The sequence below is a fragment of the Cydia splendana genome, chromosome 16 (genome assembly GCF_910591565.1).
Source record: "Cydia splendana chromosome 16, ilCydSple1.2, whole genome shotgun sequence".
NCBI lineage: Eukaryota > Metazoa > Arthropoda > Insecta > Lepidoptera > Tortricidae > Cydia > Cydia splendana.
In genome coordinates this window covers 10,498,500-10,733,831 of record NC_085975.1, presented here as the reverse complement: position 1 = coordinate 10,733,831, position 235,332 = coordinate 10,498,500, and the positions used below count along the sequence as shown (strand labels likewise).

The 235,332-nt window shown below is 38.2% G+C and overlaps 6 protein-coding genes across 6 annotated transcripts; 2 read left to right on the top strand and 4 right to left on the bottom strand.

Annotated features, from left to right (window-relative positions):
- Positions 1–5,532: 5,532 nt before the first annotated feature.
- Positions 5,533–166,634, bottom strand: LOC134798270 (protein dead ringer). The gene is made up of 10 exons (XM_063770662.1): positions 166,360–166,634; positions 99,635–99,877; positions 98,574–98,846; positions 51,258–51,330; positions 17,426–17,609; positions 15,129–15,279; positions 11,113–11,308; positions 9,220–9,370; positions 8,418–8,635; positions 5,533–7,971 (listed from the first exon to the last, which is right to left on the bottom strand). Exons 1-10 carry the CDS (start codon positions 166,405–166,407, stop codon positions 7,844–7,846), a joined length of 1,665 nt encoding a protein of 554 aa, XP_063626732.1. The 5' UTR covers positions 166,408–166,634; the 3' UTR covers positions 5,533–7,843.
- Positions 166,635–181,101: 14,467 nt separating this feature from the next.
- Positions 181,102–190,444, bottom strand: LOC134798263 (protein lethal(2)essential for life-like). Its single transcript, XM_063770654.1, has 3 exons — positions 190,298–190,444; positions 182,061–182,294; positions 181,102–181,844 (listed from the first exon to the last, which is right to left on the bottom strand). The coding sequence occupies exons 2-3, from the start codon at positions 182,292–182,294 to the stop codon at positions 181,488–181,490; spliced, it is 591 nt and encodes a 196-aa protein (XP_063626724.1). The 5' UTR covers positions 190,298–190,444; the 3' UTR covers positions 181,102–181,487.
- Positions 190,445–192,636: 2,192 nt separating this feature from the next.
- On the top strand, positions 192,637–211,550 carry LOC134798268 (GPI ethanolamine phosphate transferase 2). Its single transcript, XM_063770660.1, has 13 exons — positions 192,637–193,146; positions 193,872–194,058; positions 194,918–194,983; positions 198,210–198,419; positions 198,948–199,151; positions 199,847–199,980; positions 201,603–201,805; positions 202,478–202,668; positions 203,117–203,703; positions 203,951–204,063; positions 204,220–204,845; positions 209,587–209,759; positions 210,872–211,550. The coding sequence occupies exons 1-13, from the start codon at positions 192,989–192,991 to the stop codon at positions 211,125–211,127; spliced, it is 3,108 nt and encodes a 1,035-aa protein (XP_063626730.1). The 5' UTR covers positions 192,637–192,988; the 3' UTR covers positions 211,128–211,550.
- Positions 211,551–214,926: 3,376 nt separating this feature from the next.
- Positions 214,927–227,300, bottom strand: LOC134798241 (peptidyl-prolyl cis-trans isomerase FKBP8). The gene is made up of 7 exons (XM_063770620.1): positions 226,991–227,300; positions 226,700–226,846; positions 225,640–225,902; positions 221,770–222,016; positions 219,524–219,799; positions 218,986–219,095; positions 214,927–217,104 (listed from the first exon to the last, which is right to left on the bottom strand). Exons 1-6 carry the CDS (start codon positions 227,174–227,176, stop codon positions 219,015–219,017), a joined length of 1,200 nt encoding a protein of 399 aa, XP_063626690.1. The 5' UTR covers positions 227,177–227,300; the 3' UTR covers positions 214,927–217,104; positions 218,986–219,014.
- A 1,610-nt stretch (positions 227,301–228,910) lies between these two features.
- On the top strand, positions 228,911–230,654 carry LOC134798240 (cyclin-dependent-like kinase 5). Its single transcript, XM_063770619.1, has 2 exons — positions 228,911–229,670; positions 229,754–230,654. Exons 1-2 carry the CDS (start codon positions 229,013–229,015, stop codon positions 229,990–229,992), a joined length of 897 nt encoding a protein of 298 aa, XP_063626689.1. The 5' UTR covers positions 228,911–229,012; the 3' UTR covers positions 229,993–230,654.
- A 22-nt stretch (positions 230,655–230,676) lies between these two features.
- On the bottom strand, positions 230,677–232,097 carry LOC134798011 (heat shock protein 67B1-like). The gene has a single exon (XM_063770345.1). The coding sequence runs from the start codon at positions 231,913–231,915 to the stop codon at positions 230,677–230,679; it is 1,239 nt and encodes a 412-aa protein (XP_063626415.1). The 5' UTR covers positions 231,916–232,097.
- Positions 232,098–235,332: the final 3,235 nt, after the last annotated feature.

Below are 235,332 nucleotides of genomic sequence, written 5' to 3'. Positions count from 1 at the left end.
GTCGAGGGGTTCCTGGATCAGGGGTTGATGCGCTGTGAGGTTGAGTGATCGGGGCGTTGAGGGATTGGGCCAGTGGCGGGGCGGAGGATGGATTTAGTGTAGTAGTGACAGGAATTATAATTTCCCAGACGGACTCGAGAAAATTCCTGATTACATACATATTTATTAAAGTAATAGGTACACGAATTTAGTGTTAAACATGATCTTGTTTTTCATTCATGCGTCGCGCTCTTAACAATGCGTTAAAACTAAAAATGGAAAAATAAAAACTTTTTACAAAAAAAAGCAAACCGACTTCAAAAAGGATGAAATAAAATTTTATCCTTTTTGAAGTCTATGCGTTACCAACTGATATGTTTGAAGTCGGTGCCAAGCCAAGTAGTAACAATACCAGTCAAAATAATCAGCTTTATGGCTATAAATCCCATTAGAACTGCACTAATAACTATTACAAATGTGTAAGTAATTTTGTCTGCCTCTTTGTCGCCTTTTCAAGGCTAAACAACTGAACCGCTTTAGGTGAAATTTGGCAAGAAGGTAAATTTCTTAAATTGTTTTATATTTTGAAATGTAGTCCTCTGGATAAGGGACGGGAAATTACTCAGTCCCAATCTCACACTTGCGTGCTATAGACTGTTCGAGCATTAGTAAGAAATGCTCTTTAAAAAATACGACGAAAAAAAATGCATTGGATTTCCACTAATGTGCCGACAAACATGGTACAGACTGCGCCAAGAAGGTTTGATCGTGTGTTCTGAGGTGTGTTCTTAAGCCTCTTCCACACTCGTGCGCGAATCGCGGCGCAAAGCCGCGAACGCGAGTGTGGAGTCCTGAACGCAGACCTGCGAAATCGACTCCACACTCGCGTTCGCGGCTTCGCCCGCGATTCACGCGCATAGTCTGGAGGGGGCTTTAGATACAATCGACGTCAAAGATATATTTACACTTTTGCACCTTACTCCTTTGTAATAAGGCGAAAAGTGTAAACATATTTTTAACGTCGACTGTACCTACAGAAAGTACGTTCATTGTCGTCGTGTAAGGCAATCCAACGTAGGTACATCCTTATCGAATCGCACCAAAATCATGGTATGCTTCAAAATTTGGCTTGGCACCGACTTCAAACATATCAGTTGGTAACGCATAGACTTCAAAAAGGATAAAATTTTATTTCATCCTTTTTGAAGTCGGTTTGCTTTTTTTTGTAAAAAGTTTTTATTTTTAACAAGTGAATAAGTACGCCTTAAGATTTCATTACAATTTTATCCTGGTTTTTTAAGCTGGTTGACTGGTTTTTAGGGTTCCGTAGCCAAATGGCAAAAAACGGAACCCTTATGGATTCGTCTGTCTGTCTGTCCGTCCGTATGTCACAGCCACTTTTTCCGAAACTATAAGAACTATACTGTTGAAACTTGGTAACTAGATGTATTCTGTGGACCGCATTAAGATTTTCACACTAAAATAGAAAAAAAAACAATAAATTTTAGGGGTTCCCCATACTTAGAACTGAAACTCAAAAAAATTTTTTTTATCAGACCCGTGTGGGGTATCTATATGGATAGGTCTTCAAAAATGATATTGAGGTTTCTAATATAATTTTTTTGTAAACTGAATAGTTTGCGCCAGGGACACTTCCAAAGTGGTAAAATGTGCCCCCCCCCCCCCCCCTGTAACTTCTAAAATAAGAAAATGATAAAACTATAAAAAAATATATGATGTACATTAATTACCATGCAAACTTCCACCAAAAATTGGTTTGAACGAGATCTAGTATAAAGTAGTTTTTTTAATACGTCATAAATCGTAAACCGCATTTTATTATGTTACTTGCTGCTACGGAACCCTTCATGGGCGAGTCCGACTCGTACTTGGCCGCTTTTTTTAGAGGGTAGAGCTGTCTTAACACCCAGCTGCAAAATTGCTTGGCCACTTTATTTATGAATTCATTCATAATAATTTTATAGCTCGCTGCCTGCAATGTAGGTACGATTGTAATAAGGTAAGTCTGTCCACACACGATTATCCCTTTTGTTTGTAGTTTTTTTCACATTCAGTTTTTATTTACAATGGTTTCAAATAATAATATAACACTACTCGAAAATATATAGATGAGACGTTATAAATTATAAATGAATTACATATAAGTAAACTGGTGCGATGTATGTACGGATGTCGGACTCGGGGCCCGATTTGGATTTCGAAATAGACATCTATTAGACATCTTTTAGACATCACTAAGATACGATAACGATATGTTTAAGATCTAACCTGTCAAATTTGACATTTGCGCGATTCTGGAGATACTGTTGAACGATTTCCACAGGATATGACTTAGAGATCCAATTCACATAATCTTACTCTATCTAACGTAAAAGTGACATTGATTGCCCGAATTGCGCTGCAAAAGAGAACTAGTTGATATCTAAAATTCTAAACTATAACGTATCTAGAATGGATCTGTACGTGTCGTCTCTTGTGAATATCTTGAAGTTCGAATACGGCAGTCGGAAGCACATATCACTGTCATTGTACTTAAGCATCGTTGCCACATTTGCCTCGTTCAACACATATACCTAAATTACCCATACAGAGACACATTAATCTTGTATTAGAAGTTTGCGTCAACTTATATAAATGACAATTATTTTAAGTACAGCTTCCTACTTGTTAGCGACGTGCTCAAAATGGGTTTTTGGTTTATTTTTAACTTTGTTTATTATTGTGGTAATAAGCGGTAATAAGCGGTGGTGGCCGAGTGGATATGACATCCGACTTTCAATCCGGAGGTCGCGGGTTCAAATCCTGGCTCGTACCAATGAGTTTTTCGGAACTTATGTACGAAATATCATTTGATATTTACCACTATAGCTTTTCGGTGAAGGAAAAACATCGTGAGGAAACCTGCATACATCTGCGAAGAAATTCAAAGATGTATGTGAAGTCCCCAATCCGCATTGGGCTAGCGTGGGGACTATAGCCCAAGCCCTCTCGCGCATGAGAGGAGGCCTGTGCCCAGCAGTGGGACGTATATAGGCTGAAATGATGATGATGATGATTATTATTGTGGTAGTCTGATAATTTGTACATGTATAACTTTAGTTTTAAGCTGAAATTTGGAGGTACAGCTTAGCAAAAAAGAGTAGAAATTAAAAAGTGGCAACACTGTAGTGTCGGTCTTTCAAACCAATGTATATAAGAAAACGGGACGACACTACAATGTTGCCAGTGTTGCCACTTTTTAATTTCTACTCTTTCTTGCCAAGCTGTAGATGTACGTGTGACGCAGCGACAAGGTTCCAACGGTTTTTTGTCTTTGACCACGAGTCAGCCTGCTCTCCTATGAAAATCACACGGTGTCTGTAACTTTGTGAAATTAAACTGTTTTTCATATTCCGTAATTCGAGCTTTTATTGTGGAACACCTTCATTACCAACACTACTGATGTGTGACATTGAAAAAATTTGGAAACTTCTCATATTTTTAATGGGAATTTCTATTTTCCTTTCCGAAGTTTTCTTAACTTCCTATGAACTTTTCGCTATTTAAATTTCCGTAACTTACACATCTACCTAATTCTAGTTGTAAAGCACAAGTTGAAATAAAAATGCCCTATTACGCCACTGGACGTACCTAGGTAGTCTAACAAAATGGATCCATTCCTAAATTGTCAAGGTTAAACTATTAATTACTGATTTTTATGGGTCCTTTTCCCCTTTTTGTCAAACTATCAGTCTATAATATTAACTTGTCTCTAGCCGTAGACATGTTTCACGCCGGCATGGTTACGTATTCGGAACGCAATTCGGCAGCTCATCCGATTGCGCCGCACGCTCGACTGATCGTATCTCCAAGTGGAAGGCGAGGAATAGTACATTGTGCAACATGGGGCGTAAGTTAAATATTGCAAGCCGTCGCGATTTAACTTACTCTCGTTTGCAATATTATTACGCCCCGAGTTACACATAATGTTTTTCATCACACTTGCGATACAAAAATTAAGTATAAAGACAAAAAACTGTTAATTATGGCACTAGAAACTTCATAACTCTCTAGGGAGAACGCTTTTTCTATAACTCCCGCTAAACCTGCGTGCAATTCCACATTTACTGAGCGAGTGTGATGAAAAGTGCATTGTCCTTCTATCTACTAGTACAGCCCAAAGCCCCGTACAGGCCATAGCTCTATTAGTGATTAGTGTTATGAAATGCATTTTGAAAGCCTAAGGTTTGGAAATGAACTTATAAGTTGAATTATCGAGAAGATGGAATTGCATTTGTAGTGGTTGTATGCTGATAGTACAAGAAAATAGAAAATTCAAATATAGAATGCCTGTAAACAAACAATACTACTACATAATGCAATTCCACGCTCTCGATGATTCAACTATACCAAACGTTTTGAACAATAAGCTGCGTGTTTGTGTGAAGTTATTACAGCCGCTTCATATACCTACCTAACTTTAAATTAATCGCACGGCAAAAAATTATTTAAAAAACCTCGCAACAAAAGACTACAGAGCTTATGTGTATAGGTCTATACTAGTCTATAGGATGATAAAAATATACCTATATAGAATTGATAGTTAAATAAGTATACTTATAACTTAAATGTATAGCGGAAAAAATCCAAAAAAAAAAAGATATTTTAGATGCGGACACTATGAGGTCTTATCGTTAAAAAGCGATTTCTTCCTTACGCCGTTTTGTGCATAAAAAGAACTTGCCTGGTAACCCAAGTGAATTATTTTGACCTAATAACGCCATCTCTTGGTGAATAATGTAAGCACAATGCCAGATGCGAGCATTTTTAGTTTAGCGCCATCTGTTACATTTTATCATAACTATGAAGATGCCTTGTTGACCACACGACACAAGCACGAAGAGTTCCATTTCGGTACGACCACAACCTAATAGATGGCGCTCTAAAACATGACAAGTATGAAACTACAGATGTCGCCTCTATGTGGTATGTACTTATTAGACAGATCTGTACACAAGTTTCGCATACTCGATCGAGAGACAGACTCCAGTGGCGCCAGCCTAGGCCAACTTTATCCTTATCCTCAGACCCGTCACATTACTCTATTCTTAACTTCTTGTTGGTGTATTTTAGGGTGGTATTCCACCGGTCAAATTTTCTTGTCCAATGTGTATTTTGTCTCGCATTTTGCTTAATGAGAGAGTGAGACGCAATGACATTTGACCAAGATATCGGACAGATGGAATCACCCACCCTTACATACTGCAACTTACTGTAAGAATCATATGAAAATACAAATAATGTCCAGCAATGTCAAAGATTTGATCAGGTTCAGCTTGAGGAGCAATTTTGTATTATTTGGGTTTGGTGGAGTTTTAAGAAACTTAAAACTAGTCTAGGTGGATAAAATCGGAAAGGGGTAAAATTAGGTAGGTACAGCTAGTCGACGTCAAAGATATGTTTACATTTTTCGTCTTATTACAAAGGGTTAAGGTGCAAAAGTGTAAACATATCTTTGACGTCGACTGTACCTACATGAAAATAAAAATAATATTTGATATTATGTAATCATTATTTAATCATATATAGTTATTTGAATACATCAAAATTTTTGGTGTAATACGCAATACGCTAACGCGCTATTCTGGCCGCTACCTAGGTATATATGTAGGCCTAGTACTGTTCAAGTGTTCCTAATATATTGTACATCTTCGGGAATGTACTATTACTATGTCTACAGAGCGTACATCGCCCAAACATGTACCTCACAACTGAATTGTACATTTTAATTTAAACTTTTAAATTAGACAGTTATAAAACATTTACCTACAACACTATTTTAAAATAATTCAGTCTAAATTAATTACAAAGCTTTTTACAGAGTAACGCTACGCTTAATATTAACAATTATTGCAATAACCATTTTAATTTGAGTTTATTTAAACAGCAATTTCGTTTGGGATTTTATTGCACAAAACTATGCTTGTAAATAGTTCACGTTACGCATGAAGCCTATCGGTATAATGTTATCAATGTGAAATGCATTTAATAAGCTTTTAAATTATTTAGACATGAAATATGCCCTCAAAGACATATATGACTTTTCCCGTATAATCTTATTCACAATAGAACGACATGCATAACATTTCAAGACTAACAAAAAAATGAAGGCTTACTGGCATGAACATTAAAACAATATTTTAATCAAACTTATTATTATTCTTTAGGCTTTTACTTAATAAAGTCCGACGAATGAAATCAGATACGATTAAAAAACTGTTTCAACGTCCCATTGCCAGATTTACCTATCAATGCAGAAAATTCAAAAATAAGCAGATTGCTTTCATTACGAAAGTTTACCAAAATCAAATTGTTGAGTTAATTATTCAGTGAATCGTTATGAATACAATGCATTTAAAGTTATTCTATTAAAGCTGCGTTTTCACTGACCGAATGAAAACTAATTATTCGAGCCACCCTCACTCCGGCCGAGAAATGACCTACAAAATCGCGCCGTGACTCAGAGCATGGGGGCTACCATGAAGTCCCAAATTCATCTATTTCCTGCCTGTTTTCACGTAAGAACAACAGAGATGGAGATAGAGAATTTAGGCCTTAAATTTTTGCAGTTATAGCCCAGGCGTTTTGTAAATGTCAAACGTTGCAGTGGCGGTTCGCCGAACAGTTGCGCGCTGCGTCACTAAGCGATGCTGCCAATCATTCTCCAGCCTAAAGCTGTTATCTTCGAGTTTCAAACTCTTAAAATGAGAAACGTTTCCACACGACCGTTGAAATCGAACAAGTTTCCCGAAGCGTTATTTTAGGCTTTTCTCAGTTAATAATCAGATATATCGTGAATCTCATCCAATTTAAAATTTCAGAGGAAATTTTCATTGTTTACAGAGAAGAGTAGGTAGAGGTATTCTGTCTTTAGGGTAATATTTTTCTTTCGGGTAAAGAAAACGCGGCCCGAGCGACTACCGTAGACCTACCTATTATTAAATACAATACTGACATCGACACAAGTATAAAATATACACCAGTTTAAGAAAACTATTTAATCACAATCATACCTACGCAATATATGGCGGTGTATAAAACGTCTCTACACAAGTATTTACAGAAATGTACATCACAAATAAAACCATCGAACACGCCGACCAAACATCCGTCAATGCCTAAACGAATTATAAATAACGTAAAACTATATTTACAAAAAGTCACTCCTCCGCTTTTATAAAAAAATATTAATATTAAAATATCATACAATAACAAAAATATGAAATTATTATTAATAAATAACTTCACGCTTCTTCGGCAGTGACACTTATAATACTTATTCGAGAACCGTAAATACTTCGAAGTACAAAAACTTAAATCACAATAGAAAATGATTTTAAAGTATTTTACTTGTAGGTATGATCAGAGTTTTGTACTTGGTTTGAAACATTCGAGTTGAATGAACTGAAGAAAGTGCTAGATTACCAGTCCCAAGCGTACGAACCTACGTGTGATGATATGTAATGTTAAATAACTTTGAGATCTAAACTACAAAATTATATGTCTAATGATATGCTTTCAAGAGAGACTGGGGAAAGCGTTTCTGGATATGCCAATTTGTTTCGATCCGAGACTCTTAGACCGTGTGCAAATCATACCTTCCCTTAGGCTAAGCTCAGAGTTCGACCTTTACCAAGCGTCCGATCTTTATCTATCTACAGAGACAGCGTCTTGGCAAGCGTCTAACCCCACATAGGGCTAGCCGTAAACATTCAAAAGCATAACACATCTAATATTTCCCTGCATTAAATGATCAGGACCTGAGAATGGGAATTTCGACCTTAAGAGCAAAGCGAGCTCCAGCCTAGGATACCATTTGCCTGTGGCCGTTTTGTCCACTGGCGTTTTGTGAGGGGAAGAGGACGCCTTCGTACGTGACACCGTTTAGCTCGATGGAGACGACCAGTTGCTGGTCTCCCGTGCTGGCATCTCCTAGAAAAAAAAAATAGTTTTATGTTACAAATTAGTATTCACAAACGAATGTAGCTAATTTTGAGGATTAGGGATGATTTAGACGGCGCGCGAACTCGCATGCGATTTTAGTTACATTATGCGGACTGTTGGTTACGTCCAATTCAACCGACCGATCAAAACCCGCAATGTAATAAAACTCGCACACGAGTTCTCGCATCATCTAAAAGAGCCCTTAAGATGAGCATATCCCTCTCCCTCTACGTTACACAGACTTCGAAAACTTCGTAGGTATTCTCAAGAATGTCGGCACGAGGAGCAGTAGCAATTCAATTTATTATTTGGCTCACATGGAAGACTGCTGCAGGGTAAACACTGCTGCTTGGTAGGAAGCACCAGGGTTCTTACCTCGTATACCTATATAGCTTTATAACGACAGTCTATATATATAAAGTTCCTTCGCTCACCTCTGGTAGTAATCTTGAAGGCAGCGCCATGGACGCCGTTCCCGTTGACCTGCGGCGGCAGGCTGCTGGGGCGGGGCGGGGAGGGCGCGCGGAGGGTGGGGGAGGGGGAGGCGGGGCGCGGCGTGCGGCGCTTGGCGGGCGGCGGCGGCGAGCGGCACGCCTCGCGCTTGATGCCCGTCAGCGACGAGTTGGGGCTCTCGCTCAGGTTCAGGGCCTCGCTGTAGGCAGAAGATGGTCTATGATAAGACAGAGAAAAAAAAAGAGTTTTTTAAACACTAGTTAGTGGGTCCACATTCACAACAATATTCAATATTAACCTAGCAGACAAAATCGTTTAATCGTAAGCATGATGATGACCATACTGAGACCTTTTCAAGCTGAGAGGTGGAAGAGACCATTACCTACGTATAAATTAGAATGAATGCGCTTATAGGTACATCGCCCTTAAAATTGAATCTACAAAAATTACTAGGTTGACATTCTTGCTGTAAGTGTATGTAATAATAACATGACACGGGCAAGGGCAGCATCCGCTCGGTGTACCCCTTACATTTCATTAAAGTGTCAAAAGGGCCTATACGTGTTGCCTTCGGCTCCGCGCACGGCTCCCAAAGGTCCGGAACACGATTGTTCCGTGATGGGAAAGACGTAAATAATAACGCTACCCAAAGTACGAGTCCGTAACATAAAATTGATGATTCATAACCTTGATACGCAATTGTAGACTACTTTGCTCGACGTTCAGTTCAGACACATTGTCGATAACATATAATTTAAATTGGGAACCATTAAGAATACTAACCGTTGTGGCTCGAGGTCGGGCTGCGGGCTGTTGTTGTTGTTGTTGTAGAGCGACCACAGCGTGAGCCGCGACACGTCGATGGCGCTGAGCGCGGCGGCGTCCCGCGGCGACATCATGGGGGTAGGCCCGGAGCCGGGGGGTGATTCCGAACCTGCAGGCAGACAGAAAAAGTCTTAATTAATTTTAAAACTTTAGTGTTCATCATCATCATCATATCAGCCTTTTATCGCCCACTGCTGAGCATAGGCCTCTCTTCGAGTACGCCACTTATCCCAGTCCTGAGCCAATCTCATCTAGAAGTGACCCGCAATCTTCCGAATGTCGTCCACCCAACGAGCCAGCGCAGTGTTCAGCGCGAAATAGATAAAGCAACTCATTTTATTTTACAATACACAGCCGTAACCACTAGTGCTGGGCCGTCGGGATGTAAGTACGAGTACCTAATTTAAATTACCTACGCGATATGGGTCATACAAGTTTTTTCTCCTTTGTACAATAGTTAACAGCTTGTAGGCATGTAAGTAATGATGTAATCATACTTATCCAAATAAAGGGAGTACCATTTCATGTGGATAAGGGTTAAATAAGAAAATTAACCTTTATAGCCCTTAACTTTTGGGTATGTCTACAGGAAAGACGTAAACACAGTTTTGTGTTTGACCCATATAATATGTAACAAGTTACAAACAAACCACAACGCCCCGCCCCCTCAGCCTTTCTAAAAAAATCCATTGAACTGATGATATGCAAGACCAAAGTGATCCCATAAGTGCTCCGTGAATAAATTCTTGTACGGAGCACTAAAAAGTAAAAGACCATCTAAATTGAAATGAAGTATGAACTCACCATTCGTCATCAGCTCCCTCTGCGTCTGAATCATCTTCATGTACTCGCGCACTCGGTACTCGATGTCGTGCTGCGAGATGTGCGGCGCGTGCGGCGGCAGCGGCGGCAGGCGCGGCACGCCGCCCAGCGACAGCGAGAGCGGCTGCATGTGCTGCGAGAATGAAGTATGAACTCACCATTCCTCATCAGCTCCCTCTGCGTCTGAATCCTCTTCATGTACTCGCGCACTCGGTACTCGATGTCGTGCTGCAGGATATGCGGCGCGTGCGGCGGCAGCGGCGGCAGGCGCGGCACGCCGCCCAGCGACAGCGAGAGCGGCTGCATGTGCTGCGAGAATGAAGTATGAACTCACCATTCCTCATCAGCTCCCTCTGCGTCTGAATCCTCTTCATGTACTCGCGCACTCGGTACTCGATGTCGTGCTGCGAGATATGCGGCGCGTGCGGCGGCAGCGGCCGCAGGCGCGGCACGCCGCCCAGCGACAGCGAGAGCGGCTGCATGTGCTGCGAGAGAGAATTATGAACTCACCATACCTCATCAACTCCCTCTCCGTCTGAATCATCTTCATGTACTCGCGCACTCGGTACTCGATGTCGTGCTGCGAGATGTGCGGCGCGTGCGGCGGCAGGCGCGGCACGCCGCCCAGCGACAGCGAGAGCGGCTGCATGTGCTGCGAGAGAGAAGTATGAACTCACCATTCCTCATCAACTCCCTCTGCGTCTGTATCAACTTCATGTACTCGCGCACTCGGTACTCGATGTCGTGCTGCGAGATGTGCGGCGCGTGCGGCGGCAGCGGCGGCAGGCGCGGCACGCCGCCCAGCGACAGCGAGAGCGGCTGCATGTGCTGCGAGAGAGAAGTATGAACTCACCATTCCTCATCAACTCCCTCTGCGTCTGTATCATCTTCATGTACTCGCGCACTCGGTACTCGATGTCGTGCTGCGAGATGTGCGGCGCGTGCGGCGGCAGCGGCGGCAGGCGCGGCACGCCGCCCAGCGACAGTGAGAGCGGCTGCATGTGCTGCGAGAGAGAAGTATGAACTCACCATTCCTCATCAGCTCCCTCTGCGTCTGAATCATCTTCATGTACTCGCGCACTCGGTACTCGATGTCGTGCTGCGATATGTGCGGCGCGTGCGGCGGCAGCGGCGGCAGGCGCGGCACGCCGCCCAGCGACAGCGAGAGCGGCTGCATGTGCTGCGAGAGCTGCGCCAGCGACGCCGGCACCCGGTTCAGCGGGGGCTGGAAGGGGGAAGACTACGGATCGTTAGGATGATCGTTGATTAAACATTTATTAAGTTCATGTCACATATAATACAGTGTAATCAGATGTAATTAAGTTGCTAGGTAATTATTCCAAGTACAAAAATACAAATATAACAAGTTATGGATTCCGATATTTGCTCGTATCTTTACGTGAACCTGTTAGAGCGTCCTTGTAGCAAGCGACAATGTGGTACCTTTTGCTTAACAACGACACATACTGCAGCCTAAAATATCTTATTTTATTATGTACAGTATATTAAGAAAATATTTCACGAAGTAGTTAGGGATTATGTTTTCGAAGATCTCATCATTATCATCACACGTCGCACTGACACAATACAAGCCCTGAGAGTCGACAATAACGTAGAAGCCAAAACACCTCAAACTTTAGGTCTTGGTCTCCGGTTGAAGCATACTGCATACGTATGCGACGTAGGCTAACGTTCCAAGTGTCAGTTTGTATGTGAAGATAGCAACATATGTATAGAATATAGAACGCAAACTATATTACGCAGCGATCAAAGTTGACCGGAGACTGAGACCTTAGTTTAAAAAACCGGAAAAAGCCGGACAAGTGAGAGTCGGACTCGCCCACCGAGGGTTCCGTACTTTTTAGGGTTCCGTACCCAAAAGGTAAAACGGGACCCTATTACTAAGACTTCGCTGTCCGTCCGTCCGTCCGTCTGTCTGTCACCAGGCTGTATCTCACGAACCGTGATAGCTAGACAGTTGAAATTTTCACAGATGATGTATTTCTGTTGCCGCTATAACAACAAATACTAAAAACAGAATAAAATAAAGATTTAAATGGGGCTCCCATACAACAAACGTGATTTTAGACCAAAGTTAAGCAACGTCGGGCGTGGCCAGTACTTGGATGGGTGACCAGGGCCGGATTAACCCTAAGTCAAAGTAGGCAACTGCCTAGGGGCCCCGCCTCGGCTAGGGGGCCCCGGCGGCTCAGCGCGCACCAAAAAAAATTTTGTTCCATAGGGTCAAAATTCATGAGTACATTTTTTATTCTTATAATAATGAGTATGCTTTGTTTTTGTTTTTTTTTCGATCCATTCTTTAAATTAATGAAATACTTACTGCAATAAAATTGAAGCAATACGTTACAGTTTACGGGGCGTATTCTGCGTACCTGTTGTAAAGTTGTAATAATAGGGGCTTTCAGGAAAAATGGTTCACTTTTTCTCGAACAACCAACAACTTTTGGGTTATTTCGACTCAGAATCACGAGGACTATTGTTAAAACAAAGAAAAAGAAAGAAGACGAACGTCTCCCCAGTTTTTCATAGGAATGCTCGACCTTCAGCCTCACTTTTTACCTCAATTTACCCATTGGTTTGTGTTCCACATCTCTACTTCAGCGTCGCCTTTGGCCTCGCTGCGCCAAGCTCGGCCTGCGGTCTCGCTTTTTAATACAATAGACATTGGTTCGTGTCTGTGCTCAACTATTTATCCTGAAGCCTGATGAAGCACGGCTTTGACTTCGCATGAAGGCTCGCCTCACTGGGGCACTTCGGACTTTTAGGCTCAGATGAAGATCGATGCCCTGCCTTTTAACAAGCTTTCACAATTTGCGATATAGTTAAAAAAAAATTCGCGCTCGCTGCGCTCGCGTTTATTTTTGGTTCCTTAGTTGACCCTGTATCATCTACATGTTAGCTTGACTAGTGTATGAATAGAGGTAGACCTAAAAAAGTCTGCAATGATTTTGATAGCATAAGCAGTGCAAGTGTTATTTATACGTCATAATTGCACGTCCAAGTTTTGACGTTTAAATGACACTAGCACTGCGAGTGCTATCAAAATTGTTGCAGACTTATCCTGGTCTAACTCTAGTAATTTAAGTAATTTTAACATATGGAAATTCTTTATTATTAGGTTAATACTACTCATGTGGCTCGGCGTTTGGTCTTATGGTCGGACAATCGCTGTTCAGCCTCGCAAAATATTAACTATTGAGAAAATCAACTTTGCGGCACTAGTTGAGCTTAGCCTTTAGCCTCGCTTAAAATTTGCCATTAGAGGTAGATAGGAAAGTGACGCTGAAGCTCACATCTTTGGGAATTCCACTGGGAATTGGCCTTAAGCCTAAAGGGCTCTCCCCACACTTGACGCGACGCGGAATCGGCAAAAACCGACAGAACAAAGCTTTATGTCCACGCAATAAGAGCGAAAAAGACATCGTTCGATTTGGATCGGCTCGGCCGACGCCTGAAGATTGAAATTAAAAACGCACTTATTTCCCTGTACTGAATATGTTGTGTGCAGAATTGACTGTAGGGGGCCCCGAGCCTCGCACTGCCTAGGGGCCCCGACATGCTTAATCCGGCCCTGTGGGTGACCGTTTTTTTTTTTGCATTTTGCGGTTTTTTAGTATTTGTTGTTATAGCTGCAACTGAAATACATCATCTCTGAAAATTTCAACTGTCTAGCTATATCACGGTTCATGAGATACAGCCTGGTGACAGACAGACGGACAGACGGATAGTGGAGTTTTAGTAATAGGGTCCCGTTTTTACCCTTTGGGTACGGAACCCTAAAAATACCTAATCAAGTGAACTGAACCAACCATTGGCAGCGCCGCCTGCGCGTCGTACTGGCCGGACGCTCGCCGGCCCTCGCGCTTGTTGCCCTCGATGGCCGCGTCCAGCTCGCTGCGGGTGGATAAGTTCTTCTTCTCGCACTCGTAGTCATACAGGTACTTCATGTATCTGTAAAGACCTAATCAACTAAACTGAACCAACCATTGCCAGCGCCGCCTGCGCGTCGTACTGGCCGGACGCTCGCCGGCCCTCGCGCTTGTGCCCTCGATGGCCGCGTCCAGCTCGCTGCGGGTGGATAAGTTCTTCTTCTCGCACTCGTAGTCATACAGGTACTTCATGTATCTGTAAAGACCTAATCAACTAAACTGAACCAACCATTGCCAGCGCCGCCTGCGCGTCGTACTGGCCGGACGCTCGCCGGCCCTCGCGCTTGTTGCCCTCGATGGCCGCGTCCAGCTCGCTGCGGGTGGATAAGTTCTTCTTCTCGCATTCGTAGTCATACAGGTACTTCATGTATCTGTAAAGACCTAATCAACTAAACTGAACCAACCATTGCCAGCGCCGCCTGCGCGTCGTACTGGCCGGACGCTCGCCGGCCGTCGCGCTTGTTGCCCTCGATGGCCGCGTCCAGCTCGCTGCGGGTGGATAAGTTCTTCTTCTCGCACTCGTAGTCATACAGGTACTTCATGTATCTGTAAATAACTAATCAACTAAACTGAACCAACCATTGCCAGCGCCGCCTGCGCGTCGTACTGGCCGGACGCTCGCCGGCCCTCGCGCTTGTTGCCCTCGATGGCCGCGTCCAGCTCGCTGCGGGTGGATAAGTTCTTCTTCTCGCACTCGTAGTCATACAGGTACTTCATGTATCTGTAAAGACCTAATCAACTAAACTGAACCAACCATTGGCAGCGCCGCCTGCGCGTCGTACTGGCCGGACGCTCGCTGGCCCTCGCGCTTGTTGCCCTCGATGGCCGCGTCCAGCTCGCTGCGGGTGGATAAGTTCTTCTTCTCGCACTCGTAGTCATACAGGTACTTCATGTATCTGTAAAGACCTAATTAACTAAACTGAACCAACCATTGCCAGCGCAGCCTGCGAGTCGTACTGGCCGGACGCTCGCCGCCCTTCGCGCTTGTTGCCTTCGATGGCCGCGTCCAGCTCGCTGCGGGTGGATAAGTTCTTCTTCTCGCACTCGTAGTCATACAGGTACTTCATGTATCTGTAAAGACCTAATCAACTAAACTGAACCAACCATTGCCAGCGCAGCCTGCGCGTCGTACTGGCCGGACGCTCGCCGCCCTTCGCGCTTGTTGCCTTCGATGGCCGCGTCCAGCTCGCTGCGAGTGGATAAGTTCTTCTTCTCGCACTCGTAGTCATAAAGGTACTTCATGTATCTGTAAAGAAAAAACAGATTTATAGGTTTAATTCAGTGCAGGTATAAATATTAACACAAAACTAGACTACAAATAAAACGTCCATGTTTTCGAGCATATAAGTCATTGGTAGATCCTTGAATAATACCTACCAGATTCAATCTTACAGATAAGATAACATTTATTTTATGCAGCGACTCTCAAAGTAACAAACATAGTATCAAAAAGGCAAATGACCTTTCCACAAGAAGATTTTCCAATTGTTATTTAAATTCTATTGATTCTATGCCCAGAAATAAATTACTAGATTATTATAACTGCCGTGACATGCGATCTCATTTAAATATCTAACTGGAACGATCTAATAAATAACGTCGAACGTCAATGCATTCGTCGTTCACTAAACGACTTGACACGCATATGAATCATATTTCAAACCAATTATAAATTATAAAAAGCCTATCCTTCAAACCTATAATCGGCATAATAGCTGAACATCCCATTACATTCTTAATCCTATTCTTATGACAAGTCAATTTTATTCGAGGATATTGTCACCGTTCTTCGCCATAACTCATATTAAGCGGCCACATATTTAATAAGAACACAATGAACAACTGAGGGGCCGACGCGGCTTCATAAAAACTCGTGCTACCTTTTCATAAACTGTCAAATGAGAAAGCTAAATATACGGCATTCGTCATTACGCGCGTCTAATTTTACGAACGCCCGAACGCCGTAGAATCGTCGACTTACCGCAATATCTCAATGCATCTCGATATTAGGTACTAAAATAGCGTCGGCTGTTTACCGGGGACATAAAATAAGTGAGGTGTTCGACAAACCGCACGCGGATGGTAGCTTCTTGAGCAATAGAAAGCAAGGAGTACACAGATTGTAATCATAATGCGGAGGTTGCGTTCAAAATCGAAGCGTCGTGCGTAACGGTGCGCACTCTGAATTAGAAATGTAGAGTGGAGACACCTTTATGCGGCCGACAAAAGCCACGAGGTGAAGGAACTCGGAAGATAAATGGGAAATTATATCGGTGGAGATGAGTTAGAGGTTATTAATTATGAAGATGTCATATTGTCGCGTTGGACGCTCACGTACTGCCATTGTCGCACTCTCTTTGTCTCCGATTCGTGAGAATTTAGATGCAAGAAGGTGGTACAAAGCGTCGCCATCGAATATGGAGCGACGGCTCCCGATTCGTTTTAGGACCACACAGATGGCCTAAATCTTTAATGCATCTCTTTAGTTTATCGACTAGACAATGCCATATAGATTCATTAGATATAGATTACTGACAATGTGCTTAATGGTGATTCTTTCGTAAAATCACCAAAATGGTAGAGACTTAAGGCTTATACTTAGGATGTACCGTATCGGCTTATATTAATCCGTATTGAAATAGGTAAGCTTCTTTCATGCGACGCCTCCCCTAAATATAACAATGATTTTATTTTCATGCTTATCTATTTCTAACTATAGTCTTTCCTCGTTTATAGACTTTCGAGCTACACCTAAAACAGATTCCCAGTATTGTGAAGATATATTATTATCCTGAAAATAGCTATAATTAGCTTGTAATTGTAATGGTTCAATCTCCAACAATATTACTGCACCCTCTATCAATAAGGAATAATTTCCGCTCCGGATTGAATGATTAAATGACAGTATCGCACATCCTAGAGTTAGACCAAGAAAAGTCTGCAGCGATTTTGATAGCCCACTTAAAAATAACACTTGCTCTGCGTGGGCTATCAAAGTCGCTGCAGACTTTTCTTGGTCTAACTCTAGATACCTATTAAGATAAAGGCGAAGAAGCAGTTAGCTTTTGAAATCCAATGTGATGTGGTAAATGAGGATGCAATTGAGAAGACGAAACACTTATCACTTATTTAAAACTTAATGACGTTATTCATAAACGCGTTACTGCCCTGAATTAGCCATGACCAGTAATATATGATCATATTGATCATTGTCAAGAGGGCGCTGTTAGAAGTATAGGGTAACAGTTCAGTATAGTACGAAAAAATAGTTCCAACATGGGGCATGATCAATTCCTGGTCAGGCTTTAATGAATCCTTTGTCTTTATCTGGCAGCCAACCGGCAATAACCTATACTAAACCTATTGCAATAAAGACTACGAGTGGTACTGACTGTGTGCGCAGGGTGAAGGCGGCGGAGGTGATGGAAGACGGCAGCCGCAGCCCCTTGATGATCTCCTGCCACAGCTTCTTGTTGATCACCTCGACGAGCCCGCCGCGCGCGATCACCAGGTTGTACAGCTCGTACAGATCCAGCACCGACTTCGCCATTATCGGCAGCCGGTTTATTGGTGTACCTGGACCAATAAGCAGTTGGGATTAAAATATGAAAAGCGATAAAACTGTGTTAAAGAGTAAAGACTACCCTGGAAAAATCCCTACTGAAACCTCTCATAGATGCGAAAACCAAAAGGCATTCTGCATTTTGTGAACCATCCCATCCATGTGAGCTGGTTATCTATTTTATACGGAAAAGGAAACGATAACAGCTAAAGCATTACAATCGGCAATATTATAGTTAAATGACCTCCTGAAGCCTAAGGCACTAAGCTGCACTGTTTAGCACCGAAACGGTTGTAACATGCAACACGTCCTAATTGATAAGTAAAAATAACAGAACGACCAGCAGTACTCGTAAAGGCACGTTAACCACATCGCCGTACTATAAACTGGCATTCTCTATTTGAGGCTGTAAAACCCTTTACAGCGCTGGTAAGGGCCGTAAAGTCGGCGAGCGTGCTAAATCGCATCGCATCGCACGATCGATGATTTATGGGTGCGCGAGCGCGTCTGATCGTCCGTTTACGAGGCTGGATATAGCGCGGCCCGTGTGGCCCTCGCGGAAGCTGTTTGTTCTCGCGGATTGTTCTTGATTTACTAATCTGCGGACGGTAATGAAGTGACGGATGGTCGTGCGCAGCACCGTGCTAGCATACATCACTCGGAACTGCTAGCAGATGCTTCAGTAAACACTAGGAGTTCATTTTGCATGTGAGTGTAAGGTACTTGTGTTACAACGTACCTAAGTATTGATGTTTTTGCATCGACAACGAAGAGTGGGCAAGTTGGAGAAACTTTTTAACGGCATTTAAAATAGTTCAATGAACTGATCGGTATAAAAGCGGCTTTAACTATCGAAACGCTAAAACTCATTAGCTGAAACAATACTCATTATAACCATGTAATATACATTCGTAAGTACATTCCATGCAGAACTTATCTACATTAACTTAAGCAGCTTCAACAGTTTAAGCTCTCGAGTTGCAAATCACCCAATCAATTTGTTACAGCGAAGTTATTTAGCGTAGACATCGTCTGTCGCCCCGACATCGATCGTTTGATGAGCGAGCATTAGCGAATACCTAAACGACTATTTGTCTTCCTGTCTACAGTTAATCATTCCCTGGTTATCGGGGGTAGGGAGTGCACGTCACCCGTTCAGAGATTAATTGCCACGTTTATGTTTTAAGGGTGAAATTGGAGCAAATAAAGCGAAGCCTATTTAGGATGAGTTGAGTCTGATGTATCGAGGGATTGTTAAGCTCGATATTTTAGCAGCAAAAGTGCTGTACCTAAATATTATTTGAGACCCCCAAAAAGTTATTTTTTTTACTTACTATGCCTGATAAATTAAGTATTTCGTTTGATTGAAGCAACTGATTTTAATCGCAAGGAGTTGTCTATACTTTTTAGACTTATCTGATCACTACTGACTGTTTGACTAATATTATTGATAAGATCTATATAACTATAAATAGATGCACAGCAATAACTATTGCATCTTTTCGGATATTTTTCAGATAGTCGAAGACAACTGGAACTACTTAGTATCGACATTTATCAGGTATTTAGTAGTAAGTAGCTCTAGCAGCCGAGTGATTTTGATGTATAATTCATCTGTAAAAGTGCCACATGTAGCGTGTCACGTGCAAAGTGTTAACCCACCCACGCTCGCGTTAACACCTTTACTGCCGACTATGTTGCTTTGAGACTGCGATTTTATGATGCGCGACTTCGTATCCATCCTAGGTAGATCATAAGTGTTTCAGTTTGTTTATTTATCTCAATATATTTTTGAATGATTTTTGACTTTGATTTTTAAATTACCTATTATTAAAATATACGAAAAAGTGGATATCTATTGGTTTTGTTACTCAATTATTTGGTATGCAACCTGCAGAAAATATTGTAAACAAGAATGCACACTAAATAACTTTGATGACTCTACATAAATACATAGACATGCACTTCTTATAGAACTTTACCGATTGCATCTAATATGCGAATTCTAAGTACTTCTACAAGCTTCAAATTAAATATAAACCTAAATACTAACAAACGTAATGTACCTATTTAAGAATAAACGTGCCCGAAAGATGCAGTATAACTCACAGTTCACGATAAAGCACGGCTCCACCGCGTTACCTGTTATCACCCACGAAGCCACACCGTTACCCGATTAAATGCGATCCCGTACAAAACCCATTGTTGGAGGCAATCACCCCAATAACGATTTCCACAAACTCCGCGCGGAAAACGCACGATTCGACGCGCGTGCGCACCAAGCCGCGCACGTATTTGCATAACACTACCCGCCCATACTTAAAAGCCTACCATACCCATATCAATAACTCGGAACGCCGACCCGCGCCATTCGGCCGGTTAAAAGCTAATTTACGAACTATAACCAATCGTCCGCAAACCCAATCTAATCGTACCCAATTGTCACAAATTATTGCTTCCCGAAACCCTATTCTAAACTGGCGGAATTCACTTCGCGAAACACCTTTACGATTCCGGTGCTACAGTGTTGCGTCGATTATTCGCACCTCACTCGATATTTATTGGCACTCGATGTCGCTTACAAGTGCTAATTCTTTTGTGCGCGAAACTGGGGACTCGTAAATCGCTAAGCCGCACGCCCCTGAACTGATAAACCATTGTAAATAACAGCCGATTAGCCGCATCTCCGGTCACTGTTGCAATTTTAAACTGTGATTTGTGGCAATTTTACAGCCAAGATTATCTTAAAAGTTGCATTTATGACTCCATTATAAATTAAATGTGCCTGCCTAAAAAGCGTATAGGAAGTGAGTTTTATTTCAAGTAGAGTCGTAATTGTAGCGCGGTAAGAAAACAATAATCAAAATCAGTCAAGGCGTTACCAACAGCAGTGTGGAAAAATGCCGACCTATCGGCCGCAGTCTTCGTGGCCGCATGGGCGATAATCGATCAAATTGGTATTCGACGCCTACCGCTTATCGAGAGCTGTATCAAGGCCCTTTATATCCCTCAACCCCACGGCTGGCCAATGGCGGAGCTCGCAGAGCCGTCACCGCTCGCCCATTGGCCCGATTCGCTTTTGATTGCGCCGCCCCCCTCGATTCTTGCTCGATCAATCTAAATCGCTCGCCTACTCGACTCGCCTCAGCTGGCTCGCTTCACGCTGTTTAATTGCCAAGTAACAAAACACGCTCAAATTCCGCATTAATTGGACAGTTTTAATGGAATCTCTGTTCTACTCTACGTTATTACTAAAGCTTGAATTTCAAAAACAAAACTCAGGACCATGTATAGAAATGTCCACTTTTGTATGTATGAATTAAATCACAAGTGAGAGATTGATGTTACGCTATTAGAACGCGAAATGGCGAGCGTTTACGAGCTACGTGAGCGTCAATTACTGAGGGTAATATATTAACATGAGTATAAATAGACACATAACACTTTGCCGAAGAACCGTGCAATAGATGACGTCGAATGATAATATGGTTGAACACTTCTTTTGTACACACAGGTACATACAACATTATATATGTAGAGACATAATGTTTCAGGGATAAATTATACGTATCTAACCAAAAAACCTCATCCATTTCGTAAATTTTCGGGAAGATACTTATGAAGGTATAAAAGTAATAACATAAAGGTATAACATATTGAAAGTTTAAATAAAACAATGAATTTAGTACGTTTAATATAAATTCCAGCGTGAGAAGACATTTTCAGAATCACACTGTAATTTAAGAGTTAATTCTTTCAAACTTAACTGTCAGTAAATCACTCGGCCTGTAACTGGCATCGTAAAGACGATCGAAAGGTGTCGGGGCGCGAATAAAACGATGTCGAATTAGAGAAGCAAATTGCACGTAGGGTTACCTAATGAATGGTGATAAAAATAATGATGGTTTGTTGTCGTGTTCATTTAGTACTTTCAGTACGCATATGTCACTCTTGTCTAGACAGCGTGATAAAACGATGTCCGTCACTTTCTATCCCACGGTGTTATAAAGTGATAGTTATTTTATCACGTGGATAAAGATGGATAAAGCCATAATACGCCGATTTCATAAAATGCAAATTGCGTGACTAACTGCATAATGTAAGTACCAAAGTAATGTAAGTCCAAAAAAATGTTACATTTGACTCTACTAGGTTCTAACTTCAAAGCTCAGCTTTTTTTTATTTTATGACCAAAAAAAATGTTTTCATTTAGGTACTTACGTAAAACGTCTTTGAATGTAAGTAGTCATTCTTGAAAAATACCCGAAATCCCAGCCATTTTAGGATAATCTTGAAGTCGTAGCCCTGAAGTATTTTTTTATTTCATATTCGTGCATTAATGTTATAAACGGCAGCTACTCCCCGTTTAGACACGTAACAAGTTTATGGATGCAGGGATTTACAGCCTGCCTTCCATTTAGAAATACGATCTGTCTAATCATAATCTTCTACACGCATGATGTGTGGGGAAAAAAGTAGAGCTTACTTACCAATCAGGGGCGGGGCTGAATTCGAATTTAATTTATTCGACTTTTACTAAGAAGTTACTACACTTAATAGACTGATAATATTCTCAAGGCATCGAAGGATATAAATATAACTATAGATATCTGTGTGAAGCAGAACCTATTGGTCATCAATCCGAAATGATGGCGTATTATGATCAATTCTGACTTTAAATTTTTATCTGGCTAAATCAATAATAAATAGGGCGGTACCGACAAATGTCACAGATATTCTTCTTCTATAAATCTTCACATAGATTCAGAATGTGAACTAATAAAGAATAGTTATCTACATACTAAGCTAAATTAGGCACTGAATGAGTTAAACATATGCAATAATTCCGTAGTTCACATAACTCAATACATATTTATTGCTTAGTACCTACAAATTCCGAGAGATACGAGGAGAATGACATAAGGCTGAAGATACAACGATCAATCATGAGAGAGGCAGTAAACCCGAGAACAATCCAGCGTAATTCCGTCAGAGAGACATTAAAATGGCGGCCGCCCTATCCGGTGCAACAATGTTGCTGGCGCGGCAAACAATATCACTTTCTTATTAAACTTTCAACCTGTACGAACATACTGTATAGTTCAAACATATGTTCATGCTGAGGATCCCTCCGATTTTAGTACAGAAGAGGAATGTAGAGTCCAACAAATAAAAAGATCCTTAACCCATTAACTTTAATATAGTATAAATCATTTATACGAACTCAAATTCAAAACGAAGTGTATATTTAATATTGTATCGCCTGTAAAATTCAGGGGCCGATGTAATTGGCAATCATTCAGAAAGAATATTCCTCGTGGAACAATCAAGACAAAGGCAGCCGATATGTACCTACAGGCAAGCCATTACGGGTCAATACCCATTATTATGCGATATTTTCGCGAGCGCGGCCCTCCGATATCCCATGCACTCACATGGGACGGCAAATATCTGTAATTAAAGGCTGTAAAGTTGATTTACAACCGGGGTCCGAGCATCGCGGCGGGAACGCCTCGACCAATGGCGGATGGTGTAGCCGAGCGAGCTTGCATCCTATCAATTTATTAGAAACGAATGAAAGCGCGGCCGCGGTGTGGTGGCTTCGGTAACGCGTTGCGGTCGCGATCCGGATAGTATCGCGCGCCGGCGCGTGGTTTACGACCGCCACGGGGACGGTAACACCGGCAATAAAATCGCAACAATGGAACGTCGGATGCGGCTAAGAGACGTCGCGACTGCGCGGCTCGCTCCGACGAATGCAACAATGCAAGCCTTCCGATGGTGGCAACTATCTACGACCGTAAACTCCTATTTGAACCTGCCCAGGCGTGTGATGAGACGTAACAGGAACGTACTCGGACTGAAATGTAATTACTATAAATCTCACGATTGTGTTCTCCCACCGTATCTGGGTGTGTAAAATTACGAACCATAAAAACATGATTTTAATGCAACAGACGTGCCAGTATGGCAGATATTAGGTCAAAGATCTAATGAGAACGTCGCTAATGAAGCCTCTCAGATTTACTCGCCTATAATTCATCAGGATCATCGATACCTAAGCATTGTTTCGAACCTCACGAACAATCTTTTCGAGAATTAAATATACTAAAGTAATGATAATGTTTTCAAGCATTTGTTATTTTCAAATGGCTATATCGTCCAAGCCGATGTATGTAATTTATTATTAACGTAGTCATGTTCGCGCTTTTTATGGGTGGAGAGAAAATTGACCGTCAATACGAGTCGGCGAGTCCATAGTATAAAGTGGGCTCCCACTTCGCAATTATGCATCCACTTGCACAGATATCGAAACAAAGTTTTTCATTTGCAAAGTTCTATAATTTGTGAAGGTATTTTGAATCGCAGAAACACTTCATGTTTAGTAATAACATAGCATAACGTATCTTATTTTTTGCCTCTATTTCGTTTTATGAGCACCTTGTTGTCGCTGGAAGGAATCATAAAATGCTATTGGAAACCTTTAATTTTCTTTATCATTCATTTTGTTGTGCGTACAAAGTTGCTAATAGTCGCTTTACATTGTCGGTTCATGGAAAATAATTTATGTCTTTTTCGTATTGCGATAAAGGGAAACTGCCGGTGACTAAGTTACTCTATTGTGAGCATTGACGCATATACAAGTTCTGGTATCATTATAATTATAACTGATAGACAAGAGCATAATTTCGCTACAAACTGAATTAATCGCTAAAATGCTCAAACAACATTCAAGGATCATCGTCACGGCCTATTGTTCGGATAACTCAAATATTGTTAAAATTAATTAATTTTTATAATAAACTCCTTACCTAAAATACAGTGACGCAAGCTATTGTTATATAAACATCAGGATCGTAGCCTTCGATTATCGTCACGAATAAGTAATTCAATCTCACGTTGATTTTGTACGTCACTTACAATTTTACATTATATATGCTCTTTATGATACAATGGTTTTATACCTATAAATGGTAATTTTATTATGTCGAAATACGTTCTTAACCTTTGAATGTATTTATAGAATACTTACATAATTTACATATTGACAAAGTTTTTTTTTCGCATTTAACCTTTTCAGGCGACACATTTCACTGGACATTAATAATAATAACTAACCAAATAACATAAACCTATGTTGTTATTGTTACTTACATATTAGACGAGCTTTACATATCTACTTGTCAAATTCCCTTCGAATTTTAAACTTACGAAGGGCATTTAGAAAACAAACGAGGATTGACGTACAGGGTCGAGGTACGAAGGTGTCGAGCAACCGAGTGCCACCGGGTTTGGGCCACTTTGAATGACAATTTGAATCACAATGGGTCCCGGGCGTGACGCGGCGGAATGGGACTGTATCGGAGATAGCTACTAATGAAACATTGGAGATCTTGTGTGTATTGTAACGATATAAATATGAACACTAATAAGTTATTGTGTCACAAACATATTCCAAAGTGATTGTATACAATTGCATACTTATGTAAGTATTAGGACAATCATATCTCCTTAGATCTTTATAATCAGAAACTGTTTACAAATTATATTAAGTACATAACTTTAAAAAATAAATACAACATGAGTGAATATAAGCTAAAAATATTTGATGGAAGAATTGAACATAGAATAACGAAGTTTCTTCAATAGGCATCAGGCATACAAAAACTATCAATGTTAATGACATATTAAATAGCCTGATAGGTAACTAAAAACTCACTACCCAAACACATTATACAATAGAAAGGCGCCACAAAAACATCAGCAACGAAAAAATTGATTTAACTTAATAATGTACACGAGACAACAAAGCTTAACATATAACGGAAATAAAATAATCCGGAGTCACAAAAAACACACAATGGAGTCAAAGGGCAGGGGATGACAATGGGTCTTGTAGAGATAGAACAAATGAAAGTGTCGACCACAATGAAACATTAGCATAAAGAGTTTAGGATGCTGCAGGTCGCAGGCGTGCTGGAGATAGAAAAGTAGTATGCAGAGAACTTAGATGGGCACGAAGAAGATTTTTTTGAAATGTTGATGTCTAATGTTACGACATCGACATACATACTATTGGAGCTGATACAAAAGCGCACATTTTCAAATAAATACCAGCAACATGTTTGACTAAGGAACAGCTAATATGCAAGTGATACCATGTTGACTTTGTGAACTTTTGGTAAACTCAATTGACGTAGATAAATACGAGGTTCATAATATAACACATGATTTTAACTAAGAAAATAGTATTCAAAACAATCAAATAAATTTGTATAGGTAGGTGACGTAAATTAAATACTGATTAACCTACGACTTCAACAAGTTTTTTTGGACGAATAGTAAATAGGTACCTATAGAAAATATCAATTGCGTCGCGTCGTTTTAATATCTTGAAAATATGAATAATTGAATATTAAAAATTACAAACTTCTATGACTTGAATTTTAAAATTGGTGCTCATTTTCCTTAGCTCATGTACCCAATGGGTATGTTACTGATTACTAGACAATTCTAATAAGATTACCTATCGCTTAACAGGATATTTTAAAATATATATAGAAAGACCTATTAGGTGTCTAGACAATATTTACAAATTATTGAGCCACGACTATAGCATACCAGACCCAGACAACGTGGGCGCAGGAAGCAAAGATATAAATACAAAGATAAATGAAACTAAGCAGACAGCATCACGGATTACCACATACGATATCAGATTAGATGCGATGCGAACCTATTGGACTCTAATTCGATTATGCTAAATGTCAGAGTTCGACGCGTGAGTGTCGTAAGTCGTAACGTGATGCTTTTAAAGCAAAAAGCAGTAAGCGCGATTAGGCTTTATACAATATAGTACTTTTCTATTTTTAGATGGTTTTATGCTATTTTATACTTGCCTTTATATCATTGGCACTTATATAAATGTGAAAGTACATACGACTTCATATCTGTCCAATGTGTAAGTACTAGGGAATGCTCCTGGTACTGAGTTTGTATGGGGAGAACCGGGAATTCCCAGTTCCGGTACTGTATTTGTATAGAAAACCAGTACCGGGAGCACTCCCTAGTACCTATTGTATTAGAATTTTTTGAAAAACAAAAACGGTTTAATCATCAATAAAGACAAAAACAGTGTCATCTCCTATTACAGAAGGAAAACTCGATACACCACAACACAACGTACTAGTATATGTATTTAGGTTCCATACATATACAACGTTCAAAGGTTAATGTATAAAGAAAATCATTTTCCAGTTGACACGAGCAAACCGACGTCCGTGGGAAAAGCACACATTATTGCACTCGACTTGCGGATATGAGATAACAACTACAAGTACTTGCACGCCGGGCCAAAATGAACCTTATTACGTCACACAAAGGTGAAAAATATGGTCAGGCCATCGAAGATAACGGCTATATCCGGTACCCAGATAGATTAGCACCAATCAGCGGATACGATAGACAAACTATCTACAAATAGCATACAATTGACAAGAAATTACAAAATGGCGGAGCTTAGCAAGAGTTTTCATATTGTGTCACGTGTCACTGAATGTCAAAGATTGATAAAATCGTATAGAAGTATAAAACTCGCGTCCCGATATTACTACAGGCGTATTATGGATGGCTTTATCCATCTTTATCCACGTGATAAAATAACTGTCACTTTTTAACACCGTGGGATAGAAAGTGACGGACACCGTTTTATCACGCTGTCACGTAGACAAGAACGACCATAATATCCGTACTGTACGGTTACCATCAGTTTGTCACTGACATAAACGCCGTCGAGAACGTAATTTACTTTCTATACATCTCGCTCGCACTCGCATATTAGTGCAAACGGGACGTATAGAAAGTAAATTACGTTCTCGACGGCGTTAATGTCAGTGACAAACTGATGGTAACCGTACTGGTCTTCTCTACCGGCCATCTGGGCTATCAGTGTCGTTACCCTGCCGCTGGGGGAGACTTTTGGCGTACCTGTTTAATTTAAGATCATTTTCATTTATTTTAGATCCGAGTCCTAGATACGTATATTTTACATGATCACAATAAAGTAGGAAGTGCTGTCATCGAAGCACGTAAATCACTCGGTTTGGCGGGCGTCCGGGCGCGCGGGCGGAGCGGCTCGCCTCATCCATCAGCCGGGCCGGATCGATTAGAGGTGCCATCTAATGACTTACGAAAGTACTGAAAATCGGGCCAAATAGGCGTAAACGGATCAATAACCAGGGACACGCAAGTACAGATGGAGTGCATAATTGTTTTCCTTCGTATTTTCTCGGAAAAGTTCGTATTTGTCATGCTACTTCAGTCAACCTCAGTACTTTTTGTACCGAGACTGACTGAAATAGCAACACACATTCGTACGTTGCTAGGAAAATAATTATGCACTACGTACATCTGTAATACAAGCTTTATGATGGCGGAAAATGGGAAATGCATTGATAGGAAAATTTATTATAAGAATGTAATCCCTAGTCCCTTTCGTGTAATATCTAGATTGAACACCACAAAATATATTGATGTAAGTAAGTATAGGTATAATAAGTCGTGCATCCGTATTCGAACAACGAACAAGTAACGTTTTTGTTTGAAGAAACGTCAATTTTGACACTTGTTTGACACTGACATATCCGATCCATATCGTTTCAATATTTATAGTATTTGACGTATCTCATTGTTCGAATACGGCAGTTAGTATAGGCAAAAAGAATAGATAGTATAGAGGGGTCCTGTCATTGTAAATTTTGTAGTCACTGTAAATTTACTGCCAACTATCGACACACGACTAAAACTCAAAATGAAAACGTATAAAGTTATCAAAAAATGTATATATATGGATAAATGATTTTATTATTTTTATATCATTTTGATCCATGTTCATTCACTGATATCTATGTGTTAAAATTGTTAAATATGAAACGGTGTCGTCACGCCATCTAGCCGAGGATAGGCTAAAGGTGTATGCGGCATCTATTCGAGAATGACTTTTACTTGAATTCCGAGGCACGTTTTTTCCTTAGACTTTATTCGTCTTATACGAAGTTACATATGTCTTTGGTATAGGCAAAAAGAATAGATAGTATAGAGGGGTCCTGTCATTGTAAATTTTGTAGTCACTGTAAATTTACTGCCATCTATCGACACACGACTAAAACTCAAAATGAAAACGTATATAGTTATCAAAAAATGTATATATATGGATAAATGATTTTATTATTTTTTTATCGTTTTGATCCATGTTCATTCACTGATATCTATGTGTTAAAATTGTTAAATATAAAACGGTGTCGTCACGCCATCTAGCCGAGGATAGGCTAAAGGTGTGTGCGGCATCTATTCGAGAATGACTTTTACTTGAATTCCGAGGCACGTTTTTTCCTTAGACTTTATCCGTCTTATACGAAGTTACATATGTCTTTGGTATAGGTATTGCTGGTTTGTCATTTGCTACTCTTAAATAAATTTCATTTTCATTTATTTCGCTTCAGCTGCTTTTAAATAATCATCTAGTCTTCCGGCCTTCAATAATGATGAAAAAGTATGTCCACGTGAATCGTCGTAGACGTACAGGTAAACAATACACCTATGCGTAGGCGCATACTTATTTGCGGCAAGACTAGCGCGACATCCAGATTAGTTTTTCGTAAATAGCATCGATGAGTCATGCTTAAAGAGACCTACTTTTAATTACTGTAAATTAGACTTAACATTATTGATCCTTGATATTAAATATTGTATTAAATAGCACCCCATTGTGCGTATCTGTCATATATCCCCTTGATTAGTGCGGAAACCTTCAACGAAATCATACATATAAAACCATACAATGAAAGCATTTGTATAAAATATATGTGCCATTCTCAACCAAAAGGGTACTTATTGTCGGTTGTCAATAAGGCGCTATTTCCATATAGCTTCAATTTTAAATCAACCTAATCGACCACCGACAATGTGGTACCTTTTGGTAGAAAACGTCGCTTATGTTCTTTTTCTTATTCTAAAGGTAATTTAAGTCATTTGACTCCACGTTGTTCAGTCACTTGTATGCAGGTAAGTGTTGTGAACAACACTTATTTTTAGGCTTAAAGACTCGTGCCCTCAAGACTCGTAAGTCTTGAAGACTCGACTATATTTGAGAATTGTATTTATTTTACGCGTATGGATGTAAAAAATCGTCTTTGCTGCCTTTGAGGTGTTAAGCCTCGAGAGTCTTAAGGGTTCGAGTCTTTAAGCCTCGAAATGAAGCGTTATTCACAACACTAAGTTAGTCCAGTGCCTATTATGACACATTTTTTTCTTCTCGGGCTCTCATACAGTCAGGTACTTTTAGCTGCACTTATTATGGACAAGTATCAGGAACACCACTGTGCAACAGCATTGTGCAACCTAAACAAAGCTGTCTGCGGCAGATCTGAGCCCCGTATCGATTGCATATAAGAACCTAAATATTTTTTCCCGTTCATTTAAATAGACAGGCGCTGAGTGATCCGTGAGCTAATTACCTTCTAACGAGCGGCGATCTGTGACATCGCCGGTATATCTCGATGGTCGGCGGTGACGAGTGATACCCTTTATTTTATATCACTACATAGACGACGGCTATTCTCGTCTCGTCCGGGGAAATGGATACGCGTCAATCGTCCGTCGCCGGAAAAATGGATGAAGAAAACAATACATTCGTCTTCCGCGGACTTGGACTATCTTTGGATGGTATCGGTTTCATTCAAGCTCATTTGGGAACTATATATATTTACGATGTTCCTTACCACCTGCGGTACGAGTTCGCGCTCGTGGTGTACCAATACCAAACAAATAAACTTGACAGTAGCAAAATTTTAATTTTAGCTTGGAATGGGTTTACAAAAAATAAAGTGACTAAAGATACATTTGACAATCGATATATTTGATGTTCATCGTAATCGTGACAATGTTCCGATTAAAATTAAAGCGCACTTGATGCATATTCAATTAATTTAATTAATTATGATTTTTAGTTCAATATCGCCAGTATCATATTTTAACTGTTTAATTAAAACTGTAAATTAAAATGTCATAAACCACAGAGCAATAAACGTAATCGCATTTCCTTTTACCCAATCTGTAACTCTAATGGTTCAATGATTTTCCTTGTTTCAATTGATAACAGGGCCAGTATCTCATTTCGACCGTCTAAGTTATTTGGAGATATTTTTGCTGAAGTGTCCCTATACACAGATCCCTAAGATGATAAATATTGCTGGTTAATTATACGGAGACCTCTATAAACAACCGGCAATTTCAACAAAATGACACATTCGTCAAAAATGTGTCAAGAAATAGATGAAGTTGCTTTGACATGGACCTAACACCATGCAATAAGTACATTATCATAAGTGTTATCAGACACTTCAGTAGCAATTCGCGCTCGGGCCGTGTCGGGTCCTTGTTAGCACCTCCAACACCCCAGTCGATTAGGCCCGCGGCCGCTCACATTCAATTATTTATTTATTTATTCGTAATTAACCAGCGAGAGTTATGGACCTTCTCGATTTACTGCCGTCCGAGATGAGTTATCAGCATTGGATGCGATTGCTTTATGTTGGGGGATGGTGTCGAGCGTTTTGGCGATGTCCTCTTCGGTTTCGTTTAGTCAATAATTGAAAATTGTTCTATCACTTTCAAACAAGAGATCAACACCTGCAGGTGGCCAGACAACTTATGAGTCAATCTTGATGTTATTTCATTTTTATAACCTAAACAAAATGTCGTAGACAATGGCAGGCGTCAGGATTGATTTTATTCTTAAGTGCCCAAGACTAAGTAGCAAAACGTCATGTTAAAATAGGTTGCAGATCATCAAATACATTATCGACATATCAAAGATTAATGAAATTGACTACTAATAGTTCACTACACGCACTGTCCGTTTTCAAACTAGGCGCGAAGGCAGTCGAATCTCATTAGAATGCACAATGAGTTTACCATTAATAACCGTCCGGTATCGAGATCGACAACGATTTTATCGACTATCGACTGTCGATACTCGATAAGCCCCGTCACGAGGCCAATTTGTAAGCGGCCATAAATTTCTTTATTAAATAAATCATTAGTTTATTGTTCTCTTCTCGCCTGAGTATTGTTGCTGGTGTTGTGGTGTGTTTGATAACATGGCGATTACAATTTTTCTTAATAGTACTTAACCTTCGTGGTTTCGTTTTTAAACGTTTTGTAGGAATGTCTGACACATTTGATTGCCCAATTGATTCGAACCATAAATTGTATATGTATTAACTTTAAAAGACTTAATTAATCAATGAATACGCATTTCTTTCAGTTCCCATTCTTATTTTATTTTATTATCTATCTTTCTATTTAAAATCTATAGCGATGCTATTAAAAATAAGTCTCTAAGCCGACACCCACAGCTAGTACGGATTTCTATAAGCCTCGGGGAGCACTTAGCTTTCACCGTAATTTACACTTTATTAATAGTTTATATTTATAGCATGAGTTCGCTTTAAATAAACTATCCCCGTTTGACATATTTTAGCTTCTAACGCAGTATATTAAAATCTATTGAAGGTTATGCCCGCAGTTTATATTATTCTGTACTTTAATACTTATTGACATGACATTCTGAACAAACAGGAAAACTAACATGCGTCTTCTTCATCCAGATTTGTAGGTATGTAAAAACTGGTACCTGTTAACGCAAACTATTGCAAAGTCAAACTTATAATTCTCATAACAATAAGTGTCAAGCGTCGAGTAAATATAGCCTGCCTCCGGGCCACGCGATAAAGGTAACGACATGATTTAGATTTTTCCCTAAACACGCCACGAGGCGCGAAACCCGTCGTGCTATTAAACGATTATATTAATAAGTTATGTTTTTAATTACGGCGCGATCACTCGCTTATTTATTCGAATAATTTTATAAGGCCCTGCGGCGGGCCGGGCTGCCAGCCACAACAATAAAATATATGTGGCCGATGAATAAATTCGATCTGTAACGAGAATTATTACGTGTGGCATTCCTGTGTCGTCGTACGAATATCTAATAAGCTGATTTTTATTAACGCCATTGGTGTTTTAAACGACTTTTATTAACAACTAAGATACTTGCATACATTAGCTACTATGTGATATCTGCTTGCTATATGAATCTATTGATTAACGACATAACGTGTTAAAAACAACAGTCGACAGAACTAGCAAGATAACAGATTCACTGTTTTCCATTTCAAAATGCAGAGATAATCGTATCTTCAAACAAAAAACATCACTAATATTACGGCAGTCATTAAGAGGATTACGTCTAAGTATTGTCGTGCCGAATGCCGCTCAAATAATGTGACAGATCGAAAAATAACGCACGCCATCGGCTAGAAGCGAAATGCGGAATCCGGCGAGCACTGATTGACACGTGTGTAGGTGCTGATGAGTCTATACAACTATTATGGAGGACCCTGATCATGACGAACAACCTGTTTATGTGCGACTTTAAGCGAACATCAACATGTCAATTTTGATATATTTGAAAGATGTCGCAAGTTCCCAAAAGTTAAGGACAAGCAAGGAAATTTTCGACTTACGGCGCGATTCGTAAAATGAATTAGAGATGCACTAGATATGAAATAGTAAAGATATGTGACGTTCCACTGCAAAGGGTACCTTATTGCGGCCGCAATTATATTGGAGCGGCGTTAATAATAGCGTAAGCGCCAACTGCCATAACTGCGTACCTTTTGCCGTGGAACGTCACATATCTTTACTATTTCATATCTAGTGAATCTCTAATTCATTTCCCGAATCGCGCCGTTATTTTTGCCATGTCTCAGTAATGTGAATATGGATGAGCTAACTATCGAAATATCGCAAATTTTATTTAAACCAAAGATATCAATTAATGACATGCGAATATTCCAAGACCAGATTTCGCTATTCGGTCAAAGAGGTCCTTTGGGCGTACATTTTTTTCACTTTTATAAAAACCTTTTCGGGGTAACATTGTTTTATAGCTTTCGATTATGAGTCACGTTTCAGGATTCCTTCTCAGGCTTGTTTCGTCTGCACCTCCCGCCAAAATAACAACCTGTAAATGGGTCAAGTCAGCGCAACAAAGTCCTATAGCCCTGCACCGCACCGAGTTATTAATCAATTTTTATATCGTCGTAAACCGCTTCGGAATTAAAGTTGAAATCATATTTTTATGGGATTTAGATCCGTGGTTATTATTGGGGTTTTTATAGTGAGTTTAGCGGTTCCAATTTGTGTGGAGTGATTTATGAGGAGAGCTAGACGCGGCGCAGACGCGAGGTCGACAAAAGAACAACTGTGTGACGCGGTCTATGACTAGCCCGTTAAAGTTGTGCACCAAGAAGACAGTCCTGTCATTGTATTCAGTCAGGATATTTCATTTGACCTTATATTTCTAATAGGTAATTTGCCCTCGCCTCCTGTTTCAATTCAATAATGTATGTATTCAAGTCAAATCATCCGTTTATATAACTCATTTACTCATACATGCAATACACTCTGTCCACTATATTGTTTACAATGAAATAGAATATCAAACGAACGACTTTTTAATTATGTGACTGCAATAACTTTTAGTTAAAACCTAATAAGACTTAACGTGAATTTCTAATTAGTAGAAACATTGAAGGCAAGTTTATTTACGAAGCCAATTAAAAGGCAGGGTTCCGGCGACTCGTCTTACCAATCTCTCTAGGAACCCGACTATAGCGAGACATTGGCCGATATCCCAGATGGAATCGGTATACGACAGCTGATTTCCGGACTATCTATTAAGAAACATTCAGAGCTACATTTAAGAAATGCTTACAGAGATAGCGTAGCTAAAATCATTTTTATTGCTGAATACTCGGGCAGTACTGTATTTACAAACTACAAGCGAAACTATTGTAGGAAGAGGTAGAATAAGCAGACTGGCTCAGACTTGGTACAGAAAAGTCAACTCTGCTCTTCAACCCTCGCTAAAATATTTCCATTTAAGTTCTAATGGTGGCATCAATCTTATTCAGCTTCTTGGGGCTGCTGCTGAACATTCTTTATTAGTAGGTAAGCTACTGTAACACAAAAACATATTTTTAGTATTTTTCAGGCTTGAGCTCGTCGCGTTGCGTACGTCGCGGCGAGTGTACCCGCGTCGGCGGAGCGGGCGGCATTGCGCTCCGCTGCCCGCCACCTAACACGCGTATAAAATCTTTGATACGCAGCACCGATGGAATCGAAATCCGATATTCGACTCACAAGTTTATTTATCGCGAAATGCGACGATATTTCAGTCCGTCCGTCACTCAGACAGTTCACAGAAGCGGCAAGATTAATTGTATTTCGGTTGAGTCATCAAAATAATTAGAATGACGCTATTTTAGTTTGTGATGCTAATTTGACAGACGTCGCGGGAGATTCGTGTCTTCTTGTTTGCCGGGTGGATTCTTTGATTGCTTCTTTATTATTTATTTTTAATCTTTCATGTGACCGAGCAGATGTGCGGTGGTCCGGTTACAGGGCACGCGCTACTTATTATATTTCTGTATGATGGATTTCTTGATTCGACTATCAAAGCGTTTTAGGCCAGCGTGACAAAACGTATAATAGCCGCAGCAAACGTGTCGTATCAAACCAAAATGTCATAATCTATAGTAATAATAAATTTGCTTTAAATATTGGCTTGTATCCAAGCCGTCGCGGTTAGTGCGGCTCCCATTCAAGTGACTATAGCTGTAATAACACCGGTTTATAGTAGGAAATATTTGATAGCTTGTTCTGAGAAATTAAATTAAATCTACGGCAGTTAATTCTCAACGAGACCGTAATAAATGTTTTTGATAATTTCTAGTGAGACAAATATAATGATGGTTGCGGTGATCAAAGAAAGACCTATAGTAAATTACAATTTCATGGAAGAGAACAATGGCAGAATTATTTGTGAAGAAATGGCTTATATTATACCTACTTAAGTCTACTCTAGAAATACGGAAATACGGAAATTTTAGACCCGCAGTTCAAGTTTTGCTTAGTTTGAGATTATTAGCCGATCTGTTTCGATTGAATCAAAGCAATGAAATACTTGCCAGTTAAAAATGAAAAAGTGTTTTATGATTGTTTTGTGAAAGATGATTAAAAATATATTTGAAATGTTCAATCAAAACCATAGTATGTTTTGAGTAGAAAATTTTCCAACATTTGTGCTGTTAGTGGCTAAATAGGATTGTTCTTTATCCAACATTGCAGTGTTGGAACGAAGCCAACTTTATCATAATGTTAACACAACATTCCAAACTATAATGAATTCGTATATTTTCCCTATCGCCGAAACACGTGACATCAAAGAGTTTATTATATTAGATATGAACGGTTAATCAAGACAGAATAGTTTGTAATCTTTTTAAATTTTCATATCGATGGAACATTGGGAATATAAGGTGTCTGCAAATTTAAAATTGTGAACGCATCAACGACGAATCTATGCAACAATACTTCGAGATAAGATCTTTATCGAGGGCAATTAGCGTCCATCCAAGAGTGTTAGAGTTTACATTTATAATGTACCGAGATCAGAGAACACGGGACATGTTGTGACAATGGCGAGAGGATGATTAATGAGGGGTAATCTACCGGTTTTTATTTAGAAACCGCGCGGGGGGAGGTGCAAGAGACGAAATAGGCCATTGGGTATTTAGTGGAATACCTATCGAAGCCTGTTGCAGAGACTATAAGTGCTAAAATATTTTTTTGTATTGTTTATAGACCGCAGTTCTATAATAGCAGTGCGGCGCAAGGAAAACGGGAAACGATTGACTAATATACTTAACGTCAATAATATGTTATCTATTATTACTTCATCTTCAAAACGTAAATTACAAAAGGTAAATGGAAAAATTAGTTACTTACATAGGTACAGCAACACCCCTAACTGTTATACCTTATTACAAAAGGCATAAGGTCCACCGATGTAAACAGTGTGGGCGAAGGTACTCCATCGAAATACTAACAATAAGCATAGTTGTCACAACTATCACAATGACGCAGTTGCAAAAGGCGATGATGACAAGATTATCTAACACATTAAAAAATAAATCAAATCCATGAATTAAAATGTGAGTGTCAAGTTTCACAAATGTACAATCAATCACACGCGGCCAAGGAGGCGGCCTCCGCGGGTATTATTCTATTTCTCTAGAATTAGACGATTACAACATTCGCCTATTTAGAATCTAAGATATTTGCTCAGTTTTCAAACATACATTTAAAACAAAAACAGTTGATTTAGGTAAACCTAAATTTCTATGATTTATAAATGAATCTGAGTAAATATTAACAATTCCTTGCCAACAATTTTTTATTTGTAATAATAATGTGTTAGTTAGGTTTCACTTGTTGCTTTGTACGATTTCTTCACGCATCAGAATTGAATTCTGTATCAGTACTTACATCAGTAATTAAATGCATTAAATTCAGTGTCCTTAACTTTTGAGGATAGTGTTGGTATGAGCCAAAAGCACTTTTGCATTAATAACATCGGTTCTACTTATAAATCGGCACTGACCCAGATCCTATCACGACACCGCCACCGTCGCAAATCACACAACATTTACAATTTGTCACCGGCCGCTACAATTTGACACCCGTCTGGAGACATATTCAGCCTAATAAAATACGATACCTATTTCATATTAGGTTCGTATTATATGTATTTGCAGTAGATATCGCGGCTGATCTTTTAGCGGACGACCAGGTCCCGTAGACAACATGCCAATCGCTATCGCTCCGTAGCGAACGATACGCAACTGTCACTGTCACACTAATATGAAAGAGTGATAGAGAGACACAAGGCGATTCGATGGCGAAGCGCAATCGATTGTCATTTTGGGTAGGCCGCCTGGTTAACAGCGGCTGTCAGAGTCATGACAGAAGCGATTAGCGATTTCGTCCGCTGAGGTGAGAGAATCGTCTGAGAGATGCAAATGACAGTGGGCACCATGGACATCTACACCAATAAGCACTAAATTGGATGGAAATGATCAGTGAGTTGAGTATGTACGACACAATCTGAAAGGCACGACTTGGTATCATACTTCACGTTTCTGAATACGCCCTGATGAACAAGTACTACAGTACAATTGTAATTCGCACTCGCGTTATCAAAGCTAAAGTAATCTCAAGCACAATTACGTAATTACTTAATTTAAGTGGCCCGCAATGACTTCCCGTCGCAGTTCTTTCGTAACAAAACAGTGGGGTTGGTAATACTCCTTATCTTCATAATGTTATCTTAAGCAACGCAACTGTCGTCCTATTTTGTACAAAAGTATTTTCAGTTAGGTACCTACTATCACCCGATGCAGTTTTCACACGTGTCACAAGGATACTCATGAAATACAAGAAAGCATTCGTAAACACGGTAGGTAGGAAAAACTAATAAATAAGTAATATAGTTAAATATAGATATTATAAGCAGCAGTTTTCATTTGCTTGCTTTCAATCAATCAATTTGAACAACTCTCAATTTTAAATGGGTATTAATAACAATAACCGAATTAGGTTCAGTTATCACGATACAAAAAATACTTTTAATTAACAAGAAAGGGTCAGAAATCAAATCCACACAGAAAAAGCATTGATCAAATAGAAAGTTGATGATCACAACAATTAAGAACGGGTCGCACCGCAAACCCGATGTTTGTTAACTTATAGTTAAGTAGCGTGACAGACAACGAACTCGAACGAGTATGTTTAATCCAGCCACTCGGCCGGCAACTTTGAGCAAATAATTTATTAAGTTAATTGATCCATTCAGTCGTGTTTGAAGAGAAAGCAAGTGGGAATTTTATGACGAGTACAATAGTGAAACAGGTATGAAATGATGAAGCAAGAAACAAATAAAACACATCGACACTGAAGTCACTGAAAAGAAGTTAAATAAGGCAAATTACCACATAACTAAATATAGAACGAGCAACGACACATTGATGTTATTAAAAGAGGGACTAAAAGCAAAAGAATGAATAAAAGGTGAAACCGCTACCTACCGCCGATCAAAACAGTCGAAAAGATAAACACATTCTAAGTAATCCAAAACAATGTAAGCGAGCACGTCTTGCACGCCAAGTTGAGCCATTTAGTAAGGGGCGGCGAGGGTACAATTACTGCGAAATAACCAATAAATTACATAGCAATGGCTGCGGTGCGCCGGCGCCGCGCGTCACGCTTCCGCGAAACGCCATCTAGCGGCCGCAAATAACACGATCACGATCGATATCGACACGGACGATCCTATAACCAGCTATTAGGGAAATTGTCACTAATAGCTGGATGGTAGCTTAATATTGTAAATGGCTCGAGAAAGATGATGCGAGAAATAAGGGACTTTCCTTTCCAAACAATTCGTTGGTGTTCGCGAAAAATCATCTTCCTATTGTTATTTAAAATTGTTTTTAGTTATCTTATCTTGTTGCACTTGTCTACAGCAAAAACAACACGTGTAAAAATTTCATAGGATCCTCCGTCATCAGTTCCAATCCATACATAAGCAACGTTGTTTATCCCAACATCTGTTTCGAATTTCCGATTTTACGACGCTTATCCGCCGCATAACCAGCGTTTATGTGGATTAGTAGCATTCGGGACTTTGTTGCAAATCACTTGTTTCACTCCAGTTTCCTTATGCGGCGACGGAAACGTTGACATTACCAGAACGGCCCTTTGTTCCCCATGTTCCTCAATAAAATATTATTTCTGTATTAATTTCTAACGGCACATTATCTTGGACTTTCTTAATGCGCCCATAAAATTTACCTTCCGAGAAATCTGGCGGCATTTGAGTGATTTAAAAAAAAGTTTATAAGGGTGTGTCCAGTCAATAGATAGTAGAATGTTTGCTAGAAATTGTTTCGGAAACAATGGAGACAAAAAATGCTGCAGCGTGGGATGTACAGCGAGCAAATTGGGAGGAAGTCACATTAGGACTGCAGATGTGAACCTGGCATTGTTAATTCATGTTTTACTTACCTACTTTTAAAAGTAAGAAAACAGAAATTAATGCAGTAATGCATATAAGAAATGTAAGATTGATTTTATAATTTTTATATTAATATAAAAAGTTTCGGGTTTTGTAAAAAAACTCGGTTTAACACCGGTCTATTAACAATTCGCTAAATCTACGGCTACTTTAAACGTATCAATGTAAGAAAACTTCAATCGCACTGATAATCGTTATCTCAAATGATTAAGCCGTAACCAGATTTTCCAAGCACCTAAAATGTAGGTACATCTTCACCAATCGTATCTAATCCGTTCCATACCTCTGTTATCGAGTAGGTACAACATCGCTCCCCCGTGACTCAGTGCCGAATGGTTCCGATAAACTTATCGATATTTTTTCAGCGTCTCGGTATCACTGCAATGTCTCCACCAATTCAGGTAGACAAAATACAATAATAAAACATTTACCCGACCACGACGTAAAAAAAATGAAAGCAATTAACTTGCGAGTAAGCCTCCGTGGCGTCAAAAAGATTACAAAGGACGTATCAGTTTTTTGTCGGACCGAGATTTCCTGCCCGATCAGTTTTGAATTTTCGGCCGTAAAAGATAAAGTCCATTTTCATGTGGACGCTCAGGGTGTTTCGTGTAGGTGGCCGTGTTATTTGTTTCTGTTAGATAACAAATTGGTCATCTTTACTAGCCCTCCGATGAAGTTGTCGTCGATATGCCCTTTTAACGCCATAAAATTATATGAATACTTACAAAATTATGAAAATTACCTTTACAAAATCATAAGAAAGCGTTGATAAATTTCACACTTTTTTTTAGATAAAGGCGTCTGTCAATATGTTGTTAAGTTAAGCGTGCTGTGTTATAGCAATTTGACCTTTAGGGCTTGTGTAATAAGATTACGGGCACGTGTCGCGGTGGAGCCAGCAGATGTCGTGCGACAAAGTAAGCAGTACGTGCTTGTCGCATAAACACGCGTGGTGTGTGGGGCCCGCGTATGCAAACAAAAGCTAGGGGTAATTCTGATACAACTTTTAATAAGTTACTATTTCTCTTTGAAAATGTTGCACTTATATTAAGCGCTTTACTACATTCACATTACTAAAACAACAAAAGTAGGGAGGTAGTAGTAACAAGTAAATAATTTAATAGAAATGGCCCAAAAGTTACTATGTGACATGAAAATTAGCATGTATCTTAAAATCCAAGTAGGCATGTACTTGAAACAAATAAACCTCGTTTAATAATAAACAACTATAAAATAAACTAGTCTTTTATGGTTTAAGCTCATATACATAACAATTATATTTTAATACAAATGTGATTTTCTTAGGCAAAGGCAATATGAAACTATACAAGTCGTGAACAACTGTAATACTTATGTAGTTTCAATAATCGTCTTTTACTAATTCGGATTGTTATCTTCATTGCTTTAGGTAAATTGTTAAGTAAGTATTACAATGTAGAACATTTACCTCAATGAGTCTACGTCCTCTGAACAATAGTATTGTTAGTGTTATGAAAATTGGCAGTTTGAATTAAAACTCTTCACGTTAGTATATAGGTACTAATTTTCAATTACTTTATGTTGTTTCGTTTAAGTATATTACATTTAGTTAACGTGATTTTTATGTCAATTTCGAACAGAGCCGATATTGATAGCTCAGCAACGCGATGACTTACTGATTTTAACAGCTTATGAACAAATCCATTTTACAACCAATAAACCAAACCGCACACACACATCTACATTTGGATTAAAAAACCAATGTCACACATGAGAAATGTTCAAATTCAAATGAGAACAGATCTCTCATTGTATAAGTTATTATAACTCGTATCGAATTTACGACGAACGTGATTTAGTGCCAGGCATGATGCGGACGGACGGACGGACAACAATAGCCGCATACAAACTGAGAAAAGAATCGGCCCATATTTAGTATTACTGCGGTCACACTCTCCTTTACTCTGAATAATTTTATAGCTTATCCTTCTCGCAATTTAATGCGCGATTATATCCTAAGAGCAGAAAGTACCAGAATCGGAATAGTCAATTGTACTCTCAGTGAATTAATTGGCCTAAAAATGCCATTCGCAGTGCCAAACTCCGAGTCAAAATAAAGAAACTATGGAATCGAGTTTCAAACAATGATTAAATCGCAAACATTGGAACGCGATCGAATTCGACGCCTAAAATAATCGATTAAACACGCATTGGGATCGGAAACAATGCATATTTTGGGCGTAAATTCGACGATCGAATTTGGCCGTTGACACGCGCCAGCCATTAAAAAAAGACAACAACAATCGAGTAGGCGGTTTGTTCAGTGATATAAATACATATTATAGATTAATATGTATAGAAATTTGACTGACATTTGATAGACATCAGCAATATATTAAGTTAAAATTCCCAAAACGAAGAACATGCTCTCTGTCCGATAATGTGCAAGCAAATAAAAATAAATCGCTATCGTCTTAACTACGTGTTTAAAAATTGACGCTAACAAATTGCCAATCGTAAAGCTCTTGATATCGATGTTAAACATTAATCCGTCGGTGGTCATGACCCTTAAGATCTTTTTATTTTTTTTAAGTGAACTTAAGCGTATGCAAAGAAGAAACGAAACGTGCACACATCGCGAAAGTCTCGTCCTTTATGGTGGACAAATTAGCTGAACAATAAACATTACCATTATAATGCCATAATAAACCACCAGGACGTAAAACCGGTTTTAACGTCATAAAAATTCAAGTTTAACACCCTTAAGAAACATGACAAATTTATACCAGAAACCGAATCTCATTAATTTAAATAAAATGTAACATTCAAATATTCAGATAGAAACTGTAGATCAAAGAGGGCGCTATAATAAAAGTTATTAAGAGCAAAAACAAAACGTTTAAGCTGTATTAAAAATATATTAATAGAGCACTAAATGTCCATGGAACGTTGGTTTTAATATAAAATTTAGAATAAAGCGGCCATTCAAGTGGAGACTTTGATATATTGTTGATAATTTCGTCGCGAGATTACCATCGGATCCGTGCAAGAGTTGCTGGAAACTAGAATATGGATCAACTGCGTCCGCTAGGGATGTACTCGATCTTGCACATACAAAAATTAAATTTTTTTTTTTCTATTTCTCTGTTTTTCAAGAAAGATATTTTACAAGAAAGAACAATTTATAGAATGTCTTATGTAAACAGGCAGTAAATCACCGAAGTGATCATTTGACAAAATATAACTATCCCTATTAATAAAGAGCAAATTAATACCACGCTTTGACCAATGAAACAACAGTAAATCAACGTTATTTTAAACAAAAAATAAATCAATACAAAAGACATCTATAAAGCGAGCTATGTGTGTAAAGTCCAACGAGGAAATATGTCTCATCACTATGTCCACGTTGATTAATTCCACTTTTATTTGTATAAGAATTAAACAGCTGGCAGAGTGTTTGATCCCGATATCCCGAGCGCGACGACAAAATGTCTCGACATATTTTTTCTAGACAGTGTGAAAATGCGACGAAAATATAATCGATCATAATCTTAGTGGAATGTGTGGAATTGCGTACTGGCCGATTATAAACACTTGTCTATTCGAATAATAGCCATTTAAAAATTAAATTTCATAATTTAGGAATGACGGAAAAACTTTCAGTGGAAAGCATGATCTAAAATTTTGCGCGGGAGAACAATATTGAATGAGACAAAGACAAAAAGTGTCCCCAGTTTTTCATACAAATTTTGGGTGTCAGTTTTGTAACGGTCCATACAAAATGTATGTGAAAATGCGTTACAAAACTGTCATTTTTTTGGGACACATTTTTCTTCTATTTAAATCGATAGTCCTCGTGATTCTGAGTAGAAATAACCCAAAAGTTGATGGTACACTTTTAAGAGAAAATGCCCATACACTCAACGTCTGATAATAGTGATATAGCAGTAAATGACAATAGCGCCTATGACATCAATTAAAACAATTTGAAATGAAATGTTATAAGCACTGTAACACTTTTATGTTGTAATGTTGGATAAGTTGGATAACTGTATCAAATACATTCACGGTGGGTACGCGCGTACATCGGTAAACATACTCTGTTTCCATCTACCATGGCACAAGTCATAAGCGGGAAGCTTTACTGAATTGCGTATTACGTACATCACATGTGTAATTAATATACATAATTTGCGAAATATATAATACAATCTAAGATATTTCGCAGGCTACAAATATCAAATAATATCATGACATATTTATATTCATTTAACTTATTATAGAAGACTGATATTTGTTTGCTGTTAAGTTTATGTCATAAAAAGAGCTAAGTAATCTAGCCTTAGAAGAGTGATACTTAGATGTGAGAGGAATATGCTAGTTAGGCCTTACGTCTTTACTAGATATAACTAAATGACCCGGGGACAAACGCGGGCATCGAGATATCGCGGGCGGGTGTTATGTTTTATATCGGATTTTGATAATCGCAGTGGCCAGCTGGGGAGAATGCCGCGAACTTCAAAAAGTCTTAAATTGTCCATCAGCATTTTAGTCACCCGAATATTGCAAGATCGATAACGAGTATAACGACGGACATATGGGCATTTTCACTTTACTATGTACCATTAACAGCAAGTTAGCAATCGTCACAAAATTGACGGTAAATGTCTAACCCCATATACACTTTGTCAGGAATGTGACGGTTAGACGTTACTGAAACACGACTTAAGTCGCGCTTTAAAGTACAAGTTAAAATGAAAATGCCCATAGATTTACTTTAAATTTCGATATTCGCGGTAGCCGTCCTATTTCCCCTCCCGTATCCCATCGCTTGCGCCGCCTCAGGAATGACTGTGCGGTACTGCTACCGTTATTGCCACGAGATGACCGTCACAATGTACCGAGAAAGGGTGCCAATAAATGTCCGTCAATAGGGATTCATAGTTTTCGATACAAATTATTTATTGCATTCTAAGATAACATAAATTGTAGAGCGAATAAACAAACTTATGGAGCATGATATAAATAATAATAAATATAAAAAAGATGCCAAATCCGTCATAGGGACGATTCCGTACACGAGCGTTTTTAGGGTTCCGTAGGTATCCAAAGGGTAAAACAGGACCCTATTACTAAGACTCCGCTGTCCGTCCGTCCGTCCGTCCGTCCGTCTGTCTGTCACCAGGCTGTATCTCACGAACCGTGATAGCTAGACAGTTGAAATTTTCACAGATCATGTATTTCTGTTGCCGCTATAACAACAAATACTAAAAAAGAAATAAAATAAAGATTTAAGTGGGGCTCCCATACAACAAACGTGATTTTTGACCGAAGTTAAGCAACGTCGGGCGGGGTCAGTACTTGAATGGGTGACCGTTTTTATAGATAATGGTACGGAACCCTTCGTTTGCGAGTCCGACTCGCACTAGGCCGGGTTTTTTTTTTTCAAACAATGAAATTATTAATTATGTACCTATACATAATTCAAATCAAATCAAAATCAAAAATATTTATTTGCATAAATAAGGGTACAATGGGTGGTATACAAAGTTTTCAGTCTCATTCCTTATTTTACCATAATATGGCGTACAAATATTCAATACGTTACCCATAGAGCTATATTCTGGCTATATTTACATACTTACATGCATTCTTATAATCTAAGTATATGGCACAATTTTACACAAAGTCAAAAAAATAATAATTTAAAATTAAATTGATAATTAATGTTAATTGATAATTGATAATTTCATCGACAAAGCAGCGATTTCAGCAATCAAAAGTAGACGGAATTGTCCCTATGACGGGTTTGGCCGCATTGACTTTAAACTAAATAAAATTGTCTTTGCTATAGGTAGGTACCTATTAGTAACATCATAAATTAACATTGAAAAGATGAACGAAGAGAAAGGTAACAATTATCATCGTTAATATTACAAATCCACAATGAACATATGAAACAAGTTGAAGCTCGAATAGGGAAATTTCTGACACATTCAGCATCGTTCACCGTACTACACATACAGTTTACCTAACACCAGCATCCCCTTGAGTCAGCAAAACTCGATTGCTCAACAATCGTAATATCTGTCAGTAATTGTAAACAGAGTTCCATACACCATCAATCTTCACCCTTGTTCTAATTCGAACAAGGAATGTACTAACATCATCAATCTTTGTATAATTTTAGAGCGACTGTGACATAATCGTTTTTTTATAAAAGGGCCCAACTGAGACGAATGTCAAAGCCCTACGTATGCCACGTCTCTAGGTTCGCGACATTGTTTTTGACACGGAAAATTCCTCTTTGATTAAGAACAAACGGATAAAATTTCAAGTTTTCTAAACATAAGCAAACGATTTATCTCCCACTTCTAAAACTCTTCTTCTTCCTCGCGTTATCCCGGCATTTTGCCACGGCTCATGGGAGTCTGGGGTCCGCTTGACAACTAATCCCATAATTTGACGTAGGCACTAGTTTTTACGAAAGCGATTGCCATCTGACCTTCCAACCCAGAGGGTAAAGTAGGCCTTATTGGGATTAGTCCAGTTTCCTCACGATGTTTTCCTTCACCGAAAAGCGACTGGTAAATATCAAATGATATTTCGTTCATAAGTTCCGAAAAACTCATTGAGTACGACTCGGGGTTCGAACATGCGACCTCCAGATTGAAAGTCGCACGCTCTTACCGCTAGGCCACTAGCGCTCCCACTTCTAAAACTAATATTAGTTTTTGTCAGTCATTTTAATTACGGACAATAAGATGCAAATAGCTACATATTTTACGATTTCATTCATTTAGCACTCAGACCACAATCCATTTCCAAAAAGCAATAACCTCACCCCGCCCCCAAATATCAAAGTATCTTCTAATCAATCAACTTTAGATGAACTCTCGAAGCATCACACAACAGACAAAAACAAATGGGCAAAGCTCGGCCAGAAATCGAATTAACCACGAGCCAGTTTAGACACCAATTAAACCTCTAACAAAAGCTATCTTCAATGAGATGAAAAAAATTTGATAGATCAACTCTTTAACCTAATCTATCATCAAACAGATATCACTCAAAAATCAACCATGTTTTATTAACCATATGGTTGAATATCGAGCTTGTGTTGGAGGCTTTAACGCCTAAGAAACTTGAGAAGGCTGTTGGCACAACATCTTATATCGATTAAACAGATAATTAATCACAGGAAATGAATCCGAATGAGATGTTATTAGTTATACCACACTCGCTATTAACAAGTGAAACAATAGGTGTGGACATACATCGTGATCATTTTGGGTTACAATAAAAAATATAATTAAGATTATGACACGAAAATTAGAATATGGTTTTACAAAATGACAACGTTCGAATAGGATTTGATGACGCGACAACCAATGCCTTTTCTGACGACGACATTTTTTCAAAATAGCGAATTTTTAATGAATCACATATTGTGTGTATATGTGTTTGTAAAACTATTAAATCAATACAATTAAATAAAATGAATGAAAAAAAAATCCTCTCTATTGCACAACCTCAATAAAACATCGAGGTTTATCGTAAAATCGTTGTTTAAATATGGATTATTAAGTTACCTGAATTGTGTTGGATTGGATGGTATATTAGTGACAATTTAACTGTTATGCAGGTTATGCTAGGTTAGTCGTTATTTCATCCAATCGAAAGCTTTACAAAGTGCTAAGTTTCATGATCTCGCGATCAATAGCTTAAATTATATATCCTGAATAGAAGCATCCTGTACGCAGCTACGAGCGTTCCGAAGCCGATCAATCAGCTTCTAACGAGCATCGTAGTAACCCCCCTACCTCACCCCCCACTCATTCACCACCGCTTCATTATAAGCCTTTTACATTTTATTACGAGGCCTAATCCTGGGCCAATAGGTTGGACGGTACAGTGCAACGCTAATATTGTGATAGGCCCTAAATTATCTGAACTTATATTGTCAGTTGACAAACAAAAGTCACTTTGTAGTATCTGTCACTAGGTACTTCGTATCTTAATACTGAAACAATACTGAGTAGCTTTGTTTTTTGGTAAATAGATAATTGTTACCTAATTAATTTTAAGTTTTGGATATCAACCAACGAATCGGAGGAGATTTTTTTCTCATTTATATTTTAAAAAGTGTTATTAGGAAATTATAAATACATGCAGCATTTAAAGTGGAACACTTTAGTATGAGGAAAGGAAATCTGCTGACTTCGAAATCTACTGATATTAGTTATGTAGGTACTTATAACATTTACAGATATATCAAATAACAAATGCCGCGCTCTAAAAACTGATTAAGAGTATTAAATTTGCATTTCTAATGAGGTCATAAAAAACAAATTGATTAGTGACCACCAAGGTAACACTTGATTAACATTTAACATCATTTGTCTCTGCATTAAACGTCCCAAAAAAAATAAAGTGAATTTATTTTTAATCCGCATGAAGACGAAGACAGAGTGCGGAGGAGGCGTGGCGGGGAACTTTCATTACTCATTCCGGTAATAAATGATAAAACATTATTAATAATACGAGATCATCGTGATGCGCGCACACTTAGACGTAGCTGACCAGACACACACATGCTCGGATATTTATGTGGCATTAACTAATTAAAAGATTGACTTTAGTTTAGTTAGCTTAGGTTAACCAAGTAATAACTATTTCGTAGAATTCGCTGATTAAGAACCTTTTTAGGCTGGAGATAGTTACATAATATGTAAGTAGATAAACGTAATTTTAGTACACGTCAGCCCTCTGACGCCTAGGTGATAAATTAACTTGTAAGTCTGAAGGTAAGTATTGTTCTATGATTCTGATGTTCAGCGGAGGCTCTAGTGGCTGGTTCAGTATGGGCGAAGAGGAGAAAGCCGTCTTGTGGTCACAATATTTAATAATTAATTAACAAAAGTACAATAAGCACATATGTGAAATTTAGGTGATGTGTATGTCCACCGGTTCACATGGTAACCGAAGAATGAATGAATGACTTATATTAGTTAAGTACCTATTAATATTACTGTTGGAGTTGCCAACATTTTCCTTTTAGTTACTTGTAAAAGCACATACTCGTTCTTGTAAAATCAATGCCTCAGCGAATTTACAACCCGAATAAAAAACGGCGAATGCCGTCGTTGAAATCCGTCGTGTAGCGATTAGTTTCGTTATCTCTGGCGCGTAATAACAGCCAGAAGTTTATTGGGCATGCTCGGAGGTGATAAATTGAATAATAATTTATTCCGAACGAGATAAGCAGGCCCGTGATCGCGAAGTGTGATACTCTCAACGTGTAGCGGCTGGCCTTTACACCGACACCGATTTTTAACAGACTTTGCACACCATAGCCAGACCAGAGCCACGTTCGCGCACGTATTTTCGGTTTCATATGGAATTGTGTCGTAGAGGAAAACGTATTGGCATTTTTGTATCTGGCTTACGACTATGGCAACTGTTATTCAAATTTTAGACAACTGTAAAATCCTTAGGCGGTATTGTGCACCATATTGTATAAAAGCTTTTAGTGCGGAGTTGCTGTATAACAGCGGAATGCTACCAGTATTTACGACTAAATATTATTGATATCAAACGACGCTTTACGCTCCTCTTATAGATAAGATTATCTAGGATTACGCGCTTAGGAATTAACCCGATAAGGAGACCTTTATTCAAATGTTGTGACAATAAACTCAAGATGAAATTTGCAAATCTAACGTAGGTATCCACGACTTAAAACTGTAGGTGTCATAAACAAGTGGGAAGACGCTATAAAACCAGTAGTTAAATTTATTATGTACATTTGGTTGCGGTGTGACGTACGCCCCCAATTCACAGCCATTCTGTTTCAATTACGCATCGGGCCACAAAGAGCGGGTGGATGCGGCACAGCACCGCCCTGGCTTCTGATGAAGCTATTTGCTCCCTTTTCATGTACAAACTCTGCTCATAATACCTGCCTATTACATCGTCATAAGAAACTACAAATAATAATGGCGCATTCGATGTTTTATATCTTAGTAACTTCACGATTAGCCGAAGGAAATTAAGCATTTGAATTTACAACTAATTGAAATTAGATTTCGCAATAATCATAAATTAATAAACGACAAGCAATATATACTATAGCAATAAAGCAACCGTTAATGCTAGATATTTGATTGCGTTGCTTTTTAAAGTATAGCTACATAATAAATACGACGATATTAATAACAGTGGTGTAACAATGAGTATTGATTTGACTAACAACTAGGCGGTTCAGAATCAACATGATCTATCTAGCGACAATCATGGCGCCATTTACAACAGAGATCAATTAATGCTAGAGAGAGATGGAAGACGAGAGAGTCGTGTGTGCGAGAGAGATGGTGTATGACTTATCAATCATGCGCCCGCGCACGATCTAAACGCTTGCGGCGATCGAGCGATCTCCCGCTTAATTATTTCTATTATGATATTTAAAGTATAATGATCACCTCAGAGTGCATGGCGAATTCCCACACTCGTTGCAGTGTAGCCTTAATTAATACGAAGTGAAAATAATAAACGAGCGAGCGTGCGATATGGACGCAATATGTTTTAGTCGTTAAGTGCATTATAACGATTTCAGTCGGGTTTATTTAGTTTTATTATAAGAAAGGCGTTGAATAATACGCCATGGTGCAGGCCGTGCTAAGAAATTACCTTTTGTTAATTTGGGTATGGAGTCATTATCCTATAGCTTTTATGTAAGTATACCAATAACATGTGTTTAAACACCACCAGCCAGAAATCAGAAATATAACACCTTAATTTTTATGTCACAAAGTCAGGTATAGTTAAGTACCTAAATTTTGTAGATTCTTTGATTAATGGTAACATTCCATTTCTAACCGCAGCTGCACTACCGGTATTTACTGAACGCGTCGCTGTCATTGTCAATTTCCATAGTAAAATTGACAGTAATGCAGCTGCGGTTAGAAATGGAATGTTACCCTAACAATCGACTTTATTAACGTTTTAATAGTTGATACTAAAATGGTGTTCAACTGACCGGTTATCTACTATGTATTATGCTAAAGTATAATCAAAACTTCATGACAAAAGAAACATTTTGATAACAGCTACCACCTTGCACCGGAGGATTAAAACTGGAGACTTAAAGGAGATTATAACCAAATAAAACCATGTAATGAAACAATAAATATCATTTTTATCACGAAGACACCGTTTACTACCTACACATTCACGCAGCTTTATCCACTTGATTTATGTGAATATAAAATAATAATACTTCTTCATTCGTTCCTAATATCTTCTTCTGGCAGTCTGATCCGCGGTCATCAATCACCCGATCTTATCATCTGACCACCGATCTCCACAATATAAAACCGTTTTCCTATACATACTTACAATACCACTGATACAGACCTATATTAAATTTATGTCCGATCGCCAGAAAACGAAGAACTCTAATTCGGAATATTTTGTAAAAGCAGTCGGGTCAGGTTAAACTGGTTGATCGTATCATTTCAATCGTCGATGATCGTGAATGAAGCATTTGAACTAATGATAAATTACAAGATATATAAATCGTTGCAGAGAATTAATCAAGGCTAAGAACAACAGGTTATGCTTGTGGGAAACTTACCTCGTTTTTGCATGAAGGAGAAGAGGTCATCTAAAAATTCCTTCCGTTGGGGGTCATCACTGATTTCGTACAACTGCAACAATAAAATTAATCACGTCAAAATATGTATACAACTTCAGTACAATTTCAATCCTAAGTTAGAAGCTATTCATGTCCAAGTCCATATGAAAAAGTTGCAAAAGGTCGCAAAAAATTGGCGCCACCGGTATTAATGCTAGCTGTGAGCGCACCCTTTGTAAATAACGGACAACCGCTAGATCTTTCAAATTATGGCGTGTTTGAGTAAACTGATCTTTTAGCACACCTTTGTTGTCTTGTCATTTAACGTATGTGCGAATTTAGCGAATATTTAGAAAAATCTCACAATATTGAGTACTTAGGTCTGCTATCGCTCGTCAGTACCTAATTGACACGATTTGAACTAAATTATGTTCGGATCTAATTCGCTCTCGCTGTACGCTGGCCCTGAGTCATTTCACGCATATAATTATTTTCTAAGATGTTTAATGTTCCCACTAACCCTTAGATAGACAATTCCTTTTTTACAGCTGTAATAACTAATAATAATTACTAGCTTATTACCTATGTGGGAAATTCTCATTATTTCTTCAAAATGTTGTTATTATGTAGCATGCGCAACAGAGCGCAGTGACCACGTGCGCCCGCATGTCCGGATACAAAGTATAGTAACATAGGAATTGCATTACTATACCGATCCACACTAGTAATGTCATGCGTACTGCGTTTCAATTAACCATGTTTACAGGAACAGGAAGATGTATAACGACTTGAATATTTTAATGTGGAATCAGTCAAACGACAGCCCTAAACACTTAATTACCACGTTACCTATACATTTTAGACCGGCATTTTAAGCATCAGTCCTCAGACGACAATGATGATGATGAGGCATCTAATCAACTAACACTTGGGCTAAATAAGCATCTCATTCTATCTCAAACTTTCCTCCGTTGTATACGTTTTGGCTAAACATACCAGAGCAGCTTTAACCATACGTACGTACAGTGACAGACAACCCAAATTGTAGCACGTGTAAATGTCTGCTATCTTTGCACTTTACCAAGCTGAAGGCCGAAACAAGTGAGGTCCAACAGAAAAACCAACACAGTACGGGAAAGACAAAAGAAGAGACAATGAGCTTGAAAGAATACCAGTCATCAAGTGCGACTTCAAGTATGCACTAGCGCGCGAGAACGCAACTTATGCTAGATCGCCTGAAGGTAAGTATGTTAAATGTAGATTCTTGAAAACAATGCCTATAGAACTCGTATAAACACAGGGACGATAAGCGCGCAGATGTAGGCACCCCGAGAAGCGTGTCATTGGGCATAATTGCGGCGATTTCCGGCACTTAAGTGCAACACGTACAGATAATGCGTGCATCACTTACTGAACGATAAACGTTAAACGATCGTTGACGAACTACTTCCAATGACGTAAAGGCTAAATTATATAAAAGGCCCTTTTAAAGACTTAAGAAGGACAATAGACTTCAAACAACTGACGCAAACGATAATCGACTGTTTTTCATAATATCAATTCGTCTCTCTAAGAGACGCAACACCAATGTTACATCACAAATGGGACGAAGTGAAGTACCACACTGAAAGTAAAAAGTCTTAAAAATCCTGTAAAAAGTTAGCTACTTAAGTATTAAGTATGTATGTCCAATTTAGTTACATCGCAACTTTTCACAAATATTTGGTCGCCATGGCATGAATAAAATAGGTAAATTTGCCTTAAGATAGACACATGACAAATAAATCGGTATCAAAAAATTTTGAAGTTTATACAATGTCTCAATTGTTAATGATTAATGAGTATTAAAACAAAACATATTTATGTCAATCGTTTTTGTGTCTGTCGTGCATTGAACTTAATACCAATTGAATTGAAACAAAAGATTAAGTTAAAATTTTTGACCGCAAATCAGGCTACAGGTATAATAATGTGGCTGTACTTAAACATAACCGTTTCTCTTTTATTTAATGCCTTTTTTGTTCCTGTGATAATCAGAATTATTACTAATGCTATTGTTTAAAATCGACATGAGATTTTGAATATTCCTGTGACTCAGATCCTTTCAATCATAGACAAAGGTCTTTTGTTGGGTTTTCCGAGAAAATAATGACACGAAATATGAATATCATGGTCATGTCGCGAAGACGTCATTGCTCAAATCCGAAAGATCTGACATCATATGTTTGGAGAGGAGGAAAACCGTTAAACAATCATGTAAGGTTTCCTTCTAAGGCTGTGTTTAATATATGTGAATTGAGCGACAAGCGGATAGATAACAACAACACAGAACTCAAAAATAAGTACTAAAGATAGAAGATATGTCAAGGGTAAAACCAACTGACTGCACCCTGGTTGCAGCTTTGAACAAATGCTCGCAGATCTGTCGCTTTTTAGGCTCTCAGTCTACACCTGGCAAAAATCTTCAATGTAAATACATTAATACGGCAGATGCCTTAATACGAACGGCCACTTTCCGGAACGGATATTTTCTCTAGTTAGCTACACTAGATTTTTTTCCATCCCGCTTATACATCGTTGCATAGGGAACTGCAATGTGTCAGTATATCACTTCACACCGCGAGAACTTTATGGGCTATTTGGTTTTCCGCTCCCCGCTCAGTTTACGGCCACATCCTCAGCACGAGCATGTATCCTAAAGCCAAAACACCGCGCGCGGCGCCCTCAATCAAACACCTCTATTTGCATTGCAGACATTACATCGGGCACTTAGCCTTACGGCGAACTGGGCCGTGGACTACAACGAAACGCCATTCGACGCTTCCTGTTTCCGGCTGATATATTTAAATAAGACTTCGACAATGGACGCAATCGGGTCAAAGACAAAGTGCGAAAGCTTTTATTTAAATCGCAATTTGAATGAATGTAGGTGGAAATGTGTTCTTAATTTCAGGGAAATTCACTGTGCGTCAGGCTTATAAGTAACTAGACAAGTACCGTAAAATGGGGTGAGTAGGGTCAAAACTGAAATTCAAACCTCGATAACATTTTATTTCTGCATATGAAAACTGAATGGTGTATATAATAAGTGTTCCGGACGTATTTTAGTTTTTATTTTATTTTGGGTAGTTCCATTTCATAACTTTGACGATAAAGAGGAAAACCCACCTCACCCCGTAGTGCCTCGTATTTGGGGTGAGAAGGGTTTTCATACAAAGGTGATTTTGGAAGATTGTTGGATCGATTTTTTATTTATTATGCGTATTACTATAGCTCCATTTTAAATTGGAATACATTATTTTTGTAGCAGTAGCCTTAAAATCCCTTCCCACCCCCGTCTCAAACCTTCTCTCCCCATTCATAACCCACCTCTCCCAGCGAAACCTACTCACCCCGTTTTACGGTAGCCACTTAGTTGCAGACTATACCGGGTCCTACTTATTTTTTTTTGACTCTCTGCTATGTTGTAACTAACTGAAAAACGATGAGCACATAGACTTATTGTTTAACAATTCAAATACCGGCTAATCGTCAAACAGTCCAAACTTAACCCCTCCAATAGTTTTAATTTAAATGGAACACCGATTCATAATTGGTCCGTTTTTTACTATCCGGCGCTAATCGAAAACGTTCTCCCTCGTGATAAATCGCGGCGGGCCGAGCGGACAGTGACGATCGCGAAGATTGATGTCTGAACGCCGTTCCAAGTACTCCCTTTGAAAAGAACTAACTTGCTTGGTCCCTAGCTCACTTAAACCCTTTTTAAATGAGTGAACTACGCGAGTCAAGCGAGCAAGCGGCTCTTGACTCCGTACCACTGACGACAACTTATCTGCATCATATTTAGCTTAATATGCCTTGTTTCGTTGTTGTTTAACTATGTAGACTTTTATACTAGGTTATATTGTTGGAAAGAGGACGTATTGTGGCAAGTTCTTAATTTTCCTCTTAATTTCTGATATTCATTATGTGGAAAAAATATTAGACCATTCTTTTGTCACAAGTCACAATGCCTGTGAAGTACCCCGAATTCGAGTCCCGTAAAATAAATGTTTTGAACTAAATATAACAAAACCATTGGAGCGAGCTTAATAAAGAGGATTATCAACACCTTTGTAACACAACATTTACTGCACTTACAATTAAAAAATTGTTGAAGATGGTGCAACAGCTCCATAATTGATAAATTACCATAAGAAGCGGCGCGAACAACTTAGCGTCGACCCGATTTATGACTCACAAGAACTATGAGACTCTCGATGTGAACATTTCCCGGGCAAATTGTATGAAAATACAGGAATATTATCATAACAGGGTCGGTATTGTCGCCCACCGGGCCGTCGATATTTGAATCACAAAACTTGTCGCTAAGCCGAGTAATCTCCATTGTGCCTCGCCAATTACCGACTCTCCCCTTCCGCCTGAATAAATCAAATATTAAACCATCGGATAATGCAACGGACTTGAAAATAAACAGTGACCTAGTGTCATTGTGATGCGAGCTATGTGAAAAATTTACGCGCCGCGTGGCTGCTTCTGAAATACCACACACACATGTTTCGGTAACAGTTTGTAAACAAAACATTATTATTTCTTACTATCTATCCAACAATCAAAATTACAATTTCGTGAGACATATTTTAAAATATTTAGATCACAATATAGGTACTAGCGATTAAAAATACAAGTGAGTGTAACCGTCGGTGTGATCTAAATAATCTATCCAACAATCAAGTTTTAAACGTTCCCATGGTCTAAAAAACATGGTCTTCTATTCCCAGAGTGACACGGGCCTACGTCACAATAACATTGCCACTTTATTTCAACATAACATGTTACATGGGTACATTATACCTATGGTTAATAAGTTAAAATATTTCTTTATAATTTTATAATTTTCATTTATATGTAATTTTCATTTTGTCTTAAATTTTACAATAACACGTCATTTTTAATTATTCGTTAGCAATATCTTCCGATTCACGACAGAAATTTCAGACGTTCGGGTAATTCTGTTTACACTACTGACAACACAGGATAGCGCTGTCACATTTGACAATTCGGATCTAGATAACTTCATGCCCTGACCGTCATCCTTGTCGAACGCGTGTTAATTGTTATTTCCTTCTCGCTCAGTGTCAGCAGTCGCAGTGTTTTCCAAACTTTTCACGCCGTAAGCTTGGTAATTAATGTGTAACTGTGAATTAGGTTTTCAAACGTTTGTCTTGTATAGATAAATAAAGTTTAATTTAATACATTAGATTTGTTTTATTTTACTATATTTCTACATGAATAACTTAAAATTAATGCCGTTAAAATAATTTTCACCGTTGGTTAAAATTCTCCCACATTTTAAAGTTTGAGAACCTGTAAACAGCATGATGACGTAGGCCCGTGTCAGTTAGGTCATACGCGAATCTCGGAATAGAGTACCAGGCGGAGTATATTATTATACCATGAACGTTCCTAAGTAAGCTTTAGACTTATTTGGTCTGCACATATCTTTATAATTATGACTAAGTTTAAATAATAGTTTTTGCAAGCAATTATCAAGCATCAAAGCAATAAATACCTAACAACATAAATAACGCGAAATATGGCGCACAAGGCTATCTCGATCGACAATGTAAAGCAATTGTTATTAAGTTTATGTGTAAATGTATGCACATTGCTGATTTTACGACTTATAGGCAAGACAATACCAATCATCGTAGAACCATGTCATCGAGTGACCGCATACTGCGCACGTTTTATTCACATATAATTATTCAGCGTATGTTTTATGGTTTTGCGTGTAATTTTAAAATTGAACGTTTCAGCATACCTTAATCTAAATATAATGAAAACTTACTATGAGTAAAAGGACGCTGTTTGTGCAAATTTGATGACATGATCTTTTTAGTTAAACAAACCTGCTATTTGTTATTTGCTATTTGTTAATTATATTAAGCATTACACACCCTTTAAGGTTGTGTAATGCTTAATATAATTATTAAAAAAATATCATACATTTGTTATAACGCCATTTTATATATTATTTTATGTTATAATGTAATTTTTATCATACGTTTCCTTTGTTATATTGTGATTTCATCTAAACTGTCATTGCTATAATGCCTATTGTAATATAATTTTTAAATAGTATATAGACATATTTTATAATGACATTTGTTATATTATATTTTTGTATAACGTAATACTTCATACAATTTTATCAAGTATAAATACATATATTGTATAACATTTATTGTCATATTTCATTTAATAATAAGATAATAAAGTAAAGTTTTACATATTTTTTATAACTAGTACGCAGGCCTACTTATTTTGCTAGCTATTTTATTCTAGGGAGGTCGCAGTTCTAACCTAATCTAACCAATTTTTTCACGGTTTTCGATTCTGCGGGGCCCGCAGTTCAAACCTAACCTAAACCACTTTTTTGCTAGGTATTTTATTCTACAGAGGGTCAAAGTTCTAACCTAACCCTCCTTTTGCTAGGTAGTTATTCGTTTGTGCGGAGTGGCAGTTCCAACCTAACCTAACCCATTTATGTCATGCAACTATTATGCCATACAAATAATTATGTGATGTCACTTGTTATAATAAGTAATACGCTTTAGAGTATGTAATAATTATGGCAATGTATATTAGACCAAGTGTAAATATACCTTATGACCATTATACCAATTATAACATTATGTATACCGTTAATTAGGTATTACGGTAGTATGCCATTTATTACGTTATTCAAAATAACGATATAACAAACTATAATATATGAAAAGTAATTATAACAAATGTAATGCACCCATTTTTAAAACATATAAGTAGCTAAATTAATATTTAGCTATACATTATAACTTAAAATAATCTTAGGCGAATACAAGGTTAATGATAAACATAATTATATCACAGAAATATTTAAGTAGTAGGTATCCTTGTCCCAAAACTGCAAGAAAACTTAATTTTCAAATTTGATATTCACTTTGTTTTGAACGATTAGTCATCGTTTCGTCAGGTCGAACTCGATCCTGCCGAAGTTCTATCACAGTCGAACACAGTAATTGACAACAGATGTATCACGAATGAAATAAATCAAACCGACAACATTGAATCGCGGTTAAATAGGACAAGGTGTTTCTGTATTATTATTGAAAACGTTTAAATTTGACATAGACGTAGGCGACCGTTCTGATAGACTATTGTGTTGGGACTTAGATCGATTCGCGCTTGTTTTTATTGTGTATTGGCCTTCGTTATGTAGGTAATGCGAATGTTGTAGACGCTTGATAATAGGTACTTACATAAACTACATATTATAACTTATTAATTAAGTATACTCATTTGACAAGGCGTCAAACAAGTGTCTTCAGTCCTAAACATAAATTATCACTGAATTAAAAACGCTTGCTATTTTATAAATAATAGTACTGTTGGATAAAAATAATTTTATCCCGGGCAGGTCATGTTCTCTTGAAGTATTTTCTGTCAGAATAAATTGAGCTTTTGTTTTGACTAGTTCCATTAAAACGTTAATTTCTATGTTACCAGCAAGATTTACATTGTGCATAATTTTCATGTGTGGACAAGCGATTCTGCTAAATAACGTTTAAGACAGCAGACGTGGCCGGGTGCCCTCTCTGAGGAATGGCCGCGCCGCAAGACAATTTCAAATTGCTAGCCATAATTCAGACTCGCAATAAGAGGGTAGATTTATAAATAAGCTCCGAGAATCCTATCTGAGGTAAGTAATGCTGCACCGATATGGAAATCATGGAAATTAAATGGGATGGCAAAAGTTTTACTACAACGGCCTTAGTAAATATTAAGTATCGCTGTGTTTTCATCAGAACACATTTATATAAATCAAATTTTGAGTAAGTATTGTGACGAAACTTTTTTTCAAATATACATGGTTTTGAAGTTATAGCTGCAGAAGAAATTTACTACAGTCTAAAAACGGTATTCCACCAGTGTGCAGCACAAGCATTTTTGTATTCAATTTGCTTGTGCCTATGCCGCACACTGGTGGAATCCCGCCTTAAAATATCGAATTAGATTTAAATTATTGCCATATTTTGACATTCATTGTTCTATAAAAGACAGCAAGTCATATAATAGCTGCGTAAACTTCATTGCACTTTTCCGTTTTCCATATCCCCAACAGTGTAAGTTTTCCATCAACGGTTAATAGCCGTCGTAAAGCATGCGTGCGCGTCGTGTCAGGTAGCTTGATAAGTCGACCCATTTTGAACAATCGCTATCGTCAGGTAATAACAAATTATAATTGCGAACAGCTTGTCATTATTTTCAAATTGTAGCGGATAACTTGACGGAACTGTTATTAGTGTGCCGACATGTTTTGGTAAATGGCTTAAGGGGCTACCCGAGGTTTTCACCGATTTTTGACAAGTTTTGAATCGTATCTCCTACTTTTGCACTACAGATTGAATTATAAGGCAAACGGCTATCGGTTCTTCAATTTTTTATCTCCATTTTTGTCTACCGGATTTTGAAGAAAAAAAAAGTACTTGCTTAATTTTTAAGTTTTTTTAAAAACATTGTTTAAAAAAAACACACTGATTTTCAGTAACCATATTGTTATCTTTGTTTTTATTACTGATCCTAATACTAACAGTTATTATAACTATTACGAACTATTCTATCTTTGCACATTTTATAGGCCACTTACGTTCCTTTATTACCTGACTTCATACCCTCGACTAGTTTCATCTGATTCATCTGAAACCTCCATAGATTTAGTTTAATATCTTCTCGCTGTAATAAACTACTCGTAGTACTAGTATCATCTGTCAAATTGCTACAGTTACAGCTCAGGTGCCAGTAGCATCCTCCTAACTGGAGTAGTAATAAGGTAAACAAATATAGCGCGTGGTCTAAGTCACTAACGATTTATCTTACAAGGTAAACCACACACAAAACATCCTCCAGACTTAGCATAGTCGCGCTACCCCGTCTGCCACGCATACGGTAATTTTACTCCATGTTCGAGTCGAAAGTGTCTTTGTGTGACGTCCGTGTCTTTGAACGGACCAATCACGGCACGGGATTTCGCTCACCTCGTCCCGCGCACCCCGGCATTTTTGGCATCATCGATTGCATGAAATAATTGCTCTAAACTCGGTCTAGAGAATTCCTAGTCTATGAGGTACTCGTAAACATATTCAATTTAAATTGTTGTCAGACATACTAACATTGAATAATAAGTACTTTTAGTGCTTGAGGAAGGAGACCTAGGCTCTCCGAAACATGTCGCGCGAGTGACTTAAAACAAGTGAGTCAAAATCGTAAAATTTTTCAAGGTAAACATATGTAAAACGATTATTTAGCAACAAAACTGAAATTAAAATTGTTTTAAATTTTGTACAATTTTTTTCTAGGTAAGGTATTTTCTTCTGAATAGTAAGTAATTTATTGAACTTTCTAACTATACGACACAATAAAAATACCGAAAAATATACGTAGGTATCTACGAAGACAATAGGCATTTAGTGCAGCCAGTGTACAGAAAATCATAAACCAGGGTAAGTAAGTATGTAAAGTAAGTAGTCTGAAGAAGAGATAGAAGAAAATTTTATTAAAAGGAAGAAGATAAAATGACATAACTAGCTCAGTGGTCTCACACTAGGCTAGCCCTGTATCGTGGTGACCGCGAGGTCCGCGAGAAGAGTGAAGTAAGTTGCGTTAACTGAGAAATTTTAATAATTTTGTGAAAGATCCTGTCGAATTCCGCTATTTCCTCTAATTTAAACCACGTGGCTCAGTTTAAACACAAAGTGCCGAGGGGGCGTCGGCCCCGAGACAAAGGCACGATTGATACAAGTCAATGTCCAGTGTCGAAACCTGGTGTGCCGCGGATTTTACTTATAGGCAACTAGATACCCGCCTCGGCTTCACACGGGTAGTTCAACCAATTGATTTACACAAAACCTTTACAAATTATACACATAAACCTTCCTCAAGAATCACTTTAAGTATTCATAGGTGAAAACGGCATAAAAATCCGTTCAGTAGATTTTGAGTTTATCGCGAACATACATACAGACAGTCGCGAATAATAATATGTATTGTTGCGCCTGTGAACGGGTTCCAGCAGGCGTTCTACATGATATCAAAGACATATGTAACTTCGTATAAGACGAATAAAGTCTAAGGAAAAAACGTGCCTCGGAATTCAAGTAAAAGTCATTCTCGAATAGATGCCGCACACACCTTTAGCCTATCCTCGGCTAGATGGCGTGACGACACCGTTTCATATTTAACAATTTTAACACATAGATATCAGCGAATGAACATGGATCAAAATGATATAAAAATAATAAAATTATTTATCCATATATTTACATTTTTTTATAACTTTATACGTTTTCATTTTGAGTTTTAGTCGTGTGTCGATAGATGGCAGTAAATTTACAGTGACTACAAAATTTACAATGACAGGACCCCTCTATACTATCTATTCTTTTTGATGATATTAAAGCTCTCCAAGGGGCCTCTACGAGTGGAATCTATATCCCCACGCAAGCCTATCAAAAGACCGGGATTTATAGGCCCGTGAAATCCAAAATGGAGTTACAAATAATATTGTGTAGAAGCCGAGCCTTCAACGTCCAACGAAACATATTGTGTGAATACGAAATCAATCTATACAGCCTGTTATTGACTTATTTGACCAACATAAAAGAAGGAAAAAACGGATGGTCCACATTTTTTAGTCATTAAAGTCAGGATCTACCTAACCTACGTCATACCGTCCTATCGAATAGTGCCTACGTCAAATCATGGGATCAGTAGTCAACCGGACCACAGGCTTCCATGAACCGTTGCAAAATGCCGGGATAACGCAAAGAAGAAGAAGAAGATTAAAGTCAGGATCTGATGATGAGATCCTGGGTTGGATTTTGATAAATTTTACGAGTAGTATAATGTAACTGTAATTTTTGTCATGTAAAACTATGCTTTATAAATGAATGAATGAATGCATTTGATCTGGGAAAGCATTTATACAATGAGGAAATGTAGATGAAGACTAAAAAATGATGACAAGTTAGATTGATTTGCAATGTCATTTCGTTTTTGGTACTACCTAAAGATTATTCCATCCACTGGTACCTACATGCTTTGAACTTAACCTCTTTGGTATCACATGGCACAGTCTCGTGTTAAATACATATAGGTATAATGGTATAAGGAAAAAGCGCGGATTTTACAAACAAAATGATACTGACTAATCAATAATCATCGGATGGCGCCAAGCAACTCATGATACGACTGTGTTTGCCCCCAAATGTCTCAAATTAGTGACTCGATTAAACACTTTATATCGATATGACATCGTTCTCAGAATCATTTTATGAACTTTACACATAATTAGACAGTCTAATTAATATTCGGCGCCGGTTAATTTGATGATCTAGAATTTCTAGAAAGTCTCCACCAGAGATTAAGATATATTTTTAAATTTTGCGTCTGATAGATACATTTTGTCACACTATATGAACCTGCGGCGCATGATCTTTTATCACTTGTCATGTCATGCGTCACTTTCGCACTTACATATTTGTTAGAACGTGACAGGCATGATGCCAGATGATAAAAAACCGACCATCTTAGCCCTACTTTGCTTAAACTTAAAACAATCGAAATACAAGCTTTCATATGCAATAATATTATTAATTAATAGTTATTTGTTTTACAAGGGGGCAAAGTTGTTGTTTAACCGCTTGTGCTAATATTGATACCTGAGCAAGCGAAAGATTCCAAAATTGAACCACGAGCGTAGCGAGTGGTTCGAAAAATGGAATCTTAGCATTGCGAGGGTTTCAAAGCACGAGGGTTAAACAAAATTTGCCCCTGAGTGAAACACAAATTTTTTCACCACACCAACCCGAAGAAAATATTAACTGTAAGATATCAAAGAAAAACAAACCAAATCAAATCCAAATTAATGTCATTACATATTTATCATTCAAAATCATCATTTAAAAGTCAATTCAACCAGCAAACATAAGAAAACAACTCAAAATTTGCATTTGATTACTTTGCCTCACATGTGAATAAAATGCAACTTTGCTATCGGTTTTTGAAGCGCAAAGTAAGCCTTTCCGAGCTGATGTGGTGAAAACTCTTTTACATATTCGTTTAATACAGCGCCATATTTATCCGACTTTACATAATGGTTCTGATGGATTACTATAAAGAAGGATCTACAATAGACAAAGTTATTGTAAAGTAGATACATCTAAACATCAATAAACTCCAGTAGCCAATCAATATGTACCTAAGGAAATTCAATTTATATTTCCATCGATTTTATGGACTTTATGTTCACGTTTACCGATAAAACTAAATAAGTTAGATGGGGCTGTCTAAAACAGCACGCAGCCATCTTGCATAACAATAACAAAGTGAGATTGATGGGTAATATCTGGTGGCTTATATCACATCCAACTCATTGCGTGAAAATTACAATAACGACAAGTTTCTACACAATTTTCTATATATTTAGACGTCAGTGCAGACATAATATGTATTTAGCACTGTATCATATCTATAATATTCGTCTGTTGATCCCAAGACAGAGATATTTGCACAGAATTGACCGAGATTCTTGGCCACTGCAGCTCAGTATCTGGAGTCAATATAAAATAATAAGCATGTACATATTACCTATTGTTAGTTATGCTTATAATAGTTCAGTGGTTTTGTCTAGTTTCGATAAAGTATAGTTGAATCATCGAGAGCGTGGAATTGCATATGTAGTAGTATTGTTTGTTTACAGGCATTCTATATTTGAATTTTCTATTTTCTTGTACTATCAGCATACAACCACTACAAATGCAATTCCATCTTCTCGATAATTCAACTATAATAATCTTAACACGTAACTAACAAATAAAACATATATATAACTTATGTTTGATGAAACTATTTGTGTAAGTTGGTGTATAAATAAACAATGAAGAATGTTTTCAATATTACATTGAGAGATGAAGTAATCGCAATTAAACTCAATGAATAGTTGATTTTCAAGCAGGCATAATATGTACGTAATATGCACTTATACATATACTGGGTAGTAACCTACAAAATGGACGCAGATTTGAGTTTGCGTGTGGTACCGAATGGTGACCACCCCTGTGTGTATTATTCCAGGCAGTGCGTAATCGACAAAAACAATGAGAGGTGGTCATCAACGCATGATCACACGGACTACTTCAACCAAGAAGAGACAACACTATTTTTTTAAACATATTTTTGGTATAATATTTGAAACTTTCGCGTTATGAACAGTTAACTCACATTTATAGACGCATTTATATCGCGAATTTATTTTATTACCTTTATTTACCGACGTTTTGACACAGGTTTCACTGGTCGTGGTGATGGTGTGTCGAAACGTCGGTAATTAAAGGTAATAAAATAGATTCGCGATAATGTCTATAAATGTGAGGTAATATATTTTTGGTAGGATAGAAGGTAGTGTAATCCCAACCTAGGTAATTTAAAAGCAACAATCTTGTTAGGTAATCTAGACTCCTAAATCTAATTTAAGCTAATATATTAAAGCAAAGAACTCGTTAGAGGTACATGGCATTTTTAGACATCACAAGGCATACATTACAATTACACGTCAAGCGTTGGCAGGCAAGTCATAATTCTTTAAGCGCACTTGGTAAAAAGTTAAAAACATAACGGGTACGTTTACGAAAATCTATTGTTTAGATACGATGCCGTTAGTTCACTGTTTTGTCATCTGTGGTAACATTAACACATCGTTTAAGCTGAAATAGACAGTCGTATCTATACGGTTCAACTTTTTATAAGAAACAATGAATTACAGTGATAGGCATTCTCTTCGATAAGGTATTTTACACATTTGAAAGCGCAATTTCATCCTGAATTCAAGTAGCTAAATTACTTTGTTTTTGGGCCAGCATTGTTTATTCATTTTTCCTTGGCCAGGTCGCGTGAATCTAATACAGGATGTTGTTTTACAAGGAAAAAATACTACATTATTTGAGGGTAAGACACTTAATTTAATTATCACTTGACGTATGTGGACATCGAAACATTTTCGCTCTACATAGGTAAGTAGGTATGTATTTTAATTGTTTTTAAAATTAGATTTATTTATTACACAACATATGATTAAGTACAGTAAAAATTACATTCATCTCAATTTATAAGAATCTATATTGTGATCGTTGAAAATAAATTCAATTAATAACAAGATAATCCAGATAAATTCATTGCATTAATTATAATTTGATTGATTTAAGCATTTACGTGTACAACGAGATCATATTCCTGAAAAATAAAATTAACTACTGTCCAAAAATTAATCGTTTGCGCATAAATCCGTTGATTAATTATGTTATCGCAGGGGTCATTCAAGCGTGCTTCGCTCTGTCTTCCTAGCCACAGTAGCCACATCCAGACAGCGGGCCACATGCATCCTCGTAGTATACGCGATTACACGCCCTCCTTTGATCTCCAATTAGATGAACATTTTGGGGTTCGCATTATCGAGGGGAGTATTGTCAAACGATATGTTAGGTGTTACCTACTTGTACACTGAGTGGGCACGATTATTGCATTTGGGTCGGGTGGGGCTTCATGAACAAATTAACTATAATAGTTTGCTGTTTACAATGTTTGGGCTATTTTTGTAGTACCTACTCTTCTTATTCCTCGCGTTATCCCGGCATTTTGCCACGGCTCATGGAAGCCTGGGGTCCGCTTAACAACTAATCCCAAGAATTGACGTAGGCACTAGTTTTTGTAGTACCTACTTCTACCATTAAATATGGCACCAAATGAACTAGGAACTTTTTTTAAAGAACTTTTGGCAAATTAAAATGAGTCAGCATAATTAGTAATACTAACTAATAATATTACTTAATAAAAATAACAGGCCCAACAATCCCGCTCTCTTAACAATACATATGCACAATTTTTTTCAATTTTTTATAAAAAATACGAATTATCATAGTCTGGTTTCATAAAGATTTAAATTCTTCTTATTTTCACACACTCATCACAAATTCAGCGATGTCACAACACAAACTGATACAAAACAATGTTGAATCAGTCCTAAATTATCCTTTTCTGTCCATAGCAAATCCTTCCTAAAGGAATACCGCGACACATTCGATTAATACGCGATAAAGCCGTTTCATTGGGCGGGCGGCGCTGGGCGGTAATCCGCCCAAGCCTCTAGGCGCAATTATCTTCGGGGGATAAATGAATAAAGCCGCTTACGTCCGGTCCTTTACTGCCGGTGTGAAGCGATTCAATAGGTAAGTGTTGATTATCTTAATCATATTGATATCTAAAAGTTTCACAGTTGTAGGTAAGGTTAAGGAAAATTTAGATGTACCTTTGAAATATGAGGGAAAACTTATTTTGCGCTTAGATTTTGCTATTAAAAATTGATTTGACAGAACCGTTTGGTTAGAGAATCGTAAGTATCACAACTAATCATACAAAAACAATGCTAAAATTATGTTTGTTGACTTAAAACTAGTTAAGGATTTGAGAATGTAGGTATGTTATTATTTCAAAGTAGGCAACTAGTCCAAAGTAAAATAGAAAGTTTAATGCACTGGTCATCCATATCGTTCTAAAATAGACGAAATCTATTCTAAAACCTGGCACTGGATTGTACCAACAATTATTTCCACTCTTTCTCTTCTTTTGACACTCTTAAATTCTGAGCGATAATAGATCCAAGTCACGACATACATACAACTCATACAAGTCATTCGGACCGTATAAGCTAGCCCAAATAGGGTACGAAAACCGATGAAAGAACTTATTACGATTTGAAAGAATCTCATTTCGTGTAAATTTATAGTAACAAGTCGATTTCAACTTGTTTAGGATTTTATTTCGCTTCAGAAAAGTCTTGATAGTTTTTTTTAATTTAAGACCATTTTCCGTTTTAAGTGAAGGTCTCGGTCGATCAAGCAATTATGAACCTTCCCATACATATGAATACAATTCAATTTTAACATGTATTTACTATTATGTTTGGTAAACTGCCCCTAACTACACTAAGTTGCCATATTGTTATTTTTAGGTAGATAGCTTAGTATGACGGTAAGTTAATTTGTATTGTATACGTATGTATATTTAAACATTTCTAGGTCGAAATCATTAATATGGATAAGACAATATGTTATTACTTGTGTTTTGTGTTCTCTCTAATATATATTGAGATATGGGTGGTCAAACCCGATAAGTCGAGATATTTTGTCACTTAAATAAGAACTCTACGCACGTCACATATAGTTCTAATTTCAAAAACTCGTTTGCACGGCGTATACGCATCCCTCGATATGATATAATAATGTATTTCTCTCAATGTGACATAAGAAGGTGTCTTTATGGGGGTTCCCGTCTTCTGGCATAATATTGTTTGTCAGAAATACACTTCGCATAACATGTATCGCAGAAACACTTGTAGTAGAATGATAATTAGGCATACATATTACTTTGCATTATTATTACTAAGCATACAATACATTTAGCAGAAGATTACTTTTGCAGACTTTGGTTTAGCATAATTTTATGTACCATAATCATCCTGCAGCATACTTTCATTATGGCATAATGTTTTTCTACTTGCAGAAAAGTGGATTACGTTAAGTAAGAACTGTGACCCCCAAACAAAATTGATACCTGTGCCAGATAAGAAGATTATGTTAGGTTGTAACAGCGGCCCTGTATAAAACGAACGGCTCCCAGAAAAGTGGGTTAGGTTAGGTTAGAACTGCGACCTCATACAAAACAAACGGCCACCAGAAAAGTGGGTTAGGTTAGGTTAGAACTGCGACCTCATACAAAACGAACGGCCACCAGAAAAGTGGGTTAGGTTAGGTTAGGTTATCTGATTAACTTTAATGCATCTTGATAACTTTATGCTACCTAAATATTATGCAATACATTTATCTGCGAAATTAATACTCGTTTAAAAGACTATTATGATCATTAACAGTATGCCAAAATTTGTTTCTGGATTTTAAAACTCTGCGAAATGATTGTATGCTAAATGATATATGGAAAAGGTAATTCTGCCAAACGACATTTCTGCCAAGTAACATTATGCAATACAAAAATATGTCAAAAATCTTTCTGCAACACATTAGTAAACCCTTTATGGACAACCTATTAGCCATACATGATGTAGCTTATGTGACTTATGTCACACGTTAGTGCAATTTGCGAGTTATGCGGTTCAAAAACATTAGCGAGTGTCCATGTGTGCGTGATGTGAACATTTGTTTAGTAAGTGGAATTTATATAGGTATGTATTTAAAATATACCAACTGACAAAATTTTGATAATTTATTCAATTTGGTAAACTAATAAAAACTGAATATTGTCTTCGGTTACCGCGATTCGCGATTCCGTTACGTCGGGATGTAAGGTTTACTCGGGTAATTCCGAATGTCGAAAACTGTCGGATAATTCCGAAAAGAGACTTTTATTATGATGGAATTAAGGGTGATTTTCATCTGAATTTCGGAATTATCCGACATTCGGTAATACCCGAATACACCTTAGTATGAATTCAATATACGCGATATAATCAGTTTCAATAGTTTTATTTCATAATAAAAACTGTACAAAGCAATAAGAAAAAATTTAAAGAAATATATTTTTTACCTATGAAAATATGACCTTAATAATAATCGTTAAAAATTGTTAAAAATTCGTTTACGTGTTTAGTAGGTACCTATTATTTTCCATTAATAGATATAATAAGACATGCAGTAGACGTCAACGATATGTTTACAATTTTGCACCTTAATTTTACATAGATAATAGGTATATGTAGAGTTGAGACATCGATTGTACTTGGGTAACAACAACGAAAAATATGACGCGGCTCTAAATTTTTCTACATCTGCGATTACATCAACATCTTACTAAATACAAAGATTGGATCTAAAGCCACTTCACTATTGACACAAATAGCCATTAATTCAAAATAATCGTCGGCGATAAAGATTATTTATTTATTTACTTCACAATTCATTCCTGATATTACTTTATTAGGCGATCCGTCGAGAAGCATTTGCAAAGCAAAGAATTCATATACTCGTTCCCATAAAGGAGTTTATACATTGTTAGTATAGTGGTATTTTTGGCATGAGATGTTTATAGCCACCAAGTGGATGCCGGTAGACTCGGTAGAGGGACGTGGCCGCGGTAGGCCCAAACGGAGATGGCGGGATGACCTGGACAGCTTCCTGAACAACTGGCCGGAGGAAGCACCAAATCGGGAGTCGTGGAAATTAAGGGGAGAGGCCTTTGCCCAGCAGTGGGACACTCAAATAGGTTAGAAAAAAAATGTTTATGTTTATTTGACAATAGCCACGATATTATAGCCAATTAATTGCAAGTCGTGTATGTCTTTTAAGAGCTATTTTGCGTCGCTTAACAAAAGACAGTTCCTACTTATAAGTGTACTCAACGAAATCACTGCAAGTCCTGTCATACAAGTACACAGTGACAACTTGTTTCAAAATTGGCCACGGTAAAAATAACGAAATTCAGAAATCGCTCAGCATTTTTATCGCGTCAATTAACTGACCTTTCTTCATCCACTTATTTTAAATATCGCGTTATCAAATTGCGTAAAAATATTTTCCTGACAGGAAAATGGAGACTAAGTTTGTATAGTGAAGCGGTCACGTGACTTCGTATTCTTTCGTCTTAAAACAATGTATGTATAAACTCTTTATTGTACAAAACACAAATTTATGGTTATGGCACAGGATAGGCAGTACAAAGGCGAACTTATCCCTTTAAGGGATTTCTTCCAGTTAACCTTTATAATTTTTCAGGCTATGTACAAACTTGACTTTGTTATAGTGTACACACGCCTCAGGCGTAATGAACACGCACACGGTTACACGGAAACATTTATTGGCCGCTCGGATGCAGTTTGCATTTGCAGGTGTAAGCGGTCATCGCACTCTGCTTTCCCTGTGTGCTTAGGGTTGCCGCTGCTACTACAAGAAAATTCTGGCAAACACGGGTTGGGGTGACGTTTTTTATTGCTTTTTAATAAAAATGTGACATAATAACGTAGTGTGTATATTATATTCTTTTATAATTTGCGTAATGCCCGAAATTTAAATCAACTTTTACACCATTACCCAGCCAGTGTTGGGTAGACCTAAGTGTGTCCGGGTAAACCCCGAATACAGATAATGTTGTTTAAATTTTCGGACTTTACCTTTACGGGTAAACTTAAGTTTAGTCATACTTCTAACATTACCCGTAACATATAGATGCTATAAGTTAAAAGCTTTTTCACTTCTCTGTCTTTAAAAGTACTAAACTAACATTAAAAAAAGTCACCAACCCGTATGGGAAAAACCCAATCTCTCAAGTGCAAGGATTTCTTCCGGCCTGTGTCCAAAATTAGTAAGACATATTATGTGGGTGGGTGTGTGATGATGATCAAAGTCACAATTTTTTTTTTTCAAAAAATAAATCAACAACAAGCAACCCTGTTGCACACAGAGAAACGCCCGAAGACGCGACTTGCTAATTTAACCGCGCGAAACTATAACGTCCTATGTGTCTAAGCAACTCTAGTAGGCAAATTCTTTTTGTCTTTGACAGCATATTCTCAGGCAACAGTCAGGCTCTACGTGTTAGCAATGTGTCAATTACGTGACCATTGATGCTGCATTAATGGTGGCCATTGAAGGCTGGCCATATCGGGCATTAACGTGGCCTGGCCATTGCTGGCCATATCGGGCCATTCATGTGGCCTGGCCATTGCTGGTCACGCTTAGATTTTCAATTTACAGTTAAAATAAGACATATAACAATCAATTTGGCTATTTAAAGTGTCAAGAGAGATGAATTTTGTGCAAATGCTAACCAATTATATGAGCTCCATAAGAGCGTATGATGTAGGTATGTAATATTATTAATTTGTGACTTTAGACAGGCATAAGTTTTCAAAACCAAAACATTTGTAACTAATCGTTTTCAATATCGTTTTCAATTGGTATTTATAATTGACATTGCTGCTTACCTTTATATAAAAAACCGCTATGTGTATTTCTATATTAGTAACAAAATGTTTAATGTTCAATCAATATTCAATATCCATCTATGGATACCAAACTAAACATTATCCAATATCCTCACATATTTTTGAGCGGATAACAAAGCGCAAAACCTATTTACACATCCATGTGGACATGACTCACATCCTCTTGTATTTAAACAGTTCCACAGATAAATCAACACGGATGAAAAAGGGTTTAATCCGTCGAATACGGTTATAAAACGCGAGTTTCACGCGTTATCCGGCAGTTAAATCGGTCCGTCATAAAAATAATCGGATGTGAATGGCCACCCCTAGCGCGAGTGAAAAAAATTGACCCAGTGGCCTAAAGGCGAGTTTTTTGACGGAAAAGTGATAGATTTGTATTCGCCACCCGCCTAAGTTATATGGATGACTTTGGTTTGTTCCTGTTTAATTGATTATAGAGGTACGTAAAGGGGCCCACTGATTACCAGTCCGCCTGCAGTCTCTGGCCTTATCGGGCGGCCTGCCGTCCTAGACCAATAACGTCCACAAACATAAGCGATTATTGCCGGCCGGCAATGGTCTGCTGCCACCTCTGCGACTACAGACGAGTCGTCAGTTTCCCACCGTACGGCCGTCCGTCGGCAATAGTCTGATATAATTTTGACAGGTCCCTAGAAATTGACAGTTCGCCGGACGATATCAGCCTGTCAGTTGATCGCAAAAGGCCACACATTAACAGTTCTACTTCAGATTTTGGACTGACGGCTATTCGAACTACGGCTCGTCGATTCCGGTCAGCGTCGACAGATATCTGCCGGACAGTCCGTGGCCTGCAGGCCAATTTACACACACATTATCAGATAGCCGGCCGGTGGCCTGTTGGCCGTCATCTGCTGTCAGTCGAGAGCCTTCAGTTTCATGTTTTTCAACTAGTTTAATTTTTTCATCAAAATGGACAGTCGACGTCAAAGATAATGTTTACACTTTTGGACCTTATTCCTTTGTAATAAGGCAAAAAATGTAAACATATTTTTGACTACTATAGTGAAACCTGGTTAAAAGGGGATATTACTGCAATGTTCTGCCGCCAGAGTGCAGCACTACCGACTCAGTAAATTCATAGACTAACTTATACATACTGTGCCTTAAACTGTTTTTGACAAGTTTTCACAGACAATAAAATATGACATTGATGCATCAAGGCGGTTTGTTAACAAGGGCCTACCGGTAAACGCGAAAATCGAAATTTAGTTATCTGCCTCTTTATCGCTCGAATATGCAAGAGTGATAGAGAGATTAGATAACGAAATTTCGATTTTCTTGTTTCGCTGTAGGCCATGTGATTGACGTGACGTGTGATGTGTCAATGTGGTTTGTTTACTGTATGTGCCACAAAGGTGCCACCTACGCACTAGGTTGTTGTCGAATACAATGGCTCGTTTTTCGTATATACTTGCAAATGATTACATCGAGGATGAATGTGTCACTGAGTTTCATAGGATACTTTCCCAAAACACAAATTACCGTCCCCGCGACGTACTTTTGATGCAGGCTATGCATCTAATCGAGTCCGTTCCCGCCGAAGAAGAATTAATGATATATTAAATATATAGTAAAAACTACAAGGGTTGTGAAACTATAAGGGTTCCTATAGGGTAGTTGAATACGGAATCCTAAAAACAGGCAAACAACCTCTGTAAAATATAACGATGCGAGCGGAACACTAAATGCCTCGAGCTATCTCGGGCTTGGCCAAATTATTTATTACAAGGTATCAAACAAAAAAATCACTCGGGTAACGGCCAAGTAGACCTAATATTATGTAGAAAAGGTTTAAAAGAGTAGAATGAATATAACAAAAACATAACAGTAAAGTATTTTCATTTTTTTCAATTTGGTATACATAGTACATAGTACCTAAATAAGAGCCGGTGTAAGTAAAAGTATGTTGAATCCACCGCTTGCAGCTTGTGACGCCATATCCTTTTTTTGTAATAATTGTCACATATTACGAGAATTTCGGGTAGGTAATATCGCCACGCCACGCTCTGTAACTCCGAACACAGTTTGCTCCAGATATTCTCTTAACTTAAAACGGAATGAATTAATGATGTCATAATTCGGATCCCACTTGTAGCTGAAGAATTTCAAGCGTAGGTCTTATCTCTTGTCTAAGCAGGTACCTCCATACTTGCGCTAGTGTTTCTACCACGTGTCTTTATAGCGGAATCAAAACGCACAATAGCTAGTCTTTTCATTGCTAGCTGCCGTGAACGCCATCGAAGGTATACCTCCCGGCGTTGTCTTGAGAACTATTAAAATTTTAACCAGTGTTGTTATATTGGGACGCTAATTTCCCTATTTGAATCTTTCAATGTTTGCTCCTTTTTTACTCGGTTACTTACTCTTCCAGCAATCAATAATCAAGTCTGTATTTTCAAATATATAAGCCATGCAAATACTATAATAACATAACACATTTAAAATGAATAGAGAAAAAAATAAGGTTTATGTTATAATTCTCTCTATGACATTTATTTTTGACTGACAGTAAACAACAGTTGCGAGGTAACAACATGATAAATAAAGAAAAGTCTTGACAAACTAGATACTATGCAACCTTCGCATTGTTGTATTCATGCCTTAAAATTAAAATTATGCCTATGAACCAACTATGAACTCTAACTATACTAGAATTAAAGTTGAATTTTACTAACGTATATATCTGTTTTTTTTTTACTGATTCTATTTCAATTTGACAGAAGCCCTACCGTATTTAAGGTTAATAAGGTCTACTGGCCTTAAAATTGTGTATGAAATTACAAGCATATATCAGCGTCATAAATTAAGTATTGGATTCGTGATGTTCGAAGACAAAAAGTCGTATGCTTATTTTAGGGACTATGAACTCTTAAGTACTAGGAATAAAGTAGAATTTACTAATGCTGTAACGTGTGTCGATCGCCGGCCGGCTACCTCATGATGTGTGTTTGACTGGACTCGAGGCCACGGACTGTCCGGCGGATATCTGTCGGCGCTGACTGGAATCGTCAGGCGGCCACACACTATCGGTTCGTGTAAGTCGTCAGGCCGAAAACTGACAGAGAACTGTTTAGTGTGTGGCCTTTTGCGGTCAACTGACAGGCTGATATCGTCCGGCGGACTGGTAATCGGTGGGCCCCTTAAGATTCAGATCGCTATCTCTAAGTGTAGGTTAGGTACATCTCCTGTTTTTTAATGTTTAGTTAAAACTTTATTTTATTATACCGGGTAGCTAACTTAAGAGGGAAGATGATACGATTGTAAAAAGGTTGTTACTATACTGGCACTTGAGATTACTTAATATTAGACTCACATCTCCTTTGGTTTTAAAGTTTGAAATCCTTCCATATCTTTCAAGTTGTATTGTATGTATAACTGAATATCATACCTGAATGTTTAGTGTGAAAATGTTCCAGTTAAAACCAATTACAATTGATGCTAACAAATCGAATGCAATATAAATCACACGTTGTAAAATTGTATAATTTTAACAAATCCAAAACAAAATCATTCACCGACTCTTTACGCCTGACTCGTATAACTGAGAGATTAAATGCCTATTAAATAAATGCCTCATAAATAATCCGAATTTATATCGGATCCATTTTTTAATCCGTCCGCTTCACATTATTAAATTGGTATCGTTTTATATTAAAAGTATAATTAACTTCCACATAAAAAAACCCTTAAACAGATCGGCAGTTTTTATCAAGCGACTTAATATTCATATCTATCTTTTACGCTTCATTCGTCTATTTAATTACTAATTTTATGTTTGGTATCTTTGATTAACGGTTCGAGGTTTGCTTTGAAGGCTTAATGCTTTATTTCTTTACAATCCTTCAGGGCTATCAATTATACGTTAACAATTTTGCACCTTATTCCATGGTACATAAGGGGAAATCTGTATACATATTTTTTTCGTCAACTACGGTCATGGTTTCATGGTTATAGACCACCAAACACTAATAAACAGTAGGGTCATTATGAATTGGTAAGTACAGTCACCTGCAATAATATGTTACTCTTAGAAGGCCGCAAAAATATGTGACACGCTCTTATGGCTCTACAAATAAGATCGTGTCAGATATTTTTGCGGCCTTCGTTGTATCACGTATTATTGCAGGTGACTGTACCTACTCAAATTTTGTTAATAGGTATTATTAATTTATTACCCGTTTTATAAAGCAAAAAGGTAGATTATTATAATGCAAAATAATAAGAAACGTAAATCGAATATTCCGTTGACGTTTATTAATTTAATACGAATAACCGGTTCAACGTTGATTGACATTTGTATAGCTATACGTAAAACAAATTATTACCGAAAATATATAATTTTCATATTTAAATTAATTACATTTAACATTGATACCTATTGGTAGTTTAAAGCGGAATACAAAATATATTATTTACCTAATAACTACTAGGTATAACTACCTACCTATGTAAAAATTATATACCTAGGTTAGGTTAGGTGTTAATCCTAAATCAGCTGCAAAAACATAAAAACAACTAAGTAGGTAACTAATTTGTTATTACAATAGGGGGCTGTCCATAAATTACGTCATCGATTTTTGACGATTTTGGACCCCCCCCCCCCCCCCCCATAATCATCCAAAAATCATGCTTCAAATGACCCCATTTCCTCCTACTTCATGCTACCGTCATCCGATGTCCAGACCCCCCCCCCCCCCCCTAATTTGAAATGACGTAATTTATGAATAGCCCCTAGGTACTAGAAGACTGAAAATACTGTTAATTGTCGAGCCCAATATAATAATGTAACAAATAAGTAAAATAAACTATACAACATGAATTAAATCTAAGTAGGTGTACCTACCTAAGAACAAAATAAACAGCGATACATAATTACAGAATATAGGTAGTCCATATTTAACAATAAAACGTAACATTTCATGTTATTTTATGAAATGACACAAATCACATGAAAAAAAAAACTGTGTAATTAAAATACATAAATAAAATTAATGAAATTAAAATAATCAAATTAAATAAATTAAATTAATCAAATTAACGAAATTAAAATAATCAGATTAAAGGAATTAAAATAATCAAATTAAAGGAATTAAATTAATTACATAATATGATTAATTAATTGAAGTAATTAAATTAAAAAAAATAAAATAATAATAATCAAATTAAAGGAATTAAATTTATTACATAACATGATTAATTAAATGAAGTAGGTAATTAAAGCAATAAATTTTAATTTAATTAATTACCTTCTTCTTATCAACCTCAAAGAAGTTGGGCATTTTCGGCGGCTCATGATGCCCCGCCTGCGGCTGCTCCTCCATCAGCGTTTTGAAGAAATCCATGAATTCCATTTAATAATAACTCACTGAACAGTCTCAACTAAATCACCGAAAAGTTAACTTCACAAATTAATCGCGAACACAAAAATAATAACGCGGCAGCGCGACATCAACACGTGCGATGAGCGATGGCCGACCGCCAGACGTCCTACTCCTGCCAACATCAGATATAAACTAAATTGAAAATTGGAAACAAAATGCGATGTTCGAATCTTGATATGACAATAATAGGCGAGACAGAGATCACCTAAACTAGTCTGCCAGAACGAGACGGCGCGCTAGAGATACAGCTCCACCCCATCGCGCGCCGGCAGGGGTTGTCGCCAGACGTGATCACTCGAAATTTAAAAAATCCTACCTGCCTTCCCGAGCACTAAATCAAATTTAAATATACACAAATTTGAACTTTAATCCCTCAGATTTAGAATCTATTTTTAACTCAGCGTCAAGCGGAGATAGGTTTTATTGTCGTTAGCATGTTTTAAGTTGTAATTTTATAAATAGCAAACGCGTGAATACAATATGCAAGGCAAGGATATTCTCCGAATTGGGTTTGTTTTGTAATTTCTTCTGGATGAAGTTTACAGAGCAATAAACAGGCATTATTTAACACCAGTCTGATATTTGTAATTATTATATGTTTTACTACTACGAACCTACTTTATTTGCTATTTTAAACAACAACCAAAACAGTTGATTAGAAATCAACCCTTAAACTGTGTCCGCATCAAGGTAAAAGTACCAATGTCAAGACAATTACAACTATCACCAAATCTTTTTTTAGTTTTTGCAGATACAAAAACTTTGCCTCCATTCACCTCTAAAGCGCTTCTTACTAGTACCATGAAATAGTAGCTGGGTTAAAGGATTAGGTAGTCGCAAATATAATAATACTTATAATCACAACCAAAAACACCGTCTGTGGCTTTACATCATCACGCAATCACAAAGGCCTGTCATACAAAATAAATTGCAAAACCCACAGACCGAAAACAACCCCAAATTCACCAGAAAATTAATGCATTTCACAAATAATCAATTAAATCCGGCTATTGAATATTGCGTGGGGCAAGTATCGTTACTGATATCTTAATAAATGGGGTGATGGGGTAAACTGGATACGGGCACAGCATACGGGGTTGTTGTGACAGGTTCATTGGGACAACTGCGCGGGATGGGATTAAATTAGCACATTGAAGTTAAATCCACCGAATAATGGTACAATGGCAATAAACAGACGAGAAACTAAATCTTATGTTAAGAAAAATGATGGACGTCAAATGTACCAGAATTGTGGTTAAATATTCGATTCCATATGAGTTTAACTAGAATAGAAAAGACAAATGAAAACGTAAACCTCTTTAAAAGTAAAACCCTCTCAACGCTTATCCCACTCCCTCTCACGACGTTGTTTTTTCTCGGATTTTCAAATAAGTACTATGAAGTATTTTTTTGCTTTTATTGATAACCAAGAAAGTATTGACACTCGAAATAGATTACCTGCCAAGAAATACCTAGTATCAAAAGACGGAAAATCATAAGTCGAGACTCAGTTGATATAAAAGTCCAAGAAAATTCCCATAGGCCGGAAAGCCACAGCGGTAAAAGGGCATGGGTTACTCACATTCACAGTATTTCCGAGAAAGGTGTGCCTGAGTTTGGGAATTTGATGTCCAACTTGCAATCGATGACGTCATCGCTTTGAAGAAAGCTGCAATTGTCGGGGTTAAACAAATGCTCGGAGCGAAGACCTTGGAACCTCGACACTATACAGGTGGCCAAAAAATAAGTGCATTCCCGTTGCCAGGGAGGTTTTGGGATTATACTGAGCAACTTTTACTATGGGACCCACCCCGAAATCGCGAAAAAAATATTTGTATGTTTCATACATTGTGGCTGGTCCATTTTCTATGGGAGGGTGAATTTTTTTTCGCGATTTCGGGGTTTGTCCCATAGTAAAAGTTGCTCAGTATAATCCCAAAACCTCCCTGGTAACGGGAATGCACTTATTTTTTGGCCACCCTGTATATTATATACATATGTAGGTAGTATTTGTTTTTGTTGAAATCCACTTGCTTATGATCATGACACAACAGCAATTTAAATTGTTTTCGGCATTTAATGATCGTTATAATGCTACCGTTCAACACGATATTAATTAGATACAGTATAACATATTAATTAGTAACTAAACAAACAAACTTTTACACTAATCTCATATTTAGTGCTCTTAATTTGAGGGTGTAATAAAACTAAATTAAATTCCAAGGGATTATAGTAATTAAAGCACCCATTTAAGACAGTAAATTATAGTAATATAACGGTACATTTCTAGACCAACGAAAATTAAACAAACAACATTCATATTACGAATTGAAGAATAATAAAACGGTTCTAATCACCAAATGGTCACTATCCCAAAAATAACATAACAGCAATAAAACTGTTAACAATAGTCCGGGGCCAGTCTGGCAAAAAACTGTATTGAAAGCGATTATTATAATTTTAGAAATGCTCAAACAATAGAGTAAATATCTTTATTTTATTATCAGAAAGGAAGTGAATAGATGGATAGCACGTTATTGGACGATTCCAAGAATTTGCCTGCCATTAGACAATGGCGGCGGCGTGGGGATTATGGAGTACACTTTTTTTTTATAATTTAACCATTGGGGCAATTACAGATGTGGACATTTGGAGGCTTCAAGTAAAAAGTCTGGAAGATTCTGCGTTTGGTTTTATCTTGCAGTTCTTAGGGTCAGTTATTACATAAGTTAGTCAGTGAGTCAGTTGCTTTAAGTTTGTTAGGTAGGTACAAGTACAAAAACGAAAAAAAAGCAAAAAAAAAACGGTCACCCATCCAAGTACTGACCACTCCCGACGTTGCTTAACTTTGGTCAAAAATCATGTTTGTTGTATGGGAGCCCCATTTAAATCTTTATTTTATTCTGTTTTTAGTATTTGTTGTTATAGCGGCAACAGAAATACATCATCTGTGAAAATTTCAACTGTCTAGCTATCACGGTTCGTGAGATACAGCCTGGTGACAGACGGACGGACGGACGGACGGACAGCGAAGTCTTAGTAATAGGGTCCCGTTTTACCCTTTGGGTACGGAACCCTAAAAACTTAAAAGCCATGGGCAAAACACAAGCAAAAATGTAATATTTATTGGTGGAAAGGCTAGTTTCAATATTTTTTAATTAAACCGATTGAACGTAGCAATGTACGTACGAATTGAATGAATAAATTTAGCTAAAGGAAAAAAGTTAAATAATAAAGATAACTTTGCTCGAAAACCAACCAAACATTGCACCTAATCTATCACTTAACCTTTGAGTATTTATAGTAATATTTAACCACGTAGATAAATGCACGTAAGCCTTGCACGTGTCGTCCAAAATAATGAGTTTCCTAATTAACATTCCTTTCACTGATATAATTATGTATTGAACAGTCGCAGGACGATGCCGTTTTATGAAAGCAATATTTATTCAATGATTCGTTTTCGTGTTTGAGCCTTAATTTCTGCCGGCAATGAATTTAAGAAAATTGCCGTTCATCGTTTAAAGGGAGTTATTCCACGCATACATCCTGGAAGAAATGACTAATAGTCCCAATTGATTGTAGGTAACAGATTTTATTTATAATCAAATCAAGATCAAGATCCGGTTCCAAATGTTCCAATATTGGGCGCAGGTCTTTATACTCGTAAAGGAAACTCCAGCATAAACTAAGACTATATTGTCACTTTCAAATGTGGTGATATGAGCAAGGCAAATGTTACCGTTAAACTGACTGTTACATTTTGTTACTCTACCTACATATATCTAAATGTACGATATGTATCGTACATTACATATGTGCCATACATATACATATACATATACCTACATGTCAAGTTTTGATGTATGCAATGAAGGATCGCTCTTCATCCAATATGTATACCTATATTTCGTGAATTGGACCACTCAAACATTTCTTTAATTGTATACATTTTCAAGCATATCTTAGTTAATTTAAGAACATACTTTATTCCGTCTTCAAAAAGACGAATTTCGCTTGCTATTGCAAAAAGGTTGAGCTCCAATCATAAGAAAGCACGGAATTATAATTATAACAGCGCAAGAAAATACACGCCATATTTTGCGCTATGGTGTGAAATTATATCATTACAATTAAGTACTATACGACCGATTTAAAAGTATTATTTAAAATTAAATAAATTACTTTAAAACCTTAGCAGTTGAAATAAACATAAAAGTTACTTTAAAAATCATAGGGTCAACAAAACATATTTTTGACAAATTATCCTGTTAAATTATGAACTGGTTATTACGAGCTATTATAAAACGTTTTTTTTTTTTTAATTTTGTTACAAAATAAATATAGGAGGCAAACAAGCACACGTGTGTTTAAAAAAAAGTAATCTAATCTAGTATAAATAATTAGTAACAAACTTATATGTACCTGACCTGAAATAAATGAATTGAATTTAATTTTTAGTACATGATGAAGGTGCGGGGCAGTACTTAAAGAGGATTAATGAATTAATAATCGAATGTGTGGTAATTTCACGCGCTGCTGACTTGAAGGTACTTGTATGTTATTATAACTGAATAGTGTGGATGGCTATGTCAGTGTAGTAGGTTTCTTTAGATTCCAAAGGACTATGCGTTAAAATGGCCCCAAAACCAACAGAGTTGAGAGTTAGGTCATTAGATAGGTATTTTTCTGTACTTAATTTCGTTTTATGGGCACCAAGCGGAATTCCATTGCAGAACTGAGAATTTGGTATATTAGTCAAAATGTCGTTACCCTTATTACCTAGGCAATAGAGTCCACCGCCGGGCGAGCGCGGCAAATCATTCGTGTGCTCGCCCGGCGGTGCGCGAACATCTACCCTGCAGCAATTAATTTACTTACTTGGACTCTATTGCCTAGCTAATAAGGGTGACGACATTTTGGCTAAAATACCAATATCTCAGTTCTGCAATGGAATTCCGATTGGTGCCTATAGAAAAAAATGAAGTACATACATAGAAATATCTATCTAATGACCTTACTCTCATTTCTGTTGGCGTTGGGTCCAGGCTCCATACAAAGTTGCCCATGGTCCTTTCTCTAAACTTATTCAATCAATCAGCAATTAATATCATGGCTGTGCTAGTCTTTTACATTTGAGATGTAGGTAGGTATGTATAGTTTTTCATGTAGTATGTATGTGCTTTCATTAGTGCCCAAAAACTACATTGTCACAATTTTAAATATCTTATAAATCCAAATTTTCCACAAACAGACAGAACATGTGCGCTTTCTTTCAGTCCCGATATATTTATAAAACTTCCCTTCCCCTTAATGAACTAGTGATAATTCCAACTCCCTCTAATCACCTAACATCACACACGTCGTTTCGCACGGGGCGAAGATTTATCGACGTACTTTTAATTAACACCCAATCGCCCTCGATAGAACAGCCTCCGACGCCACAATAGCCCCGCACTCGCCAATTGAACTTTAATTAGGAGATGATCGCTCAATTTCGCTGCGCTTTCTCATGGGCAATTTATTTGGCCGATAGCTAATTTACGTGAATGAGAAACGCATACAGTGTTGTGGCGAAAAATAATTATAGTGCGAAACATAATTTATAATGATGTTTAAATTAAAATATTCGAGTTTCTTAATTCTGTAGCCACAAATATTTTAATTAAAAAAAAACTAAGATAACTTAAAATGACTATGATAAGATATTTAGCAGAATTTTAAAAAGATAGCGTAAATATTGCCAAAAACTAGATATCGTAAACCTTCAAGCCAACACTAAACTAAACCCGTTTGAAACATTCAGGCGGGCACTACATCAGACCCGCAAATAATTGCCCGTAGCATGCAACCCGCGGAGTGCACGCACCATATTGATAGTGATTGCCGAACAATAAGAACAAGGCGATCGCTAGGGATGCGAGCAGTAGGTAACCGTGCGTATTTACAACAATCAAAATAATTATTTATTTTGCAATATGTACCTATATAAGTTGAATAAATGCAAAATCTTTTAAACAATAAGCACTTTAATTATGTTGTGGCTACAAATACTAAGACAGCCTAAATCCCAATGTAGTTTACACTCAGGCTGAGTTCCAAACACAACATTGCCGTTTTTGGTTGAAGACACGACACTTTTGACACTGACAGATCCGTATCGTATCGCAGTGACATCTTATAAGCATTGTTCGAATTGGGCCGTAAGTAACATGTAGATATTACATTATAGGTACTTGATTACTGAATTAGTGATATTTTTCAACGAAATCACATTTGAGGATTTGACTGCTATATGTGTACAACAGCGCTGGTGGCGGTAAGAGCGTGCGACTTTCAAGGAGGTCGCGGGTTCAAACCTCGGCTCGTACCAATGAGTTTTTCGGAACTTATGTACGAAATATCATTTGATATTTACCAGTCGTTTTTCTGTCGTGAGGAAACCGGACTAATCCCAATAAGGCCTAGTTTACCCTCTGGGTTGGAAGGTCAGATGGCAGTCGCTTGCAAAAAAACTAATGCCTACGCCATTTTTATTATTAGATTAGTTGCCAAGCGGACCCCAGGCTCCCATGAGCCGTGGCAAAATGCCGGGACAACGCGAGGAAGATGATGATATGTGTACATAGATTCGGTCAAGTTTGGCGGGTATTTTCCCCGATGCGCATCGCGTTCCTACCCCCATCACTGTCGATCTCTGGGCTGATTCCGCCATCACTCACGGGCATTATGCATGTTTCACAATAATTAAAGCAGTGTGTAAAACACCTATAAACTGCCTGTAAACGGGTAATGGACTGGGTTCATTACGACGCCACGCCTTCCCGGTAGGTGGCGCGCCCTGGCCTTTATACGCGGCCTTTTTGATTGATTGCATCGTTTCTAGTCACTTATTAGATTAATTTTGTGTGATGAAAATAGATAGAAGTCATATGTTATGCAAATATACAAATCGTCTGTGAAATGGCAGAACACTGAACAAATATGACACACAAGGCACAGATGAAAGTTTAATTGTGACATACTAGATTATCGATTGTCGAGAGAAGAGTATTTAATTACAATAATCTAATTCACCTTCCTAATTAGATTAGAATTCCACCTTTCTTGTAAGAATTGTTTAAAGTCAAATTCCTTACTAGAAACTTTTTGTGAACACGTAAAATATGTTTAATCAAGGTTGCTGCAAATGATTGCTTGATTTTTGGCATCATCAGGAACGGGGAGAGAAATCAATAGTATACGGTTGATACCACTCCTCGCGAAAACTTATGTTTCTCAATCGCAAATCCGTCTCCGCATACCGCGCATCAACTCAAAACATTAACAATCGCACGAAAAACCGTAAGACCTTGTTTACTTCTAAGAAATTCAAGAATCACATATTTTAGTTGCGGAGAGACGCGTAACGTTCTCAGGAGATAAATTATAGAAATTGATAAAACAATGGATCAAGACACAAAGTGGTGCACAGTTGGGCGGGTCGTAAAGACGAAACGTTGCAGGCCCCTCTGTGATCGCGCTGTCCAAACAAATCAAGCGCACCTCGAGAGACGCGCTCGCTATCGGGCAGCGCTTTCAGCGACTGAAAACTACGTCTACTTCTAGACGTACAAAACAAATCAAGCGGTTTTATCCATGATTAACCAAGGGATGTAATAGTGGCGTAAATCGCGAAGTAATCAACGAAATTGTCATTAAAACTCGGCGTGCACTTCGTAAGACAAATTTTATAGGTTTTTCTTTTAGTCTGTAACCTTTCAGTAGATCGCCCCTTCCTAGCATTGCCTTCATGAGTTAAGTATGTTTGTTTTCGTACAACTCATTAAGTGATTTCTCCGTATAACTGTAATTAGGGACTGATCAAAGGGTTCTGGGATGTTTTGACGCGTTCCCGAGGATTCCTTGTATTAAGACGGCAAGGATCAAGCCTGTACGTAGTTTGTTTTGATAGGTAAAGCTATGAAATCAAACAATAGCATTTGTGTAAGTGCCGCCACTATCGGATCACACAGTGTGCGACTGTGTGATCCGATTGTATTATATTTCTTTTGATAATAAATGGTTTCAAAATAGTCATGAAAATAAGTGGATTCCATCAATTTGAGACCACTCGCCGGAGCATGTAGCTCATACTATATGTAAGTACATGAATTGGTGCGAACAAGATTCGATGCATGTAACACATTTTTCAAAGATCGAATGCCGCTCCTAGGCCATAAACCGCATTTGTTATGGCTCTCGGTGAAAACACAATTGGCGTGTACGGCAACAGCTTAAATATGTCAAGTGAATTATTTCATCGCAAACTGTAAAAATATCACCTTTTCTGTATCAGTGTCATCAGAACGTACTTACAGTACCAGCCCATAACGCATCATTTTTAGATCTGAATAAGTAGAAATCGCGCCCTTAGGGAGGCAGGCGCTCATAACCTCAGCCAACCTAAATGTCATATGACATCGGTGCCTTCATACACATTCTTGGTAATCCAACATCGGACACGGCACAAATGGTATATAGATTGGCTGAAGTTATGCTTAACAAATAGATTTTAATTATTTTTATTTTATATATTCACTTATATAGATGTAATAGGCATATTATTTTCTGAAGCTATAAGAAGCGGACTTAATAGGGCCGATATGTACAATTGTATAAAGGTCCTGTTAAATAATAAATTAAAAAAAAAAGAGTACCTAATCGTGAAAAATCTCTAACGTGTAGTCGCAAATCTCCTACGCCCTAATCTGGAAAAATATCTGTATATAAAAAATCTTTAAAACTACCATTGAAGTAATACATTATTGCCCGGCACTATATAAATTAAATGGCTTATGTTATCAAACTTCGACTTCGAAGTAGTTCCCTAAGGATATCTATAATATACATGTTCTTAGAGGCAAATCGAATCGGTGGTTATAATGGCATATTGTCGCGGGCCCGACAAAGCCTCCGCGGCACCACCATGCCGAGACTTAATAAACAATTATGCAATAAAGTGTAAAAATGCTAAAATGCTGTTCGGTATTTTATCGACCGAGTCGCCCGCACATTTTATTGCTGTACCCCCTTAAAAGTGGAATCCACCGGCTTTGTGATTTCTATATTGTTTTAAAAGAAAATCCAACATAAGGCTTTGACTAAGACTGAAACCAATAAAAATACAGCATAGAATCAGACATACTACAAAGATTTCCGAAATCAAAATCCCTATGTACGAATTTTTTAAGGACAAATATTTGAAAAACGAATATCATGGTAGCTGTTTCGTATTCGGCTGATCCTTTTACTAAGCCAACTATGAAAAAACGCAAACAGTTTACATTTTACAGCACGATTTCTAACGGAATAAACATGTTTTTTAGCATGGCGTCCTCGATGGCTGGCTAGAGCGAACTATTTCGGCCGCCAAATTCACTCTAAATATAACGGTAATTATCAAACATGCCTGAAAGTGTGGCTCAATAATAATATCACATCTGAAGACTCCCTAGTTTTGTGAGCAAAAAATTAAATGCTGTAAATTTTAAATGAGAACAGGAAATGATAACCCGCGGGTCGGGCGCCTGCACCCCTCACACATACGCACGTAAACAGACAATTAAACCCACACTTACAAACGCCAAATATAAACCAAAATTCGTCTTTTTCCTCCCCGAAAAATGCTGGTCGTGAAACGCACACATGCAAAACGATATTAATGAAGCAGCACTTGTAAATTCCTAATTTAAATAAATAGGCTCTCTAACTGCCCTATTCGAACTTTTAGATACGTCAAATATTACGCCTAGATACGATATGGATTAGATATGTCAGTGTCAAAAGTGACTTTTCTTCAAACAAAAACGTCACTTTTGACACTGACATATCTAATCCATATCGTATCTAGCCCTAATATTTGACGTATCTTAAAGTTCGAATCGGGCCGTATTTAAGCGTGACTTACTCTTATCTTATTCCATGGAAATCAGCATCATAGGACCATCAAAAACCACTACGCAAAGTATTAAGTGTAAGTACTGAAGGTCTTTCATCCATCGACTTTACCTAAGCCATATCTTTTTATCTCATCAAAATGAAATATCACCGTAGGCGATAGTTGAGCATTTTTATCCACGTTTCAAGCACACGATAACTGTAAATTTTGTATTTCAAGGGGATTTAATCGTCGGCTCAAGGATTCGGGACATTTTTTGTCCGGGCTTTTGGATTTATTTATTTTTTGCTTGGGGTGGCAATCTGGAAATTTTAGAATAATCTCTGAAGAGGGCTGGGGCCACATGTGCAGGCGCACCGGCGGCGATAAACATTTTATAGGAATGTTCGAAGCAAAAACTGCTAACCAAATGTCGGTGTCGATTTCCAAGCTTATGCAAAGGAAGTTGTAATTTTAATAATTGCGATACGATATGACATTTATTCACTCAGTTATTTATTACCAAAAATTCTCGCGTATGTGAAATTGTTTTTAAACTTTAATGAGTGAAACTCCCGTCGTATTTATTCCATGACAAACAAAATACTTATTTGACAAACATACTGACACTGCTGTCGATTCCCGGATTATTAGTAGATAGTAGAATTTACGATATGTATATTTTATTCCATGTGCGTTCTGACAGAAACGAAAAGATCATCATTTTGCCAACAAGGATTAAGTTGAAATTAAGCTAAACTCACTATCATTTGTTTTTTTTAAGTATGCAAACTTGCCAAAACAAGCACCAAACATGGAATTACGACACAAACACGCACGTCCTTGATACTACATTGAGGGATCTATTTACGTACAGCAGATGCCCCCATGTCCCGTGCGGGCTATTTCAGGCTACCCTTCGTCTCTTATTCACCATTCATCAACCAAATCGTCTATCACACTCGTGCTTAAGTAATTATCTGTGTGACGGTAAAGGATGCATGCGATCGGAGGGATCGAGCATCTTCGTTTTGTCCTCGTGCCGGCACTTTTGCGTGTAATAAGAGTATGTTGTTGGAGGCGCGTGATGTCGTTATGAAAAAATAACAAGGAGGAGGAAGTGAGCGAGGGTGCAGTTCTTCCCATTCTGCATAATCCAAATGAAATTTAACTATCGCATCACGCATATACCTACTTGATTTCGTGTAAGCCAAAGCGAGCGGAAATTCATAAAACATCAAGTTCCTACGTTAGAACTGATTTCCTCTTTATACTTCCGACTTTTATCAGTCTATTAGCAACAGTAAAAGCCTTTCTGATGCAATTGCCAATTCAATCGAGATAAATAGTGAAATCAAAATGGTCCTTAACCCATATGTCAACTGTCAACGTTTGTGGCGACCACGTATTTACTGAGAGCGTGGAAATGCTTTCATCAAAATCATAAGTGGTCAAGTTTGCAACAACCTTGTTGTGAAAGACGGTGCGCATCAAGTCGATGAGAGCTTTGTCCTATCTTGCAGCGACATCTTTCGGCAGTTAATGCTGATGATCGAGAAAGCAAATTAATAATGACGTAGAGCATTGCTACTCGATCTCGCGTACTATTAATACAGTACATCAATCTGCTAAGGCTCGCAAATGCCACTCGCCCGCCATATGTATCGGCTCAACGCACATTAACGTGTCGGGTGTCCCGTCCGTCACTTGCACTATGCAACTCTATTTATATCATATGCGTTTGATTTCGTGTCAGGGATTGTGCTAAAACTTTATCTCGGTATTGCGATTGATGTAATAGTTATTTGTTTTACAAGGGGGCAAAGTTGTTGTTTAACGACTCGATATTGATACATGATAAATGGAATCTTGAGCATTGCGAGGGTTTCACAGCACGAGGGTTAAACAAATTTTGCCCCCGAGTGAAACACAAAATTTTTCACCACACCAGCCCGAAGAAAATATTAACTAAAAATGTAAAAAAAAGTAAATTCTACCAGCTAACATAACGAAATAACTCAAAATTTGCATCTGGTTACTTTGCCCCACATGTGGATAAAACGGAACTTACTCATCACTCTCATCAGTTTTTTAACAATCATGAAGAGCCTTTACCAGCTGGTGTGGTGAAAAATATTTTGAATTGATCCAAGTTACCCATTTTAGGTACGATTGGTATCAGTGGGGTGTCGTCATGGTATGTGCACGCTCATAGACTCGGTCCAAGCTAACTCTGCACGGTATTTGCAATGACAAAGTGTGACAACATCACAATTTCTATGAACATATGACATATACAATGACACTCCCTCATTTAGTGCTATCTCATTTAGTGTTTTTTTGTTAGCCTATTTTCGTGTCCCACTGCTGGGCAAAGGCTCCTTTCCTCCACTCAACACTATCGTTTGTACTTTCCCGCCAATGCGGATAAAATGCGTCCAAGTCGTCCCGCCATCTCCTTTTCGGTCTGTCTGGTTAAAGTATTCCGACGAAATATCATTTGATATTTCCAACACATTTTTCGGTAAAGAAGACATGCTGAATATATCAAACTACTCTGGCAATTTCTTTCTACTCTACATAGAGAGGTTCAAGTCTTTCATTAGTCGCTACGCCTATTTAAAGGATCTCGCTTCAGTCTTGACTACGCCTGCCTTATTCAAATCGTGTGAAGTTTCGATGAATATTTAAAAATTAAATAGTTTTTGATCATAAAAATATTCCGTGTAGCGGCCATCTTTGACGTGATTCCGATGTGTAACTAATTGACAAAACCTTGTGAAACTACCGTGTCCATACAATCCATAGCGCGTTGGGATCGCTAATGTATTCAGTGTAACATATTTTAAGCAAACAAGCCTAAATATATTAAATAACCTTATAAGGAAGCCATGTTTGTGGACGTGGGCCGCCATGGTATTAAGCTTATTTGCTTATAAAATATTCGATTCATATTATAGTGTGAGAGTGTGACGTTTTAGAACAAAAATATGTATCCAACTTAAAACCTCCTTCTTTTAACACTAGCAGTAGGTTGAGTAGTTACATTAATTTTAACTTAGTACGTAAAAAAAACCTATCACCTAAAAATAACGCATTCGGATCATTAAACTCAGTACAAGGCTCCAAGGTTTCAAGTGACAGTTATTAACGGTAACCTAGTGATTTTGGCAAATCATCATCATGACATTACCTTATATTATAGTCTGTTCTTATGATATTTAATAAGTACATATTAGGAATATTAACAAACATTACACTACTCAGTCATTCAACCAATGATATACAAACACAACCTTTGTGTCTGACTTTGTGTTTTGAATCTACATATAGCATTATGTTTATGTCATGTAGGCATGTCATACCTACATTACGCCAAATGACCGAGTCACGTGGTTTTGTTTGTTTACATTATTTTTAAAACCTAAAACTGTTAAATATATGTATTGCTAATTTACTTACGCCATGCAGAGTTTTATTTAAACCACATAGTACTGTAAGAACTCACCTTTGGGTTAAGAACTTCACAATATTAAGGTAAAATGTAGGTAGTTTCGTATCACATGGCATGGATTAAAGCCTTGTTGATATTGTTAAATATTGTCATTTCTTTGTTATTGATGCATGTTGTTTACCGACATAAATTTAATGTTTAATATTTTATTAGAAATGACGTTTTTACAATAAAATATAAATTAATAAATGTTGTGCATTTTACGCAATTGGTAAATGCAAGGGACATGGGATGAAAACACGCATGTTTATAGCCACATGTGACACGTGTGCTGTTGTGATAACGCTCCCGCCAAACGACGCGCCGGCGCAGGACATAGGCGCAAGCGCGAGAGAGGAATCAATCAAAATAATGTTTTTTTTATCATTAGCTATAGCTTTTGAAGCATAGATTAGTTACTACGTACTACGGGTTTTCTTTTACTAATAACGCTTATAGGTATCACCCGGTCCAATAATAATAAATTGCGTCATATCTCAAAAGTAAAAATGTTGTTAGAGTCAGACCAAGAATAGTTTGCAGCGGATTTGATAGCCCACGCAGTGCAAGTGTTATATTAAACGTCAAACTTCTATGAAATTATGACGTATAAATGATACTTGCACTGCGTGGACTATCAAATCCGCTGCAGACTTTTTTAGGTCCGACTCTAGTAAATTCGATGCTACGGTTGAACACTAATAAAAAGAAAAACGTACTGAAGAGAGATTTGTATTTTTTTTTTAGTTTTGGCTTAGACGAAGTCGGCTTAAAAACACGGTATCTCAAGTAGAATTTAACTTTTTAATCCTGGTCACGGCACCAAACTGTAACAAGATATCCATTTAAAAACAATCTTACAATCAGCCAAAAGTTTAAAAACGCTGGCCGTCCACGGCGTGAGTCTCGTGCGTCTCCCAGAAATAGCAAGTCAGCTGGGGTGCATCACGACGATATCACGCCGTGGCCGCAGGCTCGTGTGGCGAGGGGTGAGGGAGGGATGCGCACGCGGCGATCAAATCGAAGCTAAATATCGTAAGAAGAGATAGGAAGACCCACAACAACACAGAATAAACAATACTCAAGTATACGATTTTAAGTAGAGTTAGATTGAGATAAGTCTGCAACGATTTTGATAGCACACGCAGTGCAAGTGTTATTTTAAATGTCAAACTTCTATGAAATTTTGACGTTCACTTGCACTGCGATGCTATCATTGCAGACTTATCTTGGTCTAACTCTATTTAAATATACAGCATTTTATTTCTGCTCTGAGACAATTATATTTTGAATAAGTATAGAATATTTAAAATCTTTGAACGCGTGGCAGGTGTTCAAAGCTTCTGGTTATTCTATAATATTCAAAATACTCCGAAGAAAAATAAGTGGGCACATTACTTAATTTATGCACATTTCAAATGTGATCTTCAAATATATTAACTAGACTTTAAATTTTATACGATGAAAGTCTGAAAATAACTTGTTCGACCTACAGGTGAATTCATAATACCTGACACCAGAATATTATTAATCACAATTAATAATATTATGTGTATATTTTTATAAACATTTGACGTCACCCCTAATGAATATATCTGCATAAGTATCCTAAGCATTAAATAGCTTTTTCTCTTAAACCACAATCGTTAGCTATAATTACTAAATAAGTAAATACATATATATGTCCAATTGTCCGTCCGCCTGCTCAAATGCGTGACAACTATCTCAAAAGGGGCAGTGAGTAAGTCAGATAATGACATTATAATGTATAAATTCCTACCGCCATCAACCGTAACCGTCCAAGGAACCAATAACATTATTATTCTACCTTCGAGTTGCGTCACAGACATTTTATATACCTACCTCGTTTGTCGACAGATAGTGAATGCGATAGACTGCACCGATTTATGTACGGCCATTTTAAGGTTAATTGCAGATATCTACTTACTCTTTTGTTACTAGTTAAGTAAACAAAGTTTTAGCTTTAATTTAAAATATTTATCATCATCATTTTCCTCGCGTTATCCCGGCATTTTGCCAAGGCTCATGGGAGCCTGAGGTCCGCTTGGCAACTAATCCCAAGAGTTGGCGTAGGCACTAATAGTTTATACGAAAGCGATTGCCATCTGACCTTCCAACTCAGAGGGTAAACTAGACCTTACTTAGGATTTGTCTCGTTTCCTCACGATGTTTTTCTTCACCGAAAACCGACTGATAAATATCGAATGATATTTCGTACATAAGTTCTGAAAAACTCATTGGTACGAGCCGGGGTTTGAATCCGCGACCTCCGGATTAAAATTCGCACGCTCTTACCGCTCATATTAGTATAATAATTTAACAACCATATTCGTATTGTATAGGATTATAATTAAATATACTGACATTTTAAGGCTAATTGCTCTATTTGTCGATAACAACTACATCTAACTGAATAATGAGTGGCCGTTCATTAAGATCGGAAATCTCAAGCTTTTTTTAATGTTCGACTAATTTGTGTACAGAAAATCGTTACTTATGTACTTACCACGCGATAAGTTAAAATAAATAAGTTAAACCCAAGGCAGCTTATTAAAATTAGAGTCGGTATTAAACTTAAGCTAATTGGTTGAGTTATATGTTGGAGATTAACGGTTACTACAAAGTCGGCAAATATGTTTAAATACATTAAAGTATTTGCCGATAGCGACGTAATCTTATACAATACCTAAAGATGTAGAGTTTCAACTGCTTTCCTCACCATATTATGCCATAGATCAGAGTACCTTATACCATATGTATGTGACATTTTTTTTTCTTTATTTATTTAGGTTACAAACAGTCTCATACAAAACAATAATAATAATATGCATTAGGTTACTTATCCATGTACATATATGTATGTACGGATACCATTACTCGTGCATAGGTAATGCAAGCCTAAATTAATGTTTACAAGTAAACCAGTGCGAATACTAGTAATACTACTCGTACTTCGGAAATTAATTACCAATATAGACATAGACATCATTTATTGGTAATAAGGTATTGTTACAGGTCACAATTTTCAAACTTATTTCTACACATCTTGCATTATCTTATATAAAATGTAACTTTCAAATACCGAATAAAATTAAATTGTATGCATACTGCTCCAGCAAAATGTCATAAAATAAACAAATAATTTGAATATAACTAGATGATTAGCCTTGTTGTCAGTTGAATCACTTTAAACACATATTTAGCGAAAGTTGACCGCTTATAATTCACAAATGTAGCCGAGCAGACCATGTCTATAAATTATAACATAACGACTGTTTGATTTATTATAATGTTCTAGGAAATATACATCTTAATTGCTCGTGTCAAATGACGTCTCGATTTGTTCTGAAACTGAAGTTAAACAGCGAAATATGACGTGTTTAAACGTCCAGTTTGCCCACTAGCATAGATAAGTTTATTTTCTATGTTGTACATTACTATCCAATTCCAAGTTATTTATAGATCACTCAATTTTTTATTGCATTTCGGTTCGGTTATTGTTATAAATCGGGTCAGGTCATCATCAGATATACCTACTTACAAAACTTACTTAATCCAAAACGCAGTTGGTAATTCTAAGGGTCTTCCCAGATATGTCGACGCGCATTCGGCAAAATCCGATAGGAAAAAGCTTTATGTCCGGCAGGCGCCGGCCGATGCGAGCCGAGCCGAACGCCGACTTTTCGCTCTTATTGCGCGGACATAAAAAACTTTTTCATATCGCATTTTGCTGATGCCGCGTCGACATATGTGGGGGAACCCTAATTCTGACCACGGACTCTCAGACCCACTGAATGCTAGAATAAAAATTACCTACACATATAGCATAACTTTGTCAAGTTATGTTAAAAAAAATACTGTTAGTAAAGAGCAGCCTTCGAGGCTTTACTGATGGTAATGGTCACGTCACAAGTAAGTATATGTAAATTCCTTCTTCTTATTATTTTAGTGTATGGAACGGTGTTGCAGAACCGTTTAAAGCCTCTTTCGAGGGTAAGTAAATCTCAAGTGTATAAAACATTCCACCAGCGATAAACGCATCGCGCGATAACGCGTCTAGACGATATAAATATCCGAAACACTCGAATGCCAGCTCGATGGCTCACTTCACTTGGCTAATCGCCTGACGTTAAAATCCATTAAAAAAAGTTTCGTTCCAAACGCACCCATAACCTAGTGGCACTTTAAAAGGTTGACGGCGAATCTAATAGGTCGCATTTGAAACTATGTTCGAGATAGGAGTTGGGTGCGTTTCGGCACTTTCCAATGTTTTCTTTTGTTTTTGTTGAAATAACCGAATAAGGGATTTTTTTTACAAGATTTTCGCCACTTGTTTAACCAAAAGATTGTTATTAGTTATTAACAAAAAGGGAACTAAATCGCGTAGCTTGTAATTTTCATCCAATGTTACGAAACGCACTTAAGTCTCGTTTTAGTTAATAATAAGTACTATAAATAAATAGTTAATAAATGTTTTAAGCAATAAAAGTTTAAGATTAACATTTAAGATCTTTTTATCTCGATTTTTGTCACACAAAACCATTCCAATTGTTAAGTAAAAACAAAACTAAATAAAAATTTTGTGCTCTTTTATACGCTCGGTAGTTATGGAATCACGTCTGAATTACGCCATAGACACTATAAAATCAAACGTAACTTCCATAAACAAAACGCGGCGGGGGTGCGCAGTGACACACTCAAATGACCCCCGCGCGTGAGCGCAGGACGTGACGCCGGGCAGGCGCACGCTTTCAATACATACTGACATTATTATCTTGAGCTATTCACAATTTAACTGATAAGCGAATCTGTCAAAATTCCTAAAAGTGCATATCCGTTTACGCATGCCTATTAATTAATATGAGTAGGTACCTAATGAGATAAAATTATGCTCAGAGAGCACAAAGTATTTTTATTTTATACTTATACATGGTACTGAACAGGTACGGGTTTAAAGTTTTAGATCATGTTTTTAATAAGAAAAAAATCGTTTTATCCGACGTGCTTTTTCTAGAAACATGTTACTCTTGTTTGCATATAGTTTACAACTAAAATAATTAGGGTATTGAATTACTACATTATTTACATTAGAGATTAAGCTAATTGACTGGCTAAAATTCATTAGAAATTCTATTGGTTATTGAAGGCGGCTATATAGGCAAAATGTCTATTAGTATTACTGGCAGTGCACCTACCTATGTCTGTCAATTGGTCAACCGAGTGAACTCAAGAAAAGACCTATGTGAATAACGATTGAGATATTAGTTTGATTGTACGTGATCGAATAAGTCTTGATTACTATATATGTACATATATATTAGGTACCTACTTAAGTATTGATTAGATTATCTAGGCTCGACAGAAATGACCAAATCAAAAGTCTGATCATGGCTGAACATAAATACTAGTATGTATTAGGTACATTTTTATGTATTTGCCAGTAAGCACATTAGAAAAAAGCAAGTACAAAGGCGAAAGGGCATTAGTTTAGAGGATCTCTTGAGGATGACTCACGCTAGACTGGGCCGTGCCCGGGCCGAGGCGTCCGACATGTCATTTTCTATGACGGCTGATCGCGGTGATCACGTCGTGCTTTCCATAGAAAACGAAGCTTCGGAAGCTTGACCGGCCCGGCCCCGGCTCGGTCTAGCGTGAGTCATCCTTTACTCTTTTATTTCCACTTTACTATATTTTAATATTTTTGATTAACAGTCATGTTTTCTTAAATTGTACAAACTTAACTAACATGCTTCCTGAATATAAAATCAGGCAAAGTATATGTATAATTTCCATATGTCAAAATAGTTCTATCGCGGATCCAACAAGCCGTAATGGGGGCCAATAAAGCACGGCAATTCCCCGCGATGATTTAGGGCCGCGGCCGGGAAAACAGACTTTCCAGCATGGCCGACGTTTAGCACCAACATAACCGTGCGCGTAACGCGCTTGATTTATGCCCTTATTCCTCACACAATAAGATGCACCACACCTTCTACAGCCGCAATAAAACGTGGTAGCCAGCAACGCCCTACGTGGAGGGCGCGCTAATAATATGCCGAAAGACCTTTACGGTTTAGGTATTGCTGGAAGTTAATTCGATAATGCTAGTTGTTGTCTAGGTTAGGGTTGTTAGGATACAATTTAAACGGTTGGCGCGGTATTATAAAGGGGCTCACCCTCGCTTCGGGATAATGATATAGAAATTAAGTTAATTTCAAAACGAAAGGTTGATTTATACCTACATACATTCTCGACAATGTCGTTGCTTAACATGCCTAATTTAAATCGCATTCGAATGCCACTTTACTCGAGTATGACAAGGCATTGAATAAAATATTCAGCCCCTTGTCTACAGTTTTATGTATTGAAAGAATGGCATGAAACACCAAACACGCGCGTAATAGTAATCTTAAAATTGTGATAGATAGTCAATTGTGGAGTTTCTGACCACGTTGATACGAGTACCATGTCACAGTCATGTCGAATCACTTTTTTGATACCTATTTAATTAAGCATCTGACTACTGAGAAAGAATTCACACATAATGATCATTTATATTGTCCCTGTTACTTCCTTAACTAAACAATGTGGTGTATAAATACTCGTAAAAAGGTTAACCCTTTAATATGCACCAGATAAATTAACACGAATAACCCTGCGTGGGTGGGTACTGGGTAAGGTGGGTTACACAAAACCAATGGCAATTAACGTCATCTGGTAACGCGTCCATATACAATGAGAACGCGTCTTTAAAACCACATCGGCTAGCATATAGATTCGCACCTTCTCGGCAATTCTCCACAACTCGTTCTACTAAATGTTACTTCATTGTGAGTCATTGTACTCAAAGTATTGTGGGGCTGCAAATTGCAAGATGGCGATGAATAAACGCGTGCCTCTGACTCTTTTACAGACCACAAAGACCTCGTGACCGACGCCTTATGGCACGTGAAAGGCTGCCTACTAAATACATCCACAGTGCACTTATCGCACTATGCGAAATATAATCAATTTAATAGCATGTAATTAGGACTTTGTCTTAAAAAACAAACTAAATTAATTTTGCTTCATTCAGGTTTACACACGTTTTTTTCTTAACACTCTTGCTGTTAACAGCCGCTGCTGGGCGCCGAACAAAGCCCGAAAAGACATGACGTAAGAGTTACGTACACTCTTTGAGATACTCATATCATATATCATATCCAATTTGTCTATTAAATGCACGTACAGTCGTGCACATGACAAAGAATGTGTAGGATACAAAATGTCAAAAATCACGCCGGGAAATGGGTCAATAACGCTGTATTTACTCGAGATGGACCAACGAGTAGGTACTTAAGTGTAGCGTTACCATTCCGTTAAAAAGTGGTAAGTTCCCAGTATCGCCGTGCGATCGTGATCGCCGAACAATATTATATTTGTATCTCAATTGTATCTCATCCCGTTCTCTTTGATGAACAAATTCACAGCTCGTTAAGGATGTACGCACAATGTGAAAGTGTTAACGATGCGGTCGCTTTTCACCGGAACTTTCTTAAAGGAATTTTGGCGTGAATGCCTTTGCCAGTGTGATAATCATAAACTGACAGGTCAAATTACATTTCTCAAACATATGCCACAAAATTACTTATAAGTAATACTTATGTAAGTAACAATATGCTTTGAATTGAAACTGGGTTTAAAGCGCCTAAGAAAAAAGGTAATTTGTATAAATTTCATGATAATTACGACACCAAAAGATCTTTAATTCGGGCTATTTAAAGTTAAATTATATAACAAAACACAAAACTTGTGATGAAGGATTGACTTTATTTGATTTATTTATTTCCAAAGAATAACGAATAAAATAGTCCAAAAACATGTACCTTTAGATTGGTCACATCGCAAAATCGATCCTAACAAATAATCATCTGCCTATCCTACATAATAGCTAGGCCGCAAACATGTTCCACTGAATGCAAATTCAATAAATCCAGACCCCTAACAAGCGTATTACCAGTAATCACATCGTCCCTCTCTTGTTTTGACACCCCACCCCATGAAATATGTAACAAAGCGAACGGGTTGCCATTGTGGAGAGACCACTCGCATTGGACACGAATGTGACAACCCTGAATAACTTACCGGGGGTTCGATTGACTCGCTCGATTATGTTATTGTGGGCTCAGTAAATGTTTGTGATTTATTTGTACCGAAGGGAAAGTATTATGATGCAAATGTGGCGGTATAATTCTTTTCCGTTGACACAAAATCTATCTATTCTCGTTAATGACCTAAAATAATGAAATCAGTCACATATTTGGGTACATTTTAAAGAATGAATGAAATAATGTGTAAATACTAAATGATATAATTAACTCGAACTTACCTGACGGACCTGCTTGTACTGTTCCTCAAAACTCCAACCCGCAGCGCTGCCCTCGGAAGACGAAGATGACGCAGAGCCCGCTGGTTGTGCAGGCGGTGGCGGCGCGGGAGCCAGAAACGCCGGCGGGGCGTACGGGAAGCCCCCGGGGGCTCCGCCGCTGGCCAGAGCGAACACGCTCGTCGGCGCCGATAGCGGAGCTCCCTGCGCGAGAGACGCCAGCGAGGACAGGTGCGGATGCAGCGAGGTTTTCAGCGACTCGAAATCGTCGCGGACCTGTTTAACGGAAAATTAAGTTATGTAAAAATTAAGATCTGCGCACAAGTTATGACAGACCTGGAGAAGTCTTTAAAAGCGAATGTCATAATAAACTTTTTAATCATTTATTTACATACAATATATATACAGTGGTACTACTAAACGAAATTAATAACTAGCTTAAATCTAAAATAGGCCCTTGAGGCATTGTACCAAGGATGCAGGCGGCATTTCCTCGCTGTATCGCAATGCTGATACGTTGTGCGAGGTAGCCGCCAGCTCTTCGGTCACCAGTTACGTCAACCAGACGCTTCGCGATTTCTGCTGAAAATATGTACACCCAGCTGCAGAAATGCATACCCACTTTATGAATGAAATCCATTCTATCATCGACTGTGCTCTTGAAATATTGGATCAACTTTATAAGCACTGCTTGCGTACGTTAAATTCACACGCTCTAGAGTCTAGACCATATGTGGCGTATTCTGATTATAATAACAGGTTAAAATTTGATCTGTCAGTGTCAAAACTGTCATTTTTCAACCAAAAGCGTCACTTTTGACACTGACAGATCATATCCTTAACAAATCCAGATCAGAATACGCCTCCAGGAATACGTTCGCAACCGTGAGACTGTGACGCAGTGGTACAATACAACACCTCCCTTAATTAATACTCAACTAAATATTCACCTTTAACTCCCTCCTCCTGAATTCCACTTATGGTGGTCTGGTAGTTGACGGACTGCTGAACTTACAGAGGCACAAGCCATAATGCCCATAATTTAAATCCAAGCCAATACTCACCTTCAACTCCCTCTCAAGCGGGCGAGGCGAATTCCTCTGATGGTGATTCAACTGATGATTGTTCATAGTCTGATGGTTGACGGAGTGGTGGTTCATGGTGTGCTGCGGCTGGTGCAGCGGCGGGTGCTGGATGGGCTGGTGCTGGGGCTGGTGGGGGGCCTGGTGGGGCGCGTCCCGGCCGACACCCTCGTCGGAGCTCTCGCAGGACTGTTCGCCTGACGATTCACCCTCTGACCGCGCTGACTGTTGACAAATTAATCATATTACAATTATTAATCTACAGTAACTGAGGATCACCATGAAAAGATCGCTTTAGCGATATGTCTGTTAATTATTACGATCTCAGTTATTGCGTTCTTTTATTTAGGCATACAATAAAGATTGTTTGTAGGCATCAGATTAGTACCTACATGTGATGGGTTAGTTAAGGTGAGGTGATGAAGTCGTGGCCAATATGTCAAATTTCAATTCGATTTTCTGTCGATATGTAATCATGATTACTATATAATTATGTCCCAATGTGATAATCGCCGAACTTATATAGTTATATCACTGAGCAGGGCACAAGACCCAACTAACTAATGCTCTTCAAGGAACCCTGGAATTCCCGTTTTTAGTATTTTTTAATATACTTAACACAAGCTCTTATAATTTCACAAATTATACCCTCAGTTCTTTTTTCATAAGTGACTTATTTAAAGCGGCATTCCAGTCGCAGGTGCGATGGCCAAGTAAGCATTCTGTAAATGCAATTATACATAAATGTCGCAAGGCGTCAAATCATTTCATAAAAAAATAATAGATCGCATGAGAAACTTCAATTATTTCTCCTCAAATAACCTGTTAAACTTTTCGAAGTTATTTTAACTAATATAATTTGTACCTAATTGAAATAGTCTGAATTAGCCCAATCGATTACTCGTAATAGCAATAGTTTACATTGCAAACTCATAATAATACAGCTTACAACTAAATCTATTTCGCCTTCATATCCTTTTAATCAAGATTGTTTTCATAGGCGAAACCAAAACATACTGCTTAAGGCGAACTAACTCCAAACCGATGTTTGCTATTTTCCATTCGATTTTTTATTATTTACCAATTTAAAATTGTCACTGGTACGAAACTTGAACTAGGTGAGACAATAAAGTCTGCATGCATTTTGTCTAGCTACTGAGAGCTTTTCTGATTTACGAGAGTGCACCTCTTATTGATCCAATCTGCATTAGATGGTTGGATGAAATGACATGTGGTTTGTTGGAGTAACAAGTTTATGTTAGTAGTTTTATGTTTTCAAAGAAGCAAGACAACGTCAATTTGTTTCAAATTTATTCTAACAATGTGAAATACTCGTTCTGTTATTGTTTAAAGCTTATGTAAACAGATATAACATCTCGTTTCAGCTTTAGCACGATACAATCTATGTATTCGTACATGACTGTGCTTTGATTGTTCAAATGTTGTCATCAAACATCAAATATTCCTGTCGATAACGCTTCATTTTTATGGGCATTTGGTGCACAATAATAGATACCTATCGCTTCTTTCTATGTAACTGGCGCATAATAGAGTTAAATAACTTTAATCGTATTGTATGTAGGTATCTTTGTGGAGAAGTATATCCTCTATTTCTCCAATGCTTCAGTATTTCCAGATGTATTTAATTTGTGGGAATGCCAATTTATGTAAGTATTGTAAGTATACAGTCGAGGTTTAAAACTAGTTAGTACTTGGTATTCTATTTATTTATTGTCAACATTCTGAAATGAATGAAATGTATTTATTTGTCAGAATATGGTACATTGATGTGATCTTAAATTAGAATGAATGCAAGTTCCATCATATTCTACCGTGAAGTCGGTGTACAAATATTTTTACTTATATCTATTTCTTACATATATATCTTTGGTTTACACAATATATTAAAATATAACTAGGTACAATCAAACAGCTAAACTATGAAGCTAATCAGTTTGATCCAGAAACTCTTTTACACTATAAAAACAATGCTTAAGTAGGTAAGAATCTAAATAATGTTTGAACAATGTGGTTGGTTTGTTTTTTAGATCATCAGGTAACTTATTATATACCTTTATTGCCATAAAGTAAACATTTTTTTGAAATAATACCAAGTTGGATTTTGGCAGAGTTAACTTGTGCTTCCATCTGGAATTTGAACCATAGGCCTCCTCTCTGGTTTTAAAGAATTGAGGGTGCTGTTTTACTAATAGACAACATTCCTTAATATATATACATGGCAATGGTAATATTCTTAATCTAATAAATAATGGCTTACATGGTTCTAGGTATCCAACTTGACTCAATATTCGAATACACTTTTTTTGTGCCTTAAACGCTCTATCTACATCTACGGAGTTGCCCCAAAGAATTATACCATATCTCAATGTAGATGAGACGTAAGCGTGATATGCACTAAGGGCGGCCGCAAGTGAAGCCACTTTTCGTGTTCTATCTAAGGCAAATAAAAACCTATTAATTTTTAAGCAAATGGATTCAATGTGACTTTTCCAATTACAATGTTTGTCTAAATTAAACCCTAGAAATTTCGTAGTTTCAACCTCTGTAATTTTCTCCTCCCTATAAGTGACATCTACTTTTAATGGGTTTGCTTTATAAGTCTGAAATTGCACTAATGTCGTTTTGGTTACATTTATTCTTAATTTATTTTGACTCAAATAGGCAATGACAGTTTCCAGAGCATTAAATAACTTGAGTTATTAAACTTTTTTCACTACTTACGGCCCAAGTAGAACATCAGGTCGAATAGCTGGTCGGTGTGGTTTCATATTTACCATTCTTATTGTAACTAGCCCGCAGCGGTAACGCTAAATTATTTATATAAGTGTACATGATAACAACATCGCAAACATATGGCCTGCCCACAAAAAAATCAGCCCTAGGGCCTTATTACTTGAAGCCAGTTGAATTCTGGACATGTTAACCAATAAAATTAATTATGGTCTGATCACGTGGTTCTCAGAGCAAAATGTCCTGTTGGCATTAATAAGTACCTACTCTAATTATAATACAAGTTGAGAAATGATTATAAGTAAGATCTCTACCAGGAGGATGTCCTTATTTTATATCAATTTAAAGAACTTAAATAACTATTGTAATCGAAGTGGCTAATTCTAAAATTACAACTTTAATTAAGATGATAAGTTGAAAAATGATTATAAGTAAGATCTCTACCAGGAGGATGTCCTTATTTTATATCAATTTAAAGAACTTAAATAACTATTGTAATCGAAGTGGCTAATTCTAAAATTACAACTTTAATTAAGATGTCCGACTGATAGGAAGAGCTTTTTAGTAACATTTAGCCAAATGAAGCATTATTTATTACTTACTTACTATATTCATCGATGTCTTTTAATGTTCATCTCACGTTCGCGATATATAAATGATTCTAAAGCGTCAAAAGCACAGGTACACTACGATTCAAAATTTGTTTTTTAAATAAATCTCGTAACGAACAGACAACAACCATAATTACCTATGTACATGTTATTTTGTCACCTGCAAACGCATGACTGAAACAGGCGGTTTGTAAAAAAATATTACGTATAAATACACAACTGGATTTTAATTACAGCATTCCTGCGAAAAACGGACGCACTCGGGAAACCAGTCTCGATATGAACACGGCACATCGGAATCAATATACCAAACAGGCAAAATCGAACCGCTCGCAAAATGAGCGCGATTTGCGCCCAGCCCGCGGCATACAATTACGACATTAAAATTATTATTTTATTTCCAGTTTTAGGGTTCCATAATTGAATGATGGATCGGTCGTCCAGGCCTTCTATTGGACGCATGCACATAATATGTATAATGCGATGATCCAGTTTCCTTTCAAAACAAACCACTAAACAAAGAAAGACGTTAGTATAAGAACAAATTTAAAATATATGATGAATTTAATTAAATGATATATATATGAATTTGAGCGTGTAAATTAGAATATTGAAATTATTTCTTCTCTTTGCCATACCGTTTGTTCATTTACCTACTCCTCATAGAGATCCTGTATTGACGCTAATTTTCAATGTGTTTTTGCAATTTTGGATCTCACGATACAGATCGAGTGTGTTTATGTTACAATGTGTAGGGAAATATCGATGGTAAGCCAGTTACAGAAGTTTCTTTATACCTGCTCATTGCCACTCTTTGTTTATGCCAGCAACTGTGTATGTAGTTCATTGTCGAAACATTAAACGCTAACTCCAAGGCGGGCAAGGAAACAACATTATTCTTATGTTACACAATTTAAAGTTAAGCTGTTTTTATAACACCTGCCGTTTATGCTTTCTGGTATATTCATAAGTTATTTAAAAGTGATAATGGAAATTAGACAGAGCTAAAAGAGAACCGCCTCGGCATTTGCCACGTTAGCCAAAGAATTTGAAGTAGCCATAACTGAAATTATATATGTACCTAAAAATTACAACTCAATAGAAGCGCTAAATTCCAAATTCTAGCGTACAGTTATAATATTATTGTACGGTTCATCCATTTATCCATACATTTCACCGTTTTACTTACATACATGTTACTTAGTTTTCAGTCCACGGTGCGACATACACGGGAATGGACCTCTCTACAATCTAACTTTCTAAGTTATGTTAAAGATTGTTCAAAAATACTGGACACGGAACCCCGAGACTGACTCTCGCATTCATAACTTTTATCGATTTTATTGTATTTTTATTTATTATTCGCAATTATTATATTGTGGCGTCATTATCGGAGAAATGTTACGTTCGGATAAACGTCGGGCGCACGCAACGATCGCATTCAGCCTCACTTTCTCATGCTCCCGACTGCTACTGGATTCCTCTTTTTATTACTTTTATTATTTTTGAACAATTTATAAAGAACGTCCTTCATTACGATCTTTAAATTGATGCTAAACCCGGGGGAGACTTATGCCCAGCAATGACATTATAATGTTAATGCACAAAATTGTAAATACCTATGTATGTAGTTTCTTCAAGTAAAGTATGATATTGTTTTATTTTTTATCTTTAGTAGGTACAAATCCTACAAATAATAGCGCAGGCATAGTTAAAAATAGAAAACTTACGGAAATAATGATTACACAGTATATATTTTAATGAAGTTCGTCTATGATTTTTATTCACCAAACTCTGTAGCGGGGGTAAATATAGTTACCGGCACATAAAACGACGTTACACATATTATTATCGAATGACGAACTGTAAAAACCAACAGTTGCAGGCAATAAGTAGGATAACGTTAGCACAGTCCGTGCTAATGTCTGACCAAACAGAATTGAGAGACTCCGCGTTTGTCGAAATCGCTCGCGTGATTTTATAATATAATAATAACTGTTAGTCGTTTAGTGACCCGATGAAAAGCATAAAGCGTATAACATTAATAAATAAGTCAATAAAACTGACCGAAATTTCACAAGGTGTCGAAACTTTCAAGTTCTAATCATTAACACCATGGCGTTGCACACGCTCAGTGAAGCCGACTCATTGAAGTCGTTCTGATAGGCGAGTCAACACCGCATTAAAATATAACTCAAACACAGAAAGCAAAAGTGAAAGAATTCCTCCATCGAACGAAACCATTAAAGAGGCTACGCGCTTATGTTTTGGATAAACAAGGAATGAACTGGGTTCTTTCTTAGAAAAATCCCGAAACATTCAACCTGATATAAGCAGAAGGACACACCGTTGATTAGCGCCTTTTACCAAAATTGAGGCATTCAGATTACAACCTTATATTATAACAGATACGATACAATTTTAAGAAACGGGATACTTAAATGCTACTGATATTGATAGACTGACGTGACGAAGAGAATTACAGGAGATACAACCTTATACCAATATCACAGAAAGCTAGCCTACCATAGCAGATTAGAGTCAAGTGATACCAAACCTTACTAGTTCAATTACAAGGCCTATAATCGTGTATACGAAACCGGAAAACAGAAAGGATGATTAGCTCATATCGTACATGATATTTGTGATAGAAATCATAATCATGTCCACGCGATCACGTTTTATGAGTCGAAATCAAATAGAAACTTGTAATAAGAGATGTCATGTTCGTATAACTTGTTTGAAATGCTAAGCAAACGTCGGCGCAAATATAATATTGAACATTATAATGTTAATTACAAAGCGATATCTATGAAGTGTGAAGTCTAATGTAGATAGAGGAGTGTTGAAATGTTACGTTCAATGTGTTACTTGTGGTCAGAGTTGTTATACATGGTGTTACAAAAACTTTATCGGTTTAAGGACATAATATAGGTACATATCGGCGTTAAAAAAATCAACGTTATTTATTTAGTTTACATAGTAAGACCTCTCCGAGCATGAATTATTCTGGTGCAAAAAAAAGTCTTCTCTTTTTCTTAATCACAATGTGATACCGATTCCGACGGATGGATAGGGATATAGAGTTTATGTATGTTAAGCGGTGTAAAGATTTAGATGAGTTAACACGGAGCAAGACAAAGAGGTTTATTTGCGCATGTTCCTGCGGCCGCGCACGGGAATGTTCGCATCCTCTCCGGGAACATTTATTAGCGGGCAGCGTCACGACGGGCTTTGTCCACACATTAGCGGTGTTAGCGCGCCCGGGACGCTACCTGCCTATTTACCAACACATTATATATTTACTCAGATACCCACATATACCGATGTTTCACAGAGTTTATTGCGACACGTTTGTGCAATTGTTGACGTTGAAGGGAAATCTTCGTTTGCGTAATGTTTTAAGGAATTTATGATGGTACAAGCTTTCGTACTAATTAGGAGGCGTATTAGGATTGACAAAATATCACCAACTTAATTTTTTCAACATTTCCTTGCACTCAATTATTGACACATTTTGCCAATAAAGCAAATCGAAATACGCGTGTAATTGTAAGAGTAAGGATGGGTGGGTCGTTACATTGTATATGTTTTCAATGTTTAATATCATAACTCGTTTAATCGCATTTTACACGAGCTATGATATTAAACAACAACATATACAATGTAACGACCCCCTCCAATGCCATATGTAGTTTTATTGTTCGCGGATTCGGACAAAAGACTCGGGATTATAAAAGTGGATATAGGGTGTGAATAGCTTGAGCGGGTCGAGTATCATAGTGTTGTTGAGAACTAAATCTTATGAGTCTATTAAGAAAATGGATTCAGTTTAAAGTTCAGTTCAAGAATGATTAGTAGTGACTTATAAATAGAGTCCCTTTTACGAAAATTAACTCGAGAACATATTTATAGATTATTTGTGTTTAACGTAAAGGAAATCATAAGTTTGAAATACAGTGAAACCTGGATAAGTGAGACTTCAAGGGACAAGCAGATTTGTCTCACTTAAAGAGGTATTCCACTTACCCAGGCTCTCAGTTAGCCAGGTACAAATAAGTTTCTGTCTCATTTACAGAGGGTTCCATTAATAGAGGTGAGCATAGAGTATATTTCAGTTATAGAGGTGGTTAATAAGGTATTTTGTAATGTATCTTTAAAAATAAATAAGGTAAAATAATCCTTGTCCCTAAATATTTTTTTAAGGTTGTTTAAATATTTCTTTGAAACTATTTTGAATGATTCTCCAAAAGATAGATATTTTAAAATAAAATTAAATTTGATACGGACTTCATTGCATCTTAGAAATGTATTAAATGAATATTTGTTTATTCGTGCTACTTATCAAGATTTCAGCTTTCGTTTCGATAGTCTTAATTACATAAAGTAACTAAATCAAACTTGAAGTCGACAGACACAATTAAGCAAATGCGGAATTTGTGGATAGACTAAGAGTTATTAAGAATACGGAAATTGATCCATAAAGTCCAAGTTAGAGAGGTCATAGATTGACGTTATCTCAGATACAGAGGTCAATTCCTATACAATTTTAAGAAACAATTAGGTAAACGTAATCTTATAAATATAGTCTCAGTAAAAGAGGTAAAATACACTCTCTGTCTCAATTATAGAGGTAAATGTGACTATAAAATCACAACAACTAATCCCAGTTATAGAGGTTCGTTTTATCTCACTAACAGAGGTAATTCAGTGCTAAAGTGTCGGGACCGCACCATGAGTCCCAGCTATAGAGTTTTCTCACTTATCCAGGTCCCACTTAACCAGGTTTCACTGTATATTGTAATTGTGCAAAGAAAACGCGCTTTGTAAATGAAGAAATTAAAGCATTGGCTTATATAATATCAAAGACGAGGACTCCGAGGACGAGGAGGAGGAGGAGGAGTCTACCAGCACTAGAATGAATGGGTGGATGTCGCGGGACAAAGTTGCCGCATTAACGCCGCGGCAACATTAACATTAGCGGACGTAAAATAACCGCCAATAAGCCGAAGCACGCATCAAACTGTCGACAAAGCAACAGGTTCTGGCCTCAACAAACACTCGGTGTTTACATTACGATCCTGGCTTCATTTAATAATTCTCGGGAACTAAAAGCCTTTGAACATTTCATCAGATGACCCACTCTGTTTGCACACACTCCTGGCTGAGATGCTAATGTGGACACAAGGACCTGTATCGCCGATCGGCCTCCGATGCTTTATTGTTAGCCTTCCATTTCGATATATTGGCTTCTTCCATTTCAATGTTGTTCCTCCCCGCTGTCGGATATTCGCTTCTATCTAAACAAACATTTACGTTCCTCAGGCTTTTGTGTTTAGCTTTATGCATTTTCTTAAAACATTCAAGTTATTCTTATCAAATGCTGAACTAATAGTTTTGATTTTCCTACATTCGATACGACCTTGTTTCCATTCAAACGCTAAACGACGATTGTGAAACTCTTAGTTGCTCGTAACTTACATGAGAACGAGGTGGGGACAATGTACAAGAATAGTTTGTCAGGAAGTTGTAACTGCTATACGAAATGAGCCACGTATTTGAGCAAAACAAAAGGTGATAAGGCGAGGTAAACAACCTGACCCATTGACGGCGTGACGGCGCGAGTGCGTCAGCGCAACGTCTCTCGCGCCAGAGGCACTCCGGCGCGGCTCTCCGCGCGCCGCGCTCACTGCACGACACTTTGAGCGCTTTAAATACTTCGCACACACGTTTTAACACATACCTAACACTTCAGCTAACACCAAGTAATCGATCAATCTGCCGAATCCTCACAACATTGATAATCATTTCCAACGGCATCGTCTAATCGTATGCAAACATGTCGCGAACGGTGCCTTAGGTAATTGTTTAAAATTTAACTATTTGTTCCAGCGGCCCCTAGAAGCACGTACCGACCGTACCGACGTTGTTAAATCATTTGGCCGCTTAATTTTATTCAAAATACCGCAACAGCGGTAAGTAAAAAGAGATCGTGTCGCTTATTGTGATGATAATTATTTTAGAAAACAAAAACTAGAAAGCGGGCAGACGAAGATGCCTATCTGTTAATTATTGTCACCAAAATGGCGGCCGTTATTGTGAATGACTCAAGATGGACGAGTGACAAATCGTGGAGTTCATGTAAGTTCCGTTTGATTGACGCGTGCCAGATTCCGCGGCGTCAATATACCTTTATATACATATTTATTTACGCGTAGAAAGCGCAAATAAGAACGAGTTATTTTACATCGCGATTGAGATAGGTAATGAATCGATGTTTACGAAGAGTATGGTCGCACGTGATGCAAGCAGAGGGCAAGCCGTGAGCGATGGCGGCGGCCCGCCCGGGCGACTCGATGGGCAATTAATACTCGGCACGAGAATCGAGTTCTGTCAAAGCTATTAAGATAATATTTGACATTGGAAAATATCGAAATCGTTGAGACAATTTCGAAGCGTAGCATCGCGAGTTGGCCGTTAAATATTGACATTTCTCACGAGCGACGCCGGCGGACGCGGCTCGTGCTTATAACACGGCTCGCGGCCTTTATTCCTTCCGCTTTTCACACAAATAGGTAATAATCGATCGCTTTATAGCGTGTCATGTGTAGGTGCGCCGCGGGTGATACTTCGAGGAAACTTTTAAAATGTAGATACAACATGTCGTTTGTGGACGGATCGAACGAGGGACGTTAAGTGGATCGGCATACTGGGGCACTTGGAAAATACTCGATGGTTTCTTATTTTCAAATAAGTCACTATGCGATCGAGGTCCGTATATCTGACGCACTGCGTGGATGAGGAGCGTCAATTTGTCGTGTAAACTTTGCGAATGTTTTTATTTACATGATCACTTTTTCCTTGCATCTGCAAACATCCATCATCGCTCGTGAGCCTTTGTGAGTTCGTCCTCGTTTGACTCATTACTCATTATTTGCAGGCGGCGCTTCGCGACAGACGTCACTATGATTCCGATTGTGACAGCGGGGACAATGATTTACTCAATAAACGAAAAATCCCTAGTACATCATTGTTAATGTCAATAACCGTTTCCTACTTATTTAAACACAATTATGCAAAGCCAACCCGATGTGCTATTTGCGTCAATTGATTGTCAATCAAGTATTTTTTTTGTAATAACACACTAACAGTACCTATTACTTTGTCACTAAATTATAAGGAAAAAAATATTAACGAATAAGTAGGGTTGTATTGTTAAGAAGATTTTTAATTATGTATTTGTTAACTAAGTAGATGTGGCAAAACAAAATACGCATCTAGAGTTAGACCAAGATAAGTCAGCAATGATTTTGATAGCACACAAAGTGCAAGTGTTAATTTAAACGTCAAACTTCTATGAAATTATCACTTATAAATAACACTTGCACTGCGTGTGCTATCATAATCATTGGAGACTTTTCTTGGTCTAACTCTACCTATGTTTAATAGAAGTAAATTCACTAACATGTCTAGTATGCATTCAGCAATCAGTAGACTTATATTGACATTAAATAATGTTCATTACTCACGAACTATAATTTTGGGTATTTTATCATATATTATAAGTAGGTACATACTCAGTTACTATTGATAAATAGATAATCGTAACTCTACCAAGGACCCTATTTATTTCAGTCACTTACGGCCCAATTCGAACAAATGCTTATAATTCCTTCAACCAATAACGTCAATTTTGACACTGACAGATCGGTATCGTAACATCTTATAAACATATTGTTCGAATTAGGCCGTCATGCAAACATGCATTAAACATACAACTTATTTAAATTTTCTACTTTTTGCCGTCTACACCTCTATGTATGTACATAGATGGTAGGTAAGCAAACACCCTCGCCCATGGACACCTGCGACACCAGAGGGGGGCAAGTGCGTTGCCGACCTTTAATATGGGAGTACGCTCTATTCTTGAAGGTTTGAAGGTCGCATCGCGTTGGTCTAGAAATACCGTTAGCGACAGTTCATTCCACAGTTTAACTGCACGAGGCAGGAAGTTTGGCATTTTTAGGGTTCCGTACCCAAAGGGTAAAACGGGACCCTATTACTAAGACTCCACTGTCCGTCTGTCTGTCCGTCTGTCTGTCTGTCTGTCCGTCCGTGTGTATGTCTGTCTGACACCAGGCTGTACCTCATGAACCGTGATAGAGAGACAGTTGAAATTTTAACAGATGATGTATTTCTGTTGCCGCTATAACAACAAATACTATAAAGTACGGAACCCTCGATGGGCGAGTCCGACTCGCACTTGTCCGGTTTTTTAATGCAATGAAATCGAATGTAAGCACATTACATGGTGTAATTTTTCATGAACTGGTATAAAGGATGATAAGTATTTCGGATAAGATGATAAGGATTTGTAAGTGACGAAGTTACCCATACCTCGTGACAGATGTAAACGGCAGTTAAGCCGAAGTAAACCGGAGTAAACCGAGCTAACCGCCGGTTAATTACAAGAGGTGCGCGCGCAGTAAACCTGGAGCAGGAAACTAATGTCCAAACCGCAGGTAGGTCACACCAACTTTGTATCGCTATACGGAGTTATTGGCAATTAAAAGTACTGGTTAAGGTGAGCTTGTGGTGTTAGTTGCATTGAAAATGAGATACGATAGATGTACCATACCTATTGTTTGCAGCTGGGTCAAGTCATATTTAACTAAGTAGCATATAACGCTGAATCTCTCTTCGAGAGTAAAGGATGACTCACGTTAGACCGGGCCGTGTCCGGGCCGGAGCTTCCGGTGCATCGTTTTGTATGAAAAGCATCACGTGATCGCCTGTCATGTCATAGAAAAGTAAGCGCCGGAAGCTCCGGCCCGGACACGGCCCGGTCTAACGCGAGTCATCCTTAAAGCGGTAGCTATTCAATTTAAGGCAAATATAGGTACGGTAATCTATTATTAAACCGGTAATTCTCGACGTAACTGACCCTCATCTTTTCTCGGCTGGTCCCAATTTAAGGTCGAACTGTCGAACGCTAAGTTGATTCTCGTTTAACTTAATCAAGGCGACTAGCTAAGGGCCACATTTGCACCATTCACTAACCCGAGGTTAACCGGTGAAACCTGGGGTTACCATGGTTACCAGTACAATTTGACACTGGGTTAACGGTTTAACCGCTTAACCCCGGGTTAGTGGAATGGTGCAAGTGGGCCTAAGAGAGTTCCTAAAGTAGTTATACGCACACAAAATAACATACTAATCATTGGTATGAAATAGGTAACTAATCTTAATAATGTTACTTATCTATCAATTGTATCAAAACAAAATCGATTTAAACCTTAACTCTTCATAACTAAAGATAAGACATTTATTCCAGCCCACATAAATCAATTCGTTTATCGATGGTTATTTCGGTCGTTAATCGATGATCCCGAGGTGAATCGAGCAGTCGTAATGTCACTTGTCGAATGACGGGTATCATTAATTTATCCATCTCGCTTCTTCGGGTCGCATTCATATATTAATTTTAATACAGCGCCATTCCATACATAACTATTTTTGAAGCGTTTCATAGACAGTTATAAGAATGATGTAGGTAGGTACATAATTACAACATTCTCTCAAAATGCCACCAGATCAAAAAATCGTGTCGTATGCAATTTAAAAAAACACAAGTCAAAAATGCGAAATTCTGTTCAATCCAATCATAATTCCTTTTAAGAATTCTGTTGACTATTTTATCAGCGCTAGCGCTCCAATGCTTACTTTTTTTGTCTATTAGTGACTAACTACCATTAAAACACCATAAAGCACGTGGTTCGCTGTCCCTTTTCTTTTAACATTCCAAAATACTCAAAACCAACTTCGAAAATCAATACGAACCCTTTCCGATAGCGTACAAATAAAGGCGGGATCAAATAAAACAATTCGACCAAAAAAACCGGCTAGAGACGCGCGCAATCGACTCTGGTCGATCTGTCACCCATCATTGTATTTTAATAATAAATCGACCGCCTACGACATGAATAAATCATATTCGATCGTTGATATCATACGAATATATTGAAAAACATTATGTGGATAAGTAAAATTAGTTTTTTGATGAAACTAACATGACAAGTTTTTTTTTATTATCAATGTTTTTTATAGTGGTCACACTTTCATGTGACATTTGTGCGCCGCGCCCCGCTGCGCCGTCGTACCCAATTTACAAACAATACCCGGGATTCATCTCACATTTGCTCATTAATCCAGTCTTCATATTATGTCTTTTGTATAAACATCTCTCGATTATACCGTACTGGTTCATATTTACATCTAAAGAATGATTACTTTAAAAAATCAGATAAAACAAATACGCATCAAAATACTATTACCCAATGATTAATCTCTAATGGAATGGCATGAGCAAGATCGTGTCTAGAAAATACCATACTCGCATGCTTCGAATAATTGATAAATCAATGCAGTTCTCGACACGAGGGGCACTAAATCAAAAAGAGTAACCTATCACAACGTTTTGACATAGAGAAACAACAGGCCCGATATTAAACTGTTCTCGCTAGATGGCGCGATAACCGGCCGTCAAACTGACCTGTCATTAGCTTATTAATGGCTGACCGCCACCATATTGATAGATTTAAGCTTATTTGGGTTTTATTAAACTGTTTATCTGCGTTCCGGTTAGATAGACCCAAAGGTATTATGAAAATGGTATCAAATAAAGTTCAATTAATTCCAAGAATTTTAGTTTTGCTACAATATTTGCTATGTGATTTACAGCCCCTGACGAATATAGACACCACCACATTAGATATCAAATAATATGTAGTACGAAAATTTTGATCCACAAAACTTCACATTTGTATTAAGTTATGTAATGTCATCTAATAAATAATAATCTTAGCACATAGCCAAGGCTTAATGTCTCACTCGAAAGTTTTATTCGCAGCGGCAGTTTCATGAGATATGTGCTTAGTTTATCGCATGCTTAAATTATGTAATTAAATCCTGCCACATTGGACACGTAATAGCCCGCGCCCGACATTTTACGGAATACAATGGGTCTCCCACGCCGCGTCTGAGCCCAGTCTGCATCTGCACATCCTTTTCAATTTGAGCTGTTTTGCATACCTATCCGACAGCTGTGTTTGATAGCAATAAATAATTAAAAACTGAGGAGTTGCGAGTCAAATAAAGCGGACTTAACACTTTCGCTATTACCCTTCCTTCGTTTTTTCAACGGCAACACTGTTATTTAGCCAAACATCTGGTAAACAAACACCCGAACTACCAATCCATTCTCAAACAAGTTTAAACCTTGGAGCAAGGGATTAAAATTGTAATTGCTTTGAAGCGTGTATCGTTTAATAATTCTGATAGTGTCCGGTGTAATGGACCACACACGGTCGTGGGTCAACAGTGATCCCTGGAACAACACTATGGCACTTAGTATACTTTACAGGTAAACTAGTAGCCGGGAACACACGTCACGTGTTTTGATATGTACTCGCACGGCGACGGCTCTAATGAATATGGACGGCTCAATATCGAGAAGATTGACTCCATTATAATTGATTTGAACTGGTTTTGAAAGTATGTTACCGGTGCATTTTAACACCTTTTATTACCGACAGCTATAATATTCGAGTACTTAGGGATAAAAGTGCCAAAACTATTCACAATAGGGAGAATTACTGCAATGTTCTGCCGCCAGAGTGCAGCACTAAGCTAGCTAGTAAACCATAGAGTAACTTATACAAACTGTGCCTTAAACTGTTTTTTGACGAGTTTTCACAGACAATAAAATAAGACATTGATATATCAAGGCGGTTTGTTAACAAGGGCCTACCGGGAAACGCGAATATCGACATTTAGTTATCTGCCTCTTTATCGCTCGAAGATGCAAGTGATAGAGAGGTTAGATAACAAAATTTAGATTTTCTTGTTTCGCGGTAGATTGTGATGGATAATAGTGGTAGTGGAGCCCCCACGCAGAGTTTTGCGTAATATTCCCTATAATGATGGTATTTAAGCCAATATAGTGAATAAATCGTTAGTCAACAACAGTAGGTACCCACTATTCGACATAACTAAAGCGCTGTATACTTAAAATTGTCCGCCACTATAGTCAATTTTGCACTCCAAAAAGTTGTTCGCTAAGGATGAAAGAGCAATTTATCAAAAAAAAACGAGCATGCCAATAACGAAACAATTGAATTCTACGCAACCTAAATTGCCCACGTTTAAATAGACTGCAGACTCAAAAAAATAAGAGATTTTATTACTTTACAGTTCCAGATCCACTGGCAAAATTCCAAGAGTCGTTAGACAGTGCAAACGAAGCGTGCCCGAAGCATCTTCTAACTAAATAATCTACTCGACAATGGGCCCGGTAGCCGGGAGCGTCGCATGCGCATATGTATTTACATTTTTATTGCCCTCGGCTAATAAATGTGACGTTCATGTCATCGCCTTTTTCAGTGCTCCGGGGGTGGTATACTAGCACAACCATTGTGGGCTGGTTGGAACAAACGTGAAATCTAATGTCCGAGGTTTGCCTAAGGCAGGAAGACAGTACCGCACATTTAAATATTTGATGATAAAGAGTAAATAAAACTAATATTAAATCGTAGTAATGTGAAGAATTCACTGGCTAGTTTATCAGGCTTCTCAGTCTTTTTATTGTTTGTCCTTTTTAGGGTTCCGTACCCAAAGGGTTAAAACGGGAGACCCTATTACTAAGACTCTGCTGTCCGTCTGTCCGTCCGTCTGTCTGTCACCAGGCTGTAACTCATGAACCGTGATAGCTAATAGACAGTTGAAATTTTCACAGATGATGTATTTCTGTTGCCGCTATAACAACAAATACTAAAAACAAAATAAAATTAATATTTAAGTGGGGCTCCCATACTAATAAACGTGATATTCATGCCGTTTTTTGCGTAATGGTACGGAATCCTTCGTGCGCGAGTCCGACTCGCACTTGGCCGGTTTTTTATTGCTTGTCCTTTTTTATTGATCCAATAACATGCGCGTGATGACATTATACGGCTACGAACGCTACGCCGTAGCGCGTTACACGCTACGAACGTTTACCCATTTTACCTAATTGTGACAGTCGGCCCGATTCGAACTTTAAGATACGTCAAATATTACGGCTAGATACGATATGGATTAGATGTGTCAGTGTCAAAAGTAACTTTTCTTTATACAAAAACGTCACATTTGACACTGACATATCTAATCTATATCGTATCTAGCCGTAATATTTGACGTATCTTATAGTTCGAATCGGGCAGAGTGTTTACACTTTCCACATTGAAAATCGAATCAAATCATGTATCTATAAATGTGAGTTAATGTGTTCAAAACGCGAAAGTTTTAAATATTATGTAATCTATAATTCCTGTTATTCCTTTTTTAGTTGCGAATATGTTATATTAGTAAAGCAATACAGCAAAAGGATAGAAAAATAGCGCTGACGTAACTAAATCAGAATTACACCTCCTTTAAGCAGAGTTGAAAATTCTTAGCAGATTCTTTGGGTTGGAGTTATTTATACGTGATATAATAATGATCCTTTCATTATTATATCACATAACATATGTAAATAACTCCAACCCAAAGAATCTGCAAAGATTATTCAACTCGTGAATATTATGACAGTTGCATTTTACAATGAAATCAAACACCCTCCGCGGCACACCCTTTGCGCGAGATTATAATAAAGCTGACGATCTATAAATACCCGTGACGCGGTTTACGACGCGCGCGCGCAGGGCGCAGGCGCAGGGCGCAGGCGCAGGGTAGACAGGAAGGGGCGGGGTCGCGCATATTAGCAGCTTCCACGAACGAGCCTCGATCATGCTGGGACTTACGGCCCGATTCGAACTTTAAGATACGTCAAATAATACGACTATTAGATACGATATGGATTAGATATGCCAGTGTCAAAAGTGACGTTTCTTGAAACCAAAACGTCATTTTTGACATTGACATATCTAATCCATATCGTATCTAGTCGTATTATTTGACGTATCTTAAAGTTCGAATCGGGCAGTTATACGACTAGAGCCGCTTCGACCTTATATAAAACTTGATGTCTATTTGATTTCATTGGGATCTGCTTTTGACGTCATTAGCAGCGTGACTTACTTAGTGTACCTATACTCTGTACCTAAAATCTACCCTCAAATGGCTCCTTAAGTCAGTTGAGGGTAGATGAAAATGCATTACGTGATCAAATAATGTAGGTTAAAGTGTCGTTCAGTGACAGATCCAGGCGGTTTTGTATTTGGGTGGTTAACCAATTAATGTTATAACTACCCGAAAATATAAAAAAAATATATATATTCGGGTAGTTATAACTACTTTTATTTAAATACCTAAAGATACATACTATAGTGCGAGAAAGATGATCAAAATGAGTTTCAAATAAGATGAAATAAAGAAAAAATCATCACGTTGTTCAGTTTTAGTTCCTAGTTAGCATACAAGAGCTACAATATGTACATTATATATTTAGAAATAAAAATTCATAAGCAATATCTATTTTTAATGATAATTTCGTTCGCAGACATTTCCGCTTAACAGAAAACTAATATATATGATAATGATTGTTTATTTGCTATGAGTATGAAGCATTAAGTAAATAAATAATAATTGACAACATAAGATTTGATACTCATCTGTAGCAACGTTTGTCGCTGACATGACACTCCATTTATAGACTGGCCACGTTAACTTTGCACAAACTTGGCAGTAAGAATGCATACATGTCCCTAGCACATAGCATGAAAACTTAGCATGGTCCGACTCTAACACCAAGTTTTAATTTCCCATCACTAATCACAGTTTCCCAAACTTGTAGCGTTTGCGTAAGACCACACATTCGAAGACAAGGCAATTATGTGACAACAATACGGACGGAGTGGAGAGCGCAAACATGCGGGGGCGCCCGTAACGCGGTAGTCGACGGTCGAGTGCACAGAGGGCGGTGCGTGTGGTCACTTGAGACAATATCATAATAATGCACTATGACGTCATAATTATAAAACTAGAAGAATAAATGTAGGTACAAAGTTAACACAATTGCAGGCAAGCGGTAGTTTAAGACATTTGGAATTGATTAATTGATTAAAAGTTATCATTCCGACGACTCAAATTGGCGCATGTCGCCCGAAGCATCAAATTCGACAAAAATTTAAGTTACACACATACATTGCTGATAATCGTCGAGCACGATGTAATCAATTTTGATTGTAGAATGTAGATGAATTAAAACAATTTGTTGCTAATAAAGATTGTTTTTAATAACGGCTTTGATTTAACGCCCAATTTAAACCGTAACTAAGACCCCGATGTAATAATTCGAGCTTTGCTAATTAAAAATGTAGTAAATGGAAAACAGAAATTAAATAGGTAATTAGAAAATGCAAGCACAGCAAAAATAACGAAGTGAGTAGTCGTGATATTTGCTTAAACCCCATAAATAAACAGAAAATATTACTAACTCTGTAAATTACGTTGCCTCTTTAAGATACATACGCATATATGTTTATACGAGTGCGAGTGCAAAGTGCGTATTCTTTATGAATAATCAAGCTTAGGTATATGTATTTCAAAGCAAACAATATTTATTCATATCAAATTAACTTCGAAGGCGTTTACAGTAACGGCGTCCCATAAAAAAAATCATTTATCAAAATTCTAAAATAAAAAGAAATAAAAGAAACATCATCATACGATATAATTATCATAATGAGATGCGCAGAGCTCCTTAAACGCACAATATGAGTTTTTGTGGCGCGAGGTCGGGTGGGACCACCGGTGTTACCATCAGCAAGTCAAATGCGAGTGCGAGTCATCGTAGGTTGACAACCACTGCAGGCTCTCGTAGATTTTAAAACAAGGCTTGATTACCACTGGATGCTGACGCTTTGCAGAGTCAAAATAATGACAATTAATTAATTTTAGCCAGTTAATAAATTTCATCATTTATTTAATAACATTTTTAAAACACAATAAAAACACTAAAAAATTATAAATAAAAAATTTGACCTAAGTCGTAGTCGCTCGGTAGGGTGCCCAGAAGGCTGGCCGCATTGCCCCGCTGGATGGCAATGCTGATACGTTGGGCAAAATATTGGCCAGCCCTCTGGTCACCGGAAGTAGGGTTACCAGATGACAGGAATTTTCCTGACATGTCAGGAATTTTGGCCTTTTGTCAGGAATGGCGGCGGAACACGAAAATGTCAGGATTTTTTTTAAATTGATAGACTTTTTTTATAAAGTACCTTTTTATTTACTTATTATTAATCTAAACACATTGTAAAAAGGATAAATGAGATCCACTGAACTTATCAATAACTTCGTAATTATTAATTAACAAATCTTTACTCAAGCATACATAATACATAGATGTTTTAGAAATCGAAATCATGTGTAATATTCGCATTTGCAAAGATAACAATTAATTGCAATCTCACCAAAATAATGCACCTTTAACGGCTAGCCCCCCCCCCCCCCCCCCCCCGTCGTCGTCGTCGTCGTCAAAAATATGAATGTCAGGAAAAATATTCGGAAATCAGGAATTTTGTCAGGAAATTCTAAATTTGTATCTGGTCTGGTAACCCTAACCGGAAGCCTCTATAAGGCGCTTTGACAGCTCCTCATAGAGACGACGCGCGCTAGGTCCCCACGGCCCCAAGGTTTCCACCCCAAACGCCGCAAATATGTAGCTACTACTAGTTAATTGCAAGCAGGATTTTTTAGGCACAAACAAATATATTTTTCATTCTATTTTCTATTCCGTATTATCCTTTTAAGTTTTCAGGTGTCATTTACCATTTAAGAATCTAAAATAACATTGACGTGCATACTGCATAGCTCTTTACTTTTATTTACTTATACGGCAACTCATACTCATTTACGATGAAGTTACTCTCGAAACACTAAACTATCCCGCTGGATATGGACTACAGGCCTTACCGCCACGCCGCCACCATACGTTGTGAGAGGACTACTGTACAACAATGCTTAATAGTCGTCCGCTCGGAATAAACACTTTTTTTTTCAATAAAGGCCTTTAATGACTTATGGTTACTCGTACTGAGTAAATACTTCATGTAAAAAAGTTTACGTAAGTTTGGTATAACGGTAATAGGTAACATACGGTAATAAGAACCATCGAGGAAGGCGCCTGATATTATGTCTTGCGTTGCAACACAAATAAGTCACACATGTTACCTCGATAGGGTCCCCTTTACTGTATATTGTCACATATAAAGACAAAAGGTTTCCATGAAACAAAGACTATAGCCATAATCGTTACTGGTGAACGAAAGCTCACAAAAACCACCAACTCTCTCTAACACTTTCGCGGTACAAATAAAATAAAATAAAAATACTACTTAGCATTTGCCTCGCTAAGAACCACATCGCAAAAGAATCTAATTAGCATACAGCCATAAAATGAGCCAGTCAACACGTATGATATATTAAAATCACGTCGCTGGAACAATTAACAGAAACGGGCCAGCGATCAAATAATAAAAAAGTTGTCTTTGTCATTACAAACAGTTCGTCGAGGCTGCTTGTTCGTAGAACCATAACGAGATGGTACAGTGGCCAATAATGATATCCATGATGTTGATTACGAACCGTATTCTATTCTATTGTATTAAGGCGGATTACATACGTTTGAGGTTGACTGTACTTTTGGTATAACGATCTGTTTTCAGTTAAGAGTAGTTGCGTGCGCATTAAACTCGATCATAATGAATGAATGAATGAATAATATTTATTTCAGGACAAGTCCCATATTATGTTAGTAACAAGTTACAAGTTAGATTAGTTAGTTACATTATTCGCGGTCTTGAAGCATTTTCCCTGTACTACCCGATATCATACCTATTCGCTGTAGTTCCAATGACTATACCACCTATTTGTGTGGTATAGTCAATTTTAAAGTTATTAAGTAGCAGGTACCCCTAGCATTTCCCATTTTAGGGTTCCGTACCCAAAGGGTACAAACGGGACCCTATTGCTAAGACTCCGCTGTCCGTCTGTCCGTCCGTCTGTGTGTCTGTCACCAGGCTGTAACTCATGAACCGTGATAGCTCGACAGTTGAAATTTTCACAGATGATGTAATTCTCTTGCGGCTATAACAACAAACACTAAAAACAAAATAAAATAACTATTTAAGTGGGGCTCCCATACAACAAATGTGATTGTTTGCCGTTTTTTGCGTAATGGTACGGAACCCTTCGTGCACGAGTCCGACTCGCACTTGGCCGGTTTTTTATCTATTTTCTATGTAACATTGAAACTTTGCAATCATAGAAACCTAATTCCTTAAAAAAAACTTTTAAAAAAATCGTCAGACCGACGATTTTTAATACAATGTTAATTTACTTTGCACAATTATCTCCGGTTCTATGCTAAATAACACATTCAATGTATTCAATGCGGGCCGCAAGGTGGCGTATCATTTCAAACACATCACGTACAATTAATACAAAATAAGTAGGCAAATGATTTGCGTAAATTTTACACCTGTCAATCAACGGATATAATTGTTTACAATGTCCAATACGTAAAAGCAATCATCGGTGTGTGACGCAGAGTACATTTACTAATATCAATGTAGTGAGCATTCAAAAACAATTTCCCGGCATAGAAAACGCGTCAGTCTGAGGACAAAAGCCGCATCACCTCCAACCTCCGATTGAGAAACCCAATTTGAATAACAATCAATAAATTAATGTACACTCGTAATTTATTCATAAGCAGAGCCTGACACTGGCGACGAGCGCTGAATCCAAATGAAATTTTATAAGAAACGCTCCTTTTCAACGACCCATTATGGCTAGAATATAATACTTTTCTTAACGTATCATCATTATCGGTCCACATCACAATGGCGCTTTGAGGCTGTCGTTAAAGTCGACTAATCTCTCTTTACACGTAAAAACGGACGGCACCGAATGAGTTTCTCGTGTTGGAATAATTAGTGTGCAATTGAAAGCGTGCTTTATTTCAAGAGGACGGACAAAGTGGACATGACACGGTTGGCCAACGGTAAAACACTTTCACGAATACAATGATTATTTCGAAAGAATAATCCTGGCCAAGTTATGCAGTTACATATTTGGAATATGAAAGAAAACATTTAAATTGTCTCGGCCATAAATAGCCGGTCGTTAATTACAGAGTGTAATCACATTTCGCCAAACGCGTTACGACACACGTGTCCCATCCCTTCGCCGTTCTATATTTAAATATTATTTAGGCGGGAGCGCTCCCTGTCGCATCGATACAGAATCGAAAGTGATTTATGAAGCTTTGTTTGGTTAGCATTCTAATAAGAATAGAATTATCCATAATTATGTGTGTTGTTTGTTATTGAAGATTACTCAAAAAAGAAGGTTTAAAAGCGAAATGGATAAGCATCGGAACACATTCCTATTAGGAAAAGTACAAAAGATAAATGGACTAAGTACATAGTTTTCATTCTTGTAAGACATAAACATTTTCACGCCACCAATTTCGTAATGTAAATCCCGCTTAATGAACATTTTATATATTTGCACGATGCTGGACTGAGCATCAAAATCGAAAGACCATATATACAAGTGGTTTGTCGTTAATTTGATCCTAGAGATCCTTTGGATGTGAGCAACGTGTGACCAGTCTTGATGGGGAACCTTAAAAAAGACCTCTTTGTCCACAATCCGGACAATCCGGTAGGATGGTGCAAGTCAAAGCAATTTTAAAATTAATACTAAACGTATCGTCCCCAAAGCTTGTTAATTAATTGTTTGACGTTAACATACGTTTAAGGCAACGCAGAAAATTGTATAACAAACACGCATCACAAAAAACTGCAGTGCAATGGTGCAGGTAATACCTATGCTACGTCTAGTTCCTAATGTTCCTATATGATTGATCCTTAATAAGTTCTAACAGCCGTAACCGTTATAAAGAGATCACATCCTTCAAAGTATAAATCAGGATCCTAATAACAGCTTAGACTGTCAGCTACTGGTGCAGTAAATTACGGTGCGGGATCGGACCCGGGGTTGCACATGCATCACGCTAGTAATAAGTAGGTTCTAATGGCTGGAATGGCGGTTAGGCGTTAATAGGTGTCACAGTTATGAGCCATAATTATAAATGCGGCTCAAAATGGCTTAGATTTGTAATTTGATTTTGTCTAACAATATTTTATGTATTTCGATGATTTATTTTTGAATACTGTTGGAATACGTTTTGCAAAACCAGCCAAGTCGTTTTATTTATTAAAAAAAAATGTCTATGATTATTGAAGTTACTATCAGGTTAGGTTAGGTTAGGTTAGGTTGTTATGATGATAGTCAATTATTTAGGTAACATTTTATAACTAAGTTGTTGGATAGGTTCTACGATAGATAGGAATAGAATAAGTCATCTGGCTTGATTGTAGCTGCAACTTTATAGGTTGCGAGACTTGTGTTTTTTTACGAATTTGTTCAACGGATATTACTCTGTAGGTAAGTGTACTGTGAGTTTAAATATCTAACAATGACATACAAATTAACATTACCATCACCACTAAATTACTAGACGGTGATGATTTTATTTGATTCCTTTATTTCCTTTACTAATCTACATTTATAGGAATATCTTCAGCAAGTGAAAATCTATTTATCCACCGTATAACCGAGGTGTAAAGACTACATTGCGCAATGCCTTGTTGACTCGGCGTTTAAGGTATAATTGGCAGGTTGCCAAACTGCATGTGTTATGTTTAAATTTCCTAATAATATATGTTTCTGACCACATAGTAATGCGAAGAGTACTCAAACAGAATTACAAACTCGAAGTGAAATGAAAGGTTGTGAGGATAAATAATATCCACAAAGGGTTCGTTTTATTTAGGAGATCTTATGAGCAGACATCGTAAATTGTAATACCTATAGCATTTTCGGTGCAGCGGAGTGGTTAACGGAATTGGTACAGATAATTCCAACTTAAAGGGTAAATTAAGGTTAATATTAACTTGGGTAAATTAAGGTTGAATTTGTTTATAGCAATTCCGTTAACAACTCCGCTGCACCGAAAATGCTATAAAATGTACGATATCTGCTTATAAGATATTGTTTTTAGGGTTCCGTACCCAAAGGGTAAAACGGGACCCTATTACTAAGACTTCGCTGTCCGTCCGTCCGTCCGTCCGTCCCACAGTGTGTTAAAAACCCCTTTTTTGTCTCATTGGTTTTTTTTTCTAGTTTCCTATAGTTTATATGAATCTAAACATCAGACTAAAACTCCCACGTCGATACGGCTTGTAGTTTTTTTGTAAAAAAATATCAAAGTTGGCTTATATCCGGGTCATGAAATTCACTAAAACTAAAAATTCTAATCAACTAAATTACTTAATTCAATTTTGATTTTACCAATTAAGCAGGCATTTAATACTTCATCTTTTATGAAGCATTCCAATAATTTTCTGCCAGTATATAACAAAAAAAAAGCATTTTTCGCTCTTTCGGTTTTTATTTTTTTATTCTGGAGTTCCGCCGTAGTAGCAAACGAAACTGATATTAAACGATAGATTACGCTTAGATTTATCAGCAGAAAAAAAATGAGCTGCTAATTCGGTGGAACTCAAAAGTTATCAACAATTTTGATTTGTGTTCAGGGTTGTCACCTTGTATATCCGGATCCCATGGATGGTAACATTCCAGGTTTTAAACTTGAAATATCAGGCAAGTATTATTGTATTGGAAATTACATTCAGGAAGCATATTTACCGAAATGGTTTTCGATTTAGACCACTCTAAAAATTTTGAAATGTTGTCAATTGAGATTTTCGGAACATATGTGTCATGAAACAAGATGAACATGTGTATCATTGGATATTTACCAGTCGCTTGGCGGTGAAGGAAAACATCGCAAGAAAACCGAACTTAATCTCAATGAGGCTTAGTTTGCCCCCAGGGTTGGAAGGTCAGATGGCAGACGTTTTCGTAAAAACTAGTGTCTACGCCAAATCATGAGGTAAGGTGGCCAAGTGGATCCCAAGACAAAGCCGTGTCAAGGAACTGGGACACACGCTAAGATGATGATGACGACTCCTCGTTACATAGTTCAAAATTGTCTTCCTCGTCAACAGTTACTGCCATCGCTGGCCAGCTAGCACAAGGTTTTAGTAGCGATATGGCTTCTTTTGGCAATGGATGTTTTTTTATTTGGGATTTTCGTTTTTGAAGACCATAGTCACCAATTATGGGGTCTGAAGAGACTAGTGCCCTGTGAAATAAATCGAACATGGCCGCTTCGCGACTGGTTTTCCTTGAATGGTGCTCCCTATCATACCGCCAGTATTTGTTGCGGGTTTCTGCTCCTTGCTCAGAAAGCATCCCAATCGGCACAGGTGTCAGTTCGATGATCCGAGCACCATGTATTAAAATTTTGTGCAAGGTGACAGTCATCGGAAGCCACCTGTACTTTTTTGTGTATTTTTCGGCCAGGTTCTTGCAGAAATCACTAAATTTGTTGGAGTCTATGGGCAGGTTGCTTGACAATACAGTCAAAATGACATAAATATCGTCAAGAAGCCATTTATCGACGCCCAAAATTTCTGAGAATGACTGACAACATTTTTCGGAAAAAGCAGTTCTCGCCGTATTCCCGTCGTTCGTGGTTCCAGAAGTGGGGCGGACCACATCCACCAACAGACCCAGTTTTTTCCTTATTTCTTCTTGAATCTTTTTTTTCCGTTCTTCTACTAAGCGGTTTTCTCCTGAGTTTTTAGGAATCCACCATTTTTTAACTTCCATCTTATAGCCTAGTTTAAGTACAAATTCTAATGCTCTTATCCAACTGTGAAGTGGGCTTAATCCGTATATTAAGCGTTCTTCTTTAACAGGTTTGGCATAAACTATGTCCAAATCATTAAATTGAGTCGCAGTTAAGCCGCAATAAGGGCAACGCATTTGAGAAGGCGTATTTAAAATTGCGTTTAGCACTTTGCCATCAATTGCTGCACAGTGCAATTCATACGTGACATTTATAACATGGCCTTGCGATGTTTGTGTAATTAGAGGGGTTAAATTGTCAATTTGATCCTGTATATTTTGTTTTTCAGAAATAATTAATGTTTTGTTCTCTTTTCTATATTGAATATGCAATGGTCTACAACACCGATAAGACTGTGGCATAGGATTCGTCCATATAATGTCATTATTATTGGTCACGATTTGCAGTGGTGTGAAAGTTGTTGCGAAAATGCTGTTTTCATCCCCTTCTCCATCTTGCAATGATTGTTTATATAATGACTGACCAGTTGATCCATCAAACCCCCAGATACCTCTAAATATGCAGTTTACGGTGTTGGTTTTACTCCTTATGGCGTAGCTTATAAACACGTCGTCGGTTAGCTTAAGCAATCGACTGAATGTGTGTTGGACTAAATTTTTTATAGGTACAAAGGCTTCCCTTTCAGAGATTTGTATTTGGTCGGGGTAACACTGTTTTTTCGCCTCGCGAACTTTATAGTATGGCGGATATACATCACAAACACGAGTTTTCATGTCGAAATGAAATTGATTGTATGTTTGTACTGTTAAATTCCTATCCACAAATATAGAAACAGCTTCTTCAGGAGTATAGGGTTGCTGAGGACTTTTAATTTGTGCAAGAATATCGGTAGCTGCTGTCTCAGATGCCAAGCACAAATTAATGATAGTTTCCAAACTTTGTCTAGAGGGATTTGGGAGAGGGTGGTCATTTACTTTCAACGACGCAACAAAGGCTTTTATTTTATTACACGTTGCGTTTTCATTTAAAACATCTTCCAGTTTCTTTTGCGATCTGTGCCTGCTAGCCTTGCTTAAAGTTTTAAATTTTTTAGTTTTTGGAGACAACGTTTCGTCTTTATTAGGTAAGTTGCACCTCACCTGACCACTAACAAGAGTTTCATTGAGCCAATTAGCATGTTTTTTTCTAAAGAATGACTCGTTTCTTTTACAATTATTTAATAACGTAGTGGATTTACTCATGAGTAATTTGAGTATTCCTATTAATTCGTCTTCGGTCCGGGATAGTTCATATCGAGGTCCAAAATAATTTACGACAGTTTGAACCCGTTCAGCAGCTGATAGGTCTTTACCCTTTAATAGTTGATAGGCACCTAAACGGGTTAGTATTTTAGTACCAGAACTGCTTCCACAATCATCTCCTCGCATATTTTCCAACATCCCCGGAGGTTGAAGGGTGCCGGTTGTGGCGCTATCCACAACTTCATAAAGTGCCTCTCGTTGACCAACATGAGGGTTGGCGCCCTCATGTCCTCCTCGCAATAAGTCCTCTGGTCGGAGCCCAGAAGGACATCCCTCAGCAGGGCGGGTCAGGTCCTGCTGAGGCAAGTTGGCACCATGAGTCTGGAATGGCTCCATGATGCCTCACCCCCGGTTCCTCAATGCTACATTTTTCGACATGGGGTTTTAGCATTCGCTTTACGAGGGTGGACTCCTTCCCATAACTCATGTAGCAAATCATCGAAACGTATAGATGTGTAAATAGAATGAAATTTAATAACAAGTATACACGTGTTATTGAGTCGATCTATTCGTTCGACAGTATAAATATTGACTATATGATCAGTAGGCTTCGCAAAGCTAATCTAAAACCCGACCAAAAGCATCTCGAGTGGTGCTCAATGTAGGGATCCTTTGTAGTTACCGGTCCATCATAGTACTCACTCAAAAGATAGTTTATTATAAGATTTTGCGGCACAAACGTCCATTTGCGGATGAACTGAGGATTTCTGATTCGGTAAGTTTTGAAAACCTTAATAGTTGATTCCCCAACTTCACTCAGAATTCTGATCCGGATTAACAAACTTGAAGTGACAACCCTAGACACAAACATTCCGGATAAAACTTAAATCACTTGTAACTTCTGAGTTCCACGGTATTAGCAGCTGATTTTTTTTCTGCACATAAAGTCAAGCGTAAACTATCGTTTAATATCGGTTTCGTTTGCTACTACGGCGGAACTTCATGATAAAAAAATAAAAACCAAAAAAGAGAAAAATGGAAATTTCTCGATATCCAGCGGCGGAAAATATACAAAAACATTATCAAAGCTGCAGAATTCAATGTCTATTCAATTGTTATAATTATTATTTCCGTAAGTAAATTACTTAAAATAATTTTTTAGATTGTATGCATTTCATGACCCGGATATAAGCCAACTTTGATATTTTTTTACAAAAAAACTACAAGCCGTATAGACGTGGGAGTTTTAGTCTGATGTTTAGATTCATATAAACTATAGGAAACTAGAAAAAAAAGCGAGTGAGACAAAAAAGGGGTTTTTAACACACTGTGTCCGTCTGTCACCAGGCTGTATCTCACGAACCGTGATAGCTAGACAGTTGAAATTTTCACAGATGATGTATTTCTGTTGCCGCTATAACAACAAATACTAAAAACAGAATAAAATAAAGATTTAAAATAAAGATTTAAAAGATTTAAATACAACAAACGTGATTTTTTACCAAAGTTAAGCAACGTCGGGAGTGGTCAGTACTTGGATGGGTGACCGTTCTTTTTTGCTTTTTTTCCGTTTTTTTTTTGCATTATGGTACGGAACCCTTCGTGCGCGAGTCCGACTCGCACTTGCCCGGTTTTTTTTTTTCGGAGGGGAAAAGTTGAACTGAAGGGAACCAGGTGGATAGCCTTATTCTACCATTTATACCCTATCCTTCCCTTCAGAAAAAAAACAGGTTTAGAACTCTCAACGTTCTTACTTAAGTATAGTGGATCATCCGTCATAGGCGACATTATAGACCGCCTTCCCTGAAATCAATAATTATCTGATCTCCAGGTACACTATACCAGCGATCGGCAACCTTTTAGCAGCCAAGGGCCACATAGTAGTTAACGGAGGTGACGCGGGCCGTACTTTGTTAATATTTATGACTTTACGAGACATTGTCGTTTGTCACTATTACATACAAAATAGCCAAGGCGCCTCTCGGGCCGCAAGTGACAGTTTCGCGAGCCGCATGCGGCCCGCGGGCCGCAGGTTGCCGACCGCAGCACTATACTATTAGACGATCAATCAAGAATCAAAATAATCGTCATCAAAGTGTCCGATGTCGGCATGGGTGGGCACTGCGCAGGCGCGCGATTCGGGCTGCGTGCCGACACGAGCGCCGCGGGCGCAGCGGAGTCTGCGACCTGCGACTGTGCTTGCCATTTTCACTCAATTTCTAGGCCATTAATGTAATAATAAACAAAACCGTCTTGGATTTTTTTACGATAAAGGAGGAAAATGAGACGAATTGTCTAATGTAAGCAATTGCCGTCGCCCGTGGACACCTGGCCCCGTAGACAACATGCCAATCGCTACGCTCCGTAGCGATCGAAACGCAACTGTCACTGTCGCACTAATTTGAAAGAGTGATAGAGAGACACAAAGCGTTTCGTTGTCGAAGCGATTGCGATTGTCACCTTGGCTAGGCCGGCTGCAACACTAGAGAAGATTTATTTGAAGGTTATATCGGTCCGGAAATACTGCATTTTACAGTTCCACAGTTCATCAATAAAATGTTTCCAGTGTTCAGCAAACTATTCTGTTTTCAAATATCTACTTATTTATAGGTTGGCAGAGATAGGTTTTGTACCTCCTCGCTGTGTGTGTGCGTGTGTGTGTGGAATATTGTTATTAAATCATATATGTACTTACAAACCCCTAACAATCGTAATAATGTAAGTAGATAATATCAAATAACTAACACGTAACATATTCGCGTGCATCACTAAATTCTTTTGTTGATCGACTTCGCGTGTCTAAATCATACCCTCCGGCAAACGGTAGCAGCAATCGCGGCTCCTAATCACTACCTGCCAGTCCCACTGCAATCAAACCACAGATACCAACTCGATCCTATATCTCGATTATCTTAATCGTGGGAATCGATTATACTTACGAGTATCGATATAAAAACTATCCATCGACAAGGTAGGCTAAAATTGACTTGTTATGTGTAATTATTACACCGATTGACAACTATGTTGCACTTCGCAGATTGTGCCGATTGCAAGATGTTAATGCAAGTGTTAAACGCTTGTTATTATCTAATGGATTGTACCCGGAAATATATATTATTCTTGGATGATAATTGTTCTTTCTTAATCAATAATATCCAAGTATCTGCGTAGTAGGTATTCCTTTAATTTATTAACGGCGAACTATTTATGTGTTAGTTAATGTTCCTAGCAGCTAAAAGGACAAAATTTCTCACGGCCTTTTAATGTAAAGACGACTAAACTCTATAATTTTACAATTTTCTTATAAATAAACCATATTCTCGGAATACTTAATGATCTGTATCGCGGACTTAATGACAGGTAGTTTCTATGTATTTTGTACGTTCCATTTTTAAACGCACGAATATAAATCCTTCCATAGACTATAGAAGACATGAAAGTTGCTGGAATGTGTCGATAAATAGATTATCGATTTTATCGGTTCTATCGTTAGTAAACATTGATTACGGCATGAAAGATATCAACGGAAATTATACTTTTTAGGATATTACACGAAATACATTTGTTTACAAAATGACACGCTTCGTCTATAGGTGATTATCTCTTACATACCTACTTAAAATGCATGTTCATTTTATCTTGTAAGCTTGTAACTGTCCAGTGTATTTAATAATAATGAGTTAGACCAAGAAAAGTCTGCAGCGATTTTGATAGCCTACGCAGTGCAAGTGTTAAGTATTTATACGTCATAATTTCATAGAAGTTTGACGTTTAAAATAACACTTGCACTGCGTGGGCTATCAAAATTGCTGCACACTTTTTTTAGTCTAACTCTAGTAACATCTAGATACATATTTCCATAATTGGTCTTATAAATTGTATTGCCTTATGAAAGCAACAATACAATACAATTCAAAGTTAATTCTCGACAGCTATGATTATTAAGTGAATCTTCTATACCTATATTGTTGTATCACGGATAGCTAGTGTTTGATCCACGGCTGTTTGATTACGAATCGTTATAATTATAATTACAACCCTCAATGCGAGACACGCACTGTTGAGGTCAGAGTCGGCACACGCTAACCTACTACTTACATTCTTATAAATAAAATAGTCTACATTATTGTGTTTTTGTCTTGTTAGCAAGTTAAGTGAATACGTAAGTTATGGGAATAGGAGCTATCATGCACGCAAGTCCTTACGTAGAAATATAACTTTGTAGATCAGTATGCCCGTCACAGGTAATCTTAATAACACTTGACGCAGTGTATATGCAGCTGTAATGCGTCGCGTTTTTGTTACAGCTGCGTATTCGCCTTAAATCGTGACAGGAATATACTCCTTACATCATCTCATAAAAATGTACACTATTGCTAATTTCTTAGTACCTACTGTGCAAGCATCCTTAAACAGTAATTACGATTTTTATAGTGCAGCAATAGAAACCGATGATTACGAACCGATTACTGCAGTTACGGAATGTATTTCCAGTTTATAATATTGGATATTATTCGCATCATGGCGGACCTGGAGATAATTAGAGGATAGCGGGCTGGTCGCGCGATAACTAGCCTTAATGACGAGAAATCGCACCCGGGTGACGCCCGGCCGCCATGTTGAAATGAAGTAAAGGCGGGAAAGCTTGCAATTAGTATTAAGTTAACAGAAATCCGCTTCATCCCAAAGTCCCTGGTTACTATTTATTACTAAAAAACATTGCATTACTTGAGTAAATAAAGTAAGGAGGTACATTATACAGTATACAGAAAACCTGATAAATGACAAAAGCTACTGTTATTTCTAACAAAAACTGACATATGGCACTTAACTCTACATAATTAGTTGTCCATTTTGATAAATTTTACACCCAATTACTAAATAATTAATACTAAAATTTGTTTTAAAAAAGTTTAAAATTTAACTGTTACACCAAAATTATATCAACTTAAGAACTCGAACTACCTAAAATTTCGTCACGTGAAGAGGTTTTTTTTCTGTAGTACGTGTGATGATTGGACAATTAATCACCTCGATTACGCATGCGCCACATCACTAGCGCCGCGTTTATAGAGACAGCTACTTGAAAAGAACATTTAACGATCCCAGCCTTTTGTGAGATTTTATTTCATAATGCGCTTTTATTATGCGGACTTAATTAATTATATTTAATGTGACCGGAGCTTTTTGTCGCGTTTGTTTGTACGTCTCGTATTAATTCATCAGCTTTTGGTTTTATGATGAATGAAAATGAAACAGTTAGACGGCGGTGAGATTCAAGGTGTAATTCGCAATCGTTTTGAGTACATATGTGTTTGAAAATAAATTGCTTAAATATCGAATGCAATAATCTGGAGGCCTATTGTACGTATGGTTCGTTTTTTTTTAGCATTAGAAATAAGGTAAACAATCTTGATGTGACTTTTAATTGAAAAACACATTTCAAAAATAAGTTACGGCTAATATGTAATAATTATGAATCTAATACAATCATTTATATTCTTCTGCTTTCATAAGTAATAGTAACTGATTTTTAAAAAGCGTTTTTCAATTAAAAGACATGTCAAGATCGCTTACCTTCTTTCAAGTTCTTTTTAATGCTAAAAAAAACGAACTATAGGTGCAACTTTTTGATATTTAAATGATGCCATTTGGTTATCATTCACACGTGCATTTCGCTCGTATACTTGTCCATATTCATTACTTACGCGAATATTTTTTTTATTGCAAAAAGGTAATCATTTGACTAGATGTTTACCTAAAAGATTCAAAAAGATCCAAGTTATAGTGGACTGGTAATAGATTTACAAGAAGTGAGTTCCATAACAAAAAATAGTAGTTTGTGTTACAGGGGATCAAAATGATATATTTCCGTCAAGGGCGTACATTGAATCCTGAATGAAGCGATGGATTCTACAATAGAATCCCGAACGTAGTGAGGGATTCTAATGTAGAATCCTGAGTGTAATGAGGAATTCAAGTGTTAACGCCCAAGACGAAATAATTTTGATACCGTGTGACACATACTGCTTTTCACATCAACTATAAGGAAAATAAAAAAATAAATAAATGAGGAAATTATCATGTATCAAAACACTATTAAGGCTAAAAAAATTGTATGTAAAAATGAAAAAAAAATGTGTCCTATAACAGAAAAGTACCACTTTGATCCATCCTAGCAGGGAAGACAAGTGCCACTTTGATCCCTCCTAGCAGGGAAGAAAAAGCCCCTTTCCGAATAGGTGATGTGAAAAATGATTTGATGTCAAAATGTATGTTTGGATTGACCTCCTTGTTAAACGAAAGATTTGAGACACTGAAAACCTAAATTATTAAAGGTTAAATTTTAAAATTGAAAAACAAATGTTTATGTAATTATAATTTTTAGTTCAAAAAGTGATGCAATAAAGAAACCTGTCAAAAAGATAATTTCGTGCGACCCAACTTACAGAACAAGCCACAAATCTTCTATTCTAGATTTGACACCAGGTGTCCAAACTGCGCGCTATGAAGAATTAGGTAAATTATAATTCATTCTGTGACTGGGTATGATTCATCCCGCGAGCCGAGACTTCAAAGAGTGCACTTGGTTTAGGTATGTGAGTAGAAATTTCAGTTAAAATTTAAATTTATTTTTCACTTCTCATGCTCAAAAAGTGCAAGTTTATGTCGTGCGTAGACGACATAAATTCGCATTTTATGCTCTAGAGCATAAAAGTAAAATTTTCTTCTAAGACTAAGGTAATCGGTCTCAACAGCCAGTTAAAACATATTGCACAATTTTACTGAGCAATAAAATTGTGTAGATGACAAAACTTGTTATATTATTTTATTTTTGCTACAATTTATTAGAAATCCGTATTTTCTGTCATTAAATTTAGTAAATCACATAAAATAGGAGTCGATTATCGTTCAAAAATGCTCCGAAATGTTTGACTTGGCAGAAAACCAAGCGTCTGAAACTCTGATCACATGTTAAAAAAAAAAAAAAATTAAAAATAAGTTGGCGGGAATTGGTTATGTATTATGTTCTTTCGCTTTACGACAATTTCGTGGTGTAAATTGCCGTGAAAAATATAATTATTTTCCTCGCAATCGAAGTGAAAAGCAGAGTGTACAACAAGGGCATAAATGTCCATTTTTACCCTCGTCGTCGTCGAATTGCCTCGGGTAAAAATGGGTCACTTTATGCCCTTGTTGTACAATCTACTATTAAATACATGTATCTAAATACATACATGTATCAATACCATGGTATTGAATCCGAAATTCCGAGTTTTGTATTCAATTCAAGGTGTACATTAAGGACGGCTCACGTTAGACCGGGCCGTGTCTAGGCCGGAGCTTCCAGCGCTTACTTTTCTATGAAAGAAGACAGGTGATCACGTGATGCTTTCCATGGAAAATGAGTCGGAAGCTCCGGCCCGGACACGGCCCGGTCTAACGTGAGTCATCCTTTAGACATATTCCACTAGTCCTGTTACTATGTCCTAGTCCTCAGTCTGTAATTTTATTCACGAAACAAGCAAAAATTTGCCAGACATAGCCGAATGAAATAAAATCGGGCATTTATGTTATTTACCATACAAATAGGAAAGATAATGAAATATTAAATCAAGGGATTCGAATTGCATTCCTCCTTTTTACGATGCAACCGGGAAAGTATTACCTTTTAACCTTTTGGACCCAATGACCGATATATCCGCACCGCAGGTTCAACGCCAAAGACTGATTAATCGGTCACAGACCACATAGCAACATAGACCTACGTGCATATGCATAAAGTTCAATTTCAATTTTGACACTTCGGTGACGTGGCGTCTGCGTGACAGCTTTTGTGTTAGACACGGCGTCGAAAAGGTTAAACATGAATTAGAATGATTACTTGTATCAATATTGTTACTATAATGAAGTGTTATTTAATATCATCTCGATGATAACAGTGCAAGAGACATCACAAATTTAGAGCGGGGCCACACTAGCGATTTGTGTAGTTGAAAGCGAGGCGAGTGCGCAGCGAGTTCGCCGCGAGCTCGACTTCGCTCCCATTCCAGTAGGCATGACAGTACTCGTTGCGCACTCGCGGCGAGCTCGTTGCGCGCTCGCGGCGAGCTCGTTGCGCGCTCGCGGCGAACTCGTTGAGCGCTCGCGGCGAACTCGGCTTTCAACTCGCTCGCAAATCGCCAGTGTGGCCGCTAGCTTCTTCCGCTGGCTTCCAAATACCGGACTTCTTTCAATACCGGTATTAATACCGAAACTGTCTTCATCAATACCGGGATCCCGGGATCCCGGTATTGACTATGAATCGCTTAAATTTTTTGAGTTTTATTAAAAAAAGGCTCACTGTAACACCAGATATGTATGTCCTTAGCTTAGGCACAGAATAAATAATAGTACTAGGTACAGAAGACTCATTCTCTAACAAAACGCGTCTGTTACGATCAGGACAGATATGGCCGCTAGGTGGCGACAGCGCCACGCGCGGCTTATGGCTAGCCACCAAAATTGGTGTGGAACGGATGTACTTGTAGCTACCTGTTGCAAAGCGACGAAATCGCGGAGTGAGTCGCCTGGCTTCGGATATTAAACAATAATCGCCATCTGCAATAATTATCATTTCACCCTCCAGGTTGGCAATCATTTTATCCGCCTTGTTGAATTCACCAGTCACATTTTTAGTTCAACCTAATAAACCAGCCAATAAATATTCAAATTTGGCACCTAGAATTCGAGTGCAATTAATTTCTTTCTACTTTTTGATAAAATTTTAAGAACGAATTATGTTAATATCATATCCTGAACATCAGAATTCATCACCAAATATTTATCTATCACATACCTATGCACAGATCTTGTTTCAATTAAATGATCTTCTTTAATTAAATGGGCAAGTAATCTTCTTGATACAGCCGAATTTGATCATTTTAATGGATTTTAAACGTTATAATCGGCATATTTTCCTTGTTTTGAAAATACCGGGATCCCGGTATTGCATTAAAAAATACCGGTATTGAAAAATGCGTTTAAACAGACGGGATCCCGGTATTTCGGGATCCCGGGATCCCGGTATTGGAAGCCCTAGCTGGCCGCGCTCTAACGGCTCACACAGCGGGCACCCGCCGTTTCCCATAAAAACGTCATATGAGTCAATATCTCTTTATTTCTATACGCTCTTTTAAAATGACAGATGGAAACGCTCGCTGCCTCCCCCGGCGCAACGTCATAACATAAGAACAAGTCTTGATGCTTTATTATTCTTTTAATAGCTATTTTAATTTGTAGTTTTACAGGCAATTGGATTTTTAATTACCGTTTTTAGATCTAGGGAGTAATATAACTCATTCAAGGTGTAGAGTAATATTAATATAATTATTTAAAATAAAACAAATCCAATTGCATAGTATAAAATAGCTGTTTATTTAACTATTTACCCGACAGTCGATTGCAGCTTGTCTATAAACTAGCTGCAAGGAAATGGCCATTTCTTTGGCCTTATTGCGTTAGATATGCACTAAGTAAAAATCCTAATATGTTATTATGGTTAATTGATACTATTGAATTTATATGTAGTTCAGTAACAGTATCTTATCTAAATGAACCGAATGAATTACTTCATTAGAGTTGTTTTCTACGATTTTATATGGGTTGATTATTAAATGTAATTACATTTCTGTTTATAAATCAGGAGTTCATCATTCTGCTTCTAAAACACAGCAAAATCTCAAAAATTTTGAACTACGTTGATTGTTACAATATGAACCGTAGAAAAAATATATTTAAGAAACAAACTTTGTTGACTCGCAAATTTACTACCTAATACAATAAATTACCTTGACATTATGTTGTGGAGAAATTTCTTTAGCAGTTTCAGAAATTTATAAATAGCACAAAGTTTACAAATTACAATGGTACATACAATAACATGTTTGATGTATAGCATCAATTATCATATGCAAACACAACTATTCTGCGTAAACAAAGGCAAAGATCAAGACAGGTAAAGCGCGTTACACAGGACAAGGAATTTGATAGAAATCATTATTGAAGCCTTCTCGGGTCACTTAGGAATTGTTACAATGAAAATTATCACTAAGTCACGTAAATAAAACCTAGGGGTCGCTTGATACAATTTTCAATACCTAACATTGTTATCAGGCTTCTTCGTCTTATCTCAAAGATTAGCAAAGAAGAAGATATTTTCTACGAAAGATGCCTAATCGATAACTTGGTTACTTGATCGTGTTTCTATTAAAGTCTAAATCGGATAGTAACACACCTTAACGCTTAAGTACTTGTCGGCGTCTTTATAGTGTGACTATGTCAACACTATGATGTTAGCCAACATCCATACTCGTGCATCTGTCGGCAAATACTCTAATAACTCGGTTTTTACGCAATCCATGTGAATTGTGATGTGTATTCACAACGCTTAGACATTGTGCTTTTAAATTATATGCTTAGACAGACATACGTTACTTATATTCATCGTTGTTTGAGTACCCACTACACAAGCTTTCTGGAGCTTACCGTGGTGACTTAGTCAATTTGTGTAAGAATGTCCTTATAATATTTATTATTATTTAATTTATTATACATATTTTACTGCTAAGTTTGTAAACGTACTTAAGACGAAACAGGAGCTGAGTTTTAAATATTTTAGGTAAATATACCCGTCTCGCTAACGGAAGCGGCACCTAAAAGTAGTGCGATAAGGACAAGGCGAAAAATCCTGCGTAAAAAATCTCAAAAATCGAGGTTTCGTACTCCTCTGTTTCCTCCTCCAAAACTTAACCAATCGTTTTGTATTAAAGGAAAAAATGGAAAAATTTACGCTTCCGGCAGGACTTGAACCCGCATCCTCCACAATCCGTGTGTTGCTCTTAACCAATTGAGCTACGGAAGCCTACCAGGACATCGCAAATCTTTCCATTCCATTCTTTATGTAAACACGCCTTTGGGGTGGCGTATAGCGACATCTACCGAAAGACAATTACATCTTTTAACGGCACCGGAGTCTCAAGTTGCATTGAGAATTCACCAGTAACAATGTGCTAACCCATACTAAATCAATTTTTTATTCCACGGATTGTGGAGGATGCGGGTTCAAGTCCTGCCGGAAGCGTAAATTTTTCCATTTTTTCCTTTAATACAAAATTTGGAATATCGCTCGCAGACGTATCTGCTTGATAAAAAATTGATTTAACCAATCGTAACCAAATTTGGAAAATCTAAATGATTATGAAATTATCTGTGTCGGACCGTTTTGCTTTTTTGGCTAATTGATATCAGTTTTGAATGCCACGTCTCTCATTGCGGCATAGTCAATTAGGCCATTTTGGCCATTTTTGAAGGGCTCTAGCGCCTTAAAAAACAAAAATATCAAAAAAAGCAAAACGGTCCGACACAGATTTTGACAATATTAATCTGTGTTGAAAAAATCATTGCTCTAGCTTCAAAAACCACGGAGGAAAACGAGGAGTACGTTTGTATGGAGAAATGACCACTCCCGTTGGCTCTTAATGTATGCGTAAGCGTACTGCGTCATGCGAATATTTTACAAACCAATAAAACTCACAATTTCACACAAAACACTGTAGAGAACCAGTACTATTTGTAAATGCAAAATTTCAAACAAATAATGTTCGATAAACCGTGGAAAATCATAAAACGATGACTTTACTGACCACCGTTTATAATGTTATAAATTTTTCCTTAATTTCATAAGGACACATGATTCAATTTCAATGATAAAGTCAACCTTACACTAAACATAATAAAGTTCACATCACTTTATACAACTTAAAAGAGTAGTTGTAAGAAGCGAATGTAACCATTCGATAAGCGAATCCCGTTGTGGGATTGCTGCTATCTAGATAATTCGCAAAACACTTTGGCTCGAGGGTAAACTCATCGCTGATGTAACTTGATCTCATTCACAATGACTAAAATGCACAACAGTTTCACTCTTATACTGGTTAGCCTGAAATTTCGTATGGGTGAGCGTTGTAAAGCACAGCAATCGTAAAAGTGTCGGCGACATGTAACTGACAATGTTGAATGCCTAGGTGGCGTCGTCGTAACAGTCATAAACTCTGTTAGCTCAATAGTAGCCACGCAATGATGATGTTAGGCGAATGGCTGAGATCGACCCCCATCGAAGATGCGGTGGGAAACTTGGGTAGTTTATGAAAAAAAAAAATTAAGCAAAAAGTTATTGGTGGTGTTTTCCTCTACAGGTCGATCTCAACTGATTCTCGTGTAATTTCATGTGCAAGTTCGATAGTTATTTTTTTTAATAAGGTATTATACAGTTTTTTTTAATGGTAGAGCCATGAGGAACTATTAAGCTGTACCTACAAGCTGTACCTACTGACGGTCTGCTCAGGTTCGTAAAATAAAAGAACTAAAGACAGAAATTGAACGAGGATTCTTGTGATAGGTCTTTGAACCTGTAGAGAACACCTTTTACCCAAGCTAATATGATGAATAGCGCAACCAAAGGAGCAAAACTATTGTTTTTTCACCTGAACTTATACGAAACTAATGATCTGGCCGACTAGCCGACTAGTCGGCCGACTAATCGGCCATTCGAGCGCCGATTAGTCGGCTAGTCGGCTAGTCGGCCAAATCAATAGTCGGTACATCACTAATATTTTCTCAAACATGCAATGAAATGTCGTCACTCCGGGCGTTATATCAGGCTTCGAAGTATCACGTTTAGGGCGGAGCAACTCCAGAGAACTGTAAAGGAATTTCATACAAAATTTAAGGCCTAGGCCGGGAAGTAATTTTTTTTTATATTTCCATTTCACAGATATGTGTGACACACCATCGTGGCATTCAGCCATTAAAGTGATAACACACTATCGCACCGCTTTAAAAAAAGCTATAGGCAGTGCTTTATGGTTTATGGTACGATTTCTTTTTTTTTTATCTTTATAGGGCTGTATCTCCTAAACCGTGCGTCGCAGCGCAAAAATAATAAAATGTTCGTTCCTCTGTAAGAAACCCTTAATTAATATTAAAAAAACACACAAATTTGAAAAAAAAAAAAAACAAAAAAAAAACTTTATAATGCTGTGTCTCCTAAACCGTACGTCGTAGCGCAAAAATAATCATATTTTCGTTCCCCTTTAGGAAACCCCTTAATAACATTTAAAAAAACACAAGAAAAGAAAAAAAAGAAAAAAAAAAGAAAAAAAAATATTTATAGGGCTGTATCTCCTAAACCATGCGTCGTAGCGCAAAAATAATAAAATGTTCGTCCCTCTGCAAGAAACCCTTAATTAATATTTAAAAAAAAGCACAAAAAAGAAAAATAAATAACAAAAAAAACTTTATAATGCTGTATCTCCTAATTAATTATCTTATTAATTATCTCTTAATCAATATTTAAAAAAAAAAGCACAAAAAAGAAAAAAAATAACAAAAAAAAATTATAATGCTGTATCTCCTAAACCGTACATCGTAGCGCAAAAATAAACAAATTTTCGTTCCCCTTTAGGAAACCCCTTGATAACATTTAAAAAAACACAAGAAAAGAAAAAAAAAGCAAAAAAAAGCAAAAAAAATATTTATAGGGCTGTATCTCCTAAACCATGCGTCGTAGCGCAAAAATAATAAAATGTTCGTTTCTCTGTAAGAAACCCTTAATTAATATTTAAAAAAAAAAGAAAAAAGAAATTAAAAAAAACTTTATAATGCTGTATCTCCTAAACCGTACGTCGTAGCGCAAAAATAATCAAATTTTCGTTCCCCTTTCGGTAACCCCTTAATATTTAAAAAAACACAAGAAAAGAAAAAAAAAATATAGGGCTGTATCTCCTAAACCATGCGTCGTAGCGCAAAAATAATAAACTGTTCGTTCCTCTGTAAGAAACCCCTAATTAATAACTTTAAAAAAAACTTAAAAAAAAAAAACTTAAAATACTTTATAATGCTCTTAAACCGTGCGTCGTAGCGCAAAAATAATAAAATTTTCGTTCCCCTTATGAACCCCACGCACTGAATAACCTATCACATTAGGACATGAAACAATCATCATCATCAATTTTTATTATTATTTCATTGCATGTTTAAGAAAAGCACTATACATACCTCGGCGTGAAAAGGGGTTGTCGGCCTCATAACTATCCGGCCTCACTACGTTCGGCCGTCTATATGCATTCGGCCGGCAACCCCTTACTTCCCGGCCTCTGTAGTAATGTACTATTGCAGTTGAGTCGCTTAACTTCAAACTCGGGTAAATCCATCTGTCAGATTATACAATTTTGGTATTAAGAAAAGGTAATAGGGTAGAGGGTAGATATTTGCTGAAAGGGTCGAATGGATTTACCCGAGTTTGAAGTTAAGCGACACAGTTATCGTTTTTGTTTGAAGAAACGTCACATTTGACACTGACACAGTGACACATCTAATCCATATCGTTTCTTGATCTATTAACTGACGTATCTTAAAGTTGAAATCGTGCCGTAATGTTATAACTATTAGGTATGCTTCAGCCGGTTGACAGATTAAATCGTTATGGTAATAATAATAATACAAACTATGTAGTTAATTTTGCATCTGAAAATTTCAACTATTTCGAATTTGGACAATTTTTTCCGTCTCGTCGTAATTTAAGTTATGAACTATCGGAATAAATATGTATGCAAGCTTCAACTCCTAATTGACAAACGAGAAAACCGTCTATACTTATGGAACAGGAACATTCCTAGATTCCGTTGAAACACTACCCATGTACTTCTACATCTACAGAAAGAAAGACACGAAAGCAAAGAGAATTAATTTTGCCACCTTTTCAAAAGGAAAAATACACCTGCCTGTCCGTTCCTGGCACATCACTTTTATTTCCTTAAGCAGTTTAGTACCCAAAGAACACCAAGCTATGCTGACCCACGGAACTCCGGTTACGCGGCATTATCGAGTTTCTTTTCCTTGGAACTATCAAAAAGGGTAGTCCAACTTATAGTGTACACGTTTAACAGTATGTTTTAGTGCTAGTAAATAATTAAACCACCTAATTTGATGCGCTGGAAGATGTCGGGTGAATAGTTTATGTAGGGTTGGTGGATTGGACGAGCGCAGGGCGGCGTGCAATTTAGAAAAAACCGGCCAAGTACGAGTCGGACTCACGCACGAAGGGTTCCGTACCATTACGCAAAAAAACGGCATAAAAATCACGTTTGTTTTATGGGAGCCCCACTTAAATATTTATTATATTCTGTTTTCAGTATTTGTTGTTATAGCAGCAACAGAAATACATCATCCGTGAAAATTTCAACTGCCTAGCTAAGACGGTTCATTAGATACAGCCTGGTGACAGCAGTACCGTCTTTACCATAACGGCACACGGGGCCCGTGCCCAGGGCCCCATCCTCAGGAGGCCCCGAAGAACAGACAGTAACAGTATATTTGATTACCCATAATAAATAGAAGATCATAGTATAAAAATGTTAGTTTAATAAGCTTTCTTTACTTTCCAAAAGGGCCCCAAATTCTCATGTGCCCGAGGGCCCCAGCATAGTATAAGACGGCCCTGGGTGACAGACAGATAGACGGACAGATAGACAGACAGACAGCGGAGTCTTAGTAATAGGGTCCCGTTTTTACCCTTTGGGTACGGAACCCTAAAAACAAAATTCAGAGTCGTAAAGATAATAATTAGGACTCAAGACGAATGACTACTAATTCATTATAGTCCGGTGGCCGGCTGCATGAAATAAACCTCATCAAAAAATAGAATATACCTACCCTGTAGAGGTACCTGACATTTAGTAGCTTCCAACGCACTTGGTCGGCCTAGGCTTAACCTGGCAGATTTTGTACAAATGGCAAAAACGTTGGACAAAAATTCATCAAAAAAAACCTCATCGAAAAATAGAATGAAACTTGTATGGTAGTATACCTGACCTTGAGGACAGTAAAAAAAAAGTGGTCGGCCTCACCTTAGCCTGGCAGTTTTTGCAGTCCGACCAGATTTATTGGGTCACGTGAGAGCTACAATTTACCTCATCGAAAAATAGAATGAAACAAACGGATTATAATAGCTAAAATAAGCCTGTTGACGTATGTCTTGGTCGGCCTCACCTTAACCTGGCAGTTTTTGCAGTCCGACCAAATTTATAAAAAAAACATCAAAAAATTTTTATCGAAAAATCGTATGAAACTTGTATGGTACGATAACTGCCTTTGAAGACAGTAAAAAAAAAGTGGTTGGCCAAATCCTGTGTTGGCAGGTTCCTGTGTCCGACCAATTTTGTGGTACCACGTGAGAGCTACAATTTACCTCATCGAAAAATAGAATGAAACAAACGGATTATAATAGCTCAAATAAGCCTGTTGACGTATGTCTTGGTCGGCCTCACCTTAACCTGGCAGTTTTTGCAGTCCGACCAAATTTATACAAAAATCATCAAAATTTTTTATCGCAAAATCGTATGAAACTTGTATGGTACAATAGCTGCCTTTGAGGACAGTAAAAAAAAGTGGTCGGCCAAATCCTGTGTTGGCAGGTTCCTGTGTCCGACCAATTTTGTGGTACCACGTGAGAGCTACAATTTACCTCATCGAAAAATAGAATGAAACAAACGGATTATAATAGCTAAAATAAGCCTGTTGAGCGTTGACGTATGTCTTGGTCTAGTGATGGGCAGGACATCAATTTAAAATGAGTTTGTATGAGTACCTCATTTTCTAAAATGAGGTGTTACAATGTCTTACTTCAAATGAGGTGAGGTACTAGCATATATTCAGCGTCGACTATTCCATTAACTCCAACGGCGACAAAAATATTTAATGTATATACATATTTATGTATTCATCACTTCCTTTATAAATAAATAAGTAGTAATATTTAATTGGAGTGCAATTCTGGAGGTTAAGAATAGAACTTTTAGGAGAAAGATAATTTTAGAATCAAACTAAGAACATAAAGTACCTAACTTAATTTGCTGCTTTTATGAAACTGGTTCTAATGTAGCTCTTTTTTATTGTTAGATTGTTTAGACCTCCTCCTTGCTACTTGATATAATTTTAAGTATAATAATCACTAGCGACCCGCCCCGGCTTCGCACGGGTTAGCAAATTATACACCTAAACCTTCCTCAAGAATCACTCTTTTGATAGGTGAAAACCACATGAAAATCCGTCCAGTAGTTTTTAAGTCTATCGCGAACATACAAACAAACCCACAAACAGACAGACGCGGCGGGGGACTTTGTTTTATAATATGTAGTGATATATTTCATAAGTACCTATTAACCATAAAACTACCACATTTTTAACAAACTAAGGAGAACAAATTCAATATTTTCACTAGTCATTATTATATAGAAGTGACTAACTTACCACCTCAGATAATTTAACAGTAATATCATCAATATGATAATAAACAAAGCATCATTCGCGCCTGCCGCACCGGCTACATTTACACTTCATTTTTTCATGCAAAAGGCACCAAGGAAGATCCGCGGGTATATTTACTGGCAAAAACTATGTCCATATTTTGTTATGATTATAAGAATTATCACTAGGTATTAGGTATTAGAGAACTAAAATTAACTAGGTAGTGAACGAAGTACGAACAAAATAAATATAAATATGTCATAATCATAACTTGACAGTTCGAAGTCGTTTACAAAGAATGTTAATAAAAAGTATTGCAAATTCAAATCGGTATAATTTACATCTACATTTTTATTTTACCTATGAAAATTATACTTACTTTTTATTTAATAAACTTGAAACTTATTGAAATTATCATAAATTGTGTACGCTACCGTATTATATTTCAATAATATTTAAGTTACTTAAGGGATTTCTGTTTCTAAGCAAGCTTCGTAAATGCCCGCCTGGTATACAGAGGGCGTACCGCGAACCAAGTTCGTCATGTTGCCTTCCTGTCACACTTACGTACGAATTTACAAGTGCGACAGAGAAGCAACACGTCGAAATTCGTTTTGAGACTGATTTCTCGCGCCATTTTGACACGTAAGTTAGGATCAAAAAGGCGTAAGATGTATGAAAGCTTGCAGCGCTTACGCTTGTTGTCTTTCGTGTTTAATTTTTAACGTATTTTCGGTGGTGACGCGAGGCGATATTGAAGTACGGCGCGTGTCTGTCTCACTCCCTCTTTGGGTATTTCTAATTCATTGTTTCATTTTGAAAGGATTGAGGTGTTCATGTCACAGAGAGGCGGTGAGCGGTACAAACTCAATGCTTTTCTCGGTGGACCTTTTGTCGTTGCAATAAGGTTTGTAGTTCGGCAGTTGACAGTGTGGACCATTACGTCCATTACTCGTTTTTTCATTTGAGTTTTGAGTGTCGGCGAGCGGGCGAGCACCTCGAGCGCCTCGCGCGATCCAGGGACTCTCTTGCGAGGTTATGAGGAGCGTATGAGTTTTGAAGGTCGCGAGTGAAATTGAAAGGATAAGAGTTTTTTTAAATTTGAAGTGTGTGAATGATTTGTGTGGCAAGAGGTGTTTGTGATGCGCGCGAGTAAATGAGTAAAATGAATAGAGGAGTGATGTAAGACATTTTTGCGGTATGAAGTACTGCGACAAATTAACAAAATGAGTGGTACAAATGAGGTGCCTCACGAGTGAGCGACTCAACACTATCTTGGTCGGCCTCACCTTAGCCAGGCAGTTTTTGCAGTCCGACCACATTTATAAAGAATAATAATTTCTATATTGAAAATATGGTTTCTTCGCAGCTTGAACTTAACTTAATAATGCTAACTGAAAAAAGTCATAAGTAAATGAGTCCATGGAGGTCTTAGAGGGCTTTAAAAAAAAAAGAAAACATTCAGTTCAAATTTTATTCATAAATCTATCTAATATCTAAATAACGTTTTCTAACTACTGACGTGGTTTCAGAGTAACACTTACGTTGAGATGATGTCTCACAGATGTCAAAAATAAAAAGGTTTTCATCGATTTTTGACAAGTTTTGAATCGTATATCCTACTTTTCCACTACAGATAGAATGAGGAGGCATAACTGACATTTTATCACGCCAGGTGGCGCCTCCATAGTGGAGTTGCTGTCACTGTCAAATCACATACATTGTTTCCAATAAATTGTAAACATTCTCCTTTTTTAACCGACTTCCAAATCCCAAAGGAGGAGGTTATCAATTCGGTTGTATGTTTTTTTTTCTCCACAATACTGCAATAGTGTGCGACAAATTGTGGAAATATACCTATAGGATCTCCCTTTTTTCCCAAGGACCCGATATGCATAAATCGGTGAGAAAAAGCTTTGAGTACCAAAAACTAAGGCAAATGACAAAGACCGTTTGTGTAGGCTGCATTTTAAGGAAGATAAATATTTTGGAAAGAGTAAATACACAGGTAAGCTAAGTTTTAACGAAGTAGTACATAATTTAGGGCATAATGGCTTGGCCACACATGCTGTATTCCATACGCATCATGACTTTGTGTACCTATCTGATGGGCGGGCGTATATGAAACGCCTTCTTGTACATGCAGGTGATCCAGGTATACACCAAAGCTAAAGGGGCCCACTGATTAACAGATCGCCGGACGGTATCGGCCTGTCAGTTGTTCGGAACTGTCAAAATTTTGTACTAACTGACAGGCCGATACCGTCCGGCGGACTGTTAATCAGTGGGTCACTTTAGTTTTCAATCGAACACTTGTAATATAAGAGGAAAAACTGCACGTGAGCCTTCCAAAATTTTAATAAACGGTAAAATACACAAGATAACCTCACATATATTAAGTGATTATCTTTGCATCAAATCAGCCTTTTTTCCATCAACTGTAGCATTTCTCCTTCGAAGCTCGGTTTGTAGAAAAGAAATTCCCACCTTTTACCAGTGGTAACTACTGGGAATTTTTTAGGTACCACCAAACCGAGTTGGTGGTAACTACTAGGATTTTTTTTCCCAGTTGTTACCAGTGGTAAAAGGTGGGAAAATAATTCCCAGTAGTTACCACTGATAAGAACTTGGTGGTAACTAGTGGGAATAACCCTTTTATTGTTAATAATTACTGTTAATCATAATCATCTTCGGAGTCGAAGTCTGACGAACTTTCCCCAGACTCCGACTTGTCTATTGTTATTTCTTCGACTCGCAAAGGCGTTATGTGTCATTCCAACCATTTGATCTTATACATTTCATCTCTTAATGTCCAGCCACAATGTGTTGCATCAAATTTGATGCAAGTGGATTCTGCCGCACTCTGCCACATTGAATTTATGAAAGCCGTCCGTAACAAGCCATACGTCAACAGGTTTATTTTAGCTATTATAATCCGTTTTTTTTTCATCCTATTTTCGATGAGGTAAATTGTAGCTGTCACGTGGTACCACAAATTTGGTCGGACTGCAAAAACTGCCAGGCTACGGTGAGGCCGACCAAGCCATACGTCAACAGGTTTATTTTAGGTATTATAATCCGTTTGTTACATTCTATTTTTCGATGAGGTAAATTGTAGCTCTCACGTGGTACCACAAAATTGGTCGGACACAGGAACCTGCCAACACAGGATTTGGCCGACCACTTTTTTTTTTACTGTCCTCAAAGGCAGCTATCGTACCATACAAGTTTCATACGATTTTTCGATAAAAACATTTTTGATGATTTTTTTATAAATTTGGTCGGACTGCAAAAACTGCCAGGTTAAGGTGAGGCCGACCAAGACATACGTCAACAGGCTTATTTTAGCTATTATAATCCGTTTGTTTCATCTTATTTTTCGATGAGGTAAATTGTAGCTCTCACGTGGTACCACAAAATTGGACGGACACAGGAACCTGCCAACACAGGATTTGGCCGACCACTTTTTTTTACTGTCCTCAAAGGCAGCTATCGTACCATACAAGTTTCATACGATTTTTCTATAAAAATTTTTTGATGATTTTTTTATAAATTTGGTCGGACTGCAAAAACTGCCAGGTTAAGGTGAGGCCGACCAAGACATACGTCAACAGGCTTATTTTAGCTATTATAATCCGTTTGTTTCATTCTATTTTTCGATGAGGTAAATTGTAGCTCTCACGTGGTACCACAAAATTGGTCGGACACAGGAACCTGCCAACACAGGATTTGGCCAACCACTTTTTTTTTACTGTCCTCAAAGGCAGCTATCGTACCATACAAGTTTCATACGATTTTTCGATAAAAATTTTTTCATGTTTTTTTTATAAATTTGGTCGGACTGCAAAAACTGCCAGGTTAAGGTGAGGCCGACCAAGACATACGTCAACAGGCTTATTTTAGCTATTATAATCGGTTTGTTTCATTCTATTTTTCGATGAGGTAAAATTGTAGCTCTCACGTGGTACCACAAAATTGGTCGGACACAGGAACCTGCCAACAGGATTTGGCCGACCACTTTTTTTTTACTTACCTCAAAGGCAGCCATCGTAACATACCAGTTTCATACGATTTTTCGATAAAAAGTTTTTGTTGATTTTTTTATAAATTTGGTCGGACTGCAAAAACTGCAAGGCTAAGGTGAGGCCGACCAATTTTTTTTTACTGTCCTCAAGGTCAGGTATCCTACCATACAAGTTTCATTCTATTTTTCGATGAGGTTTTTTTTGATGATTTTTTGTCCAACGTTTTTGCCATTTGTACAAAATCTGCCAGGTTAAGCCTAGGCCGACCAAGTGCGTTGGACTACTAAATGTCAGGTACCTCTACAGGGTAGGTATATTCTATTTTTTGATGAGGTTTGTTTCATGCAGCCGGCCACCGGACTATTACGCTAATCTAATTTACTCAACGTTAATACTTCAATGGAATGCCTTCAAATATGCACTTAAATGATTTTTGCGAATAAAATATCTGCAAAACGAAATCAATTGTGGCTAAAATGCCGTGTATAGTGTGTAGTATCTTTAAGTACCTGTGTACGTCATGTTAATTAGAATAATTGGCTCACATCGACATATCATTAATTAGGTCTATCGATAAGCTACAGGATCGTATGTCGAGCGAGTTGTCTCAAGGAGTGATGCCTTACAAATGCTAATGCGATATAAACATTGTGGTATCAAAACCAAATACGTACTTTACAAACTAATCCTTATTGACGTTCGATGATTCGTTCATATTTGAACATTTCTACAAGATTCCAAGACGGTGGGAGACTTGCAGTTAATACTTTTTAATTGGGCATAAATCCCACCTTGATGAAGATTTTTGAACAGTCAGCAGCAGAAATTGCTAAGCGGGACAGGTGCTCAAAATGATCTTGACGCGACTTTATTGTTAAGATAATAAGAGCGTGTCAAGGTAATTTTGAACACCTCGCCCGCTTAGCAACTTCTGCTGCTCACTGTAGTCCAGGGAGTAGAAGAGATAGGTAGTTTTAGTTTGGAAACTTTGTAGCTGCACTTCGGAAACCATGACTACTTTGCTCACAATGAACGAGAAGATTAGGAGATACAGAAAGAAGAAAATAGCATGTGATCTCTTCTGTCTAAAACAACATAAAAACGTATAATCCCTCCGATATCAATGTAAGTCAACTTGAGCTTAAGTCGATCGAGTTACTTTAAATCGATAAGGGCGACCGTCTTACCCCCAAGTAGGTTGGGGATCCTATTTCAATGTTGTGTAGGCTTCTGAATTTCTGATAAAAATGTGTAATGACTTCTAATAAATCTCTTTCCAGTAGCGATGGATAGGTACAGTCACGTGCAGTTATAACTGGCAGAACAAGAGGCTAATTCGAACTCATCCGATGTCAAAATATGCACGCGCGAATGATAACAAAATGCCATCATTCTGATATCGGAATGTACCTATAAAGTTCGAATTTTCCTCCAATGGTCTTAATACAGCTCAATATAATTTGATACAGCTCAATTTGTAGACCCTGTACAGAACCCTGTGCGAAACTCCTGGCTTCGTGCAAACTCGGCTCCATTCGGCTCAGCATTGCTCCGAGCAATTATTAGGGTTGACACAACTTGACGTCCCTTTGCGTGCACGACCACAGATAAGATAATGGCTTGAATTTTGACAACCCTAAATAGCCGAAAGGGATAGTGTCATATATTAGAAAGGGATAGCATGATTCGACCCAGAACCGATGTTTCCTTTCTGTACACTGAGAGAAAAAACTAACAAAAACACACTTAGAATTACAAGAATAAAACTTAATCCGGGGACAAGGAGAGTCAACTAATAGGAACAAATTGACTTTTGCAATTTCCATTTAGTAGGAAATACAACTTCTATATTTGTAATTTGAAGTATGCTAGAGTAATTTCAGAAATTTGGTTTTGTTATTCCGAGAGGTGCTTTAGCAATATCGGAGGTGATGACGTCATGGGTGAAAACTAACCGTTTTGTAATTCTAAGCGTGCTTTAGCAATATCGGAGACGATGACGTCATAGGTTTTACTAAACTGTACTGCGATTCCAAGCTAGCTGTTGTTATTCTAGAGATAATGACGTCACAGGCAAAAACTAAACTGTTTGCAATTCCTCCGCCCCTAGCAAACGGGTGCCGCGAGAGCATGTCGCGCGCGTGGTAGCTACCCATCTCTATTTCTGTCTGTATGAATAAAAAAGCATTTGGTAGTATATCTCTGTACTAAAGAGGCACTATAAAAGCCTGTCGAGATATTCTACCCATTCCTTTCTTATTCATACAGTCAGAAAGAGACTAGTAGTTATTACGCGCGCAACATGCTCTCGCGGCGCACCTGTGCTAGGGAGGTTGGAATTGCAAACAGTTTAGATTTACCTTTGATGTCATTATCACTAGAATAACAACAGCTAGCTCGAAGTTGCAGAACAATATATTCCTGTAGACCCCAACTACACAGTAGGTCGCGGGTTAATATGTCCATGGCCCACAATATATCCTAAATTTATTATTTAACTTAAGTATGTCTTAAACAAAGAAGACACGAGACACGCCCGCCCGACATCCGACACAATACTAACTCTAACCAAATGAACGTAGCAAGTAGCTGTGTTGGTATTACAAAACTCGTTTAGTGATTGGTACAACAATGAACATAAACACAACAAGTCTATCTACTAAATACCAGTAAACTTTGTAATGTCGCTATAGTAACAACTGAATTGTTATTTTAAATGGGGTAATGTTATTCCCGCGAACTCGTTTTTTAGATATTACAAAACTATGTAAGTGAGACATTTACTAAAATCATAACTTGAAATCACAGATGCTTTTTTCCAAAAATCACAAACTTTACTAGTAAAAATCGGAGAATTTTAGTAGTAATAAAAATGGATTGTAACAAATACTGAACTTTGTTTAATGCTCCATTTACTAAAGTCTGTTTGCTGAAATTAGATTTAGTATTACTGAGCTGTTTGTAGAAATAAATAAATTTTACAGAAATAGTGAAACTTCCATGATTACTACTAAAACTTCATTTTTTCCCCCAGTACAGAACTGTTTATTAATTCCTGGTGGTGATTTTTCTCTCAGTGTACGGTAGTACTATTATTTATTCTGTGACTATACCTACATAATAATTATCATTTTACGAGTGCCGAATTTTAAGGGTGCCAAAATGTCACCTATTTTAGCACAATCTACTAATATAGGTACAAGAAAAGAGTTAACTTCATTTATACATATATCCACAAGTTTCTTAAAGCAACTAGTCGATTTCTAAGCCGCAGTAACATACACATTTAAGCGTCAATGCTGTCAATCAACAATAAAACGTTTACCAATGACACTAAGGTTCTTAATATAAGATAAGCCGGACATTAGCGGCCCACTAATGACTTACACATGCTCGATCTTTCTTGGCAATAAATGGCGAAGTTATCCCCTTCGTGGGCGGAGTGGGGGTGATTGATTTAGTCGAGCTTAGCTTATAGCCGTGAAGTGAGTGTATGCTTGTGTGAGTTACTTCACCAACTTGCAAGTCATTGTACTGTGGCAAATTATAGGGTTTACAACCTAAAACAGACGCAGCGTACGATTTTGTTTAAAATTAACCGCTACACAACCGGCAATACATGGCAGGGTTCTAGCTGCTAAGGCTCAAGGGCTGATTTAGACGGCGCGCGAACTCGCATGCGATTTTAGTTACATTGCGAACTGTTCGTTACGTCCAATTCAACCGACCGATCAAAACCCGCAATGTAATGAAACTCGCATGCGAGTTCTCGCATCGTCTAAATGAGCCCTAGGGGTGTTTTTTAAAAGTCAAAACTATAACTGAATAGAATTCTGAAATTATGAAATGAAATAAAATCACAATTGCCATTATCTAATCTCTCACTTCCCCAAATATATACTGCATGCATCTGATGCACTTCTTACAACTAACTGTTTCTCCAAAATGGATATTGGCCAGTATTGATATTTAATTTTAACTCTCTGAATTCTACCTTTGTTTTTAAATGCGAGGTAGGTATTTTTTTCTTTCCTCTCCATTCTGTGTCTTTCGTAAGAAAGAGAAAGAAAATGCTTCATTTAATATCATGCAAGTCAATTAAAAGTGGTTGATAGCGTCAATAGCGTGTTGCACGCAAAACTCACGACTTTTTAAGTGAAATTCGCGCAAAATGGCCCGAAAAGCCGAAAACACACGAACACTAAATTGGCATCGACGGGCTTCGAAACTTAAGTGAAATTGTAACTTCTAGGAAACAGGTAATCTGAGCTTTATTTAATGACATAGGTAAATTATAACCTACAAATGGCAGAACTACCAAATTCTTCTACGAAACCAATGGCTAGAGTTAGACCAAGCTAATTTGGCAGCAATTTTGATAGCCCAGACTGTGCAAGTGTTATTTTAAACGCCAAACTTCTATGAAATTATGACGTTTAAATAACACTTGCGCCAGTCTGCTATCAAATTCGCTGCTAACTTAGCTTGTTCTAACTCTAGTTAATTACGATCTGATACTTCTGAACCTGTGGACCACCAAAGCTCTATAGTACAGTCAGCTGCAGAGAAAAGGTACCACCCCTGCATACAAACTTCTATGTAGCAGTGGTACCTTTTCTCTGCAATTGGACTATAGTATTGTGACTTATTGTGTGGTTTTACAATACTATAAATAATAGTACTTCGGTAGTAAGTACAGAAGGGAAACTTCCTACAAAACCGAAGTTTGACAGCGGTTCAGGGTCGAATCATGCTGTCCCTTTCTAATATATGGCACTATCCCTTTCGGCTATTTAGGGTTGTAAAAATTCAAGCCATTATCTTATCTGTGGTCGTGCACGCAAAGGGACGTCAAGTTGTGTCAACCCAATGCTCGGATCGGAGCAATGCTGAGCCGAACGTAGCAGAGTTTGCCCGAAGGAAGGAGTTTCGCACCCCGTGCTTACATTAGGTATATCATGCATGTCAGCTCAGACTTGACGCCTGGCGGACGACGTGACGCGTCCGTTTAATTAAGGACAGACCTGCACTGATCGCAATATCGGAACGCGATTATAATCTTCATATGACTTCCCGAAGACCCACCAGTGCTGCCGTGATACCGCGGTGTCGGCTTACATAACCATTCTGTTTGTTATTTACACACCGCTGTAAGAACATCTGTGCCTATTGATTAAACAGTGTGAGTAAGCGTGAAGAAAGAAATTTGACTCATTTGGAACGTGATTGGGTGATGCGGATGTTAAGTTTAAATCTAATGAGGTTTTTACGAAAATTTTAGTTATCACTTTGTCAATTGTTATGAAGGACGATTTTTAGGATTCCGTACCCAAAGGGTAAAAACGGGACCCTATTACTTAGACTTCACTGTCCGTCTGTCTATCACCAGGCACATCTCATGAAACGTGATAGCTAGACCGTTGAAATTTTCACAGATGATGTATTTTTGTTGCCGCTATAACAACAAATACTAAAAGTACGGAACCCTCGGTGGGCGAGTCCGACTCGGACTTGTCCGGTTTCATTAATTGTATTTTATACTAATAATTTTATTAGAAATCGAGTCTGAAAACAAGACTTTTGAACAACACCTTTTAATCAAGTTACTATTAGCAAAGACATATGTAACTTCGTATAAGACGAATAAAGTCTAAGGAAAAAACGTGCCTCGGAATTCAAGTAAAAGTCATTCTCGAATAGGTGGCGCACACACCTTTAGCCTATCTTCGGCTAGATGGCGTAACGACACCGTTTCATATTTAACAATTTTAACACATAGATATCAGAGAATGAACATGGATCAAAATGATATAAAAATTATAAAATCATTTATCCATATATATACATTTTTTGATAACTTTATACGTTTTCATTTTGAGTTTTAGTCGTGTGTTGATAGATGGCAGTAAATTTACAGTGACTACAAAATTTACAATGACAGGACCCCTCTATACTATCTATTCTTTTTGCTATTAGTACATACCTAACTTGATTAAAAGGCGTTGTTCAAAAGTCTTGTTTTCAGACTCGATTTCTAATAAAATTATTAGTATAAAATACAAATTGATATAGATGCAAATAATGTTACTCACCGACATACCTATTCCACGAATCGAGATGACACTTTATCGTATCACCTGACCACACATGTATACTCGTACTGTAGGTATAGGTACTAGGTAGGTACCATCACCAACACTGTTAACTGTAAATAGGTGGACCTTATACCTCTTGTAATAAGGTCCACCGGTGTACAGTTAGGTTAGGAGTGTTGCTATTTGTATATTATATTACGATTAATCATTATTTGCCAAGCGATTCACCGTCTAGAGGACAATCAAATCAATTCTTAGTCATCTCGCAGCCATTTCTTCATATTTAAGTGACTCCTAAATCTTTGATCATATTTCTATGAGAGTTTAATTGCGCCTTAGAAATCTTAGAATTGATTGAATTAATTGCATGGGGGAGATCAGACATTTCAACTAAAACTCGATCGAATAATTACGACTGTTAAGATACGTTTGTACACTCGCGTTTAATCGCAATTAATTTTTATATAGGCCTAGATTTTTAATAAGCTAACGGGGATAACCGATGATACAATTAATCCGAATAATAGGGTTTCTCAATAATCGAGTACATATTTAATACTCTTGTATTAATTACTCCATTAAAACCCTGAATTAGGGTAAGCGGTTCCGGTCCTAATAATAAAACAAAATCCATGAGATAAGATCCAGGGCTCGGATAGGTTTTAGAAAAAAATTAAGTAGGTACACAAGATAGCCGGATCATGTGTGTTGCGGGCCTAAATGGGAATAAATAAATAACAATTTGATAGCAGGCATTATAAAGTTTCAACTCAATTATGGTGTTGGACGACTTATTTGAAGCAAACGATTCTAGAGTAACCAAATCTAAATCTTTTTTTTATATAATGCCTGTTTTTATTAAATTCCAACACGACTAGCACCTTCGAGAGTTAAAAGTGAATAGGTAGGTAAGTGATGAAATAAAGATTACAACAATACTTACAGATGTAAGCGCTCGCAATAAAATCGTTTGATGTGCAATACGCTTTAACCCATTCAGAATACAGTGTAATACAAAATCACCTTTATCCGTCAACTTATACAAATGGTAAGGTAATAAAGTGAGGTTATGTTAATACTTCAAGTTAACGTATCGCGAGATGGCTTTCTAGAAACACCTTTGAGGTATCACCATGGCAAATAGAATCAGCGAGGACTATTCTCTCGGACTAAAAGGGTCTTATACAATCGTTGTTCCAAAGCTTAAATGACGTTTTAGTTTTGTATATCTTATTTGAATAATGTCGTCAGAACTCGCCGCCCTCTCATTTATTCCAATATACACGCGTTGGCATGCAGATATTCACGGCCGATTTCTAATGACAGCCCGTTGCTGCGATAACTGACAACGCCATCTATGAGCGGCAGTAGATAAACATAAGGCTACTTAACATAATTTAAGACTAGATGTCGCCGAGTGCATTAATCAAAAGGTCGCGCAATAAGTTAAACAGTCAAATAACATGTATTTTAGATTGTACAGTCAACTGTAAAAATATGGGTACATAAACTTACTCAAAAATAGGTCCCATAGTTCTTATTTCGCTGACATAAGAGTTATGGGACATATTTTTGAGTATGAGTGCTCCCATATTGTTACACTTGACTGTATATACCTACTACCTAATCGTAAGCGTAAAAATACTAAAAGAGGATAAATAATATTTAATTCCAAAATTCTTAAAAATAATGTTTTTAATGATGAATGTAACTTTTCACTTTCAAAATAAGTTGATACAACACAGGTGCATAAAATACAACATACATATACTGACAGACTAACTGATAGTAATGCATATAAGGAAAATTTTACGGATTGGCTTGGTCACAACTTCAAAAATATCAGTTGCTAGCGCAAACTGACAAAAACTTATTTTAAGTTAACTTATTTTTCAAATCAATAAAACTGCGACTAACTTCTTCACGCTGTCAGATTTTATTGATATTCCCTGGAATTTTCAATTTAAAAACGTCCTATTTTATTAAGTTACATAACATTGAACAAAAACCGTTAACCAACATAGTCGTTAATCTACTGCATTTTGTAATTGCAATGCGATATAAACCAATAGAGAAGGTATTATAGAATAATTGCTTCTACACTATGCGGGTACCCGCGCGGCGAACTATCCGTCGGGTGCGTATAAAAACAATAAACACCATCAAATGTTTTCACTAAATTGAACTCTACACCAAACTATTAACGCATATTTTACTTTGCATTATAATAGGACATAATACATTTGGGAAATATTGCGAAATTGTATTAAATTAATAGTTGATAGAGAAATGTCGTGAGCGATAACGTTTACTTGGAATTGGTACGGGCGGGTTTGATATGCGAGTAATAAATTGCACTTAGGTACTATTGATTACATTTATGTTCAAATACTGTAAAACAGTTTATTTACAAATTTAACTACCTATAGTCCGCCTTGTAGCATACGGTTTACAATTTTATTTAAGTATGTAGTTAGAGTATTTACCGCTCTGATTCCGTTAAAACCTGATTTAATATAGTTGGTTCAGATTTTTAGTTATTTTTGCTGGAATTGCTGGTAGTAGGTAGTTCTTTCTAGTGGTAGGTAGTTCTACGTACAATAGTAACAGTAGTAGTTGTAACAGTCCGATACATACCAGCTTGAATTCAAGTCAGATACTTAACAGAAACTTAAATTTACTTATTAATAACTTATCATTGTTATTGACAAGTCTAAGAAGATGAAGTGACCGCCGTTCACACCGTCGCGTCACATCACTCGGGTTACTAATAGATTACCGAATTTTTTTTGCCAGATTTCATATCCCAAACAATTTATCCCAAAAATATAAAAGCCGACTAATCATATCCCAACTAAACAAGTCGCATATAAATATTTTCCAAGAGAACGATATGCAAAAAAATATTTTGACATTTCCTTACTTTGGCATCATTTATTTTACCATATTTTAATTACTCGAAATTATTAGTTGCCAAAGAATACAAAAACCATAACAAAACATGACAAATGTGACAGTTATCAAAAAAAGAAATTGCCAATTTTTATTTGAACAAATTTTAATTACTACAAATGAGTACTTACCAAAGAATACAAAACTGCGATTCGCCCCCCCATCCCGCCTTTTGGTAGCTTTCGTGTGGTTTATATTAACGCAACATATTCAAAAGTATGACTTAATTGATAAAATATAATTGTGGCATATGACAATCCCTTTTTTTTAAACAAGTGAGACCCGGTAACTGGTCGACCAAGCCCCGCTTCGCGGGGCTTCTATTTTCTGCTCTGAGGAACACAAGGTAACTAACGAACCTATCTAGGTAAAAATATAGGTAATACAGTAGTGTTTTTTTTTTCAATCTAACGAACCTATCTAGGTAAAAATATAGGTAATACTGTAGTGTTTTTTTTTGTTAGCTTTCGGGCTGTTTAGTTTACCAAACCAAACTAAGCACCCACTTTACCTAACCTAGCTGTAACACATTTTTAATAACATAATGTTTTGGATAGACATAATTTGTCAAGTAGTGGTTTTGCAATACATTTATTTGAACAAACATTTTTTAAGTAAAGATATTTTTGGATAAAATAATTTTGCCCGGTGATTTATTTGACAATCATAAATAGTCTAAGTAAAACATTTGGAAAAAAAAACAGTTTGGTTTGTCTTATAAAAGTTGTAAAGTAACAGTTTGGGAAATGATCATTTGTCGGATTTTAAGTTTGTCAAATGTTTATATGGGCAAGATTGAGTTGACAAACGTGCAGTTGGTAAAATTTGGTTGGGAAACGAAATTTGGTCAAAAAAGTTTCGGTAAATTAAAAGGATCCCGTCACACTCACATGTATCGTCGGCTTAAGTCGCAAACCTTGTAACTCCTCCGGATGAGTTAAGAGGTTTGTAATTTTAGGATTCGTTGGCTAAGGTTGCAAATCCATTATGCCCTTAAAATGGAGTTACACGTTTATATCGACTTTAGCCGAATATATTACCATATTAGCGTTGTAAGCGCCAGAGCAATTTTTATAAGTGAGACTCGTGAGGTTAAGTACTTAATGTGTTTTGTGATAGCACTGATAGTAGCAGTCATATCAGTAAATAACAACTCTATAACGTAAAGTGTAATGAAATCTGTCTTCCAAATACACACACTAGCTAATATCAACTTCTATGTAATTCAGGCTAAAAAGTTCTTGCAAACATAACAAGTACCTAACTTAACTATTACTCGTAGAACAAAAATTACTGAACAGTAGTTAATATTAATGAATAAATTAATATAAACTATGTATGCAATTCACTGTAATGCGTGTTATCATAAAATCAGCGAGGTGCAGTCTAGAGAAGTTGTTAGTACAAACTTCATAAAAATAAGTAAAAGCTGCACTTTAGCTATTCCACTTTATTGCAACCATTATTGTGCGTCCGCGTTTGCCGGCGAGCATTTGCTGATTGTAGTACGTAGCATTATATTTAATCACCTACCTATAATACATGTAATACTCGTACAGCTAAAACGTTCGTTAACATTATGCATAACTGTTATTTGTCCAAATTAGATCTAACACCGAATATTGGAACGTAGAGGTATGTGTACATTGCGTAATTGTTAATGGATTAATTATTCAATTAAAACCTTAAATGTATTTACCTTGTTTCTGAATGTTTCAGATTGACCGTTTATGTATGTACGAGTAGGTACCAGCGTAGCATGGCAATAATAAACATATAAGGGATAACTGATTTAAGTAAGTTAGAGTAATAGTAAGTTTTGTAATAAACCATTAAACAATAGTAAATTAAGTAATAATATTCTTCGTACCTACTGTAATCCCACCCATGTTTGCTTCTTTTATCGTACTCTGCGTATCGTTCTATGCGACAGCATAGAAACTGCGTAGAAAGGAATGAAAAGCAATAAGGAACAACCAGCCGCAAAACAGCATGTCCACTTAATAAATTAATTTATTCATTATGTCGTACCATTTTGCAGGTCGCTGTAACGTCGCGGTGTGATAGTCGGCCAACTGAACTAACCCACGCAACCTTTCCTTTATAAATATTGAATGTCAATACGATTATTTACGACTGATATTGAATATAAATGAGAGATAAACGATCAAGTTCGATTCCTGACAAAGGTGCTTTTGTCGAGTCAGCCATTTTATTTGTATGCAAATTATGATCACAAAGGAGCATTCGCATCATATTATAAATTTATCATCGAAACACAAAAAGTCCAATCTATAAGCCGTTGAAGGAACCAGGTTAAGGCCGCACACCACACGGTTTGAAATAAATCTTGCTTTTATAAATATTAGCAATAGTAAGCTTACGGCCGTAAACTCAATCTGAAGGTTTTTTCACACAAATTAACAGTTTCATATTATGTAGCTAGTAGCTATGTATAAGTTTTATAGCCTGAGATAGGTATAGAAGTCATTTAAATATGAAGAAAATATATAATAAACACATTTAATGTATCTACCTGAAAAATTCTGACTGATTCTTAAAAAAAACACATATGATTCATAATTAACCATCATTTGTTCAAAGTTACAAGCACCAACATTTTTTTATCGGAATGCGTTACGAGGGTGAATCATTAGGAAGGTTTAAGGCTTGTGCACACCGGATGCCTGTGCGTAGACGTGCACGTGCGCGTTGTAGTATACAGATCCTTATGAGAGACGGCACACCGCTTGCGTGACGTGTGTGTGTGCGGCTCCAACATTTTAGCGCACGCGCACGTGCACGTCACGCACACGCATCCGGTGTGCTCTGGTCTTTATCTTTTGAAGTCATTGTGGCACGTGGGCAGGTAGCTAATCCTGCATAATGCTGCCGTTGCCTTTTACTCTAACACGTCACAATTTTGAAGGGCATCTATGTCGGAATCACCCATTCTACGTTTACCAGTATATGTTTAGGTGTCAATGCCGTTATTATACATTACATGAGTGTCCAAATGTAAACATACATTAATAAATTACCACAAACTTCAGGTTGAACACAGTGCTGTTTCAATAATGATATGTTTTGACAAATTACAAGCACAACTAAAATTTATACCAGTGACGAAAATGAGTTCCGAATATAAATTACATTCACTAAAAATAATTTACGGCTATCTACAAATCTCACATAAGCATAACCGACCTGTCATCCAGTGTTGTCAACGCGAAAAAATATATCAAGAAAACCCGCCAATTATTTCAATTAATGAAACGTCGCGGCGGCGACAGGAAGAGGAAACCGCGTCTCCTAATAATATCTAAAATGTCTAACTTTAGTGATTGTGCACTGACTGACAGCTAGGTTTGATTAATTAATCGCGGCCCTCTATTCGCCGAGAGATAAATCGTCCGTGCGCGCCTCCCGTGAGATGTCGCCGACGAATAAATGAATAAGCCCCAAACATCTAGACCGAAATAGACCCCTAACGATGTCTTATACAGGTGGGTATTAATTAAGTCGTCAGATCTTTGGATTGCGTTCCTTTCATATTCCTTTGAGTTAATGAACGTATTTTGATATTGAGTTCGTTTGAGCGCGGCGAAATGAGCATAAGCATAATTTACGGCTTCAATTGAATCGCTATTCGCTACTTTAGAATAGAATAGAATAGAATATGTTTATTGCTCACATATTGATCTTACTCTACAAGTACAATAAGGTTACAACATGTTACCCTACAAGGGCATTGCAAATACACGTGCATATAAAATATGTATACACATAAGAAAGGTACACTATAATCTATCTATTTCTACGCCTATTAAATATAACAAAATTATTATTTTATTATCTTTGAATTATACTTATTTTCATTGAAAAACTCTTGCAGGGAGTAAAAACTGTGATCTATTAGGTAGGTTTTTAGCTTAGTAACAAATTTTGTGTATGTTTGCTCGTTAGTTATTTCTTTTGGAAGGTAATTATAAATTCTTATAGTCATTACGTGAGGGCTCTTGTTACTAATTTGTAAGTTACTTGATGGTATGGCTATTTTATCTTTATTTCTTATATTTATATTCATGTGTGGCGGTCTGTTGCTTTTGTATATAAACTTGGATTCTTGCGGACAAATTTACTGGCTTCTAGAATATATAGACACGCTAAAGTTAAAATTTTTAAGTTTTTAAAGTGAGGTCTACAGGTTTCAAGGTTTTTAATATTTGTAAGAATTCTTATGCACCTTTTTTGCAGTATGAATAGTTGTAGTATGTCTGTGCTATTGCCCCACAAAATGATTGCATATTGGAGGCAGGTTTGGGTAAATGCATAATATGCAGCAACGGCCGTTTTAAAATCTGTGCTTTTCATTTAGCCAATACCTTTTGAGCATTTCTTGCGGCGAAATTAATAATTTTAAGGAATATTCGAGACATTGATTGATTGATTGACGCAATAAAACTAAGTATCTACTAGTAGTTATGACCAAGATTATCTTTAAGACTTTATCCGTCGTTAATTACTTCTAAATAAGTTAGACCATCGCCACCCATCGCACGAGTCGTGGTAAAAAATGGACGCCTAACGAATCGACACGTTCGATTTTTCCTTATATTTATGAATGGCAAAACAAATGGTTCCGCTAAATAAACAATGGCGAGTCAAAATGTAGGTAGGGTTGTCAACCGCCCGATACTTATTGGCCCTATTTTGGAGGTCGTCCATATGACATCCCAGCGAGTTTTGGTACAATAGGCTGGCTAAAACCCGGACACTGCCTGCTAAATTAGTGTTAAGAGGAACTCCCAATTAATTGAATAAAATAATAAAATCATAAGGCGTTGGGAATTTGCGAATTCATCCATACAGCCGATGTTTTTATTTTAATTTTGGCCTGTCGCGGAAACTTTAGTGATGGCAGCCCTAATCGTAGCCGAGACAGATGGCGAGATGGCGAAGGATCGGCTTCGTCCTGCTATAAACTCTGAAACCGAACCGCGTCGCCAGAATTTGTTATTAATAATCATAACGCCGCTGCCGCTGCGCCATTTTGTTTTAGGCTGCTGCCATTGAATGTTTAATTTCGAGAAAAGTTACAGCTTTCATTGATAATATATCAATGAAAGATGATCCAGCGTTGATAATTAACAGGCTAGGTACGTACGTACCTATGTTATTTAAATTGTACTTACGTTATATGCCGTTACACCCCTTAATGTGTATTTTTAAAATGAATTTCATTTCATTTACTAAACATTTGATAATGGATAACTGATGTTGCAATTATCTAGTATAGGTACTCATACTCATTTAGCGGTAAATTATTAAAAAAAAGTCATAACTTTAAATAAATAGGTAACAGAATTTCAATAACATTCAAATAATTTAAGTGATTGATTACTATTGCATAATGAAATCATTGGTAAAATAAAATATGCCTAATTCAAATACAAAACTAAGATGTCAATTGCCAATTACGAATATTTAATCAATAGACACCGAATTGGGCCTGTGCCTTCATTTGATATGGATATGACCATTACAACTTTTAAAAAGTTTGGAACTCGACCAAAACGGGGAGCAACGCAAATGATCAATTCAATCCATATTAGTGATGTAACGCGAAAATAAAACCCCTGAAGTTATCAAAAACCCGTTATCTGTAAAATACAATATAGGCATTTGGCATTTACAAAATAAACTGCCATAAAAATTATGCAGTACTTGCAGTAGTAAGATAATTCAACTGAAAAGATTTAACATTTTGAAATCGCTAGAACAAGAGAGACATATCCCTTAATTTCTACCTGCTAAATGGATATTTTATTAAACACGTGTTTGGGTGCAAACCGTCTGCAACGGGTAATCCGGAACACATGTTTCAAATATATTCCCAATAATAATCTCTGACGGTTATGAATATCAATGAAATATTTCCATGTAACTTATATACACATTAGGACGGCAAAACTTGCTTTGATTGAGCGAAGTATTTAAAATTAAATTAAGCTCTTAATCGCTACACCTTATAAAAAAAACTCCTCCGCAGCGTCTGTCTGTCTGTTCGCGAATAGGACCCAACTCAAAAACTACCGATTTTCATGTGGATCTCACCTATCAATAGAGTAATTCTTGAGGAAGGCTTTGGCAGATACCTGCATTGATGATAATATTATCTGAGTGATACTAATTATGATTAAAAGTCTCTGCACACCGGGTGCATGTGCGTAGACGTGCACGTGCGCGTTGTAATATACAGTTCCTTATGAGAGACGACACACCGCTTGCGTGACGGGTTCTGTCTGTCTGTATATTCGCGATAAACTCAACAACTACTGAACGCATTTTCGTGCGGTTTTCACCAATCAATAGTGTGTATAATTTGTCGGCGGGTCGCTAGTAGTAAATGAAAATATATATAATATCAGTTTCAGTCCCAAAACTCAGATATCTTCTACATTATTAGAAAATCACCGCGCAACTTATTTACCAACCGCCTGAGATAGTGGTAGATCTACTTATACTATAGTATAAATCGTACCTGTACATATAGGTATGTAGGTATTGTTATGCGATTATTATATGCTTTACCAGCTAATAATATTTTGAAAAAACTGTCACGCCCAAGTCAATGCACCATGATGTACCTACCTAAACAAATGAAAAACCTTGTCATCGCATTTTCTTATCTTTACAACCTATCTAATTTGACATAAAAAAAAACAACAAACATGCTCTCTAAGCTACCTCATAAACATATAAGTATACCTAATAGGCTAATAGCCAAGTAAAACTAGAGTTAAACTAACTTAAATACTGTCAACTGGGAAAACTGATAATGGAGACAGATGGGGAAACTATACACAATGTTTTTTTGTTGACTATGAACTAAAGGCCTGTGCATACCGGCTGCGTGTGTGACGTGCACGTGTGCGTGCGCTAAAATGTTGGAGCCGCACACGCACACGTCACGCAAGCGGTGTGCCGTCTCTCATAAGGATCTGTATACTACAACGCGCACGTGCACGTCTACGCACACGCATCCGGTGTGCACAGGCCTTAATTTAGCTACATAGATGAAAAATTAACTCTAAGACAGGTTAATAATTATTCAAAGATTGTAAAATGTACACTGCTATCAGCCATGTAAGCCATGTTCATATATATTATAATTGAGTACAGTAAGTAATTAATCTGATAGTGATCGGTAACATTGGTATAATGTTATAAAAAAACATTTATTTCAGTCGTTTATGGCAGTGTTGTTGAGTTAAAGGAATCTGTAAAGTAAAATTCAGCTGAAATTATTAATTAAGGTTAATAACCTTCATATGAACCTTAATTAACCGTCTCCTTCAAAATTGTTAAGTACTTTCCTTTAATTTAACTCGACCACGCTGCCATGAAATTAAACCGTTGTTACCGATCACTTAATCAAACCATCTTATTTGAATCCGCTCAGAAATCATTAAAATGATCTAATCGAATAAATTAAATGACCAATTATATGGTTCGTTTTTTTTTAGCATTAGAAAGAACTTGAAAGAAGGTAAGCGATTTTGACATGTCTTTTAATTGAAAAACGCTTTTTTAAAATCAATAACTATTACTAAAGAAAGCAGAAGAATATAAATGATCGTATTACATTCATAATTTTTACATATTTGCCGTAACTTATTTTTAAAATGTGTTTTTCAATTAAAAGACACAATAAGATTGTTTAAGGTGTATTCGGGTAATACCGAATGTCGGATAATTCCGAAATTCAGATGAAAATCACCCTTAATTCCATCATAATAAAAGTCTCCTTTCGGAATTATCCGACAGTTTTCGACATTCGGAATTACCCGAGTAAACCATACCTTATTAATATGCTAAAAAAACGAACTATAGTAGGTATAGTAGTAGGTAATCCTGGTCCTTACAAAAAAAGCTAGACATCCCATCTATCGTGAGTGCATGGAACCTAGGTACTCACCTACAGGGCTACTATTAATTACTGTTTCATGGTTGGCATCTCCTTATTATTGTAGGTAGGTAACTTTGTTGGCGATAACATGTCAAAACATTGCGATACCTATTACAATCACTATTCAAATCGTATGAATAAATCTACTGTGAGTTCAAATGTCGAGGCGTTTCTATAAATTAACAACAAAAATCAAAATGTCAAATTAGTTGCCTAATACCTACCTAATACAAATAAATAATTATTTGCTAGGCGGGTAGGTGAAACTAAGGTGGTCTTATCTTGAAGCGATGAAATTAAGTACTAGCATTTAGGGGCACATACGCTCTTGAGCAGAATAACAATTTGATAACTTTCAAACATTAAGTACAAGTATCAAGACTATTCACGACCGTTGGCGAGTGACAAGTTGACAACCGAGTCGCACATCTGCGTCGTACAAATCTAACCTATGATTACCTACCCCATTGTGTAATAACACGTATGAAGTAACATTTTAATTACAACACTTCTTAATATCAAGCGAATTATTTTAATTGCATTGCAATTTATATTGAGCGAAAACAGTTATACTTAGATTAAGACTTAAATTAAGTAAATAGTTGTGATGGTATCTGAATACAAAAATCCAAACCGATTTTATGACGTATCGGTTATAATATAAGTAGGTAATAGGTATGTACTTAATTGATCCTTTTACATGTAGCAAGAAGTTCGTACCTCAGACGGACACGTGTTTAAAGAAAAATAACTACCGCAGTTGTAAGTCCACTAAACTTCACATCACTTGCACAAGTTGCACACTTTCGATAAGTTAAACGACTACAGCAGGCAAACACTCTTTATACGGGTACAAGTCGCCTAATGACTCCATGAAGGTTTGATTGAACTTTTCAAGCATGGTTACCATGGCAGCGACAATTAAACAAACTACCAACTAAGTACTCACCACGGGACTGTCGTCTCCGAGATCCGAGTCACGGTCGGCGTCGGCCATGGCATACGCCGGCACCGGTTCACGATTCTTTACCCGAATCTTGGCGGTTTTCGGCAACCCAGGACAATACGGCACGGCACGGCACGGCACACGCGAAGCGGACAAGCGGCGCCGCTGGGATCGCGGAGTGGTATGACGGGCCGCGATCGCCGGCGCCCCCTTCCGGCTAGGCCCCGCCCTAAGGCGGCCTCGTCACGGCGAATCAAACCGCGTCCTATCAAAATGATATTACACCGCGCTCCGCCTCACGCTCTTATATTGTTTTTATTCAAGCTATTAAATAATTGCGACGTACCTATTGATCGTGTGATTAATAGCGATAATGAAACTTGACGTTCATGCTTCGGGTTTCAAATGAGATTGGACTCCACTTTTATTATGCTTTTATTAACACGTTTATAATTCAGCAAGGGTGCGAGAAACAGTCCATTGTGTTTAATTACTCGTCAGCTTTCTTTAAGTTATTTAAAAAAAATGTTGTGTTAGTATAAATAAAGTTGTTGACAAGAGGTCATGCAATGCGCGTTGAAATCTTTACTTTGCACGTGCAGCTGACCTTTAGGTATTTATTCTCATGCATACATACCTACCTGTACCTTTTCTCTGTTTTGTGTGTAAATGTCTTTATTTATCTTTTAGTCAACAGGTATTAACATACAGCACACCTCAATCAATACCTACATACGTATCTACCTGCTCACATGCGGAAAGAATGTAAGAATCAAATAATGAATAGAATTAGACGTTACTTTGCGGAAATCCATATTAATTAAAACCAAAATACCTATTAAGTACTTTGCTAATCCACTAAAAGATAAGGTGCTAGTTGCTAGTCCATCAGTGCTAACCCGTTATCAAGGGCGTATTTACCCTAGGGCCATCCGGGCCATGGCCCGGGGCGCCAACCTCCAGGGGCGGCATATGCCAACCCCCAGGGGCGGCATGCCGCCCCTGGCGGAATGCATTTTGGTTTTCTTCCTTGACTTCTGGGGCGGCGAAACGTATTGGCCCGGGGCGCCAAATTTCAAAATACGCCCCTGCCCGTTATAGGTATACTAACTTGCGTATTTTTTACATGCAATGAATGTTCCCACCCTCCTACCGCCAAAATAAATACGCAAATATATATAATAAAACCCCCCAAAAGAACAATACTCGACACGTGTTTCGCCTCTCTACGAGGCATCTCCTAAAGATGCAAAGTAATATTTTGGTTTTAATTAATGTAAGAATCCTTGGGTAGCTAATACCTTATATGAAGTACCCACAACACAAGCTTTCTTGAGGTTACCGTGGGGCTTAGTCAATTTGTGTAAAAATGTCCTTAATATTTATTTATTTATTTATTTTAACTTGCCGAAAGTACAAAAAAGAAGGCCACTTCTGGTGCGAAAAAGGGGGCTGATTTTACCCATATGACACCGAAATAATAGTTATGGCAGCAGTTAGAAATTTTCTGGTAGACACAGAAAAGCGAAATCTGTCAGTATTTATTTTTGCCGGAAGTGCTTGACAGACGCTCTCAAAGTTGACCATCGGGATTTCATACCAAACTCGTCTGTACCTACCTATTTTCGTCCAACCGAGTTGACCTATTGCCCCCTAACTACTACAGCTGACATTTGGATGGCAACTGCAAGGTGACAGTCCATTTCCAACGGCAGCAGCATTACCATTCATCTTACTATTTTATAGAACTTGACAATTAGACGCGTTCGTACTAGTAGTGCAGCTGCGGTCAGAAATGGAATGTTACCCTTGCTGTTGCCACATTACTGCTGCGGCTTTTTAGCGGGCGCTGTTACTGTGAATTTCCTTGATAAAACGAGTTATGTTCGTAGCCAGAGACACATATTACTGCCGCGATTAGAACGTTTAATCCACACAATCCATTACTCATTTTATCAAGGGAATCGGACAGTGAATGCCGTGACAGTAATGCAGCTGCAGCAGTTGCCATCCGTACGTCACCTTAAAGCTCATAAAATATAATAATTAATAATAATAATTTCAGCCTATATACGTCCCACTGCTGGGCACAGGCCTACTCTCATGGGCGAGAAAAAAAAGAAAGAGCTCATAATATACCTAATCAAGCTGAGAACTGTATTGTACCTATAGACTTCAGCTTGATGATCTCAGCTACATACTATGATCTTTCCCTAGTTCACTTGTGCCTCTAGTTCAATGTAAGACCTTCGTTTCACCCGATCAATAACGAACTAGAGTCGGACCACGCTAAGTTTTCATGCCAAGTGCTACGGGAGCACATGCATTTTTTTCCCAGCCAGAATCAATACAACTATTGAGCGCCAGACCTTCCCTTCTTGCATCGAATTAAGGAATAACAGATAGCTATTTAAATGTCTATTTATTTCTAAACTCCAAGTTTAAACGTTCCAGAAAACAGTAGAATTGAGCTGGCAGTACAGGCAGCTACAATTAATGCGGCCGGCAGATCCATCGGCTGTCGAACTGCACATCTACCCCCACAGGGACAAGTGAGGAGAGACGAGCGGTGGTGGCTCAGTAACATTCACTCTATTAGATAAAACAGTAGATATTGAGCTGGCAGTACATGCAGCTACAATTAATGCGGCCGGCAGATCCATCGGCTGTCGAACTGCACATCTACCCCCACAGGGACAAATGAGGAGAGACGAGCGGTGGTGGCTCAGTAACATTCACTCTATTAGATAAAACAGTAGATATTGAGATGGCAGTACAGGCAGCTACAATTAATGCGGCCGGCAGATCCATCGGCTGTCGAACTGTACATCTACCCCCACAGGGACAACTGAGGAGAGACGAGCGGTGGTGGCTCAGTAACATTCACTCTATTAGATAAAACAGTAGATATTGAGCTGGCAGTACACGCAGCTACAATTAATGCGGCCGGCAGATCCATCGGCTGTCGAACTGCACATCTCCCCCACAGGGACAAGTGAGGAGAGAAGAGCGGTGGTGGCTCAGTAACATTCACTCTATTAGATAAAACACTCTAGTAGATATTGAGCTGGCAGTGCAAGCAGCAACAATTAATGCGGCCGACAGATCCATCGGCTGTCGAACTGCACATCTACCCCCACAGGGACAAGTGAGGAGAGACGAGCGGTGGTGGCTCAGTAACATTCACTCTATTAGATAAAACAGTAGATATTGAGCTGGCAGTGCAAGCAGCAACAATTAATGCGGCCGGCAGATCCATCGGCTGTCGAACTGCACATCTACCCCCACAGGGACAAGTGAGGAGAGACGAGCGGTGGTGGCTCAGTAACATTCACTCTATTAGATAAAACAGTAGATATTGAGCTGGCAGTACAAGCAGCAACAATTAATGCTGCCGGCAGATCCATCGGCTGTCGAACTGCACATCTACCCCCACAGGGACAGTTAAGGAGAGACGAGCGGTGGTGGCTCAGTAACATTCACTCTATTAGATAAAACAGTAGATATTGAGCTGGCAGTACACGCAGCTACAATTAATGCGGCCGGCAGATCCATCGGCTGTCGAACTGCACATCTACCTCCGCAGGGACAAGTGAGGAGAGACGAGCGGTGGTGGCTCAGTAACATTCACTCTATTATATAAAACAGTAGATATTGAGCTGGCAGTACAGGCAGTACAATTAATGCGGCTGGCAGATCCATCGGCTGTCGAACTGCACATCTATATACCCCCACAGGCACAAGTGAGGAGAGACGAGCGGTGGTGGCTCAGTAACATTTACTCTATTAGGTATAAAAACTTTTTACAAAAAAAAAGCAAACCGACTTCAAAAAGGATGAAATAAAATATTATCCTTTTTGAAGTCTATGCGTTACCAACTGATATGTTTGAAGTCGGTGCCAAGCCAATTTTTAAGCATACCATGACTTTGGTGCAATTCGATAAGGATTTACCTACGTTGGATTGCCTTACACGACGACAATGAACGTACTTTCTGTAGGTACAGTCGACGTTAAAAATATGTTTACACTTTTCGCCTTATTACAAAGGAGTAAGGTGCAAAAGTGTAAACATATCATTGACGTCGACTGGACCTAAGAACCAGGGATGTTACGGAGCTCCGTTTCCGTTTCCGTTAAGGCGGAACTTCCGTTTGGTATTACACATCCGTTTCTGTTCCGGTTCCGTTATGTTTGAAACGGAAGTTATAACGGATGTCAATGCTTCGCGCGGCGGCGGCGTACATCAAAAACAAACAGGTTCATACCAGTCATTCGCTCATCGCCCCGCTTGCCACGTGCTACGCTAATTTGTTGTTTGTTTGTATACTTTGTTTTATTCGTGTTATTAAAATTAAAATCGTATGTGTTCTGTTGTGTAGTGACTACTGACTGTGTGTAGTGTGTGTGGTGAATGTTAGTGTGTAAAAAACGCACAATGAAGCCGAAATCAAGTTCGATTTGGAACTATTTTGATGAAGTTAGTGGGGACACGGCTAAGTGTAAACTTTGTCTGAAGGCAGGCGTGGCTCACTCCGCGACTTCGTCGCTTTGCTACAGGTAGCTAAAAGTACATCCGTTCGGCCCCAATTTTGGGGTTTGCCATAAGCCGCGCGTGGCGCTGTCGCCACCTAGCGGCCATATCTGTGCTGATCGTAACAGACGCGTTTTGTTAGAGAGTGAGTCTTCTGTACCTAGTACTATTATTTATTCTGTGCTGAAGGTTTATTCTAGAAAGGGGAAAACGACTACATCGTTAAAAAGTCATTTGAAGTGTATGCATGTTGCAGAATATGATCAATTTAACCAATCAGAAGTTGAAAAGATAAATAGTTAAATACACAGCCTTCGACATCCAAAGACACGCCGCTTCAAGAGGCGAAAAAACAAATGACCCTTAAAGAGACTGCTAAAAAATCAAAAGTGGTGCAATTCCAATCCAAAATAAAGGCCTGGCATAATAAAGGCTGATTAATATTTGGAATTTTTGTTTTTGATAGACCTACCCTTAACATCTCGTCCACCTATCACTCAGGCTCCGATTCTGGTTCCGTTTTCAGTTCCGTTTCCGTTTTCGGTTCCGTTAAACTAAATTGAAAACATCTGTTTCCGTTTTCGGTTCCGATAAAACCACATCCGTTACATCCCTGCTAAGAACACACCTCAGAACACACGATCAAACCTTCTTGGCGCAGTCTGTACCATGTTTGTCGGCACATTAGTGTAAATATAAATGCATTTTTTTGCCGTCGTATTTTTTAAAGAGCATTTCTTACTAATGCTCGAACAGTCTATAGCACGCAAGTGTGGGATTGGGACTGAGTTATTTCCCGTCCCTTATCCAGAGGACTACATTTGAAAATATAAAAAAATTCAAGGAATTTACCTTCTTGCCAAATTTCACCTAAGGCGGTTCAGTTATTTAGCCATGAAACGGCGACAAAGAGGCAGACAGAATTCTTTACACATTTATAATAGTTATTAGTACAGTTCTAATGGGATTTATAGCCATAAAGCTGATTATTTTTGTCTGGTATTGTTACTACTTGGCTTGGCACCGACTTCAAACATATCAGTTGGTAACGCATAGACTTCAAAAAGGATAATATTTTATTTCATCCTTTTTGAAGTCGGTTTGCTTTTTTTTTGTAAAAAGTTTTTATTTTTCCATTTTTAGTTTTAACGCATTGTTAAGAGCGCGACGCATGAATGAAAAACAAGATCATGTTTAACACTAAATTCGTGTAAGTACCTATTACTTTAGTAAATAGAAATCAGGAATTTTCTCGAGTCCGTCTGGGAAATTATAATTCCTGTCAACTAAATCCATCCGCCCGCCCCGCCACTGACCCAATCCCTCAGCCCCCCGATCACTCAACCTCACAGCACATCAACCCCTGATCCAGGAATCCCTCGATCCTGAACTAGCAACCCTTCAACCGCCATTCCCCGACCCCTTAATCCCTGACCCCTTAACTCCTAACCCCCGATCAGTACCCAAGTAGCACAGATTAGCTGTATAGCAGCCGCATAATGAAGTACGAATACGCTTGAAGCTGGAATATAAAAGCTGCATAAGAGCTGTATAAGCGTCTTTTCAGCTTTTATAACTCTTAAATGGGCACAAATTAGGCAGCCTTAAGTTCACATAGCTACTTAAGAGCGTTGTAGCGGCAATTTAACGGAATTATAAGGGGTAACAGGACTTATAAGAGGTGTATATTGGCTGGGTAAGAGACCACCAGTTACCCTTTATTCAGCTAATATGTCACATGTGCGCTCTAATACCGGGAAAGATTGACGTTGGGCTGAATAAAAGAGAATTAATAACATACTTTTACACCTCTGCCTTAAAACGACGAACGCGACGAACGCAGAGGTGAACATATTTATATTGAAGCAAAAACGTTAAGCGCAACGACACCATAAGTCATTTTGTTAAAGTGTTTAGTTAAATATTTGTACATGATCTTTTATATATTAATGCGAGAAAGATGTTTGGGAATGCAAGTTTATTGACATTATATATATACATTATCTAAGAAAATTTCAGTGCGCCACGAAAATAATCAGTATTTATTTAAATGAATGATATAAATAAGCTATGTGTAAAAACTATTTCAGTGGTTTGGACAGAATTATGAGATGAAAAGTTAATAATACGTTATAGGAAGTACTAAACTAATGATTTAGGTTAAGAACTCAGGCACAAAACCTTATTGTTACCCTTAAAGGTTGGAAAAGCAATTTCAATTTTGTAGGTTATATACAATAAAATGGCGGTCAATGTTAAAAAGCAACGTGAACCGTTAAAATTCTTATATGCAGCATACGACTGTTATATATCTGATAAAGATACTTAAGTGAACCACTATAAAGTCCAAGTCGTTATTTCGATACACTAGTGAACCTCTAAACAGTTATAAGGCATCTTGTGAACGTTTTAACAGCCGCTATGCAGACAGTCCAAATGGTAGTATAATAGGCTGCTTAGCGGTAAACATGTTCAGCGCTAAGCCGTATTATGCGCCACATGTGTTCGATTATACGTCTATTGGTTTCATAATAGTTCACTCGTTCTCCCTTATAATAAGTCAGCGAAATAAAAGCTGCTTTAGCGGTAAACATGTTCAGCGATAAGCTGTATTATGCGCCCCATGTGTTCCATTATACGTCTATTGGCTTCGTAATAGTTCATTCGTGCTTCCTCAAAAAGTCAGAATAATAAAAGCTGCTTAGCGGTAAACATGTTCAGCTATAAGCTGTATTATGCGCCCCATGTATTCCATTTATACGTCTATTGGCTTCATATTAGTTCACTCGTGTAACCTTAAAAGTCAGCGTTATAAAAGCTGCTTAGCGGTAAACATGTTCAGCGATAAGCTGTATTATGCGCCACGTGTGTTCCATTATACGTCTATTGGCTTCATAATAGTTCATTCATGCTTCCTTAAAAAGTCAGCGTAATAAAAGCTGCTTAGCGGTAAACACGTTCAGCGATAATCTGTATTATGCGCCACATGTGTTCCATTATACGTCTATTGGCTTCATATTAGTTCACTCGTGCTCCCTTAAAAGTCAGTGTAATAAAAGCTGCTTAGCGGTAAACATGTTAAGCGACAAGCTGTATTATGTGCCACATGTGTTCCATTATACGTCTATTAGCTTCATAATAGTTCACTTGTGCTCCCTTAGTAAGTCAACGTAATAAAAGTCCACAATTACCTCCTTATACAGCACATGGCGTAATTTTATCCACTAAACAGACCTTATAACGGTTAAAGCATTTGATAACCCTTAAAGCTGTATAGGGTCGTAGCAAATATACCTTTATATCACTCTTTGCGTATTAATGGTAGTTTTCAGAGCCGTAATGCAGCTTTTAATCAGCCCTAAGCTATATAAATGCCACTGAGATCTATTATACAGCTGTAGGGCCACGAGTGTGCTCTTATAAGTTTCTTAATACGCACAGAGCGTTAGATAGAACTAAAAGTGAGTAGTTATAGAGCTATCTGTGCTACTTGGGTAGCCTTACCAGCTTACCACGAGTTTGACATTGATATATTCGCTAGCATGTGTGTAACTTACTTCCTATGCATCTCGCTTGTACTAACCTTAATGTGAGCGAGATGCATAAAAAGTTACATTTTTTGCATTAAAACATTTATTTACATACAATATATATACAGTGGTACTACTAAACGAAATTAATAACTAGCTTAAATCTAAAATAGGCCCTTGAGGCATTGTACCAAGGATGCTGGCGGCATTTCCTCGCTGTATCGCAATGCTGATACGTTGTGCGAGGTAGCCGCCAGCTCTTCGGTCACCAGTTACGTCAACCAGACGCTTCGCGATTTCTGCGAACAACTTATGCGCGCTGGGACCCCATGGACCTAGAGTTTCAACACCAAATGGTACAAAATGGTACTCTCTACCGAGGCTCTTATATTTGTTACGTTTTAGAATTTCGGCGCTTTCCGCCGCTCCGCCCGCTTTTACAGTAGTCCGTTGGAGGTGGGACGGTGCCAGTGTGTCTACGCAGGTAGCATCCCACACCAACATCCGTCCCAAGCTCCAAGGAACTAAGGACACTCCATCGGGCCTCTTGCCATCATCTCTGATGATGCCAGTCGGCTCAAGAAGAGCAGGCACATTGATGGTGGCAAGAGACCGACGGACTATGTCATTAAGCGACGCATGTCTCGAAAAACGGCCTGCACTTTTTTGACAAGATAATCCGTGGTGTCCCAGTCGGTCCACGTCCGTGCCACAAGAGCATATGTGTGGCGTACACACCGAAACCCCGAGTCGCAAACCAGTCGCCAGTCTAAGGGAGGCCGGATCCAAGAAAGTACCAGTATTGGGCGAAGGATGGGCATGTAGCCAGTAACCGGCTTCCCGGGCTCCGACCGCCAAAAGCCTCGCGCGGTCTGGACCTGTACAGTTGTTTAGGAGAGTATTGTAAGTTAAATCACAGTAAACATTATCCCAACTCCTTTGTGAATTTGGGTTGTCTGGAAATTGTTTGCCTGGGCAAGCAATTTTAAAAGTATTTTTGGCGTCCTCAAAGCCCGCAATCTCACAGTTTGTGGGCAAAGCCCTTAAGATATTTCCTATGAGACCAGACGTGCTATGAGTGGACGCCAAAAAGGCTGGGGAAGCCACACTGGAAATTTTGCGAATTCCTAAACCTCCAAACCGAATGGGGAGGGACGCTTGAGACCAGGAAGGCTCACTTAGCTGAATGTTTAGAATCGTCTCTAAACTAATTTTGATCAAATCATCTATGGGCGACAATAAATTTTGATGTTTCCAGAAAGGACAACAGCGGAGCACATACGTAAATTTAGGGACAAAAAGGCAGAATTTAAGAATCACAAGAGCATAATGAGGGCTAATTTCGAGTAAGCGATCCGTGTGACTTTTGAATTTAGTTATGGAGTTAGAAATATAATCGGGAAAAGATTCTTCGAAAGTTACATTTAGATGCATAAGACGTTAGCGAATATGTCAATGTCAAACTCGTGGTAAGGCTACAGTTGCAGTACATCAAATTGGTGGTTTTCGGAAGCAAATGCTCGAGTTACTTTAGAAAACCCCGAAATTACTTAACACGTGCCTTTAAAAATTGAGGAGTTCCCTCAATTCCTCATGGATTCCATCATCAGACCAGAACCAAAAATAATACGGAAACACCTTGGAGGTAACTTCTTCCAAACAAAAAAAGAATTACTCAAATCGGATCACAGGTGCCGGAGTAATCGCTTAACATACTTGCATTTAAAGAAATCATCATCATTATCATCAAAATAATCATCATCATCAGGTCTACTTCATCAAATTGGTGGTTTTCGGGAGAAAATGCTCGAGTTGCTTATGAGAACGCCCAAAACACCATGCATGTGCCTTTTAAAATTGAGGAGTTCCCTCAATTCCTCATGGATCCCATCATCAGAACAGAACCAAATTAAAATGGGACCAACTCGGAGGTAGCTCCTTTCAAACAAAAAAAGAATTACTCAAATCGGACTACGGATGTCGGAGTAATCGGTGAACGTACATAGAAAAAAAAAAAAAAAAAAAAGATAGCCACAACCGAATACAGAACCTCCTCCTTCTATGAAATTGAAGTCGGTTAAAAACAGTAGATATTGAGCTGGCAGTACAGGCAGTACAATGAATGCGGCCGGCAGATCCATCGGCTGTCGAACTGCACATCTTCCCCCACAGGGACAAGTGAGGAGAAACGAGCGGTGGCGGCTTTGTAACATTTACAGTGTTGAGCAGGCTAATAAACGAAGAAATTGTTACCGATAGTCCGATAGATACCAAACAATCGATAAAATTAGGTAGATACTAGCTGCACGTTGTGACAGCCTTTACGAAGAAACTAAAAATAACAAACAAACAATTTAGAAAATAAGTAATGCAGATATACGGTGGAACGAGATAGGTAGCAATATCGCTTGCTCCTTCTAGTCGTAGCTGCTTCCCTTATATTGGCCTATAGCACAGGCCTATAAGTACATTGGCCCAACACTGACATTCCCCGTCCATTTATTTATTGGCTGTCGGTACCTACTTTACCATACAAACGATCGAGTTCCTCGCTCTGCCTCAAACTTGCGCCGGATCCTAAGTAATCGCTCCCGACTGATTGATGGACTCCCCCCGACGCTGCCCAGTGATACATGAGCGTATACTATTACTCGAACAATTACGGGTATCCTATCCTATTGCACTTTATACTCTAATTGTGTGTTTCCAATTTTTTAAACACATTTTTACAACTAGGTACAGATAAACTGAAATAAATGTCATATACTAAGAAAAAGTGACCAAGGCCTCTAGTGCCCCAGGTTTATAATTTATATAGTAGTGTTTCTACTTGATAAAAACAAATTAAAATACTTTAGTAGGTACAGATAGTTTGAAAATTGGAGCGAAGCGCTTCTTACGAGTTATTAAGAGACACGAACCCGCCTTCAAAATGCCGCTCCCATACAATCGAAATAATGCTATGAAATGTATTGGGCCACATACATTCCACGACTCTTCTCTTTCCGCACAGACCATTGGTATATGAAATCACGTATTTTCCGTATTTTCACTCTATTAGATAAAACATTGAACTGGCAGAGCAGCAACAATTAATGCGGCCGACAGATCCATCGGCTGTCGAACTGCACATCTACCCCTACAGGGACAAGTGAGGAGAGACGAGCGGTGGCGGCTCAGTAACATTCACTCTATTAGATAAAACACTCTAGTAGATATTGAGCTGGCAGTGCAAGCAGCAACAATTAATGCGGCCGACAGATCCATCGGCTGTCGAACTGCACATCTACCCCCACAGGGACAAGTGAGGAGAGACGAGCGGTGGTGGCTCAGTAACATTCACTCTATTAGATAAAACAGTGGATATTGAGCTGGCAGTGCAAGCAGCAACAATTAATGCGGCCGGCAGATCCATCGGCTGTCGAACTGCACATCTACCCCCACAGGGACAAGTGAGGAGAGACGAGCGGTGGTGGCTCAGTAACATTCACTCTATTAGATAAAACAGTAGATATTGAGCTGGCAGTACAAGCAGCAACAATTAATGCTGCCGGCAGATCCATCGGCTGTCGAACTGCACATCTACCCCCACATCAGGGACAAGTGAGGAGAGACGAGCGGTGGTGGCTCAGTAACATTCACTCTATCATGGTATAATAATATACTCCGCCTGGTACTCCATTCCCGTCTTTTCTAGGTCACCTAACTGACACGGGCCGACGTCATCATGCGACAGCGCTATATGATAATATGCGATAGCGCTATATATAGCGGCCATGTTGTTGTGACGTAGGCCCGTGTCACTCTGGGAATGGAAGACCATGTTTTATTAGACTATGCACTCTATTAGATAAAACAGTAGATATTGATGGCAGTACAGGCAGAAACATTAATGCGGCCGGCAGCTCCACCGGCTGTCGAACTGGACATCTACCCCCACCGGGACAAGCGAGGAGAGACGAGCGGTGGTGGCTCAGTAACATTTACTCTATTAGATAAAACAGTAGATATTGAGCTGGCAGTACAGGCAGCTACAATTAATGCGGCCGGCAGATCCATCGGCTGTCGAACTGCACATCTACCCCCACAGGCACAAGTGATGAGAGACAAGCGGTGGTAGTTTAGAAACTATTAGGTATAAACACTCAATATTGTGACAATTTCACTCAAAAGAGTCCACTTCGTCGCATACCATAGGGACAAAATTTGCTTGCATTTTTTAAGTAGGTAAGTAAGTAATAAACTTTCTGTCTCATTTATAGAGTGTTCCATTAATAGAGGTCAGAAAAGAGGTTATTTCAGTTATAGAGGTGGTAAATATATATACCTAGGTATATGGAGTCACTTCGAACAAACTCACTTGCCTCGCAAATGCGATTTCGCCCATGGCTAGATCAATTCACGCTAAATAGGTACGCCACTGATTAGGTACCTATCTGACATGTCCAGTCCATGGCTGCCGGTACCAACTTACCGTGCTACTTACCATGCAAATGACGTCCTCGATCTGCTTCAGACTTGCGCCAGATCCTAAGTAATCGCTCCCGGCTGATTGATGGACTCCCCCCGACGCTGCCCAGTGATACATGAGCGTACACTACACTATTACTCGAACAATTACGGGTATCCTATCCTGTTGCACTTTATACTCTAATTGTGCCTGTTTCAAATTATAAACACTACAACTAGGTAAGGTAAACGTACTGTTGCTCGACGCGGTCCCAGTACATATCATCTTGAAACTTAAGTCATTGTCAATAGAGGTGACAGCAAGGTGATGTCATCTATTGGACATTAGCATGTCGAGCACTAGTACGTTTACCTTACAGATACTTTGAAAATGTCAATCTGTGTCTGTCAGTTAGAACAAAAAGTTGGCAGTTCCGAACAACTGACAGGCAGATACCATCCGGCGGACTGTTAATCAGTGGGCCCCTTAAGAGTCACACGAACCCGCCTTCAAAATGCCGCTCCCATACAATCGAAATAATGCTGTCATTTGAAACATGCTTTTTAATGAAGTGAAGTTAATATGTATGTAAAAGTTTTACTCGTTCTAATTGCTTTGTTTTAAAATTTCTAGCAACGATAACTAGCACCAGACGTAGATATATAAAGTAGGTATGCTCATTGAATGATGTTCGTGTCTAAATTAATGTTATTTCAGAATATCAGTTTAAATTAGATATAATTTAAAATTATATGACGGCTAGGTATGTCAACACAATACATTCTAAACAGTTTTAGGTTTCATTGGACGCGCGCGCATACATGTGACACCGCTAGAGTTTATGCGTTCATAGACTGCATTATCCCGTTTTTCGCAATATTCATTAAAAACTGCTTTCGTGTTAAAATACTACCTAGCTGAAACGACATGCTCAGTTATGACTACCTATAGTTGATTACTTAGGTGTGAACAACTAGATGACAACTAAATTATATGATCGCTTTACAATATTAGTTGCTAATTTATTATTTCAGTCGCCAACCTATCACTTTAAGTTCCCTATAATTTTTTTGGGTGGCTTAATTTTGCTGCCAGTTTTTTTAATATATGATGCATCTATTTCAGGCTAATATATTTTTTTGGCGCTAAAATATTAATGAACAGCCAAATTATATTATTATATGCCCAATGAAAGTTCCTGTTTAATATTTTAGTTGCCCGGTTAATAATAAGCCATTCTTTTCTTAGATCGTACGAGGATCGCACTCACGTTGTCCAATGAAAAAGTATGTGATTCCTAACCACTAACATAGATGGCACTATGAACTAATATTCAAACTCATACGCTAGATGGCTCTTCAAAAGCAATTGGCCAGATAAATACCTATTGGCACACGATATGGGCGCTCCGGCGCTCCTAAATATTCTCTTCACAACTATAAATAATCAACTTCTATTGATATCTGTAAAATAGGTATGTAATGTCCTCGACATACCTATCTATTGTTCATTGAACTTTAAAAAAATATCAAGTAAATTTGATTAGAAAAATTAAAAAGTAGCAATATGCAATAGGTACCGCTCAATTCTGTACCTAATTAAAAAGAAGACCATTATGGAAAACTACGAGTAGGTACGTCGGCATTTCGCATTCAGCCCTCTCCCTCCAACTCAATGATAAATTAACTATATTATTGACTGCGAGGCGGCATGGAAATTAAATTACTTACTCAAACATTAGAGTTTATTCTTAAATTAAGTATGAACGTTTTTACCTACGATTTTACATACGATTAACCTAGGTTACGTAACATTTATGTTACAACCTACCTTGTCAATTTTCGGTGAGTAGGTATTGTTTATGTTTGATAAGTAGTTTTCTGTAGATATTTCTGTTACCTAGGTACCTAAATACTATGTATTAGGTATGTGATATGGTATGTACATATATACATTTTATATCGCAGGTTCTCCTGATCCCAGGTAGTTGTTGATTTAGTTCCGTTTAAACTCTATATTATCTCCCCGGCCATGTGTTAAAAAATACCTAGGTACTTACCTACATCTATACTTCCGAGAACATCGAGGAGATATATGCCATCTTTGAATAGTAGGAGTAGAGGTAGACTAGGTAAGCTAGCCTAGGAGAACTAAACTCCAGAATTAAGTAGGTACCTAAGTATCCACTACCAACCAGTCTGTTTAATTAAATTATTAAAAATCTCGTCAAAAATATATAAATTCGTTTATTACTTAAATAATAACATTAATCATAAATATAAAAAATCGTTTATTACTTAAATAATAAACATACTTAATAATTAAATATTCCACTGCTCTTCAAAAAAGCCTAATTCGTTAATTCGAATCGTCTCGTTGTTGGCCAACAACGTGATTCAATCCTTAAATGCTATTCGATCGTTTGCATTTACGTGTTAACACAATGCTTCTCGTTGTTATTGGGAAAGAGGAAGAATGCAAAAGACATTAGATTAGACAACCCTAAATAAAATGCTCGCTAGATCTGCAGACAACTTCGCTTCAATATCACATGTCACATTGAAGCGAAGTCTGTTCATATCGGATTGCTAATAGGGTTGTCAACTGATTGTAATATTTAGGGAGATGTAACGATGGGTACGGTCTGTTCGCGGGGCTGATACTGATACTGCTCTGGCTTGGGTGGTTCAGGTTGCTTCGCAGGGCCGGTCTTCGTGATAGGGACAATCCTTTCGCCGGCAGACGGGAGAGGGCGCTTGGGAGCCGTGATCGTGAGCACACCGTCGGAGGACAGTGTGCTGACGAGGTCCGCGACTTCGTAGCCAGTGGGGAGGATGTAGCGGCGGGTGAACTGGCGGGAGATGTAGCCGTGCTCGTCTTGTTTCTCTTCATGTTTGCCTTCCACTAAGATAGAGTTGTTGCTGGCTTTCACTGTGATCTCTTCGGGCGAGAATTGTTGGACGTCGAGGATAACCTGGAAATTGAAAACATTTGATTGAAAAACTATTACAAAACTAATACTGCCGGTAGGACTGCGGTTCTCCCAAGGCTACTGATGTGCCGTCTAAAGTTTTGAAAATTGGGAAATTTCCGAGTACTTTTCTAACTTCTTAGAAACTTTCCGCACCTTCCACATCTGTAGGTACCCCAATTAAAGTAAGAAAGTAAATATTTCAAATAAGAATCTCACCTCGAACTTTTCCTTCGTGAGGTTAATAGTGGAGGAGGACTCCTGCCTTGCTAGGCTCGTCCTCCAAGGCCTGAAGTACGAGTTCCTGAACAGGGAAGAAGTGGGCAGGGTCGACAGAGACGACAACAGGTCGTCGCGGCGCAGGCCCATGCCAAAGTGCTGGTCGAACAGCCGCGAGGGCCGGTGCTCCCAGTCGTCCCACCAATCGCGAAACATCATGGGTACCATCGACATCTGGAATTGAAAGAGTAACGAAGTTAATTAATATAGAAGTTGGTCAGCAATTCTAAAATTTTGTTTTTGAGATAACATTATAGGGTAATTGCGTCAGTGCCAGTTTCCGCGTCCACTTGACGGAGTAGCAAATTTTAATACATAATAATACATTTCATTTTTAATTTGCAAAATGTAATTTTATATTCTATTTTACGTAGATACCTAGAGAAATTATTTAGATTTTAAGGATTGTATTAAGGCGAGGTATGCCCGAGGAAAATTTTCAGATTCTGTCAAATTACCCCATTTCACACACAAGCACACTTCACGCACACTACCTCACTTTACTGGGACAGGTCAGTGACCCATCCTGTTTTTTTTTAAATGCAAATGAGAGTATTTTGAGTTTCGTGTTAACCACTAGCCTCCTTTGAGGAAGAGAAACTCTAAAAAAGTTCCATTGAAAGAAGGAAGAGAAACAATATATTTTATCTTACTCTCCTTGTCTGTTCATGTCACATGTGACGTATTTAAATGTAAATTAACTAAAATCGAATTCATTAGATACGCGTACTAAATAAACCGAATAAATACAGAAGTCGTCAGATGAAAAACGTTATTTAGGTACTACTCTATTCAATAGGGCTTTCGATAAGGCTCAATGACAATTTCATTGAAATCATATGTGTATTCCGATGATCTTATTATTATATAACTTACTTACCTTAGCTTAGCTTCAATCTGTATATATTTAGTTGTAGTACCTAGCTAATAAGAAAATTTTTCATGCTTATTCAAGTGAAATTTAGGGGAGAGCGGGGACAGACGTAACGGCGGGTGGAAAGGAAAGTAACTATTGCTCTGTAGGTTTATCTAATAAACAAAAATACCACTCCGCTGCTATTAGGTGATAGACAAAGGCGCCCCCTTCACTTGCATTTAGTCGAAACGGGCGCCACGTGGTTGTGTGAGAGGACGCAACGTGATTTTTCGAATCAAAAGTACGTTTTTTCGACTTTTAGTTATTTTATCTTTACGTTGTATTAAAATACATACATTTTCTGGGTATTTGCATATCTCCTAGAGTGGCATTGTCCGGCTCTCGGTCTCTACGGTAAGTGGCGGGGAGCCGGGAGACGGACAGACATAACGAGCCGTTGAATGGCGGCGCCTCAGATTTAACGGTGGGTTGAGGTTGAGTGGCGCGGCCATTTTGGAAAAATATACGTGAAGTGGTGGGGCCTCCAGGGTGGTCGCGCGTTAGAAATATGACCATTTCTCAAAAAATATGTATGAATTATATATATTAACTATGTATTATTGAATTCAGCATAAAATGGTTTATTTGATTGTATACCAATGAATTACATTCTATTTTATGTGAATTATGCTGAACTTGATCAAATCTCATATTATTACCAATTTTTTTCTACTTTCATGTATAAAAATACGTATAATTAGGAAATAAAACAATTGATTGTAGAAAAAGCAGTTTTTATGACAAAACAATACATTTATCCCTTCGAGTGGCATTGTCCTCCTCGAGGTCTCTACGGTAAGTGGCGGTGGCCGCGAGACGGACAGACATAACAAGCCGGTTGAATGGCGCAGCCATTTTGGAAAAATATACGTCAAGTGGCGGGGCCTCAACGGGTGATCATCGCGAATTTGGCGCGTGTTAGAAATATGACCGTTTCCCAAAAAAAATCTATGAATGATATATACAAACTATATATCACTGAATTCAGCATAAAATGGGTTATTTGATTGTATACCAATGAATTCTATTCTATTTATGTGAATTATGCTAGACTTGTTCTAATCTCATATTACCAATTTTTTTCTACTTTCATGTAAAAATACGTATAGTTACGAAATAAAACAATTGATTGTAGAAAAAGCAGTCTTTATGACAAAACAATACATTTAACACGATTCACACAGTTTATTTCACTTTTTATCAGTGCGTATTACGTTTGAATGTTCGCGGCTCGACGACGGTCGGCGCGTAATAGGCGAGGTGGGGCAGGAACATCACGTCATTTCTAACAAACTTTGTTTTACGCGGGAATTCGACCGTTAGGGAATACCATCCTTGTTTATTGACGAATGCATCTTGCAAGAGTGAGCAAGCAAGGCATAGTTTTCACGGTTTTATTTTAGGCGCGAAATGCAGCGTCGCACAGAGGCCGCGAGACGGTCTCTGCCAATTACGGGCTTGTTATGACCGAACCTTCTCGCGGCCTCTGCCACGCCGAGGCATATTTAAAAAAATGGCCGCGCCATTTGTCCTACCGTTCAACCGGAGGTGCTGCCACCCGAAGGGTTATTATGATTCACACAGTTCTAACAAACTTTATTTTACGCGGGAATTCGACCGTTAAGGAATACCATCCTTGTTTATTGACGAATGCATCTTGCAAGAGTGAGCAAGCAAGGCATAGTTTTAACGGTTTTATTTTAGGCGCGAAATACGATGTCGCACAGAGGCCGGGAGACGGTCTCTGCCACTCACGGGCTTGTTATGACGGAACCGTCTCCCGGTTCGCCGCCAATTAGGGAAGTGTCCGGCTCCCGCCCTCTGCCACGCAGGGGCATATTTAAAAAAATGGCCGCGCCATTTCTCCTACTCTTCAACCGGAGGCCCTGCCACCAGAAGGGATATTGATTATTGATTAGCTTGATTGCAATTTATTTTCTCGAGCACGTTCCGTTTCAAAGATATCTTTCATGTTTTCAGAAAAATGCGGTCGGGTACAAAAGTAACAAAGCCGTACAGGTACAAAAGTAACATTTACATCCCATACAATATATACCTATATCTAATATGGTGTCACATGCTTAATGCGTCAATGATGATTTAAACGATGTATGCCATATTTGTGAGTGAAAAAACTCTGACCCTGAATTATCTGAGTAGAAAACATGTTTATAACAGAATAATTGATCTCATCACTTGAAATAAAAATTCGGGCAAGTGCGAGTCGGACTCGCGCACGAAGGGTTCCGTACCATATAAAAAAAAAAACAAAAAAAAAGCAAAAAAAAAACGGTCACCCATCCAAGTACTGACCACTCCCGACGTTGCTTAACTTTGGTCAAAAATCACGTTTGTTGTATGGGAGCCCCATTTAAATCTTTATTTTATTCTGTTTTTAGTATTTGTTGTTATAGCGGCAACAGAAATACATCATCTGTGAAAATTTCAACTGTCTAGCTATCACGGTTCGTGAGATACAGCCTGGTGACAGACAGACGGACGGACGGACGGACGGACGGACGGACGGACGGACGGACGGACGGACAGCGAAGTCTTAGTAATAGGGTCCCGTTTTACCCTTTGGGTACGGAACCCTAAAAACAATTTCTAACGAGGACTTAATATTGATTTATTTTCTTAAAATGCTAATGTTTATGTAGTTAAAATGCAAATATTAAAGTGTGTGATCAATAATAATTTACATATTTAATTAGTACTTTTTTGATTTGATATAACTATCATATTATATTAATTACAGCCCACTGTGTCTTGTTACTTTTGACCCACACGTGTTACTTTCTGCACGCCAACGGGGTCATGAGTAACAAAAGAAGATTTTTTAGTCACTCTGGTACTTACATACAAAATACACAATTATAAGGTTAATCAAGATGTTAATGTACAGAGCATGCAATGAAGTTATATATGACAACATTAATTTCATCAATATAATAACGGTTAATAACGGTGTCTTTCCGTGACCACAGCTGGTGCAACTCAGCTGAAACGTCGGAATTAAAGGTAAAAACAATGAAATCATATCGCGGTAGACCCGTTTGTGTAATTAAATATAATAACGGTTAGCCAGAAACTAAGGTCAAAGTACAAAGTGTTGCGTTTCTCCCCGCTCTCCCCTACGCATCCAAAATTACTGTCCACCTATGTTCATCACTACATTTTTGCAAACATATCGTTATCTTCATCAATAAATAATGTCCTGGCAGGGTGGAAATTTAATTTTAGCGGATTGTTTTTCTCTGCATCTGACTGTACAGCTACGCCAAATTTTTGGTAAACTTACGGTTATATGTTCAGAATCTGAATCTGTGTAGTTATTTAGTACGAAAATACTGAACGAAGATATATGGACATTCCTCTGGTCCTTGAACTACGTCCAAAAGAGAGGAATGGGCACTGTGAATTACATCTCGCTTTGTGTGGTAGGACACAGCACAGCGGATGTCATTCCAGATCTAGAGCAGAGCTCAACCTTACAGAAATCTGCAGCCAAATAACACTAGATCCTACTCATAGTATTGTTCCTGCCGGTGAGTATGGTTATCAACGAGGGTGCGGAGGGTTAGGCACGGCAACGCGCATGTACCTAACACCTCTGGAGTTGCAGGCGTCCATAGGCTACGGAGACTGCTTACCATCAGGCGGGCCGTATGCTTGTTTGTCATCGACGAGGTATAAAAAATAAAATTAAATATGCACAGAATATAATTTAACTAGAAACTTTGTTTTATTTTATAGTAAATTTGGATAACAATCGATACATAGACAATCACAGTAAACCAGTCCGCAACGGTATTGGCCTGTAAGCCTCGTAGGCAAGTATATCTCGGCCTCACGAGCCGCAAAAACTCACTAGGACTGAGGCTAGACCATAGTCGTTTATTTATTCTTGATTTCATGAAGGTTTGCAGAACAGCACGTAACCGCATTATATATCTGGGCGGACCTCACAGCAACAAAATAGGTGTACCGCTTCAAGATTTTCAAGTAGTACACGAAATATTTACATATCGTTCCGTATTATTTGAAGGTAATATTTGAAGATCAAAAGTTCTCTAACATAAATAAAAGATCACAAAATTGTCATCACAATCAGTTCAATGACGTTGACGTACAGAAGTCACATGGGTACGTTTTTAAAATTACGCAATATTAGGTAATACCAGCATAATGAAAATTAACTCCAATCAGTAAGTATTAGTCTTCAAACTTTTTTCATTTTAAGCGGGGTTTCAAGGAGCAAATTACTTAAATGATTTTAGAACCGTATTGTTTTAAGATAGTTTACTGCGTTTTTCAATAATTATCCCCCGTAAACAACAACAAATCAAATTTAAGATGAGACTCGAGCTCTATGTGATGATAATTAATTTACCCTATTTTTTAAATACAATTTGTCTACTGGTATACTTTTTCGTATACGTATATGATTTAATGTCAAAATAATTGCAAAATCCAACTGTCAGTTTAGTGCGCCCCGCGATAGGACCGCCTTCGTTCAAGCCCAGCGGGCATCTGATCAAAGAAGTTGCGTGCACGGGACCGCTGATATCATGTTTTTGAACTTATTTATTTAATGTTAAATTAAAAAAAAAAGTAATCGCGGAATTCGCTCAAGCATAAAATTGCGCGTTATTAGAAGCAGTTTTCATATTTTTATCTTTTGTGCACAAATTGTTACGAATGTTTAAAGTCCGTTTTAGACCTATGTTCGTGATCGTTTTCTATCGAGCAAAAGTCAAAAACTTAGGATTCGAATCGCGGAAGTCACTAGAAAAAGCCCTCAAGATTGCTAATTGAATGTATGGCAGCCGTATTGTGAAGCAAAAAAGAGCTACGGCTTTTTAAAAACTTCGTTTTCTGAACCCACTGCACCTTAAGTCCAAATATGTGCAGCAATGAAGGTTTATATTAAAATTTCGTTAAGTGGACGAAAACTAGAGCCGGACGAAAACTAGCGCAATTTAATGACCCTATAATTATGTGCTACTTCATAAAGGCCATTCAAAATCGACACATTCCCGACTTTCCTCAGTTATCCAAGTCAAAACTGATAAAACATTATGAGAATATCTAGGAAGCTACATCTGAAGATCTGAAATTCCGAATATATCCTAGGCGATGACGAAAGATACCTATTCTTAAACACAGTCCGTTTCTAACGTAACAAAATGCTGTAATAAAACAAAATAATTGCCGCGCGAAATGTAGGTACCTAATCGTAAAAGTCTAATCGTCTGTTCATCTCAAAGCATTAATATTATTTAATATACCTAGGCTAGGCGATCCAATTTTTATACGCTTACTGATGCAAACAAGCGTACGCGCCTGATGGAAAACGAACCCCACAGGGGCCACAGGCTTTTGACACCACTGGAACTATCTAACTCCCACAGTTCTAAAAACGTCATGTTTGCCACGTCATGGTTTTGTTTGTATAAAAACATACATGAAGCTACTACTAGTAGCTACTGAAGCAAATAGCAATTAAGTAGTACCTACCTATACTTAGTACATTACATGTATATTTTTCCAAATAGGTACAAATCTCAAAAAATGCATATCAGAGAATAACTTACGACTTTATCATTGAGCACTTACAATTAGTACCTAATTGGTCGCCTTATAAACGACACGTGAAAAGCGTGCAAAATGCAAGCATCATTAGATCTTGGCATTGTCTAATAAATTGTCTGTTCGTATGTACAGCTAATACTTATCTCATTGGCGAGAATATTTTTAGTCGCGGGCAACGAGATAAACAGATTTTTAACGAGCGGATACAGCAAGGTTCGCAAATAGACTCTCTAAAATGTATGAAGATACCTAACCTAAAACAAGTGCAGTCTAAACAGGCATTTACGAGTAGTTAGTTAGGCAAAAACAACTGAATTAAGTCTGACTTATCTTGGAACTGGGATTAAATACTTTCCGTTGACTTGTTTTCCGACCTCTAAAAGTGGACAGAGTGGAGGTATTTGTATAAATAACTGTATGGTTGGAATTTTTTCTCATATGTTGACAAAGACAATGAGGACAATTTTGAAATCTATTCGTGAAATGAGGAAAATGTGAAAAGGGGAGCGAAGCTAGATCATAATCAGATTTAATACCTATGGGTTGCGATACTTGCGATCTTGCTAAAGGTTCGGTCTGGGTCGAATTTATGAACAATCCAGTGTGGCATGACTTCGACTACTTACCATCTAGAGTCTGTGCGGAAAGAGAAAGAGAAGAGTCGTGGAATATTGGGGGCTCAATACATTTCACGACTCTTAAATTCTCTTTCCGAACAGACTCTATGCGATAGAATACTTTTGCGTGCCATGGAACTTTCAGCTCGCTCGACCTCGATAAGCAATTCGAAACACGCTCTTGGTCATCTCATACGAAAGTAAACAAAACACTTAATGGCGTCATTATAGTATAGACTGCCAACCCTGTGAAAAGTAGCCGAATGAATTGTTCTGGAACGATTCCACGAATGATTCACCTGGTTTCGAACGGTTTTAGAGTGTGATGCAACTGAACTAAATATCTTGATGAGATGCGACGTAAATTATCTAGCAAAGTGTTATTTCGGGCCTGATACTCGCCTCGATCGTGATAACTACATTAAAAATGTAAATGAAATGATTAAATCATACATTATGTTTTCAATTCATACCTCTATTCAATTATGAACAAGAAAATTGCTATAGGTATACATGATCGAAATATATAAGCTCACGTATTAAGGTACCTAATCAAAACCGCTAAGTTCAAATGGGCCTTTTAATAAGTAATTACAACTTTACGAATGAACCAACATAATTCATTCGGAAACAATATAATATATGCAAAATAATGACTTGGTACTTATACAAAATACCTATAGATAATATTGTATGGTAGCAATATGGTAGGTACTTTTGCTTTTGAAGCCCACTTCAGGTAGGTACCTAATATAAATAATGATATAGTTGAAATCTTTTAAGCTGACCGTTTAGGACTATTAAGTAGGAGTTCTAATAGTCCTATGCGGTCAGCTTAATTTTTTTTAACTAGGTATATCTAACACTAGTGTGTTTAGATATACCTTATATATTAGTATATACCTACATTATTAAATTTGTATACCTAATCTTATTAGGTAGGTAACTTAAATTAATATCCACAGAAGTACAGATCACAACACTATCACACTCCGCCAAAAATAGAAATCACAAGATTGTTTACGGCTAAAATTAAAAATTCAAAATACCTTCTAGGAATGAGAAGTTCGTTGCTGGCGCGCGCCGTAGTGCTCGCGAGACTACGTTGTCCACGTTTCAGTAGAGATTTAAATAGAATTTTCAGCTGCCCACGCTACTGACTCACGATGGGATACACCTTGAACTTGTAAGCGGTAGGACGACCATGGGTTGTGTTGGGAATCGGGAAATCTTCTGAAAGAAGAAGTATTGTGCTTAACACATCCATGTTCGCGACGTCGTGCTAACCATTGTAAATAATGTGATATATTTTACCGCTAATGACCTACGCTAGCGTTTGGTGCTATAAGTCAATGCGCCATGCGCCATACATAATTTAATGGATCTGAGAATTGGCCAATTAAGTGGCGCCATCTGTTATGACTTCGAAATCCAACACAGGTTCTTAATCGGGTTCGTCTAGCATTAAGGATGTAAAACTGGTTAAATTACATCCAAACGATCGCCGGGTGACTTTGTGATCCACGTCGTTCATAGGAATGGTCGATAGGTAGGTAGGTAGGTAGTAACTACCTACCTGTTTTACAACTTCAATGTACCTAATCATGTTAATGTTGATGTAATCAAGTGTTAGGGAACAGGCAAGGCACTCAAGGCAGTATCACCATTCACAAAAGCTTCCAACATTTCAACCTTTTATATATACCTATCCTAATACATATAAGTAAAAGGCTGAACAGTTGGAGTTAAGAAATGATGGTCACCTTATATTCGTGATATGTTATTTACCATCCTACATATTGTGACGATGTAAGAAATTTAAAGACTTTTCGAGACACAGGTGGGTTTGTAGTTATTGTATGACACAGAGGAAACACAGCCATAATGATTAGCTCTACGAAAATAATGACAAAAATATTTATGTGGGAACAGTGGGAAGAATGCAGATAGATTCTAGATTCATTTTGTTTACCTCGGATGTTTTACGTCAAGCGCTTACGATTTCGTTGGATAATCATCAAAGCAAATATAGAATCTAGAGTTGTTATTACCTAAATAATACTTTACTAAACAAAATTATACACTGTTAAATGAAATTCTATTGGCATAGATATGTATTAAGAATCTCGTGCCATGATAGCTGTAAAGATTTAATCTAACTCAGTATTATTTATAAATTTCATGACAATAAATGTGTGTGCTGTTGATTTTTTTGTAATTTAAGAAAAGCTAAAAAATAAAATAACAACTAAACTCGAACTTATTTTCTTATATAAATGTTAAAAACTCTACCATAAAATAATACTGCTTAAATGAAGTCTTAAGTAATAAAAATTAAAAAAAAAAAACATTAAAACTAACTATGAATTAAAGATTTAAATACTAAACTAAAATTAAAATAAACCTACTTAAAAATTTAACTAATACTTATAATATTATATAAAAACTAAATTATACTAATAAAATATATAAAAATAAAAAGAAGTTATAAAGAGAATACCCCTTCTAGAACCTCCAGAGTTGTTATTATGAATTTTTACCATATTATTACCTACCTAGCCTAGTAACTGGTATTATAGAGAAATAGGTAAGTAGAGATGCCAGCACGAATATTATTCGGCCTATTCGGCCGATTATCTGTGGCATCTACCTAAAAAGAAAAATTACACAAAAAAAAACTAAAAGGTAGAAGTTCATTTTTGAGAAACTACAAGTGCAGCGGTCGTGCAATCATGGTGCAAACCAAAGAACCTCTGCGGTTCGTCAGCAGTGGTTTACCCCTGGCTATTAGAGCCATATAGGTACATTAGGCTATAGACCATACACAGGCCATGCTGCCTCATCACGAATCAATTTATAATATACTTGGTCAAGCAAATCTTGTCAGTAGAAAAAGGCGCTAAATTCAAATGTTCTATGGGACCATAACCCTTCGCGCCTACATTTATTAAATTTGCCGCCTTTTTCTACTGACAATATTTGCTTGACCAAGTATACATTGCATGAATATATTTCAGGGAATAAAATGTTCTTCCGTTCCGTAACCATAGAGAAATATATAGTATGTATTTTTTTCTCTATGCCGTAACTCATTATTTTTGAAAATAGCGCCATCTAGTGAGGTGCTCATGGACCAAACACATAGTACACATATAAATACGTAACTTGCCGCGTTGTATATTTGCTTTTCTAACTTTTCTTTCTTGTGCCATAAAGATAAAGAAATGGTACACGATTGATGTTTTTTTTTCTGGTTTGAATACGCGTTAAAAAAGAAAATAAGGACATTGAAACAAAAAAATTGCAAAAAGAAAAAACCATCCAGAAACAAAACGCATACGAAACGTCACTGTCATGTCAGTGTCACTCACCTGTCACGTCACTGTCAGATAAGATGTTTGTCAACGGGGAAAAATAGGAAAATGTTTATCAATTATTATTACTCTAAAACAGCCGCAAAACGTTTTATTACTTTCATTCAACATTCATATCGATCATCAGTATAGTTATCGGTTCTTGTAAACCACGTGTCATCAACTAATCAAAAGACAACATTCTTTTATCATTAGGTTATAAACGGATTACACAAATCGGTTATTCAGCTCGGCACGACTCAATGAGCAGCTGTATCGAAAGTGTAGTAAATGCTTGATTGAGTTACGGAAGGTCTACTGATGGATATTGTTTCGGGAAGTAGTTAGTGCTGTGCTTGTGACCGGTAGTCACGGAGATCGGTCATCATGCTGTCGTGGGTACAACACCGATGGACCGGCCTTTGCCTGCTAGTGATGGGCCTGGGGGCTCTGATGTTGTTTATGTTCGGTTTCTTCCCGCTGAAGTATCATTCGGGAAATTTGGCGCATATAAATAATTTGCCGAACTTTATTGGTGGAGTCAGGTAAACAAAGTTCTTTCGCTATTTATTTTAATAAATTTTAGATATTTGGTTAAAAGAGACCCACTTCAAAAAATTGCTTACATGCCCTTTTTGATGTCTACTGACATTTTACTCTGCTTTTGCACCAATAAATTACTCAATAATATAAAAAAATCAGTATAATTTTATTTTTAAATACCGCTTGTATATAAGAGTATATAGATTGTGGTGTTGGCGTCGACTTCTGCGAATACATTAGACTGCAAAGCGTACAAACCAGTCCATTCTAGAAGAGCTACGCATAAACCGCCGGCTGTCGACCATATGCCAAGACCGCATCCTTGCATATTTTGGCCACCTCTCACGACGTTCTCCTGATAGCCTAGAAATGACGACTATGACGGGCAAAGTTGAGGGCCAGAGGATTCGCGGCAGACCACCCGCTAGATGGAGCGCACAAGTTACTACACCGTTGCATCTACATCTGCAGGAAGCCATACATATGGCGGGTGACAGAAGCCTATGGAAGAGACTGGTCAGCAACATTAGGATATGATGTCACGATCCTCAGCATTGAGGGAACGACTGATGATGATGAGATTTTTTGCTATCATTATCTTCGATAGCTAAAAATGAATCAAGTGTTTATAAAGAAAAGACTAGTAACCACTAAATCTTTTTTTTAATAAGTTTTAATAATATTAAATAATTTATTACTGCTCTTTCAACATATTCTTCAATTTTAGTATTGACGGGCAAGAAGTATACAACTCGGGGGAGAACACAGTGGTCCTCATGGTCATAGACGGGCTCCGCTATGACTTTGTCACAGAAGAGTACATGCCGTACACTGGACAGCTTCTGAAGAACAAATCTGCGTGTATATATGTATCTGTAGCAGAGCCGCCTACAGTCACAATGCCCAGGATTAAGGTAATAAAGATATCTAAATTGGTGTATTTGGAAGAAGATTATGACTCAAGCTTGTATGAGATAATTTTAAATTGTGTAGACTATTATTAATATTTAATTTATTAGAATCCATTATGTTACAAACAATAATCCTTTAGGGAGATAATAGATTAATACATTATTTAGCTACTTTGGTTTAATTGTGGTATTGCAACTATGAATTTGTTGCAATTATTTTACATCTGTCTTTAACAAAGAATACATAGTACAAGCTTGAGTCATTAAATATTAATATATTACATAAAATTAAATAAGAAACATAAAAAAATCTTGATACTTTACTGTCCTTTACCACAAACATTGTTTAATTACATTACCAAAGAAAACACTTTTAGTGCTGATCAATTACAATAATTTTTGATTATAAATATTACTTATTAAAATTCTTTCAATATTATTTGCAGTCATCAATACCTAATGAAATGTGACCCCCTGCAAACAAATTTCTATGCAGGAGTACAAAACTATCTGGCTCTATGATAAAGCATTATTTATTTTATTATTGCACTGAATACCTATATAATAATATCTTTGTTTATAAAAAAAATAATATGGGACATTTTATTCATAAATTGACCTAGTCCCACAGTGAGCTCAGTAAGGCTTGTGTTTTGGGTACTAGACAATGATATACATAGGTATATAATAAATAGATAAACACTTAAATACATAGACAACAAAAAAACCGGAATAAATATCTGTGATAAATACACAAATTACCAGGATTTAAACCAGGGACCTCCTGTTCCTGTGTATTCATTATTATGATGCAGATAACTAGTAGCATTGTACATTACTTGTATTTTTTGTGTATGCACAGTCTCCAGAACTTAAGAAGGAAAGGGCACAGTGGAGGCGCACAATAAACTTCTGGCGGGATATATTCGCAAGTGTCACTTTTGTATTATTTCACCGCTTGTTTTTTTTACCAAAGAAAACACTTTAAGGTGGTCACGTAGGCAGCATATTTTTTCCCTGTTTTGAATTGAACAGTTTCTTTCAGTCGGTTAGTATTAAAACCATGTCATGATTCATGAATATGTTATTAAATTTAAGTATTTTTAGTGAGTATTGATTTAAGAATGATATGCCTTGAAGTATTTTCTTTGGTGGTGTGCTTAGATGTGTTTAAATATGTTATGCATTTTATTTTGCATGCTGCTAGTGATAGTAATTATTATAAGGTAGTTAATGAAATAATATCCTTTTAGCATCCTGAATAATACATTTTGTCTAGGTTTGTATTCACAACTTTTAATTAGCTAGATAGTCTTTGGAATGTACTATTCATATTTTGACCTTCTTACACCAAGAAGCCTTAGCCACGATGATAATTGTACATCGTCAAACGACAAACGAAAATTAAAAAAAAAACTGGGTAACAAGTACTACGAAAAGTCACAAGACTATTTTCATCTATAATTCTTTTTTTAGCATTAGAAAAAGACTACGCGATCTTAACGTGTCTTTTAATTGAAAAATGCTTTTTAAAAATCACTGACTATTACTTATGAAAGCAAAAGAATGTAAATAATCGTATATGAGTCATAATTGTTACATATTTGCCCTGACTTATTTTTCAAAAGTGTCTTTCAATATAAAGACACGTCAAGATTGCTTACCTTTTTACTAATGCTAAAAAAACCGGCCAAGTGCGAGTCGGACTCGCAAACGAAGGGTTCCGTACCATTATCTATAAAAACGGTCACCCATCCAAGTACTGACCCCGCCCGACGTTGCTTAACTTCGGTCAAAAATCACGTTTGTTGTATGGGAGCCCCACTTAAATCTTTATTTTATTCTGTTTTTAGTTAGTATTTGTTGTTATAGCGGCAACAGAAATACATCATCTGTAAAAATTTTCAACTGTCTAGCTATAACGGTTCGTGAGATACAGCCTGGTGACAGACAGACGGACGGACGGACGGACAGCGGAGTCTTAGTAATAGAGTCCCATTTTACCCTTTGGGTACGGAACCCTAAAAAACGAACTATAGAACTATATTTATTAGGCTAACTATAATAGGCGTTCGAATTGCCCGCTTTCCGTAAGCATTAGAATCACACCTAGTTAGTCAGCTTGCATAAGTGCATGCAGTGTTAGTGTTACAGTTGCGCTCTTGGCCCAGTAATCGACATGATTGCATTGGTTGCAGTTCACGCATGCGTACACCGCCTAATTACCAATCGTTACTGACAAAATTGTTCATTATACTGTGCTACAATTAAAAGCATGCGCCTAACCTTTCTACTTCTCGAATGTTCATGGTGCCGTCTATATACTTTAAAATTGAGATGTAGCCCGGAATGTTAATTAGGGTGGTATTCCAATAGGGTATATTACGCAAGACTCTGCGTAGAGGGCGCCACTACCACTATCCATCACAATCTGGGGGTCTACCGCGAAACAAGAGAATCGAAATTTCGTTATGTAACCTCTCTATCACTCTTGCATATTCGAGCGTTAAAGAGGCAGATAACTAAATTTAGATTTTCGCGTTTCCCGGTAGGCCCTTGTTAACAAACCGCCTTGATGCATCAATGTCATATTTTATTGTCTGTGAAAACTTGTCAAAAAACAGTTTAAGGCACAGTATGTATAAGTTACTCTATGGTTTACTAGCTAGCTTAGTGCTGCACTCTGGCGGCAGAACATTGCAGTTATACCCCTTATTACTTTGTCCAATGTGTATGTCTCACATTTTGCTTAATGAGAGAGTGAGACGCAATGACATTGGACCAAGATATTGAATAGATGGAATACCACCCTTAAGAATTTTAGTTTATGTTATTATGAACACCTCGCTTGCATAATAGCTACTTCTGTTTCTGGCTATACTACTGTATACGGCTTGGAGTTTCACTGAAACTCATTACTATACTTGACGTGATGTTTTTCGTTAGATTAAGCGCCACTTGCGCCATTGTATTGTACTAACTCGGGGTTAAACGGTTAAACCGTTAACCCAGTGTCAAATTGTAGTGGTAACCATGGTAACTCCAGATTTAACCGGTTAACCCCGGGTTCGTGGGATGGTGCAAGTGGCCCTTAACGCATACAATGGCGGATATGATATTCAACTCTATTGACAGCTATTAAAGTTCAAATTTAAACAAATATTTTTTATTACATGCCGTAAGGGGTTAAGTTTGCATAGGTACCTACATATATGAGCGAGTAGAGGCAGAAATAAAATAGTGCCCAGTAGAAAATCTTCCCTTCGCAATTTCAATATCGGTAGATGGCGTTGTGAAAGCCCCCTGCCCATCCATCCAACACGCACACAACTCCAATTTGTATTAGGTACACCATTTGGTTCAAATAACAAAACCGTACAGTCACCTGCAATAATATTATGTTACTCTTCGAAGGCCGCAAAGATATCAGCTGAAGCGATCTTATTTGTAGAGCCATTAGAGCGTGTCACATATCTTTACGGCCTTCCAAGAGTACCTAACATATTATTCCAGGTGACTGTTATGACTGTACCATTCGTTCGTTTGTTTGATATGCGTGATTTATAAAACAGGCAGGATGGTTTCGTAACGATGGTTATGCAGTGCAACAATCTTGCAAGGGGTATTTGTATTCGAAGGCCACGACACGGTTTTTCTTCATGGCCCTTGGGTATAGCGTATACCTGATGATTATTTATTCTATTCCTTTTTAATAGTAGTTTTATTAGATTAGGCATATTTCCACCATAACCGTTGTGAGAGTTTCGTGATTTCCGATACTGTCATCCGGACACTTATTTCTCTCTTGACTCCTACTAAAGCCTAACCAGGAATATATGATCACGCGCCATGTTGCGGAATTTCACTGGAACAAAATATTTTTATACCATACTGAACTGTCACCCTATACATGAGAATAACTGCGCCCTCTTGACAATGATCATATATTACTGGTCAGGGTTTACATAGTTATATTATACGATTTCTTTTTTGCTTGGAAAGAGATCATACATAGACTAATATATGTAGTTCCGAGTTCTGGCGCGAAATTAAAACTTCCTTTCCTTTAAATTTCTTTGTAGTTTTACATATATGTAAAATGTATAATTATTGGTGCAACAAAGAATATTTACTTCCGTCCGTTCATCCCTCAGGCCATGATGACAGGCAGTGTATCGACTTTCGCCGACGTGGCGTTGAACTTCGGCGCGCCGGCCGTCCGCGGCGACAGCGTGTTGCGCGTGGCGGCCGAGAGAGGGCGCCGCTCCGTTATGTACGGAGATGACACTTGGCTTAGACTGTTCCCTGGACTTTGGGCTGAATCTGATGGGACCACGTCTTTCTATGTTACGGATTATACTGAGGTTGGTAGGATAGTATCATTATTAAACAGAGTGTTGGGAGTGGCGGCCGAGATAGGGCACCGCTGCGTTAAGTACGGAGATGACACGTGGCTCAGACATTTCGCTGGACTCTGGACTGAATTTAATCTGACGGGACCACGTCTTTCTACATTACGGATTACGCTGAGGTTTGTGTTTAAAGGCCAGGCCACATCGGCTGCGTGTGCGTAGACGTGCACGTGCGCTAAAATGTTGGAACCGCGCACGCACACGTCACACAAGCGGTGTGTCGTCTCTCATAAGAAACTGTATATTACAACGCGCACGTCTACGCACACGCACCCGGTGTGCACAGGCCTTAAGAGAAATGTTGAAGATCCTGAGTGGTTTCTTGGAGACAATCGCCACCCGTTAATTCAAAGAGTCGAGTTAATTCTAAGATTATTGCGTGCAATATTGACATTTTATCTCTAGATTATTCTTTTCAACTATAGCTAATTTGCGAGGTCACATGTACACCCAAATCTAAAACTGCACTACTCTTTACAGGTAGACAACAACGTCACCCGGCACTTGGACAAAGTGCTGACACCCGACGACAAGAAGAAGCCAACGTTCGACTTCCTAGTGCTCCACTACTTAGGTCTAGACCATATTGGACACCTAGAGGGCGCTAGGAGCCCTAAGATAAAGCCGAAGCTGCAGGAAATGGACGATGTCGTTAAGAAGATCTTTGAGGCTATGCAGAAATGGGTATGTCCATTTCATGTAATTTTTTCTACCTCCTTAGTGTCTCTGTGAGTTGTCGATCTAAGTAGATACTGCAAAAATCCATATCTAACCTGCTCACACATTTTCGGAAAGAATCAGTTGAGAAATGTGACCTGAAGACATGCAGAATACAGCCAGACATACGATATTTTGCTCAACGAAGATGCTTCACGATGGCCCAACTAGCAGTTTTATAGCAGAAATAGCTTTGAAAAAGCCATAGATGGTAGGATCCTATAGATGTGCTATACGCGTGCCTTCTTGATGGACATAACATACGCAATGCGACACTATGATTGGTGGAATTTATTAGTTGCCCACGATAATCCATACTAAATTTACGGTGGAGAACAAAAAAAATGTGAGACTGTGACAAGGACAAATAATAATAGCGCTTTCGCTGCTACTCCTACTGAAATATACATAAAACTATCCCGTTCGGCCATTTCTCCTCCCCCTCATGCCTGATCCAGTTATATACTAGATTCATGAAAAAAGCCATTATTGCAAAGTTCTCTTCTGAGACACCAGATGGCGCTGTTAACGTTAACAGTCAAACTCAAACGGCTCTCCGTATTTGGGAACATTTCAATGCTTGCTTTTTACATACCGCTTTTCTCTTAAGTAGTAATTTTATGTACGAAAATTATTATTATTGTTGTTTGTTTGTCGCATAGGACCGGCCAGGCACGTTATTCGTGTGCGGCGACCACGGCATGCGAGACGCGGGCGGACACGGCGGCTCCACGCCCGCCGAGGTGCTGGTGCCGTTGGTCATGGCACGCACAGACCCTTACCAGTGCCCGCACCCGTGAGTACCGAGAAAGAAACGCGTCAGACAGAGAGAGGAAGATTCGAAGTGTTGTTTGTATGTGATAGGACCAGCTGGGCACGTTAGTGTGCGGCGACCACGGCATGCGAGACGCGGGCGGACACGGCGGCTCCACGCCCGCCGAGGTGCTGGTGCCGCTGGTCGTGGCTCGCACCGACCCCTACCAGTGCCCGCACCCGTGAGTACCGAGAAAGAAACGCGTTAGACAGAGAGAGAGGAAGATTCCAAGTGTTGTTTGTATGTGATAGGACCGGCCAGGCACGTTCGTGTTTGGCGACCACGGTATGCGAGACGCGGGCGGACACGGCGGCTCCACGCCCGCCGAGGTGCTGGTGCCGCTGGTCGTGGCTCGCACCGACCCCTACCAGTGCCCGCACCCGTGAGTACTGAGAAAGAAACGCGTTAGACAGAGAGAGGAAGATTCCAAGTGTTGTTTGTATGTGATAGGACCGGCCAGGCACGTTCGTGTGTGGCGACCACGGCATGCGAGACGCGGGCGGACACGGCGGCTCCACGCCCGCCGAGGTGCTGGTGCCGCTGGTCGTGGCTCGCACCGACCCCTACCAGTGCCCGCACCCGTGAGTACCGAGAAAGAAACGCGTTAGACAGAGAGAGGAAGATTCCAAGTGTTGTTTGTATGTGATAGGACCGGCCAGGCACGTTCGTGTGCGGCGACCACGGCATTGCGAGACGCGGGCGGACACGGCGGCTCCACGCCCGCCGAGGTGCTGGTGCCGTTGGCCGTGGCGCGCACCGACCCCTACCAGTGCCCGCACCCGTAAGTACCGGGAAAGAAACGCGTTAGACAGAGAGAGCAAGATTCCAAGTGTTGTTTGTAGGCATGTGATAGGACCGGCTGGAGGGAAACGGGGGTCCACCCCGCTGAGGTGCTAAAGCACGCACAGACCTTGACCTGACAGAATCTAGTCTAGTCTTTCCGAATAGCTATTATCAATGCAATAATCGTAATGTGTGGCATCATTCGTCACAATCCAGTAGACCGTAGAATATGATTAATGGTCAATCAATCTATCAGTTAATCAATCTATTTCTTAACATGTATATTGCATGCAAGTAACCAATATATAAGTAATAGTTCCCACTTTTTGCAGGGTAATTTACACTAGCTTTGTAACATCTATATTTGTGCATTTTTAACATCTATAGATCAATTCACAATTTATTACTACGCACGATGGCCCGTTCTTTATGGGCTAAGTGGTGCCCATAACGATGGAAGTGATGTCACATTTCCAGAATAACTTACTTTCTATTTATTGGGAAGCTAGAATGTCTGTGATTCTGTGTCAATTGAGATTTTTAGCTAGAAGACGTCTAAAAGTTCCGTGTTGTTTGTAGTTTTATAGTTATAATTAATTAGTATAATTCTTAGATTTAATTGTATAGTTTTAGGTTAACTTTGATCTCACTGTAACACTTTATCAATGTTATGTACTCCATAATTGTCATATGTATCAGTATTTATTACCTTGTAAATGTTTTAGCGTAAGTTATAATATGTATGATGTGGTTGTACTTTAATAAATAAACAATAAACAATAAAACGTTTATCAAGACAATGATAATAATAATTGTTGCAGTGACAGCCACGGTCCGACAGTGGCCCAAGTGGACCTAGCACCGACTATAGCGTGGCTGCTGAACGCGCCCCCTCCCGGCGACAGCACGGGCCGGATCCTGCCCGGCCTGCTGCCGGCCGGCATCCTGCAGCGCCTCTACCTGCTGCACATCACCGCGCGGCACAACGCCGACCAGTGCGCCGGCAAGGCTGCCACTGAGACAGGTACATTTTTAGGGCTCCATACCCAAAGGGTAAAAACGGGACCCTATTACCAAGACTCCACTGTCCGTCTGTCTGTCTGTCTGTCACCAGGCTGTATCTCATGAACCGTGATAGCTAGACAGTTGAAATTTTCACAGATGATGTATTTGTGTTGCCGCTATAACAACAAATAAGTACTAAAAAGCGCGGAACCCTCGGTGGGCGAGTCCGACTCGCGCTAGACCGGATTTTTTATCAAATGAAGACTTCTTTATGCTCTCATGGAGAACGCGTTGTGCTAAGACGCTTTGAGCTTTGGTTATCGCAGTATCTCGGCCTTCTTCCTAACAAACGTTGATGCTCAAAATATACAATTAAAGAGTAAAATTCTTGGACCTAAAGTTCGGCATTCGGCTTCGCTTTAAAATTAGCGAATGCGAAGAACAATCAAATGTACATCATTGCGTAACTAAAATATCTAACCTATTCCCAGATTTTTTAATTTATTTACATTTTAATCAATTAGACTTCGACCGGGATATGAACCGTGATTACCCTATGTATTGTTTTCGAGCTCCCATCGCAAATCATGCAAAGCTTTCCATTCCTCCTTATTAAAATTACTCCAAGGAAATCAATTTCCCCTACAACGCCATCACCCCTTTACTAAATCCATTTTCTCCATTATTCTAGAATTCTACAAACAATTCGAACGCGCCGAGAAACAGTTCGCGCACTACCTCGCCACAGGGGAGAAAAGTGCGGCCAAGATCGCCAAGGAATTCTACGAGGACTCTTTGGAAAAGATGGCCGAGTACCTTACAGAGGCCACTGTTGGGTTCGACTTGTTCGCTATAGGAGTGGGCATCGTTCTACTTTATTGTGTAAGTGTGCAATGCCTAAATAATATGTGAGGTTTTCAACCAAAAGGTACAACATTGTCGGTTGTCGATAAGGTTGATTTCAAATTGAAGTTATATGGAAATAGCGTCTCATTGACAACAATAAGTACCTCCTTTTGGTTGAAAATTGCACATGTGTTCGACAAGTTCATTATTACCAAATTTCGCATTTATTCAACGTGAACTGACAAATAACACTCATGAACTGAAATTATTCCGTACTTCTTGATTGAGGAAGTAAATCTCTTTCCAACAACTAATATTAAAACAAGATTAACCGCTTTACTTATACCTTCAAATATAAAATTTTTCGTCGTGAAATTCCAAAACCGATCCAGATATCTCAGATTTACTACAATTGCCTACCTAATCATTGTGTAATCAAATAATCAATCAATCTTTTATGGTATATTCGTCTCTATTATTTCAGATCGCAGTATCCCTCGTCTGCATAACCCTGTACTCCTTCCAACCAGAAACCTCCCGCAAGCACAGCGTTCACCGCCTCCACGCCACCTCCACATGGGGCTCAATAATCGCCTTCATCAGCGTCTTGGCCATCACCAACAGCATCCTAGTTCTCTCCTGCTATATCACTGAAACAAAAACGCAATTCTGTTCCATGCGAGGCATCTGGCTCGCGATTTTTCTGCTAGTCTCTTGTGTTTTATCCATGTCGTATTGGATCATCAAAACGAGCATAGAGAAGATTAAAGACTTGTCTTTGTTGCGAGACTTGAACGCCATAGATTATCTACTAATTATTGGTACCCTGTTCCATTCGTGGTCGTTTTTCGGGACTAGTTTTATAGAGGAAGAGCATATGACGTGGTATTTCTTCTGGAACACATTAATGTTCTTCATATTAGTGCGGACGGTTGCGGTGGTTGTTATATACTTGTCGAGAAAACTGAGCGGTGCTACGGAGGTGCAGGAAAAACCTGAGTTGGAGCAGAGGATGAGTGCGGTCGGGATTGGGATCGTGCCGAAATGGGTGCTGCTTATTGCTTTACACAGGTGAATATGACACTTTTATGATAAACACTTTATAGTTACATTAGGAAGGCCTGACCCTTCCAATACTAAAGTAGATAGTCCATCCCATTACTCGTTCCTCAAAATTAACCTGGATAAATTTTAGCGCTATTTCTTCACAGCACGGGTTGACAACGTCATAATTTCAAAATAAAACTTTGATTCTCTGGGTACTACTGATTTACTGTAGACCATCTCACCGTACTGTAATGTTCCGTTAATGTTGCAGGTATTTAAGAACAATGAATCAGACTGGAGACCGCTGGCTGTTCCTTCCGGATACAGCGGACTGGTTAAAGGCACCCGAAAATGCCTTCTATCTCCAAGCACATCTAGTCATTGGTAAGTTTTTTACTTTAAACTAAAGACAAAAATCGATCAACAAAATTAAAGATCAATTTTCACATAAAAGGGCTTATCACAGTTATCACATAAATGTTCAGAATTTACTGTGAATAAATGACAAAGAGAATTTACCGGGGAATATTTTCCTTCTAGGAACCGTGGCAACTTTAGGAATATGCCTCTACAACCTCCGGCACACCAACAACCTCGGTCACCTCCACACAATCTTCACAACTGCCGCCGCCTTATGCATATTCTGCTACCGCATAGCCACCGAGTCTCTTGACTCGCCCTTCGAAGACATTAAATCCTGGGACACGGTCCACATAGTCAATGTTTTCTGGGTTATATTAATCGCACAGTTCGTATTCGAATTCCTAACCTACGTCGGTGTATTCAAAAATTGCGGCGTCAATCCAGCCACCCGTAACACTGTAAGCAGTAACCGATTCGACTATAATAAATCCAAAGCGAAAACCGAGGACTATTTCTACGAACCCATGATAGAAGAGCCGTGGAACTTAGAAGAAGTAAAGCTGAATCTCGCTCGTTCGATGTCACACCTTATGCTGAACGACTTAATGTTGATAATCGCTCTGCTGATGCGGCCGCATAATGTGATAATGGTGCCGAGTGTGTATATAACTTGTGTGTTGACGTCAAAGTGTATGGACCATAAGTTGCTGGATTCGAGATCGGGGAGGAATACGGAGGTGGTGGATATATTGAGCCGGACGCTGGTTCACGTTTGGATTGGCTGCCTTTTCTTCTTTTACCAGGTTAGTCTTCCATGTGTTTTACGTTCGCTGGAATACCTCAATACAGACATCTTTTTAGGGTTCCGTACCTCAAAAAGAAAAAACGGAACCCTTATAGGATCACTCGTGCGTCTGTCTGTCTGTCCGTCTGTCACAGCCTATTTTCTCGGAAACAACTGGACCAATTAAGTTGAAATTTGGTACACATATGTAAAGTATTGACCCAAAATGGACATGTTTTTTTTTATAGTTTAAAAATACATAGGTTCGAAGTTATTTAAGAAAATAGCCAAAAAATGACCCCCCCCCCCCCCTTTCATCTCCAAAACTACTGGGTCTAAAATTTTGAAAAAAATACACAAAATAGTTCTTTATCTATAGATGACAGGAAAACCTATTAGAAATGTGCAGTCAAGCGTGAGTCGGACTTATGTACGGAACCCTAGAAACGCGAGTCCGACTCGCACTTGTCCGGTTTTTTTGCTCAATAGTTTAATAGTCACTTCAGTGGCGGATTTGCCCTAAGGCTAAGTAGGCCCGGGCCTAGGGCGGCAAGATATTAGGGGCGGCAAATTGTGACAAAAAATTCGCTGATGACAACAAGAAATAACTCAAAATGTAGTCAGTATGATGGGTGCTGAGAAAGGGACGGCTACAGGGCCTGGGGCCTAGGGCGGCAAAGACTGCAAATCCGCCACTGAGTCACTTAATGGTTTTACTCAATTGGTTTTTTACCTTGCTGTACCTAATACTAATACTTGATCATAAAGTGAAACATCATGCAACTTTTCGGCGATTTGTAAATGGCGATTTTATTCCGTAAGTATCTGGATGGATGCAAAATCAAAATTTTAATTTCAACCCACCCACATGACTTTTGCGTGCGAAATGTTAAACAAAATTAAATTATAAATTTAATTCAAGGTAGTTATTTGGCTGGTAAATTTAGACCCCTGCGTCTCCCGGTGTTAAACTACCTATACATGTAAAATATATCATAAAATAAGAATAGTGTAAAATAAAATGTGATGTTATCTATGACAAGGGACCTTATTGTCGATGGCGCTTACGCCATTATTTACGATGCTCCGATATAAATACAATGCCGCCTAGACGTGCGCGCCGGTAGAAAAAAATCGGGCGGCGGCGCGCCACGAAAAAATCCACGGCGGCGGCGTGGGATTTTCAACTTTTCAATATACGTATAATGAAAAACCAAGATTAACTCTAAATCAACAAGAGAAAAAATCTCAAAAAAAACTGTGTTACATCGTTTTTTTGGTTTACTGTAGAAAAATCATGAAAAAAAAATCTAATTATAATGTTGAAAAAAACATATGTCAAGTATGTTGGACGTTGCTATGATCGGTGTAAATAAAAAGATACGCCGCGTAATGAAAAGACGTCCAGTATTTTGGACACGCCGAGTATTGAGTACCTACCTACTGTATGTGTATAAGGGTTTTTTAGTCCAGTTCATGTTTTTTTAAATAAATATAGAATAATTACATTTTTAAATTAGAAATACACTTACTGATAATGTCAACTTATGTAATGAATTTAAGTAAGTGAAACCTATTATTTTTATATTTTTGCAATAACTTTATATCTCGTAGGTGGTAAAATTTTACCAGTCATTGACGTAATTTACTTCACATTAAATCTAACTTAGCGGGGTATCCTAGGAAGCAATCACATCTGAGCAATGGTTTTTACAATAATGCATGCACTTTTATCTAAATTTTCGTAATAAATTTCTCAAATGAAATCGGGTCTGTCTCTTGATGAAAACAAATCCACACACACACACACATACACTACATCCACAGGAAAAAAAAAAACATAAAAATATATTTTTTTAATCTATTTGGTTCATTACTTCAGTCATTACTTGCGGTAATACAACGTGTATTACCGCAAGTAATGACTTTTTAGAACGTTTTGAAACACCTACCATCCCTCTATTTAATTTATTTACCACAAAAACTACCAGAAAATTCAATAATTTTACTCTTCGCATACTTGGCAACGTCCAACATATTAGACTTAGCAAAAGTGCCGTTTAATCGACAACGGGCAAAATAATGGACATTACACCTTTTACACTTGTTTTTACCCATAAACACAAAACATTTTTATGTAAATCATATTGCCACGTAAAAAACAGACCAGTTAGTAACCTATTACACGTTTTAACGCTGCTTAATACTGTCATAAAAAAAATGAAATAAGGGGAAAATGTCAGTCTGTCGGATGCTTCCTTGCAAGTTCTGCGTTCTGTAGGACTTTGACAAAAAGATTATGTTCACACTGGTTCCCAATATGTTCTTACTTACTTAAAAATAACATATCATTTTACAATGTGGAAAATTATAAATAATCAAAAAAATTATGTGAAGGTGAAGAAAAACCTAAAAATTACAATAGCGTCACAACAGAAAATCCTCACCATATAGCAAATACCTTTAATAATTTCTTTGCTTCAGTTTACCATAGTCAAGACCCTCACGATAACACTCCTGAAAGTCCTGAAGTCGCCCCACGCGGTCGTCCAGTTCGTACTCCAGTTACTACTTCTATGTTCTTGTATCCAGTGTCAGAGCTTGAGGTTTTTAAACTTATTCGCGGACTTAAAAATACACATAGCACAGGAATTGACGATATTCCTTCAACATTAGTTAGATTATGTGCCACTGAACTTGCAACACCACTGTGTATGCTAATAAATCAGTCTTTTAATGAAGGAGTGTTCCCACAGCAACTTAAGGTATCAATAATAAAACCTATACATAAAAAAGGTAGTACACTGGACACTAATAACTATCGGCCCATAGCACTGTTACCCACCCTTTCTAAAATATTCGAAAAATGTATGTGTAACCGAGTCTACAAATTTCTGGATAAATATGAGGTACTGGACGACAAACAATATGGCTTTAGAAAAAATCGGTCAACTGCCCTTGCCCTAACCAACTACACACAGGAGATCATGGAAACCGTAAATGACAAACGCCTGGCCGTGGGATTACTCTTAGATCTTACAAAAGCATATGATAAAGTTTCACACGAGATATTGCTAAATAAGCTATACGGGTCAGGAATTAGAGGCATAGCTTATAACTGGTTTAAATCTTACCTGGAAAAGCGAACGCAGCTTGTTCAGATAGAGTACCTAAATCCATCTAGCCATCAATTAGAATCGGTTCGGTCTGAAATTACAGAAATGAAAGGCTCAATCCCACAGGGTAGTGTTTTGGGCTGTCTTTTATTTCTGTTATATATAAATGACCTACCGAAAGAAATTGATGCCAAATGCACTTTATTCGCAGATGACGTCTCCCTCCTTTTTAATTTTGACAGGATCGAAAATTACAACGTAAAGCTAGCAGATACCTTAAATCATATTAATCAGTGGATGCGCGACCATAATCTCACAATAAACTCAAATAAAACCAAATTAATTCAATTTTATCCGTATCAAAGAACGCCATTACAACTAAAACTATCACTTAACGAAACAGACACTGAAGAAGTAGAACATTTCAAACTCTTAGGTATTACACTTGATAACCATATTAATTTTAAAACTCATATACTATGCACTAAAACCAAAATATCCCAGTTTCTGTATGGACTTTTTATGCTTCGCAAAACTACAAACTTAGCAACAGCTCTAACCGCCTACTATGCCTTCGCTAATTCATGGTTACGATATGGGATCTTAACATGGGGTAATAGTACAGATGCACACGACTTATTCGTGATGCAAAAAAAATGTGTTCGTGTATTAATAGGAATCCGAAATTGGAAAAGTTGCAAACCTCATTTTATTAAACTTGGCATACTCACTCTACCTACAGCTTGAATTACCCGTCCCAAATTTAGAAATATACCGAAAAAGCCCTCATTATGCAGCAGTCAAATATTACAATCACATCCCGAACTATATAAAGGCAGAAGAAAGAGACACGGCATACGCAAAAAAGTTGAAATCGTTCCTTACAGAAAAAGCGTACTACTCTGTCACAGAATTCCTTAATGATAGTTTTCTTAAGTAAATTAATATCAATAATTTGTATACATTTAATTTTAAGGCTTGTTTGTGTTCCTTAATAATTTGGTTGATACTTAGCTTAAGAAAATGCTTGCAACACCCTTCTGGGGTCCATGAGAAACTTTTATACTTTTGTATTTTTTGTAACAACTGCTTACCATGGTGCAATAAACGATATTATGATTATGATTATGTAGTAGTAGTCGTAGTTTCCTGGTAGTGTAAGTACGCTACCAGGGGAAAGTAACGCTATGCTTTAATATTTGGTGCAGAATTTTTTTCTTGGGATGTCCAGTATAGGTGACGTTATCGATTTAAGGGTGATTTATTTTAATAAATCAAGCAATGAATTAAAAAAAACGGAACAGTCGGAACGCTAAAGCTAGGCACGTTGCACGTGCTTTATATCCATTGATTTTAAATTTGTACCCTCTTGCGGGTTATGTCTCGGCGCGAATTTTAGACTACCGGCTGCGGCGGCGGCGCGCTGTCTCCTTATGGCGGCGGCGCGCCGCGGCGGCGCGCACGTCTATGCCGCGCGACGCTGTGCGGCGTAAGCGCCATCGTCAATAAGGTTCCTTGTCATAGATAATGCCCCAAATAAAAACGAGTGTTTTGAGCCTAAAAACGTTGTTTTGGGCTTAGATTTAAACTAAAAAAACACTAAATATGTATAAAATGGCAATAACCGATTTATATGTATTACAGGGTAACTCGAACAGCCTAGCGTCAGTAGACCTAGGGTCCGGCTACGTGGGGCTGCGCTCGTACTGCGCGGTGCGCGTGGCGCTGCGCATGGGCGTCCACGCCTACGCCGGGCCGGCGCTCGCCGGCGCCGCGCTCTACTGCCAGCTGGCGGCCGAGGCCAGCAGCTGGAGGCAGTGAGTAGCTTAGACCTGTCTTCAGAACGAGTTGAAAATAGAGTTCCCGTTAATCCGATTATAATATTAGCAAATATAATATTATTAGAAAATTGTTGAGCATTAGAATTTTCGGTCGTCGGAACATCTATTGTCAAATAGCAGTACTGATAATTCCGCTACTCGATGCTAGATGTCGACTACGAAAATAATAGTCGTTTTGGTACTAAAACTGATATATGGAGTGAGCACTCTATGTATTTTTTTCTCTATGGCATAAGTAAATTCATAAGAGCTAGCGCGAGATTTGTGCTGATCTGTCAAAACTCTCATATAAAACTTGCGCCAGCTTACTTAAATCAACCCATACATGAACGCCGCCTGTGTATTGGTGCAACCTACGCCCTACAACTCACAAGGAAGTGTGACTTCTAGGTGGCAGCACCTGCTTATTGGCGACAGATCAAACACAGAGGTGATATATAGATCTCCCAACGGACATGGTTCGTATATAAATGTTACTCGGTCCACTTACAGTGACCAATATGTCGCTTTTGCAGGGTTATTATCAACTGGCAAGAGCGCCTGGACTTTAAAGACTAAGCCTTTAACTAAGACTTTAAAGTATAAGGTTGATTTTAGATTGTCAATTATGATAGATTTAATAGGGAATATTACGCGAAACTCTGCGTAGGGGACGCCACTACCACAATCCATCACAATCTGAGGGTCTACCGCGAAACAAGAAAATCTAAATTTCGTAATTTAACCTCTATCTCTCTTGCATCGAGCGATAAAGAGGCAGATAACTAAATTTAATTTTCGCGTTTCCCGGTAGCCCCTTGTTAACAAACCACCTTGATGCATCAATGTCATATTTTATTGTCTGTAAAAACTTGTAAAAAAAAACAGTTTAAGGCACAGTATGTATAAGTTACTCTATGGTTTACTAGAGGCGCTAGTGCTGCACTCTGGCGGCAGAACATTGCAGTAATACCCCCTATTTAGATAGCATCTTTAGCCAAGGTAAGATAATGGAAATAACTAAGACATCACCACTCGCAGTTCAAAATTACTATTTCTTTTTATCTACAAGCCTGATCGTGATCGTTTAATACCAATTTTTGTTTCAGATACCTCCAAACAGTATGGCGAGCGACCAACATATTCGCCCTCCAACGAGTATACTCCGTAGCCGTATACTGCGTAGTAGCCACCGTCTTCCGACACCATCTATTCGTATGGACGGTCTTCTCGCCAAAGCTGCTTTATGACTTCGTGGCCATGACGTTCACTATACAAGCTTTAGTTACCATAGCCGAGATAATAGGTCTAACGCACCTAACTAGTTGGATAGCGCAAGCGTTTGTGAGTAAGTCGAGACTGTGATACATTAGAATAGTTAGCGTTTTCTTATTCCAGTATTTATGTATAGCCTCCTAAGGCCCAGCCATACAAATGAACAACCCATAATTTGCCACAGAAATTTGAACCTTTAGTACATGGAATAGAGTTGATTTTGGTTTTGTTTGAAAATTGAACGAAACAAAACAAATGCGTCTCTGTTCCAATTTAATATGATTTAAATTTTATCGAACTGAATAAATACTTTAGGTAGGATCTTGGGCCTTAGGAGGATAGCGTTTTTTTCTGTTTGGCAACTGGTTTGCCAGTACTGAAACTGAATAAGATGTACCTAATATATGAGTAATATACTAAAGAAAATGTGACCAAGCCAGGGGGCCAATGGGATTGCCAGTTGCTTCAGTGTTACGTTGTAGGTAAATATTTCTCTTTTTAATTGATCATTATGAGTCTATGACTAGGAATTTATTTCCTTTTCCAGGCATAGTACAGTCAGCAGCAGAAGTTGCTAAGCGGGCGAGGTGTTCAAAATGACCTTGACACGCTCTTATTCTCTTAACAATAAAGTCGCCTCAAGATCATTTTGAACAACTGGCCCTCTTAGCAACTTCTTCTGCTGACTGTACGATTTATAGACCACATACGCGCCTATAGTTTTTTTAATTTAAGCATTCTGATTTAAGGTTCAAATTAGATTGCACTTTCGGGAAATGTGACTTGGCTTTAAATGAATCATCAAAGCTTCATTAGCCGGGTCCACACAGAGCGAGCATTCGCGCAAGGCAATTTCCTCGCGCACAAAACGGCCTGTGTAGGCGTGCCACGGCCGAGGCGGCGCGCGCGAGGCACATCGCACATCGCGCGAATGCTCGCTCTTTGTGGACTCGGCTATTGAAATATATTTCGATTTTTTGGGTACATCTTGTAGATTGGTGCGGCCTGGAAAAAGGTTTAACCCTTTACCAGGCTGACAGTTCAGAAATGACAATCGAATGTCAGTGTCACTGATCACATGTTTGAAGTGCCGTATGTGGGAAATATATATCCCTTAGCCTGGTAAAGGGTTAAACTAAAATTTATTTTATATAATTGTATTGTATGGCAGTATAGATTTAATTAGAACTAATCGTGCTAGAATGTTACATTACTGTATTAACAATATTAACATAAAATAAAACGAGCTGAACTATTATGACCTAAAGTCTATTTCAATAGAACTTGCTAACTATGTAAACAAACAACGTAACTTTGTTTTATCACTGTTTCTCTTTGAATTTTTACACCACCTCATCAAATACCATTGAAACCATACACATATACACTATTGAAACGGTCCGTTCCGTAAAATACATAAATATATAACTGTATCTTGGATATTCAATTAAAAGTTTAAAATGGGTTCATAAGTTAGGTTATGAGGACCTGATGGAATGACGGTTTTGTTTCTTTTAAATTCTACAATTGCCTATGATGGGTAGTGTTGTGACTAAAGTTTGTGATATAAACCCGCTACACACTACCCAACCCATGATCTGTACCTACCGCCGCGGTTATAAAATACATCAATACATCATTCTTAAGTACTAATTTGTCTTCTGATCGTGATTAAACAAATTAAAAATATGTAACTACTTGTTTTTTACTTTTGGTATTTTATTATTCGATATGGTTTGACATTAGTAAAGTAGTAAGTAGGAGTCTTGCCCATCACTAGTAAATTCATCATTCAGAGACAATTTCAATATGGCGGTTTGTTTACATAGTTTTTTTTTTTTTTATATCTTTATTTAAGAAAAAAAAAAAAGGCCTTCGTCGCTGAGCGATGATGCCGGCCTTATAATAATTACATATGATTACTGTCTACAATTTAACAATTTGATTATTAAATGGTACAATTTAATAGTCTGCTTGGATGTAGGTTTAGACAACAAAATATTACATACGCCAACGTCAGTTAGATTAAGTTTGGCTTGCGTTTCAAATGCCCTGCGGTCGGCTCCGATCCGAGCACACTCCACCAATGCGTGGTAGGTATCTTCTCTTACCCCACAGCTTGAACAGTTTGGAGAATCCACTACTCTCATAAGGTGCCCGAACACATTAAGCGGCATGTGCCCGGAGCGCAGTCGCATGCTTGTAACAACAAGTTGTCTGTTTACATAGTTAGCAAGTTCTATTGAAATAGACTTTACGCTCGCGGTTGACATAATTATCTACCGCGTCCAGAAAAATGTGTCCTAGACTTATATAAATGTATTATTTGATCAAATGTTCAATAACGTTTCGGAATTATGACGTTAATTTATAAAAAAAAAGTTTAACATTGGCTAAATGATTTCTTAGGATATTGGATTAAATTAAAAGGGGACGAAGTTGCGTAGCATTCCAATAAGCAATGGAAATATGTCGTCGACTATACCTGACGTACACACATTATTATTATATATGAGCTAGCGACACTATCTCAGGGCGAAATTGAATCACGTCAGGCTTTAGTTGACATAAATGGTTCAATAACAATTGAAAAAGTCCCAAAGCATTCCAATCCCAATGTACCATCAGCAAAGGTCGGCGGGGGTGAGCTATTTACCTTATAATTTGACATGTCTTACGTCATATTATAAGGCAAATAGCTCACCCCCGCCGATCTCTGGCCATCAGTGTGTATGTGGTGTGTATCTTTTTTTTTAAGTCACGAAAGTTTATTTTTTATTTCTAGTCACGATACTTCAATGAGTTGATGTTATGATACAGACCAAATGTGACAAAAACTAGAGTCACTATTCTTACAAAAACAAAAAAAAAATACGGAAAATTATTAAGAAATATATTTCAAAATCATGAATTCTAAATGCTCTTCCACTACGTTCCATACGTTAGATGTTAGACGTTAGTGTCAAGGTTAAATTCCAGGATTAAATCTTGTGTGGCGTCTCTTACTTAAATAAAAACTTAATTAACAATCGGGTTGGCAACTGTCAAAGGTTTGCATAGATGGCGCCATCATAGCTTACCCCTTTTTCTATGAGAATAGCCGGGTACTGACTGAGCGAGCAGCCTCGCGAGGCAGCCTCGCGAGGCTGCTCCTCGGTCAGTCAGGACGTGCCTCGCCCGAGGCAAACGCATGTCCGGCCTCAGCCGAGCGCGCCTCGGCCCAAACCGAGCGTTGTCGGTTTTTTGTCCATGCTCAAAGGCGCCTCGGTAAGTTTGCCGCGCTCACTCAAGACGGTTGTGTTTTGCCTCGCTTGTTCGCCGCATGTTAGCACCATGGATAAAGAACAGTACCTTCAATTGATACAACTATATGGTGAATAGAAGATGCGTGGAGAAATATAAGCCAGGAAATAATTTCTTTTTTTTACAAGCCGTAGAATTATTAGAAACGGAGCGGTAGCGACAGCTTTTCGAATGAACGGGCTCATGACACGAGCGGTCTCTTAACGACTGGTCGACTTCACGTTAAACTGAGCGCTCGATATTTGGCTCAGGCGTCACCGTGGCTCGGCTTTTCCGCGCGCGGCAGCCTCATGCAACAAATCCTACTGACCGAGGCTGCCTCGCGCGGCAAACGTTGCGCGGCAATCGTCCGAGGCTGCCTCGCGAGGCTGCTCGCTCAGTCAGTACCCGGCTATTTGGCTTAATAGGCTGGCATCCAGGGCAAAAAAATCAATTAAAAAAAACAAAAAATTGACACATTTCTAGGGATTGACAGGGCAACCTATGCTGGCGCCATCTGCTAAATACTTCGACCGGCCAACCCCTTTGAATTCATTTCTAGCATCTTTCGTACTACATTTAACACGTATGTAAATAAAAGAAAATCTGTCTTCAACAACGTTTATTAGTGTTTAATTGAACAATGTTTTTATTTATTTTTTAAACGTGGGGCGTTACAGACCCTTACACCAAACCATTGTCCTAAGTTAAAATAAATCTAATATACTACGTCACATGTTGCTATAATAATATTCTGACAAGATATCAGAGTATCTATAGAAGATGTGATGTGAAAGGGCGAGGTACGTTCCATTTGTTCTATAGAACTGAAATTCTTACACATTCAATGCCTTGAACTATTTGAAAGCTTAATTGAAAGAAATGCCGATAGAGAATAATATTCCTTCAAGTTACATGCATTTTTGTTTTACGTACGCTGAAAGTTGTCCAGTCTTCTGAAGGTTTTCATACTTTTCCAGCCTCTTGAGTACGTATTTAATTTTTTTTAGGCATGAGAAGTGTACATTCTATAAAACAAGTGGGGAGTACTTATTCTCGAAGTTGGACACATTTGAATATGAAGGCTTATTGATACTAGATATAATTATAAATATTAAGGTGCCTTTTCAGTTATCATTTCAGTGTCCACAATTCGAGAATTCCACTTTAATTAAATGATCGTTATGTTCACAGTGAAATCACATTTATATTGCGTGTTTAGACCAATTATTTAAGTTCTACTATGTATTAATACGATTGAAGTATTAATATCTTTAATTGCCTACTTTGAGTGTATACCCATGATTTTACCGATATAAAAATAACGATCCCTCCATATTCTTTAATTCAATTTTAACCAATTTAAGCATCTATAATATTTAATTTTAATTGAACAAAAATGCAGAAATTAAAGCACCAATGATTTGAAAGTAAATTATTAATAAAATATACAGTTGAACTTTTATTTACCAACTCTTGACAGTCAGCCGTTTCAATGGTTATTGTGGAATGCGATTTATAAATCTGTCCTTATACTAGTAAAATAGATATCGAAAAATATTTTTAAATGTTCATTACACGGTTTTGATAGATATTTACTCTTATTTTACTTTCTACATCTCCAATTTTGGCACTACACAAACAAAAACAACTATGAGACGAATACAGGTTTATACAAAATATATACATATTGAAATATTTGAAATTTCGACATTAAATGCACAATCGAAAGACAATTAAAAGCAGAGACCAGTAAATAATACAAACTTACATTCCTCAAAAAGTAACTTATCTGATGTTTTTTAAGTATGTAATAGCGCTAAACAAAATATATGGGGCTTTATCCTTGTTTCTGAGGAACATAACTTTGTATGAGAATCACACTTTTTTATTTATTGGTCTCTGGTTCAAAGTAAGCTAGCGCAGTCTGGCGACCGCATCACAGAGTGTATGTTAACTCTAATTAACCTAACCTTTCCACCCATTTTTACATAAAGTACAAGTGTCTACCCTAAATATCCTTGTTACATATAACGAGTACAGTGACGAGTCACCAATCGGTTGAGTGAAGAGCAAGTTTCAGCAGCCGAATGGATATTGAAAGTTTTGTAGTTAAATCGGCTTAGACTCGTCTACAGTTTCATTGTGATCACACAATGTATAGATATGTAATGTATTGATATATAGACACAGACAAATAAATAATTGAAATCGTAGACGAATTAGGGTTCTCCCACATATGTCGACGCGGAATCTTCAAAATCCGGTAAGAAGAAGCTTTATCTCCGCGCAATAAGAGCGAAATAGTCGTCGTTCGGCTCGGCTCGCATCGGCCAGCGCCTGCCGACGCGTCGACGGCTTTTTCGCTCTTATTGCCCGGACATAAAGCTTTTTCCTATCGGATTTTGTCGAATGCGCGTCTATATAACTAGGGAGACGGGAGACCCTTAAGCTCTAAGTACGAAATTGTCGAAATGATCAGAGTTACGTACATCTACAGATAGTTAATAGAGGTCTATCTCGCCACTGTACTCGTTACGTGTAATCGATGCATTAGTGCATACTCAGATTCAAATCTGAAGCTTTTTAACAAAATTGTAATAAAAATTATCATGTAAAAAATACAAAATAGGCAATGTAAAATTGCATTTTAGAGGATTTAAGTAGCGTAATATTTAACTGCTCGATATAAAGCTCGCTGTCGTAAGCGTGACGAACAACTATAATGATATGAACTGTACGTAGCCGACCTTCCCCATCCAACCGCCTCATTGGAATATCAATTCTCTGAAAAAAAAGTATAATTATTTACATTCTTTTGTTACTTTTGTTTATTTTCTTATTTATGGGCAGTGCCTAAAAGGCCCTGTTTCGGCTTGTTATGAATATCAGTCTTTTATATTTAACCTTTTCGACGCCGTTTCAAACCCAAAAGCTGTCCTCGGACGCCACGTCACCGTAGTGTCAAAACTGAAATTGAACTTTATACATATGCACGTAGGTCTACGTTGCTCTCTAGTCTGTGGCGGATTAATCCGTTTTTGGCGTTGGACCAACGGTGCGGATTAGGGCTTCCATTCCGTAATTCCGTAATAACGTAATTCCGAATAACTATTGAACTTTAAATAATTACGTAATTAAAACGAACAATCCCGTAATTACGGAATTATTAACAATAAAATAATATAATCAGATATGTGCGATATTTTAGCCTAGACTTGCATAAAACAACATTTTAAATTAGCGCATTATTATTTGGTGATATTACTACTGGTGGTGAGAGAGAAGTCTACTTGACAGCTGCATACAATTATTTATTATCTGTACCTGCAACCCGCAAGTATTGAAGCCGAGAGGCTCTTTTCTTCTGCCAGTTAACCCTAAAGACTTTAATAAACATTTTGTCGTAGAGGAGTTCCATTCTGGCCTTCATGAGTAGTTCCATTTCACCGAATAGCACTATTTAAACGTAAATAAAAAATCCGCTAGAGTGTGCTAATAAGCTGAGGAGTTCCTTCAATTCCTAATAGAATCCATAATCAGAAATCAAGCTTGACAAAAATATGACTTGAATACCTAACTTGTGTTTCAGTTCTAATCATCATCAGCAACTCCACTTCATCAAATGTCACTTTTTTTAATGTAGGTACATGCTTGATTTGTTGATGAAAATATATAAATCACTACCTTAAGTGTGCTTTTAAGATTTGAGGAATTCCCTCGATGCCTCCTAGATCCCATCATCAGAACCCCGGGCTTGACAAAAATGTAGCTTAAAAACCGAACTTGCTTAACAAACATAACTAAGAAGATAAATAGCCGAACTTGAACTATGCGTCATTGAAGAGTTCCGTTCTGATCATAATCCGCAGATCCACTTCATCTAATGTCGCTTTTTTAAAATGTAAATGATTGATTTGTTGATGAAAATACATTTATGTAACTGTACTATAAGTATGTATGCCTTTAAGATTTGAGGAGCTCCCTCGATTCCATATGGATTCCATGGATTTGACATATAGTTCGTTTTTTTAGCATTAGAAATAAGGTAAACAATCTTGATGTGTCTTTTAATTGAAAAACACATTTTAAAATTAAGTTACGGCAAATATGTAACAATTATGAATCTAATACGATCATTTATATTCTTCTGCTTTCATAAGTAATCGTTTTTTATTTTTAAAAAGCGTTTTTCAATTAAAAGACATGTCAAAATCGCTTACCTTCTTTCAAGTTCTTGCTAATGCTAAAAAAAACGAACTATAAATGTGACCAATCTGTGTGTATTACAAACATCACATTAAATATTAGTACAACCGAATTGAGGTCCTCATTCTATTGAGATCTTAGTCGGTTAATAAAAAAGTATCATTCATTCAATGTATCATTCTTTTCTTATTAAGGATCACCAATTATTTGAAACTTTTGTTTTATTTTAAAACATTCAGTCAGTTACGGAATTACGTAATTACGTAATTAAAATGTTGAATTTCGTAACTAATTACGTAATTGACATATCCGTAATTTTGGAAGCCCTAGTGCGGATATACCCGTCATTGGCGTCCAAAAGGTCAGAGAGCTGCCTTTGGAGAAGGCCTGACACTGCTCCTTAAAATGACTGTCGTCGATTTTTCCTCTAAACTGGTCATATAAGAATGAAGTACACTTACAGCTCAACCCGCTGATGCTTGGTCATCAATGTCCCTGCATCTTGTACCGGTACACCAGCACGCTAGCCACGCCCACCAGCAAGCTCAGCAGGCCCCACATCAGCATCTATGCCGACAGAAAATTAACTTTACAGTCAAAGACAAACATTTAATTGTATTGGCCAGTCATAGTTTGGCGCCAGCATAGATTTGAGAAAAAGAAGGCGCTGCCCTGTGCATGTTTGTTTGCAAAAGTAGTTGCCATTGGATAAAAACCTTGGAATTCAACTGAAACTGCTAATGCTTTCATGGATATCAGTACCCAGTTTAGCTTTAGAATCTTTGGATTATTAGTCTGGTTTCTCATCAGGGCTGCTCTTTTGCGTTCGCATGACCAACAGCGTTAGCCGGCCGGCGTTCAACCGAGCAGTCCCTCGTAGCCCTCTGTTCACATGCTGGTGCATGCACTCTAGTACCTTGCGCCCGCCGACACATTTAGGCGTGGCCGTAAACACAGAATCGGAGCATAGACTCCTTTTGTTTAATCTTACCTACCTTAGCTTTCGATGGTTTCTTATCCGGCGTCCCTACAGGTGCTTGCGTGCCTAACATCCTCTTAGCCAGCCGGCGCTCCACCGAGCGGTCCCTGGTGGCCCTCTGTTCACAGCGCTGGAGTTCCTTCCTCGCTCCGGCGTCGTCAGGTGCCGCGACCGCTGCCGCTCGGGCGGCATCGAGGGCTTCGGAGTTGCGGCCCATGGCGGATAGGATGCGCGATTTGCGGTATAGGGCTTTCGCGTTTTGGGGTTGGCAGGATAGCACGCGGGTCACTGCCTGAAAAATGTAGACAACAGGTTATGAAACATATCATATTGGAAAAATCTGAGAAAAGTAGTTATGGGTTTAAATAGTAAAATAGACATCCGTTTTACGGGGCAGGTCAGTAGAATACTTCATATACTTAACCTTTTGAACGCCAAACGGCGCATCCACTTGCCGTGCCACTGACGCCACGGGGGTAAAATTTAGTTTTGTGAATAAATAATGCCAACCTAAAAGTGGGGTATTTTTCAGTAGATTTTCATCAAAAAACGATCGACGTCAAATGCCGTCTTTGGCGTCGTTGTCACGATTTTGCGTTGACGTCAATTGCCATCTGTGGCGTTCAAAAGGTTAAGTTTTCATTTAATTCTACCTGGAAATTAGAACACCTGTGCCACCACACCACACGTACCTGCAGCGCCGCCTCGTACACCCCGGCCTTGAGCTGCGCGGCGGCCATGTTGTTGTGCACGCGCAGGCGCTCCTCCAGCAGCGCGCGCAGCTCGTCGGAGGTGGGCGGGAGGTCGCCGGTGGGTGTGGGCTCGGTGATGCCGCCCTCCGCCTGTGCCACCACACCACACGTACCTGCAGCGCCGCCTCGTACACCCCGGCCTTGAGCTGCGCGGCGGCCATGTTGTTGTGCACGCGCAGGCGCTCCTCCAGCAGCGCGCGCAGCTCGTCGGAGGTGGGCGGGAGGTCGCCGGTGGGTGTGGGCTCGGTGATGCCGCCCTCCGCCTGTGCCACCACACCACACGTACCTGCAGCGCCGCCTCGTACACCCCGGCCTTGAGCTGCGCGGCGGCCATGTTGTTGTGCACGCGCAGGCGCTCCTCCAGCAGCGCGCGCAGCTCGTCGGAGGTGGGCGGGAGGTCGCCGGTGGGTGTGGGCTCGGTGATGCCGCCCTCCGCCTGTGCCACCACACCACACGTAAGTACCTGCAGCGCCGCCTCGTACACCCCGGCCTTGAGCTGCGCGGCGGCCATGTTGTTGTGCACGCGCAGGCGCTCCTCCAGCAGCGCGCGCAGCTCGTCGGAGGTGGGCGGGAGGTCGCCGGTGGGTGTGGGCTCGGTGATGCCGCCCTCCGCCTGTGCCACCACACCACACGTACCTGCAGCGCCGCCTCGTACACCCCGGCCTTGAGCTGCGCGGCGGCCATGTTGTTGTGCACGCGCAGGCGCTCCTCCAGCAGCGCGCGCAGCTCGTCGGAGGTGGGCGGGAGGTCGCCGGTGGGTGTGGGCTCGGTGATGCCGCCCTCCGCCTGTGCCACCACACCACACGTAAGTACCTGCAGCGCCGCCTCGTACACCCCGGCCTTGAGCTGCGCGGCGGCCATGTTGTTGTGCACGCGCAGGCGCTCCAGCAGCGCGCGCAGCTCGTCGGAGTTGGGCGGGAGCTCGCCGGTGGCGGTGGGCTCGGTGATGCCGCCCTCCGCCTGTGCCACCACACCACACGTACCTGCAGCGCCGCCTCGTACACCCCGGCCTTGAGCTGCGCGGCGGCCATGTTGTTGTGCACGCGCAGGCGCTCCTCCAGCAGCGCGCGCAGCTCGTCGGAGGTGGGCGGGAGGTCGCCGGTGGGTGTGGGCTCGGTGATGCCGCCCTCCGCCTGTGCCACCACACCACACGTAAGTACCTGCAGCGCCGCCTCGTACACCCCGGCCTTGAGCTGCGCGGCGGCCATGTTGTTGTGCACGCGCAGGCGCTCCTCCAGCAGCGCGCGCAGCTCGTCGGAGGTGGGCGGGAGGTCGCCGGTGGGTGTGGGCTCGGTGATGCCGCCCTCCGCCTGTGCCACCACACCACACGTAAGTACCTGCAGCGCCGCCTCGTACACCCCGGCCTTGAGCTGCGCGGCGGCCATGTTGTTGTGCACGCGCAGGCGCTCCTCCAGCAGCGCGCGCAGCTCGTCGGAGGTGGGCGGGAGGTCGCCGGTGGGTGTGGGCTCGGTGATGCCGCCCTCCGCCTGTGCCACCACACCACACGTACCTGCAGCGCCGCCTCGTACACCCCGGCCTTGAGCTGCGCGGCGGCCATGTTGTTGTGCACGCGCAGGCGCTCCTCCAGCAGCGTGCGCAGCTCGTCGGAGGTGGGCGGGAGGTCGCCGGTGGGTGTGGGCTCGGTGATGCCGCCCTCCGCCTCGTCCAGCACGTCCAGCGCGCGCCGGTACAGCTGCACGGCCAGCTGCGCCTCGCCCCGCCCGTACCACCAGTTGCCGCGGGCGCGGCGGCGGGTTCTAACAACAATAACAAGTCATAAATACAAGACAAGCGAGAGACCTGTTTATATAGCTTCGCTGTGACGCTATAGTGTAAATAACATTATTTGCGGTATTTGACGTCTGTCACTCACAACAGCAATACTACGTAAAATGTTTTGCACATCGAAATCACAAAGGAAAACAACTGCACTGCGAACGTTTACGTTCTACGTCTTTTTATTTTTAATTTTAGGGTTGGCCGGACACCACCGTTATGAATCGGTAGTCGTCTAAGTAAATCGATATGAATTTTTCATTTTTCTTTTAATAAAAATAAGGAAAAGGTGGATAATTAACTGTAAATATGGATATATTTATCGTCACTTAACAGACAACAAATTTGACACAGAAATAACATAAATAAACTTTAAAATAGATCCCCAGTTAGTTTCAATTTTGACAATGGGTGCGACCTACTCGGTTGGTGTATTAAATACACCGACCGACCGGTAGCTTGCGGGAAAACCATATAATTCTAGCTTTATTTAAATCTCAAATAAAAATTCATTATACGTCACAATTCGATACCTCAGTCTACGTGCTATCCAATCGTAATCGCTTGCTGTGACAATCGATTTGCGTTAGTTACATCTCTATATACGTCAGTCATAATGTGTCAAATACCGCAAATAATGTTATTTACACTATAAGGCAGTTTGTGCGGAGTCTAAAAATATTTAGGACAAGGCAAAATTAGGACAATACATACATATATCTGTGAAACAAAACAAATGTCCCGTCTTCATGTTCCCATGCTAACACTATAGAAAAAGTGATAGGTACTATGTCACGTTAAGTAGTACAAAATATTGAAGCTGCCGTTTTGGCAGCTGAAGTAGATGGCGCTGTACAGCGTCATAACTTTTGTTGTAACACTTGTAACTGAGTTATTAAAACTGAGCGCTAGAAACCTAATCACTACACCTTATAAAACAAAGTCCCCCACCGCGTCTGTCTGTTTTTGTGTGTTTGTACGTTCGCGATAAACTCACAAACTACAGAACGGATTTTCATGCGGTTTTCACCTATCAATAGAGTGATTCTTGAGGAAGGTTTAGATGTATAATTGTTAACCCGTGCGAAGCCGGGCGGGTCGCTAGTTTACATTAAACATAAGTGGTAGAGACACTACAGACTTGACCTTTAAGCTTTGCAAACAATTGTATTGTTATCATGTCCGCCGCGCCCATCTATGACATGATCTCATCAGCATAGATAACATACAATGCACAGATTGCACAATAATTATATGCCATTCCCATTTTTAGCCTCCAGTCGCCCACTGCTGAGCATAGGCCTCTCTCCGTGTACGTCACTTATGGTCCTGGGCTAGTCTCATCCACAAGGATCACTAAGCCTGGGCTAGTGGGCTCCGCTCGGTTACCTAATCCCAAGAATGGGCGCAGACCCCGGTTTTTACGTAAACAGCTGCCGCTCCCACCATGACCTGACATTCCAATTGGAGTTTTATCTAAAATTAGTCTAATTGACAGAATTAAAAAACCGGGCAAGTGCGAGTCGGACTCGCGCACGAAGGGTTCCGTACCATAATGCAAAAAAAAAAACGAAAAAAAAAGCAAAAAAAAAACGGTCACCCATCCAAGTACTGACCACTCCCGACGTTGCTTAACTTTGGTCAAAAATCACGTTTGTTGTATGGGAGCCCCATTTAAATCTTTATTTTATTCTGTTTTTAGTATTTGTTGTTATAGCGGCAACAGAAATACATCATCTGTGAAAATTTCAACTGTCTAGCTATCACGGTTCGTGAGATACAGCCTGGTGACAGACGGACGGACGGACGGACGGACGGACGGACGGACGGACAGCGAAGTCTTAGTAATAGGGTCCCGTTTTACCCTTTGGGTACGGAACCCTAAAAAAAACTGTTAGTATTAAATTCCGCTACGTCTGCTATGGCCGTAACTAAAGCCTGACCAGTAATATATGATCACGCGCCATGTTGAAACTAATTTGCCACAGTAAGCGAATGCTCACGGAAAGCAGCTCTACGGGAGGAATGGCAATGTGTCGTTAAACGAGTCGCTCAAAAGTTTACATAATGGCCACGACCACTCTGTCAAGAGTGTAACGAAGAAGAAGAAGAAAAATTGTTCATACTATACTGAACTCTTGACAATGATCATATATTACGGTCAGGCTTTAGCTTTATCAGAGGTACTTCATAAACATTGATAACAGTAGCCTTGATCTAGTATTTTGGAGCTACATATTATGGGACATTGCTTCCGTTGTGCCAACAATGATGTGTGCTAATTTCATTACATGATAACATTGATACGTTTAAAACAGATTTTAACCATTAAGCGACCTGCAATTAATATCCAATACACAATGAACTCACCAACGGGTTCTTGGCAGTGAATGTGTTAAAACAAAATTTAATTACGCATATGATACATTCCACTTTCGATCCTTATAAATAAAACACTTTTCTGAAAACCGCATCAAGATCAGTTCAGCCAAACGCGAGATAATCGCCGTCAAACATACACACATACATACAAACATATGGGTCAAACTAAGAACCTTTTTTTTTTTTGAAGGTGGTTAACTAGAAAAGGGTCTCCAAATGGGGCTTATTTTTTTTTTCATCAGACTAGACTAGGCCCAAGCCACAAACATAGTAATACCCATAGACCAGGAGCCGCATGACTCGCAAACCCCGCGGTTTGCGAGTCATGCGGCTCGAACAATTGTGATTATTCAAATTACCAAAAAAATTAAAACCACTCAAAGCAACATTTTCTGAACTTTGAGACTCCTAAAGACTGCGATTTTTATTCTGATTAGTGCTTCTTTTTAAAATTACGCTGACAACCAAAAATCAACACCATTTGTTGTCCACTTATCTTTAGGCATATGTGCATGTTGAATTGTTTACCTATTCCGTAAGCCGTAAAGGGGCCCACTGATGAACAGTCCGCCGGACGGTATCGGCCTGTCAGTTGTTCGGAACTGTCAAAATTTTGTTCTAACTGACAGGGCGATACCGTCCGGGGGACTGTTAATCAGTGGGCCCCTTAACATAGTTACCTAATTCACTTAACTAACCTAGGAATGAGTTCAACACGACAATTTTATTCACACATCGAAATACGTGAGTCATACATTCAAATTACCCTTGATTTGTTCTGTATCAAAATAAACAACTTTAACGTCATTGGTGACGTGATATTTGTTATTGTATGCGTGTTGTGTTTAGATCCAAAATAAAACGATAGCAGACTTACTCAATTATAATTGTGTTGCCTATGGAAATGCTACATCAGGTTTCTGGCTTTGGTCATACGGACGCGGATCCGCTGTGTGAGCGAGACAGCACTATGAACATAGCGATGTCCCGTTTACACACCACCGCAGCGCGCGGATCTGTGTCACTGAACCGTTACATTGGCATAGTGATGATGGACAAACAGTGCATTTAATCATAGACTCACCCAATTTCCATTCTCTCAGCAATGGGCAATTTAATCATAGACTCACCCAATTTCTATTCTCTCAGCAATGGGCAATTTAATCATAGACTCACCCAATTTCTATTCTCTCAGCAATGGGCAATTTAATCATAGACTCACCCAATTTCCATTCTCTCAGCAATGGGCAATGTTTCATGTTCAGGTTCTTCACTCCAATCATGCAGTTCCAATCGAGCCTCCAACCACGTTTCCGGACCAATCACAGGGCCCTCATAATTTACTGGAGTGCTCTCCCCAACCAAACCTTTGTTCTCACCAGGCTTCAGCCCTACATCTCCGTATGCAAAACGAGGTGCTATTTGAAGAAGGCATTCTTCCCCTTTGTACATAAGTGTGAGTGCTAAGTCCAATCCTTGTAGGATCTAGAAAGATGGAATCTAATTAGCACACATTTTCTAATAAGATCCAACAATCCTTTATATAATCTGCTTACATAATGTTTGCTGGGGCAACTGACATTGTGTAATGGTGCAAAAGGACATGGTAAAAAAATACTTGAAACATTTACACTATTTTTTATTTTGTTGTTGATTTTTATTCCTGATTTTGATAAAATTTGGTGGATAGAGTTCCCTATTCTGTACAAAATAGGGGCAATATCTCCGCATATCCTAAAAAATCTTCCTCTCAGTTATGGAAACATAATAACATATCAAAATTTCCAACATCCATTCATATTTTTATTTATTTTATTGAACATTTAGCAAAATGTTCAGTAAAATAAAATATTATTTCATTTATATATAAATGATATTCTAAATTATGACTAATTACTAATGCCAACAGCATCTAGACAGTAAGGCTACATGTCCAGATATTATCAAAATGTCTGATAAGGATAAGATAATAGTTATTATTAGAAAGTAAAATTATTACTCTACTGATTTTTGTTATCACTACCACCTTATAAAACAAAGTCCCCCACCACATCTGTCTGTATGTTTGCCATAAACTCAAAAACTACTTAACAGATTTTCATGCGACTTTCACCTATCAAGAGTGATTCTTGAGGAAGGTTGAGTTGTGTATGATTTATTAAGGTTTTGTGTAACCCATGCAAAGATGGGGTGAGTCGCTAGTAGTAAATAATTTGAAACATATTGTACTTTCTAAGTAGCATAAACATGTGGTAAAAGTAGAAATTAATTATGGTTATTACCTCATTATCTCCCAGATAAATTTTAACATGATCCCTCTTCTCAAAAATGTCTCCACTGCCACCTCGGATCTTGAGCTCATAGCTTATCCGACATATATCACTTCTGTGTGGTCTTAGGCCTTCTGATTCATCTCCAGGCTTTAAAATCTACAACAAACAGACCAGTTATTAATTGACAAGGTGAACATCATGTTCCATAGAATATCTATTTACTAATCCAGCAAGTCAAGGACTACCTACACAATACATAGATTTAATGTAAATAAATTCAAACGAAATGACGTTTCTAACCTTTTTAAGTAGGGCACCTGATCCGAGCACATCCTGCCACTCGTCAGTTTTGCTCTCTACGGGTTTCTCGGTCTCCGCTGCCGCGGCCTCGGCCAGTTTCGCCTCCTCTATCTCATGAGCAGTTGCCAGATCCTCAAAGGAACTGCTCTCCGACTGGTTCACCAAGGCATTATCTTCTTCGCTCATCTTAAAAACAATCACAATCTACGCACTTCTTCGCATACGTAAGTGTTTATCAATAGAAATCAACAGTCACGATTAACATGTCATGTTTTATGATTCAATTCAGTGAAAAAACATTTTAATAAACGCTCACCTTTTAATTAACACGATAATTTGAATAAACAAAATGATGTGCTCTTTAAAATGAAAATATGACAAATCAACTTTTTTGGATCGTTTCTTAAGTTTTTTTTATGAATGAAATCTGCAAATTTGAAGTGAATGATATGATAGTATAGATTGCATAGATTGATTGAATTTTTTATTATGTTATCTGTGAAAATATTTTGTTTTATATATAAATACAGGTTAGGCAACCCCTAGTTGCCAAATTGAGATAAAAACATGCTGAAAACACTCGGAGTAATTAACATTGGTTATATCCTCTAAGTGAAAACAAGAAGAAAATAGTGGAAATAGCAAGTTTGCCAACATACGCAGAAATATTAAAAGCGACTATTTCGAACGTCAATAAAAACGCACTAATTCCAGAATTTCAGTAATGCCGGCTACATACGTAACGATAAATCGTTGCGATAAAACTGTGCAGTCCGACTGTGCGATAAATCGAACGTTCCTAGTGCCTCCACACGCCTCCGATATCGGAGCCGATCGTCAGTTCTCCGCAAAGCTCATCAGAAACAACATGTCATCCACAATGGCACTGCTTTGGAGTTAGATTTATGATTTCTCTATTATACAGATGTATAATGTAGGTAAAGCCATACGATTAAATAAAATTATAGTATGAGCGTAGGAAAACATGAAAAATCCCGTAAGTACATAAATAAGTTTTTGCCAAAAATTTCATTTTTGGTACAAGCTTTTATTGCTGACTGTACTTTTCTTACAACAGACAACTAATACTCATCAAGACAATTATAAAAACCCCTAACACTATTAGGTTGCGTTGTTTCATCACAGAGTTCCTATGGCCACCTCCTGTCTCCATCCTCAGATCAGCTCAATGGTGCCATAATATTGGATTGTCATCCGATTAATACATGCAAATTACAAATACAATGCAAATATAAAAAAAAAATCAGCTCAATCGGAAACCGGGAAGTGGATCAAATTTAACTTGCTAGATTTGATTACAGACCGACAAACAGACAGACAACAGTCAGGTGAAACTAAATAAAAGCTTGTAAAAACAGCGACTACGAACAGAGAACCCTACTATCGGGTCACTGGCACTAAATGCAGTACCGTCTTGACCATAAGGGCACACGGGGCCCGTGCACACAGGGCCCCGTTCCTCAGGGGGCCCCGAAGGATAGACAGTAACAGTATATATATTTGATTACACATAATAAATGTTAGTTTAATTCACTTTCTTTACTTTCCAAATTCTAAAGTTTATTTTTTTCATTAATGTACTTACTTGAATAATAGGTAACCCACGTGCGCACACAAGCGAGCGACGTGAAGTACTGCCGAAATGAACGGTCGCCATCCACACGCAACGATAAAACTGTGCAGTTCGCTTCGACAACGATTTTTCTGATATAATTTGCAACTGCCACCGATCAACGATTTATCGTAACGATTTGTCATACACACGGTTCGATTTATCTGCACAGTCGGACTGCACAGTTTTATCGCAACGATTTATCGTTACGTATGTAGCCGGCATGACCCAGAGACTGAAAGGAGTGAAAGGTCTGAACAATCTTCTGCTATCACGAGTGTCACTGTCAAATTGAGTTGAGTGAAAAATATAATTCAATCGATTTTAATTATATTTACTTTTCATTAAAATATAATTGCTCTAACTAGTTTTAGCTACTTATAACAACCATGCAGAAATATGAGAAATTAGAAAAAATTGGCGAGGGAACATACGGCACGGTATTCAAAGCGAAAAACAAAGAAACTCATGAAATAGTCGCCCTGAAACGAGTAAGGTTAGACGACGATGATGAAGGAGTACCATCATCCGCACTGCGGGAAATATGCCTTTTGAAAGAGCTAAAGCACAAAAATATAGTTCGACTCTACGATGTGCTGCATAGTGAGAAAAAGTTGACACTAGTCTTTGAACATTGTGATCAGGATTTAAAGAAATATTTCGATAGTTTGAACGGAGAGATCGATCTTGATGTAGTGAAATCGTTTATGTACCAGCTGTTGCGAGGATTGGCCTTCTGTCACAGCCACAATGTGCTTCACAGAGACCTGAAGCCTCAGAACTTGTTAATTAATAAGAATGGAGAATTGAAATTGGCAGACTTTGGTTTAGCCAGAGCATTTGGTATTCCAGTGAAGTGTTACTCTGCGGAGGTAGTTACACTCTGGTACAGGCCTCCTGATGTGCTGTTTGGAGCTAAATTGTACACAACTAGTATTGACATGTGGTCAGCGGGATGCATATTTGCAGAGCTGGCTAATTCTGGCAGGCCCCTGTTTCCTGGTTCAGATGTTGATGATCAACTTAAGAGGATCTTTAAATTACTTGGTAACTACAACTTGAATTTTATCAGTATGCACAGCACACCATATAAATATTTGTTTTCTTATTAGAATCTTATTTGATTTCAGGTACCCCTAATGAAGACACTTGGCCAGGAGTGACTCAGCTCCCTGACTACAAGCCCCTACCAGTTTATCAGCCAAGCCTAGGCTTAGCCCAAGTAGTCCCCCGACTGCCAGCTAAGGGTCGGGACCTTCTAGCCCGTCTGCTCACCTGTAACCCGGCACTCAGGATGCCTGCTGATGATGCCATGGCCCATGCTTACTTCCACGACTTGAATCCATCAGTAAAGAATGACAGATGTTAACAATCAATACATCCATACAAATGTACCTCTGAATTATTAGTTTCTAATAAGAATACAGAGGTACAAGAGTGTTGTGATGATGAAAAAAAGAATTGAACAATCAGACTGTAGTTGTGGGTAGTTTTGGTGTTTTAGTAATAAAAATGTGATGCCAAAAGTCTTGTCTTATGACAGACAGCTATTTATTAGGTGTGGACAGGGAACTTACTAATGATCTCAATAAAATAATGAAATTCATGTTAGGAATATTTAATATATACATTTTGATTTTTAACATTCTAATATAAACAAGAGTAATAGAATAAAAATACAATTGACAGGTTAAATATTAAATTAAGATTACAGTTCATCCTTTTGTATATTGATATTCAATTAATGTATTTGCATTTACATTCAAATATACTGAATAATTGGGGTATCTAATATATTAAATTACAAATTTTATACTTTAATTTTGTGTTACCATAATATTTTTTACAACAGTAGTTTGTAAGGCTAATTAGGGTCTTGAATTGACATTAGACTTCATCAATATTTGAAAATATTAAGCTGTTTGTAATATCTTGACTGATATTCCTTTTAATGTACTTTTACTGAACTAAATCTAACATTTATCTTAATTGTTAAATACAATTTAGTGTAATAAACATTTTTTTACATATACAAATTCTGTGTTAATTTTTCTTATTTCTTAATTTCCAGTGTTTTATCCAGTTCAGAGGACAAGATGTCACACACAAAGTCACTTAATTCTTCACTAATGTCTTTCATGTTAGATGTCATAGAGGCCTTATAACTCATTGAACTTTCAATGCTTTCTGAGGTTTTAGAAGAGGTGCTAGTGAGCTCTGACATTTCAGACTTAGTCATTCTAGAATGACCAGCTTTTTCAGACATAGCAGCACTTGATTTTTCAAACTGTTGTTCATATGATTCCTCTAATTTTGACAATGTTTTATCAAAGAGATCAAATTTTTCTTCTGATGTCTCACTTAATTTTGCAAATTTATGTTCCAATACTTCACCAGATGTAGACATGGCTGCACTTGCCCTTCCACCAGATGCTGAAGTAGTTGCTCTTGATTTGTCGATTTTTTGTTCCACTATTTCTGTTTTTGACAATGCTGATTTATCAGTTCTATCACACTTTTCATCTGACGCTAATGCAACCGCACTTGCCTTAGCAAATGTTTGTTCCAACATTTCAGAAGTGTTCTTTCCAAATTGGCAAGCTTTCAGTTTGTCCTGCTCGACCTTTTCTTTCTTTTCAACTACTATTTCAGAGTTATCTGAAGCAGCTTCCCGAAGTAATTCAGGTTTTAATAATAGACAACAATGTTCCTCCTTTAACATGATTTGTGTATTCTTTTTATTAACATCTACATTCTTCGATTCAGCAGGCCTGTCTTTTTGGTCTGTGTTAATAACTGATTTAGTTGCTTCTTCCTTCAAGGGACATGATTTACATAACGTTATCGGCACAATTTGTTCATTTTTAGACATTTCTTTCGACTTATTCGCTACTACTGTAAGCACACCATCGGACGACAATTTTGAAATAACGTCTTCCGGCATACAATTGCTTGGTAAGGCATAACGTCTCGTAAAATGCCTTGAAACAAAACCATGTTCGTCCTTCCTCTCCTCATGCCTTCCTTCGACGATAATTTGCTTGTTTGCCACTTTAACACTTAATTCATCAGGCCGAAAATGCTGCACATCCAATGTTACCTTGAATGATTCCATTTCGTTGTTTATTGTTGAGCCGAATTCTTTATCGAAGCTTTGCGTGTTTAATTTCCATGGTCTGTAGTAGTTTTTGTAGGTGGTGTAGAAAGGGAATAAGAAGTCATGTGGAGTGATGCACATTCCGAAGTTTTGGTCGAATAACCGGGAGGGCCACGGCGAAGGCGGGAAGGCCATTTTAATCGCTAAACAAACAGCGTCGAGCAAAGCGTTCTAAAGTGCACTGGGAGAATATGCGCCGTGCCAAATGCTTTTAAACCCTGGCACTTCCTATTTGTTTCCTACATTTGCTAAGGTTGCCCCTCATCTGAAAGAGTATTATAGGTATTTATCGAACAGAAACTAGCATTTATGAATATCAGGTAACAGGTTCCAGAGAACTTTACAGACAGACTGTACGCTTGGTTGCCACTTGTTGACGGTTAAGGACCTGCAATACCTACTGGCATTTGTGCCTTAAGCGTGTAAGTAAATACCTACTCTTATACCTAATAAGGTATGATAAAATATCGGTTTATTGTTCATATCTAATACAGCTACATTTTCCACTATTGGATGTCCATTTTCAGAGGAAAACTCCGGATATTGGTCTCCCAATTGTAATCCCAACCGGTAACAATTATACCTACCTTTTTAGGGTTCCGTACCCAAAGGGTAAAACGGGACCCTACTTATTACTAAGACTCCGCTGTCCGTCCGTCCGTCCGTCTGTCTGTCACCAGGCTGTATCTCACGAACCGTGATGGCTAGAGCTAGACAGTTGAAATTTTCACAGATGATGTATTTCTGTTGCCGCTATGACAACAAATACTAAAAACCGGGCAAGTGCGAGTCGGACTCGCGCACAAAGGGTTCCGTACCATAATGAAAAAAAAAAAACAAAAAAAATGCAAAAAAAAAAACGGTCACCCATCCAAGTACTGACCACGCCCGACGTTGCTTAACTTTGGTCAAAAATCACGTTTGTTGTATGGGAGCCATTTAAATCTTTATTTTATTCTGTTTTTAGTATTTGTTGTTATAGCGGCAACAGAAATACATCATCTGTGAAAATTTCAACTGTCTAGCTATCACGGTTCGTGAGATACAGCCTGGTGACAGACAGACGGACGGACGGACAGCGGAGTCTTAGTAATAGGGTCCCGTTTTACCCTTTGGGTACGGAACCCTAAAAACAGAATAAAATAAAGATTTAAGTGGGGCTCCCATTAGACGTGCGCGCCGCCGCGGCGCGCCGCCGCCATAGAGAGTCAGCGCGCCGCCGCCGCCGCCGGTAGTTTAAAATTCGCGCCGAATATTTTTTTATAAGACAGTATTATGCAGCGTTAAAATATGTAATAGGTTATAGTCCGATAAGAAATAGTTGAAAATTATTGCGGGCGTGACTTCCGACCTAACTCTTACATTTTTGACGTAGAATACTAACTTAAACATGGCAATAATTTAGTACGGAAAGTTTTTGGTTATATAATTTAATTTCTACTATTTTATGTCGCACCAACACCATACTAACTATTTCTTATGTGACAGTATGATTTACATAAAAATGTGTTGTATGTATGGGTAAAACGGGTAAAACACATTTATAAAGTATAATGTCCAGTGTTTTAACCGTTGTCGATTACACGGCACTTTTGCTAAGTCCAGTATATTGGACATTGCCAAGTATGCGAAGAGTAAAATTATCAAATTTTCTGGTAGTTTTTATGGTAAATAAATCAAACAGAGGGATGTTAGGTGTTTCAAAACGTTTTAAAAAGTCATTACTTGTCGTATTACAACGTAATGAACCAAATAGATAAAACAATATATATACGGATTTTTTTCCTGTGCGTTCATCAAAACATCAAGAGATAGACCCAATTTCATTTGAGAAATTTCTTCCGAAAATATTGATAAAATTGCCTGCATTATTGTAAAAACCATTGCTCAGATGTAGCTGCATCCTACGATACCCCGCCAAGTTTGATTTAATGTTTAATAAATGAAGTCTATAAAGTTTTTGGAAAAATATAAAAATAATAGGTTTTACTTTAATTCATAATATAAGTTGACATTATCAGTAAGTGTATTTGTAATTAAAAAATGCAATTATTCTATATTTATTAAAAAAAACATGAATTTGACAAAAAACAAACCTTATGCACATAAAGTGCTGTATGTATTGTATACTCGGCAACGTCCAAAATACGGGACGTCTTTTCATTATGCGGCGTATCTTTTTATTTACACCGAACCTGGCAACGTCAAACATATTTGACATACCTATGTTTTTTTCGAAACTATTATAAATAGATTTTTTCATGATTTTTCTACAATAAACGACCACATAATAAGATAATAACATCAAAAAAATTATACTAACACAGTATTTTTGAGTTTTTTTTTCCTTGACGATTTAAGGGTTAAGCGTGGCCATTCATTATACGTCTTAGGGCTTGTGCACAAATAACGCAAGGTTCGATAGGAGGGGTGGGGGTCACGAAAAAATCACGACAGACAGATAAGGAGACCTCACGTGTATTTTTCTACAGTGAACGAAACTAAGCAAAAAATACCTACCACATGAGTAGATTTCTTTTTCTCGGTTTCGTTAAACATAAATCTTCACTCCGCACTACAAAATAGCGAGTCTATTTTACGAAATTTTGAAGCGCGTGGCCTTAACCAGTCGGATAGAAAAACTTCAAAAAAATACACGTGAAGTTATGTGGGGGACGGGGGGTAGCCAAAAACCTCACCAAATATCACCAAGGGGTAGGGGGGGTCAAAAATTAGCCGAAAACAGCTCGCGTGATTTGTGTACAACCCCTTAATATTGAAAAGTTGAAAAATCCCACGCCGCCGGCGTTACGCCGCCGCCGTGGATTTTTTCGTGGCGCGCCGCCGCCCGATTTTTTTCGACCGGCGCGCACGTCTAGCTCCCATACAACAAACGTGATTTTTGACCGAAGTTAAGCAACGTCGGGCGGGGTCAGTACTTGGATGGCTGACCGTTTTCTTTTTTGCCGTTTTTTGTATTATGGTACGGAACCCTTCGTGCGCGAGTCCGACTCGCACTTGCCCGGTTTTTTATGATATAGGAGGCAAACGAACAGACGAATCGCCTGATGGTAAGAAATTACCATCGCGCATGAACACGCGCATGAGCATCAGAGGAGTTGAAAGTGCGTTGCCGGCGTTTAAGATGGGAGCACGTAGCTTTTTTCTTGAAGGTACACACGCCCTATACATTCTCATCTATAGGTTTTTCGAGATGTTGGTACTCGTGACCGTACACGCTGTTCATTAAAAATTCGTAACCCTTATCGCATAGGCATAAAGTTCAACCTTTGGTCAGTTTTGTTGTTACAGGTAGTACTAGTAAGTTAGTACCTGCAATAATATATTACTCTTCGAAAGCCGTAAAAATATGTGAGACGCTCTTATGGCTCTACAAATAAGATCGTGTCAGATATTTTTGCGGCCTTTGCTGTGTAACTTATTATTGCAGGTGACATACATAACGCCGTACCTACTATATGTGACTAATTTGTATTGATTACACCGGGAGCGACGTACCTACCTACTCAATACTTGTAATTCAATAAACTA

What these genes read in the sequence shown, in the direction of transcription:
- LOC134798241 (XM_063770620.1), bottom strand. Translation starts at nt 227,176, where the DNA reads ATGAGCGAAGAAGATAATGCCTTGGTGAACCAGTCGGAGAGCAGTTCC. An exon ending in TGTACGAGGCGGCGCTGCAG is followed by an intron (nt 219,800 to 221,769) that starts GTACGTGTGGTG and finishes TACATTTTTCAG; the next exon opens with GCAGTGACCCGCGTGCTATC. An exon ending in AGAAACCATCGAAAGCTAAG is followed by an intron (nt 219,096 to 219,523) that starts GTAGGTAAGATT and finishes CTGTCGGCATAG; the next exon opens with ATGCTGATGTGGGGCCTGCT.
- LOC134798263 (XM_063770654.1), bottom strand. Translation starts at nt 182,294, where the DNA reads ATGTCGATGGTACCCATGATGTTTCGCGATTGGTGGGACGACTGGGAG. An exon ending in TCACGAAGGAAAAGTTCGAG is followed by an intron (nt 181,845 to 182,060) that starts GTGAGATTCTTA and finishes TTCAATTTCCAG; the next exon opens with GTTATCCTCGACGTCCAACA.
- LOC134798268 (XM_063770660.1), top strand. Translation starts at nt 192,989, where the DNA reads ATGCTGTCGTGGGTACAACACCGATGGACCGGCCTTTGCCTGCTAGTG. An exon ending in TCACAATGCCCAGGATTAAG is followed by an intron (nt 194,059 to 194,917) that starts GTAATAAAGATA and finishes GTGTATGCACAG; the next exon opens with TCTCCAGAACTTAAGAAGGA. An exon ending in GCATCGTTCTACTTTATTGT is followed by an intron (nt 202,669 to 203,116) that starts GTAAGTGTGCAA and finishes CTATTATTTCAG; the next exon opens with ATCGCAGTATCCCTCGTCTG.
- LOC134798011 (XM_063770345.1), bottom strand. Translation starts at nt 231,915, where the DNA reads ATGGCCTTCCCGCCTTCGCCGTGGCCCTCCCGGTTATTCGACCAAAAC.
- LOC134798240 (XM_063770619.1), top strand. Translation starts at nt 229,013, where the DNA reads ATGCAGAAATATGAGAAATTAGAAAAAATTGGCGAGGGAACATACGGC. An exon ending in GAGGATCTTTAAATTACTTG is followed by an intron (nt 229,671 to 229,753) that starts GTAACTACAACT and finishes ATTTGATTTCAG; the next exon opens with GTACCCCTAATGAAGACACT.
- LOC134798270 (XM_063770662.1), bottom strand. Translation starts at nt 166,407, where the DNA reads ATGGCCGACGCCGACCGTGACTCGGATCTCGGAGACGACAGTCCCGTG. An exon ending in TCGGAGACGACAGTCCCGTG is followed by an intron (nt 99,878 to 166,359) that starts GTGAGTACTTAG and finishes ATTTGTCAACAG; the next exon opens with TCAGCGCGGTCAGAGGGTGA. An exon ending in CGCTTGAGAGGGAGTTGAAG is followed by an intron (nt 98,847 to 99,634) that starts GTGAGTATTGGC and finishes TCCGTTAAACAG; the next exon opens with GTCCGCGACGATTTCGAGTC.